Source organism: Acinonyx jubatus, chromosome D2, assembly GCF_027475565.1.
Source record: "Acinonyx jubatus isolate Ajub_Pintada_27869175 chromosome D2, VMU_Ajub_asm_v1.0, whole genome shotgun sequence".
Classification (NCBI taxonomy): Eukaryota; Metazoa; Chordata; class Mammalia; order Carnivora; family Felidae; genus Acinonyx; species Acinonyx jubatus.
The window spans coordinates 48,299,485-48,585,006 of NC_069393.1; the positions used below are offsets into that span (position 1 = coordinate 48,299,485).

General features: G+C 49.3%; 3 protein-coding genes and 2 long non-coding RNA genes across 27 annotated transcripts; 2 read left to right on the forward strand and 3 right to left on the reverse strand.

The window, feature by feature from the left end:
* Positions 1-33,550: 33,550 nt before the first annotated feature.
* Positions 33,551-119,754, forward strand: RASGEF1A (RasGEF domain family member 1A). 8 transcript variants are annotated; one of them, XM_053207737.1, is made up of 13 exons: positions 82,383-82,405; positions 107,316-107,516; positions 110,004-110,126; positions 112,278-112,415; positions 113,283-113,504; positions 114,057-114,131; positions 114,476-114,568; positions 115,028-115,130; positions 115,218-115,297; positions 116,040-116,231; positions 117,041-117,164; positions 117,550-117,622; positions 117,921-119,754. In XM_053207737.1, exons 2-13 carry the CDS (start codon positions 107,322-107,324, stop codon positions 117,943-117,945), a joined length of 1,443 nt encoding a protein of 480 aa, XP_053063712.1. In that variant the 5' UTR covers positions 82,383-82,405; positions 107,316-107,321; the 3' UTR covers positions 117,946-119,754. The 8 variants fall into 8 exon arrangements, with proteins under 8 accessions (XP_026918394.2, XP_053063715.1, XP_053063712.1 ...); XM_027062593.2 differs by lacking the exons at positions 82,383-82,405; positions 117,550-117,622; positions 117,921-119,754 and adding an exon at positions 33,551-33,671 and having other exon boundaries at positions 117,041-117,440; XM_053207740.1 differs by lacking the exons at positions 82,383-82,405; positions 117,550-117,622; positions 117,921-119,754 and adding an exon at positions 77,461-78,133 and having other exon boundaries at positions 117,041-117,440.
* On the reverse strand, positions 117,454-121,106 carry LOC128312707 (uncharacterized). Its single transcript, XR_008292349.1, has 3 exons — positions 120,798-121,106; positions 117,915-119,343; positions 117,454-117,582 (listed from the first exon to the last, which is right to left on the reverse strand). It is a non-coding gene; the product is annotated as an uncharacterized LOC128312707 (long non-coding RNA).
* A 4,740-nt stretch (positions 121,107-125,846) lies between these two features.
* Positions 125,847-171,508, reverse strand: CSGALNACT2 (chondroitin sulfate N-acetylgalactosaminyltransferase 2). Of its 14 annotated transcripts, none has more exons than XM_027062586.2 (9): positions 171,338-171,507; positions 153,222-154,157; positions 150,343-150,559; positions 148,900-149,001; positions 145,446-145,624; positions 132,905-132,986; positions 129,284-129,353; positions 129,076-129,136; positions 125,847-127,919 (listed from the first exon to the last, which is right to left on the reverse strand). In XM_027062586.2, the coding sequence occupies exons 2-9, from the start codon at positions 153,880-153,882 to the stop codon at positions 127,627-127,629; spliced, it is 1,665 nt and encodes a 554-aa protein (XP_026918387.1). In that variant the 5' UTR covers positions 153,883-154,157; positions 171,338-171,507; the 3' UTR covers positions 125,847-127,626. The 14 variants fall into 14 exon arrangements, 12 of the variants coding, with proteins under 12 accessions (XP_026918387.1, XP_026918388.1, XP_014924535.1 ...); XM_015069051.3 differs by lacking the exon at positions 125,847-127,919 and adding an exon at positions 143,416-143,510 and having other exon boundaries at positions 129,088-129,136; positions 171,338-171,506; XM_027062587.2 differs by lacking the exon at positions 148,900-149,001 and having other exon boundaries at positions 171,338-171,508.
* An 87-nt stretch (positions 171,509-171,595) lies between these two features.
* LOC113600109 (uncharacterized) lies at positions 171,596-177,292 on the forward strand. 2 transcript variants are annotated; one of them, XR_008292059.1, is made up of 3 exons: positions 171,597-171,646; positions 172,307-172,518; positions 176,642-177,292. It is a non-coding gene; the product is annotated as an uncharacterized LOC113600109 (long non-coding RNA). The 2 variants fall into 2 exon arrangements; XR_003421064.1 differs by lacking the exon at positions 172,307-172,518 and having other exon boundaries at positions 171,596-171,646.
* Positions 177,293-177,652: 360 nt separating this feature from the next.
* Positions 177,653-232,403, reverse strand: RET (ret proto-oncogene). Of its 2 annotated transcripts, XM_027062594.2 has the most exons (20): positions 232,132-232,403; positions 209,485-209,751; positions 207,432-207,719; positions 205,144-205,388; positions 203,760-203,955; positions 202,211-202,410; positions 199,918-200,176; positions 199,058-199,183; positions 198,459-198,569; positions 197,700-197,822; positions 196,569-196,825; positions 193,479-193,626; positions 191,930-192,037; positions 190,723-190,937; positions 190,517-190,639; positions 188,223-188,293; positions 186,782-186,919; positions 185,576-185,675; positions 183,492-183,639; positions 177,653-182,142 (listed from the first exon to the last, which is right to left on the reverse strand). In XM_027062594.2, exons 1-20 carry the CDS (start codon positions 232,202-232,204, stop codon positions 181,985-181,987), a joined length of 3,354 nt encoding a protein of 1,117 aa, XP_026918395.1. In that variant the 5' UTR covers positions 232,205-232,403; the 3' UTR covers positions 177,653-181,984. The 2 variants fall into 2 exon arrangements, with proteins under 2 accessions (XP_026918395.1, XP_053063083.1); XM_053207108.1 differs by lacking the exon at positions 177,653-182,142 and having other exon boundaries at positions 182,730-183,639.
* Positions 232,404-285,522: the final 53,119 nt, after the last annotated feature.

Here is a 285,522-nt window from a genome sequence, read left to right on the forward strand (position 1 = left end):
ACGCTGTCCAGTAGACCTTTCTGGGATGGTGGAAATGCTCTGTCCCTGCGTTGTCTAATTTGGTAGCCACTAGCCTCATGTGACTGTTGAGCAATTGAAATGTGGCTAGTGCAACTGAGGAGTGAATTGTTAATTTCGTTTAATTTCAATTAAATTTATTATTTTTAAAACATTTATTTATTTTGAGAGAGAGAGAGCAGGGGAGGGGCAGAGAGAGGGAGAGACAGACTCCCAAGCAGGCTCCACACTATCAGCGAGGAGCCTGATGTGGGATTTGAACTCATGAACCATGAGATCATGATCTGAGCCAAGATCAAGAGTCGGAGGCTTGACTGACTGAGCCACCCAGATGCCTCTCAATTAAATTTAAATAGCCACATGTAGTTAGTGGCCACCATATTGGAGAGATCTATGGTGACTCTCCATTTCACATGCTCTGTCCTTTTCCTATCTGACTTCTCAATTGTACTTGACCCACTTGACCAGTCTATCATTCTGAGGCATTTTGTCTCTGGCTTCCATGCTTTGCCCTTTTCATCCTGCTCTACCACTCTGCAACTCAATCTCCTTGGTTGGCTTCCTCTGATGTGTCACCTGTAAGTGTCTGAATGCCACTAGGACCCATCCTGTGCTCTCCATTCCTCTGTTTACATTTCTCTCTAGGTGATCGCATCCAGTTACCTAGTGTTTGATATTATCTACAGGCTGATAAGTCTCAAGTGTGTGTCTCCAGGCCTGTCCTTTTCATTGGGCACTGATTACTTATATCCAATTGCCTACTTTACGTATCCATGTTGGTGTTCAATAAGCATCTCAAATTTAATACATCCAGAGTAGAACAATTTTATTTCCTCACAGCCTGTTCTTTCAGCTTTTCTATCCCAAGAAATGCACCCTCTCTACCCAATTGCTCAAGACAAAAACCTGGAAGTCTTTGCACAACCTTACTGTCAATACTGTGGGCTCAACCTCCAAAATATATTCATATCCGTGTCTTCTCCTTCTTCTTCTTTTTTTTCATATCCATATCTTCTGTCTCTACTGCTAGTACCTGACTTTAAACCCCCATCCTTGCTCCTGATTTAGGGCAATCGCCTCACCACTGCTTTCTCTTGCCCCATTCTACATATGATGCCTGCACAGCAGCCAGAAGGAGCTTCAAAGGGCAAAAATCCTCCAGTGGTTTTCTCTTACATATAAAATAGATCAGTGAGCCTGTCCACCTACTGGGAACCCTCCCACCTCTGGGTCTCCTGTTACGTGAGATTCGGCACTATCCTTATTGTTTAAACCACTCACACTTAGATTTACTGTTGCTTGAAGCACAAAACATCCTGACTGACCCAATGCTTGTTAGAGAATGGCAAATTAGTAATTAAAAGTTGGAAATGAATGAAATAACCAAAGCTAGAGAACTGATTATGAAGCCATTGTTATACAGGGGAATAGTATATAGGAGAGAAAATATGATGTCATGGGCATCTGTTTATTGATATTAAATAATCCTTATTATGTAATGTCAAATTTAAAAAACAAATTTCAATGGTATTTATATATGAATACTCATACACATAGACACATACATAGACACACCCTTGATAGTGCATATATATATTTGGTTTCAAGTGGATATAAACACACACTATAAATGCATATGCGCATTTTACAGTGGTTATTGCTAGGTAGTAGGATTATGACTTTTTGTTCTTTATAATTTTTGATATTTTTTCAAATTTTATTTAACAAAAATTTTATTTAAAAATATTTTTAATGTTTAGTTTTGAGACAGAGAGAGAGAGAGAGAGAGACAGAGTGTGAGCAGGGGAGCAGCAGAGAGAGAGAGGGAGACAGAATCTGAAGCAGGCTCCAGGCTCCCAGCCATCAGCACAGAACCCCATGTGGGGCTTGAACTCACAAACTGTAAGATCATGGCCTGAGCAGAAGTCTGATGCTTAACTGACCAAGCCACCCAGGTGCCCCAACAAAAAATAATTTTATGGTAAAAAACAATAAAAGGTATTTTACATGAACAATAGTATTTTAAGGGTGCAACTGGTTAAGCAGATTGCCTTATTTATTTATCCCAGCTTTATTGAGGTATAGTTGACATCCTCATGGTTATTTAGCTTCTTCCTTTGCTCACTAATGTTCTGGGATCAGTGAGTAAGGTGCTTTGTTAAGGTGCTGTCAGGTAAACTCGAGGTGTCCTGTAGTAGAATTGCATTTAGAAATGTTCTCAGAGCATGTGGGAAGAAAGGTGTCTGCAGGGGACAAGGAGGCCGAAGGAAGCATGGAGGGGGTGGGTCCCGATTACCCTTCCCAGGCAGTAGACAGATAGTGATTTGCCTAGTCCCTCCCTCCCACTCAGGACAGGAGGCCTGTGGTAGCTGCCGGTACTCAGCTACCCCATCAGGGGCCCCTGACGGGGCTCCTAGACAGGTCCCATCTGCCACAGTGGTGCCGGATGTAGCCACTAGAGGGCGAGCACAATTATTTTGAACTGCTCTCTTGACAAAGGAACAAACATAACCTGGCTTCTGTTTCATAATTGTAATACCAATCGGTTTAGCGAGTTCCTATACTATACTGGTGCAGGTAAATGCCCACTCACTAGAGTCGGGTATTAAAAAATTGCTTTCCTCTGCTCTTCAGGGACACAGTAAGGGTATTTCATCGTGACGTGACTTTGCAGTGTGTGTTTGTGGGGAGAGCATGTGCTCCCTCTCTCCGCCAGCCCCTGCGTCTGCTTAATTCTTCGGCCGTGAGTGCAAGACAGCCAGGACATGGACACTGTGCCGAGGGAAACCTGTGAGCACCTAAACAAATACAGGGAGTCTGTGTTCATGGACTGGATGATGCAATATCACCAAGGTGGCAATTCTCTCCAAAGTGGCCATAGATTCAATGCAATGTTTTTCAAAATCCCAGCAGGATTCCCCGCCCCCCCTCCCAGAAATTGGCAAGCTATCCCTGAGGGCAAAAACAGCCAAAAGTATTCTGAAAAAGAACAGAATTGGAGGGCTTACATTTCCTGACTTCAAAACTTACTGTGAAGCTTCAGTAAAAAACAAACAAAAAACAGAGTGGTACTGGCATGTGGACAGACCTATATATCAATGCAACAGACTTGGGAGTCTAGAAATAAACCCCTACGTTTATGGTTAATTGGTTTTCAACAAAAATGTCAAGGCAATTCAATGGAGGAAAAGGATAGTCATTTTAACAAGTGGTGCTGGGACAAAGTAGGTTAGTGGTTGCCTGGGGATGGGGTAGGAGTGGAGAACGACTGCATATGGGGTGATAGAATGTTCTAAATGTGGATTGTGGTGATGGTTGCTTAACTCTATAAATTAACTAAAAATCATTCAATTCACACTTAAAATGGGTGCAAGTTATAGGTGAGCGGGGGGAAGAAACCTCAGTCCAGAAGCAGGTGAGGTGAGATGTGCCAGCACCGGGCGGTGTGCCAAGGCGGGAGGGTCTGTGCTTGCTTCGTCACCCCCTTGCTGAGCCTTTCGAAGCCTCAGCCCCTTCATTTGTGTTAAAGTTTAAAAAAGTGTTTGTTTATTTATGTATTTTGATGGGGGGAAGGGAGAGGAGCAGAGAGAGAGGGAAAGAGAGCATCCCAAGCAGTCTCCACACTCCTCATGGAGCTCGACTCTGTTCCACGAACTGAGATCATGACCTGAGCTGAAATCAAGGGTTGGATGCTTAACCGACTGAGCCACCCAGGTGCCCCAGCAAGATATTTTATATCCTCTTCTTCTTACAAAGTTTTCCAAATGCGATGTGTATTTTACACTCACAGCACATTTCAGTTTGAACCTGCTATGTTTCAAATGCTCATCAGGTGCCTGTGGCTTCTGGCCAAGGTAGTGTAGGCTGAGGTGCCTGACAGACACAGGGCAAGATTCCGTGTGACATCGTAAAAAAGTGCATGTGTGGCCACTTTTGGAAAATACTGCTGTAAGAGTTCCTAAATTCACGTGCAACCTAAATCACAATCCATTAAGAATTATGTAGCCCATCCTGTTAAGTTCTTCCTATATCTTTCCAAAATGCTTTTACACCACTCCCCTATGTTGACCATTGAGGAGAGGCTGAATTATCCCCACCTTCACAGTCAGATTGCAACCTTTTGGGTCCCAGAGATCTGAGTTCTCACTCTGGTTCTGCCTCCTGTAAGCTGTGTGGCCTTGTTGGGCAAGGCTGCTAATCTCCTCAGCCTCAGTTTTGTTATTTTAAAACCGTGGATGATAATGGCATCCCTTTTGTAAAACAAATATTTATTGAATTCTATTGTGTGCTAGGCCTTGTTCTAGATATTTGGAGGCAGTGGTGAAAAGAAAAAAGTCTTGCCCTCATGGAGCTCACATTCCAGGGGGCTGTGTCTGCCTCCTGAGCTGTTGAGAGAATTTCAACAAAACGGTGGGTGAACACAGCACTCAGCAGCTTGGTCATAAAAACTGCCTGGGAATGCAGGCAGTTAGTGTCATCATCATCATCATCATCATCATCATCACTATGCTGTCTTCAGTGCTCTCCCTCCTACAACAGGCAAAATAAATATGTTCCCACAGACCACAATGCACAGGAAGCCCTAAGGCAGGGAACTTATGCTTCAAACTAAGAGTCTGAATCTTTCAGGACAAAGAGAAGAACTGGCTGGGAAAAAAAAAAAAAAAGCATTTCAAGCACATCTTCACGAGCGCTATAATCACTTAAAAACAGTTAAGTCAACCATGAAATTAACAAGGAGCAGAAATCTCTGTTCCTTCCATTCAGATCTCCATGGCCGGGCTTCACATTTACTGAGATAAATGTCTCCCATGATCACCCTGTGCCGCCGAGGAGAGTGTCCCTTCTTGGAGATAATATTCTCATTAATGCTAGACAAACAGAAGGCAGGCTTCGGCAGCAGTCCCAGCCCGAACAGTATCTGACCATGTGATGGTCTCCCTCCTGTGGAGAAGCCTGGGCTGGGGGCAAGGAGAGAGGTCTTCTCCATGTGGCTCTGCCCTGCATCCAGCCCACCTCACCCACCCTGACCGGTGCCCCTGCGCCCTGCCTCCAGCCTCTGATCTCCCAGCCCATACCATCATACCTCTACCAGAGTGGAGCCAGAGCGACCTGGAGAGTTCCACAGGAAATGCCAGCTGTTACCGAGGCGGGCAGAGAGGCACATGCTACTCTGGGAGATGGCACACAGAGGCTGGTCGAATTCTCCTGGAGTCCAGTCAGACTGGTCAGGAAGGGGCAGGGTTGCCTTTAGGAGGCAGGCAGGATGGCCCACAGGTGGGAATGACAGGAGGGGAAGAGGATAACCCACAGAATAGGAATGGGGTGGCGCACAGGACAGGAATGCGGGGGCCCACATGTGGATCAGCCTTGCTCCATCTGGAGCAATGCCCTTAGCTCTGCGAAGCCCATCTACGTTTCCCCTTTGAGCCTTTCTCTAGGATCAAGGGAAGACTTGCCTGTCCTGGCTAGCAAGGGCCCTGTTTCGCCGTCCCTAGTTTCTCCCTCATTGATCTTGGGCTCTCAGGAAATGGGCTCAGTCATCCAAGGCGGGAGGCTTTTGCTCACGGGCATTTTCTGGATCCAGAGGTCTGTGGGGGCCACTTCCCCTGATAGGGTGGGGTTCCGTTCAATGAACGTTATCCACAGTCTTTCACTACCCGCTAAGCCCAGAGTCCTCAGGCAGGACGAGGCCTGGAGTCCTTGGTCCAGGCACTACCACCAGGCTCCTTGGGCCCACTGGCACAGAAATAAGGCTTCATGGTTTCACAGTTTTCTTTCTGGAAATCAGAGCTCCAGGAGTTGGGAGGGCTCTCAGAGACACGAGAGTCTAATATGCTCTTTCAGCACTCCAGCCTCAGGCGGGAGGTCCAGAGCAAGGTCACCAGCAGTTCAGGGCTGAAACAGAACCAAAGCATAGCACAGCCAATGCCCTCCTGGCCCCAACAGCGTCTGGTCCTATGGACAATGAGAACCATGCTGGGCCCGTCGGGTGTTTACAGGGGCTGATGCATGCTGTATGGTCAAAGCCCAGCCCCAAGCCCTCTCCTCCAGCAAGCTCCCTTGGATGCGTAACAGAACAAACACTGGATTCAGAGCCACGGGTCATGAGTTCAAGCCCTGCTCTGTCATTCATTGACCGTGTAACCCTGAGGAATTAATCTCCCTGAACATCTGTAGAGTTGGATTGGAGCTGCCTCCACTACATTGGTGGTGGGTGACAAGAGGACTGTACTACCCTTTCCTGCCCCACCCTCCGCCCCTGTTCCCTACAGATTAATGACTTCACTGGGTGTTTGAAGTTGATGGGAGAGAAGTAGTACATTTAATCAGTTCTGAAATGTACACTTTTACACCTCGACATTTCAGAAATCAGGACATGTCTCTCCATTGACAGTCTTAACTGTCTGTTGCCTAGGTGGCAACCCTGAAATTAATATTGCTTCCTGCATATGTCGCTCCCCCCAGCTTGACTGGATAACCTCAGCCCCTCAGTGTTTCCATTAACAAACCATCGAAGGACCATTGGAGAAGAAATGAGTCCTGGCTGGTGTCTGAAACATTCTGCTGACACCTTCTGGTAAGATGGAGAAAGTACCAGCATCAAACCTTGAAGAATGGGGATCAGTGGCATGGGAGAGTATCCAGAAAGAGAGAGTGGGGTGTTATTTTCAGAAATGCCACATTATCCATTCTCCTGATGGTGCAGAGGATGGCATCATGTGGAAAAACCTGGACATTGATGTCTCAGAGTCAGAAAGGGAACATCAACACCTCTCTCTGTCTCTCTCTCACGCACATACTCATTCTCTGTCCTGGGGATACAGTACCTTCCGTGACTGGGCAGAAACTTGAGTTCTCTCCTCTTCCTTCTGCCCGCACCCCACCTCCCCAGCCTTTGTGATTGGGAAAGCAGGGAAAGCAGGGAATCCATGTTAAGCACCACTAAGACCCAGCAAGTGCTTTCCTATGTACCTGTTCGTTGCCTCAAACCAAATCAAATCCTTTATATTTGCACTTGATTATCTTCTAATTATACCCATAATACATGAACATTCTCTGTTATTTACAAGAATGAAATTTACAGTGCCACAAAATTCCTCCTGCATGGCCACTCCCTCCCTCCCACAAGCCAAAGCCCTCCCCAAAGATGACATTGTAATTGTTGTAGGTAAACCTGCTGACAGTGTTTTTTGTTGTTTAATTTGCTTACATGTTGTTTAGTTTGTTGACAGTGTTGTTTAATTTGCTTTTGCATAATTAGATTTCATCTGTAAGTTAACATAAATGGTTAACTATGTATTCATGCTTTTGCAGTATGCTTTCTCCACTTAATATAATCTTGGGAGGACTTCTCATATTAATGCATATAGGACAACCTCATTTCTAAACTGCTGAATAGTGATAATTTATTTACCCATTTCTATGTTGATAGACATTTGGCTTAGTTATTTTGTTTCATGTATTTGCATTGGCTATTATAAACAATCCTAAATAAACATCTTTGTATAGCCTACTTATGCGTATGGGCAGGAAGTGGAATTTTTTGATCTATGTGATTATACACTTTCATTTTAGAAGACATGGCCAACTTGGCCTCCAGAATTGCTGTACCTGCTTATACCCTCATCAGTACTAAGGAGTACCGGTATTTACAGCTTTTTCCAAGTTGATGGGTGAAAATATATATCTTGAATCTTGAGGTGGCACATGTTTTTCATGTCTTTTGGCAATTTCTATTTCCTCTTCTTTGACCTACTTGTTCAGTCCTCACACCTCTGAGTCACTGAATTTTCCTTATTGATGTCACAGGGACTGTTTTGCCTGTTATAGTCTTACCTGTTAAAGATGTGGTGTGTGTTATCTTCACACTGTAATTCGTCTTCTACATTTGCATCTAGTATCTCTTATTGTAGAGGAAGTTTTTGTTTTAAATTCAATGTAGCCAAATGTATCAATCATTTATTTTACAGGTTTTGTGATTTGTGTCTTAAGAATGACTTTCCTACCTCAAAATATATATTCTATCATGTTTTCTTCACTTGTAAACGTGTTTTAAAATATTTCCTTCAAATGATTTTTATAATTTTGTTGGGATAAATCATCTGGGTTTGTTTGGGTACTGGGGAGGTAGCCCCCTACCATTATTATATTACAAATGGATAGTCAATCCACTACTATTTTTTTGAATCTATATTTTTACACTCTTCTAGTTTATATACTAAATTCCTAAATGCATGAGCCAGTTTCAGGACACTACCCTCTTTCAAAATGAATATCTATTTTATATGTTTATTCTTACATATTCTTTCAATTATAATAGTTTATTACATATTTTTATGTATCTCAGAGAATTTCTACCTCATTGCTTTCCTTTTGCATAACTGTCTTTACTATTCTTGCACATTTCCTCCTTCAAATATAAGAATCTGTTCATGAATTTCATTGGGAAAATCTTATATGATTGTAATTAATGCTGGATTTCAATTCTGCACTAATCTGGGGGAAAGATGACATTTGTATCATATTTAATCTTCTACCAACAGCATAGAGTATCTATTTATTCGTGAAAATACATTTATAGACACTATATTTTATAATTTTCTCCATATAAGTCCTGCACATTTTTGTTTCATTTACCCCTAGCTGTGCTACAACACTGTTGCTATTATGAATGACATTTTCCCTTATATGTTACAATTCATCATTACTAACAGATAGGAGGACTTGGCATAGGCAAGCAGGTCTTTCCACCTAATGGCGCTTGTCCTAATTATTCTTAAAGTTTGTTAGTTCAATTTTCTAGGTAAAAAAAATCACATTGTCTGAAAAAAGTGACACTGCATTTTAGGGTAAACCTTGTACTCTCTTGTCCATTTCCTCCCTTGCCGTTATAGTTTATTGGGTTTTTTTCCCACTTATTTTGATAATTCACGTTTCTCCATAAATTTCTCCACAATGTCTATGTCTTCAAAACCTTCTTTGTACATACTGGCCTACTCTGATTTATTTGATTTCTTTTATCTTCTTTAATCTTTCCTGACATTGTCTGTCTTGTTTTTTTCTCATTCTCTCCTTGTCAGTTTGACGAGGTTGTGGTACCCAAGTCACAAATGTGTATGTAGTAGAACCACCCAGCATCTGTCCAAATCAGCATTTGCTACATTCTGAAGCCCTGCTTTGGGTTTTATCAGTTACTGGTGTGAGTTTTTCACCATTGTAAGTTTTGTTTCTATTTCATTACTTTCTTTCTTCTTTTTCAATGGCTCTATTTAACTTTTCTTGGATTTATTTTGATGTTTGCATTCCTGCTCTTGAACTAAGATAGTGTTTCTTTATTTCTAATCTTTCTTTTTCTCCAATAAATGCACTTAAGGTTTTAAATTTTCTTTGGATACTGCTTTGAAAATATTTTGCAAGTTTCAAAAATGGAATACTTTGTCATCCATTTCTCAGGGGTTGGTAATTTCTGTTGTGATGTTCTTTTAAACCCAAGAGTTATTTTAATTTTTAAAATGTTTTTATTCATTTTTGAGAGACAGAGAGAGACAGGGCATGAGCAGGGGAGGGGCAGAGGGAGAGGGAGACACAGAATCCGAAGCAGGCTCCAGGCTCTGAGCTGTCGGCATGAGCCCAATGTGGGGCTCGAACTCATGAACCATGAGATCATGACCTGAGCTGAAGTCAGACGCTTAACCAACTGAGCCACCCAGGTCCCCCCAACCCAAGAGTTATTTTAAAGTATTTTGTAATTTTGGGGACTACTCATTTGAAGCCAGTAAATATGGGCTACTCAAATTATACTTTTGGATTTAATACTTAGAAGTTTATACCTCAGGAAATTTTTGTTTCTTTAAAAGGATTAATTCTATTACTTATAGAAAGATTTTAATGAAATAATCCAAAGTATCTATGTATCTACCTATCACCCATTTTTAAAAATTTTATCTGTTGATTTCTCAGGTAAGTGCATAAAAAATCCCCACTATAAGGATAACTATTTTAATGTTTCCTGATGTTTCCCTCCTTTTTTTTTTAATAGCTTTTTTCCTAGTTTTCTTGAAATACAATTAACACACAACACTGTGTAAGTTCAAAGTGTAGAGCATGGCTTGGCATACATATATTTTGCAAAATGATTACCACAATAAGTTTAGTTAGCATCCATCGCCTTCTAGAGTTACAAAAAAAGTTTCCCCTTGTGATGAGAGCTCTTAGGATTGATTCTCTTAGCAACTTTTGTATATACCACACAGCACTGTTAACTTTTGTCATCATATTGCGCATTATATGCCCAGTGTTTATTTATAAGTAGAAGTTTGTGCCTTTTGACCACCTTCACCCCATTCCCTACCCACACCCCCTGCCTCTAGCAACCATAAATCTGATCTCTTTTTCTATAAGTTTGATTTTTTGAGATTCCACATGTAAGAGAGCTCATATAGTATTTGTCTCTGTCTGTTGTCTCAAATGGCAGGTTTTCCTTCTTTTTGATCATTATATCAATCTCTTTATATTTTTTGAGATTTTATTTTTAAGTAATCTCTAGACCCCACCTGGGGCTTGAATTTAACAATCCCAAGGTCAAGAGTTGCATGCTCAGGGTGCCTGGGTGGCTCAGTGGGTTAAGTGTCCAACTCTTGGTTTTGGCTCAGATTGTGATCTTGCGGTTCGTGGGTTCAAGCCCTGCATCAGGCTCTGTGCTGGCAATGTGAAGCCTGCTTGGGATTCTCTCTCCCTCTCTCTCTGTCCCTCCCTCGCTGTCTCTCTCTCTCAAAATAAATAAGTAAAAAAAAAAAAAACTTAAAAAAAATAAAGAGTTTCAAGTTCTACCTACTGAGCCAGCCATGTGTCCCTGTATCTATCCATATTATATATATGTCTCCATATCTCATATTTTCTTTATTCATTCATCCATCAATCGACACTTGGGTTGTTTCCATGTCGTGGCTATTATAAATAATGTTGTCATGAACATGGTGGGTGCAGATATATCATCGGCATAGTGACTTTGTTTCCATCAAATATATACCCAGAAATGAAATTGCTAGATCATACGGTAGTTCTATTTTTAATTTTTTGAGGAACCTGCTTTTCATAGTGGCTGTACTAGTTCATATTTTCATGAACAGTGGATAAGAGTTCCCTTTTCTCCACATCTTTGGTAACATGTGTCTCTTCTCTTTTTTTTTTTTTTTTAAATGTTTCCATGTTTATTTGTTTATTTTTTGAGAGGGAGGGAGGGAGAGAGAGAGAGAGAGAGAGAGAGAGAGAGAGGCATAGAGAGAGGGAGAGAGAGAGAATCCCAAGCAGGCACTGTGCTGTCAATGTACAGCCCCATGTGGGGCTCCATCCCATGAACTGTGAGATCATGACCTGAGCCGAAATCAAGAGTTGGACATTCAACCAACTGAGCAACCCAGGCGCTCCTCTCTCTTCTCTTTTTGATGATAGCCATTCTAACAGGTGAGGTGATAATTCATGTGGTTTTGATTTACATTCCCCTGATGATTAGTGATGTTGAGCATCTCTTCATGTACCTGTAGGCCATTTGAATGTCCTCTTTGGAAAAATTTCCAGGGGTGCCTGGGTGGCTCAGTTGGTTAAGCTTCCAGCTTTGGCTTAGGTCATGATCTCATGGTTCGTGAGTTCGAGCCCCACAACGGGCCTTTTGCTGTCAGCACGGAGTCTGCTTTGGATACTCTGTTTCCCTCTCTCTCTCTGCCCTTCCCCCTCTGTCGTGTGCTCTCTCTTTCTCTCTCTCAAAAATAAATATTTAAAAAATAAAAGGAAAATTTGTTTTTTTGCCACTGAGTTTTACAAATTCTTTATATATTTCGGATTAACCCTTATCAGATATAGGATTTGCAAATATTTTCTCCCATTCAGTAGGTTGCCTTTTCATTTTGTTGACTGTTTCCTTTGCTGTGCATCAGCTTATAGGTATGATGTAGTCCCACTTGTTTATTTTTTATTTTGTTGCTCTTACTTTAGGTGTCCTATCCAAAAAATCATTGCCATGACCCACACCAACAAGCTTTTCCTCCATGTTTTCTTCTAGGAGTTTTGTGGTTTTAGGCCTTACAACTAAGTCTTTAATCCATTTTGAGTTAATTTTTATGAGTGGTGTAAGATAGGGATCTAGTTTCATTATATTACATGTGAGACATAACTTTATTGATACGTAATTCACATGACACAGAATTCACACATGTGAATATGCAATTTAGTGGTTTCATTATATTAAATTACTAATTTAAAAAGTTGTGGTAAAGACATATAACATAAAATTTGCCATTTTAAAGTGTACCATTCATCAATCACATTACATTAATTACATTCACAATGTTATATAACCATTACCACTATCTGTTCCCAAAACCTTTTCATCATCCCAAAAAGAAACTCTGTATCCATTAAGCAAAAACTCTCCATCCTCTCCCTGGCCCCTGTATTTCACTTAGTACGGTGTTTTCAAAATTCATCCATGCTATGTATCAGGGCTTCACTCCTTTGTATGGCTGGATAATATTTTATTGTATGTATATAATATATTTTGTTTGTTCATCCATTTTTTGATGGCACTGAAGTTGTCTTCACCTTTTGGCTACCGGGAATAATGCTGCTATGAACACTGGGGTACAAATATTTATTTCAGTATGGGTTTCTGTTTCTAGGTATCAATACCTAGGAGTGGAAGTGCTGACTCATACAGTAAATCCATGTTTAGCTTTTTGAGGAGCTGCCAAACTGTTTCCCATAGCAGTGGCACCATTTTAACATTCTCATCAGCAATCTATAAGGGTTACAAAACTATGCTTTTGGTATCTAATCCAAGAAATTATTGCCACATGCAATGTCATGAAAATTTCATCTATGTTTCCTTCTAAGAGTTTTATAGCTTTAGTTCTATTTTTAGGTCTTTGATCCATTTTTAAAAATTTATTTATTTTTGAGAGAGAGAGAGAGAGCAAGCGGGGGAGGGAGAGGGGGAGGGCAGAGAGAGAGGGGAACAGAGCATCAGAAGCAGGCTCTGCCTTGACAGTAGAGAGCCCGATGTGGGGCTTGAACTCACAAACCGTGAGATCATGATCTGGGCTGAGGTTGCAGGTTCAACCGACTGAGCCACCTGGGGGGCCCCAGGTCTTTGATCCATTTTGAGTTGATGTTTATATATGATGTTAGATAAAGGTCCAACTTCATTCTTTTGCAGGTGGATATCCAGTTTTCCCAGCACCATTTGTTGAAAAGACTATATCCTTTCCCATTGAATAGTTTTGGCACCCTTTCCAAAAATCATTTGATCATGTATGCAAGGATTTATTTCTGGGCTCTCTATGTTCTTCCCTTGGTCTATATGTCTGTCTTTATGCCAATACCACATTGTTTTGATTACTGTTGATTTTGTAGTAAATTTTGAAATCAGAAACGGTGAGACCTCAAGCTTTGTTCTTCTTTTTCAAGATGTTTTGTCTATTTGTGTCTCCTGATAGTCCATATAAATTTTATGATGGATTTTTAAAACTTCTGTAAAAACCACCATTGGGATTTTGATAGAGATTACATTGATTCTTTAGATCATTTTGAATGCTATTGTCTTCTTAACAATATTAATTAAGTCTTCCAATCAGTGAACATGAGACGTCTTCTCATTTATTTAAGTCTTCTTTCAGCAACATTTTGTAGTTTTCAGTATATAAACCTTTAAGTTTCTTGGTTAAAATTATTTCTAATTATTTCACTCTTTCCAATGGGATTGTAAATGGAATTAAAAAATTCCTTTGGATTGCTCACTGCACATATATAGAAATACAACTGTTTTTTTGTGTACCAGTTTTATACTCTATAACTTGACTGAATCATTTATTTGCTCTAACAGTTTTTGTGTGTGACTTCCTTTGGGTTATCTACATATAGAGTCTGGTTCTTGCTTCAGCAGCACATATACTACATATAAAGTCTGCAAATAGAAACAATTTTACTTTTTTTTTTTTTTTCCAATTTGGGCGCTTATTTTGTCCTTTTCACGACTAATTGCTCTAACTAGAACTCTCAGTACTATGTTGAGAGCACTCTCTCAAAATAAATAAACTTAAAAAATTATTCTTGTGGCGTCTGGGTGGTTCAGTTGGTTAAGTGTTAGACTCTTGGTGTTGGTTCAGGTCATGATCCCGTGAACCGTGAGTTCAAGCCCCACGTTAGGCTCTGTGCTGACAGATTTCTGTCTCTCTCCCCCTCTTTCTGCCGCTCCCTTGCTTGAGCTGTCTCTCTCAAAAAATAAATAAATAAACTTAAAAAAATAAAAAAAATATTTTCACTCAGGATTTTGAAGGTACTATTCCATATAAGTTGCATATTTGTGGAAAAGAAGCTTTATGTACATTTATGTTTCTTCAGATGAAATCTTTCATTTTAAATTTCTGGAAGTTTTAGGTATCTTTATTTTTGGAAGTCTGGAATTTCACTGAGATTATCACTAGGTGTGTGTGTGTGCGCGTTCGCATTCAGTTTTAATAAACTTAAAGAGTTGTACAACCATTGCCAGAATTCAATTCTGAACATTTCCATCACTGGAAAAGATCCTTTATGCCCATCTTCAGTAGTGTTTATTCCTATTCCCAGTCCTAGGGAATAACTTCATCTACTTTCTGTCTGTACATTTTGTCTGTCTTTTTTGGACATTTCACAAAAGTTATGTCATATGATGTTTGGTCTTTTGCCTCTGGTTTCTTTCATTTTGCATAATGTTTTTAAGGTTCATCTATGTTGTACCTCATTACTTTTCATTGACAAATAATATTCCTTTGTATGGATATACTACATTTGGTTTTCCAGTTGATGGACATTTGGGTTATTTCCACCTTTTGGCTACTGTGAATAATGCTGGTATAAACATTTGCATATACATCTTTGTGTGGGGGTAGCTTTTCATTTCTCTTGGGAAGATACCTAGGTGTGGAATTTCTTGGGTTATATGGTAAATTTATGTTTACCTTTTAAGGAAACTGACAAAATGTTTTTCCAAAGTAACATCATTTAAATTTCACCAGCAGTGTATGAGTGTTCTAGTTTCCCCACATTCTCATCAATAGTCGGTATGGTCAGACTTCTTTTTTTTTTTTAATGTTTATTATTATTTTTTTTTAATTTTTGAGAGAGAGAGACAGAGACAGAGCACGAGCAGGGGAAGGGCAGAGAGAGAGGGAGACACAGAATCTGAACCAGGCTCCTGGCTCTGAGCTGTCAGCACAGAGCCAGACACAGGACTTGAACTCATGAACCGTAAGATCATGACCTGAGCTGAAGTTGGATGCTTAACCAACTGAGTCACCTAGGCACTCCAATCAGCCTTTTTGATTATAGCCACACTAGTGGCTGGGAAACGATATCTTACTGTGGTTTTAATTTGCATATCCCTAACTAACTAAAGAGGCTGAATGTTTTTCCATTTGCATATCAGCCCTTCCTATATATTCTTTGATGAAATATCTCTTCAAATCTTTTGCCCATTTTAAAATTAGGTTATTTGCAGGTGCCTGTGCAGCCAAGTCATTTAAGTGTCCAACTCTTGATTTTGACTCAGGTCATGATCTCATGGCTCAGGAGTTTGAGCCCCACATGGGGCTCCACACTCTGGAGCCTGCTTGGGATTCTCCCTCTCTCCTTTTCTCTCTGCCCTTCCTCCTCCTCCTCCTCTCTCTCTCTCTCTCTCTCTCTCTCTCTCTCTCTCAAAAATAAATAAAGTTAAAAAAAAAGAATGAATAAAACCTTCCAATTTTAAAAAATAGATTGTTTGACTTTTAAAAATATTATTTACTGAGTTGTAAGTGATCTTTATATAATCCAGATACACTTTTTAAAAATCAGGTATAAGATTTAAACATATTTTCTTCTAGGCTGTGGCTTGACTTTTAATTTTCTTAACCTGTCTTTTGAAGTATAGAAGTTTTAGATTTTGATGAAGTCTAACTTATCTATTTTATCTTTGGTTGCTTGTGCTCATATCTAAGAAACCATTGTTTAATCCAAAGTCATAATACTTACATCTGTTTTCTTCTAAAAGCTGTATAGTTTTAGCTCTTACATATAAGTTTTAGGTCTATTTTCAATTAATATTTATATATGGTTTGAGGTAGGGATCCAACTCCATTCTTTTGTATGGTAAATGTTCAGTTGTTCCAACACCATTTGTTGACAAGACTATTCTTTTCTCCACTGAATCATTTTGGTAACCTTCCAAAATCAATTGCTCATATATATATAAGGGTTTAGGGGCGCCTGGGTGGCGCAGTCGGTTAAGCGTCCAACTTCAGCCAGGTCACGATCTCGCGGTCCGTGAGTTCGAGCCCCGCGTCAGGCTCTGGGCTGATGGCTCAGAGCCTGGAGCCTGTTTCCGATTCTGTGTCTCCCTCTCTCTCTGCCCCTCCCCCGTTCGTGCTCTGTCTCTCTCTGTCCCAAAAATAAATAAACATTGAAAAAAAAATTTTATATAAGGGTTTATTTTTGGACTTTCAATTCCATTCCATTGATCTAGATATCTGTCTTTGTGCTAATACCACACAATCTTGATTACTGTAGCTTTGTAGTAAGTTTTGCAATTAGGAAGTATGAGTCTTCCAACTTTGTTCTTTTTTTTTTCTTCAATATTGTTTTAGTTATTTTGGGCTCCGTGAATTTTCATAAGAATTTAGGATCAGCTTGTCAATTTCGTCAAAGAATTCATCTGGGATTTTGATAGACATTGCTTTAATCTGTAGATCAGTTTGGGGTGTATTGCCATCTTAATAATATTTAGTCTTCTAATCATAAACAAAATCTTTCCATTTATTTAAGTTTTCTTTAATTTATTACAATTATGCTTATAGTTTTCAGTGTACAAGTCTTACACTTCTTTTGTTAAAATTATTTATAAGTATTTTTATTATTTTTGAAACTATCGTAAGTGGAATTTGTTACGGGTCAAGTTGTATCTCCCCAAAATCCATATGTTGAAGTCCTAACCATCAGTATCCTAGAATGTGACCTGATTCAGAGTTAGTCTCTACAGAGGTAATCAAGTTAAAATGAGAATATTAGAGCGGGCCCTAATCCAGTAAAACTGGTATCTTTATAAGAAGCAGAAATCAGTATGCAGATATTCACAGTGAGAACACCAAGTGAAGACTGAAGTTCTGCTGCTACAAACCAAGGAACTACCAGAAGCTAGGAGACAGACCTGGAACAGATTCTTCCCTCACAGCTCCTAGAAGAATTCAATCCTTCCAACACTTTTAATATGGGACCTCTAGCTTCCAGAACTATGAAACAATAAATTTCTGCTTAAGCCACCCAGTTTGTGGAATGTTATGGCAGCTCTAGCAAACTAACACAGGCTTATTTTCTTAATGTTACTTTCAGGTTGTTCTTATCTGGTGTAGAGAAATACAAATGATTTTTGTACACTGATCTTGTACCCTGCAATCTTGCTGAACTCATTTATTAGCTCTAATAATTAGTGTGTGTGTGTGTGTGTTCTCTTTAGGATTTTCTATATACTAGATTATGTTGTCTGCCAACAGGGATAGTTTTACTTCTTCATTTCTAATCTGGATGCCTTCAAGATTTGTAATTAAATATTTTTCTGGCTTTTTATTCACTCATTGTGGATACTAATTTATACTTATTCTAAAGTTTATTCTGTTTTCTCAATTAATTCTAGGTCTTTAAATGTTGGTTACCATTGGATGCATTGGGTTCCTCTTTTGTGTTTGTTTTCCTTGGGTGTGTGTGTTAAATTATAGGGACACATGGTTATGCTCACTCTTGTCTTTGCCATTTCCTGTTTACCCACATAGGAATGTTCTATTACTTCCTGCAGCGCCCCCCTCAAAGGAACATGTGTAATCCCAGCAGTCAGTTGTGAGTCCTAGTGGTGAAGCTTCCTGGAAAAAGGTTACTTGTCCTTTTGGGAGTTGGCCAGGCTCTGTCTGACCTCTGAAGCCCAAGTCACCTACTGCCTTTGTCTTGGGGCAAGTGAAGGAGGATGACAGAGGGCCTAACCCCCCCACACATTGCCCCCCCAAATCCCAAACCCTTACCCCCCAGTAGCCCGGCCCCTCTGTTCTTGTGATTCCTTCTTTCAGAGCCTCCAACAAAACCCACCTTTTAGTCTTCTCCTGATATGATTTCCTAAAAGAGATATTTTGTTATTGTATAACTTAATGGCCACAAGGACTGGAAAACTGACCTCATTGGTTTCATCTTCTCATCTGTACCACAGACATTCCTTTCTTAGAAGGTGGACATGGAAAGAACACATTTTGGACAGCATCTGTGCATTGAGGTGCCTTCAGTGTCCAAGACTGCCATCGTCACCTCACTGCAAGCAAATTTGGAAAGTGCCTGCACCATGCTGGCCTGTCTATGGCTCTGAGACCCTGACTGGTGGGTGGCCAGACTCTATGGGAATTTACAGAAGCAGAAAAGGCCAACCACCTTCCCAGCCTGGCTCCACCTCTAAAGAACTCCAGAGATTCCAACAAGTTTCATTGCCTTTGCTGGCAGTGCCCACCATGATGGATGTCCAAGACCATGGTGGTGGCCATGTGATTGATACTCATGTTCAACTTGGAGGTGCTCATGGGTATTTCTGCTCACACATGCAGTGTCACACATATCCTCCCTACCTCTGCTTCATGTATATGCACCCACATAGACATGCATTGCACGCCACATGCCCAAGCATGGATGTGCACACATAGGTGCACCCACACACTCTTTTATTCTTCAGATTTTATTCTTCAGTTTTACTCATTCTTTTTCTGTAGTTATCTCTGCTTCTTCTTTATCTTTTCCTATTCCTTTTCCACTCTTCCTTCTTCTGTCTATCTCCTCTGTTCTACTTCTCTGTTTTCTCAACCTCAGTTTTAGTTTTCTGTGTTATTTTACTAGCCATTAGCTATGCTGCAGGCAGAGCAGCAGAGGTCGAGAGAACAGCAATCACTCCACCATGCCAGCCCCTTTTCGTGCTTGACCCCAGAGCATGGGAGGTAAGGCTGATGCTGCTTCACTGCCCCTGACTGAGGAGGGCTGGTCATGGTGGGGAGCATACAGTAGTGTGAAAATCAGGACAAGAGACCCACTGCGGTGAGCTCACACAGCACAGACACTGCTGCCCCAGGATGAGGCCCAAGGTGCCTTCCCAGAATACCTATTCTCCCATCCCTCATCCCTTGGGCAGGGGTTTATGGGCCACCCCCATCAGAGGCTGCTGTGGTTCCAATCTCCTAGTCACCAGAGGAAGCGCCTCTGGTCCAACCTAGAAGAATGGGTGGGGTCTGGCTATGAACAACTCAAGACCAGGTAAAGCCTCACAATGGATGGGCTGGGCCTGTAGCTGGGTGGTCTGGACTCTGCCTAATCCCTGCCATTGACTTGGATCAAGTTTCCCAACTTTTCAGGGCTTAGTCTCCTCCTTTTTAAAATGGCTGCTTATTTTCCCCACAGTTTATGAATGTAACAAGACCCGAGTAGCCATCTTGTCCAACTAAGTGAACATGAATCTTTCCTTGCATTTCCCATTTTTGTGCCTGTTTTTTCTATGCATTAATTCACTCATTCATTTATTTAATGAGCATGTGCTGAGGGCATGGCACCATGCATCAAGGATGCGGCAACATTATCCAGCCCTGGTCCTTTGAAAATCCTCTTGTTTCCTCTTTCAAACACTTCTTCTCCCCTCTTCTTTAGGAAGTCTTTAGCTTATGGGCCCTCCCAACCCAGAGCCCATTATCTGCTTTCTTGAAGCTGACATTTAGAAGCAGATATATCAGAAGAATGGAGAAAACTTTCTAATCATTTATAACCGGTTTAGATTAAAAACAAATATTGTTGGAGCACCTGGGTGGTTCAGTGGGTTAAGCTTCCAACTTTAGCTCAAGTCATGATCTCACAGCTTGTGAATTCAAACCCCGTGTCAGGCTCTGTGCTGACAACTCAGAGCTTGGAGACTGCTTTGGATTCTGTTTCTCCCTCTCTCTCTGCCTCTCCCCTAATTATGCTCTGTTTCTGTCTCTCTCAAAATAAATAACATTAAAAAAAACAATTATTGTTAACAGCAGCACCTACATAGGAACTTTTTATCTACATTAGGGTTTTTTTTTTTTTTTTAATCCAAATGAGAAGAGTCATTTAATTTGTGAGGAGAGATGGAAGTTGGATTTTAACAAACACATCAATCTCCAGAAAGGAGTGCTCAACTGGTGGGAACATAACTCCCTCTGTGTGTGGCTCTCCCCTTTTTAGGGGAGAAAGGAGTGGAGAAGGAGGCATCCACACACCATTGGTGTCCTGGCATATTCTGGGTCAGGAGTCTGGGAGGTGAGAGAAACAGGCAATGTGGCCTACAGGGCTCCATGCCCTTCATCTTCAAGACCAACCATACCTTTCTTCCAAGGAGGCCCAGTGTGCTATGTGGGAGACAGGGCACTGACTATACTTCCTGAGAAATGCTATCAGCATCCAGGCATTTATTACTCTCAAATGAATGTTTCCATTATTCAAACCAGTCTCCAGTCTTGGAGAGCTTGCCCTGCTGGACTAGTTTAGCACATTCTGGGGGGGGTATGTGTGTGTGCTGTCAACCTCTGTTCCACTGTCATGTGCTGGGCACTTTCCTGGTGTCTTCCATGTGTTACCTTCTACTTTATCTGAAGAAGGGGCCTCAGCTTATTCTACTTTACTGATGTGGCAACTGCTGCTTGCAGGGTACAAGTGGCAGTAAGTGGCAGATCTGGGATGGAAATTAGCTATGGCTGCCTCCAAGCCCTCTGGGGCCACAGCCCTTTCTGCTTCTAGTGTAGGTATCCCTGATATCTTCCTTTGCCTCTCAGTTTGGGACACCAGACCTTCCCTCCAGATTCCTATGCTCTGTGGGCTCCAAGCAATTCCCTTACTGAGAGGCACTTTGGGCTTCCAAAGAAGAGAATCATGGGGACAGTGATGCTCACAAACTGACCTACAGCAGCATAGAGTGAAGGAAAGGGAAGTGGCTGGGGAGAAGCTATGGGGAAGATCCCCTGCACTCCACCCCCAGGATAGCAGATCCACTGTGATGCCACCATGCAGGAGCTGTTCCACCTTCACAGTCCCCAGGTGGAGACCTGCTGCCAGGGACTCAGGGTCCAGAAGGAATAGGTTCAATTCACAGGTCCCCAGTATGCAGCCAGGAAGGAGGTCGTATTTACTGAGCATGTATGTTGGGCCAGACACCTTTTAGTGGAATTCCTCCCTTGGGCGGAGGAATGCTGTGAGACAGACATGATTGTCATGCCTTCATTGAGTAGGTGAAAATAGACTCTGGGAGATTGACAGTACATGATTATTTGTGCATTGTTGGCCTTCCTGCCAGACTCTTGGATTCAGGAGCAGGGACCTTCTAAGCCCAGCACCAAGCAATGACATTTGTTGTCTGACCCCCAAATCTAAATGGTCTTTGACTACCCAGAGAAGGAAGGCTATGTAGCTCAGTTGTGGTGTATTCTTTACTCCAGATTCATTGCCCCAGGAATTCTCTGCCCTTGGAGCCATGTAGTACAGAACAGAGACATTGTTCTGTTCTACATGTTCTGTTCATTGATGTGAGGCAGATCTGGGTTACAGTCCTGGACTCACCACTCTGAGTCTCAGTTTCTTGTCTGTAAAATGGGAGCAGCAGTAGTACCCATCCCACAAGGTTGCTATGGGGATCAGAAGAGAGGAGAGATTAGCGTATGCGGGGTATAGGAAGCGGTCAGTAGAGGGCAGCCCCTCAGGAGCAGAGGAGGAACAATGTCGCATCACTCAGTTGTGCTGGGAACAGGGAGTTTCAATTCAAATGGAGCCTTGCTTAACCCAGCAGCCATGTTAGAACCTGCAGTGTGATCCCAGTGAGGCTTCCTTCCTCTTTTAGTGGCTCTTACTGCTGTCAGGATTTCTCCATATAAAGTTCTGGACCCATAAAAGCACTTTCTTTCCCAACTCAAGGGCCCTTGGAAAGCAAAACATCTCAGAATCAGCAGTGTGAGCATTCAAACCGGAGAGAGAATATGTTTTGGCCAGGATGCAAATCCATGAGATCAGTCTGTGTTGATCAGGCAGAATTTGACATTTTGGAGAACACATCACATATTTCTTTCCAGGGAGTTTGCGCAACATCCAGTCCCCTTATGGCATCCATTCACACCTAATGTTTGGCCTCCCAGCCCGTAAGTGACTTGGTGCCTCATACTTTAGAAAGTGCAGCTAGATAACTCTGATTGTGATGACAGGAAGGGGCATGCCAGCCGCCTGTGGCATTTGCAGGGCACTTGGGCACACCCCTACCCTGACCCTTCCTAATGTGGGTAAGGAGGCCCTTCTATCCTGACCACCAGCTGGCCTGGGCTCTGTCCTTGGTGCTGACTAGCATCACACATCCTGGTGGCCAGCTGCTAAGGACACCTAAGGCAGAAGTGGTCTTTCCAATCTTTGTATGAAGCTGGATTTGGCTGCAGAGTTGTAAATTCCTGAGCCTCCACGGTACCTGAAGCCTGACACCACTGACACCACCTGCATTTCTCAGTTTCAGAAGCAGGTGCTGAGGTGCTGATTGGCCTTGGGAGCAGCAGAGCATGCACAACCTGCTGCTTGCTTATAGGGCAGTGGCCAGCAGGCCACGGTATCTAGAGTGGAAGCAGCTGTAGTGGGGTACTCCTCCATCACAGGCAGAAGCTCTCCAGAGGGCAGGGGTATCAGTCTTGGCCATTGCCTCAAATAAGTGTTGTTTTGATGCTGTATGCTTCCTTTCTATGTAGTAAAGTGTTTTTGTGTTAATACCCAATCTTCTGTGAAATTAGAGAAATTGGACATCTTTAAGAGAAAATTGAACCCTGGCCTTGGGTGTAGATAAGGCTGGACTCTGCACCACTTCCTGGGGGCAGGGTCCTTTTGGCTCCTCCATAAGACATCCTGCCTTAGGATAAGGACTGAACTTCAGAAGCCCCCATGTGCCTCTCACAAGGACATCCTGGTTCAATCATGCTTATAGTATCCTGCCCAAGAGTCAGGTCATGTTTTTAGCATAAATACACATAAAGCTGCTTGGATGAAGTTGGAACTGGGGGCTCTGAGGTCTCACACTCAGCCTCCTTCCCACTCCCCAGGAGCTCACAAAGGTCACACTGTGGGGCCAGGAGGGGTGAACAGAAAAGTGTAGCCTGGAGGCATTTTGAAGCTCCCCCCCCAGTCCCGCCCCCCACCCCCACACTTCCTTACCTTTCAGCTCCTCCTGGCCTTGCTAATTTGGCAAAGGTACATACTGTGGAATAGCTTAAGGTATGAATTCTTAGCTCAGATGAGATAGAATGTCTCAGTTCAGAAAACTTGCCCATAATTATGCTCTAGAGGCAGGAAAAAATACTTTGTTTTTGTGCTTGATGCAACAGACTCCCAGATAAAATGGCTACATTTGTATGCAACTCTAACTTCTTTACAAATTTCTACTGAAATGACCAATAACAGAATAGAGAAATAGGAAAAGCATGCGTCAATGATAGAAGTGGAAGTGTGGCATTTCCAAATCAGAAATTCAGGTATTTAAGGTAGTTTTCTAGAAAAAAAAATGGGATAAGACCAAATAGAAAGAAAGGCTGACTTGACTCCTGACAGAGCCCCAAGATCATGCCATTTGTAGATCCAGGATCTGAAGGCAAGGGCAGCTGGGGGCACATCTGGATTCCATTCTCCTTATAGGAGACTAGAGTCTTGAGTCATGGTAAAGGTGGAGCATAAGGTTGTGCTTGATTTGTATACAACAAAAAAAGGTTGCTGCACTAAGCAAAGAATGAGGATACTGCCCCAAATATGGTTGTCATAATAAATATGGTTAAGAGCAATGGCTCTGATCAGGGTTATCAATGTCTGGATTTTTATCTAATCCTCAATAACTGGGTGATCTTGGAGAAGTTATTTGGTTATCTCTTAACTTCAGTGAAGGTTATATTAGGGTCCACTTCATAGAGCTATGAGAATTAAATACAATAATCCACATTATGGACTCAGCACAGGGCTGGTACTTAATAGGTAAATATTATTTTCTGAATATAGCAGTGGTTTCCACTGTTGGGTAAGCAAGATGACCCATTTATATGTATGTATGTATGTATGTATGTATGTATGTGTATATGTCTGTATGTATGTATCTACAAATTTTTTTTCTTCTTCAGTTTATTTGTTTATTTTGAAAGGGGAGGAAACAAGTGGGGGAGGGGTAGAGAGACAGAATCCAAAGAAGACTCTGAACTGAGCTGGAGCCTGACGCAGGACTCTATCCCATGATCATGACCTGAGCTGAAATCAAGAGTTGGATGCTTAACCCACTGAGCCACCCAGGTGCCCCAATATATCTATTTATTTAAAATAGAGAAATCCAGCTTTACTAATGGCTAATATGCAGACATAATTCAAATGTCAGGTCAATTTTGGTCTTGTCTGGTAAAGGCCACATGCTGGGGGCAGAGCAGTAGCTCCCACTGCAGAAAGTGATCAGCGGTTCTTTCACACATTTCCTGCCTTCAGAATTTTGTTCCTATTGTCGTTTCCATGGGCCCTGCTAAGGATGGGCATAGATTATGTTTTCTTAAATAGTTGAATCTTTGCTTATATTGTCTTTGGCTTTTGTCTTAGGGTAATGCTGGCCTCGCAGAATGAGTTAAAGGAACTATTCCCTTCCATTTTCTGGATTAGATTGTAGAGAATTGTATAATTTCTTTCTTGAATGTTTGGTAGATTCCATCAGTAAACCCATCTGAACCTGGTGTTTTCTGTTTTGTAAGGTTATAAATTATTGATTCAATTTCTTTAATAGGTTTGCACCTATTCAGATTGTGTATTTCTCCTTTGTGTGAGTTTTGGCACATTATGTTTTTCAGAGAGTTGTTCTGTTTCATCTAGGTTATCAAATTTGTAGAGATAGAGTTGTTTATAATATTTCTCTATTATTCTTTTAATGTCCATAGGATCTGTAGTGATGTCCCTCTTTCATTTCTTTTTTAAAAATATAATTTATTGTCCCCTCTTTCATTTCTGATGTTAGTAATTTGTGTCCACTCTATTTCATCCCCTAGATAGAGGCTTATCCATTTTACTGATATTTTCAAAGAACCATTTTTTTTGTTTCATTGATTTTCTCTATTGATTTGCTCTAATTTTGATTACTTCTCTTCTTTGGCTTACTTGGATTTGACTTGCTCTTCTTTTCCTAGTTTTCCAAGGGAGAATCTTGAATGATTGATTTTAAGTCCTTCTTCTTTTTTAATATATGCATCCAATTTTCCTTTCATTTTCACTGGAGGTTGGGGGGTGGGGCTAAAAGTTCCAGGCTTCAAACCAAGGTTTGGTCCTTCTGGCAACCAGCCTCCATTCTGAAGCTATCTAGGGGCCTGCCAAGAGTCATCTTATTAGAACAAAAGATGCTTCTATCACTCAGGAAATTCCAAGATATTTAGGAGCTCTGTGTCAAGAATCGGGGACAAAGACCAAATATATATTTCTTATTATGCCACAGAAGTACAGGCAGATCAGAGGAGACAATCCTGCTGAGAATCCTGGATCTGAATGGGAAGAGAAGGCAGGATGAGACCTAGGAGGCATAGTGGAGGTCCCAGGTATTTTTTGAAAATTAAGAAGGTTAGATGTTTATATGGAGGACATTAAAGGGAGAAATGAAAGAAGGTGTATTTGAATGCACAGTATTAAAGAGGAGGTAGGAAGGGACGGCATCTAGGGCAGAGGACAAGAGAGTGACCTGTGAGAGAAAGGGGTTGTGTTCTCCATTATGACAGGAGGGAGGGAAGAATGGGTGCAGACAAATGTATAAATTTGGGGGTAGTTGAGACAGTTCCTGATGATGGTTTTGAATTTCCCTATGAGGTAAAAGAGGAAGAATCATCATTGTCAGGGAAGGAAATAGAAGCCTGGAGGTGGGGAAAGGTCTGGAGGACTTGCAATTTTTGAGAATGTTTGGAGAATTTAGAGATAAGTAGATTGAAAAACTCAAACCATGAAAGGAAAAAGTCTAAATGGGACTCCACTACACAAATTAAGACATTCTTTCTATCAAAAGACAGCATGAAGGGAGTAACAATATAAGGCACAAATGGGGATAAGATCGTCCAAATAACAGGACATTTCCCAAAATATAACAGATTTAAATCTCATTGCACTAGCACCTAGAATATATAGAAAGCTTCTAAATCAATAAGAAAAAGAACAATCAATAGAAAACTGAGCAAAAACCTTGAATAGGCATTTTACTAAAAAGTAAACCCAAATGACTAATAGACATCTGAAAAGATGTTTGTTATCATTTATCATCAGGAAAATAAAAAATCCACAAAGAGATGATACTATACAACCAACAGATTGGAAAAAATTGAGAAGTAAACATTTAATGAAGTATTAGCAAGGATTACATATTAGTTTCCTATTGCTGTTGTAACAAACTATCACATATTTTGGCTTAAAATGACACAGATTTACTATCTGATAGTTCTAGAGGTCAGAAATCCAAGCATCAGTCTCACTGGGATAAATTTAAGGTGTTGGCAGTGTTGGTTTCTTCTGAAGGCTGCAAGAGAGGATCTGTTTCCCTGACTTTTCCAGCTTCCATAGGCTGCCTACATTCCTTAGCTTGCAGTACCTTTCTCCATCTTCAAAGTCAGCAGTGTAGCATCCTCAAATCTCTCACTCTTCCTGACCTCTGCTTCTATCATCACATCTCCTTCTAAGACTTTGACCCTCCTGTCTCTCTCTTTAAAAATTTTTTTTAATGTTTATTTATTTTTGAGAGACAGAGAGAGGGAGAGAGAGAGAGAGAGATCGTGAGTGGGGGAAGTGCAGAGAGAGAGAGGGAGACATAGAATCCGAAGCAGGCTCCAGGCTCCGAGCTGTCAGCACAGAGCCTGATGCGGGGCTCGAACGTGAGATTGTGAACTGAGCGAAAGTTGGAAACTTAACCCACTTAACTGACTGAGCCACCCAGGTGCCCCCCTCCTTTCTCTCTCTTATAAAGGCCCTTGTGATTATGTTCCTCCCTGTCCAATCTCCCCAAGTCAAGATCTTTAACTAATTACATCTGCAAAGTCCCTTTTATTATGTAAGGAAACATGTTCCCTCATTTGTGGGATTAGGACATAGATTTCTGGGGGCCATTATTCTGTGTACCATAGATTGGAACAATAAAAACTCTATACACTGCTGGTAGGAGCGTAACCACTTTAGAAAACAATTGGATATTTCCCAGTAGGGTTGAACATGTGCATTTCCCAAGAACCAGCAATTGTAAATCCAGCCTACACCTAAGAGAACTCTTGCTCCTAGGCACCATGAAACAGGTACTGGGATAATCAAGGGGATCTAGTCCTAGTAGCTCTCTGATTGCATCTCCTTTTTATTCTTGGAGTTGCTCACTCTTTTCTAGCCACACAGGATGTGTGGTAAAGAATTTGACTGGCCTTTGTCCCCTGATTCCTGGGAGGGAGACTCTAAATCTTTGGAATTTCCTGAGTGATAGGAGTATCTTTTTTATTCATGTTATTCAGACCACAGCCGAGTTTAATCTAACAAGGTGACTCAGGATAGAGGCTAGTCATACCACAAAGACCAATCATGTGATTAGATGGTTGGGACCTTGAGTCACATGACATCAGTCCAACTTCTGGGGAGGTGAGGAGGTTGGAGACTGAACCACATGGGCAATGGATAATCCAATCATGCTTATGTAATAAAACCCTGGACACAGAAATAAAACTCTGAACACAGAAGCTCCGGTGAACTTCCCTGATTAACAATACTCCATGCTAGTAAGGTGACACATACTGACTCTGTGTAGAGAGGACATGGAAACTTTGTGTTTGGGATCCTCCCAGATCTTGCCCTATGAGACTCCTTTTTTGGCTAGTCCTGATGTGAATCCATTTTGTTATGGTAGGATTGTGATCATGAGTACTGTGCTTACCCGAATTCTGTGACTTCTTCTAGTGAATTATCAAACTTGAGAGGGTAATGGGAACCTCTAAATTTGTAGCCAATTGGTCAAAAGTTGGGTGGCCTGGGGACCCCCAAGCTTGCAGCTTGTGTCTGAAGTTATTGCAGTCTCATGGGGAGTGTGGCCTTAACCTGTGAAGTTTGGCTTAACTGTGTAGTTAGTACCAGAAGTGCATTGCACAGACCCTCTGTATTAGTCCTACCTTGAAATGGATATACTGGCTCCTCCCTCTGCTGGAACACTTCATCCCAGATGGCCACATGGCACCATCTTCAACCCCTTCAATTTCTGGCTTAGATGTGAACTCAGTGGGAAATATAGAACTGCAACCTCTAACCCTGGTACTTTTCACGTTTTCCCCTGCTTTCATTCTTTAAAAAAATTTTTTTTTCAACGTTTATTTATTTTGGGGACAGAGAGAGACAGAGCATGAACGGGGGAGGGGCAGAGAGAGAGGGAGACACAGAATCGGAAACAGGCTCCAGGCTCCGAGCCATCAGCCCAGAGCCTGATGCGGGGCTCGAACTCACGGACCGCGAGATCGTGACCTGGCTGAAGTCGGACGCTTAACCGACTGAGCCACCCAGACACTGCAGCACTTCTCATTTTTAACATACAATATAATTTATCTTTAAAAAAAATGCTTATTGTAGTCATCTGCCCCTAGGATACCCCTGTGGAAAGGGAATTTTAGCTTTTTTGAAAATTTTACCAATTTTGTCCTAATTGCTAACGTAGTGCCTAGCACATAGTGGGTGCTCAAGAAATATTTGTTCAGTGAATGAATGAATAATAGCAAAAATATGTTAGCTCCCTAAACATCAACTAATAGTAGACCAAATAAATATAACAAAATACCAAACAGCAGTCAACATGAATAAGCAAACTACCCTCATCAACATGGTGGAACTCACATAATATTGATGATACAAGTAAGTGACTAAACAGAGTATGATTCTCTTCACAAAGGTTCAAAAAAAAAGGCGTACTTATCTAGGGATAAAAGCTTAAACAGGGTCAAGGAAATAAATATCAGGATAATGATTGCCTCTGGGGGGTGGTGGTAGGGAAAGGATATGAAGGCAAGCAATTGGGAAAGGACACAAAAGGGACTTCCCATGTGCTGGCAGTGCCCTATTTCTCAACCTAAGTCCTGGTTCCATTGGTATTCTCATCGTGATGATTTCTGAAACTGTACATATACATTTCGTACAGTCTCCTGTATATGTAACGTACATACTCACAATTTAAGAAAAGGAAAGAAAGAACTATCGGAGGATGATTGAGCAGTGTTGAGTTCTCAGTTCCACTGATGAATTTATTGTGAATTTAGAGTGATAGCAGGGCTGTATGACTGCCTCTAGCAGCTCTTAGGTACCTGAGGGGACATCTGGAGAAGGCAGCGTTGGATTTATCTGTCACTGGAGTTTTGCCAGGTGGGAGATATGAAGGTAAAAGGAGCAAGAAAATCCAGGGTATTGGCAAGGGAACAATTGAAAACCTGTTGTATGGAAATAAGGCTAAAAAGAAGGCAAGTGAAGTCAGGAGGGAGAAAGCTGAAATCCTGGAAGATCTGGTTTGGATGGGGGATCAGATTTCTGAAGGACCTAGTGCAGTAGCTGACCTGGACTCCATGGAAGTAAAAAGCTGTAAGCCAGCGCCGTTGTTGTGATGAGAGTCTTGAAGGGGACACATTCAAGGGAAGACAATGTCTGGGTGTAACAGGAACAGTGGGTGGCTGAACTGTCATGGATGTATGTGTTTTAGCTCCCATAACCCACAGAAACTCCTCTACCCCAAAGCCAGCCCAAATAAAGCAGCACTCAGAGTACTACCAGTGTCCAGCTATGCAAATGCACCTTGGGATGTGCTCCCCAGCATGGCCACGAGACTGCTTGGGGCAAAAGGATGGTTGGCTCTTCTCTTTTTCTCTGACCCAAGTACTTCTGGCTTTATCTGTAGCACATTCCAAGATGCAAACATTTCTCATTACCATGAGCATGACTGCCCTGTTGTAAGCAACCACCATGCATCACTAGACTCTTGCAGAAGCCTTTAGCTGCTCCCTCCAATTCCCCTGTGTACCCTACAGACCTCCCATTCGGCGGCAACAGTGGCAACACTATATTCATTGGTGGTAATGAGTCATTCTGATTCCCTCCAGAACAACAGATATAGCAAAAGGGAGGAGAAAACCAAAAGCTTGTGGACAGCACCTAAACAAAAAAGAGATGACAAGGCAGTCACGAGAAGCATCTAATTATATTGGAGACTGAAAGTTACTTTTTAATCGACAGACAGTGGAATTTACTCTTTCTAGTAACTTTAAGTCTTGACAAACGCACAGTCACGTGACCACCAGTACAAATCAAGATACAGACACACGTTCATGGTCCCTAATATTTTCCCCATGCTGAAGTTAATCTTCCTTACCCCTCATCCCCCCAGCTCCTGGGGACTGCTGATCTGTTCTCTATCTTTACAATTCTGCATTTTCTAGAAGTCCTGGAAATGGAATCATACAGTTTGAATACTCTTGAGTCTGGCTTCTTTCACTTCACATAATGCTTCTGAGAATCATTCATGTTGTTGTTGAGTAGTGTTCCACTGTATGGATGTGCCACAGTTTATCCATTCACTCACTGAAGGACTTTTAGGTTGTTTCCAGTTTGTCTCAAAAACTGGCAGAATACGAATTACATTCAGTAACAATATAGATTTGGACTTGATTAACCAACGTGACCTAAATGATATATACCGAATATATATCGGTATATATATTTCAAGGGCATAGGGGACATTTACCAAAATAGAATGTATTCTGGGCATAAATGCGTAGATTTCAGAGAATTGAAATCATCAGGGTACATCCACTGCCTGTGTAATTAAATTAGAACTCAAGAATAGGAAGATAGCTAGAAAACCTAATATTTGGAAACTAACCAACACCCTTCCAAATAACTCATAGGCCAAAAGAGAACTCAAAATGGAAATTAAAAAATATCTTGAGCTAAATGATAATAAAAAATTTTAAAACGTGAGATAGTAAAGCAGTGTTTAAAAGGAAATGTATAGGTTTAAATGCATATAATAAAGGGGTGCCTGGGTGGCTCAGTCGGTTAATGGTCTGACTTTGGCTCAGGTCATGATCTCACACTTTGAGTTCGAGCCCCGTGTAGGGCTCTGTGCTGACAGCTCAGAGCCTGGAGCCTGCTTCGGATTCTGTCTGTCTCTCTCTCTCTCTCTCTCTCTGCCCCTCCCACATTCTCATTCTATCTCTCTCAAAAATAAACATCAAAAAAAAATTTTAATGCATATAATAAAAAAGAATGTTGAAAGTCAATGAGCCTAGCTTCCAACTTAAGGGGGAAAAAAAAGCAGTAAATATCTCCCCCCAAAGCAGAAATACAGACATAATAAAACAAATCAAACAAACATAATAATCAATGAAATAGAAGGCACAATAGAGAAAACTCAACAAAGTCAAAAGTTTTCTTTGAAAAAGATTATAAAATTGATAAAACTCTAGCAAGACTGATCAAGAAAAGAAAGAGGAAACAAAGATTCCCAATATCCTAATGAAATGTGGTACATCACTACATATTCTACAGATATCTGAGGTATAATAGGAGGATGTTATAAACAACTTGTCAGTAAATCTGAAAATTTAGCCAAATTAAAAATATTTCAAAAAGACAATTTATCAAAAATGGAAGAACTGGATAATCTTCATGGCCCTATTTCTATTAAAGAAAATGAAACTAATTTAGAATCTTCCAAGGTACAGATGGTTATTAATATTCTCATTGAAAATCAGTTGAGCACAAATTTGTGATTTGTTTACTATCACGTATGTACATTTTACTTAAAAAGGTTATAAATGTTCACTTAATAACAAATGCTCACTTAAACAAATATAGGGGTGGATGGGAATATAGATGAAACAAAATTGGCCATGTATTGATAATTGCGAATGATGGGCCACTGGGCTTCCTAGCTCCCACTTTTGTAAGTGTTTAAAATTTTCCATAATAAAATGTTTTTGTAAAGAAGAGCCGGACCATAACATTACTCTGCAAAACCCTCCACCAGCTTGGCACCGAGTCAAAGCCACGATGGGTCAATGGCCAACCAGGTTCTCCGTGATCTAGTCACCCTGGCACCTCATGATATCCCACTCTCTACCACACTCGTAGCTCATTTGCACACCACTCTGTCTCCTAAGTTATTGCTTGCACATGCCCAAAGCATAGTCTCCTCTCAGGGCCTTTGCACTTGTGGTTGTTCCCTTTCCCTCAGATGTTCATTCTTTGGATTCAGCTTGGCTTGCTTCAGTCAGGTCTTGGCTCAGATGTCACCCCTTCAGCAAAGACTTCCCTGATCTGCACAATCAAATAACTAACTCCACAAATTGGACTCCCTAAACCTGCTCTCTGCCCTGCTTTCCTCCAGAGCATCTGCATCATCTGACATATGAAATATATTCTTGTGCTTTTATTTACTGCCTGCTTCCCACAAGAACGCGAACTTCAACCGACAGGGAGATTCACAACTGTATCCCCGTGCTCAGAGTGGCACCCAGCATACAATAGGCACCCCATAAACACAAACTGAATGTATGACTAAGAAAGGTCCTCAGCTTCTCCAAGGGGTGCTATGGGGTACTTCATCAGTTATTCCACCCAAACCCCTTCATCCTGTGGGCTTCCTGGCCCTACACCTGTTCCACTTTCATTTGAGTCTGGGCTGCTTGTAAGGGTCACTCCTGACCCCCGAGGTTGTTGCCAGGGAAGGAAGATGCCTGTTCAGAGAACAGGAAGCTTCACGCCGGACGAACCCCCATCTTCCTCATAGTGGTTTTGGAGATATGGGGACTCTGGAATCTCTCAGAGTGGTTCTGGAGCCTTGCTTTGCATGCCTGATTCTGCAGGGTCATTTCACTTGCCTGACCATCAGTTTACTCATCTGTGCAATGGGAACAAAACCAACACCAACCTGATAGGGTGGTTGTGATGGTTAAAGGTAATAATCAAAGGGACCAGGATTCGCCCACGGAAGTGGTTTCAGAAGCCAAAAATTTGGCAGCTCTAGGGGGGGTCCCTAAAGCTGCTTTCACATTAGGCGGCCACATCACCTTTGGGGTTGTTTGTTGAATTGTCCTTTCAAAAATGAAGGCTGGCACGCCCTCTCCCCCGCGCTCTCTCTAGGCCCCCATCCCCGACCCCGCCCTGCGCCTTGCGCCTTGCGCCCTGGCCACGCGCTTTACCTCTCCTTCCACCTTGGTTCTACACTTCCCTCTCCACGCGCCCGCCCCGCACCCTCGCCCCGCGCCCGCCCGCTCCCCGCGCTCTCGCGCCCGCCCGCTCCGTGCCCGTTCCGTGCCCGCTCCGTGCCCGCTCCGTGCTCGCTCCGCGCTCGCTCGCGCTCCCCGGCGCCGGCTGCGGAGGGAGCCGCTCTGCCCGCAGCTGGCGCAGCGCGGGGGCGGCCGCGGGTGGGCGGGTGCCGCGGGCCCGGGCTCCGAGCATGAGCCGCCGCCGGCGCCGGCCGCGCGCTGCTCGGGGCCCGACTGCGGCGCGAGGGCTGCGCGGGAGCTACGCCGGCCCGGACCGAGGTAGGCAGCGGGCGCCCATCCTCAGTCCCTCGGTCCCTCCCGCGGGCCGTCCCCTCCGGCCGCCAGCGCGGGCGGGGCGTTCGCGGGCCCCGGGTCCTGCCCGGCGCGACGGTCGCGTGGCCGGGGCACAGGCTCCCGGCACCGGTCGTGGGACGCGCGTGGAGGAGGGCGTGCGGGAGCCCAGCGCCGAGTTGCCGAGAACTCCGCCCCGGGCTGGACAGCGCCAGGACCCCCGGTCCCCAGCGCCTGCGGGGCACCGGGCGATCTCTGCCTGGGCGTGGCGGGAGTGCACTCCGCAGGCGGGCGTGGGCACGGGCTGGCAGGACCGCTGCCCCGGGCCTGGCGTGGGGGAGGGGGCTGGGAAATCTGAGGAGCTCGGGGCTGCGCAGTTGGAAGTTTCCATTTGCTTGTCTGTATTCTGGGCCCCGCGGTGGCATCTCACGCCCTTGCTGTTTGGCAAGGAATTGGGGCGTGAGCTCAGCATTTGAAGGGAGACGACCGGGGCGAGATGCTCCTCTCTGCACCGTGGGCAAGGGTCATTTCAAGGACCGTGCTCTCGTTGCCCCGGCACGGGCCTGGGGCAAGGTGCAGCTGGTTCTAGTCGGTGTGTGTGTGTGTGTGAGCGGGGAGGGGTCTCCTGCTGTCTGGGGAGGGCACGCAGCAGGCCCTTGCCCCCTGCATCTCTAGCTGCTTCTCAGCGCTGGAGCTGGTGGATATTTACAGGCAGGTTGCCTGCCTCTTGGGAGCCACCTGGGGGCTGAGATGCGGTGGTGTCCGGGCCACCCTGGTTCAGGGGTTGGAGCTGTGAGCCCCATCTCGTTCACCCTCCCCACTGCTATCATTCTTCTCCCACCCTCTAGAGCAAGGGCAGGGCCCAGATGGCCACCTGCCCTAGGAGCCCAGGACATATAGAGTCAGGCTGGCATGCAGGGGAACCTTAAAGAGGCAGTGGTCTGCTCTGCCCCTCGGGGGGTCTTCCACCTCCCTCGGGACAGTCTCACCCAGCACAGCTTGGCCTGGGTCCAGGCTCTTCTCTCCCCAATAGGAGGCCTAGAGTGCAAAGCAGCAGCTCCTGTTGCGAGCAGAGAACTAGGGAGTTGGGAGGCCATAGGTCTGGACTTCTGAACTGTGGGCAGGCTGCAGGCCTCTCCGGGACTCAGCTTCCCCATCTGTAAATGGCTTCAATGACTTTTAGGGGCATTTCCCCTCCCGCATCCAGGGACACTTTGCATTGGAACCTCAGGACCCCAGCCCAGAATAGGAGGAGGGGATCCTGAGTGGGAGGAAGTGGAGGGCCTTGGCTCCGGGCACGTGGGTGGGTTCTGGGCCCATCTAGCTTTTATTTGTTGTGAGGGACATGGGTCATAGTGACCAACAGCCCTCTGGGTGGTCATGGCTGGGTGGGAGGTGGCAGCAGAAGCCACAGGCCCTGCCCCTGAGAAGGGAGTGAGCAGTAGAGACCCACATGCTGATACCCTCGTAGGGCAGCTGTGTCCTCTTGCACATGGCTCCTGGGTTTGGGAGCACAAGCAGGTGTCCCCAGGTATTCCATGGGGGCCTGAAAGCCAGCCAGTAAGTTTGTTTTTCTCTGGGAGTCATCCTTGAACTGCCAGCCTGATGGCTCCCTTCCACCTGGCAAATTGTGGAAATGGAACAGTTCACACAGAGCGGAGGGTTTTTGGTGTAACTTAGCAACCACAGGCAGAGGGGGCGGAGGGAGAAATGCGGGCACCACCGGCATTAGTGCTCGGCAGTCCTGAGTGAGGCCAGTGGTGGGGGGGCCCGGCTGAGTGGGGAGGGCATTCCACCACAAGCGGCCCCCTTAGGCTGGACCACTAGTCCATCTACTGGGTCCTCCAGAGGAGAATAGTAGGGGGCTGAGTAGATGGCCTGAGAGCTGCCGAGTATAACTGTCTCCCCGTCTGCAGAATGATGGGCTGAATGGGCAGTATTGGAATAGCTTTGGCTGATCTTTGGTTTTTAACCATACAATCCTGTTCTCAAGCCACGTGTTTCACAGAAACCGAATTTGTCAAATAGGCCAAGTGAAGGTGCAGGGCTGGGGGGGTGGGGGAGCCGTTTGAAGTACAACCACTGTCTTCGGAAGTGGGGGCACTGGCATAGGCTGGGGTAGGATGGGCATTTCTGCATGATCTGACCCCAGAAGAGGGGCTCTGGGCCCCCCCCCCCCCCCCGCCACGGAGCCTGCTGGGGGCAGATCCCAGGGCCACGGTGGGAGAGAGGGCCGGGGATGCAGATCAGGGCCTGTCCAGGTGGTCATTGGTCATCACAGTGTTGTTCCCAGTCCAGAGCACACGCCCCCGGCTGCCCCCTGCTGGGACTCCTCCTCCCTCCCTCTTTCCCTCCTGAGGCCATCTGCTTCATCCCTGGTCCGCTCTGGCTGTTTGTCTCTCAGAGCTTCCAAATGTTGAGCAGAAATCTGCCGCCTGTAACTCCCACCCACTCCGGGCTGCCTCTCAGTTCCTTTGCCCTCGCTTGCCCACCTCCCTCCTGTGGATGAGTGTTTACTTAGCAACTTGTCTTCCAGACAGAATCTGAAGAGGGAGCAGGGTAGAAGGGAGGGGGGGCCATCATCACGGGCTGCTGAAGTGACATCAGGCGGGGAAGCTGTCAGGCCCATGGCCATGGGGGGAGGGCCTGTGACACCCACGGGTCACACGTCAGGTCCCCCTGACCTGCAGGGATCTGGGGAGGATGCCCTGCCCTTCATTCAGAGTATATGCCCTTCTCACCTCTTTCTGGGCACAGAGCCTGGGGTGGTGGGGCTCTGTGTTTATGTGGCAGAGAGTGAACACAGGGGAGGCCTGGTCTGGCATAGAGTAGGCTATGGATCCATTCAGAATGTCCCTACACTGGGGACATGGGAAGTCCCAATCTGACAGTCTTGGAGCAGGGTTTGGAAGGTCAGCAAACATCAGCCTGGCAGTGACATGGTGGGAACCACGGAAGGAAAAGCCAGAAAGCCCCAGCATGTCCTGGCTGTTCAAGGGGCCAGGTACAGAGGAGCAGGGCTCATCCTGGGGAGTGGAGGGTCTTGGGGATTCACCTCTGGGGATGGGCTTCAGAGGGGCTCGTGACAATGTTTAGTCAATGGTACGAGTGTTCGCAACCACACTGATACCTGCCAAGGGGGTGGCCGTGTGATTGCTGCCTGTCATTGACTGTGACTGAGGGAGGACGGTCAGATGGCCTTGGGTGTCTGAATGGTCTCGTCTGCTGCAGAGGCATTTCCTAAGAACCGCATAGGTACCCTGGAGTATGGTTCACGGCAACCCCCAGTGATCGTGCCTGGGGAAGCTTCTACCCACCTCACTTATCTGATAGGACAGCTCCTCAGGACCCATGCAGTGAGGCCGGGATGTGGACATAGCACAGGAGAAAGGAGCCTCTCACCCCTCTCCCCATGAGCGCGAAGGCTGGGTCTGCGGGGACAGGCTGCGGGCTGTGCTGCCCTGGGTGGTGGTGGCGGTGGGAGCTCAAAGCCTGTCATGTCCCTTCTGAGCAGCTGTGGGGTTGTCATGCAGGGTGAGTTCAGGGAGCAGTAGGCAAGCACCGGCTCAAGGAAAGGCTTGGATCTGGGCTTCATCGAGTCTCCCTGACTCTTCAGGAGCACCTCATTTCGCCCAGGGGCCACACACTGAGGCAAGAAACCAGACCAGAGGGCAAGGCATTAGGCACTTTGTTCCATTTGCCCAGCTCTTGTATCACTGCCTCACAGGTGAGGTGCTGCTGCCCTAGTTGACAGGTGATGGCGTCCAAGGTGATGTTACTTTCATAAAGCTTCTTCCAGCTTAAATACAACAGCAAACTGCTCTCTGCTGTCTCCCCCTCCAGCTATTTTCCCCCTTCTCTCCTCCCCTGTGAGTAGGCTGGCTCTGAAGCGGTGTTCTCTGCTTGCTCACGCCACATCCTCACCTCCCACTCACTCCCAGCCCACTGCAATCTGGAGCGCCCTCTTCACTCTGAGAAATGGTCTTCAGGTGCCTGTGGACATCTCTGGCCTTGCCGGTGTTCACTGCCCCTGCTCCCAGGCGTTTGTCCCCCTGGGCCCTGCAGGCCCGTGCCTGGGCCTCCATGTGCGCTGGCGGCCCTGCAGACCTCGCTGCAGGCTTCCCCTCCTCTCCTGGGGCCACTCACTCGTCCTGTTCCTCAGGACCCAGACCTATACTGTCTCCTCCCCAGCCGTGGCTCCTGTTCCCTCCTCGGTGCCAACCCCATTCTAACTCACATCGGCCCAGCCGGGTTCTGTCAGTGTTCCAGCTCGTGCCTGCTGGATCCCTCTCAGATGACCATTGTCATTGTGCCCCTGAACCTCACCTGCCCCAGGTTCCCCATCTGAGCCGGCGGGATGGCCAGGGCCTCCCTCTTGCCTCTGCCAGGTCGGCCCTCACCCTGACTGAGTGGTCAGCCAGTCTGTGCCACCCACCCCAGACCCCTCTCCCACCCCCTTCCCCTGCCCACCTCTGCCTCCATAGGTCAGGCTGCCCCACTCGGCCCTGGACAACTGCAGCGGCCTCCGTCCCTACACCACAGCCAGGTGACCTTTTAATGTTCTCTTCGTAAACATGCTCTGAACCTTCTGTTCCCAAGTGGGTCTCCCTATCCCCAGCCTTCCTTGGGGGTGCCCTCCTGCCTGGGTGTGCTGTGCAGGGTGCCCTGGGCCTCTGCAGCACGTTGCCCCCGTGTAATTGTCCGTTGGTGATCTCTTGGAGTCAAGTGTACCCTTGGCCTGTTGTCTCCAGTTGGCCCCCCAGCTCTGAGATGGTGGCTGGGCCGGCGGACTCAGCAAGCCTTCCCTGGATATATGTGAAAGTCTGTGAGCCGCTGTGCGTGGTGGGGCAGAGACACGCAGATGTGTCTGGGAACGTGTGCATGGGGGCCCGGCCTGGACCATGTTGCTGTTCCCCCTCAGGTAGAGGAGAGGGGAGCAGACCCAAAGCTGTGGGACAGACAAGGGTGGTCTCTGGGGAGCCAGACCGGTTCAGGAAGGAGCGGTGGGGGTAGGGCTGGGAGGCCAGGCCCCTGCCTGTTGTCACCACCACTTCCGTTTCTCCCCAAGTGTCACCCTCAGACTCTACCTTGAAGGGAGTTCTCCCTGGATCCGGTTGCCATGGCAACACTGTTAACAAAGAGTAGCTTTGGTAGAGGAGGCTGGCTCACCCAGAAGCTGAGGGGGCTGGGAGAGGGTGTGCCTGTTCTGATGGGTTTATTAGCTGAACCAGTTTCCCCACCCCCCACCAAGGCTGCCTGAACTGCATGAACCCCTCCCTGGACCCTTGTGGGGATCTCTGGGCCTCTGGTACTCAGACCCTTCCCCTGTGGATTTCATGAAGTGTCTGGATTCCATCTGGGTGTGGCCTGAATCCCAGCCACAGCTGGGTCACTGGGGCAGACCCAGGGAGGCTTCTGACTTGGGGTGTGGGGGGATGTGCCAGCCCCAGCACCAGGCACTTTCTGGGGTGAGGATCCCTAATTCGTTGCTGTAGAAACCCAGGCTCGGAAGCCTGGGGAGGAAGCCTGGGCAGGAAGCTTGTCCTGCCTAGGACTTCCTGAAGACTGGTTCTGTGTCCAAACCCCTTCCCACTGTGACGTGTGCACATTTGGGTTTCCAGGTCCTCCTCTGAGGCTATGGTCTTGATTAAATGAGGTGACGACATGCACCGCTGGGTGACAGCCTGGATCTTTGCAGCCCAGGCTGTGGTGACTGGGAGGGTCGGTCCTGCTTGCTGGGACCTAGGTCTCTGCTCTCAGAGCTGAGGGAGAGCAATGCAGGGGGGAGGCTGCCCTGTGAACCAGCTTGGGGGTTAGGATTGGATGGAATTTGGAAACTCACACAGAAGAAGCTCATGGAGTTCCTAGGCGAGTCTCCGTTGCTTTCAGGAGTTAATCACTCAGAGCAGGCAGGAGGCTGTCAATTATTCATTTTATTATTGTTGGTATTAGTAGTGGGTGGCCCCTGCTGGGCGAATGAGGCTGGGAGCAGAAAATCAGGATCGTCCCCGGGTGAGACCATGTCATTTCCACCCTGCCCCCGGATGGCCAGGGTCCTTCCTGCAAGGCACCCCGCTACGTGAAGGGGCTCCCATTACTTGTGCGCCTCCCTCCTCTGGCCTGGGAGCCCAGCTCAGCTCCAGGAAGGTGAGCGAGTCTGAGTGTTCCTGCGAGAGGTCGCTGGTGTGGGTGACCTGGGAGCACCTGGGAGCATCTAGTCTCCGGGTCCGTCTCTGCTGGGTCAGCAAAGTGAGGTTTCTCAAGGATTTAGGAGGGGGACTGACAGCGAGCAGGGCTGGCCAGAGTCCAAGCTGTTGCTCTGGGAAAGGCCAGTGCCGCCAGATCACTTCCAGGAATGTATGTGTTACGGGGTCGGGGGTGGGGTTACGCGTGGGGGCGGGGCCTAGGGGAGCCACCCACAACGGTGCGTCACCACCGGCACCACGCCCCCAGCGATGCAGGGCTGACGTGGTCACAGGTATTTGCAGAACCACAAGGTCAACTGTCTGCAAACTACCCATAAAAACACCTCAAGGAATATCCAGAAAACACTGTGATTCAGACCATGTTTTCTTCTTACAATGCAGTTATGATAGAAATTCACAACAAAACATAACTCTAAAAAAGTCTAATAGTTGGAAAGTTGAAAACAAACGTATAAATACACAGTGGACCCAAGAAGAAATAGTAATAGAAATTAGCCGATAATGAAATTCAATGATACAAACATAATGAGGGATACTTGTGGGACACAGCCATAGGGGCACTGCAAACGTGTCACTTGCCGCCACCAGCTGACCCTGTCTGGAGGGCCCAGGGTGTTTGAGAAGTCCACAAATGGGTGCCTCCTCCTTGGCCCTGGGGACGGGCAGCAGGCCTGCAGGGGTGCCTGAGGGAAGCGCGAAATCTCCCCGCTTCTCCTTGCACTCAGGCCAGGCTGGGGCCAGGGGGGCTGTCCTGCCTGTGATCTTGCAGAGACCAGGGGTTTTAAAGCGTGCTCTCTGGCCAGGGTGGCCGCCAGGGTGCAACTCCAGGTCACCGCCTGTCACAGCCCAGGAGGGGAGGATGCCAGGCACGTGTATGGTTGGGCTGAGATTTGGAAGAACGGCTGCTTTGTGAGGTGACGGGGCACTGGTAAGGGAGGATGAGGAAATGCCAGTGTGAGGAATGGCCCAAGGTCATGGGTGGAGAGAGGAGAGAAGCACAGGCAGTGTGGTGGGGGCCAGAGCTCTTGGATTACCTGTGTGTGCTCAGACTTTGGTATGCAGGGCACGTGTGTGGGCTCTGTGTGTGTGTGCGTGTGTGTATATGTGTATACACATTCACATGCAAGCACCAGGAAGGGGTCCCTGACCAGCTCTCTGTCCCAAGGGCTCTGCTCTGTGTTTCACTAACAAGTGACTTAATCTAATGTCCGATTTTTTTTTTTTTTTTTTTTTTTTGATGCTGGCATCATTATACCAGTTTTGTTGATGACCTTCTTGTCTGGAGAGAGGGCAGAGGCAGAATTTGAACCCAGGTCTTTCTTCTGTGCCAAGGAACACTTTGGAGAGTGGGTAATGTGCTTCCTTGGTGCTTCCTTTCATTTTTCGGTGCCTTCCTGCCACCTCTCTTGGTGTCCAGGCCCTGAGCTGGCCCTTGCTGCTTTTCCTGCCTTTGACCGTGACCACCTCCTGCCCCCATGCTTCCCTGAACGCGCACACACCTCAGGTCTCAGCTTGGACAGGGCTCCCAGCAGGAAGTTTTGCCACTTTCTGGGGCCACTGGGAGGCTCTTCCTCTGGGCTGTGGAGGGCCAGGCACTTGTGACAGCAGTGGCTAGCTTCTGAGTGTGTCCTGTGTGCCAGGCGCTCTTCTGAGTGCTTTGCCTGCTTCCACTCACGTCATCCATGCCTTGGAAGGGCATGGCTTAGGTCAGCCTCCCCAGCCTGAGACAGGGATTTGGATGCAAGGGGTGTAGAGGGTATGCTCTTGAGAGATACCTTAAGGAGGTGAACAAGCAAGGTAGGAAAGGGGAAGAGGCCGGGCACAGGTGCCATTTCAGGCAGAGCCTTGCCTCAGCCTAACCCTGGGAGGGGGGGAACTCCGGAGTGTAGACTGCACCAGACTTGTCTCACTGTGAGGCAGGGAGTTGGACTCTGGGCCCCTGTGCTGGTCAGCTTTTCATTGTTGGCCCTTCCTGTCCTCCGGAGAAGGCTGCAGATACGAATTGTGCAGCATGCTGGGAACCCTGGGAGACGGGTGCCCCAGGCTGTTAGGATGGCCTGGCAATCTGGGCCCCAGAAGCACCACCCCAGGCAGCACCATTTCCGCTTCCAGGCCGGAAGCTCCCTGCTCTTCCCACAGTCCCCTCTGGTCCCTGGGGTGGGGGTGGGTGGGCCTCAAGATGCAACCTTGGGTCTAGTGTGCTTTTGTCTGTGGCATCCTGTGGCCTGGCTCTCAGAGCACTGGCCACCTTGCCATGAGGTCTCATTCTGCTGGGGTGTATCCACACATGTCCTAGTCTTCTGCTCTGTGCTGCTCACTGCTGGGCCCCAGGACTGAGTGCTGTGCTGGTGCAGGGAGGATCTCTGTCACTTTGTCCAGGGAAGGACTGACCGTCAGTCAGCCTGGTTGTCAGTCCTGGGCCTGATGGCAGGAGGCTGAGCAGGCCAGGGATGGGAGAACCTGAGACCGAGGGCTGTCCAGAGCCCCTCGGACTTGAGAGAGGGGCCTGGCCGTGGGCTGGTGAGGATAGTGTTGGGGGAGGACCCCTGGCCTGGGAGTGTGGGACCTTACTGCCCGCTCCCAGCTGTCCTGCCTGGGGCTAGTCCACTCCCTGGGGTCCCCACTCAGGCATGTCCTGCAGCAGGAGGGCCCGTGAACTTTTCCAGGCTTCTCACAGCCCAGCTCAGGGGTGGCAGCACACAGGACAGACTGGAGAGAGGCGTGGAGAGGCTGAGCAAGTGGGTAGACAGTGAGGGCCAGTGTGAGTGTGGTGGGCACAAGGATGGGCTGTGGGCCCGGCCAGTGAGATGCCGGGTCCAGTTGCCCCGCTAGCTTGGCAGCCCACCCCACACCGGCTGGGGCCCTCTGTGGCTCCCTGCCAGGTTTGGCCTGCCCAGACCGCTTATGGCGTCACACACGGTGTAGCAGGTGGCTTCCTGGGTGGGGAGCTCGCAGAAAAGCTGAGGGCACCAGGCCCCAGGTTGGCCAGGAGGATGAGGCAGGGCAGGGGCAGGGAGAGCCCTGACTGAGCCCTGACCTCACCCCTCTGCTGCCCTCCCAGGAGGATGTTTCCGCCCTGCCCCTCCCCTCAGGCCTCCTGACAGAACAGGCCTACCTGGCAATGCCAGCAGTGGGCGCCCCCACCCGTGAATCTCTCACCGCGGGATTAGACACCCCCATACCCACCTACTCAGGTGATGCTGGGTCGAATTAAACTGAATTGCACCTCAGTTACCCCATCTTGCAGCGAGGGGTTGACTGGAGCAGGGTTTCCAGGGCCCAGGGCCCTGGGTAGCTCAGGGTCAGGCAGGCCTCTGTGAGAGTGCTTCCGTGCACATATGCCCGCCTGTCCCCGGCACACCCCCGGCAGCTCTCCGCTTACCTGTAACGGATGCAGCTTTTGCCTAGGATTGCGAGTGTTCCCCCCACGGGGAACTCCTGAGCCTCTACAGTTGTGATGTTGGAGGTCCTCGTGTCCTGGCCTAGCCTGCCACCCTCGCCAGGCTGCAGCCACGTGCCTTGGCCAGAAATGCTGACTGCCCAGTTTGCCAGGCCCTGGACCATGGAAGAAGGGCAGGCGGTGGCCCCATGAGTCCCATGAGGGATGACCAGAGCAAGGCCCCTGAGTCCCCCAGGAGGACCCAGTGAAGAAGAAGAACGCTGACTGCAAACAGGCATTTTATTGCAGGGATAAAAATAATAAATACAGCCTAATCCGACAGACACCAAGGACTGGTGTTGGAGAATGATAATGTCTATGTCCCAGGCTTGCTTCAGATGAGGAGGGTGTGCTGGAGTTGGGAGCCTGTCACTGCCCAGTGCTCTGTGCACTCACGGCCAGGGCAAGGGAGGTGAGGAGGCCTCGGCAGAAGAACATTGCTTCGTAGGACACTGATGCTTGAAGGGTCTGCGGGCCAAATAGCTCAGAGGTGGAGACTGAGGCTTGGAGGAGTGTAGGGCCCTGGGTGCCATCAGGCGAGGTAGACGTGGAGGGGCCATTAGACACAAGTGGGCCCAAGGTGGGTGTGGAAATTGTCACCTGTGTAGCAGCGAGGCTCCAAGGGGCTGAGAGCCCCACCCCAGCCCTGATAGCCCGGGCCTGCCCCGCCTCACCACCTCACGTGACCTGTGGAGCCATGTGAAAGCCCTGCTCTGACGTGCTGCCTGCCCTTCACCCCTCACCTGAGAGGGACTTGGGGAAAGCCAATGTCAAACCAAAGGAATGTGGGGAGATGTCCGACCATCATCCCCTCCACTGAGTGCATGTGGAGAGCCAGCGTGCCAGGCCCCATCCAGGTTCTGGGAGTGCAGACAGAATCCAGAATCAGGTAGGAAATGAACAGAATGGATAGTTGGAAGGTAGTTGGGGGAGGTGGGAGGGAGTGGGGGGGGGCTTCCGTTTAGGACAGAGTGATTAAGGCAGCCTCACTGGAAGGTAGGGCTTGAGCCCCATGGACATCTGGAGGCAGGGGCTCCTTAGAGACAGAACAGCTGGCCCCGGGCCCTGAGATGGACATGTGTCACCCTGCCCAGGAAGCCAAGAAAGCTGGAGGACGCAGTCCGTGGCGGGCGGTGATTGTGGGCCAATGATGACGTGTCACTCTGGGGTGGGCCAGTAGACTTGTGGCTTTCTGGAGTCTCATGCCTCCTCTGCAGCTTTGCCTTGTGCACACGTGGGTGGCTCCCACAGAGGGCAACCACCCCGCCACACCAGCTGTCCTCAGCCCCGAACCTGCCCCAGGAGGGAGCCCAGTGGGGGATGTATTCACATGGAGTTTGGAAGCAGAGAGACGGCCTGTGTGTGGCCGTGTGTGTGTGTGGTGGGGGGGGCGGGGGGTGGGCGGGACTCTGGAAAAGGTCACTGTGGGTCCCTGACCTGCCGTACCTCACCTTCTTCTTTACCCTTTCCCTCTCCCCCACTCTTTCTTTCCCGGGATTCCTGTTTAGCCTCCTCCTAGGGCTCCCCTTCCCTCTCCTCAGTTTACAAAGTTTGATGTTGTACTTATGTCACTAACAGTCACAAAGCAAAAAGGGTCCAGGGGCACCTGGGTGGCTCAGTCCGTTGAGTGCCCGCCTCTTGATTTCGGCTCATGTCACGATCTCAACGTTTCGTGAGATCGAGTCCCACGTCAGGCTCTGCACTGACAGCATGGAGCCAGCTTGGGATTCTCTCTTTCCTCCTCTCTCTCTCTCTTTATTTACTTACTTATTTATTTATTTATTTATTTATTTATTTATTTAAATAAGCATTAAAAAAAAAAAAAAGAAGTAAAAAGGGTCCATGTGGAGCATGCTTCCTTCCATCCCTGCCAGCTGCTACAGGTAGAGACCTTGTTATCTGTTTCGAGTCTCCTCCCGACAGGTCTGGTCCATACGCATGCCCCGTGCATCATTCCTTGTTATGCTCACGGCAGCAGCACGTCAGGCCATGTGCCCCGTTCCACTCCTCTTGCTTCACGGGGCATCTGGGAGCCCCATCTCAGTGCGCATAGAGCGGCCTTGCTGTTTTTAACATCTGTGTGGCCTTCCACTAGTGGATGCACAGTGACGCATTCATCCAGCAGCCCTGAGAAGTAGCCATTCCGATGGTGTCCACTCTCCTTTTTTAAGCAGACCTTGCAGCAGACATCCTTGCCTGGATATCATTTCGCTCCAGGTGTGAGCGTATTTGTGGGATAAACCCCTCGGAACAGAATAGCAGGGTGAAATGGAGGTGCAGTTGTAACACCGATAGATTTTGCTAAACTGTCTTCCACAGCCACAGCAATTTATACGTCTGTAGGAGAAGTGTGCAAACACCTGTTTCTCCACGCCCTTATCTTTGCCAATCTGATAGGTGAGAAGTGGCTCTTGTTGCAATGTTAGTTAGCATTTCCCCCATTGAGAAATGAATGAGATTGAGCATATTTTCAAACGGATAAGATTCACCTGCGTTCTCTTTTTGAGGAACTGATGTTTGAATTCTTAACATGGTATTTCTGTTGGGCCGGTGGCATTTTTCTTATTGATTCACAGAAGCTTTCTATATATTGGGAAAACTGACACTTAGAATATGAGTTGCAAATCTTTTCCTCCACCTACTGTATTTTCATTTTGTTTGTTAGGACTTTCACCACGCAGAATCTAAAAAATGTATGTAGTCCATGGGGCGCCTGGGTGGCTCAGTCGGTTAAGCGTCCGACTTCGGCTCAGGTCATGATCTCACGGTTCGTGGGTTCAAGCCCTGCATTGGGCTCTATGCTGACAGCTCAGAGCCTGGAGCCTGTTTCAGATTCTGTCTCTCTCTCTCTCTCTCTGCCCCTCCCCTGTTCACACTCTGTCTCTGTCTCAAAAATAAATAAACATTAAAAAAAAATTTTAAAAAAATGTATGTAGTCTGTAATGTACATATTATGTTTGAACCATGTGAAATTATGGTTTCCCTAGGTCAAAAATGTTGCCTATCAGTCATTTTCAGACTAGCAGAACAACCTCTGTACTGTGAGACTATAAAGAAATTCTCTCACGTGTTCCTCTCATAGGCTTATGGTTTTGTTTTTCAAATGTGAGTATTTGATTTGTCTGGTAGGATGCCAATTTTATTTTATGTTTTTCCAGATGACCACTCATCTGCCCGACACCACTGATTAAACAATTACCCTTTTCTTCACCGGTTTGAAATATCACCTTTATTCGTATACTAACCTGCCGTATGTATTTGGGGTAATTTCAAGACTTTCTCGTTTGCTTCATTGCTCTGACTGTATTTTCACGTGCTGATAACCATGTTTTAAGTTTCGCCGCTATCAGGCATTTTCAAACACACTGAACAGTAAAGAGAATAGAATCACGCACACCCATATTCTCATTACCCAGATTCAGCAGTTCGGATTTTACCAGCTTGCTTCACTTACTCATTTTTCCTCCCCCCCCCTCCTTCTTTCTTTTCTTTTGCTCTTTCTCTTTTTCCTTTGAACTGAAGTATTTCAATCAAACCCCTGACCTCTGTAATTTTCCCCGTATCCTCCAGTGTGGATCTCCGAAACAAACAAGGCCACTTGCAAATAGAACCGTGCGGTCATTATCACAAATAACAAAATTAATAGCAATTCGTTGCTGTCATCTAACGCCCAGCACATACTCAGTTTTCCTTAATTGTCTTAAAAGTGCTCTTTTGCAGTTGGTTGTAAAATTAGCAACCAAATTAAATCCACGTGTGGCATTTGGTTTTTATTTTTTATAAGGCTCTTTTTTTTTTTTTTAAGTTTATTTATTTTGAGAGAAGGCGCACATGCATGCATGCAAGTTGGATTGGGGGAACAGAGAGAGAGACTCCCAAGCAGGCTCCGTGCTGTCAGCACAGAGCCCAACTCGGGGCTCAATCTCACAAACTGTGAGATCATGACCTGAGCTAAAAATCAAGAGTCCACGCTTCACCGACTGAGCCACCCAGGTGCTCCTCGTAAAACTTCTTTAATCTGAAGCAGCCCTTCCTTCCCAGCCCTACGACTGCCCCCCCCCCACCTCCGCCCCGCCGCCGCCATCACCTTTCCTTAAGCCATTGGCTCATTGCAGAAACTTGAATCTGTGTCTGTGGAATGTCCTATTTTCGAGACTCGTCTCTTTGCTTCCTTGCAGTGTCATTTAACGAGCTCTTCCGCTCCTAGTACTTTCTCTACACTGGAATTTAGCTCAGACAACTTCATTTTATGGGCTTGCACGTTCTTTTGGCAAGAATACTTCAGGGTGCTGCCCTGTACCTCACAGGAGTCTGTCGCATCAGGTCCGGTTGCAGTGGGCATGAACATGGGGGAGATGGGCTCTCATCCTCCTGCATCCGTTCCGTTCTCCTGACAGTTTCAACCGTCAACAACCACAACCAGAGTCAAGTATCCCATCAAGGGCTGCACCACGGTACCTTTCTAATTGTCCCCTCCCAATGCATTTGTGGGGTTCTTCTAGAAAGAACATTCTCTCATCAACCAGGGCGATTTGGTTACCCCAAAATGATTTCAGAAAAAAAGGCAGGGTAAGTGCTAGATTCTTTCCTTTGCCAATACATGGTTCCTTCTGATGTTGCAACCTGTGCTTGTCTCCCTAACTCGGCAGCCTTAGCCCGTCACACCCTTTTTCATCAAGTTGGTTATGCCATTTTTTTTTTCAGCTGTAACCCTGTATTTACTGTAATATTGCTTTATCTGCTGGATTGAGCATGTCCTTGTTAGCCGTGTGTATTTCCTGTGGTTGTCAATGCAGCTGGCCGATTTCCTGGTTGTGACGTCACAACCCACGGGGGGGTGGCCAGCCCCACCTGGTTTTCTCTTCGGTCCTGATAATGTCGAGGGGCGACCTTACAGCAGGTGAGGCTTTCTTCCCAGATTGCTGGATCTTAGTGTAGCAGAGATGCCTGCATGTTTCGGAGGCTGGTAAAGAGGATATGTGCATGAGCCTCCCTGGGACATGGGGAGAAGAGCACCCCATTTGTCTTGTCCTCTCCCTGGGCCATGATGTGAGCCATCGCTGCATCAGGAGAGAGGCTTGGAGGGGAAGCTGAAGGGCCCGACAGGCCCAGGTCTATCGCATGGTTGAGAATATCAGGGTTGTCAGACAAGGGACACCCTCATGACGTGGGAGTCCCTAGCTGGGGGAGATGCTGTACCTGGAGCCCTGGGGAGGCAGGGCTTACAGAGGGTACAGAGAAGAGCTGGGCGATGAAGAAGGGCCTCAGGAGCCGGTCCAGGGCAGCCCCTCGAGGCACAGACCCAGGCCTGTGGGAGGGCAGGGCCTATGGGAAGGATCAGCTCTGTAAGTGCCTGAGCTCGAGACCCCAGCTTGGCTTCCAGATGTGTCCGTGCTAACTTCTGGGCATCTGAGCTCTGTCCCTGAGCTGCTGTGCCTGCCTTTGGGGTCTGATAAGGGCCCCTGGGGGTGGGTTGATGCTGGGGGGGAGCAGGGGCAGTGAATAGACTTCACTGGCCAGAAGAGCCCATCAGGAGCAGAATCCACTCCTGAAATCCCTTCTTGGCCCTCTCTTGCTGGAGGCCCTTCACAGCCTGGTATTGTTGCCTGGCAGTGCGAGGCTTAAAGCGGGGGCTCTAACAGCAAGGGTTTAGTTGTGCGTGAATTAAGGGTTCAGAGTGTTCAGGTGGCTCCCTCTCCCCTCCCCTCCCTGCAGAGCCGGTGTTCCCAGGTGGTGCCCACCCCAGGCACCCAGCGGACGTCTGTTAAATGAGTGAATCCACAGAAGCCGCCTCCCTGATGGTGCAGCCCTGGGGCCACAGAGGTGGGCACATGGGCAGCTGCCCGGCCCGCTGAATCTACACTGTGCTGGGTGTCTGGAGGGGTGCAGTTTTGTGGGCAATGAACAAGGCCATGAGAGAGGGGCCCAAACACCAGGAGGAAGCAAGTTTCTGGAAGGTCCTAGCCAGCACCACCACCCCCCGCCCCCGGCCCCATCATGGAGTGTGGGGCGCGCCGGGCAAGGGGGCAACAAGCCCACGGCTTCCTCGAAGGCTAGGGCACTTCTCCCACATAGTGTGGCCTTCATCTTGAGCCTCCTGCTTCCTAGCCCTGCCTCACCTGGCCTGGGTTCCAGCTGACCCTGAATCTGCCCCTGGCTGGGTCTGGTGGGGCACCAGGCTCAGAGTGCAGTGCCTTCTTGCTTCTGCTTCCCCGGCCCTCTCCCAGCTATGATTTTAGATCATCTGTTCTCAAAAGTGGGATCGGATCCTAGGACCAGCAGCATTAAGATCCCCTTGGAAATTTTTTTTAGAAATGCAGATTTTCAGGCCCTTTCCCAGACCTCCTGAATCAGATACTCTAGGGGAGGGGGCTGCAATGTGCGTTTTGACAAACTCTCCAGGGGATTCTGATGCCCGCGGAAACCTGAGAACTGCTTCTTAAGAGCAAACAGCCCAGCCCAAGGGGTTCTGGCCAGGACAAGATAAGATCCTTCCTCTTGGTTTTGAAAACTTCCCAGGCCACAGCTTGTGGTTCTGAGCCCACTGAGCCCTCCTGAGCGAATGTCAAGCCCACTCCCAGATGCTGATCCACTAGGGTTAACCCAGAATGTTCTGTCCACTTGGGCCCTGGTTGCTCACCATGCTGGGACCTGGTACCACAGTGCGGGGACCTTTGAGTTCAACACAAAATGGGAGCTTTTCTATTCATCACATTTACTTTGGTTTCTAGAGAGCTGCCCAGTAACATTCAGCTGACTCAGCCTCAGTCACAGCAGAAATCCCCCCCCCCCACCAGACCAGGGCTGACTGCACTTTTGGGATGGCCCTCAGGGGCTGAGGTCTGTGCTTTTATCTAAAAACCTCTAGGGGAGGTTAGTGGCTGGCCCAGGGCCAGGACGTGGGGGAGCTCACTTCCAGAGGTACCCCTGCCTGTCACTCCCACACGCATTCAGCTCAATTACTCGGGAGTCACTGGACCCAGTTACTCAGAGCACGGATGAATCAGACTTCCCGTAACTGGCATTCAGGAACTTGGGAGCTTGGAAAGGTTTCCAGGACACTGGGGGTGCTGACGTCTCTTGTTGGCATCTCTCTCCCAGCCCAGGGCAAACATCCAGGTGAAAGAGCCGTTGCATTAGAGAGAGATTGTACCTGGCGGAGCCTTTCTTTAAACATATCATTTGACAAAGAATCCCTGACTTGGGGTAAGGGAGGGGGTGGGAGGGGAGGTAAGGGCGTCACATTTGGGGGCTTTTTCATATGAGATCTTTTCATTCTCACAGAGCCCCTAAGCTAGTGGTTTTCTCTACAGAAACACAAAGTAGGCTCAGAGAGGCTGAGAAACCCAACAAAAGTCATGCAGCAGCGAGGCTCAGAACTGGGACTCAGACCCAGTGTGGCGGTCCCCACTGTCCCAGGCCCTCTCATCAGGCGCAACACAAGGGAGCCCTTCAGGAGCAAGTGCACGGCCTGGGGGTTCCCTCCCCCTCCTCCCGCCCCCAGAAGTACACAGGAAAACATTTAGTCATTGAAGAAGTCAAATCGATATCCTTACCATGGGATTTGCTGGAACTGTAACGTGTTCGTATGGTTTCTGAAGCTTCCGAAGGGGAACAGAGTGGACAGAATCTCTACGGCCTCCCCGGGGAAGAGACCGGGGAAGAGAGACCCGTGCTCTGGGGATGGTGTATGGGGTCTCCCCTGGCAGGGCAGCCACAGAAGCAGCGATGGCCAAAGCTCCAGGAGTGGTGTCAGGGAGTCTGGGACCCCGCCCGCAGCATGGGGCACGTGGTGCTGGACATGCCTCAGGGGAGCGGCAGGTTCCATGGTGTGGCCTCCGTGCCCGCAGCCTGGCTGTCCTCCTTCCGCTGGGCAGAGGGCCAAGGCTGTGTTGGATCTGGGGGGTGGGGGGCTGTTTGTGAGTAGACAGCACCCCATAAAGTTCAGGGAGATCACTGGGGAGACGACGCATCCAGAGACTTTTCTACTCACGTGGCCCAGGCTGCAGTGCCTGCCTTTCGCTCGCCTGACCCGGAGCACATCGGGGAGCCCTTTACTAAGTGCCAGGGGTCAGGGTGTGGAAGAAAGGTCCCCAGGACAGGCTGTCACTGTGAGAGCTCAGAAGGTGGATCTTTCCCGTCCCTCCCCTGTCCTCCCATTGAGCCTCCAAGCTCTCACCCTCCCCAGGGTCCTGGGAGATGTGGTGAGAGACTTAGCCCAGGAAGGGTGGGGGACAGGAGTCTCTGGCCCTTCCTGGTCAGGGGGATGTCCCAGGTGGGGGAGGGTACAACTGATGCTGTGAAACCCCTCTGCATTTCATTCACTCACGTAGCTGGGCTCACTGTCCCGGGAGCCCCAAGCCTGCTGCCCTCCCAGCCTTTTCCCTTCACCCCTCCCTTCTGTCACCCACAGTGCCCCTTCAAGTGGTTTCCAATCTACCGTGCATGCTTTCTCTCCTCCCTGCCCCTGCCCACCCTCTGTCCCACCCCTCTGCGTTTTTGCTTACCCGCTGACTGATGGCGGGTTAACGTATCCCCTCCCCATCTCCAGCTAGGCCATCCCCCTGGCTCTGTACCTAAGACCCTCGCTTTGCCCTCTGGTCCGCTCCCCAGGCCAAGTTCCTGGGAGCCTGTGCCCTGGGTCCCTGCAGTTCCTGGGCCTGGAGCTGATGTCCTGGCAAGACTCCGTGTCTCTGGACTAAGGCCCACCTTGGTCGTGATGAGCTCTGCCTGGGCTGGGCCGCAGCCTCTGTTTCTGCACTGCTTCCTTTACACTCTGCAGCTGTGTCCCATCCTGGCTCCCACTTCCCGCTTGACACCACGCCCTGGACTGCGCCCCTCCTGACTTCCACCTTCCTCCCCTGTCCCTGCCTCACCTCTCTCACGGGGGAACAGAATGCCAAGCCCAAGTTGAGGAAGCTCAAGCCCAGACGAGGCTGACCTCTGGGACCTTTGCTGTGAGTCAGAGGAAGAAGGAGAGGGAACATCTGCAGGGTCCCTGCAACCCCTCTTCCCTCCCCCCTGCCCTGCCTAGAGCCCAGAGACCCCGTAGACATGTTGGTGGGCCTGCCCTCCCACCCACTCTGGAGGTGCAGACGTGGGCTGTGGGCCCTGGGGGGCTCAGATACACTCCTTGGGGGCAGGCACGTGGAGGTGCAAGTGGAGGACGTCACGGTGGTGATGCCTGTGCCTCACGATGTTCTGTGGGTGCTGTGGGCATCTCACCTGCGGCAACTGGTCTAGTCCCATCAACCCTGAGGGACAGGGTAGTTCCCGCCCCCATTTTACAGGTGAGGAAACTGAGAGGTTAAGGGGGCACAGGCATGCTCCAGGATGCAGTGCTGCCTGCAGAGGAGAAAGGGGTGCAGCAGGGGAGGGCAGGCCCGGGTGTGGGGCCTCGAGTTGGAACTCACTTCAGGAGTCATGGGGCCCCTTGGTGGGCCTTGGGCCCTCAGTGCCCCATTCAGAGGTGCCTGTGGGACATTATTACAGACGGCGGAGGCCTGTCCTCATTCCTCCTCCGGGGCCTATGAGGCCCAGGGGCGGGGAGAGGGAAGGGGCCTTCCTGGCCGGATGCAGGAAACGGATCCAGGAAAGGGTGACACACTGGATCCACACTGAGGGTGACAGTAGGTTCTCTGCAGGCCAGGGACTGTCCACTCAAACATCCAGGCCTGTTGCCAGGGCTGTTGGGTTCCATTGTGGTTTCTCCATCAGTGTGGTACCAGTGGAGGCCTGGGCTCTGTGTGCAGCCTGCTGTGGCTCAGAGGCCCCGTGGCCACCCCTGGCAGGTCTGGCTTCTGAGTTTGCCCACACCACCGCAGTAGAGCTGGCCTGTGGAGTAGCGCCCCAGGCGATTTCTCTGGCTGCCTTTGCTGGGTGGGGTAAGGTGGCCAGACATTCCTTTCCTTTTCCTGTTCCCACAGCATGGTGGGAGCCACAGTCCGGGCTACCAGGGTGAGCCCAGAGCCCGGGCCCCTAGCCTGGCTGGGCCCAGAACGAACAGTGTGACGCTTCCAGCCTCAGTTTCCCCATCTGTGAGGGAGACGGCCAGGCTGAGGCTCTCCCGGCTCTCCCAGGGTACGCAGAGGCTCAGTGCACACTGCCTAGCTAGACCCCCGAAACTGTCTCCCTGAGCCCCCCCATGCCAGTTGGTCAGCTGCCCTCTCTTGCCATCCTTCTCCCTTGGCCTGCTCAGCTCTTGCTGACAAGGGGCCCTGTGGCCTTTTGAGGTTTGGGGCCTCCTCAGGACAGGGGCGGTGGGGGGTGTTAGTGATGCCAGGTGGGGGCCCTGGTCGGAGATGCCTTGCATCAGAGGTGCTTCCTGCCTGGGGCCACTGGGCTGTAGGTCTGGTGCCTGTTACTCGTCTCCCCCAGGTGCCCGAACGCCCAGACCCTGACTCCCCAGCACTGAGCACTTGCGCAGGCCTGGGCCCTCCTCCCTCTCCCTCATGTCAAAGCTTGGGGGCCAGGAATCGGGGAGACCACCTTCTCACATGGTCCCCTCCGGTGGAAGGCTTAGGAATCACGCAGGCGGTGAGGGCACTGGAGCCCCGCTTTGCCACCTCCCGCCTTGCACACGCTGCTGCCTTTTCTGGGTCTCAAACGCCTCCTCCGTAAAAGGAGGTGACCTATAAGCTGTGTTCCAGGGCAAGGTGATGCAGCACATGGCGGGGGGCCTGGGTGCTCTGTGGCCTGTCCTCATTCCCAGCTCTCCCACCTGGCGTGGGGCCCCCAGGGCTCTCGGCTCCAGGCCCACACGGGCCCAACTCAGTCTCTCAGAGTCCAGGTCCGGGAGTGGGTGAGCCCCGGCCCACCGGCTGAGTGTAGGGGAGCGCGGCACAGGCATCCCAGCCTGGCCTGGCCATGACGGTCAGTGGCAGCAGGCTCCCTGCAGTCAGGTGCGCGGTGGGTCACCGCAGGGCCTCTTTCTGCAGTGCTTCCCGCGACAGGGCACACGGTACACAGCCTCTAGGGTAAATAGTCTGATGGAAGGGGCAGGGGTGTGAGGAAGGGGAGAGAAGGAAGGCAGGCCAGAAGGGCCTCCCTAATTCACACACGAGACGGCTTCTAGTGCTGCTTGGCAACCAGAGGAGAAAGAAGGGGCCCAGGCCATGCTGATGCCCCAGCCCCCTCCGGGCTCACCTTCAGTGGACAGACAGAACTCCAGATTCTCCCTCCAGGGCTGTCTTCCCAGAGAAGCCAAGGGTGGTGGGGCTCCCAGGAGCGGCTTCACGCCCTACCACCAGATGGGCTTGAGCCAGAAACTGGGTGCCCCCTCCCCCAGCACCGGGCTGCAGGGTTCTCCTGATGTGGGAGTCTGGGCTTTATTTCTACTTTGACCCTGACCAGTGTCCTGTGTCCTTGGATAGACTGTTCCACATCTCTGACCTCCGTTTGCACTCCTGTAAAACGGGCCAGTGGCACTCACGGGAGTTACGTGGAGAGTAAATGACAAAGATGTGATGCTTCAATCCTGGGCCCGTTCAGTCCTCAAGGGCACACAGGGTGCCTGTAAGTGGGGCTGTAGGGCACAGGAGGCTCCATGAGGAGCCACCCCCCGCCCCCAGGACACGCTGTGTGACTGTTCTGGACATCCCTGGAGGGGTCCAGACCAGAGAGGCAGTCGAGGCAAGAGGGGTGGCAGTGGGCGGGGCGGGAAGGAGCAATACTGAGCAGGTGGCCAGCAGAGGAGTGAGCCAAGGCAGGGGGGAGGGGAGAGGATGCCAGCAGAGGTTGGTTCTTGGGTGGAGCCTGCGGCAGGACAGTGACTTTGGGAGGGTTTTCCTGCATCCCCATTCATGTTCCTCCCTGGCATTTCCACCCCAGCCACGCCCGAGGGCCTCGGTTGAGCTGGGTGGGGCTCCACTGTGCAGGGCAGTCACCAGGCCATGGTGGAGGGGACTTCCCAGGAAGGTGCTGGAAACCCCAGAGCCTCCCGGTTTCCTCTCCAAATGCCTGGGAATTCGGTGGCCTCTGCCCAGGAGGAAAACCCCCAACTTTCCCTGCTGTGCTCTGTGGCCAGGGCTGCTGAGGTACAGAAGCCTGCAGTGGGTGCAGGGGTCCCGCGTGGTCAGACCCCCACGAGGACGTGCCAAGTGTCACTCGTGTCATCGCTCGCATGCCATGAAGACGCTGCCTCCTTTGGTCACTCCTTTTAGCCGTGATTTTGGGGACTCCAGGGAGGACCCCTGCCTGAGGCTCACCCTGCAGTGACCTTGAGCTACAGCAGTGGTTCCAGACTTGCTGCGGCCACAGACACTGCTCAGTAGACACAGCCTTTTGGAGGAGTGCCACCAGAGCCACTGTTGAGCAGGGTGCCCATAGGGCCTGTGGCGTACCGCTCCCCTATTCCTGCACCGCGGGGCCCAGGGGACCCCGTGTGTGTGTGACCTGGGTGTGAAGGTGTCAGTTCCAGGCCGTCCAAGCCAATGGGACTGGAGTAGATGAATGAGAGAGGGAGGGAGCTGGGACCATGGCTGGCAGTGCCACCGTGAGCCAGGAGATGGAGAGGAGAGGAGGGGGGAGGAGGGACCAGGCAGGTAGGTCTGTGGACCACAGTGGGCGCTGTGGCAGGGCCAAGAGGCAGGAGCTCGTGGCCCCAGGCGTGCAGGAGACGCCTGGCCCCTCACAGCTATCTTGGTACCATTGTCACAGAGAGGTGCTTAAGAGGCTCTGAGGGCATTCCTCCAGACCCCCTGCCCTCTCTGCATCCCCTCCGGCTCCTGGGCACCCCTCATTGGGTACTTTTGTCCAGCCCACTTCCTCCTCGGATCCCTCGTGGCTGGGATCACGGGAGACATTTCTGCTCGCCACCTCCCAGTGTGTGTGAACACATGCCCGGGCCCGGCACGCGTGTCTTACTCAGTCCTCACAGCAGCCCTGCAGGGTAGGGAAGCAGGTGCCAGACCCAGGCCCTGCTCCTAGTGCTGTCTGACCCACATTCTGGGGCTCTGAAGCAGAGTTGGTGGCCCTGGGACCCGTGCAGGGTGGTTGCCCTAACAAATCGCCGCAAACTTAGTGGCTTCGATAACTCACGCTCATCATCTTACCGCGCTGTGGGTCAGAGGCCAGCACAGGCTCCGTGGGCTAAGGTCAAGGTGCCCCCACTGCTCTTCCTCCCTGGAGGCTCTGGAGGGGGATCGTGTCCTGCCCACCCAGGTGTTCCTTCCATGTGCTGTAGAGCTGAGCTCCCCATTCCCTGCTGGCTGGAGGCTGGGGGTCCCTCAGCCCCTAGGCCTTGCGCACGGCTCCCCGCGTCTCAGAGCCGGCAGTGGGGTGTTGGATCCACCTCTCTGACCCTGCATCATTGTTACACCTCTTTCTCTGACCACCGCTGGGAAGGCTCCCCAGTTTTCTGTACTTGTGTGATTAGACTGGGCCCACCTGCGCGATCCGGGATGCTCTCCCCCTCTCAAGAGCCGTAATTTTTTTTTTTTTACCTTTTTTTTAAATTTATTTTTGAGACAGAGAGAGACAGAGCATGAACGGGGGAGGGGCAGAGAGAGAGGGAGACACAGTATCGGAAGCAGGCTCCAGGCTCTGAGCCATCAGCCCAGAGCCCGACACGGGGCTCGAACCCACGGACCGTGAAATCGTGACCTGAGCTGAAGTCGGATGCTCAACCGACTGAGCCACCCAGGCGCCTCTCAAGAGCCGTAATTTAATCCCATCTGCGAAGTCCCTTTGGCAATGTAGTCCTTTTGCAAAAAGTCCCTTTTGTCGCATTCACAGTTATGGGGTTCAGGGTATGGGCATCTTTGGGGACCATACCCAATGTTGGGGGCCTTCGGTGGGCATCAGAGAAGCCTCTCTAAGAGGGGCCTTAGGCAATCACAGCCCAGGGCAGACCTGGTTGGGGCTCTCCTGCAGCCCAGCCTCCGTGTCTAGGGGTGGACTCTAGAGGAGAGGCGGTGGTCTTTCCCATGATCAGGTTCCTGGTGATCTTGTGAGGTCTTGTGGGAAGGGGGCGTGTGCTCTGTGAGGGGAGTCAGGGGCCAGGCATTTGCTTCCACACAGTGGAAGCTCCACCAGGGTTTTGAAGACGCATGGTCAGAATGCAGGGGAAGCAGCCACACAGGGCCTGCGATGGGGGTGGAAGGGGTCCCCGGGGCTTCTGTCAGGGCAGCCAGAGAGCCCCAGCCCAGCCACCTCTGCCGCGGGCCAGATGGCAGGCAGGAAGACACGCCTGTGGGCACGCGGCCACGGACGAGCTCGCTCAGTCACCTACTCCGTTCAGGCTGTCTTTGCAGCCCAGCCCAGAACAGGCCTCCCCTAGTGCTACCAAAGCCCCCAAGCTTAGGGCAGGAGAGGGGAGAACAGACCTTCTAGAAAGAAAGCACTGTGGGCCCTTAGTGTGTGCTCTGAAGGCTCTGAATCCAGGGAACTCCTGTCTCCTTCGCTCCCACAATTGCTTGTCTGTGTGTGCTGCCTGCCCCCACCCCCCACCCCGGTGTCAAAGCCCTCCACTCCCAGGGCTGAATTTCTCTGCCTTCACCAGGCATGGCTCGGGGAGAGTCAGCTCTGCTCATCTTGGGTTTCGATCCTGAGGTGTTCCCCGCTAGGGAAGGTGTTGGGGTTGGGCATCACCATGCACACACCGGGGAGGGATGCCCTGTCTGTTCTTGGGGGTCTGACCTGGGCAAGTCTCCATCCTGGGATCTCCCAGCATTGGTGGGGACAGGTGCCCCCGGTGTCCTCATTTAGAACTCTGGTACCACACCCCATGGCCAGGGTCGGGCGGGAGCTCAGTGCTCCTCCTGTGTGTCCTCAGGGGTGCTGTCACCACCCCCCCTCCCAACCCCGGGCAGGGACTCCCCGCCTGCCTGTTCCCACAGGCATCCCAGGGCACGGCACCTTCACTTATCTCCCTGTGAACCCGGCGCTAACAGAGGAAACTGGTACCCATGAGGGCCGGGGGCTGGTCCAGGCCACCCAGCCAGCGGCAGAGCTGGGCCAGAGCACAGCTTCTGTCCTTGTCCAGGAGGGCCCTGTCCACCCTCATGGTCCCGCCCTGGAGGAGCAGGACCGACTCAGGGACTCAGGACCGACTCACGTCGGGAGTGCCGAGGCACCAGCCCAGATTCCCAACAGTCCTGGTGGGACCGGGGGTCTCCAGCCAGCACCTTGCACAGTCTGCTCAGGGGCCCCACAACGAGCAGGCATGTGTTGTTTTCCTGGCCACGTTTGGAGGTGAGATGGCTCAGCTGTGGGCTCTGGGTCGACATCTCAATTTTCACGGCTGCCCGTGCCCATCACACGCTCCTGCTCTGTTGCAAATGAGGAACAGCAAATCAATCCATGTGGCTTTTTCTTTTCTTTTCAATACACGTGTGGGTGTGTTCCTGCTCCGGCATCTGTGCCTCCGGGGGAGCTCCTAGTAAAGCTCAAATCACAGAGTGGCGAGGGGGTGGCCGGGGAGGTGCAGGCAGGCGGCAGCGGCTGAGCCCCACGCTGGGGAGGGAACCTGCCACCGAGCTCGAGCTCGCTGGGCGGCTGGCTTCTCACCAGCACTTGAGGTGGCTGCGGCTGGCTGATCTGTGCTGTGTGCTGGGACTGGGGCAGGAAGGGAGACAGAGTCTCAGAAACGGGGTCACAGAGCGAGTGAAGCCAGGCTCCAATCCCCAGAGCAGCCTCTTTCCACAGCCCTTCCCGTTGGATGTCTGGCTTTCTGACGCCTCCCCAGCCCTTCTTCCCCTGTGGGTCAGAGGGGTGACCACGGCCTTCTGTGTCTTGCCGCCCTAGAGGTGCTCCCATTATGCTGTTTGCCATACAGTTTGCACTGCCCTGTGCGATGCCCAGGCCCCAGCGATTCCTATTTTGCGAATCGGGGCAGAGGCCCCTCCTCACCCTGGTCCCTCCAGATGGCCAACAGGCTGCAGGAGCCACTGCCTGACCCAGCACAGATCCTGCCAGCAGGTTCTTGCCCAAGGACCCAGGTGTCTCAGGCCCATAAGAACCACCCTGCCTCAGCCTCGCCCTCTTTCCCCTGCCCTGTGGGAAGCTGTGCTTGGCCAGGTGGCAGGTGGGAAAATAGCTAAGGCATGATGCCCCTCGGGTGCCTTTCATGTTTTTGGCCGGCCCTAGGGGCTGGGTGAGGGGCAGACAGTGAAGGGACCCCTCCTGGGGTATCTGGCCCACCCTCCCCTGCGGCACGTACACCCCACACCCAGTGGTTCTCAAACCTGACTGCGCATTACAATCCCCCTCACGCTGGCAGGAAGCGTAAATTCCCAGGCCACGTCCCCAGAGACTGGTTTAGTCAGTCTGGGGGTGGAGCCCAGAGATCCATTTTTAGCAGTCTTGTTGGGGAGGGGGTGGTGATGGGAGACACTTTTGGGGAGTGAATTATATCAGACAACAGGCAGAAATGGGACGATCCTTGGTCCACTGGACAAAGTTGTCTCTTCGTGGTTGCTGACAGAGTACACTGAACTGGGGGCCAATCTCTGCATCACCCAGCCAGGAATTGTCAAAGCGGCTGGGTGCTGTGGTGGCCCCCCCAAACTCGGGTCACCCCATCTGTAGACGTGCAGTGCCAGGAAAGGGTACCGGGCAGGGAGCTGCGACTGCCCTCCTGGCTGTATATCACACACTGCAGTTTTTAGAAGAGGAGACTGAGGTTCAGAGAGGCGAAAGGCTTGTGCCAGCTCCCTAAGTGGGGGATGCAGAGCTGGGGACCTCGCCAGGCTGCCTGGCTCTGCGGCGAGAGTTGTGCCGCCTCCCTTGGGGACTCTACCTGAAGAGGGCAGTGAATAATCTTGCTTTAAAAGTGGCATTTAAACGCATACATTGAAACATCTGCAGGAGCATTGTCCTGATTAAGGAACTCTCAGACCCTGGAGCCCAGTGCCCCAGTAGCAGCTCCGGACCCGGACACGGCCCCGCACTCTCAGGATGAGGTCTCCTACCCCCCTCCCCACCCCACCCCATCCCACCAGGGATCTCTGCCCAAGGTCCTTGGCCTCAGTGCTCCCTGGGAATGTTGAGCCCAGATTCCTGGGCATGGAGAGTGAATTGTTAATGTGACTTCTGTCTCACTGTAAAAAAGGTTTATTCACAGCAAAAATCTGTACCAGTCCAAGGGAAGGCTGAGCCCACGGCCTGTAGCCTGAGAGCAGAGAAGGCAGAATTCCATCCACCTCTGGAACCTGTTCTCAGGTGCTCTGTCTTCCTTCCTGCCGAGAAGAGGTGCTTGCTGTCTCCTGCTCCACAGAGCACCGCCACCCTCCTGGAGGCAGGACTCAGGCCAGGGGCCTCCCTGCAGGCTCAGCCTGTTGCCCTGAGTGCCTCTTCTAAATTGGCGGTGACCTGGTGTATGGCAGGTGGTTTCAAATTTTCTTTAGTGGTGAAAGAAACCCAAAATGATACCAAATAGGTCCTAGGGAACTAGCTGTGTTTGAAAGGAGGTGGCGAAGATGGCTGAGAGTCAGGTAAAGGAGACAGTCATGGGATGATCCCAGGAATAGCATGGCTGCGGAGGCTCCTGATCTGTGAGCCCTGGCAGGGAGAAGGTGCGGGGGCAGGCCAGGCAGGAAGAGCACTCTGAACAGAGGGAACAGCCTGTGCAGAGTTTGGTGGGGGAGGGAGCAGAGCCACCCAGCAGCAGTGGGGATGGGGTCAAGGTGAGCCTGCACCTTGCCGGCCATGTCACCAGGTTTTGTCCTCCGTGAAGCAGTGGGAAGCCAGTGAAATGTTTTAAGAAGTTGGGGCAGACAAAAGCCACACACGAGATGGTAACTGTAGAGGGCTTAGCAGCTGGGGAGGGGCCGGAAAGGGGGGTAGCAGTGAAAACAGGGACGACCGGGCGGAGGTTGTCTGAGGAGAGAGATGGCCAGTTGGATTAGGTTGTCAGCGGGGATGGACAGGCAGACGTGGTCAGACATGGGAAATACAGAGCAAGTGAAACTACGGGGAGCAGGTGACCCACTGGACATAGGGCAGGGGCAGGGGTCTTTGTAGCTCCTTTACAATTGTTTCCTTTTAGATTTCTTTTGTTGCCTAAAGTGTGCGTTTCCTCTGGGGTCTGTTCTTCCCTTGGCCCTTTGGCCTTTTGCTTTCATGCTGTTCGTCCTCCTCTTCATGCCTGTTTGTGCCTCCTGAACTTGGGGCTGTCTGTCTGTTTTAAGGCAGGGGTCTGGGGGCTGGCCGAGCACTTCCTCTGCTGTCTTGGGGTCAGACTGTATTCCACAGAGTCTCGCCTCCTGCGTGGAATCCCTAGGCAGACGCTGAGCAGTGAGACAGGATGAGTCAGCACTTTGCTCTAAGGCAAGTTGGGGTGTTCGGGACTGCCTGTCAGCAGCAACCCCCCCCAACCCCCCACAGTGCCTGAGCTTTGAGGGCTTCACACAGGGCACCTGGCGCCACACTGAAGGCCGGCTTAGAAAACAGCTCTCCTGGGGCGCTTGGCTGGCCCAGTCGATGGAGCATGTGACTCTAGATCTTGTAAGTTTGAGTCCCATGTTGGATGTAAAGATTCCCTAAAAAAATAAAATCTTAAAAAAAAGAAAGAAGAAGAAGGCAGCTCTCCACATGGGGGTCTGTCCCTGCCTCCAGGCCCAGTAATAACCTGTCCATGTCCTGTGGTGAGAGGGTGAGGTGAGTCCTCCCTTGGGCAGACCTCCACATGGCCTTTGGTCTGTGTGCCCACTTTTCTTCCGAAAGGTGGGGCTTCCTGTTCAGGCTTTTGTGTGATTTTGTTTACCACCCACCCCCCACCTGCCTTCCGTTCTCCAAAAGCGTGAGTCACTCTGGTCCATCAGTGACCCACCCTCTTCCACACCTTTTCCTCTGTGTTCTTTTAGCTCATGGAAGTTGGGAAGGGTGAAAGGCAAGTGCACATTCTCTGTCCACCATCTTTTAAAAAATATTTATTTATTTATTTATTTATTTATTTATTTATTTATTTATAACATGGGCACATGGGGAGGGAGGGGAGAGAGAGAGAGAGAGAGAGAGAGAGAGAGAGAGAGAGAGAGAGAGAGAATCCCAAACGGGATCCACACTCAGTGCAGAGCCCAATGTGGGGCTCAATCCCACAATCCCACAACCCTGGGATCATGACCTGAGCCAAAATCAAGAGTCCGATGCTTCACCGACTGAGCCACCCAGGCACCCCTGCTTCACCATCTTGAACTAGAAGTCAGGAGAATTTCTTCTTGTAAAAGGCGCTCTTATAAATCTGTACGTTTTATTACCACTTCTCAGGTCTAAAGTTGTGATGGCATCTTTGATTTCTCTTTCTCTCAAAAACCATATCTGATCAATGAGCAAATCCCATCCTTAATATAGTCCGTAGTCTTCCCTTTCTCGTTCTGTGCACTGCTACCTCCCCAGGGCAAGCCACCCTCCCAAGCATCAAGGGTTACATGCTCCACTGACTCTGTGGACTCAACTTCATTCTTTTGCATGTGGCTATTCTGTTGTCTCAGCACCATTTGTTGAAAAGACTATTCTTTTCCCAATGAATTGCCCTGCCACCCTTGTTGAAAATCAATTGAACATAGATATATGGGTTTGTTTTTGGATTCTCAACCTGTTCCCTTGGTCTATATGCCTATCTTTGTGCCAGAATCACACTGACTTGATTACTTTAGCTTTGCATTAAGTTTTTAATGGGGGAAGTGTGAGTCTTCCAACTTTTTTCTTCTTTTTAAAGATTGCTTTAGCTGTTCTAGATCCCTTGCATTTCCATGCGAATTTTAGGAACAAGTTATCAATTTCTGCAAAAATAAAACCAAAACAAAACAACAACAACAACAAAACCCCAGCAGCTAGAATTGTGAAAGTGATCACATTGACTCTGAAGATCACTTTGGGGAGTGTTGTCGTCTTAATATTATCTTCCAATTCATGAACATGGGATGTCCTTCTATTTATTTAAGACTAAATCAATCTCTTCCAAATATGTGATATAGTTTTCAGTGTACAAGTCTTGCACTGCTTTTGTTAAATTTACTCCTAAGTATTTTATTCTTTTTGATGCTATTGTGGATGGAATTGTTTACATTTATCTTAAAGCATTTAAAAATTTTCCTTGTGATCTCTTCTTTTCCCTGTGGTTATTTAGGAGCATGTTGTGTAATTTCTACATATTTGTGAATTTCCCAGTTTTTTAAGTGTTATTGACCTCTGCTATTCCATTGTGGCTACAGAACATACTTTGTATGATTTCAGCTCTTTTAAATTTATTAAGACTTGTTTTATGGCCTAACATATGGTCTGTTTTGGAGACTATTCCATGCATATTTGAGGAGAATATATATTCTTTTGTCTGGTTGATTTATAGTATTGTTCAAGTTTTCTGTTTCCTTACTGATCTACTGTTTAGTTGTTTTATTCATTACTGAAAGCAGGGTATTGAAGTTGAATACTAGTTTTGCTTAATTGTCTATTTTCCCCCTCAGTTCTATCAGTTTTTCCTTCTTAAATTTTGGGGTTCTCTTGTTAGGTGCATATATTTATAATTATTATATCCTCTTATGGATTGACCCTTTTATCATTATATAATCTCCTTTCTCATTGCTAGTGACAATTTTTTAGCAGTCTTAGAAATATCTATTTTATATGTCTTCATACACAGCTGTACATTTATTACAGAATTACTGTCACATCCAAAAACTGATACAACACAGTTCAACATAGTGAGTAAATAGCAATCTTAGAAATAGCTTCTTAATATGGATGCTTTTTTTTTTTTTTTTACCAGTCTTAAAACAATGCTTTGGTTGGTTAGAGATTGGCATAACATCTATATACGAAAATAAAATAAAAGTGTTCTCAACTTTCTGAGCAAGTGGCACTCTAGAAACCTCTTTTATATTAGTGACTTTTAACACATCTCTACATGCACTACAGACCTGTAAGCACATCTCTTCACAGAAATAAAACTGTTCTCATCTTGACAAGCCTGGAACATACTTAGAAATGTCTTTTTTTTTTTTTTTTTACTTGTCTGTTTAATCAGTTTTTCTGTATACAATACCAACTGGCAACACATACACCTAATTAAATTACACCCTTCTGAATTTTCTGAGATAGTGGCATTCTTAGAAACATATTTTGCATATGTATTTAAATACTTTTCTAACATGTATTATAGAAACACACTTATTGAAATACTATTCTCAACTTGCCAAGCATGAAAGAATCATACAAACATCTTTTTTTCACATATCTAGTAACGATTTTTTCTTAAAGTCTATTCTGTCTCATAAATTCTATGTTGTCTGATATAGCCTTTCTAGCTTTCTTTTGGTTATTGTTTACACAGAATATCTTTGCCATTCTTTCACTTTCAACCTATTTGTCTTTGAATGTAAAGTGTGCCTCTTGTAGGAAGCACATTGTTGAATTATGTTTTTAAACCCATTTTGCCAATCTCTGACTTTTAACTAGAATGTTTAATTCATTTACATTTAATGTAATTGCTGGTAAGATAGGGTTTGCTATTTGTTTTTCATTTTCAAATTTGTCATTTTTGTTCTTCCATTCCTCCCTTGTTGCCTTCTTTTGTGTTGAATAGATATTTTGTAGTACCATTTTAATTCTCATGTCATTTCTTTTATTATCTATTTCTGAGTTTTTACCTTAGTTGTTGCTTGGAAGATTACCATTATCATCTTAATTTATAACAATGTACCTCAGATTAATACTAACTTAATGTCAGTAGCATATAAAAACTTTGCTTTTCTGCAGCTCTGTTACCTTTCTTCTCCTTTGTGCTCTTATTGTCATAAAATTTACATATTTAGATTTGTGTACTCATCAACTAGTATTTATAATTATTGACTGCTGCAGTTTTCTTTTAATTCAGAGTTATAAGCATCAAGTACACTTATACTGTCTTCTGTATTTACCTATATAGTTACTATTAATAGTGCTCTTTGTTTTTGCATATAGATTTGAGATTCTAGTAGTTACTGTAGGTTAGTTATCCAAGTGATGAGTTCTCTGTTTTTATTTATCTGGACAATTTCTCCTTCATTTTTGAAAGATAATTGTACTGCATAAAGATTTGTTGGTTGACATCTTTTTTCTTTCAGTACTTTATGTATGTTATCCCACTGCTTTCTGCCCTCCATGGTTTCTGATGGGAAACCTACTTGGAGTTTGTTGAGCTTTTTGGATGTGTAGATTAATGTTTTTAATCAAATCTGGGAAGTTTCGGCCACTGATACTTCCAATATTCTTACTGCTCCACCCCACCCCCCACCCGGCGTCTCACTTTCTGGGACTCCCATTATACATATGTTGGTATGCATGATGGTATCTGAGGCTCTTTTTATTTTTCTTAATGTTTTAGTTTCTGTTCCTCAGACTAGATGACGTCTATTGACCTATCTTCAGGTTCACTGATTCTTTCTTTCTTTTTCTTTTTTACCTGTTCAAATCTGCTGTTGTTAAATTTTTTATTTTCGTTGTTATAGTTTTCAATATAAAAATTTATATGTTGATATTCTCCATTTGGTGAAACTGTTTCCATACTTTTCCTTAATTATTTAGACATGGTTTCTTTAATTTCTTTTTTTAATTCTTTTTTCCCTAGTTTTATTGAGACATAATTGACATATAAATTGTATAATTTTAAGGTGTACAACATAATGATTTGATATATGTATATATCTCAAAGTGATTGCCACAGTAAGTTTAGTTAACATCTATCACTTCACATAATTGCAAAATCTTTTCCTTGTGGTAAGAACTTTTAAGATACTCTCCTAGCAACTTTTGAATATGCTATACAGTATTGTTAATTAAACTTTTTTAAATGTTTATTTACTTTTTGAGAGAGAGAGAGAGAAACAGAGCAAGAGTAGGGGAGGGGTAAAGAGAGACAGAGACACAGAATCCAAAGCAGGCTCCAGGCTCTGAGCTGTCAGCACAGAGCCCGACATGGGGCTCAAACTCATGAACCATGAGATCATGACCTGAGCTGAAGCTGAACGCTCAACCAGCTGAGCCATCCAAGTGCCCCAGTATTGTTAATTATATTCATCATGTGGTACATTACGTCCTCAGAACTTATTTTGTTTTAAGTTTATTTTGAGAGAGAGAGAGAGAGAGAGAGCATGAGCAGGGGAGAATTAGAGAGAGAGGGAGCAAGAGAACCCTAAGCAAGCTCCACACTGCCAGCATGGAGGCCAACACAGGGCTCAAACCCATGAACCGTGAGGTCATGACCTGAGCTGAAGTCGGTGGCTCAACCAACTGAGCCAAGCACCCCAGAATTTGTTTATTTACTGGGAATTTGTAACTTTTGACTACTTTCACCTGATACCCCAACCCCCCCACCTCCTGCCTTTGAAAACCCCAAACCTGATCTCTGTTTCTATGAGTTTGGTTGTTTTAAATTCCACGTAAAAGTGAGATTGTATACTATTTTTCCTTCTCTGTATGACTTATTTCACTTAGCATAATGCTCTCAAGTTCCATCCGTGTTGTTGCAAATGTCAGAATTTCTTTCTTTTTTTATGGCTGAATATTATTCTATTCACATTTTCTTTATTCATTCAGTGACGGCCATTTAAGTTGTTTCCACATCTTGGCTGTTGTAAATAATGCTGCCGGATACACGGGTGTAGGTATCACTTTGGCGTAATGTTTTTGTTTCCTTTGAATATATACTCAGAAGTGGAATTTCTGGGTCATGTGGTAGTTCTAGTTTGAATTTCTTGAGGAACCTCCATACTGGCTTTCATATTGGCTACACGAATTTACACTTCCACCAAAAGCGTGTAAGGGTTCCCTTTTCTCTACATCCTCGCCAACATTTGTTACCTCTCATCTTTTTGATGGTAGCCATTCTAACAGGTGTGAGGTGATCTCATTGTGAATTTGATTTGCATTTTCCCAGTGATTAGTGATATTGAGTACCTTTTCATACACCTGTTGGCTGTTTGAATATCTTCTTTGGGAATGTGTCTATTCAGGTCCTTTGCCCATCTTAGATTGGATTGTTTGTGTCTTATATATGTACGTATGTAAGTATGTGTTTATTTAGCTATTCAGTAGTATGAGTTTCTTATATATTTTGGACATTAACCCCTTATCAGATGTGTGCTTTGCAAATATTTTTACTCATTCTGTAAGTTGCCTTACTTAATTTCTTTGAATACATTTTAAATGGCCTATTTAAAGTGTTTGTTTAATAAATCAAATGCCTGGGGGTGCCTGGCTAGCTCAGTTGAAAAAACGTGTGACTCTCTGTCTTGGGATTATGAGTTCGAGTGCCATTTTAGAGGTAGGGATTACTTAAAAAAAAAAAAAAAGAAGTCAGGTGCGCCTGGGTAGCGTAGTTGATTAAGCTTCTGACTCTGGATCTTGTCTCAGGTCATGATCTCACAGTTTTGTGAGTTCAAGCCCTGCATCAGGCTCTGTGATGATGGTGTGGAGCCTGCTTGGGATTCTGTCTCTCCTTCTTTCTGACTCTCCCCTGCTTGTTCTCGCTCTCTCTCTCAAAATAAGTAAACTTAAAAAAAAAAAAAGTCCAATGTCTGGAATTCCCCAGGGACAGTTGTTAGTGGATGCTTTTTTGCCCATGGGCCATATTTTCTTGTACGTCTTGTACTTTTTTGTTGCAAACTGGATATTCTAAATAATTTAATGTGGTGCCTGTGGAAATCAGATTCTCACTGGTCTTCAGGGTTTACTGCTATTGCTATTCGTTGAAGTCACTGTTGTTTCTTCAGTGACTTTTCTGAGTTAATTCTGGAGAGTAGCCAGTATAGTTTCTTTTTGGTTAGCTTGGTTATCATTTAATGATTGGACAGAGATTTCTTTATGTGCCTGGAACTAATAAGTCTCCCAGTCTCTACCCAAGGCCTCTGTGTGCACGTTGGGGAACACCTTCAACTCACAGCCAGGCAGCTGACGGCTCTGCTGTAGCCTTCACTTCCTGCTTGCACAGAGCCTCAAAGTCAGCCGGAGTGAGAGCAGAGGGCCTCCCCAGGGCTTACCTAAGCATGCGCGCATGCCTGGACCTGCATGTGGCCTTCTGGATTCCCAGGAATACATTGCAACTCCTTAAAGCCCCTGTGGACCTCTCATTACTGAGCTTTGTCTTTTAAGCTTTTGGGTTAGTCTACTGTTTGCTCCAACTACTCTTCACTGCCTCAGATAGCTGTGAAGTTAAATGCCTGTAATTGTTTCTGACAGTCATCCCAGGGGAATAGGCTTTTTGTACAGAGTGAGGTCTGAGTCAGGTCAAATGCAGACATCCTCGCAAATGGGATCTTCCAGGGAACCACCAGTGGGGTAAAATAATGACGGTTTTCTGGGAATGAGGCGCTGTTCTGCACTCCCCAGAGGCTTCCAGGCTGCTGATTTTCATGACAAGTATGGGGTCTTGTTTTTCAAGGCATAGGGAGCTAATGAGTGGAGGATGTGACTAAGGCAAATTAAACGCCACAAAGCTTACAATTCTTAGTGAGATTCAGTCGTTTTTTTTGTGAATAAATGCTTCCTGGTTTTCTCCAAGCCCCTGATTAATTTACAGAGTTCTAAAAATGTTGATTCTGATCATTTTGGCTAGTTTTCCTGGGGAGAGAGGTTTTATGAGGAGAGAATTCTCAAAGGTGCTCAGTCTACAGTTTCACTGACACTTGGCCATCCTTTGAGAGCACTTCTGTGATGTCTCTTTAATTTAAAAGGCACATAATCTTTGATCTGACACATCCCATCTTAGGAGTTTATCCTTCAGATATGGCCACATTTTTTAATGAAGACCCTTGGCCAAGGATGCTACATGTGGGAATTTTGTGGTGACCACACCCCACTTGAATGCCTTTTGCTAGGGGATCTATCATGCATGTGACAGCCCAGCCACCCGACAGAACGTCCTGCAACTAATACAGAACCTGAGGAGTTGCCCAGAGAAAAGAGCAGGTTGAAAACATTCTCTGAAGTGGGAGCCCTGTGGTCCAGAAAAAGAACCCTGTATGCCCATGTAAATGATTTCATGAACACAGTGATTCTGGAAGGTGACACAAAGACACTGTTAACAGCGGATGTCTCTGGGGACGGCCTGGAGCCTGGGGTGAGAGAGGACTTACTTTTTCTTGTATAACTTTCTGTACTGTTGGTGCTGGCTGGAAGAATGAAGAACACTTCTCTGCAGGCCACGCCCACCACTCTCCCTCCCGCGGGGTCCTCGGGACAGGTGCGGGTCCCCAGAGGGGAAAGAACATGCGCTCTGGTCTCAGCTCTCTGACTTCACTGGGTCTCCTCTGAAGGAGGAGTCCCAGTCCTGTCCAGTCCTGGCCCTGGGCCACCACACAGATAGGGAGGGCTAGGAACTGGGGGCGCTGCTCAGGGGATCACAGCTGTCCGGGGCAAGAGGAGAGGGTACAACAGCATCCTTCCGAGAGCCAGTGATTCTGAGACAGAGAGAGAGCCCTACCAGGAACGTTTGTGTCTGCGCGGGAGTAGGCTTGTGCACACAGAGGTCACCTCATGTCCAGTTGGCACCGAGTCCCTTTCTACCAGCCTGGGGCATTATTCTCTCCCGCGCAAGATAGACTCTGGCGGTGCCCAGACACTCATCGGCAGACAGCCACAGCCCTCCCCGGGGAGGAGGCAGCAACTCCCAGAGGCTCACGACCTGCTCACACACCTGTCAGTCCAACCAGACTCCCTCTGGACGCTCCTTCAGGGTCCCCCAGTGCTCCTCCCCTGCTCAGATGCCCAAGTGGCTGTCAGGGCCTCCCTGTCCATCACAGACAGCCTCTCACCACCCAAACGGAGAGGGCTAGGGGAGAGCCCCCAGGACCTTCACGGTGGCCCCAAGCCTCTTCAGGGTTGCAGAACCTTTGAAGGACTATTTGTAGGTGTGCAGACAGGACAATGGGCAAGGAAATCAGAGGAGGGACCCAAACTCTTCCTCAAACCTGTAATAAAGTATAAGTAAACTGTCAAAAAATGCAATGTAACTATCCAAAATATTTGAAGTGAGTGAAGTAAACAGAGAAGCTCAAGCGTAGGAGACCATATGTTCTACTGTGGTTAAAACCTTTTCTGAACGTGGCGCTCAAATGTACCTGCATCAGGCTCCAGCACACCTCTGCCTGTGCAGCCTCTGCTCCCCCCACGGCCCCCCCTCCCCACCCAGCTCAGGGGCTGCATCGGGTCCAGATCGCTGCCCACAGTGCACGAGGGGTGGGTCTCCATGTGCCTTTGCCAAGGGATTCTAGAAGCCTGCATTCTCCTCCAAGAGAGTGACTGTGGCAGACCTGGGTCATGTGTGTACAGGGAAATGTCTTAGTGGCTGGGGGTTAAGCATGCGGGCGAGGTCCCCAAGGACTCCTGTGGGGCTGGGTGGGGCCAGGCACCCTGGCCCTGGTATTGGGCGTCTGGGCTTGGGACCAGGCTGAAGCTCAGCTGTGAGCAGTTACATCTTATTAAAATGGAGGTGGGGTGTCTGGGTGGCTCAGTTGGTTAAGCATCTGGCTCTTGATTTCAGCTCAGGTCATGATCTCATGGTTCGTGAGATCAAGGCCCGAGTCCGGCTCTGCACTGACAGCAAAGAGTCTACTGGGGATTCTCTTTCTCCTTCTCTCTCTGCCCTTCCCCTCTCTGTCTCTGTCTCTCTTAAGACAAATAAATAAACTTTAAAAGAAAGGGGTGGGGAAAGGAGGCAGAGACCATTAGGATGGGGTGTGAATCAGAGTTGAGAATCCTTGCTTCTTCCTCACATCTCAAAATCCACAGTTATGGACGGCAGGAAGGGAGCTTGGGACTACATATTCCTTCTTTCTCTTGGAATCAAGGGAACCACTGTCTTCCCATATCTGTGTCATCCCTCACTCCCAGAAAGATGTCCCAAGATTACCCAGGGTCCCTGCCTCTCTCCTCTGGACCCCAAGCCAGGGTCTGCCTGTCCCCTGGACCCTTCCTCGCACCCACAGGGACTGGCCCCTGGGCTGCTGGCATTTTCTTCTTGGACGGAGTCCAAATGCTTTGCACTATGACTTTGGAAATGCAAGCATGGCTTTTGTGGACTTTGGCTATCTCAATATTTCAAAAATGCTTTTGCAAGAAGAACAAACAGACATTGGAATCCATAAATAGTTCCTCCTGGCACAAGATGAAGGGACAAGGGGCCAGCCCAGCAACCGTAGAACCCTGGGACAGGTGGCTGCGTGGCCCAGGGATCTGTATTCAAGCAGTGGACTGCACCCCCCCAAAGCTGGTCTAAGGCCCCAGGCTTGTTGTGGGGCCTTGGGCGAGCCCTGCCCCTGTGTGAGCCTCCGTTTCCCCAACTGGACTGGTAACCTCTCAAGGCCCTGCAGCTGGCCCCCTCTGATTCTGCAGGATGACGTCTGAAGGCTGGGAAGCAGAAAGGTGGAGCTGGCCCTCCAGGCAGGACCAATGAGCCTGGCAGGGGTGGCTGAGATGCTTGGGTGCTGGCCCGCTACCCTCTCCATGCTGAAGTCTCCCAGGGGACAGCACACCCACTTCACACGCTTGTGGTTTCCAGGTGGGAAGGTTTGGCTGTGCTAATGCTGGTGCCGCATCCGCCGCCTGGCCCTCAGTCGTTAGGGCCCCCAGTAGGGCCCTCTCTGCATCCCCGGCCTCTGGTTCCAGGGTAGCAGCACTCGTGGGCCGCAGGCCCAGTCCCTCTTCCCTGCCTGCTAGGTGTCCACGGTGCCCTGTTCTGGTGTCCACGCTGACCCCACCGTGAAGATGGCCGGCCTGGGCCCTCCGAGGGGAAGACGTGGTGCTGCCTTCATCTCCTGTGCCCTCTCTGTCCTCAGTTTCCCTGCCTGGGGTCGGGGCTGGGCCAGGTGGAGGCTGAGGTTGCCTGCCCTCTGGGCCCCCTCGGGCCAGCCAGGTGGGGGTCATCCTGGGTATTGGTCCCAGAGAGGCCCCGGTCACTGTGAGAGCCAGACCCCACACCCTCCATGCTCCGTGGGGACGGCCCCGGAGGCCCGAAAAGAGCTGTACAACTGTAAAGTGCTGTTCTCCTCACAAACACATCTAGGTCAGGCTCCTCATGTGGTTGTTCCAGGAACAGGGGGGACTTGCCACGTCTTAGGGATGCCCAGAGAAGGTGCGGTAGGGCCAGATCAGAGGGCTGGGCCCTCTCCTCTCCACAAGGTCACCTGGCTACTGCCCACAGTCCCAGAGGAGGCTGCCAGAGAGCTTGCATTTGAGATCCGCTCGTGTGTGTGTGTGTGTGTGTGTGTGTGTGTGTGTGGTGAGGGTGGGGTGATGCTCAGGTCCAGCCTGGCCTGGGGCACTCAGAGCTGTCAGCAAATGAGGAGAGGACTCCTTCTGTCTTATGGGGCCCTCAGTTTCCCCCGGTGCTTGGCCAGCCCCCAGCCTCCTTCCCAGACCCCTCATGCTCCTGGAGTCCCTCCTGGCTCCCAGTCCCTGGGGACTCCTGGTCTGCTTCTCCACTTCGCCCTTCCCCTTGGATGGAGCCTCCGGCCATTGTGTGGACCAGTGCTTGGAGCTGACCCTGACCTGTCATGCCCTGTGGCCTTGCCCCCTTGCTCTGCCTCCTCCATCCTCCCCCACTACAGTCTCTCTGTCCCCACCTCCTACTGGCAGGCTCCTCCCACAGTCTCCCTGACCCCACACCCTTCTTGAGCTGTCCTCCAACTTCTTCTTTGCACTTCCAGAAGGAGCAGCCTACATGGGCCACTCCTATTTCTTCTGGTTCTGCACACACTCACAGTCTGGGCCCCGTCCCTTTTTCACCTAGAACAGTCTTCCTGGCTCATCCCTCACTGTCCCTGCCACCCACCCTGGGGCACCTGGCTCATGCAGTCCCTCCATTTCAAGTGTTTACTCATTTATTTTTGGGGGGGGGGGAGGCAGAGAGAGAGAGAGGGAGAGAAAATTCCAAGCAGGCTCTGAGCTGTCAGCACAGAGCCTGATATGGGGCTCGATCTCACAAATGAGACCATGACCTGAGCTGAAATCTAGAGTCAGATGCTTAACTGACGGAGCCACCCAGGCGCCCCTCCTTTCCCCCTTTTAAGAAATAAAGGCTTGATCAGAAAAGTCAGCCCTCCACTGCAGCGGATCCTCACGACCCCTGGAGGAGGGCAGGGGCTAGGTCTGGCCTCAGCCCTGGAGGACAGACACCAATGACACCGTAATGACACCAAATGACAGGCAGCCCTTATGCTGCACACAGATGACTAGGCTGGGTCTAAACAGTGAAGCTTCCATCCAGCTGAAAAATAGCTGCTGCCAGGTCAGCCCCAAATGGATTAAAGCTGACACCTCGGCTGTCCTGGGGCCACTCGGGGCCTCAGGTGGAAGTGTCAGAACGCTGCCAGGCTTTCCATAACAGAAGACGCGAGAGCCTCCCAGCTAGCACGGCCCCCCACCCCACCCCGGCCCCAGACTCAGCCACTCTGCTGAGCTTCCGGGGAATTGCCAGGACAGCCATAAGTATCCAGGTGTCTCTCTTATAGGCTCCCACACTGGTTTTTCCATGTGTTGGATGCACCGAGCCCTTTCTAGCTTTGGGGCCTTTGCACCTGCTGCCCGGCATGCCCCCTGGTATCTTTACAGAACGGCTCCAGTCCAGCATCAGGATCTCTGCCCCAGGCTCTCCTCCCACGGAGGCCTCCCATGACCCACAGGCTCTGTGTTATTGCCTTTCTTGTCACCAGCTCTGTCTTGTTCATTTGTTTACATGTTTACCATGCCCTGCCCCCATGGCCCCGAGAATAAACCCTGAGAGTGGTGACCTCGTCTCTGAGAACTCGGCACAAGGAAATGTTCGTTAACTTTCTAAAAATGAGTAAGTGAAGGGGCACCTGGGTGGCTCAGTTGGTTAAGCATCTGATTCTTGGTTTTGGCTCGGGTCATGATCTCACAAACCGGGAGATCGAGCCCCGAGTCGGGCTCTGTGCCGTCAGCAGAGGTAAGAATCAAGCAGACACGTCCCCAGGACAGTGAAAACCCGCGTGTGTGGAGAGGAGGGCTCTTGTCAGGCTGGCTCAGAGGTCCACTTGCCTGCCCCCGATCAGCTCCCACAGCGTGTCCCTGCCTGCCACAAGTAGAACCTTCTGCTTGGCCAGCTGGAAGGAGAAGCTAGCGGGATGTGTGGATGCAGTGATGATCACTGCTGAGCACACATGCCCAGGGGCGAGGCGGCGTGCCAAACTCTTCCAGGTTCTTTATGACAGAGAGGACAGACTGCCCCTCTGGAGACCCATGAGTCTAGATGGTGCTGCCCAATGCAGCCTTTCCTGATACCCAGCCAGGATGCTCCCCACCCCTGTCCGCCCTGGGCACCCTCCAAGCCTTGGTTATACCCCGGCTGGCTGAAGGAAGTCTCCCTTCTCTAGGAGCCTGTCAGGGAGCGAGCTTGAGCTTCGAGTCTCGGTTTTAGAAAAAGAACCCGCGTTGTGTTCAGCTGACGACAGAGCCGTTCATATTCTCTGGAGGAAATTTGGGAAGCACTTAACGAGGATATATGAAGAGAAGAGGAGCAGTGGCCAGTGTGGGCACACACCCTGATTAACCTCTCAGGGTGTGTGTGCCAGTCTGTTTTATAAGCACCCGCACACACGTGCACACGTGTGCTCACACAACCCACGTGCACACTCGTGCACAAAGCATACACGTGCAAATACATGCACATACACGTCCCCACAAAGTCACGTGCACGAGTGCGCACAAACACACATGTGGATGTGTTGTGCTTTAAACCCGGCCCGCTGTCGAGAAGTGGCTTTTCTCATGTGAGGTGCCTTGTGGAAGCCCATCTCCGTCATCCACTTCTGTCCTTTTCCTACCCTGGCCTTCCCCGTCACTTGGGCTAACACTCTGTATTACCTTTCACATTAATTTTGCAGATTTCACCGGTGAAAATTGATTACTCAGGGCCTTTTGTTGCCATGAAGCAATTTGCTCCTTGTTGATGGGTTTTCCTGCTTCTTCATGTGCGGGAGCCTGAGCCCTTCCCCCTCTTTGGGGATGGGAGGTGGAGGCTCCCTGCAGGGTGCACAAGGACATTCATGCCTTGTCCTCGTCTCACGGGGTGCTGGCCTGTTTTCAAGGCAGTCCTCTGTGTAGATGATGGGGTGGGTGTTGAGAGCTTTGCGGGGGTGGGGGGAAGGTCTCACTCTTTCCCTTGACACCCCCTGCCCTCGCCACGCCCACAGATACTTTCATTAGGCTCCTTATGAGTGCGTGGTTTATGTCATGACCTATTTCATCTGGGGAGGTCACCTTCCCCAGCCCCTGCCTGCCTCGGTAGCCCAGCACCCTCCTCCTGGACCTCCCCACCCTCACCCCCAGCCCCCTGAATCTCCCTGGGTTCTGCTGCCCTGTATCCCTGCCCTCCTCTCCGTGAATGACTTCTGGCTGTCCCCTCTGTGCATTGCTCCTCAGTCCCATGGCGCTGGTCTCCAATCCAGGTTCTGATGCTGTCTCTAGGAGCAGCCAGTGCCCACTGACCCCAGGAGGCGGGATCTCTGGGGACTGGGCCTGGCGGGTGCCTCTTCTGCAAGTTCTGCGAGGATTTGTTCGGGTCTAAGAGCATCTGTCTGGAGGGACCTCACAGCCCTGCATTTCTGCCTTTTCTCCTGTCCCTGCATCTGCGACAGCTCCGTGGTGGCCTGCCGTTGGGTCCTGGGATGGGGAGGGCTGGGGTGGACCTCAGGCCTGCAGAGCTAGCGGAGGGGGAAGAGCTGCGGGAGATATCTCATCCTCTTGGCCTCCAGGAGGTGGAAGCAAACAGACGGATTCTTGGAAGCCTTGTGTGAAAAGACATTAGGAATCCTCTGTGGCGCCGTAAGGCATTTCCCAAAGGAACGCATTTGTGCAGGTACAGATTCTGAGTCTCAGAAGATTGAAGAGGGATGCACATTAACAGTTTCCTGCCTGCCAGGGCCCTCCTCCCGGGCAGTGCTGACCCAGGAGGCTGGACTTGGTGGCGGCAGACACGGGGTCAGGGCCAGTGCTGCAGACCCTCACTGGGACCAGGGCTGGGTGGGCAGGCATCCCAGAGTGGCCCGCCAGCATGGTGGGGGGGGGCATGAGAAGGGCCTCCCTCGGCTGCCACAAGGTCTCCTGGAACATTGGGAGGAAACAGTTCTGCAGCCAAATACCTTTGAGAAATGCTCTATCCGCTGCTAATCCAGAACACGGCTGCCACACAAGGGTGACAGGCCCAGGGGTGAGCGGGCTGAGAGCCAGCTCGCTTTCTGCTTATGACCCTGCCCTCCTGGAGTAAGTGGTGCTTTTTTCTAATTCTCACAAAGGCATGGCAAGGACTAGAATTTCCAGCCCTTCTTGGATCTACAAGACACTGAGAAGCCCTGGGTAGAGAGCCCAGTGTCGCCTGGTGTTGACCCTGGAACCCTAGTCTCCTGCAGCCCGGCAGGGAGCACTTCCGGGGGGGGGGGCCACAAGAGTCTCGGGAGACAGGCTGGCCCCCTATTGGCAGCACCCCGCTTTGCAGCCTGGAGCAGGTCCCAGCTTTGCCCTGGGCCCCATCTTCTCACCTGTGAGTCGTGCAGAGGCTGTGTCCAAACTGTGTTGCTTTATGGGTTGGTGCAAATCCAGATAGCAGCTCCCCTGAGGGGCCCCTGCTCCGTGCCGTCATCATGGTGACTGACAGGGCTGGGGCAGGTGTGACGGCGAGGTCAGATGAAGAGGGTGGGAGTGACGCCCTGTGACAGATGCAGAGGACAGTGGTCTGGGCTGTCCCGCACTCACGCTCCCCTGGGCCTTCTGATGCGGATGGATTCCCAGCTCCTGCATTGGAACAGGGCGCATCTCTGGGCCTCTGCTGCCTCCCTGGAGGATGGAGTAAGGGGAAATGCTAGACCAAGTGGCCCCTCCCTCTGCCCTTGCGCCTTCCCCCCACCTTGTCCTGATTTGGTGTTCACCAGATGCCCCCCTCCCACTGGGCCAACTGTGCCGTCCTCACGTCCTGCCCTCACTGCCCTCCCCCGGGGGGCACTCGTAGAGCCTTCTCGGCCGAAGGGCTGCATGAGAACCGGGGTCCACCCAAATCAGATTTGGCTCTTAGCTCCATCTGGTGAGAAAGAACGAACGTCATGTTCAGTCAGAGTTGGCAGGGGGGGACGGACTGAGGCTCACAGAAGCTGTGACCTGGTCAAGGACTGTCTGCTAATGACATCACAGTCCATGGGCAGCTCGCCATGAGTCCCGTGTACTTCCGGCTTCCCCACCGCCCAGAGACAAACCACTGTCCCGGACGGAGTGGCCTGCTCTCTCCCCCAAGGCCAGAGGACTGCCCAGCCTGAAGTCCCACAGCTCTGGAGGGCCTATCCTCAGGGTCTCTGTCCCCGCCAGTCCCAGGACGCTGCAGGATCCAGAAGTCTCACCTCAGACCCGACCTCCCTGTGACGGCTCCAGGGTCAGCTTTCTGGCAGCATGGCTGCCAAACCTAGAGGCTGTATCCCCTCAGCAAAGGAAATGTTCTCTGACGACAACCACCGCCCATTATGGAACCAGGCCCCTCAACGTCAGGGTGGCCTCTTGGCGGGGCCGAACACCCAGGCCGGAGGAATGGACGCTCTTGGGGTGCAGCTGGCAGGTAGGGCCTTGCCGCTCTGGCCTGGCGGGAACCCGACGGCGGAGAGCAGACGGCTTCCTCTGCAGCTCCCGCCACCACGGGCACTGGTCAAGGGGGCACGTCTGGGCTTCCTTTCGGGGGTGCTTCTATCCCCGCCTTTCCTCAGGGACATGTTCTCGCTCCTGTGTTCTCAGGAGATAAATGGTAGCCGCTGGTGTCACGCAGAGACAGGAGAACCACCTCATTCCATAAGCTGGCCGGGCCAGCGAGTGTCACCCAAAGGGAAGCCTGGCTGGTAAGAAATTAATTTATTTCTTCATGAGCAGGAATCCTGAGTATGACCCCTCAGAGATCTTTTGTGGGGTGAGGGAAAGGGCCAGCGTGTGGCCTCTAGCAGGCCTCTAGTCCTGTGGTGGCTCACTCCACCTCTGCCTGGTGATCCGATCTGTGTGGCGGGCTGTGGTCCGTGCTCCGCCCATCGCTGCCAGCCAGGACTCGGGGACACTCAGTGTGAAGGGACAGCGGGACCCGGGGAGCATGCCCAAGCTGGGGGCACTGCTAGGAACGGACTCCCACCCCTTCCCTGGGAGGACAGGACCCACAGGTGCTCACAGCCAGGCCTGCCTCTTTCCCTCCCTCCTTCCGCAGATGGTCTGGGTCCCACCGAGGTACCTCACCGGGATGGAAAGAGGACCCTCCTACCTGTGTTTTCTCCTTCTCCGGAAGCGGAGGCCAGGCTAGGAGCACAGACTGTTCTTAGCCACCCCAGCCCTCTCTCCAAAGGGCGAGTGCTCTCTCTTTGCAGGAGCAGGGTCCCCTCCGGAGAACCAGGATCTCTGTGTCCCCCCAGCCTGTACCCTAGGGGCCCCCAGGCCCTTCCCAGCCCCCAGGCCCCCTGGGGAATTGCGCCCTCCAGATGCAGACCCAGGACACTGGCAGAGTGGATCGGAGGGTGAGTGGGAGCCAGGCGGAGTGGAGGGAGGTGCACCAGGGCCTCTAGCCCTTGGGGGCCTTTCAGTGGCAAGGGTTCTCTGGGCCCTTCCAGGTAACAAACATCCTGTTTCCCCAAAGTGGGTGTTGAGGTAGAGAGGTGTACGGAGGTGAGGAAGCCCCCGGGGACCCCAGCACCACCCCCAAGGGTGATGCCCATCCCTGGCATCAGGTCCCCACGTAGCTCACCTCACCCCTCTGAACTCCTGCCATCATGGATCCCTGTGCGTGGGGAGGGGGCAGAGGCAAGGGCAGGCATGCAGCGGGCAGGAAGGGCTGGGCAGAGGGGAGGGGATGGGAGCCCTGGGTTACAGTTAGTTACATGCTGGGTTACACACGTACTGCACTGTTAGTTACACAGCCTCAGGGCAGGTGGGCAGCTCTCCCTCAATCTGCTATCGGGTCAGGACCAAGGGGAGGGCCACAGTCCAAGGACAAGGGCAGGCTGTAGGGAGGGGCCTGGGAGGTTCCTGCCTGGGGTAGGGGTGGGGTGTCATTTATTCAGGGTTACCTCTGTTTGAGGGGACATCAGAAGGGTTAGCTGTCCTCCCCAACCCTACCCCCACACCTTTTGCTTCAGTGGTGCCTAAATCCATTAGTGATTTGTTTGCTTAGAATATTATTCTTCAAAAGGGAGTGTTAATGGGATGGTTTTAGGGAAATGCAGAGGCCTGAGTGGCTTCCCCAGGGGACATCAAGTAGTGCCCAACTTATCCAGGTTCCCTGGGGATAGGGTCAGCAGCTGAGGAGAATTGGCACTCCTTTCCCCTCCCGGGGTGTTGGGCACAACTGCCATGGAGCTCATGGGTGTGTTTGCATCCGAACTCCACAGGGAGACCAGTGGCCACTCTAAGAGAGCTGACGGGCCCACAGGCCACACTGTGTCATGCGGGTTCCTGTTAAATGCTCTTAGCAAGGGCTTCTGAGTGTAGACAGCCCAGGCCATCTCCCAGGGGAGGCATAGAGCCTCTGCACAGTGTGAGCCCTTGGAACCAGAAGTTTCTAGAAGTTTCTAGAAGTGCTCGGTTTGTTTTGCTTTGTGTTTTACCAACCACCCTGGTAGCTGAGTGTCACGAACCCTGCTTTGTAACTGAGAGAGTCACATATGCCTTGCCCCTCACGCTGAGGATTGGATCTGGAGCTCTGCCTGTACAGCTGCCCTGGAGGATGAAGGGGCAGGGGGAGGGGAGTCAGTGCAGGAAGTAGAGCCTGACCTTCGTCTGTTCCCTCACTCTCAGTGCTTGCTCCTGCGTGATCCCACAGGTGTCATACAGACTTGCACCCGCGCCTACTGGCAGCTGGGCCTCCCCCAATGCTGGAGCCCAAGCCTTTGAGGTCTTAGCCTCTGCAAGGCCTTTGTGTCCTTATCAACAATCCTGTGGAGGCACTTGGGATTCTGCCTTCTCTGTTCTGCAAGATCAGCCCACCCAATTTAGGCCACCTTTCATCTTCCCAAACCAACATCCCTTTTATTTAAAAAAAAATTTTTTTTTTTCAACGTTTATTTATTTTTGGGACAGAGAGAGACAGAGCATGAACGGGGGAGGGGCAGAGAGAGAGGGGGACACAGAATCAGAAACAGGCTCCAGGCTCTGAGCCATCAGCCCAGAGCCTGACACGGGGCTCGAACTCACGGACCGCAAGATCGTGACCTGTCTGAAGTCGGACGCTTAACCAACTGCGCCACCCAGGCACCCCTCCAACATCCCTTTTAAAAGAAGGGAGCAAGTGTTTTCAACAGAGGGGCCTTTGGTCTTGGGCAGATGAGGAGAGGGAGGCCAAGGCCCCAGTGTCCCTGAAATGCACCTTCTCTCAAGTCAGCTTCTTTCGGGCGTGACCCACAGGAGACTCAGAAGGTCCCTGAGCTCAGGTGGCTTCTGCCTGACCTGCATTTATTATTATTCTCTTTCTCAACTTTTGCAACATAAATAATTTGGAAGTGGAATGTACATACAGAAAAGCGCATGAGTCATAAGTGTGCGGCTCTGGTGAGTTTTCGTGGGATGAAGACATGGGTGACTGGCACCAGCCCCAGCAGCCCCCTCGGAGCTTGATATGCATGGGATCCTGATTAGATGTTCTTTCAGGCCTCGCTTTTTTAGCTGCACGTGATGTGGTGGGACTGGTCCTTGTGGGTGGTTGACTTTGTCAAGTTCTTTGCTGGGGGCGGGGGGCGGGGGGCTCCGCCGGATGAGTATGCCACAGCTCACTTGGAGGGCAGCCGGCTGCTTCGCAGTTGGGAGCCATCGTGAACAGCACTGCTCTAAACGCTCCTGGATGTGCCTTTGGTGTGAGTGTGTAAGCATTTCTAGTGGGGCTACACGCAGGGAGGAAGTCCTGGGCCTGCGTGCGCTGGGCTTTCCCAGGCACTATCGGACCGTCTCCCCATGTGGCTCTGCCTGGTCTTGCTCCTGCTGCCAGTGACTGGGAGTTTCCACTGGGTCACGGTCTCACCGGCACTTGGCCTTTTCTGTCCTTTCACTTGAGCCATTCTGGTGGGTATACGGTAGTGTCACAGTGTGGTTTTTATGTTCCTTCCCCGATGACGAGTGTAGTTGAGTGTCATTTCCTTTTTCTTACGTTCATCACCATTTTGGAGATCCTTTCTCGTGAAATGCTTCTTCGAGTCTCTTGCCCGTTTTTTAAAAATTGGTCTCTTGACTTTTTTTTGATTTGTATGAGTTCTTTATATATTCTGGGTATAAGGCCCGTGCTGGATATCTACATCTACATCTGCACATATATACACAGACATACACAGACACACATTTATTCAACGGATCAGGGCCAGGTGCCCCCATGCACAAACGTCACAGTCACTGGGGCACAGCAGTGAGTAAAACAGACAAAGGCTCTGAACTCACAGAGCCCGAATTCTCTCCCTAGAGGAGACTAACAAATAAGGAAGTGGAAAGGATGTGTGGACTACAGTAAAGTGAGGAGAAAAGTTCAGTGGGGGAGGAGGTGCGGGGGTGGAGGTTAAACACTGTGAATATGTCACCGAGGAGGTGACGTGTCTGTAAGGACCTACAGGAAGAGCACTGCAGGCAGAGGGAGGGCGGCAGGCCTGTGGGGACTGGTACAGAGTGAGCGAGTGGTGAGTGGAAGGTGGCAGGTCTCAGATGGGGCAGGTCACCAGGTCACCGGGACTCTGGCTGGCATTTCATGGGGGTTCTGGGCAGGAGAGGACTAGACCTGACTCAGGATTTAACAAGGCCCTTCGCCTTGGGCCACTGTGCTGAGCAAGCGTGGGTGGAAGCAGGGACACTGATTAGGAACCTGTTGCAGTGGGCTCCTGTCCAGCTGTCCCATCTGTCCCAGTTGTCAGCACTTGTGAGCACGTCCAGGGTCAGCATCATCCCAGACTCAGGCTGCCCTGCTCTTTGCTCTGCCATCTCGGAGCATCCTCTCATGGTCCCAGGATTGACGTGCTGTTCTTGGCCTCATGTCCGACCCACATCCACATCATCTGGGGCCTCTCTTCTGTGTGCTTTGCCTTTCCAGAAGCCTCCGGCGAAGGTCTACTGGCCACACCGCACCTGGCTCATTCTCCACGTTTAAAGCCAAATCTGGCAAGGTAACAAGATCCTTCTGTCAGTCCCCACAAGCCCTCCCTACAAGATCTTGCTCCCTGCATCCAGCTCCGCCCACAGCTTCAAGCAAGGGAACACTCCAGCAGGCATCAGCCCTGGCATGCCCACCTCCCTGCCTCTTTGGGCACCAGGAAGGATATAAATGCAGCCCAGACACACACAGAATGCTGATGTCACACCTGTGAGCAAAGGACAAAGTGCCCTCTGTGTCTGCAAGGACATTCCCATTGTGGAGACAATGGGCAGAGGGGCCCTCCTTCCTCCTGGGGAAGCATCTACTTTATTGAGGTCCTTGGGGATGCAGGTGAAGTCTGTGAGTGAGCACCTAGGGGAAATGGCTCTGTGACTATAAGAAGGTGCCGTGGGGCTGCGTATCAGCTCAGCCACCTCCTCTGGGCTGTACCATCTAGAGCAGCAGAGGAGAAGGCCTGCTCTGGGTGCAGGTGGCAGCAGGGGTGTTAATTGCCCACATGGACATCCTGAGACAATACTGTGGCCAGCTTAGGGCCCAGATGTCAGGCAGGGTTGTGGGCTAGAGCTGAGGGCCACAGGGTGCCTGGCAGGCTTCCCCAGGGCGAGAACCTAGGCCCTGGCCCTAGGCCCTAGGCCTCACCCTCTTGGTGCTCTGAAGCCATCTGAAGGGGTGAGGTGGCCAGACAGGCCCAGGACCTAAAAGCCCAGGCTGGTGCTTGTGCTACAAGTCCCCTGCAGAGGCCACCATGAACTCCGTATCCTCCAGCTGGCCTGAAATGGGATGCAGAAGCATCAGGGGGAAAGGACAGTGTGAAAGCTTGGAGGGCTGGTGTGCCAGTGGTCTGTGGCCCTGGCCTTCGCTGCCTGGTGCTCCTCACCGCCCCCATTGCCCGCCCACAGGAGCCGTACCAGGCTGTAGTTAACCGTGCAGGTGCTACAGCAGTGAGTGCTGGGCTCCAGTCCTAGCAGAGAAAATGAGGGGGCGGTGGGCAGAGCTCCAAGAGAAAGACACCTGTTTCCAAACTCTTGCACTCACCGAGTGGACCCTGCACAGCCCCTAATTAAACAAGACAGAAATAACTGTCCACCGACACTCAGCCCGGTGGCCAATCTTGGGACTGCTAAGACAGCGGGCAAAGAAGAAGGGGGAGTGGGAGGAGAGATGGCTGTCTCACTGGGCAGAGGGTAGGCATCCAGGGACTGGTCTGGACACAGACAGGGTCACCTCTGCCCATCCGTGCCCCGGGCTTGCTCATGAGCCCTGTTGGGCTTGTGTCAGCCTCTCTCTGAGCACCCCCTCCTCCTCTCTACAATGTGCAAGCTGAGAATGTCCCTGTTCCTCTCTAGTGGTGACTCCCTCATAGTCCCACCCCAGCTTGGTCTCCCAACTCAGCCTCTGGGCTCTCCAGTTCCAGATCTCCCAGGAAGGGTGCTCTCTGCTCAGTCCATCTTTTCCATACAAATTCTGAGAGCCTGGGTTGGGGTCCACGGCAGGCACACGGTGGAGGGGGTGACCTGTCACCTGACAGGATTTCTTCCGAACGCTGTGGCTTCTGGGGGTGGAATGACGCCTGACTCTGCCATGTGCCAGGCCCAACCCTAAACCGTGTTTCAGATTAGTCCTCCCACAAAAGCAGCTGCCGTGTCCCCTGTGTTCACGCAAGGAAATGGAAGAACTGAGTTACGTGTGCCGCTTGGGGCCAGAGTGAGCGCCCCTTCAGGGGAAGCACTCAAGCCAAGTGCTGGCCGAGCACCTGCCGTAGCTCTGTAGTGAATATCTACGATGAGGTGAGGTCGCAAAGGTCGCGGAGAGGCTCAAAGGGAGGAGATGGGGTTCCAGTGGGGCCTCCCGGGAGCGGGATCTCACCAACACTGCTCGCGTCCCGCACGGAGTCTGGACCCACAGAGCACCGCTTCGCGCGGTGGCACACCGGCGCCACCCAGCACCGACGCGCTGGTGCGGCCGCCCGACTGATGCCTCGCTCCGCGCCCGAAACCCAGCGCCAGGCCCGCGCGAGCTTCCCCCGCCGCGCCCCTCGCGGTGCCCCTACCCCTGTCCCTTCCCCACCACCCTCCCAGCGGCGACCCGCCGCTCAGGCCCTCTCCCCTTCCCCGCCCCGCCGCGCCGCGCCACGCCCACTCCCGACGCCCCCGCCCTCCCGGCCCCGCCCGCGGCCCAGGTTCCGCCCCTTTTTTGGCCGGGCCAAGAGGTCCTCGACCCCACCCAGCCCCTCCGCTTTCCCCGCCCCCGGCCCCGCCCCGCCCCGCCCCTCAGGAGGCTGCGAGCCGGAGGGCAGCGGGTATGGAGAAGCCCGCGGGCGGGGTCGGGGGGCGGGAGCTTCCCGGGCGCTCGAGGAGAGGAGCGGCCGCACGCGGGGCGCTTGCAGCGCCAGGGCACGGCGCGGGGTGTAGGCAGCCAGGATGTTTCTGGAGCCCCAGGTAGGGATGCGGCACGTGGCAGGTGCGGGGCAGCGGGTCGCGAGGCGGCGACGTGGGTGAGCACGCAAGGCAACCCCTTGGTTGCAGCAAGACCGGGGGCAGGGGGTTCTTGCGCCGCCGAGAGCTCGGGAAGAGGCGCTGACCTTCGGCAACTAGTGAGACCATCCGGAACATCTGTGGCCTGGCTCGGCTCAGAAGGAGGCTGCCCTTGGGAACCACTCCCTCTGCGTGTCCGCAGTGGGGCACCTGCTGCCAGGTGGGCGGCGCCCAGGGCTCAGAACCCATGGGTGGCTCAGGCTGCCGCTGCCCTCTTTCGGGTATGGCTTGCTGATGCCAATGATCATCTATGGCTGGGGGGGGGGGGTTCTTGCAAACCTAGTGGGGGCCCCTGTGGTGTGAACAGGGCCAGAGAGGCAGGAGACAGCACCCCCGGCAGCAAGGCAAGGAGCGGGATGGCTGCCCTGGGACTGGCAGGCAGGCTTGTTAGAGCCAGGACGACCCTGAACCCTTTCCCAGGCTTGACGGGCACAGAACCACCTGTTTGCCCTGGAGGAGGTGGGGGAGAGGAGGAGGTCTGTGATGAAGTGGGTACGTGGGAGGTGTGTCTGTGTGTGTGCCATGTGTGGGCGAGAGTGAGAGTATGCGAAAATGCAGGCATGTTTATATATGGGGAGTGAGAGCGGGAGAGGAGGAGGGAGAGGTGTGTATGGGGGCAGGGTTGTGCCTGTGTGGGCACATGAATGCCTGCGTATTTAAGGAGACTGAGCTGGGGCGGGGGGGAGGGGCTTCAAGGAGCATGGGCTCCAAGGTAAGGGGCAGCTTCCTTTCTGGATGGCTCAGGTAGGGAACTGAGACTTAATCCTGAGCATGAGGCAATGTGATGCATTTCTGTGGCTCTTTGTTAGAAGCCACCCTTTGAGATGGACTGGCGGTGTGATTCAGGTACAGGGTGCTGTCACTGTCCCAAGCCCCCTCAGCGTGTAGCTGACCGCACAGACCTGGGAGCTCAGGCCCAGTGTGGGTGAGGGCACGGAAGAAGGCCTCAGCTGAGCTGGCCGGCCCTGGCTGTGCCAAAGATACAGGACTCATTTGTTGCTTCGTTAATTCACCTATTTGGTGAATTGATTAAACACTTGTTGTGTGCGGGTACTGTGAATTCAGCAGGGGACCAAACACACGACAGTCACTGTCCTCATAGAGCTCACGCTTGAGGATGGGGAGAAAGCCCTGTCAATAAATGCAATGTGAGTGGCACCTGGCTGGCTCGGTTAGAAGAGTGTGCAACTCTTGATCCCGGGGTCATGGGTTCAAGCCCCGTGTTCGGGTGTAGAGATTTCTTAAAAAAAATAAACTTAGGAAAAACTTAAATACAATATGGAATGTTGCATGGTGGCTAAGTGATAAAGAGAAAAAGTGAAGCAAGAAAGAGGAATAGGATCTAGGGCGGGAACATCAGTCAGAATAGTTTAGGTTATCTGCAGAAACAAAAAAAACTCCACGGAATCCAGTGGCTTTTAACAACACAATGCAAATTGGACTCTGCTCTAAGCCTTCTTCACTCAAGGCCTCAGGCTGACAGGTTCCGTGGCAGAGGGGGAGACGGTCTCCAGCGCTAGTATTTTAATGCCCCAGCACAGAGCGCCCCCTGTCACTTCTCCTTGCTGCTCTTGAGCTGGACGAGTCATGTGGCCTCAGTCTCACTAGGACCAATAGTGACAAGCCTGCTTGGCCTGGCAGCTAGGGCCCAGTGTAGTGACCACCACTGAGGGGGTGCTGTTTGTACCTTGGGTAGGACAGTTTGGGGAGGTCTCTGCATGTGTGACGTGTGCATGAGGACCTGAGAGAGGGCAGGGAAGGAGGTAGATGGCAATGGGAGTGGAGGGGCACACCAGGACAACACCAGGCGGGGCTTTGAAGAGGCCTGCGTGTCCAGAGGCCGACCGGAGGCTGGATGTCAGGAGCAGAGCAGGTGAGAGGGAGAGGACAGTGGGACCAGCACAGTGGCCCAGGAGCTCAGACCAGGGAGGCAGGGGTCGGGGAGAGAAGGGCCGATCTGGACACACTCTGAATTAGAGCAAGAGGCCTTTCTCGTGGCTGAGATGTGGTGCTGGAGACGGGGAGAGGCAGGCTGACTCCAGGAAGGAGGGCATTGGTCTCAGCGAGAGGTGGGAAGGGATGCAGGTGGAATGGTGGGGGGTGGGCAAGAGGCAGCAACAGTTTGACATCCCCTGGGGAGAGGTCACCTAGCAATGGGGTGGGCAGGCGAGAGAGAGAGAGCATGGGCAGAGGTCTGGCGCAGAGTGCTAATTTGGAGCCCCAGCTTGCCCTACCCTGTGGGTCCCTTGCTGCCCCCTGACCACACTGCTACCCCTGTGCCTGCTGGCTCAGGACAGCCTGGTCCTGGGCCCCTGCTGCCCCAGGCACCACACCACCGTCTTGCTGGGCCTGCCAGCTGGGCCGGGGACCCTTTGTGTGAACTTCACCAGGGGCAGCAGGACGGACTGAGGGAGCTGCAGAATCTTGTGTTGACTTGTGTTGGCTGCTGTGGGCCAGGGGGCTGGCCAGGGTGCAAGAGCACTGGGTTCAGCACTGCTGGCAGGTCCTGTACCCACCAAGCACAGGACCACAGTGGTGCTGTCTTCAAGGGCTGGGCGGTACGGAGGGCTGCTGGGGGGAATGGGCAGGGTTTTGCTCAGGAATGACACAGCCTATGTTGGAGCTGTATCTGTGGAAGCTGTCTGCACCCTCCGTACCTCGGGGCTTCTTGGACCTCACCCTCCGGGGCAGCCACTGGTGAGTGAGCAGAGGAGGGCTGTGTCGGTCAGGAGAGCAGTTGTATCTCCTTGCTCTTCTCCTAAGCTTCTGGAAAACCTCTGGTCATCCTTGGAAGCCCATCTCAAAATCACCTCCTCCAGGAAGCCCTCCTTAACTTCTTTCTACAGAGTTAGTCCCCCCACCCTTGTGCTTCCTTGGTATCTGGCACGGACCCTGGTCCTGAGTTGCTCGTACTGCTCTGTGGTGTTATATCTGTCTGCCCTGGCAGATGCTGAGGTCCGTGGGTTCTTCCATTTCCAAGGGTGCAGCACAGGTCAGTAGGACTTCATGGATGTTTGCTGACTGACTAAGTGAGGGAAGGAAGGAACAAATATGAGAGCTGGAAATGGCCTGTGGAGACTGCTTAGTTCTGTCTCCTTGTTTTACACATGCGGAAAGTGAGGCCCACGGGGTCCTGGCTTACCTGAGTTCAGCCCGGAGGTCAGGGGCAGAACTGGCTCCCAGACCAGGATGCCTCCACTGTGCCAGGTTCAGGGCCAGTTGGTCCCTGTGGGGAATCCCAGAGGCAGACAGGTTGAGGGGCCGTGGGGTGAGCAGTCGGGTGAGAGCGTATGGCCGAAGGCACCGGGGTCTTGGGGTCTCAGGAGAAGGAGGGCAGCCAGGGGCCTTTACTGGGGTTCTTTGCCCTCCCCCCTCTGGAGTCCTGCAGCTTCTGGCCCTGTGGCCTCCTTGTCATAGGCAGGGTTTCTCTGACAAACCCACTGCCCTGCACCTCTGCCTCTGGTGGAATAACCCTGCCCTCGCCATCCTGCTCACACCCGCCTGCCTGGCTGGGGCCAAGCCCACGGCATTTCCCAAATGTCAGTGTGGCTGCCGTACTAGCCGCCCCTGCCTGAGGTGGGGCTGGCAGGTATGAGTCAGAGGACCTGGGGGCCAGCTCATGGGTCTCCCTTAACCCTCAGGAGGTCGCTGTACCAGTGACACAAGTGGAAGCCGAGGCTCCAAGGTCTAAGGCTGCAGCAGCACCAGGAGGCAGGAGGAGGTGACATTCATCCCAGAGCCTGGACTTCCTGTGAGCAGCAGGGCTGTGAGCAACATCCTTAGAAGAGGGCTGGCAGGGTCCCAGAGGAGGGTGGAAACGGGCAGCGCCCAGCCCAGAGGGCACAATGGTGCAGTGTCATGGGTGTGTGGCCAGGAAAGCAGGCTGTGGGCCAGACGGCTGACTTGGGTGGACATTGTGTCCCTGGCCAAAGGCTGGGACACCTGCCGAGCTGGCGGGTCCCAGGGCACCTGGGCGTGCTCACACACACCTCTCCCTACTGCTGCCGCTGGAACGAATGTCACAGCACCTGCTCCACATAGACTGAGTGGGGATATCTTTGGGGTTAGGGACACTTGTACCCGGGAGAGGTAGATAGGTAAACTATTTTTTAAAAATGTATGTTAAGTAATTGGTAGTTGAACCCTCTTATTAGTTTGAACAGATTTTCAGTGTGGCTTCCTAGAAAACCTAGGAGATTAATCATATTACCTGCACATAAGGAGCATTCTGCCTCTTCCTTTCTAATGTATCTTTTATTTATTTTCTTATCTTATTGTGTTTTCTGAAAGGTCCAAAGCAACATTAAATAATCGCAGTTGTCCTTGACTTGATCTTCATTTTAATGAGAAGGCCTCTAATGTTTTTACTAACTCTGAAATTGGCCCTAAATTTCAATAGATACTCTTCATCATGAACAGTATGCTCCTCTGCATTAATTGCCAAGAGTGTTCACCAAGAATGGATATTAAATTTCATTGAAAGCTTTCCTGTATCTAGCAAGATCATCAAATTCCTTTCCTCCTTGGACCTATTAATGTGTTGACTTACTAGCTTTTCTGAGCTAAATCATCCTCGTGTTTCTGGAATAAATCCCACTGGGTCAGAGTCAATTGTGCTTTAAAATGCTTCTAGGTTCATTCGACTGATAAGTTGCTTAGGGTATTTTTCATCTATATTCATAAGTAAGAATTTATATGTACTTTCTATTACAGGACATATTTGTCACATTTATAAATCATGGTTGTGTCAGCTTCGTAAAATGAATAGGAAAGTCTTTCAATATGAATTGTGTAGTTGAAATACTTTAAATATCGTATAAAATTATCTTATTCTCCAAGGCTTGAAATAATTCATTTTAGAAACTGTCTCAGCTAGGAGTTGGTTTAATTTTTCCCTAAGGTCTGGTTGGCTGTCAGCTTACCTTAATTTGCACCATGGTTATTGGTCTTTTGGGGTTTTAAGCGTTTTTAGTCTATTTTGGTTATTTATATTTTCTAAATAATATCCCAGTTCAAAATGCTTTCGGATCTTTTAGCACAGATTTATAGAGTCGATTCTTTTAAAGTTTCTTGTCCCTGTCTGTGGCCAGATTCCCGTTTTCATTCTTAGGAGCTGCATTTTAGATTTCCTCTCTCCCCCCGCCCCCACCTCCTGCTTTCCTTCCTCCCTCCCTTTCTTCCACCCTTTTGTTGATTAGAACTGCCAGAGGTTTACCTTTTTATTTTGTGGTTTCTAAAGAAAATCAGCTATTAAATTCAACCAGCAAATTCCACTCTCTTTCGTTAAATACGCTTTTAGTAATTCCTTCTTCCAGTTTACTTTGCCGCAGGTCTGCTTGTTGAGAAGCTCTTTTTGAATCTTAGTTCATTTTCGTTGTTTCTTGTTTACTTAAAATATATTGAAGTGTATGAATTTTTCTCTGAGTATAGCTTTGGACGTATCAAATTTCATGAGGAGTTTTTTTTTTTTTTTATAAGGGTTATTTCTCTAATGTATCTGTAATTGGAGGGTTTTTTTTTTTAAGCTTTTATTTATTTATTTTTGAAAGAGAGAGGGGGGCAGAGAGAGAGAGAGGGAGAGAGAGAGAATCCCAAGACGTGGGGCTCAGTCTCACAACCGTGAGATCATGATCTGAGCCGAAATCAAGAGTTGGGTGCTTAACTGACTGAGTCACCTAGGAGGCCCTGTAATTGGAGTTTTCATTCCTTCTTTAGCAAAAACATGTTTTAGGGAAGTTTTTTAATCAAGCGGGTAGACTTTTGGTTCATCCTTTGTTTATTAATATTCGGCTGTTGCGTTGTGTCCACAACATTCTGTCACCTGTACATTTCTCTCTGGGGACTCTGGGGGCACATCTGTGGCTGGCCCTCGGGCTCTGGCCTGGCACCCTCCCCCCTGCCGACACCGCTGCAGTGCTGAGTTCATCGGGCCCCTTTGCACACACTCCAAGCAGGTGGCTCCATGTGGGCGGGGCGGTGTCCATCTCGCAGGGGCCGGGCTGGCTCCCACCTGCCTTTGTCGTGCACCTGCTCTCCCTTCTCCTGAGCCCATGCGGGTGGCTCTAGGGTTTATGCCGGATCGTGGTGGTTACACCCACCAGGCTTCAAATCTCAGCCCTCCACTTTGGATCTGTAAGGTCTGGGCTGATGACTTACACCCTTTCAGCCTTTGTTCCTTCATCTGGAGAATGGGACAGTGGCTGCCTGGCTAGCAGCAAGTGCCTTGTGTGGGCAAGCGTGCTGCCCTGGGGACAGGTAGAGGCAGCGGTGCCACTCCTACTCCTGGGGGCTGGCCAGGTTCTGGCTACTTGGTCATGAGCCCCCAGCCTAGGGGACACAGGGTGTGTGGCGGGAAAGCTGCTGTGTCCAGGGAGTGGACACAGGAAGTGGGAGCTTTTTGTTGGAGGGTCAAGACATGTGCCTTGGTCTTTCTGAGACGCTGTGGCCCCTGGCCAAGGCCATGGTTCCCTGGCCCACCAGAGAGGCTGGGGCACAGAACCTTCCTGCTCCTGGAGCGCAGCGGGGTCCCAGGGGTGTCACTCTGGGCGTTTGCCCAGAGGATGACAATTCAAGCAAAGAAAATTGATTTTTATTTGTTTTTAAACACAAAGGAAAATCATTGCTCAGCCTAATTAGATGTCATTTAAAAATAAAGGAACTGTGTGTTCTTTTTTTTTTCCATACCCCAGCAACCCCAGGCAGCCTCGGAGGTGGAGGCTGGCACTCACTCCTGAAAGGTCTGAGCCGTGGCCTGTACCCCACCACACCCATCCATTCTGAGGGGCCCAGACTCCCTGCCTCTCAAAGACTCCCAACTCTGATGTGGTCCCCTCACTGTCCCATTCCCTCCTGGAGCCTGGGCTCTTCCTGCCTGATGGCCGGAGCTCTCTCTAGTGACTATGCAGGCTCTGAGTAGCAGCCCCGCAAGTGGACCCTCCACATAGAAAGGGGGCCCTAGAGGGTGCTTTCAGGCGAGGTGGGGGTCTGTGACCCAGTCCCCCAGCCCTCCTCCTTCGGGGCACATTGAGTGGGCTCCCAGAAATGACAGGACTGGCTCCCAAGTTTATCTCCGTTTGCACTTTCTCCTGTCCCAGCCTGTGCCCCGCTCAGCCTCCAGGAGGCCAAGTCGCCTGCCCATGTGCAGAAGTGCTGGGGTGACCCCTGTGGAATCCGGTGGAGTCGGCCCAAGAGGGAGGGAGGCCAGAGGGGAAGGGGCGGGGAACGCGGGGCCCGAGTGGCCTGAGTGGGAAGCCAGCATGCCAGCCGCCGCCCTGCGGGAAAGGGCAGGGATTCTCTGAAATCCTACCTGCTCTGTCCTTGGGCCTCTCCGGCCTCAATAATGGGACGGTTATTGGTGGACAATGACATTCTGTCCCTTGAGCAGCCACCAGAAGAAGCTGACTGGACAGAAAGGGAGAAAAGAAGGAGGAAAAAAATGAGGAAAACAGCCGGGCTCGGCGGAATTTGTACTTTGGAGTGTGAAGAGGAGACGGCAAGATTCTTTCAGTCAATTCGAATAGTATTTGGTGCTAGGAAGGAATCCGGAGGGAGAAAAATGAATCATGCGTCCGTAACAAAGCTTTAATTATCAGCATCGCTCCCTAGGCCGGGCCTTTGTCGAGGAGGCGCCCCGCGAGGTGCTGCCTCGCTCTGGTTCCCATGGCAGCCGCCTCCTGGCAGGGGTCAGGCCTGCAGGCCTCCACCGGGCCCCAGGGCCCCAGGACCGCCCTGCCAGGCCCAGAGGGTCCGCCGAGGTAAATATAGCCCTTCCTCAGGGCATCTGTGAAGGTGATTTCTTGTCACTCGTTGTCCTCCAGGAGCTCCAGATGCCCACCCGGCTGGGAGGATCCAGAGGTGGGAGCTGCAGGGTGCTCCCTGGCCCGACCTGCGGGGAGGGGGCAGGCCATGTCCTCCCAAGGACTTCCGTGATAGAAAGTCCATGGGGGTGCAGAGGGAGGAGGGATGAGGACCTGTCCACGGGCGTGTCACCCCTGCCACTTCCCACCCTGGGCAGGGGCCAAGCAGCCGCCCCGAGGCCAGAGCCAGCTCAGAGCCCCCTCAGGCCAGGGCAGGGCAGGGCAGCCAAGTCAATGGGTCTGCCTGCCTGGAAGCAGGGGGTAGCTTCTCTCCATTTTCTTCCTGTGTGAAGGAGGGGCCTACTGGCTGACCTGGGCATGGGGAGGTGAGAGGGAGAGGTGAGATCAGGGAGAGGTCAGCACCAGGCCCCACAATCTGTGTCAGGAAGGAAGCGGGTAACTGACAAGTCCACCCAAACCAGCGAGTACTGAGCGTGTCCCGAGCATGGTGGCCTCATGGCGCGCTTGCTACCACCTGTTGAAACAGGTGCTGGAGGTGCCGGTGTTTTACAGAGGAGGGTAGGGCTCCAGCTGCCAGTGTCCTGGACCCCCAGCTCATGCTTGCAGCCAGACCCCAAGTATCTGCAGCGTGTGGCCCCAGCGGACAGGACCAGAGCTCTCTGGTGCTTAAGGGAGACACATATCAACTCCGAGTTAGGGAGATCTGAGGGCTGGGGTTTGAGGAGGGGAGGACAGCCCCCAGGAAGGAGGTTCCTGCCTTAGGAGTACCTGAATTCCGGCTGGGGGCTGCTCACGCCCTTCTGCTGTGGTGGGTGGTCCTTCATTCCTGGGGCTGGGGGAGCCAGAGACGAATGGGTAGCAGGTCTGCTCCCCAGTGGCCCAGGATCCAACCCCCTAAGCCAGAGGGCAGGCCTGGGGTTACTGGGGGGCTGGGGCGACGTATGGCTTGCAGGGTCCTGGCTCCTGGAAGCTCTTGCACCCACCAGAATCTCTGGAAGTGACTGTGGGCTGCAAACACAGACTCTCTCAAGCAGGTGTGACCTGTGCCCTTTGCAGATGATGCCCCGAGGGACCTGTAGCCACTGGCAGGTCCCTGGGCAGCTGCCAGTGCCACGTGGCCCCTAGTGGGGATGGAGACTGCCTGAGACGGTTTGAATGCCCAGTGCAGGGGTGCAGCTCCAGCTCCAAGGCACTGGAGTGGGAAGGGGAGGTGAAGAGGCGGGGACACTGAGCTTGTCATGAATAACAGGTGTTATCGGAGAAGTGGGGAGAGGAGGGAGGCCTGGAGAAGGGAGGTGGCTGCGCTTGGGGCGGGCAGCCCCCTCTTCCCCCTGTCTCCTTTCAGACCCCCCACCGCTCCTCACTCCCTGGCTGTGGGCACTACGCCCTCTGGGCTTCCAGCCCCCAACCACCCCCCACCCCCACCAGCCCAAGGGTCTGGCACGCAGCTCCCCCAGCTAGTCTGGGCTCTCCCACTAAGGTTTTCCGGCCAGTTAGTGGGATCCAGGAGGTGGGGGGAGGGAAGACCCTGCAGGTCTCTCCCCCTCCCCCGGCACCCAGCAATGAAGATAGGACTCCAGAGGCTACGGTGAAGTGACCTGCCCACTGCTGGCCCTCCCGCTTTTGCTGCCATTTTCTGGTCTGTGATACTAGTTGGGAAACAGCAGGATGGCAGGATAGGGAAGATTAAGATTAAGATTAAGATTAAGATGGGGGAAATGAAGGAGGCACTGCCTCTGCCACCTGACCTGTCCTGCTTGAGTGGGGGGTGAGGCCTTAGTTTTGCTGGGGAAGGGAGGAGGCCCCAAGATGCTGGCCGTTGCCTCAAGGCACAGAATATGCAGACACAACCCGTGTGAGTCTCTGAGCCTCTGTCCTCACCAGGAGGGCTCCTGGACCTCTCCCCACTCCCTTCGCCCCTCCCCAGTGGGCGGCAGAGCCAGTAGGTGAGTTGGGCCCCTTGGTTCACTCACCGAACTCAGCTTCCTACTCTTCCCCCACCCCCAGCAGGCAGATTCGTAAGTTAATAACTTAGAGTCACAGTGTTCTGGAGAATCGAGGCCACCTTCAGCATCCTGACGGCCTTCTCTCGGCAGGGGTAGCCCCCTCCCACTGCTGGCCCCCCACTTAGGCGGTGTGACTTGTGAGGGTCCAAAGAGTAGGCCAAAATCTTCACGGCTGCCAAGGACCCACTCAAGGTTTACCGGAAGGTTTTGCATATGCACCGGGAATCCTGTAGAAGTGGTTGGGGGCGCCGTGAGGGGCATGCACTGAAACAAGTGTTTCATTCACAGATTTGCCTTGCAACCTCCTGCTTAGAATTCCCTGCTGTGTGAAGTGAAGGTCCCCTCAGCCAATTCCTCTCCCTGGTCTGTGCCCCAAGGGGGGGTCACTTTCGGATCCCAGGAGTGCCTCATCCTGGACAAAGGCCAGAAGAGTCTCCCTGGAGACCCACATAGGCAGTGGAGAAGGCAGGGAGGGCACCCCGCCCACGGCAGCCCCGCATGGCTGAAAGATAGATGATCAGGAAGTATTTGTTTGGAAATGAGCAAGGAGGACATGCTCCAGGGAAGATTCTCCAGGGGGCAAGTGGGATGGAAGGCTCCAGAGGCCTTGGCACCAGCCCTTCCCTCTGCTCACAGTGCTCTTCCCTTTCCAGAAGTCTCCTTCAAGTCTGCTCAGACCTCACCTCCTCAGGGAGGCCTGTCTCTCCGCCCGGTTAGGTTACCATCTGCTCTGTCCCCACACTCCTGACCCTCTTCTCTTCCAGAGCACTGATCCCCGGCTGACCTCTGATATCACAGCCACAGATATGGATCATCATGCATGGCAGCCACAGCCTGCTCCGTGGGGGCTTAGTGGGGACAGAGAGCCTTGTTTCCTTCATTGGTGGGTCTACAATGTCTAGGCAGGTCCTCGTTAACATTTGTGGGTGGGTGGGTAGATGGCTGGCTGGCTGGCTGGGTGGGTAGATGGATGGATGGATGGGTGGGTGGGTGGGTGGATGGGCAAGGAGGAAGGGCTCTGTGGAATACCTCACCTCCTCCCCCACCCCAGTGCAAATGATTTCAGAGAACCAGACAGCCCTAGAAGGGTGATGGGGTCCATGGTGCTCCTCCCCAGCCCTGGCTGTTGCTGGCCCTGGTCCAAGTAGCCAGCATGGTTTTCTCCCCAGATGCGGCCTCTGAGTGCCAATGGGGCTCCTGCCTGCTCCCACTAAGGCTGGATTTTTCTGGAGCCAGGATGTAACCCAAGATAGCTCCATGAATACACTCGTTCTGAAATCTCTGCCAAATCCTACCCTCTTGGTTAAGTGGCCCACCATTGTGGGATCACAGGCTGGACCCACCTCCCTCCAGGAGCACTTTCTCTTCCCCCACCCAGTCTCTCTCTGTCTCTCTGTCTCTCTCTCTCTTTCTCCTCCAGCCAAAAGAGGGGAGACTGGCAAGATGTGTAATTTTCAGTTGCTAATTGTGATGCCCTGCAGCTTGCTGAGCTAAAAATAGGCTTCATTTTTGTTGAGTAGGTTAAAAAATAGAAGCCCATGTGCTGCCTCCAAAAGCAGCACCCCTTGCAAAGCCTGGCAGAGGCAAGGGCCGATCGGGGTCCCTCTTCCACCTCCTGGCAGATCCCTGGGGACTCGTGCAGGATGGGCCCTGAAGGCCATTTTTGTCCCCATTTTCTAGGAAGCTGCGATTCTTAACCATAGATGAGCTTCTGGGAACCCATCAATCCCTGGAATTATATGCAGAATGCCGTGGGAATGTGCATTTATCCATGTGTCCGGGGTGAGGGCCTCAGCCTACATCTGATGCTCAGGGGGTCATGCCCCAGACAGGGACACTGGTGAGCAGAAGTGACAGTCCTGAGAAGGAACAGGGCTGTGGGACAGACATACTCGCCGCTGCCTACCTGAGCAACATTATAGAAGTGCTGTGAACTCAGTGTCCTCATCTGAGAAATGGGTGTCTCTGTGCTGCCCCACCCCCACCCCCTGCCCTGCCCCGCCGGGTTAGGGGGCATTGCATCAAGCGAGACGCGTGATGCCCGGCGTGTGGCCGGCCTCCAAGTCCCTATGACAAACACTTGAAGTACAACAAGGTTAGTCAAAAGAAAGCTTGTTTTTGCTTCTGTGTTTCTCAGAAATTTCGAGAGTTGCAGACTCCAGGATCTGGAAGAGGTCCTAAAGTTCTGACTGCCCTGGGAACCTGCCCCAGTTCTTCTCCTTCAGAGTTGAATGGAGGCCTGACACTGTTCCTGTCCTGTTATGCAGGATACCGTCCCCTCCACGGGCTGCCGTCCCCACTATCGACTGGGGTGAAGTTGGCTGTGGCTGAGGGTAGCCAGTTATCTTTGGCGGTCTTCTGTCAGTCCCCTCTTGGGCTGAAGGAAGGGCTTGTTTCCTGCAAAAGCCCTGGGTCGGGGTTGAGCCCTGCCTCCTCTTTCCCAGAAGATGCCTTGTGGGGCAGAGCTGGTGTTGGGAGCAGGTAGCTGGATATCAGAGGCCAGGAGGCCTGAGAGCCCCAGGGCGCCCAGCGGTGGGACAGGCCATGGCCCCTCCTGTGATGAGGCTCCTGCCCCCACCTGGCCGCCCTGAGTCCCTTCCTGCCCAGAGCTGGGAGGGTAAAGCCCCTGTGGGATGAGGCAGTGAACTGGAGGCTCCCTCTGGGGCTGAGAGGCCAGGGATGAAGGCCAGTTCGGATGAGAGCAGACCCTGGGCATGAGAACACCTCCAGAAGGTGCACAGCACTGCCGGGACAGTTGCAAACACGGACACCTCTGCATACGGTTACTGCAGCAACTGGATGTTTCTCTAGAGTCAATGTCACTTATATTCCTTACTCAAGTATGTTCAAGTAAATTGTTTGTGACATCAGCTCATCAGCTGTAGGAGTGTTTTACAAGACCATTGGGCGGTGTGACCCCCCCCCCCCACCCCCGTTCCCCCGGGCCTTGCTGGGCGTCTCAGTACAGAAAGCAGGAAAAGCACTCAGGAAGGAGTGTAGCCCTTACCCAGGCCTGGGCAGACATGACAGCGTATGGAGGCGAGGAGCGATGGGCACATTTGGGTGCTCACAACAGGTCCTGGGCCTCCGTCAGAGCTGCAGCTCCCAGGGGCTGGGAGAGGTCGGGGGGAGATGCGAGTGGGGTGCAGGGTCTGGGAAGGCCATCTTGTGCCCAGCTGGAGAAGAAGATCTGTGTCCCAGGTCACAGAAGGTATGATGTGTGCGTCCCTCCCAGGGTGCGTCTGGCTTTTGCACTCGTGTGGCTGGAAACAGATGCCCTCCTCTGTTTTGCTGCCCCATGGAGGGGCGTGGAGCCCTCAAGGCCCGAGTTTGCTGCTAGGGCCATATCGAAAAGCACTGTGCCAGCGAGCGGCATTCAGATCTCTAGCTAACGTCTCTTAGGAGGCTTCAAAAGGGAATTTGATTCATAATCTTCTACAGGAAGCCCCTCAAAACCCTTTCCCCATCTCTGCCAGGTCTCTTGTGGCCCTGGGGCTGCCTGCGTTCTTGACACTTATTCTCTCGAGGTCTCTGAGACCGTCTGCCCCGCTCACTGTGCTTCTCTCTTCTCCTGGGCCCTCCGTCCAGGCAGCATCCATGCTGCCGATGCTTTTGTCAGTGTGTTCCTTAGAACATGTGCGTGTGCGTGTGTGCGCGCGACACGCGGGGCAGCTGCGAGTACTCAGGAGCTGAGTACTTTGGCTGAGGTGCACTGACGCAGAGCTCCAGACTGTGCTGTGGGAAGGTACCCAGGGATCGAGGACCACGTGCAAGCAGTCCTCAGCCAGGCTGAGCAGAACCCAGACAACAGCGTTTACTTTCTGGACTCTGACTGCCTGGTGCGTGAGCACTTGCTCTGGGCTGGAAGCGCGTGTTCCATGCGCTCTCCCCTCCTGCACTCCCACACCCTCGCTGTGAAGTTCAGGGGCCCGTGTCCTCATCTGACAGTCGGCCACAGGCGCGTGCCTGTTGTAGGCATGGGAAGGAGGCACAGGAACAAGACAAACAGATGCTCTCCTCCAAGCCCAGCTTCCGTAGAGATCAGAGCCTGAGCCAGAGCGGATGTGCCAGCATTTACTGGGGAGTGTGGTCCCAGGGAAGCACGAAGGATGGAGGGGGTGAATGGATATGGGGGATGCCTTCCTGTAGGAGTCGGTCTCACTGATGTCTTTGGGGAGCCTCTGTGAGGCTTCTGTATCTCAAACAGTCCATCTGGGGTAAGGAAGGGGAGCTTACCTCTGCCTCCCATGTCCCGTTGGTCCAAGTTCGCCCCTGGGGGGTAACCTGGCTACACCCTGGCTTCTGAGCTGTTCACAGGGCCTGGATGGATCCACAGCGCTTGGCCTCAGCGCGAGCCCACAGCCTAGGGCAGGAGGCGTGTGGTCTGCTGATGGCCGTGAGGCCCCAGGCCAGAGGTAGTGGGTTCAAAGCCATGGCAGCCAGCGCCGGGCCACTCCGGTGTCATCGAGGCAAAGCACAGATGTGGTGGCCCACAGTGGCATCAGGTGCCACTCACAGGATGATAGCTTCCATTTCCTCCTTTGAGCCTCCTTCCTTCCTTTCCTATGAGCCTCCATAGCCCTCACCACTGCCCTGCCAGGGACCTGGAACAAGAAACTACACACCGAATCGACAGGGGAGGAAACTGAGGCTCAGCGCAGCTCAGAGGCTTCCCCATTGTCGTTGAGACAGTGCGTGCCTCCCGACTCCACTCTGGACTCTCGCACTGTAGTCCCAGACCTGAGCCCACATGAAAGGACGCTGGTGCGTGTGGGCAGGTGGTCATGGGTGGGGGTGCAGACAAGGAGCATTCTAGGGATGGAGTTGCAGGGGGCTGAGGGTCCCCCAAGGTCGTGTCCCTTACTGGACCGTGGAGGGGCAGCAGGTGTGAGCCCTGAAGCAGTGGCAGCTGCGGGGGCGGGGGGGGGGCCCTCTGTAGTCACTTCCTGTTTGGGGAGCAGCCACAGATGTGCTGGATGGAACAAAGTGGTAGGGGGCGTGGTGGGAAAGGGCAGGAAGATGGAAGAAGCTTCCTGAGGCCAGGCCCCGGGGGAGGAGCGGGGAGGATGGAGCTGGGCCGGGCCAGTTGCTTTGCCCCAGCCCTTTGCCCGCCTGGCTCACCTCACCTAAGGCCAGCCTGCGGGACACTGCTGCTGGCAGGTAGCGAAGGGGCCCTCGGACTCTGCCTCTCCGCCCTGCTGCCCCCATCCCACGCCAGCCCCCAAAGCGCCACTCTGCCCGGGAGGGGCAGTGGCCTGGCCTCTCCCCTGGCACTCCGGCACCCTTGAGACTTGGGGCCCAGAGGCAGGCAGGACTCCCCTCCTCCGTAGATGGTGCCCCCAGAGAGCCAAGTAAAACCAGGCATGGAATGGGCAAGCGCTGGCACATGGCTGCTGTCTCTAAACTCAGGGCCGGGTCTCCCCTGAGCAGGAGCACCTGGGTACCTGTGCACGTGGGCCTGCCCTTGTGCCCACCTGGCCCTGTGAGGTAGGTGGGAAGCTCTTAAGGCCCAGCTTCCAGGAGATGGTGAACCACTTTCACCTGCCTCACCGGGAGCTGAGCGCGGCTATAACTAGAAGGTGCTCGCCTTCCTGCCTGAACAGAGGAGGGGCTGCAGAGAGTCGGAGGAGGCTGGGTGTGAGTCCGGGTTGGCCCCAGCTGACTGGGAGCAGAGGTGCGGGTTCCAGTCTCAGGACCTAGAGCTGGTGTGGAGGAAGCTGGTGTGGAAAGCTGGCCTGGCCCAGCTCCATCCTCCCCACCCCCGGGGCCTGGCCTCAGGAAGCTTCCAGAGCTCTCCTCCCAGTGTCCACAGCCTCCAGCCACGTCTGGACATAGCCACAGGCAGCAGAGGTGGAAGAGGGGCTCCCTGTGCCTCCTGCTCCCATATTCACCTGGAAAACTCTGAAAAACCGCCAGTGCGTGGACCGTACCCCAGGCCAGTTAAATCTGTATCGTTGGGGCGGAGGGTGGGCTGGGCGAAGTGTTTTTTTTAAAGACCCGCGTGGTTCTGGTATCCAGCCACAGCACTGACCTGGGGGAAGCTGGCTCACCTGCAGGCTAACGCTCTCAAAGGGACAAGTGTGTCTTCAGGAACGTAGCCTTGAGGGGCGCCTGGGTGGCTCAGTTGGTTAAGCGTCCGACTTCAGCTCAGGTCACCATCTCGCGGTCCGTGAGTTCGAGCCCCGCCTGGAGCCTGCTTCCGATTCTGTGTCTCCCTCTCTCTCTGCCCCTCCGCTGTTCATGCTCTGTCTCAAAAAGAAATAAAACGTTAAAAAAAAATTAAAAAAAAAAAAAAAAAAAAAAAAAGAGAAGAAACGTAGCCTTGAGCCGGCAGGCCTGGGCTGGGATTCCAGGTCCTACATCTTAGTGAGCCACCAGGTGAAGGTCCTGCTGGTTGGGCCCCACTCGAAGCAGCGGCAATACTTTAGAAGAGGATCTAAATCTCCCGAGAGAGGGTGAGTCCTGGCTCAGGATGAGCGCACTCCCACAAGCCCCCCGGTGGTGCTGACGCGCTGGCACCCGCTCTCGAGCATCCGTGTAGGCCCAGGCTCGCTGAGGCCTCTGGGGGCCTGCGTGTCTACAAGAATCCAGTGCTCCTTTGTCCCAGATGACCCACATGGCCTGTGTGGGGTGCTGAGTAGGCGTATCTGGGGAGGTGGCTCCTCTGGGATGGGGAGGTGATCCCATGTCTGCTGTGCGATGCTTTACCCAAGTGCCCATTTCATCCTCCCAGCAAATCTCTGAAGTAGTGCACCCTCTGCCCATTCCACAGGTGGGGAGATTAAGGCTCTGGGAGGTCGAGGATCCTGCAAGCTGCAAGTGGCCGAGCCGGGCTCAGATTCAGGTCCCCTTGACTGCCTTCGTTGCCATCCTGGCCCTGCGGCAATCTAGCTGTGTGAGCTGCGCCAGTTGTTTAGTCTCTCTGTGCCTTGTCCTCTTCTGCCGCAGATGGAGAATAACGGGTTTTGTGAGGCTTGTGAGGATTAATGAGCTGACTTGGTGCTGGCATTAGTGTCCCTGATGGCTCGTGTGAGGTAGTCAGAGCGTATCGTTTCTTATTATGCTTGCGCTTGCTGTGTGTTCCCCACCGAGACAGGAGCCCAGGTATCCTGGAGGCGCCACTCGGGCCCTTTCCTGAGGAGGGGTGCGGAGGACACACAGGGGTGTGGCCAGTGGTCGCGATGCCTGCTGGTGCTGGGATTGGGAGGAGGAGCCCATGGGCAGGAACAGAAGGGACCACGGGGCCAGGTGGGGGTGGCCGGCAGAACTGAGCAGGGGGCTCAGCAGGGGTCGCCCTCATCCCCATTTAATGGCTGGAGAAATTGAGGCTAGGGACACTTATCCAGGGGCCAGGAGCTGGCCGTTGAAGAGTGGGATTCAAACTTGAGGGTGCCCTAAATCCCTGCCCACTCGGCACAGAGCCCAGAACCCCCTCAGTGCCCAGGGCTGGTGGGGGAGGCTCCGCTAGGGACTGAGTGGGGGCAGAGAAGGGGCTCTGAGAGGCCCACGGGTTCAGGGCACAGAGGAGGGGACAGAGGAGGACACGTGGGCAGGACACCTGGTCTTGGAGACCCAGCCCCAGGCAGCATCTCTGGGTGGGTCCCAGGGCAGGGTAGGCGCTGGGGCCATCCCACGCAGCCCTTGTGGGCCCTGCCTGGAAGGTGCCCCGCGGCAGTGACCGCTTCCATTCACAGGCCCAGCCTCTTTAACATGCCTTTATAAAAACTGCTGATCTCAAAACTCAGCCTCTTTGTACTGAAAAACAAAGTTACTTTAACACTGACACAATAGATGTGCCATTTAGAAAAGTTACCAGATAGTTTACAAATGTGTAGAAGGAAAGTGGAAGTCTCCTCCTTGTCCAGCTCCCTTGCAGTAAACTCTGTAACTAGTGTGGTCATGGACGGCCACATGTTTCTGTGCATTTACGTACACTTATATTGATGTCATTGAAAAGTGAGCAATATGGGATCTTGTGCAGTTGGGGAGTCCAGTTATGGGGTCCTCAGCCCAGATGCTGCAGGAAGGGCCACCACCCCAAGCCGAAGAGATGGGCCCCTCCTGGCTGCTCCTTCCTGTGGCCTTCTGGGCTGTGATGGGCGGGACGTGGGTGGGATGCAGTCACTGGAGGACTGAGGCCCCCATGAGGGCAGGGAGCCCTGGGGGAGTAACGGTGTGATAATTCCTGGGCTGGCCAGGGTCGGGGGGAAGCACAGTCCAGCGGCTGCCTGGGGACACATGGACTGGGCCCCACCCTTCCGGGGCAGGTGACCACCCTGAACTTCTGTCCCTTACCTGTCCATAGTGACAGTGAGTGCTGAGGCTCCTCAGGGTGCAGCTATGGACTGCTGTCCAGCACAGAGCTCAGCACCCTGGCCTCCTTGGCTTGCTGGTCCTTCTTGGGCAGCAGGGGGTGGTGCTGAGTCCCCAGGCTGGCTCGAGGCAGCCTCCCTAGCACTGGGGTGGGTCTCCCTGCAGGCTGGACACAGGGTGGCCTTGCTTTGTGTGGGATCTGGCACCGGCCATGAGAGTTAGTGGAGTATTTGAGCATGCCTGCCCATAGCCCCTCCTGACCGGAGCCCCTGCTGCCCCTGAGATGGGAGGGGCTAGCGGCTTAGGAAAACGCCATCTCTGTGACCAAGAATCTTGGGGCCCAACTCACCAAGGTTACCATCGTTGGGTCACCTTTTGAACCCGGAACTGTGTGATCTTAGGGAAGACCCCCCGTAGTGCATGGGCCTCAGGTGAAGGATTGGCACTTAGGTCCCCTTGGGAGCCAGCAATGGCACAGAAGAGCAGCTGAGGGCGTCAGGGTGCCTGGGGAGCCCACTTTTTTTTTTTTCATGTTTTATAGCAAAATTGTGCTTTGAAAATATACTTAAAATTTTTTAAAATTATTTATTTTTAAATTTACATCCAAGTTAGTTAGCCTATATGCCCCTTACCCATTGAGCCCATCCCGCCTCCCATAACCCCTCCAGGAACCCTCTGTTTGTTCTCCATATTTAAGAGTCTCTTATGTTGTGTCCCCCTCCCTGTTTTTATATTATATTATTATATTCCCTTTCCTTATGTTCGTCTGTTTTGTATCTTAGAGTCCTCATGTGAGTGAAGTCATATATTTGTCTTTCTCTAATTTTGCTCTAATACCCTCTAGTTCCATCCACATAGTTGCAGATGACAAGATTTCATTCTTTTGGACTGCCAAGTAATACTCCATCGTATATATATGTACCACCTCTTCTTTATCCATTCATCCATTGATGGACAGTTGGGCTCTTTCCATGCTTTGGCTATTGTCGATAGTGCTGCTATAAACATGGGGGTGCATGTGTCCCTTCGAAACAGCACACCTGTATCCCGTGGATAAATGCCTAGTAGTGCAATTGCTGGGCTGTAGGGTAGTTCTATTTTTAGTTTTTTGAGGAACCTCCATACTATTTTCCAGAGTGGCTGCCCCAGTTTGCATTCCCACCAGCAGTGCAAAAGAGATCCTCTTTCTCCGCATCCTCACCAACATCTGCTGTTGCCTGAGTTGTTAATGTTAGCCATTCTGACTGGTGTGAGGTGGTATCTCTTTGTGGTATTGATTTGTATTTCCCTGATGATGAGTGATGTTGAGCATTTTTTCATGTGTTGGTTGGCCATCTGGATGTCTTCTTTGGAGAAATGTCTATTCATGTCTTTTGCTGATTTCTTCACTGGATTATTTGTTTTTTGGGTGTTGAGTTTGGTAAGTTCTTTATAGATTTTGGATACTAACCCTTTATCTGGTATATCGTTTGCAAATATCTGCTTCCATTCCATTCGTTGCCTTTTAGTTTTGCTGATTGTTTCCTTTGCTGTGCAGAAGCTTTTAATTTTAATGAGGTCCCAATAGTTCACTTTTGCTTTTGTTTCCCTTGCCTCCGGAAACGTGTCGAGTAAGAAGTTGCTGCGGTCAAGGTCAAAGAGGTTTTTGCCTGCTTTCTCCTCTGGGATTTTGATGGTTTCCTGTCTTACGTTTAGGTCTTTCACCCATTTTGAATTTATTTTCATGTATGGTGTAAGAAAGTGGTCCAGGTTCATCTTTCTGCATCGCTGTCCAGTTTTCCCAGCACCGTTCGCTGAAGAGACTGTCTTTGTGCCATTGGAGAGTCTTTCCTGCTTTGTCAAAGGTTAGTTGGCCATATGTTTGTGGGTCCATTTCTGGGCTTTCTATTCTGTTCCTTTGATCTGAGTGTCTGTTTTTGTGCCAGTACCATACTGTCTTGATGATGACAGCTTTGCAATACAGCTTGAAGTCTGGAATTGTGATGCCTCCAGCTTTGGTTTTCTTTTTCAAGATTGCTTTGGCTATTTGGGGTCTTTTCTGGTTCCATACAAATTTTAGGATTGTTTGTTCTAGCTCTGTGAAGAATGCTGGTGTTATTTTGATAAGGATTGCTGGGGAGCCCACCATTGTCATTCTATCCCACAAATGGTTAATGGGCTGGGTTCTGGCTAGGCAGGAGAGCACGAAAGCAAATGATCAGTCCTGCAGTCAGCAGTCTAGGGATTAACCCAGGGAGGCTTCCTGGAGGTGGTGACACCTTGGCTGCACTTGGGACTCTTAGGATTTCCTCAGTTGAGTTCTTCCCACTATTTCATTATCTGAAAAATGAAGGGTTTAACCAAGTCAGTAGCTCTCTGACTGACTCGAGCAGCCTCAGAAACCCCTCAGACAGCTTGTCAAGGTACAGATCAAGGGCCATCCCTGAGTTTCTGACTTGGCAGGGCCTGAGAATCTGCATTCTAACGTGTTGAGGAGAGTGTTCTGTGAGTCTGAAACCCCATCCCCAAGTGAGGCAGCTGAGCCTGGGGACCACGGACACCTCAACCTCGGGGGCTTTCCTTGAGTTCTTACTCTCCTTACGAAGGATTTTTGTGAGAATTCCAAGGCAACCTTCAGGTGTGTGTGTGGCAGGGAAGCCAGGTCGTTTGGGCCGAGTGCCCCTTTTCTCTCACGTGAAGCACGGCTGATGTGCTGTGGCCTGGAAGTCAGATCTGCTTGTGTAGACACCTCACTGCCCCTCTCATGGCAGTGAAACAATCACGGCTACTGTTTGCTCTGCACAGTGGGGAAACTGAGGCCACAGTGGCTCAGAAGCTTGCCCCAGGTTGAGTCAGAAAGCAGGCTAGGGCTGGGAGCAGCACAGCAGCAGGAGCAAGGTGAGTGCTCAGGGCTGCGGGAGCCCAGGGAGAGTGTGTGCACTTCCCAGGCCCCTAAGCACGAGGAGGTAGCCTCCGCCCCTGGGAGGCAGGGCAGCATGGTGGCCTGGGGATGGAGGTGCTGGGGTGGTGGTGCCTGCTCACCAGTGCTCTCCCGACGTGGGAGAGGGTGCAGGAAGGCCCTGCTCTACTCCAGCCTAGCCTGCCCTCTAAGTGGGGAGAGGATGAGGCTGGTCAAGCTAGCAGGGCAGGCTACTCTGGCCAGCAGGAGGGAGAGTAGACTCGTGGGCACTAGCTTCGGAGGCCTCAGGCTGGCAAACGCTCCTCACTCTGATCCCCACGCAGCACCTCCCAGGTGCCGCCCCCTGGGCAAGGGGAAACTGAGGCCCAGGAGGGCTGCAGACTCTTGTAGACCTCGTGAGGACTTCCACTAAGAGGCTCTGCTGCGGGGTGAGGTGGGCACCCTCAGCCTCCTGGCCATACCAGGCCAGGCCACTGTGGGACCACTGAGCACCCCCAAGACTGCTGTCTGACATGTGCATCTAATGGGCACTTCACATGTAGCATGTCAAAATGAAGTTCCAGATCTTTCTCCAAACCCCACTCTCACATCCTTTCCCGTGCTGATCAATCACTCAGGCCTGAGACCATTTTTCGCAGCATTTGGAGTTGACCCTGCTCCCCTCCTCTGCTACCCCCTGACCTGAGCAATCCGTCCCTGGGTTATGGCAAAACCCACCAGTTGGTTTTCCGATCCTTTCCTTCCTGGGTCTCCGCATAGTAGAAATAGTGACAATCACCCTGAGTCAAGTCATTCTTGTGCTCAGAGCTTCCATGCCTCCTGTCTCAGAGGAATAGCACATGGCCCCCTGGCCCACACTGTGCAGGGTCTGGCTTGTTACTCAGACCACTCTCCCTGCTCCTTCCCTCCACACACATTGGCCTCAGGACCTTTGCACTTGCTGTCTCTTATACCTAGAATGTTCCTTTCTTATTCCGGGCAGCTGCATGACTAACACCATCTTACCTGAGGCTGCCGTGGCCACCCCGAAATGCTCCAGATCCTTCTCCTATGGGCATTGTTTTTCCCATAGTTTCTCTTCTTCCACTGGGATGTGACCCCAGGAGGCAGGGTTCTGTGTGTCTAGGTTCTAGGAATGAGGCCTGGTATGCGTGGAGCAGGTGTTCAAGAAATATTTCTCAGACACTCAGTGAATGTAGGGCTGCTGAGGAATCTGCCTGCCCATCTGAGCTGCCATTCAATGCCTGCCCTTGGGTGGGGTGCCCCTCCTGGCCCTGCTGGGGCTCTCACTGTGCACCTGCACTCAGGCTGCGGGTGACCAGGCCTGTGACGCCTCTTTCTTCTCTCCCAGGAAACTATGCCCCAGACGTCCGTCGTCTTCTCCAGCATACTTGGGCCCAGCTGTAGTGGACAGGTGCTGCCCGGCATGGGGGAGCGAGGAAGTGGGGCCAGCAGCTCCGGGGACCTCGTCTTCCAAGAGGGACGCCTCATCTCTGGGTCCCTAGAAGCTTTGATGGAGCACCTGGTCCCCACAGTGGACTATTACCCGGATGTAAGTGCCTGGGGCCTGGAGATGGGTGGGACTGTTCGGGGTCACCTAGGTTCCAGGGGCAGCTGCTTCGGGGATGGGAAGGAAGGCCCAGACAGAGCTGGACAGAGCAACAGGGGAGAGGCAGGCCATCAGGGAGTCTCAGCCCTACCTCCTGCTCTGCCCTCCTGCCCCTGCAGTGGAGAGGAATCTGCAGCGACATCCCTGCTGACCCCAGGCAGCTGGGAGATAGCCTTGGTGGCACAAGGAAGCAGATACACAAGGGGTGGAACAGGGGTCAGAGTTCTGAACAGGGTCCTTAGGGAAGAGTCTAAGGAGTAAGACTGGAGCCTTGGGGTCCTGGTGAGGGTCCACCCAGCTGGGAAGTTTGTTTTATGCATGAAATGCCATGGTCCAGAATAAAGAGGGACAGCCCCGCCATGCCCAGCCAGCATGCAGACCCCACGGCACACGCCTGCGTGGGCAGGACTGGCCTTCCGCTACAATTCGGATCCCCCTCTTCATTTCAAGATGCCACTGGTACGTTCTTAGAACAGGCAGAAAGAGTTCCCTTGTCATGTGTGGCTTCCCTTTTGCCTCTGAGAGGGCACATCTCTTAGCAGCAGTGGTCTTGGGCCTGCCTGCTCCCTTTGGAGGGCCAGGCTGCAACAGTCCCCTTCCAGGTACACCCTCCCTCCTGAGGACAGAGCTGTGCTTGCCGGCCTTGGCATCTGACACAGGCTTGCATGGGAGGGTCGGGGAGGAATTGCCCCCAACCACTCTCCAGCTTTTATCCAATGGTGCTAGAGCCAACTCAGTTTCTGGGTGTTCCTGGCACAACCCCCCCAACACGTCAGGCCTCCTACCTTCCTCCTGGGGCTGTCTACCCCATGCTACTTGAAAACCCTCCCAAAGCTGGGCTGGGGCTGGAATTGGTGGTGCAGACACTGCAGCTGAGGGTCAGGTCTCCTGAAGAAGCCTAGGGCAGAGCATCAGCCTCCCAGGGGCTGGCACCTCCAACCCCAGAACTGTTCTGTGGCCTTGTGGGAGGAGCTACTTCTCTTTTAGGTGTGTCCCGCGGGGCCTCCTCAGCTGTTACCCAGTGTTCTCCCCCAGACACTATGCCCTGGGATCACCCCCTGCTTTCCAGGAGAGAGTAAAGGGGTGGTAGTGCAGAGGTAGGGCCGGCTGAGTCCAGCTGGGCATCAGCTTTTCTGCCAAGCTCCTGGGTTCCCTCCCTCCCCCCACTGCCCCCCTCCACTGTGTATGTGGGCAGCTGGGGATGCACACACACACCAGCAAGTCTCTGTGCTCCTTGGAAATGCACAGCTCCTCCCTGGCTTCTCTTCTTGCCTTGGCTAGGAACTCCAGGGTGTGATGCCTGGGTGACATTCATCACACTTCTGAGCCATCTGTTTAGAAGGGGGCCACCACGCAGCTGGGATCCCTGAGCACCCATGCTACACAGCCTGGGGACAGGGCATGGGAAGTCTGTTGGGGGTTGGAGGAACCCCTGCTGTTCCCAGGAGGATCTCCTCAAGTGGCATCTGAAGGCTGCAGGGGGGCAGTGAGGGCCCGAGGCCTTGAGGCCTGATCTGCAAGGCCTGCGCTTCCCAGCAAACATGGCCCACTTGCTTTGGGCTGGAACAAGGAAGACCTGTCCATGGGCCCAGGGTGAGGGCAAAGGGTCCCAGGCCCCCCAGCCTGCAGCACCCATGTAGGGGTAGAGTCCCCAGGAGAGCTTCAAGCATCTTGCCCCACTCCTAGGTCCAACCTGTCTGCAGGCAGGAGCCAGTGTGAAGGTCTCCCAGGTGCTGACCCATGTCAGACAAAAGGCCTCAGAGAACCCTTGGCCCTGGGCCCTGTTCCCTGACACCTTTTAGTCCAGATCATGAGGGCCCTTCAGAAACTGTACCACACAGCCCAGGGACAAGGGCACATGGATGTGGGCCAGAGGGGCACTGGTACAGCAGGTGGACATAAGGCCCAGAGCTGGTTGTTAGCACAGGGGCTTGTGACAGTCCCTGACGCTGGGTGCTGGGTCCAAAAATGCCCCACTCTGCCCGCCATTGGCAAGACCAGTAAGGATCTGGATAAGAAGGCTTGATGACTGACCCTGGAGGCACTGTGGGCTGGGCAATGGGCTCACACAGGCTGGGAGAGTCCCACCAACATCCAGGTTTGGGTGTTAGCTCCCACCGTGGGGTAGGACGGAGGGTGGGGGAGAATCCCAGCAGAGCAAGACTGCTGGGAGCTGAGCTTGTCAGGGGAAGCCTCCAGGAGCTGCAGGGAAGTGGGGTTTGATCTGTGCCTTGCAAGGGAGGCAGGAATTTGGGTGGCAGTGAGAGAAAAGGAAGGACGTTCAAGGTGGAATAAACCATGCAGGAGAAGGCATGGCTGCTGGATGGTGCTGTTGGGCCCGGCAGGTGGCTAGACAGGCTGTGACCATAGCTGGAGGGGGCGGCACAGGCCCGACCTCCTCTTCATCCCCTCTCCCTGTCTCTTCTTCAGAGGACATACATCTTTACATTTCTCTTGAGCTCCCGGGTCTTCATCCCCCCTCATGACCTGCTGGCCCGCGTGGGGCAGATCTGCTTGGAGCAGAGGCAGCAGCTGGAGACCGGGTCTGAGAAGGTAAAGGAGCAGATGGGTGCTGCCTGTCTCCGTGCTTCTAGCAGGTCAGGTCTGGCTGAGCCCAGCAGGGGGCCCTCCCTAATGGGGCAGATTGGCTGGTCTCTGGCCTCCTTGGCAGAGCAGCATGGGGTGCATGCGCCTGGGGCATGGCGCCCCATTCGGCATGGGGTGCACACAGAGCCGACTACTCTTCATGGGATGCTGAAAGTAACTGCTCTTGGTGGGCACTCACACCCCTTTCCAGGAGAGAGCCACGGCAGACAGCTCTGCCAGCAATCCTGGCCAGTGCCGGGACCCCCCGCTGGTAGAAAAGCCGGCAGTGGAACCTGGGTCACTGACCCCTCTGGGGTGGGGGTCAGGTGGCAGCACTCGCAGGCTGACTCCTGCTCAGAGTGGTTTGCAGTGACTCAAATGGGGCTCTCTGCCCCTGCTGTCTCTTCTTGAGCCAGGCTTTGGGCGGCCGGGATAGTCAAGAAACCATAGGCTGTCCCTGGGGGCATGTGCTTCAGATGAGACTTTTAGAAGCCCAGGGTCTGGTGCAGAAGACCAGGTGGTTGGTGTGCCATCAGAGAGCTGGCAGAGCCTAGTCTGGGCTGTGGCAGAGCATGTCCCATCCCTGTTTGCCATCCCTCTACCTTCCCTCCACCAGGCTAGGCCACCTGCCCCTGCAGGTGTGCAGCCCAGGCCTGTGAACTGAGTCTCCTTGTTGGAGGGGTGCGGGGATGCGCTCCTGGAGTCCCTGGGTGCAGGAAGACAGGCACTGAGCACAGCCTGAGGGTTAGGAAAGGCTCCTGAAGAGACAGGTGGAAATAAGTCCAAGCGGGGTGGCTGGGGAGATGAAATTACAGGCTGAAGGTCAGCATGGAGACAGAAGCTTAAGAGGAGCCTGGCATGAACCCGCCAGCCTGTGTTCATGGTGACATGCACCGCAGGGCCTCTGAGGGGCTTCAAGGCTCTAGCTCCTGCTGAGTGTGGGGTGTGGTCCTCTGGGGAAGTATCAGCAAGGCCTCCTGGATGCCGTCTGCACTGGACTCTGGCCAGGAGGAGTGGCTGCAGGGAGTGAGGGCCCAGCTGGGAGAGGCTCCCCAAGGCATGGGAAGCCATCACTAGGGGACCAGCTGGGGACATGGCCAGAATCAGGCAGGTTGGAGGCAGGTCAGCAGGGGTGGGGGCAGATGTGGGCAAAAAGAAGTGGGGGTGGAGGGTGGTGAGAGGCCCACAGGGCAGCTAGAACAGTCCAGGTTGGGCAGGTATAGGCAGGCAGGGAGCTGGTCAGTGCTGGGGAGCTGTGGTGGGCACAGGAGGGGTGTGGGCACATGTGTGTGTGTGGGACAGTGTGGGGCTGGGCCCTGAAGACCCGCTGGGATACCGCGGCCAAGCATCTGGCACATCCTTCTCAGGCCTTACCGGTGTGTGGACCCAGGGTGACGGCAGGGGTGCCCAGCCCGTCTTTAAGGATAGGAGGTCCGGAGAGGGATGTCTCTGAGTGTCTGCACCCCTTCCCGGCACTTGCCAACCTGTTGCTAACTGAGACGGGGCAGGCAAGAATCTCTCACTTAAAAAAAAAAATTTTTATTTTTGTTTTTGAGAGAGAGAGAGAGAGATAGAGCAAGTGGGGGAGGGGTAGAGAGAGAGGGAGACAAAGCCCCAAGCAGGCTCCGCGCTGCCAGTACAGAGCCCGATGCGGGGCCTGAACCCACACACTATGAGATCATGACTCGAGCAGAAATCAAGAGTTGGATGCCCAACCGACTAAGTCATCCAGGTGCCCTGAGAGTCTCTGATTTTTAATAATTTTCCTTGGTTTTCATTGTTGTTGTCATTTTAAATGGCTAACTTCTAATTACAGCAAAGGAAACTAGTTTTCTATGTCATGGTTATGAGAGGACAAGTTTTTTGAAAATAAATTTAAGTGAAAAAGAATGCTGACGTAAGGGGGAATGTGAAACCAAGCAGGTACAACAAAGCCACAGGTAGACAGAGTGGGGATGTCCTTCTCTAGAACCCTCGTCCCAGCATGGGGCTGGGGAGCAGGTCCCATGAGGGATAATGGGGGTGGGGGTGTTGCAGACCTGGGGGAGATGGGGAGGCTTGTACCACTGGTCATCTTGTGCCCACTCTGGAGGGTAACTTTACACCCTGCCACCCCAGGCCAAGCTGAAGTCCTTCTCAGCCAAGATTGTGCAGCTGTTAAAGGAGTGGACAGAAGCCTTCCCCTACGACTTCCAGGATGAGAAGGCCATGGGTGAACTGAAGGCCATTACCCACCGGGTCACGCAGTGTGATGAGGTGAGGTCTTCCTTAGACCCTGGCAGAACCCCTTAGGTAGGTGTCTGGGGAAGGGGGGTCTACTCTCACAGGAGGATAGGTCTTCAGGGACAGCTCTGTATGTGGTCCTCTATGCGGTCACCCTCCCAAGACAACTGCTGGATGGCTCCATTTGTGCCCCTCCCCACAAGACTGCTCAGCTGTCCAGCAATGGGCCAGACTTGCCCTTGGCATCTTCTGCATGTGGGAAACCCTGTGTCCCGAGTGACGGGCTGGAATGAGCCCAGGCCCCTCCTTTCCTGGGCTTGGGGTGAGTGGAGTGGGGACCTAGTAAGAGGTTTTAAGAGCCTGTCTACACCTCTGGCTCCCAGCTCCCTCCTGGCCTTCTGTGGAGACAGGAAACCTGGCTGGCTGGGTCTCCACAATGAAAGTGCTCTGTGTGCTCAGCAGTTTCTATCTGGCTGGAGGGCTCAGAAAGCCCAGGGAGAGTTCGGGGGGCTGCTCCCACCCAGAGAGCAAAGGTTCCTGGTCCTGGAGGGAGCCCTTCCAGATGCTCTCCTCCCTGCTGTGGGGAGGCCAAAAGTATTTCAGCTGGACAGCATTAGGAAAACCATGGTTTTCAGACCCAGAAGACTACCCCTGGCCCTGCCCTGGCCCTCCGTTCCCATCCCCACAGGACAGGCAGCTGAGCCACCCTCCTCAACGGTACTCAGAGAAGCCCACACTGTGTTCCATTCTACCTTCAAAAGCCCAAACACTCATGGCAGGTTTTAGTAGGGAAGTGCATTCAAAGTCGGGCACATCCCTGGAGAGGAAATGGGTTTCTCTGGAGAGGTGGTGGCCTTGCCGGCCCACACCTGCACCTTTGTTGTCTCCTGACCTCCACAGGAGAATGGCACAGTGAAGAAGGCCATTGCCCAAATGACACAGAGCCTGCTGCTGTCGCTGGCTGCCCGGAGCCAGCTTCAGGAGCTGCGGGACAAGCTTCGTTCACCGGCGATGGACAAAGGGTCTGTCCTCAAGACTAAGCCGCCAGCCACTCAGAAGGACATCCTGGGCGTGTGCTGCGACCCCCTGGTGCTGGCCCAGCAGCTGACTCATATTGAGCTGGTCAGTGTTTCATTGTGCCCTGCCTGGCATGGGGGCGGGGGTGCACTCACCAATGCTGGACCCCCAGCATCTTTCTCAACATAGTGCTGCAGGGCCTCCCCTGCTGGTCAGACTGGGGTGTCAGGTGAAGCTCACTTGTCGGCTCCTGGGTCCCTGGGATCACAGCAACCCCATGTATAGGGGAGGGGCTGGGGTGATGGGGACTGGCCCAGGAGGTGAAAGGCTTAGAGGGGGAGGGCCTGTTCCCCTGCCCTGTCACCTCATCTTGCCTATACCCTGGGCTGAGAAGGTACCCTGCACCTAGGAGACACTGCCCCTAAGACTTCCACCTCATCCCATGAAGCCCTGGGAGGGGAGGGGTCTTGCAGACCCCTGGGGTGCATTTCAGGGCCTGCCCACTGGCTGGGTGCTCTGATCAAGGAGGGCCTGTAGTGCACCCCTGCAGAAAGGTCTTCACAGCTACTCTAAACATGGCCTATACCCCGAGTGTGGGGCCTGCCGGAGAATGGCAGGTTCATCACCCCTCCTGTGCTACCTCCTCGCCCATCCTAGGAGAGGGTCAGCAGCATTCACCCTGAGGACCTGATGCAGATCGTCAGCCACATGGACTCTCGGGACAAGCACCGGGTGAGGGGCTGCTGTGTGCTCTGTGGTGGCCTTAGGGTGGGCCTAGCACCTATACCTATGCAGGGTGGGGGCCTTACAACCAAATGTTAGGGGTGTGGCCTGGTGCCTGCCCCAAGGGGTCAGCAGACAGCTATTCAGGGTGCTGCATGCTGGAAGGGGGCCACTGTTCCCAGGAACCTGGGGATGGGGCATCCTGGGAGACCTGGACCTGTCAGCTGCCCACACCCCACCATCACTTTCAGTCTCTTTTGGCCATGGTTCCTGCTCATTTCTGGGGTTAGGGCTGGGGCAGCGCCTGCTGGCCGGGTCCTCAGGTTCCCTGTGACCTGTTGTGTTTCTCCCAGTGCCGAGGGGACCTGACCAAGACCTATAGCCTGGAGGCCTATGACAACTGGTTCAACTGCCTTAGCATGCTAGTGGCCACCGAGGTGTGCCGGGTAAGTGCTGCATGGCCCATATGGGTGGGGTGACACTGTCCCTTCTCTGGACCCACAGTGCTTCCTGAGGCTCTGACTTCTACACCCCTGAGATGATAAAACTTTGAAAGTGGAGACAGAAGTCTCCATTGCTGGGGCACCAACATCCCTGTTCTCCCCTACCCTCCAGCCAATCTCACAGTAATTATGAGACACCCATCCATGGAGTGTACCTGGCATGTTCTGTGAGTTTATCTGGGACTCCCTTAGTACTCTCAGACTGCCCTCCTGCCCCTCTGCCCAGCACCGAAAATGCTACAGCTGCGTTTCCTGCCTCTGCAGCCGATGAGCGTCTCCCCAGCCCTGGGTCTGACAGCTCTGAGGGCCCAGTGTAGCTCCTGTCTAGGCTGCCCTTCAGGGACTGGTTGGGGGGTTACTCCTGTAGGGGGCTCACCCTGAAGCTGTTTGGCTGCTCTCCAGGTGGTGAAGAAGAAGCACCGGACCCGCATGCTAGAGTTCTTTATTGATGTGGCCCGGGAGTGCTTCAACATCGGGAATTTCAACTCCATGATGGCCATCATCTGTGAGTGGCCAGGCCCCAGGGGCTTCCTATCCAGCTTCTGCATGGCCTACCTAACCCCACCCTGACTCCACCTGCTGTTCCCTGCAGCTGGCATGAACCTCAGTCCTGTGGCGAGGCTGAAGAAAACGTGGTCCAAAGTCAAGACGGCCAAGTTTGACGTCTTGGAGGTAAGCACCTCAGCCATGTCCTACATTGGCCTGAGGAGGGGTGGGCCTCATCCACTCTGCCCCCTTGCTCAGAACCCACTGCCCACAGTGCCATCTGGTGTAGGGCATGTTGAGCTGGCCTGGCTGCTCTAGGAGGTGGGTAGCTGAAGCTCTCCTCGGCCCTTGGAACTTTAGGCAGAACTGGCATTGCCTAAAGCAAGTTCTAGAGAGTGGTTAGGAAAGAGTTTGACAAAACTGGGTCCCAGGGTGTTGCTGGGGTGTTGGGTGATGCTGACGAAGCAGAGGCTGTCCTTTTCCTGGCTTGAGTTCCTGCGGTCCTGGATCATCCAGGTGGCCCAAGAGTGGGTAGGTTCACCTGCAGCCTTCCCTGAAGTATTTGATCACAGAATCCACTTTCTGCAAATGTGTCCTATGGAGCTCGTCAATTTTGGGAGGTGTTGGTCCAAGTAGAAGGGCAAAGGAAGGTTTTGAAAGGAAAGAAGTGAGACCCAGACTCAGCAGGGCAGGGAAGAGGTGTGTGTGAGCTGTGAGACTTCTCTAACTTTCCTCATGTTTGGATCCAAACCCGGTACTCAGCCAGGTGCTCACTCCCAGAAAGGAGGCCTCTTCTGGTGACAGTCCAGGGCTGCCCAGCAGGGAAATGCCTTCCCCATCGCTGTTTCCTGCTCTGCGAAGGGGCATTCTGAACAAGTCAGGCGTACAGGGAGAACACAGCCAACCAGGTCCTCCTGTCTGCCCACAGCACCACATGGACCCATCCAGCAACTTCTGCAACTACCGCACTGCCCTGCAGGGGGCCACTCAAAGGTCCCAGATGGCCAACAGCAGCAGAGAGAAGATTGTTATCCCTGTATTCAACCTTTTCGTTAAGGACATTTACTTCCTGCACAAAATCCATACCAATCACTTGCCCAACGGGCACGTTAACTTTAAGGTGAGCTCAGCACCCTTGTGGCCGGAGGGGAGGGGGGCCAGACTGTCCCAACACAGGGCAGAACAGACCTCTCAGCCTTATCCTAGGGCAGGTAGAATCTGTGCTACTAGGGCTGAAAAGCAGTGGCCCTTTGCAGAAAGGCCTTTAGGACTGAAAGCTCCAGGGTGGGTTATGTGTGCTGTTTGCGAAGTACAAGGGTGGCCCCAACACTGACCCCACCAGGGAGACAGAGAAGGGGCTACTTCTGGGGGTTTGGGAGTGAGGAAGGCTTTAGGCAAGAAGGTACTTGAGCAGGGAGGAGGCAGCAGAATTCCAGATGGAAACCAAGGGTAGCTGGCCAACGGTGGGAAGGTAGGACAAAGGTTATGGGGGCCTGTGTAAGAACCCATAACTCTTTTCTACCCCTTACCTGTGTGAGGTAAGTACTGGACAGCCCCGTTTCCCCTACAGCTCCCCAGAGAATGAGATCATGACACGTTCAGGTTGGTGGTGCTGTGCTGGGTATGGCTGGCATACCTGCCTCAGCCTGGAGTCCCCGATGGGGCCCTCTTGGGGTCTTGCACGGGGGAGGCACAGACCCTGCTGCAGCCTCGGGCCTAGGCAAAGTGCAGGACCGAATGGTCTTGGGGACACTTACTGGCTCTGATGCTGCATAAAGTGCTGCTGTGGCCACAAAGTCAGCTGAGCAGGGTCACCGTCCCATCTTGCTGGGGCACAGAATGAAACCGGAACCTACGTCCCCTGCCCGAACCAAGGATTTCAAGCTTAAGGTGACAAATGAACATCCAGTTGGTCTTCTGTGCCTTCAGAAATTTTGGGAAATCTCCAGACAGATCCATGAGTTCATGACATGGACTCAGGTAGAGTGTCCCTTCGAGAAGGACAAGAAGATTCAGAACTACCTGCTCACGGCACCCATCTACAGCGAGGAAGGTGAGGACCGGCTCCCCAGGGCAGCACACCCACCTCCCTACACTGTACATGTCACCCTGACTCCCCATGTCCAGGGCCTCTCCTGGGGGGTTGCCCTGGGAGGCAGGCCTGATTACAGGGGAAGCTGAGCCCACAGGGCTGAGTACGTGAGGGTGGGCTGTGGTAGGTGACAGGATGAGAACAAGGAGAGATGGGGCTCTGGAAGCCCCCTGATAGTGTTACAGAACCAGGAAGCTTCTCAGTCCCCAAGCTGTGAGCTCTAGAACCCCAGGGAGCAGAGACCTGTGGACAGGCCCAGTTGTACCCCTAGAAAGGAAGGGACAACTGGTGTGGTAGGCAGACTGACTGCATGTGGACGTGGGTTCTGAGGGGCTTCTTCTCTCAGCTCTCTTCATCGCCTCCTTTGAAAGTGAAGGTCCTGAAAACCACATGGAGAAGGATAGCTGGAAGACTCTCAGGTAGGAGAACCCCCAGGACGGGCCTGTGAGCCCCCGAGATCAGTCCCGTGCCCAAGTCTGCTGGAAGGGAGAGGACTGGGGAGCGTGATGGATCTGCCCTTCTGAAAGGCGGCCAGGGGTGTCTCTACACAGGCTGCCAGTCGGTGGGAGGCTGAGGACTTGGGTCTGAGTGTCGCTGACCCTTCTCCTCTTGGCCGGATCTTTGAATCCAGGCCGTCCCCAAATAGCGTGGCCTGCCTGCCCAGGGGAAGGGCCTGCCAACCACCTGACCATTTCTCTGTGCCCTGCTTACCTTTAGGACGACTCTCCTTAACAGAGCCTGAAGGCACGGATGCAGCCTGCAGACGCTGGACGAAGCACACACATGCACTGAGTTTTAATCTTGATTGATAAGGGTTGAGATGAGGAGGCCTCACTGGTTGGGGTCCATTTTGTATATAACTTTTATGAAAAAAAAAAAAAGTAATTATTTCATGCATCAACCTTTGGCACTTACAAAAGTTTTTTTGTTTGTTTATTTTAAATAACAGGGCAGGGCCCTGCTTCGGGGAGGGTGGGGAAAGAGTATCATGGGAGATGGCATCCATGATAACATCTTATTCTAATGAAATGTAGATTTTTATTTTCTACTTTTGATTATTAACATCTTATGAAAAAATATTAAAAAAAAAAAACAACCCAACCAAAACCAATGTGAGCCCTGCCTGCTTGGACGCCCTTCCAGCCAGTGTCTCTGATGTCGGGGTTAGTGCCTTAGAGAGTACTGGAGGGCCGGTCTCCCACTCTATTCTTTTAGCCCTCAGCCAGCCAGTGCCAGGGAAATGCCAGGAAAGCTCTGCCCTGGGCCACAAAGTACCTGCCCTCAAAACCTAGGCCAGAGAGGTTCTAGCAAGAAGGGCTTGGCTGGCCAGGGGGCCTCATTTGCATACTTCTAGAAGCAAACCCTGAGTACAGGCTTTCCAAAGTTTACATTTTCATTTTCCTTTATCAGGGATTTAGGGGGTCGGGGAGGGGCAGGGGGATACCTGGCAGCATATTTCCATTGGAATATGGCAAATTGTTCAACTACATTTTAGGAAAAGAGAAAATCTAAAATAAATGTAAGGGGGGAGGGTGTGGTGGAATTGTCTGTTTCCCAGGCTATAACGGAAAGGTACACTGAGCTGTAATGAAGAGAGTACAAAGTAGACTTGAGGATAGGGACATTTAAAGCAGTTCCTGAAACTCCAGTACAAAATGAAAAGAAGCAACTTACAAAGCAGTATTCTAGCAGACTGCCTCCTCCTTCCCTCTGGGTGGGGGGCTCCCCTAAGGGAATCTGAAACAGAATATTAGCCAGACCAGACTGCTGGAGCCCACTCACAGAAAACTACCCAGCATTTGGAGGTATTTTCCATACCCAAACTTGAGTACACTCCATTTTCTGTCTTTCTGGCTGTGGGAGGGCAAGTCCTGATCCCTCAAAAGCCAGAGGTGGGCCATCTGCTCTGACTCTCTCTCCCTCACAGCAGGGCTTTCATTCTGCACAAGCAGATTCAGAACTACTCACCCTTGTTTCTCTCCGTATGCCTGGCTTCCCAGGAGCCTGCAGCCGAGATGCCCAAGTGAGGATGGGTCAGTTAGTTGCTAATTCCCAAAGCTCCTAGGAGAGCCTGGAGATGTGGAGGTGAGGCCTCAGGAAGGGGTGGCTCCCCAATCCGATATGGACGTCGCCCTCAGCCCTGGGTGGAACAAGATTATTTACACTGTATTGTCACAGTGTTTTTGCACTTTTCAGATGTTCTAGATAGTAAATATTGTATCTTGGTAGTACATATTGCTTTATGTATTTGAGATACAGAAAGGCTAAAAACTTGAGAATATATATTTGGAATACAACATTAGAACACTTTGTCTTGCGAGTTAAGGAGCTTTCATGTCAGTGTGCACTCCACGGGGTCATCAGTCCTAGTACCTACCTGATACAGTGTCTATGTTTGCTACTTTATTTTCCCAATTTGATACACACCTTACAATGTTTTGGTATTTTGAGATGAACTCTGAGTACAAAGCTGTACCGTAACACAGGATGTCAGTTGTTGGTGTGACTGGACGTACTTGCATCAATAAAAGAACATGTTGCTCCCCTTGCATGCCTGCTCTCTGCGTGTAGCTGGTGAGGCCTGATGGCTTGGCTGCTGACAAAGAGGTGTGAGGATGTCTAGGTCCTATACGGCCCTTCAAAGAAGGAGCAAGGGTCTCCCACCTACACAACACATTCTGACAAAGGGCTTCAAATAAATAATGCAAAACAAGACCAAGTTGTAGAAGAGTTGTGTTCTGGTCCTGCTTTCCTCAAGGTAAGATCCAAAACTGTATCACTAGTTGATTGTATCCCATGGTCCTAGAAGTTTGGGAAACTTAACCCATATAAGACTGTAAATGCTCCTTTACTACAGGACTAGTCAGAACTGTCAGTGGGTTCTGTGGGGCTCTGCTGGGGCAAGGGAAGTTGGGGGCGCCTGCTGACATCTTTCTGTAGAACAGTTTGCAGAATGCAGTTCTAGATGGGGGCTCTTTCTGTTGTGATGAGTCACCTTCAAGACTACTAAAGAAAAGGGATTTGTTGAAAGGCACATGAGAGTTTGTGGAATTGAAAGAAAAGCATTGAGACACCGGAATGGAAGCCAGACTCCCACCTGTCCCTCTCCAGCCTATCCCACTGCCACTCTGTCAACAATGCCCAGGCTGGACGAGATCTGCTCTACAGTTCACTGAACCTTACCCTGTTCCCTCAGAGCTAACTCGGGCTCATTTTTCAACGTGTACAGGGTCTGTCATCTGCCCAACAGAAACCTTTCTGTGATGGGTGTGCTCTCTATCTGCATTGCTGCTAGTTACATCTGTGCACTGAGATGTGGCCAATACAACTGAGGAATGGAATTTCTAATTTGAGGTGTAAATAGCTAGTGGCCACTGTACTGGACAGAACGCTAGGCCTGTGGGGCTTTGTCACCTGCTGTCCTTCCAGTGGCCTATGGACAGCACACAATAGGTGCTTAGGTGTTTGTAGAGCAATGAGGACACCTATGAGGATGCACAAGTGAGTTCTGGGTAAATGACACTTTTTCAGTCTTTATGATTCAATGGAATTCTTAATTTCCTGGTAAAGTCATTTTTGAACGTTTCTACCTACCTCAGCTGAAGAAGGGGCAGCACATCCTTCAGTGTGTGCCTTGGCCGTGGAGCTTGAGCTGGAAGTGCATGGCGAGCTCTCTTGGCTAGCTGTGGTGCTCCTGCACCCACAGAGTAGTCCCCCTAGGCATGCTTCTCAAGGTGTGGCTCTTTGACGGCAGCATTAGCAGCACTGGGCACTTGCTCAAACCGATCTCAGAGTCCCTCTGCAGGCTCACTAAAGGGGAAAACGGGGTTGGGGAGTCCAGAGTGTTTGGGAAGCTCCTCTGCTGATCCTCACAGCCCACCTTTCCCAGGTACAGCCCCCTTCTCCCAGGTGCACTCTGCTTTGCACACATCAAACCTCCACGTCACTAGTGCACGTCCTTTAATGTACTATGGTCCTGTGCTCGCACACATTCTTCCAGAGTCCCCTTACAGCTTCTCTGGTGAGTGGTGCTCTGTGCTCCTCCGGGCCCCATCTGTTTTCTCACCTTATACCATTGGCATCCGTCTTGCCCCCAGTCTTGGCTTTCTGAGTAGGAGCCACTTGTGTAGCTGTGTGGCCAGCGATCAGCAAGGTGTGCAGCTCCTACCACCACCACATGATGACTGAATGCTGCCTTTCACTTCACACACACATTTGAAGAACAAATCTATGTTACAGCATCATGTGACAGGAAATAAGCTAAGGATCTCTCCTAAGGCCATAGAGACTTCTGTGACAAAACTAAGATTATTTGTGAAATATATACCCATTACACCTATATATAAAAATAATGTCCTCTTCCCCAGGGAGGCAAGACAGGATAAGCATAAGAGCAAGGAATCAAAAGTTAAACTATTAGGATTCGAATCCTAGTTTCCAGTTCTCAGCAGGGTATACTTGGAAAAGTTGTTTGTCTTTTAAAGCTTCCATTTTCTTAAGATTGAGATGAAATTACAATACTCTCTGTCTCATGGGGTTGTTGTAATGTTACACGGCAGAAAGTGCAGTGCCTGGTTCATTAGAAGCAGTCCGTGTTAGCTGGGTACTTGCAGTGGCACCCCTGATGAAACTGAACCCCACTTCTCCCACAGAGCAGAATCTCCTGGGAAAAGTGACACAAGAATTATAAGTGACCTTCTCAAAGGGACAACTGATGTTCTGGTTAATATATTCTAACATTACTGAAAAGTCACTTGTGTTAAATTTAATCAGTATATACATATATGAGGAAAAAATCCCAAAAATTGGGGATTCTGAACTACTTTCTAAATGAAAAACCTATTACCCACATACAGGCTAGTGACCTTAGATCATACCAACACGATTTCTGTTTTTATTCCCAGAAAGGAAGTCATGATAATGTGAGGAAGGTGAAGGGCTACCAACCCCTCTCCCCTAAATATCTATCTTAACATACCCCAAACTCTTACGTATGGATCTTAAGCAACAATGTTGAGGAAACAGTGTTGTCAAGTATATAAGAAAACGTGGGATTTAAAAAATTCATTTTCATTTCTTAATGAATAGAGGCTCTTCTCCAAATTTGGTCATAATTCTGAAGAAATTACAAGAGTGTAGGATTGGAAAATATGAAGCAAGAGACATAAAGGGCACGGAGAATACAACAATACGTCTAACATGTTATTGGAGCTTTTGAAAGAATGAGGTAAAGACAATGAAATATAATAGCTGAATATCTTTCAGAACTGATAAAAGACAATAATAATCCAAGGGGCCAAAAGAATCTCAAGCAGGATCAGAAAAAAAACAAAAACAAACAAAAAAAACCCCAAAACCCCACAAACACACATATCATAGTGATACAGAACAGAGATAAAGAGGAGATCCTGAAGGCAGCCAGGAAAAAAAAAGTTGATTACTTTCAAAGGAGTATCAACCTTAAGCTGATAACTTACTTATGAGGGAAATAACTGAAGCCAGAAGACAGCAGAATAACATCAATGTGTTAAAAAAAAATTCCCAACCTAGAATTCTATACTCTTCAAAAAATATTTTTTAAATGAGATAAAGATATTTATGAACCAAAATGGAGTTTGCTATCAGCAGACCTTCACTGAAATTCTAAAGATTGACTCTTGACTTCCACACTATATACATAAATTATTTCTAGATGCATCACAGATCTAAGTATGAATGGCGCAACAAAGATGAGAAGGGAAGTTATAAGCAATCTTAATAAAGCATCTAAAAGAAAACAGGAAAATTTCTTTGCTTTGGAGCAGGCAAAGGTTTCTTAAATTGGATACCAAAATCACTGGCTATAAAAGAAAGAAAAATGATAAAATGGACATTAAAATTAACAGCTTTTGTTTACTAACAGCATTAAGAGAATGAAAACAGTCCCCTGCCTCGGGGAAGGTATTTGCAATACATAAACCTGACAAAAGACTTGATCCAGAATACAGAAGTAACTCCTACCAATCAATTTAAAAAAAAAAAAAAAAGGCAATTTAAAAACAGGTAAAAAAAATTTTACTAGGCATTTCAGAAAAGAAGATCTTCAAGTAGCCAATAAGCACATGAAAAGATATCATTTCCCTAGTAATAAACTAATAAAACCAAAATGAGAGAACTGTACATACTCAATAGAGATTAAAGGGTCTAAATTGAAAACACTGAAAATACTATGTTGGGACAATGTGACACAACTGGATTCCTCACACGTGGCTGGCAAGAGTGAGTTATTTGAAAGGACTGAAAAAATTGGTCAGCCTCTGGCAAGCTTAATCAAGGAAAAACAAAAGGCACAAATAATATCTGGAATGAAAGAAGGGTTATCACTATAGATCCTGTACATATTACAGATATAAGAGGATATTATAAACAACTTTGTATATTTCATCTAAATTTTCAAATTTTATCACTATAAATTCCTAGAAGACTGCACCTTATCTAAAATAACACAATCAAAACTGACTTTAAAAGAAAGAGAAAATCTGAATAGATCTATAATCATTAAATAAATTGAACCAGTGATCAGAAATCTTCCCAAAAAGAAAACTTCATGGTCATGTGGCTTTCAGGTAGTTCTGTCAAATATTCAAAGAGGAAATAATTCCAGTCTTAGAAAACTTTTTTAGAAACAGAAGGAGGAAGACCTATCACTTACTTTATAGGTTAGCATAACCTTAATAAAAACTCATGAACACAGATGAAAAACACCTCAAATATATATACACATAAACACCCACACACACACAAATACATACACAGATATGCAAATGAAGTGGGTGTGTGCGCACGCACACATGATAAACTAAATCCAGCAATGCATAATAAGAATAATATATCATGAAAGATTGGAGTTTACCCTAGGAATGCAAGGGTACTTCAGAACACTGATTAACTTAACATCTCAAAGATGGAAAAAAAACCATACGATCATCTCAACAGATGCAGTAGTATAAAGTAACTTTGTTAACTTGATAAAGGGTATTTATAAAAACACCTTCAGCAAATACCATACTTACTGATGAAACACTGAGAGTGTTCCCCTTGAAATCAGAAACATGGGCAGGAAGTCCACTATTATCACCTCCAGTCAACACTGCACAACAAATCCCAACAAGCACAGTAAGACACGGAAAATAAAGACATAAAAACTGAAAAGAAACAAAACTTTTACTACTCATAGAGATATGATTGCCTAACAGAAAAATACGAAAGAAGCCAGAAACACATCACTGGAATTAAGTGTTTTTGGCAAGGTTGCTGAACACAAGAATCAATTGGGTTTCTAAGCACCAGCAATAGACAATAAAAAAAGAAAAAAGATAGTTACAATGGCATAAAAAATGCCATTTTTTAGGAAAAATCTATAAAATAATACATGTAAACCCACTGTGTGAAAAAGTATAAAATTTAATTGAAAGACAATAAAGACCTAAATAGATATGTCGTGTTCAAGGACTGGAAGACTCCGTATCATAAAGATGTGAAATGTCCCCAAGGTGATCTTAGAGATTCAATGAAATCCCAATCAAATTCATGAAAGTTTTATGAAACTTAACTAGCTTATTCTAAAATTTATATGAAAATACCAGGGCCACAAATAGCCACGGCAATTGTTAAGAGTGGGCAAGTGACTAGCTCTTAGAAATACTGATTTCTTATAAAGTTATAGTAATTTAGGCCATGGTGTAAGGGTATGGTGATGGACAGAAAGCCTAATTGAACAGAAAGAGCCCAGAACCAGACCTCTCCATGTATGGAGATCTGATGGATGGGAGTGGTTCTGCAGATCAGTGGGTAAAATATGGACTATATTGTATGGTGATGCTGGAAAAAGTGTAATACAATCCTTGCCTCACGGCACATATAAAAAGCTCTTCCAGTTAGGTTAAAGACCTAACTAGGAAAAGCAAAGCTATATATGAGGTATTCAGAAGACAATATAGAACAATAGCTTTAAGCCCTCTTTCCTTAATATAAGGTTATAAATCAATAATAAAAAGTAGAATCCATAAAGGGAAAAAATAGTCACATTAAAGTTAATTTTTATTAATGAAAAAGTACCATCAAGAATGGGAAAAAACAAGCCACATCCTGGGAGGAGATAGTTAACCAATAAGAACTGGTTATGTGATGAATTCCTATGAACTGATAGAAATGGGCAAAAAGACTGAAATGCAAATTGTAATTATAATTCATGCCTAAGGCCTACTAGATTAGCAAGAATTAATAAACCTAACAAAATTATTGCCAAGGATGCAAAATGAACTGTCTCACAGTGCTGAAGATAGTCCACTTTGGAAAGGAAACAGAATGTACACACAACTGATGACCCAACATTATTACTAAAGAAATTCTTGTACACTGACACATATATAGTCGGGAAAACTAAGAAAAACAAGTGAAAAATTATCACAGAAATCAGAATGGCTACTATTATGGGGGGGTGAGGGTTTGTGATTAAGAAGGGGCACACAGAGGCCTTTCACTGACAATGTTCTTTATCTCACTCTGGGTAGCTGTTTGCTTTATTACTCTTTAAATTACACAATTACATGTTATATTCTTTTCTGTATTTATGGTATTTTGCAACAGAAAAAAATTATCACATTTTCATTTAAATTTTGATAATAAAATACTTTATTGGTACCATTTAATGTCAAAGCCACAGTATGTTTCCATTGCTTAGCTTCCATTTTTAAATTAAAGGCTAGTTTTTTTTTAAAAAAGGAGAAAAGGTAAAATCACTTGATTCTGTCAAAAAACAAGATGCAACTTACCTTCGCAAATAATTAGGTTCTCTCAAATACCAAAATTCACTGGTCTTCATAATAAATAACTGTATATAAAGGAGACAATGGCCTAATAATTCTGTAGAGAACATTTTACACATCTTAAAAAAAAAGCCTAAATGCTACCCAACTTAAAACTTGTAAGAATAATTCATAAGAGTTACTGTAAAATGAATTCATGTAGCACCAAGAAATTTGGAATTTATATTTCAGATGATACGATTTACTGAGTAAAAAGTAATGACTTTTCTTCTGTGAATTTTCAGGGGTTTATATACAAATAGGAAGGATACAATATAGGTCCCTTTTAAAAGCCAAATCAAAATCTATGCATGCCTTTCACCTTATCTCCAATTTCTGGATCTAGCAATTGACCGTATGGTAAAAGGTCCATGTGTGATAAATAACATAGTACAGTCCTATCTGAATATAACTTCTTATGCATCTTGTCTCATTAACATAATTTATACCTCAAGTAAAACAATATTCTATCTGCAAACAATACATTTCTCTAAAATATTCTGTAATTCAGATTTCCATTCAGATTACTTTCCCCTCCACCTCTTTTTGCAAATCAGTGTAATCTATGGTATACCTCATTAAATTGTTTTTCTTCAAGAAACTCTCTCTCAACTCAAAGTAGCATAACATTACAAATACAGATGTAGCATATATTAACATATTAGGGAAAAAAAGGATAATAAATATATACGGATTCAAGCTAAATGAGACAATGCAAAGCAAAAAACACACAAAAGCATGCTATGTTCATCTATTCTGAACCACTATAAGAAGGCCCCGGTAGCACCTGGCTCATGTAAACGGATGTTCCCAGATATCACCTGTTCTCCAACATAAGTAAATGTTCTAGTAAAGACATTTCCATGTTTGTTTACTTAAAACAATCCATAGCAACTCTGACTACTAATCCAGAACACGATAACACATTATAGTTTTAATCATGAGTCACAGATTCTAACCTAAGTATTTTCACTATTACTCATTTGTTTAATACCAGACATTCAGGGAGCTAAGCAACATTAAGCGTTTTTATTTCTGATTTCTTTTGATTGATTCTGAATTTCAGATGTGTCATTTAGTCATCCTCTGCTTCAGTGAAAAGGTTTCTTCAAGCAACTGACTAAAGGTCTTAATATAAAAGCAGGTTGACTCAGTGGTCAGCAGGTGAAGAACCCTTGTCCACACAATCCCTCCATAACACTCTGTCCTCTGTGCAGGACTGGATGCTCCTGACCCACCCTGAGCACAACACATTCCATCCCTCAACCCAGATGCAACCCGGGCACATCAGAACATGGGTGCAGGGTAGAAACGACCTCAAAACTACTTTTGGGGCAAACACCAGATTTCAATTTGTCAGTGATTCCAAAGTATGGTATTCTCACAAAACAGGCTTTGCACTGAAACACTTGCTTTTTCTTCCCATATCAAGTTAAACTGCTTAAAGTAAAGTAATGCCAGAAAGAACACAAAAAATAAGCATGTCTTCTCTGAAAGAGGCACTGCATCTGGAATTGGAATTAAGGCTAAAAAAATAGTGCTGGTTTGTGGTTCAGACTAGTGTGCCAATGATGACATTAACCAACAGCTTCACTATTTGTCCTGTATGCCTGTTTGTGAAGATGGGTCTCTATCTCCTCCCTGAAGACCAGCATTCCCAGGTGCGAGTGAGAAGCCTCGTTCATGGCTTTGGACTGGATGCACATACGGTACTGCTCGGGGGTCAATTCATCAGCACAGCGTTTCTCATGCCAGAGGTGGAAAAGACCAGGAACCGGAGTCCGAATCACAATCAGGTCACCATGTAAGTATTTTCGATAAAGATGAACATCTTCTCCACCCCAACCTTTTACTTCCATGTCGAATCCACCTGCAGGATTAAAATGGACACTGTATGTAACTGTCTGACAGCTAGAGCACAGTCAGACCTGATAAGGATCAAGATGTTCTGCTTCAAATGACATGGCATGGTATAGCCTAAAGACACCTCATGGAGAAGACTGACATCCTGGTTTGGAAGTCAGTTAGGAGCAGACATCTAGGAGCGCAGGGTCTGTTGTCCAGAGTATCAAAATGAGATTAAATATTTGAGAATGCTTTGTAAACGTCAAAGAAAATTATATAGAAAATCTGGAGAAAATCAAAGGAGAAGGAAATATAAATCACCCATAATCTCACCACCCTTACTATAATTAACATAATTATCCTTTGAGACATAAGTTTTTCTGGGTCACAGAAAATTTTCAAGAGGAGAAAAGAGAAGAAATGTCTAAGCTGAACATATACATTTGAGAATGGGCACACAGATGATTTAAAGCCATAGGAATGGATGAAATTACTGAAGGAGTTTAGAAAGAAAATAGGGCTTGGGTCTAAATCCTAAGTAAGTAATGCCAACATGTGCAGGTTAAACATGCAGAGAAAGATAAGTCAGCAAAAGAGTCTGACAAATGGCACCAGAGGATGGAAAAAATTCTGGAGATCAAGCTATCAGAGTAGTCAAATGAAGAAAGTGTCGTGAAGAAGAAATGGTCATGTGTGTGCCGCTCAGTTAAGAACTTAAAAAGACCCAGGTAGACCTGGAAACATACATGTTATTTATAATCTTACCTACTAGAACAATTCTGATGTGGTGATGGGGCAAATGGATAACTGGAATGGGTAAACACATGAAACAGGAGAAAAAGTTGAGACTATTTTCAAACTGGCTTAAGCTGAACAATGAACTTTCTAAAGAAGCAGGAGAACATAAACCATTTGGAGTTTTCTGAAAAACTAGAAAAGATTTTTAAAAACTGAGAACAAACTAATTCTTTAGGAGCTAGGTTTCCAAATTATGTCTTTTGTCAAATAATTATATGCCACTTAATTTCACCCTTGAAGGATGACAATAATCCTGAGCTCTCTGAAAAGTATTACTTTAAATAGTCACAGCCTTACTAATAAACACTATGTATAATACGTCTTGGTTTTTCTTCCTTGTAGGTATCAGTTGTTCAAATATTAGAGATGGTATAGATACTTAACATAAATGGGAGACTTCCAGTTTCTGGTCCAGCACAAACAGAGCTTAGAAGTCATTTCATCCTACCAAAAAGTAAAAAAAACAAACTGAAAAATGTACAACTCTTCTCAGATCCCTCAGAGAAATAAGGTCACAGAGCAAATGGCTACCTCCAAATTGGAGAGACAGGCAGGTAAAACAGAATCACAAGTATCAGAGCAGAAACCTACCAATAGAAATCTCCAGGGGAACCAGTACTGGGGTAAGGTGGCGGTGGGCAGAGTGGGGTGGAAATCTGAACTGTAAATGACGGAGAGTTGAAAATTTCAGGCGGCCCAGTCATAGGAAGGTCCCTATACTCCTTTAGGAGCTCTAGCAAAACTGTGACGACTGGAGCAAAATCCCCTAGTGCTTTCAGCAGGGCAGTGAAACAAGCCAGAGAGAACACTTTATTCTTCTTAACAAAACCTGCCATTAGGAGAAACTATTTTACCTGAGTCGAATCTACCTGCGGGAAGGACATACCCAACTCTAGCCCACTCTATCCATCCTGTTCCACCTTAGGTTGGGGCAGTGTCTGAGAAACACTTGTGAAGACATATAATCTCACTTCAAGGACTGAGGCCTAATCACAGGTATATAGAATGCTTCCTCTTTTCCTACACTTCACCACCGATTACTAAAGGCCTTGCCCAATACATTATGTTCAGCTATGAAGAGAAAATGAGGCATACTAAAAGACAAAAAACGATTGAAGACATAGAACAAGTATCAGAACCAGACTCAGATATGGCAGGGGTACTGAAATTATCAGCCTGGGAATTTAAAACAACTAATTGATATGCTAAGGACTCTATTGGGAAAAGCAAGAACAGATGGGTAATGTAAGCAGACTGAGAGCTTCTAAGAAAGAATAGAAAAGAAATGCTAAAGATAAACAATGTAACAAAGGAAGAATGCCTTTGTACTGGTTGAGGAAAGAATCTCTGAACTTGAGGACACATCAATAGAAACTTCCAAAACTGAAAAGGCAAACCCAAAGAAGACTGGGGGAAAAAACAGATCAGAACAGAATTTCTAAGAACTGTGGGACAACCACAAAAGTATAACGTATGTATAATGGGAATATCAGAAGGCGAGGAAAGGGAGAAAGGAATAGAAGCTCCACAATGAAAGAGGCCAAATTCCAAACAAGCGCTGAGAGGACTGGGACTCCCTTTCTCATCCAGCTTATAGTTATAAGGTAGACGCTCCATTCCAGAAGGGAGTGGGACTGCTCTTCCCCTACCCCATAAGGTAGGGATGCCATTCTGAGAGAAGGGTGCCACTGTCTTCACCCCCCCCCCCCCCCCGCTCTGGAGGAGATGCTCAGAGATTTTTTCCCCCCCAGGGGAGGAGGCAGTACATGAGAACAAACTGCTTCAAAGCTCGACCCAAAGAAACTGACTTTATTTGAAACAGTGTGCAGAAGTTCAAGCCTAACAGGGCTCTTGAGAATAATGGAGATTTTGGTGGTAAGCAATTCAGAGGAAGCTGATAGCTCCATTAGAGCAATAAGCTAAAACGTAAGCCAGTTAGTTTACTGGAGAGAAACAGGGAAAGAGACAGCTAAGAAGAGCCCTTTTGAGGTCTGAACAAAACTCAAAGATTTGCCTCAAAAACTACCTTGCAAAAGGGTTCAATTTAACTGGGTCAGACTGTGAGCAATTTATGCCCCAGAGCCCTGTCAAAAACAAGAGTGCAAACCAGTGAGCAAGTAGTGGAGTCTAACAGATGGGAGTTACCAACAGAGGCACAGAAAAAGTAAAAGAGAGCTCTACTAAATTCACGTCATCCCAGGGTGACTGTGCACATGCCCTAAGGAGTGACAGGAGAGGCTTCATATTGCTGGGGGGTGGAGGGAGGGGGGGAGTTAAAATTCATTAACATAGTAAAGCCAAGTCAATAAATAAACAAGCAGAAAACAGAACAAAAAACAAGCCCTGGAGGCAGGGGGGAATTCAATATCCAGACTTGCCACAATAGATTAACTAAGATGTTCAGTTTGCAAGAAAGAAATTAGGAGGCATGTTAATAAACAGAAAAGTGTGACCTGTATACCAGAAAAAAAGTAGACAACAGAAACTGAGAGGGCCTAGATGTTGGTTTTTACAAAAATTCCAAAACAACCATTATAAATATGTTCAAAGAATTAAAGAAATCATACTTAAAGAGAAGGTAAGATAACAATGTCTCATCAAATGGGGAATATTAATTTGATGGGGAAGTCATACATATATATAACATATATATAGATATGTATATATATAGAGAGAGACCGAGAGTGCCAAATGGAAATTCTGGAGTTAAAAAAGTACAATTTAAATAAAAAACTCATTAGAGCAGCTCAACAGAAGATCTGATCTAACAAAGAATCAACAAACTTGAAGACAGATCAACTGCGATTATGTAATCCAAAGAACAGAGAAAAAAAGAATAATGAAAAATGAACAATCCCAGAGAAATGTGGGACACCGTTAACTGCACCAACACAGATCAAACAGGAATATGAAGAGAAAATAATGAGAAAGGAGCAGTGAGAAGTAACACAGGTTAGAAGGCAATGATGTATACTCGCTGTTTTATTAAGCCAGAAGTAAGGGAAAAGGGCATTAGTTTAATAGTCTTTTCATTGCTATTTGCTGATTTTCCATGATTCAAATGTTACAATAATAAAGAGACAAGGTGGAGGAATTTCCAAAACAAATGCATGATTATAAAAATGAATGTAAGACAGACCTAAAAAGTACATAAAATATATCCTATTATAAAATATAAAAAAATAAATGTATATATATGTATGTATGTATATATATGTATATACATACACGCATAAATATATAAAATATATTTTTATATGCTGTGGAAGTGTAGCCACTGACTGATTAGGAGACATGGAATCAAGTTTCAGCCTGCTTTATTTTATTTTTTATTCTGTGAGAAACAGAGAGAGAGAGAGAGAAGGAGGGAGGGAGGAAGGGAGGGAAAGCGAGCGTGCACAGGAGGGGGAGAGACAGAAACCCAAGCAGGCTCTGTACTGTCAGCACGGAGCCTGATGATGTAGGGCTCAAACTCACGAAGCAAGATCATGACCTGAGCTGATATCAAGAGTCAGACAATTCACTGACTGAGCCACCCAAGTGCCCCTTCAGCCTGCTTTCTTAAACTGTACTCTGACAATCTATTTTTTTGCTGGGTAAGGCTGAAGCCAGAGTGGGGGCAGGGGGCTTAGACCAGATTCTTCAGGGTCATCTCTGGCTTCAAGGAATGCATGATTAAGCCAGTGACTATAAGTCCCCCACTCTAACTTCAATCAGAGCTAGAAAGACCAGTTGTCTTTTCATTTGTTTTTTGAATACTAGGATTTTCATAAGAGTTAACAGATAATTAAAGAGAGGTTTCATCTCTAAATAAAAAAATGCCAAAGCCCCTGGACTAGATACTCTAATATTACTTCCAGTTGTAATAATCCATGAGCACAACACCAAAGTTATGTAGAGATCTTTTGTAAGAGCATTCAAAACAACTGCAAATATTGGTAACAAGACAAACCGATGTTTTTAAAAACCAGTGTTTGATTTTCAAGAAACAAGTAAATATTCTGTTACACCTTCATCTTTATGATCTCATTTTTGCCACTCAGAGACATTATTATAAACTTTGCCTTTCACATCTCCAGACTCCTCTTTTTAGCCAATCTCAGACATTCATAATTTAACAGGAAAACACTTGACTCTCAGACCTTTAGAAAATGCCATAAGGCCCTACAGTAAACATGTATAGTCCTATTCTTAAATGTAAGATACACTTACCAATGGTCAGGAAATCTGATCGATACTGACAAGTCATTCCAAAGCCAAAATCTCGCCAAAAGCCAGAATCCTTTTTGTGAACCTTTGGTTAAAAAAAAGAAATTCAATTTAATCCCTCCAGACCTAGGTTTCAATCAACAATGAAAAAAATTAAGATACTTTCCAAATAATAATTTTTCCTATCGCTTATGTGACTGAAAATGGATCACATGCATTTATATTATTAAATCCTTACAAAACCAACAAAAAAACAGTACTCTACATGAGCAAAGGATTCTTGCCATATTTAATTTACCCGAATTCAAGCCCTTACAAGGTGCAAGCTGAAGTTACTAGTAAACAGTATGGTGTCTGAGCTCAAAGGAGCTTACATTCTATTCTGGGAGGGTAACAGTTGCACAAACACATACTGTAATACAATATAATTACTTCTACACAGATCTTATTTGGTGCCTACTCAGCATTTATTCCTTGCCCCTTTCCTGACTGTACACACTTTTGCTCTGGTAATTCTCTGGCCTCATGTAGCCCATGAGCTTCAGGGAAGCTCCTTCCACCTGCAGCTTCAGACTGGGCCATGACTACTCTTTACCAGTGGCACACTGTCACCCCACTAATTGGAGGAATTGGTTCACTAACAGGAATCAGACAAAATTCAGGACAACATGGCAAAAGAGGAGGGTTGTTGGGATCCCTGGAAGACAAAGCCTCTTCGTTCCTCCAAGAGAGCTACTAGAAAAGATGCTTGCTTTTTTTGAATGGTATAGGGCAGGAGTCAGCAAACTACAGCCTCCAGGCTAAATCTGGCCTGCTGCCTGTTTCTGAAAATAATTTCATCGGAATATAGCCACACTCATTTGTTTACAAACTGTCTATGCATATTTTCATGGTACAGTGGCATAGCTGAGCAGTTGCAATAGGAATTTAACTGTATGGTTCGGAAAGCCCAAGATATTTTCTACATGGCTCTTTACAGAGTAAGTTTGACAACGCCTCAAGTAGGGGTGGACATGAAGCTTGGAACTGCTGCACTCCTTCTCTATCACATGGGAGACCAGTTTTAAAATGAAGCTGTCACCACTAAAGTCCAAGCAGAGAAAGAAAAAGAAAAGCAGGGCTTTGATGATATAGAGCCCCCAGAATCAAGTAAACGTTGAACCTCGATAAACCTTCTTTATTTTATTCATGTATTCAACAAGTATTTGAATCCATTAGACACAGTACTAGGAGCTGGGACACAGCAGTATGAATAGAGCAGTATGAATAGACTCTGCCATCACAGAGTCTCTGTTTTAATGGAAAGATAGCAAATAAATCTGTATCTCAGGTGGTAACACATGCTAGGAAGAAAAATGCAGTAGGACAATGGGAGAACATGAGAGAGAGAAAGCCTATTTTGCCATAAGGGGCTTCTCTGAGGAGATAATGTTTGAGCAGAGACTGTAATGAAATACTGAAGTGAGCTGTGCAAATATCTAAAGGAGATCATTCCAGGTAAAGAGGGTAACATGTACAATGGCTCGGAGGCAGTAAGTGAATGACTAAGGCAAGAGTAGAGAAAACAAGGGCAAGAGCAGAAGAATGAGGCCCTGCAGACAAGAACGGGCTATTAACATTTTAAAAAGATAATTGGTATTACAGGATTTTTGTATGTATATGGTAATGATCCGTAAGAGGCAAATGTTAGGATAGGAGACAGTGAAGGATGGCGGGGATGGGAGTCCTTGTTTAGGCATGAGGGATAAGCTCTAGTTCAACAGAAAAGGACAGGCTAGGCTTATGAGGGGTCACGGGGAATTTGTCCACTGGGAATGGGGAGAGGCTGAGAGATTTCATGACAGAGTAAAGAAGAATGTCTGACCACTCCTCTAAGTGAAAAATGAAGCAAGATATTTGGAGAGGGAGGAGTGGTGAGGAGTGCTGGGAGGCACGAGAAGGACAGTGTGGCTGGCTTGGAGGACAGACAGCAGGTAGACTATGGTCAGGAGCAGAACGTTAGGGCAGCCATGGAACCCTGAGGCCTATGGTCATATATTTAAAGCAATGGCCCTATAGTGGGGCTGTGTTTCTTGCCCTCCACATTCACTGCTCAGGGGCCTGGGTGAGAGTTGCCCTTAACCAGGCTGGGGTTTTAAGAGAAAACATTGGGAGGAGGGATGAAGGAGGTGAGTATAACAAGAAGGCTATGGCTAATGACTGACTATGGAGTCTGAGTTGGGTAAGGAGAGATGTAAGGATACGGACATGCGGAGGATGACAGAAAAGAAAGATCTCATCCAGTGTGCAGGGTTCTGAAACAGCTTTCTAGAAGAAATGAAGTTGGAGCTGGGATCTGAGAGAGAAGCAGGAGTTAGCCAAGTGAAAGTTGCAGACAAAAGATCAGGTTGTGCAAAGATCCAGAGATGGGAGAGAGCACTGTGGGTGAAGGATGGTGGGACCACATTAGAGACAGAAGTAGAAGTGACCACAAATCTAGGCCAGGGCTCAGCAAACGTCTGCAACACAATGGGCAGTAAATATTTGGGCTCCGCAGAACACAGAGGTCTGTCACAACTATTCAACTTTGCCACTGTAGTGTGAAAGCTGTCATTGACAATAAGTAACCAAATGAGCATGCTGTGTTCCAATAAACTTTATTTATGGCCACTGAAATTTGTATTTCATATCATTTTCATCTGCCATGAAGTATTATTTCAAAAACATTTTCCAACCACTCTTCACCCCCTGGGCCAGAGAAAATTAGGCAGCAGGCTGTTTTGGGCAGCAGGCTGTAGACTGCTGACCCCTGGTTTAAGGGATCCACAGGCCTCATCAGAAAGAATGGGGTACCTGGTCACATGTTTTGGCTTTTTCCTAATGGCAATGGAAATTTCCCTGAAGAGTCAGGGCAGAAGGAGTAACGGGATCAGATGACATTTTTGAAAGATCACTCTGGTTACAGTGTAGAGAAGAGATATAAAAGGGGACAAGAAGGGAGGCTGGTTAAAGAGGCACCAGTTATAATCTAGGAATGGGAAGCCTAGTTTTAGACTATCATGGTATGTTCAGAAAGAAAAAATTGCATGGAGGTAAAAAAGATTGAGTACAAAAACTGACAAGTTAGCAAGTGACTAAATGGGCAGGAGTAAGGGTGAGAGGGAAGGATCAACCAAGAGTGACAGGAGGCTGCTGTCCTGAACAATGGTAGTACCATCCCCCAAGAGTGGGGCACTAGGGGAAGGGCCAGCCCAGAGCAGAACAATGCAGAGCTGGGTTCTGGATATAATGAATGCGAGTGATCTGTAAGCCACATGGGAATTACTGCTTATCTATAGAGGAGGCAAATCTTGAGGGGAGTGAGGAGAGTCTGAAAAAGCTGCTGTGTGAAATAGGAGAACTGGCTGGAAACAGAACAAGGCAGCAACTGAGGGCTCAGCTTAAGGTGGAGCTAATACGTGAGGTATGCATTTTCCTTTTTTTTTTTTTTTCTTTTTTGCAGGAGAGGGGCTTCTTCCCCTTCTAGAATGTAAAGCTCCTAGACAGCAGGAATTTTTGTTGATTTTGATCACTGCCATATCTGTAGCACCTAGAACAACATGTGGCACATGGTAGGCTCTCAATAAACATTGGTTAAATGAATAAATAAATTTATAGAGGCATAATTTCTGTGGCAAAACCAGGCTCTAATATTCTTATCTCCTTAGTCAAAACAAAAGTATTAAAACAAAACACTCACTTTGACATTGCTACTCCATGACAATTCTGATTTTACAAATATTATGACTTCCTTTATAACTTAACTTCTTTTAAAAATCTCCAGTTATCAGATTCGGGGAAAGAAGTCATTGGTTTTGTTTGATTTTTTAAACCACCACATTTCCACTGTCAATAATCCCTGGTTATTCATATTTTATTTTTATCTGTCCCTCTCCTAAGCATGTGGGGGACATAGCTATCCACATTATAACCTATATCTCTAGCCCTCAGTGCCTCACAGGCTGCCAGGTTCAAGAATCCATGTAGCAACCTGACACCTTCCCTTGAGGGTCTAATCGACCAACATGTTCAGGTTGACCTCTTGATCTCGCCTCTTGCCATTCTTGCCTTTTTCCTACTCCTCACATCTTGTCTACCAGCAAGTTCTGTCAGCCAAATCACACCCAAACCGTTCTCCACAATCACCATCCTTACTCAAGCCACAGTCACCTCCCTGGTCCGCTGCAAAAGCCCAACTGGCTCTTTGCAGCAGGAGCCACACACAATCCATTCTCCATAGAATCAAAACCCTCCCAAGGCTTTGTATCACACTTAGCCTAAACTCCTTAGCGTTAACAAGCTCTACGTGACTGGCTCAGCTTTGTGCCCTACTGCCCACTGTGCTCCAGCCGCCTTAGGAAACCCACTAGTGTCTCCTTCTGCCTGCCACTGCTTTTCCCCAGTAAGGGTAGCAGGTTCCTTCCTGTTACTTGGATGGCCTCTCCTACAGCCCAATCTCAGAAAGGTCTTTCTGACCAAGCACACCACAGAAACCACCTAATCACTCTTCACAACTCAGCCTATTTTAATGATCTGTATGGTATTTATTAATTGACTTTATCTTCCATCTCCTCCTACCAGAATAAATATTCCTGTGAATGGTAACCATGTCTATATGGTTCCAGGTGCTGGGGGTTCCAGCGGTGAATAATGGCTGGTATAGCATGAACCCTACTGGATGAATTAATATAACAGAGGCAGTTTGTGCACTGGGTAAGAGTGGAGACACACGGCCCAGCCTTCTGGCCCCAAACCTGCCAGGCCCGTGGGCAGGCACTCAATCACCATACAGCTGTGTCCTTGTCTGTAAAACCGGGGTAAAAATAGCACCTACTTCAGAGGTTGTAAGAAGGATTAAATGAGTTAACATGTATGAAAAACAGGACAGTACCTTACATAGAGAAAAGGGTACATAAAAAAATAGCCATCATTAACATTAAAGTATCATCTAAAAAAGATACACCATTTCTCGTTTTTTAAAAATTTTATTTTGATGTAATCTCTACACCCAACGTGGGTCTTGAACTCATGATCCTGAGACCAAGAGTCACATGCTCCTCTGACTGAGCCAGCCGGGCGCCCCCATTCCCCACTTTTCAAACTTTATATTTTCTGCTACATTTACACTGCTGTATATATCTACATTTCATGAACATTTTCCTTTAGGTACATATTCACCACTGTAGGCACTATATAATTCAATTTATTATTTTATCATTAGAGTTTTAGTTGCTTTCAATGTTGTCAATATTCTTATGTGAATTGCTACTCCAGAGCTCTGCTTCCTCAGGAGAGAATCCTGGGAGTGGAGATTACTGGATCAGAGAGATGAACCTGTTTGAAAACTCCTGGCCCAGGGAGCTTGCCTACATTCCTACACCACCTGCAGGGATGGGAGACTTCCATCCTGTGGCCTTGTTTGCATGGCTGTTTTAAACAGTGATTTTACAGCAGCAAAAAAGTTTCGCACTGCTGTTTTAATTTATTCTTCATAAGTTTACTATTTAAATATGTTTATTGTGAATTATTACCAACTGTCTTTTAATCATTTTTTTCTATTGGTGTATTTCCTACTTACTTTGAATATTAAGGAGATAATATTACACATTAAGGAGAGCAAGCTCTTGTCTTACTTTAAGTGGGGAGACTGAAGTTTAGAAAGGGTAACTTGCAAAGGTTACAAAGGAGCGAAGCTAGAGCTTGAAGTGGAAGCACTTAAACTTATCTTTCTGCATAACATCTAGAATGAACCTACATTCAAACTATTCTTTTCCCACATCTTCCCAAACCAGACAAGAATATTAGTATGCTTTTATATTTCTCTTCACCCTCATATGTTGACTCCATTTGGCACTTTTTTTATCAAGTAATTTTTTTATAAATAATTTTTTTTTGTTTTGGAGTAATTTTACATTTATAGAAAAGTTGCAAAGCAGCAGAGTTCTCATATACTTCTCATCTAATTCTAACTTCCCCTAAATGTTATTATCTTACATTGTTGTGGTACATTTATAAAAACTAAGAAATCAACACTGGTACATTACTATTAACTAAATTTGAGACTTTTGTTTGGATTCCACCAGTTTTTCCTTTAATGTCCTTTTTCTGTTCCAGGATCCAGTCTAAGGCACCAAACTGCATTTATCTGTTATGTCTCCTTGGTCTCCTGAGAACCTGTCACAGTTTCTTAGTTTTGTTTTTAACGACCTTGACACTTTTAAGTTTATTTTTTTTTAGTAACCTCTACACCCAACGTGAACCTCGAACTCATGACCCTGAGATCAAGAATCATCTGCTCCTCTGAGCCAGCCAGGCACCCCTGATCTTGACAACTTTGAGGAGTACTGGTCAAGTATTTTGTAGAATACTGGTTTTGTCTGATGCTTTTCATGATTAGGGTTTTGGAGGGAAGGCCACAGAAGTGAAATGCCCTTCTTGCTACATCATATCAGGGGTGCATAACAACCCTGGTAATGTTAGCCTTCATCACTTAGGGCTTAAGGTGGTGTCTACCAGGTTTCTCCCCTGAAAAGTTAGTTTTTCTCTTTCCATACTTGATTCTTTAGAAGTGAGTCACCTAGCTCCACCTACTGGAAAAGAAAATACCTACGTAAGTTGTTTGGAATTCTGTAAGAAGACTGATCTCTTTCCCCTCATCTACTCTTATTTTATCTAAAGAGCTTGTCTACCCATTGATTATTATTTATCTACTTGCTCATTTATTAATTTTTTAAATTTTTTTTTTTTTTTTTTTGATGAGAGAGCGAGAGAACAGGGGAGGGGCAGAGAGAGAAGGAGACAGCATCTGAAGCAGGCTCCAGGCTCTGAGCTGCCAGCACAGAGCCCGATGCGGGGCTCGAACCCACAAACCGCGAGATCATGACCTGAGCCGAAGTCGGACGCTTAACCAACTGAGCCACCTAGGCACACCTCCACTATTTATTTATACCAGTATGGGCTCAAGGATATTTATTTTATGCTTGGGGTTGCAATCCAGGACTATGTTATTTCTCTTGTGCTCAAATTGTTCCAGCTTTGCCATTGAGTTCTTCCAGGCTCCTGTGTCCCTTTGACAGACCCTCACCTCACCCTTTTGTTGTTTGAGTACTTCCTTACTTTCTGAACCTTCAGGCTCCTTAATTTCCTGTCCCAGCACTAAGATCTGGAAGCTTGGTATGCTTGTTACTCTTGGGGTATCACTGCTTCTAGTTCTTCTCAGGGGACAGAGCTAGGTAATACTTGTAAGCATGTACCGTTTGACTTTTAAATCCCCAATTGTTATTCTTTTTTATTATGTGTTTCATCAACAACTGTTTGAACAAAAGTTTTACTGGGGTTTTGTTGTTGTTGACTACTGTTACATTCTCAGATCTTCTTTCATACAGGCTCATTTCTCATTCTGCTGAAGAGGTCTGTAAGAAGTAAACCGAGTCCCTGAATGTTCAACAATGTCTATTTTGCTCTCAAACAGATCAAATATGAATTCCAGAATTAAAGTTGTTTCTCTCAGAATGTTCAAGGTATTGTTTGTTTGTCTTCTAGCACCAATATTATCAAAATGAAGGTGAATGCCAATCTGATTTTTACTCCTTTGTAGACAAGCTGGGGTCTGCTATTTTTGGTGTCTCTAAAAGCTATCAGGATTGTCCCTTCATTGTTCTCAAATGCCAGAAGACTTGTCTTTCCTTGGCTCTTTGAAGTTTTCTTCTATTTCCTCCTGTCTTCTCTTTTTTCTCCCTTCTGGAACTCCTATTCAATCAACAATTTTGGGAGCTTCTTGACTGATCCCTCATGTCTCAGTTTTTCTCTCACATCATCTCTCTTGGTCTTTGTGTGCCCAGATGGCTTGTCTTCTAGTTTACAAATTTGTTTCACTGTAACCATTCCACTATTCAGCCCATTTACTGAGTTTTAGATTTTCGTAATTTCCCAATTCTGACCTTTTTAGCACCAAATCTGGTTTTATGAATTTAAAGTTTTCTCTTCCTAAACACATATTTATCTTAAAGTTGTTTTCATTCTGTATTCATATTCTCGTGTGTTATCTTTTCTGTTTTTCCGTTGGTTTGGCTACTCCTGGTTAACCGCTACTGATTTTTGTTTCAAAAATCACTGTTCAAAAACCCTTGGCTATTAGCTGTGAGTAGAGGGGCTTATCTCCAGTAATAGTGGAAGAGGGGCAAATGTGCCAAGAGTAGCTCATCTTCAGAGCCTGGGGCTCTCTATCCACCCTGCAACTCAATATTCCCCAAACCCTGCTCTGCCTCTCTTGCTCCAGAACTACACACCCTGCTGCAGGCTACAGTCCAATGCCTAGGATGCCTGTTGCTGAGCACACAGCCAGAGAATACATACTTCACTACTCTCTGCCTTCTATGAGCTCAGAGGATGCAAAGCAGCCCCATCTTGTGTTCTCCTGAACACGTTCCAGATTCTTCTCTCCACTACTGATCCTATGCCAACTACTGCCATCTTACAGAAATTTCTCAAAATATGGATCTACCAGTGAGTGGCACTTCTCTCATTTTGCAGTGCTAATATACCTTTTTGTTTTTAGTAATTCACTTTTACAAAGAATTTAGGGTGTCAGATAAGGCAAATGTGGGTGCTTCGTTTGTCATTTTGATCCCATCTGTTTCTATATTCCTCAGTAACACTAGCCTACAGATAAGGTACAGGGTATGTGTATATAAACGCCTTGCCAGGTGTTCCTCTGAAGAGAATGTTGGCTTCATAAAATTTATTAAGTAGATCATATGGTACTAACTGTTCTTTTTTGGAAAAACTCACCAGTAAAACATTATACCTATGCACCTGCAGGATAATTTTTTGATAACTGTTCTAATTTTTTAAGTGGTTCTTAGTCTTTTCAGAGCTTCCATCTTTTTTATTCATAAAGCACTAACAAAAACTTTGCTCATGTTAATAGTTTATAAATGCTCAAATCTTTTATCTAGATTTTTTTAAAACTTACCATATAAAAACGATTTCTCTCAATGTTTTCTTATTCTAATTTCCAATGATGTGTTTTTCTGTTTACCCGAAGTCTGTCCACGTTGATTAAAATATTTTTTTAGCATGGGGCGCTTGGGTGGCTCAGTCGGTTAAGCGTCCGACTTTGGCTCAAGTCATGATCTCACGGTTCGTGGGTTCAAACCCCGCACTGGGCTCTGTGCTGACAGCCTGGAGTCTGGAGCCTGCTTCGGATTCTGTGTCTCCCTCTCTCTGTTCCTCCCCTGCTCACATTCTGTCTCTCTCAAAAATAAATAAAACTTAAAAAAAAAATAGAAAAAAAATTTTTTTTGCACAGAAAGATTAAGGTCCTATATATTAGTGAAACTATTATTTTTGGTTCATTAATTTCTGCCTTTATCTTTCTTTCCTCAGAGTTATTTTTCATTTTTTAACATCTTAATTGACTTCTTAGTTTGTTTCCATTTTTATTTAATATTAACAATAAAAGATTAGGCTAATAAAAGATTAGGCTAGAAGAAGTAATGGAATCCTAATCTATAGTGTAGTTAGCAGTACTTACCAATGTTAAGTTCTAATTTTGATCATCACTTATATAGATATTAACCTTAGGGAAACCGGGTGAAGTATAGGAAGGCTCTATATTACCTTTCAAACTTTTCTGTAAATCTAAATTATTCCAACATAGAAGTTTATTTAAAAAAAAAAGTATATTAACTCTATCAAGAACTAGAAGTTCTAATATGTGGCATTTCCACACCATGACTTTCTACGTAATTGCCCACAGAATATTATTCCTTCTTATTTAGTTTTAATTTCTAGTTAATAAGGTTTCTTTTAATTTAAAAAAATTGTTTTTTTACTGTTTACTTATTTCTGAGAGAGAGACAGAGTGCCAGCAGGGGAGGAGCAGAGAGAGAGAGGGAGACACAGAATCCAAAGCAGGCTCCAGGCTCTGAGCTGTCAGTACAGAGCCCAATGTGGAACTCAAACCCACAAACCATGATATCATGACCTGAGCTGAAGTTGGATGCTTAACCAACTGAGCCACCCAGGCGCCTTTAGTTAATAAGGTTTTTAAAATTAAAACTTATTTTTATTTATTTTTCTTTTATTAAAAAATTTTTAATATTTTTGAGAGAGAGAGAGAGGGAGAGAGAGAGAGAGCATGAGTTGGGGAGGGGCAGAGAGAGAGGGAGACACAGAAACTGAAGCAGGCTGAACCATCCAGGCGCCCCTAAAATTTATTATTACTGAAAATATGTTGGCAGAAATGACTAAACTTTTCATATTCTAGAACATTGTTTTCTCTGTGTCCTAAATTTTTCTTTCCCCCTCTAGAATGGTACTTAATTCTAAAACAATAAACGTGAAACCATCTTATCGTGGGGGGTGTAAAAGAGACAATGAAAATATGTTTATAATAACTACAGTTTTTTATGGAAACTTTCTTTTCTACTTGTGAAACAAATATAAAGGCATCTAGCAAGATCTTTGTGGCCTTTCCTGACAGTGAATCTTACCAGCTGCTGCTCCACAGGCGGTGGTACATCCTGACTGGCATAAACAATGGCAGGGTTGTAAAGACTGAACACCACAGGGTAAAACACCTTCTTACCTATAAATTAAATTATATGATTACATCACACAAAGAAGTCATAAAATGAAAAGACTCATCAGTACTGCATTATCAATATTTTATTAAAGTCTTTCTTCAGTCATATGACTTTATCAATATTGTATTTTATCAATTTTCAGGCTACCAAACATCATGCTAGATTTGATGAAATAATGATGACACATCAGTAGGCCAGGCTATGAAATTATAAGATAAAATAGACTAAAAAATAGACTAAAGGGTGTTCTACACATTTATTCTCTTTGATTTTAGGAAGATACACAAAGGTGTTCTCTCAGCTATTCATTAGGTAAGCTATTTATTACTCATCATTTCATCTAATTAGTAGGGATAGATGTAGGTTAACCTTTGACAATCACCAAGAACTTAGAAACTTCTGTTAAAGCCATCCTTCAAAACAAATCATAGAAACAGTAAATCCAAAGAATATTATACAATGAACAGATATGTACAGAATTAAAACATAGAACTGTAGATGGATTTGAATAAGATTTGTAAAAGCTGGGAAGAGTTAAAATTACCTGATCTAATTGCTGCAGAAGCCTTTGTCATTAGTATTCAAATTGATAGCACTAAAGGGAAGCTAAAGACTAGCTCATCTTCCCCCCAATAAAGACTGGCCTCAGTCAGTTGTGATAATATGAAGTGCTCAGTAACTATCAAGTACCTGTGGCAATGTGGTAGGCTTTTTATTGCAAGATCCCAACTAGATGCTCATCTCACTTTTGTTAAAACTCACTTAGGAATGGGGAGGTCAATTCTCAGAGGCCAATCTATTTCTAGACATAAAAATATATCTCTCATGTTGAGCAAACATGTTTCCTTCTACTTCCACACTGTGAACTTCATGTTGACTGGTGTCACAAAAGTAAACCTAACCCTCATTTATTCACTAGGTTCTCAAAGAGTTCCTGACAATCATCCCTCATGAAAATAATAAGAAAGTAATAATTTTCATGATATGAATAGTTCTACAAAAAAAATTTACTATGAGATTTTTTAGTACAGAAAACTTCCTTTTCACATTTAAAATAAGATTTGGGGGTGCCCAGGGATGCCTGGGTGGCTCAGTGGGTTAAGAGTCCTTCTCATAGTTCATGGGTTCAAGCCCCACATCAGGCTCTGTGGTGACAGCTCAGAGCCTAGAGCCTGCTTCAAATTCCGTGTCTCCCTCTCTCTCTGCCCCTCCCCCACTCGCACTCTGTCTTTCAAAAATAAACAAACATAAAAAAAAAAAACCATCTGGGGGTGCCTGGGTAGCTCAGTTGTTTGAGTGTCCAACTCTTGATTTTGGCTCAGGTCATGATCCCAGGGTCATGGATTGAGCCCTGTGTTGGGCTCCATGTGAAGCCTGCTTAAGATTCATTCTCTCTCTCTCTCTCCTCTGTTCGCGTGCTTTCTCTCTCTCTCTCAAAAAAAAAAAAAAAAAAAAAAAAAGATTTGATTTATAAAAATGTCATCTGCCCATACATTTTCAAAAAATATCTACAACATAGGCAAAGAATAGTAAATCATCTAAATCATCCCCATACACATAGCAAGGACACCAAGTACCATCTGTATCTGGACCTGCACGTGTGTCTTTGTGTTGGCACCACCTGCCTGAGGCACAGCGCTACTGACTCTCACACATCTCCACATTGTCTGCTTGGCTCTTTTTCTGAGAAGTGCTGCTTCCTCCTTGTCAATTTTAAGGTCTTTGCTTATCTGGATTCAATTGTTGGCAACAGAATTTGGCCACAAGAGAAGAAGGGTATGAACTTCAGAAGGGCAAATTTTCACTTTTCTACTTAATATTCTAGTTAAAGTATGCCTAATATACCTTTAAGAAAACATAACTTGATTCCAAATGTGGGACATGCTGACACTGTGCTAAATTTCTACACTCAGTTCATCTAGCAACATTTTACGCACCTGGCTCAGCATTTAACCGGCAGCTGTTAAGGAATTCGGCTGAGAAATATATATCAACATCACAGAAAAACATCAAGACCTCTCCCTTGTCCCAAGCTTGGGCACCCACATTTAGTCCTTGTCCACGATTAAATTCTTCATTCAATGGGATCAAAGTATAATTGTGAAAATTAGACTCACTAGGAGGAAAACATATACAACAAAGGATAAGTCCCATTTAAAGCTTAACAACTCTCTTCTTTCAACACAACTTACGCAATATGTTTTACGCTCTAGATATTTTTTTACTTTGGTTCTACATTCATACAGGGAAAGGAAATCTTCAGCTTCACATGTATGATCATCATCAGGGACAGATACTCACTAAATGCCCATATTTGAGGCAATGTGCTGGTGGTGTGAGCTTAAAAACTGTTGAGGGGCCACTGACCTTCAGGATGTTAAAAACTTATTGGGCAGATAAGAAACATACACATGGAAAAATGGCCATTAATATTTGGTAATAAATAATGCATTCCATGTAAATGGTACATGCAAAGAGTACTCTTGCTCTAGAGTTTTTCAGATCTTTGCTCACACGTCTCCTTATCAGAGGAGTCCCCCTCACACCATATGTGAAGTTGCTCTGACTTCCCTCTCTTTCTTCAATATTTACCGCCCTGCCTGGCTTTGCTTTACTCAGTACCACCAGACATGTTTATTCGTGTGTCTTCCCACACTGGGATATAAACTCCATGAGAGCAGGGACTTTGTTTTGTTTGTTACTATGGATACAGTGCACCTCCTCAAAGAGTAGGGTTCAATAAATATTTGCTGAATGAATGAATGAACAGCAGTTCTGAGAAAAAAGATTGCTTTTGTCTGAGAGTAGTTAGAGATGATGTTAGAAGCAGAATTTAACTTATGCCTTGATTAAAATCCTGAATTCAGTAGTGAGTTTAGAGGTTATTCCAATTAATTATTCTCAAAGGTAAAGAGATGAGAGTAGAAAGCATTTTAGAGAACAGGGATCAGACAAATCAGATTGGAACAAAGGGATCCTAAAATGGGAACAATGAGAGAAGACCAGAAAAGGGTCAGACTGAGGAGTGAGTGCCTTCTGTGAGAAGTTAAAGGACCTGGTCAGTGTCCTTGAGGCAAGGAGGAGTTTTTCTGCAGGGCCGTGGTTCTCACAATGAAGTCCCCACACCCACAGCTTTAGCCTCCCTGGGAAAGTATTAGAAACCCTTCCTGGGTGGGTCTAGGCTACACCCCAGACCTCTGAATCAGATACTAGAGGTGACAATGAGCATCTGCGTCTCTCTTGAGACAGATCATTCCAGGTCACTCTGATGTTAAAGTTGGGAGAAGTGCTGTGCTAGGGTACAGCTGGCTCAAAAAAGGGACATTTTGGGAAGATAATTCTTGTAACAGTAGAGAATGGGGAATGGAGAGATAGAAGCAAAGGCTCAAACAGTGTATGGAGTGGACTCCACATGCTCTGAATGCCCACAATGTCCTCCTCATGGGATACAAATCTCTCCTTTCTTTTGGGAAAACTGCTGATTACCACCTCACACTCCCAGCACCCAGCAGAGGAACTAATGATAGAACACCCCAACCACAGTAACTTCCTAGGGGCGGGGACCAGACTCAAGCTGGGCCAATCACAATACCCCCACCCCTCATGAGTGGGCAAAACTCCTTCCCTGGGCTTTTCTCAACTGGATCTGGGAGAAAGCTCTTTCCTCTCTGATGGCAAAGCTGAGAAGATGTGAGCCCAAAGCCGCCAACAGCCATATACCTCACATGTGGAAGAAGCCAATCTGCAATAGGAGAATGAAATCAACATGCAGAGAAAAACAGACAAGAAGATAACAAGAGAATTTTCATGGTATTCAAGTCTCTGGTTCCAGTCCCTAAGATATCAAAGCTGTTTTGTTTTTTTCCCCCAAATTTGGTAATAATCCCTTTAATTTGGGAGCTATCCAAAATTCTTTCATAACATTCCCAGTTTCCTTAAGTATTCCCTAAGTTTTAGATAGGTTTCCATCATGTGCCACAGAGGAGTCTTGATTAAAGCAGGGACAACTTCCGTAATACCAATAGAAGTGCCTGGCACTTAGTAGGTGACCTGAAAATGGTAAGCAGGGAAGAAATGAAGGGAGGGGAAACCTGGGTTAGGTGGTGGCAGCAGCAAGAAAGAACAGAGAAGAGGTCCTGTGTAGTAAGCAAGAACTTATTAGAGGTAAAGAATGAGTGACAGATGCTAGCTCTCAGACATTAAGCCCAGGGGATCATGAGAATGGTCTTAGTCTAAACTGAAAGAGGGCCATTGGGAGAAGAATAGCTAGTGTGAAGTAGGAGACAATGTTTGTTTTTTATTCATGTGCTGTGAGAGTCCCTTTGGGGTAGGGACTCCAAGTTCTTCCTCTGTGCCCGTCCTACTCCAACCACCCCAGTCAGACTCCCGAGCGGTGTACCTGGAACATAGTCGGTGGGATTCAATGAATGTTAGTTGAACGGTTCGAGAGGAATGGCCGGCCAAATCTGGACTCTTAGGGAATGGCCACAACTAGCAGAAAGGTAAAGAAGCAAGTAAAAGGATACAGAGTCGGCAGCGGACAAGACAATCAACCTAATACCTTATACTGTAATACATTTATATTTACAAAATATTTACATTTTACAAACATCAGAGGAAAGTGTCAAGAAGGAACTACTGGGTGGTTAGGCATCAAATATAAAAAAGCGATCAAAGAGGATAACACAGAAAAGTTTGAATTTGGCAGCTAGGTCATAACTTTGGGCTCATAACTTAGAGATGAAAAGGCAGAAGAGCTGTAGAATTAATAATGGAGTATTAAGGAATTACAAATTCATTCATTCAAACCTCTGAGTACCTACTATGTGCCAGGTACTGTATGAGTTGCCTAATTAGAGAATTATTGTTCTATGAGGTTTAGCCAGAAAGGACAGAAACCTACTAGTAGCTGATGAGTATTATAGAGTCAGGTGGTGGTGTCTTAATGACAGGGGAGACCTAAGCATCATTTGCAGGACAAGAAGAATGAACTTGGGGAAATGGAAGGAAAGGAAAGAAAATGTGACAAGTGAGAGAAAGCTCAGGAGATAATACTAAAGTGAAGGGATTAGATTTAGAAAAAGGAGAAGAGTCTAACACAAGGGAAGGAAGAAGTAATAAATGGAGGCAAATAAATAGAAGGTAGGTGGACCACAGAGTGAGAGGGCCCAGATCACGCTAGGCTATCTGTCAAGAGGGCAGGGAAGACATATTATTTAGAGTTGCATGAGTGAATTGAGGGGTGAAATGAGGAACTTATTATCACCATCACTCATGTGCCCAGCCAACTTTTAAACAGCAGCTATTTAAAATTAACTAATTAAATATCTGAAATTCTCATTCTTCTAATGTTACATATCAAGGACTTCAATGTGGACATGGCTCACCAACCTTGTGACAGATTCTAGGATAGACTTGACTTTAGATAGTCCTTCTTTACCAAAATACACCACTGTGAGATGAATTCTCTTGTCCTGATGAATACACACATCCCTAACAGAATTGAAAAATAAAGTTCATTCAAGAAAATATATAAGGCACTACTCATTCAGAAAGCCATCACATGAAGCTTTAACAAAATGAATGAGGCATTACTCATTTAGAATGAAACTGCAGAAACTTTAAGTAAATATAAAAGCGGCAATATCGTTGAATTATTAAAGAAGTCACAGCAAATACATAACAACATATGCACATGAATATAACCCTTGGAGGCCCATAGAAGTTGCCATATTTCAAAATCTTTTTGAAACATTTGCTTTGGTATTGCCTTCAGAAGCAAATACAAGCTATTCAAGGAAAGAAGTCTAATCAGTTCATAAACAAATAAATATTCAAGTTGTTGGTCAAGAGTTATTTTGTCTTCAGACTGGCTAATTCCAGAAATTATACCTATCATTAAGGAATAAATATTTGCCATGACTGATGTTACTTACTGTAAAGAATAATGTAGCATCTGAAAGCAATTCCAAGAAGGGCAGTAAAAAATGCTTTAGGAAATCAGATCTCAAGTGAGCTATTCCAAACAGGTAAAACTCATTGGAAGCATGATTTCTATATATTTTGCTACAGAACAGCATTAACTAATTTTTAAGTCCAATGATTTCAATATGAGAATAAAGATGGGATTATAAAGCATTAAAACTAGCATATTAGAATATTAAAAACATGGCAAAGGTTAAATTAAAACAAATAAAGCAAACTTTCCCCAGCTAGCTACCCTAATAACATACTTACTAATTTTTTTAACACTTTAGCATTTTAAAATATCCAAATTTAATGACAAAAAAGTTTTTAAAAATTATTAAACTCTCTGCTTCTCAAGATGGAATAACTGTCTCCCATTTTTAGTTGAATGTTTGTATTTCTGAAATTCATTTCAATTTTAAAATTCAAATTGTTCTCAAGGGAATCTTCTGGGAAATAGCATTGTCCTATATCGTGATTGTGAAGGCAATTATGAGTGTATAGATTTGTCAAAACTCATGAAACTTCTACTTAAAATATGTGGGTTTTATTTATGTAATTTATACCTTAATAAAGTTATTTTTAAAGATTCAACTTGCCCTAAAGTGAATTCACACACAATTATAAAGGTCATCAAATGTAGTTTCTAATAGTTGTCACTCTCAATTTATTTCAAAGTTCAAACTGTCAATAACACACCATATTATACATGCTTAAAAAAAAATAGCAAAAATTAAAATTCCCAAAGCCTACAAAATTACTCTATAATTCTAAGTAATCATACTCAATGAGGATGACTTAAGTAAATCTGCATGAAATGTGATTTTTTACAAGTGCTTAGTCAAATCATGACACCCTGAGAGTTACCTGAAGTTCTGCATAAACTGCGCAAAGGCTTCAGTTCTTTCAGCAAGTGGCACAATGATATTAATAATTGATCTAGTAATGTCAATCATCTCGCTCTTCACTTTCATGAGAGGTCCAAAAGGGCGGAAGAGGGTCACATGTCTATATTCCATAAGGTCTGCTTTCTTAAAAAAGAGTTCATACTGTGTGCCCTTATCTCTCTCGGTGCGATAATAACCTAAAGGAAAGAGTTAGGGATAAAGATGTCTCTATGTCAAAGTTTACAAATTCAATGTGAATACTGATTTTACTCAAAGATCAAGAGTACAACAGTAGACTGCAGGGTTTTTAATCATTTTGTGAAAATATTTACCCCATTGTACAGTTGTAAACAATTCTTTCTTTAAAAGGAGAGGTTAAAAAAATGTTCACTGCTCTATTATTATTCAATCCATAAATATGCTTCAAGTCACAACTGCCCCTTTTTACATATAACTTTTTTTAAAGTTATATGTCTATCAACATAGTAATCTTATGATAAAAATAAATTACTTCTAGCAGTATTAAATTCTAGACCTGAGAGTCAAAACTTCTATTGCTCAGTTTGGTTCAATGAAAATAAATGGAATACCTTCGTGTCATTCATTGGTAGTACAAAGAGGGCTATGTGGTCCTGGTTTTGATAAAGGGTTAGTCTAGTGAGGAAGACAAAAATAAGTAAAAACAATACAGTGATATATACCTTATTCTACACACACACACACACACACACACACACACACACACACACACACAATCTCTCTCTTTCTCTCTCTCTCTGAAGAGAGTGAAGTCAAAGAAAAATTAGTACAGATTTAAACATGGTGTTGTGAGATGCCTCCAGGAGAAAAGTCTGGAAGTCTATCGGGCAATCTGATTTTTAAGTGTGACATTCAAGAGAGAGGTAAGACCTATAGATGTGTGAGTCAGCCAATATCTGGGAATAAAACAATGAACAAGACAGACCAATTCCACTCCCTCCTGAGGCTTACAGTCTAAGAGGAACTACAAATTAGGAAATGGGCAATGCCAAATACTGTGATAAGTGCTATGAGAGGAGACATGGGTAGAGGTAACAGGAGGACACAGGAAGCACTGATATCTTAGACTTGTAGGTTGGAGATGACTTCTAAGTGAAGTGACATCTAAGTTAAAGTCTGGAAGAGGAATAGGAGTTACTCAATCTTTATTTATTTACTTATTTATTTATTTATTGGCAAGAGGAGTAACAGAGTGGAGGAAAAGTGGGGAAAAAAATATGTTCCATACAGAGAAAACTCTGTCAGTGAAAGATTCCAAAGAGTTATAAGATAAGCAGAGGTTGTAGAATATAAAACTGACATAGCTTCCTTTCTTTTAAGCAAATGTGAAGACATTTTGCATTTTAATGAATTATTTCCTCAGCAGCTTTCAATTCTGCCATAAACTACAAATATGGTGAAAAGACAAAAACTGAGCTTGTAGAAAAATTAGAAGAGTTTTGAGAGAAACAACCCATCCAAAATTGCAGTAAGTGACAGCAGAAAAAAAGAAGTGACTACAATGAAAAGATAGCTGCAATGCCACAGAAAAGCACAAGCCCTCCAAAGGTCTCAAGGTGCTACCATATTGTAGTATAGCAAGTACTATCCATGATGATTCAGGGTCAAAGAAACTACATACGGTATACTGTTCACAGAATCAAGCAAAGAGAACTTTTTTTTTTTTTTTAATTTTTTAACGTTTTTATTTTTGAGACAGAGAGAGACAGAGCATGAGCAGGGGAGGGGCAGAGAGAGAGGGGGACACAGAATCCAAAGCAGGCTCCAGGCTCCGAGATGTCAGCAGAGAGCCCGATGCGGGGCTCGAACTCACAGACTGTAAGATCATGACCTGAGCTGAAGTCGGATGCTCAACCGACTGAGCCACCCAGGCGCCCCAAGAGAACTTTTAAGAAAGATTTATATCCAAAATGGTTTTTAAGTTTGTAATTAAACATCTAGCAGGAGACATAAAGTTGGAAATGGGTAGGAATCTGTAATTATTCCTGTTTCTATCCATCAGCAAATGTCTTAAATTTATAGAAGTGCTCCTCAACTTTTTAGTCATACTCCATTTTGGTATGTATAAATGCCATCCCCTCTCTGCAGTCTGTATTAGCAAAACAGGTTATTTCTTTACTTTTCCAAAAGCCAAATATGCTTTTCAAAATTATGTATGCCTCCTTGATGTTCTGACATGTGCTTCTCTTCCTCCTAAAATACAGAATAACTACTAATCTACTAAATTAGGGTTTTTTTTCTTTTCTTTACCAAATAGTTTTCAAATCATTAACTTTAGTTCATACATTTAAAAAAATATAAAAAGGAATATCAAGACCAGATAAGAGAGAAATGCAAATACATACATGTACACACATAGCCCTAAGAGCCCTTTAACTTGACTAGTACTCTTCTACATAATCTTAGAAATATTCTATTTCCCTGGTCCTTATTCTTTTATTATGATCACAATATAACTTTTTTTAAAAAGCCACTTCAGGGCACCTGGGTGGCTCAGTTGGTTAAGCATTCAACTCTTGGTTTTGGCTCAGGTCATGATCTCAGGGTTTGTGAGACTGAGTGCCACGTCAGTCTCTGTACTGACAGAATCCCTCCTTGGAATTCTCTCTCCCTCTCTCTCTGCCCCTCCCTCCATTTGCTCCCTGTCTTTCAAAAATAAATAAATAAACTTAAAAAAAAAGCCACTTCAAATTCTTGGTGGAATGAAGTAGGTAAAAAATTAAATGTTCCACTACTGCAGATAATGACTTATATTTCCAACATAGAATAATAGCATTTTGTCATACGAACAACTATGTATGAGCACATTTTTCACATTACCTTCTATGAAGTCATTTTCATTAAATGTCATTTTCTCTCCAAGGGGACTGTCCTCCTCTTCCTGTTCATCATCTTCATCAGGATTATTAATAACCTCTAAGCCAGCTTCAATAACTTCTACCAATTCATCTCGCTTGTCTTTTCTAACTGGCTTTTCCTCAGGATGGCGAGTGAGACCCATTTCCAACTGGAATACTTTCATTAAGGTAAAACTTTCAAAAGGAATGACTCCATACTCACTAGGTAATTTGGCTCCTATGCTAACTTCAGCTTTGTCAATTTGGGAATGAAGAAACTCTAAAAGATCACTAGGTGTTTGTTCTTTGTTGCCTTGATAGCCTATGCCATTAGCCCCTACATTCTTTCTCTCTTGCAATGATCTCATCTTCTCACTCATTTCTTGTAATTCTTGTTTTAGTTGGGCAATTTGGCGTTTCAGACTGGTAGCCCTGGTTTGATAATGTTCTTCTTGCTCCTGTAGGAGGGCCTGGTAATACTCTTTACCATAGTTTTCCCCAATAACACCAGGAAGAGGTGCATTTCCATCAGTCTGGGGGGCGCATTCCAGAAGGTATAAAAATAATACCAAACTGCAGAGTAAAGCAAGACCCAACAGCAGCCAGTGGGTCCGGGTCTGAAGAATCAATCCTCTTCTAGGCATTCTTATTCATGTGGACTTGCCTAATGAGATAAGTTCTTTGGTTGTTCATTCCTTTAGAAAAAGGTTATCACAAATTAAAAACAAAATCAGGATTTCCATTAAAGGTACCAAAATGAACTCTGCTATAGCTTAAAAACTTTCTTCCGTCAGCAGTGAAGGCTGCTTGCAGAAATGAAAAATAGTGCATACTTCCTGTATTGTTACCATGACATCCAGAATAAAGAAATCTGATCTACAGAATCAGATAAAATTCCATTATATGTGTGGTGATTTTTCTGAAAGAAACAGATCAGAATCAATCAGAATTTTGTTTCCTTAAACATATCAAATTGTTGATAGTTTCAGTAAACTTAGCTATGTGACTACTATATGTAGAACACCATAAGAAGTGCTAATAACAATGTAGAATATTCAGTAAATGCTGGGAGAAAGGATTAAGAAAAATACCTTATATAACACTAAAATGCCATATGTAATACTTTTAACCAGAATGTCTACACATCCATAACCTGAATAAATCAAAGAAACATTAAAATTATGTTTAGCATAGTTATTGTTACATAGACACTAATGTTTCTAATTACTTGAAAATTATATAATTTATAACTTTATTAACATAATATTTAGATTAATACCCCATTTCCCACCTAGAGCATATCACCATTTGGGAACTGAGTTTCCATAAATTGTTTCTGTTATGTTGGTAATGGCTTACTAGAGAGATATATTTTCTTCCAGTTTATTCAGTTCAAGCATTGTTTTATTAAATTTCAATGGATGAACTCAACCAATATTAAAGCCTTAAAATTAAGTGAGGGGTGGAGGGGAGTGACAATTCCAAAAGGTCACAGACATCTGGAAAACACATTAAGAAATATTTTTACATCCAAAGTCCTCCCATAGAGTATTTGGACATTAGATCACATAATTCTTTCCACTGTATTACACAGCAACAGATTTCCTACAAGTCTGGAAAGGTTTAGAGTCTATTTTAAAAACAACAACAACAACAAAAACTCAAAGCACAAAACAAAACAGAACGACCATTTTAATGTTTACCTATGAGGAAAAAAATTCAGAAACAATTTATAAATTTACAAAATCACATGCTCTGTTCATACCACAACCAGTTGTGTGAGTCTGTATTTCTATTTAAACTAAAGATTCTTCATTCTATAAATAGAGAAGGTTAAATTTAGGAGACTGGAGGCAGGGGAGGTCCCTGCTGCAGAGAGAACTTTTATTTTAACAAAGTATTTGGCAAGAAGGATATGTGATACTCCAGCAGACTTTTTATAAAGATGGTTTCTACCGGTGCGGCAGACCCTATGGAAGATCACCAGGGAACATCAGCCCTAGTCACCTTCTTAGTGAGTAGAGAAAGCCTGGATGCCTTCTGTGAAAAATGTTGCAATGTGTGTTGTGGTTTTGTTGTCGTTGTTGTATATGTGTGTATGTGTGTGGAACATATCTGTATAAAAATGTAGGATAGATTCAAACTTCTTATGGCCAGTAGACCACAAATAATGGTAATCACCCTTAGCCATTTATCACTTACATTAACCAAGTATCATGAAAATTTTAATTTACTACTAGGAAGTTTTACTATGATGGCATCTCTTTTATTGATTATAAATCTTATTTTAAGTGATGTAGAAAAAAACAGGAAAAAAACTTGGTATAAATAAAAGTATTTAGGGGTGCCTGGGTGGCTCAGTCAGTTGAAAGTCTGACTTCAGCTCAGGTCATGACCTTATAGTTTATGAGTTCAAGCCCTGCGTCAGGCTCTGCGCAGACAGCTTGGAGCGTGGAGCGTGCTTCAGATTCTGTGTCTCCCTCTCTCCGCCTCCCCCGCTTGTGCTCTCCCTCTCTCTATAATAAATAAGTAAACATTAAAAAAATTATTTTAAGAAAGGTATCTAATTAAAAAATAAGGATGCAAAGCTAATATTAGTTCTAGGACTTTACCACGTCTCAAAACCATAGTTCTTAGCTTGAATGTCATTACTTAAAAGATAAAATTCAGAGGTATCTCTTTTAACTACTTATAAGTTATTACTAGCCTGCTTATTAGGGAAAAGACTAAAACTGAAAATGTAGAGCCACAATCTTACATAAGTTATTAATAAAGTTATACATATTTAACACATTCTAGGTAGTTTTGCTATAAGCATCTTTCCCACAAGCATTTTTGCTGAATAACTAATAAGGTCATAAGGCAATTTTGCTGTCAAAGATTAAAAAAAATAACTGGCTGACAGTTTCTTGGTTTTATCAACTAGATGACATCTTGGTTTCATTTCTCCATTGACCGTAGTACTCCCATTTTTATATTATATAAATCTTAGCCCCCATAATATTCTATCCAGTGGTGGAATTTTGAAACCACCCTTCCCACAGAACTTTGGAATGTCTATCAATGGACATCTGACAATATGACAAAAACAAACAACAGTGTAGAAGGATTTCACAATACAATACAAAGCTAAGTTACAAATATGTATCCTAGTATTTGGAAACTGATGCCTCTCTTTAATGAAGGAAAAATTTTTCGTGAAAAAATAAAGTGCAATGCTGAACACAGACATGGATCAACAAGCAAAAAAAAGTGTAATACTATGAAAAAAAGACTGAAGACAAGTGTTTAGGTACAATTCACAAAATAAAATCAGTTATTTGCACAATACTGCCATAAATCTACATACATTTTAAATATATTCAAATATTTTGTATTTTACAATAGTTTTTAAAATTTTGTTATTCATTTTTCATTTTTCACTATGTCCTTTTTAATAAATGCCCCTTTTTTATTTTTCATGATTTTATCTTTTATGGTGAAGTTGCTTTATGGCCAATTAGCTATGCAGGAAAAATGCTTGTGGCAAAGATGCTGCAAAAACACCAGACATGATTTAACTAAATATAGTATACTCAAACTGTTTTGAAATGAAATTTGATTAATAGAACTAAAAGCATGTAGTCGAAGTATGTCTACCTTTTATTAATATGGTACCTCATAGCTTTCTTCTTTATATAGCATTGTATTTGAAACTGTGAGATGTGATCCATTACAAGGGTCACTTCTAAAGGTTTACTTTTCACTGAAATTGAACAGGAACTATCAGTGTATACCACATATAGCAGTAAGTTTTTTATTACAATTATGTATATGTATGAGATCTCCACATAAAATATATTTATAAGAGGGTTGTGGTCCAAAAACCCTGGACAATACTGATTAAAAAAGTATTTTTATACATTTCCTATGCCAACTTTTAAAATAACGTTGATTAATTATAGCCAAAGTATGGAGAAAGTAAATGTGCACTGACTGATGAATGGATAAAGATGTGGTGTGTATATGTATGTATGTATGTATGTACACACACACACACACACACACACACACACACACACACACAATGGAGTATCAGTCGGCAATCAAAAAGAATGAAATGTTGCCATTTGCAACAATGTGGATGGAACTAGAGTGTATTATGTATGCTAAATGATATTAGTCAGTCACAGAAAGACAAATATCATAGGACTTCATGCATATGTGGAATTTAAGATACAAAACAGATGAACATAAGGGAAGGGAAGCAAAAATAATATAAAAACAGGGAGGGGGACAAAACCTAAGAGACTCTTAAATACAGAGAACAAACTGAGGGCTGCTGGAGGGATTCTGGGTGAGGGGATGAGCTAAATGGGCAAGGGGCATTAGGGAGGACACTTGTTGGGACGAGCACTGGGTGTTATATGTAGGGGATGAATCACTGGATTCTACTCCTGAAATCATTATTGCACTATATGCTAAAAAATGTGGATGTAAATTAAAAATAATAATAATAATAAAACAAAAAAATAAAATAATGTTGATATTATCTTCATTTTGGCTAAGAACAATAAATGCAGAAATGAAAGGTTTAAATAAAGGTTCTATAAAATTATTACATGGTAGCATTAAAAAACCAAGGTCTTTCCCCCCTTCAAGCAAAATACAGGTTTTGAGATATCTTACATGCCTATTTACAGTTAAATCTCTTACAGTTGAAATGAAAGAAAAGTTGCTGTAATTACTTTAGAATATAAATGTTATTTGCATAGCTCTGTGGTTAAAAATAAAAGATACCAAATTAAAGTCTTACCTGCCTAGTCTGTGAAGGAAACTCTTTAGCCAAACTCTCAACTAGATTATAAAAACTTTAAATATGTTAAGTATGTTGGAGAAAACATCCATTTTCTGGCTGTTACAGCTTGATTGCCCTCATTCTATGTGTTTATATCATAAACAAGGTTCATTCATAACCCAGAGTTAATCCCAAGCAACCTTCTATGAACAAACAGCAAACAGTTAAATGTTGTGAGGGGAGAATGGACACTATGGAGATAGGAAAATGAGCTGTTCAAAATATGTAATACAAAATAAAAAATCTCAGGGTTAAAAAGAAACCTTAGGAGCCATCAATTCTTATTCTTTAAAAACACATTAAAGAGACTTCCTAGATGAAACAACAAGGACAGATTTACTCTTGTACTTGGGACAATAAAAAATCAAACAATAAAATCCAGAACCCGCCCCTCCCAATATAAAACAATGTTTTTCAAGATACTGAACACTGGGTAACAAAGGGCAGTGATCCTTGGAGAAACAAAAAATAAACGATTGCCCAGCTTACTGCCTTAGTTTCCAGGTCATAACACAGGGAGTCCCCTCTAAGCAGGGACCAGTTGACTTGTTGAGTTGATGAGAGGGAGCCAACAGGCTGAGAAGACCAAGGCTGCTAGCGTGAAAGGATATAGTACCAGAAGAGAGAGTTGCACAGAGAGAGAACTCCAGAGATCTGAGGAGGACACCCTTTGGGTATTCAGCAGAGCACTGACCAGTGCAGGCATATAAAAGAAACTAACTGAAGCTAAAAAAAAAAAAAAAAATTAGAGGACACAGATCTCAGCATTCATACTGGGCCAGGAATAATGTGCATGTTCCCACCAGACAGACTGGAAAACCTCAAAATACATGGGACATTGGGTAGAGTACTCAAAAAGGTCTTGCCTCAGTCATGGGAAAAAACTAACTCTAGACTAAACATGGCTCTGGTCTTGCCTAACAAATCTTAAAAGCAAGACCTGAAAGGATCAAATTGTTTTCAAGTAACTGCACAACAAGCCTCAAAAATATTTATAGGAATATAAAAATATCTAGCACCCAGCAAAATAAAATTCACAATGTCTGACATCCAAACAAAAATGACCAGGCATACACAGAAAAAAAAAATATATAACCCATAATGAGAATAATCAATGATTGAAAATGTTTTAGAACTGACAGATGCTACCCCAATGTTTATAGCAGCGCTACTGACAATAATCAAAGTATGGAAAGAGCCCAAATGTCTTTCGATAATGACTAAAGAAGATGTGGTACATATATACAATGAAGTATTACTCAGCAATCAAAAAGAATGAAATCTTGCCATTTGCAACAAAGTGGATGGAACTAGAGTGTATTATGCCAAGCAAAATTAGAGAAAAACAAATATCATATGACTTAACTCATATGTGGAATTTAAGATACAAAACAGATGAACATAAGGGAAGAGAAGCAAAAATAATATAAAAACAGGGTAGGGGGGGACAAAACATGAGACGCTTTTTTTTTTTTAATGTTTATTTATTTTTGTGAGACAGAGAGACAGAATGTGAGGAGGGGCAGAGAGAGAGGGAGACACAGAATTCAAAGCAGGCTCCAAGCTCTGAGCTGTCACCGCAGAGCCTGATACGGGGTTTGAACTCATGAACTACGAGATCATGACCTGAGCTGAAGTCGGAAGCTGAACCGACTGGGCCACCCAGGCAGCCCAAACACGAGAGACTCTTACATGTAGAGAACTAACTGAGGGTTGCTGGAGGGATTTGGGGTGGCGGGATGGGCTAAATGGGCAAGGGACATTAGGGAGGACACTTGCTGGGATGAGCACTGGGTGTTATATGTAGGGGATGAATCACTGGATTCTACTCCTGAAATCATTATTGCACTATATGGTAACTAATTTGGATGTAAATTATTCATAGAAAAGAACGTTAGGGAGCACCTGGGTGGCTCAGTTGGTTGAGTGTCCAACTCTATTGACAATAATAGAGTTATTATTATTACTGAAATTGACAATAATAGAGTCATTATTATTACTAAAACTCTAGTAGGTTTCAGCTCTGGTCACAATCTCCCAGTCATGGGATTGAGCCCCTGCTTCAGGCTCTGTGCTGATATGAAGCCTGCTTGCAATCTGCCCCTCCCCTGCTCGTGCACAAGCTTGCTCTCTCTCTCAAAATAAATAAATAAGCATTATAAAAAAGAGAAAAGGATATTAAAATGGCTGCAACTGTATTTAAAAAGATATTCATGTTCAAAAAACTAAACAGAGACACAAAGGACATAAAAACATCCAAACTGAACTTTAGGAGATAAAAACTTCAATGTCTGAGATGAAAAATACATTGAATGGAATTAGTGGTAGATATTTCAGTGCAAAATATTAACAAATTGAAGACACTGTAATAGAAATTATGTAAAATACAGAAGGAAAAGAGAATGAAAAGCATTAACAGAGCACCCAGAAAGCTGTGTGACAGCTTCAAGCAGTCTAGTATATATGTAATTAGAGTCTCTAAAGAAGTGAGAGGGGGGTGAGGAGAAATATTTAAAGAAATAAAGCTGAAAGTTTTCCAAATTTGATGAAAACTATTAACACAGATCCAAGAAGCTCAACGATTACCAAACACAAAAGCCATAAAGAAAACTAAAGCCAGGCACACGATAATCAAATTGCTCAAATTCTATGATAAATAGAAAATCCTGAAAGTGGCCAGAAAAAAAACACACACCACATACAAGAAACAAAGGGAGTGGAGCATTATCTTTAAAGAACTGAAAGGAAAAATATGTCAACCTACAATTCTATACACACAAAAAGTGTCTGTCAAGAACAAAGGCCAGTAATTCTTTAGACATTAAAAAGCTAAAAGAATTCATCCCCATCAGACCTGCACTACAAGTCCTTTAGGCAGAAGTAAAATAATACCAGATGGAAATATGAATCTATACAAAGCATGAAGAAAGTAGAAATGTTAACAACATGGATATAAGTTTCAAATTATTTAAATCCCTTTAAAATATAAAGACACAAACCACTGAATCTGACTTAGGAAGAAATAGTAAATATTAACAGACCTATGAGACCAAATTAATAATCAAAGACTACCCACAAAGAAAAGTCCAGGCACAGATGTCTTCAATAGCAGATTCTACCAACCATTTGTAAGAATTAATATCGATTCTTCACAAGCTGTTCCAAAAAATAAAACACACTTTCCAAAGCATTCTATAAGACCAGTATTACTTTGATACCAAAATCATATAAAAACATCAAAAGAAAACTAGATACCAATATTCCTTAATGATAGAGACACAAAAATCCTCAACCAAACTTTAGTACTCTGAATCCATCAACACATTAAAAAGTATTATATAACATGACCAAGGGAGATTTATCACAGAAATGCAAGATTGGTTTATCATCTAAAAGTCAATTAATTTAATATACCATATCAATAAAGGACAAACCCCGCACAATCATGTCAATAGACAAAGAAAAAGCATTTGATAAAATCCTGCACCTCTGATAAAACTACTTAACAAACTAAGAATATAAGGAAACTTCCTTGACCTGATAAAGGGCAGATACAAAAAAGCTAACACACAGCTAACTTCACATTTAATGGTGAAAGACTACATGCTTCCCTCTAAGATCAGGAATAAGACAAGGATGTCTGCTCTCATCACTTCTTTTTAACACAGTATTGGAACAGGTTCTAGCCAGGGAAGTTATGCAAGAAAATGAAATAAAATGACATCTAGATTGGAAAAGATTGCACATGATATGATCTTGTATATAGAAAATCTTAAGGAATTCACTAAAAATCTATTATAACTAATAAATAAGTTTAGTCAGTTTGCAGGATACAAGATCAATACATAAAAATCAATTGTATTTCTATATACCAGCACTGAAAATTTGAAAATGAAATTAAGAAAACAATCTGATATATACCAAAAAGAATAAAATGTTCAGGAATAATTTTAACAAGTATAAGACTTGTGTTCTGAAAACTACAAAACATTGTTGAAAGAAATTAAAGAAGATTTAAATAAATGGAAAGACACCTATGCTCATGGATGGGAAGACCTAATGTTATTAAGACAGCAATATTCTCCAAATCGATTTACAGATTCAACATGATCCTCTTCAGAATCCAGCTGACGTTACAGAAATTGACAAGCTAATCCTAGAATTCACATAGAAATTCAAGGAACCCAGGATAGCCAAAACAGTCTAGAGAAAGAAGAGCGAAACTGGAGGACTCACACTTCCCCATTTCAAAACTTACTTCTAGATAGTGTGGTACTAGGACAGGCATAGACATATAGATCAATAGGATTTAGGGTCCAGAAATAAACCACATTAATTGATTTCAACAAGGTGGAAAGGTAATTCAATGCAGAAAGAAGTCTTTTCAATAAATGGTGCTAGGACAACTGGATATTCACATGTAAAAGAATGAAACTGGGCTCCTACCTCACACTATATTCAAAAATTAACTCCAAGTGGGTCAGAGATCTAAATGTAAGAGTTAAAAACATAAAGCTGTTAGAAAACCTAAGTATAAATCTCTGTGGCTTTTAGGCAATGATTTGTTAGATACGACACCAAAAGAGCAAAGACAAAATAAATAAATTGGACTTCATTAAAATTAAAAACTTTTGTACTGCAAAGGATATCACTGAGAAAGTGAAAAGACAATTACAGAATGGGAGAAAATATTTGTAAATCATATACCTGATAGGGGTCTGTGTCTAGAATATGTAAAGAACTCTTATCACTCAGTATCAAAAGGATAAATAACACAATGGGCAAAAGATCTAACTAGACATTTCTCTAAAAAGATTAAGAATGGCCTATAAACACATGAGAAGATGGCTCAACATTATTAGCCAATAGGGAACACATATCAAAACTACAAAGAGATAACTACTTCACATCCACTAGGATATAATTCAAAATGAATTACAGATGAATGAAAAACCCAAAACTATAAAAGTAGAAGCACAGGAGGAAATCTTTGTCACCTTAAGTTATTATGCAAAGATTTCTTTGATAAAACAGTAATAGCATAACTGAAAAACTGGACTTTGTCAAAATATGTTAATTTGTGCTCTTTGGAAGATGCTGTTAAGAGAATGAAAAGACAAGTCACTGATCTGAAGAAAATAGGTGCAAAGCATATTTCTGACAAAGGACTTGCGTTCAGAATACATACTTAACCACTATCAAAATGCAGTAATAACAAAACAAACACAACTCAATTAAAACTTGGCAAAATATTTGAGCAAACACTTTATATAAGAACATGAAAAAAATGTTCAACACCCTTAGTCATTAGGGAAATGCAAATTCAAACCACGATGAGATACCATTACATAGAATGGCTAATTTTAGAATGGCTAAAATTAAAAAGACTGATGTGCTGGTGACAATGTGGAGGAACCAGAACTTTCATATACTGCTGGTAGGAATGTAAGACGGTTTTACACAGTTTCCTAACAAGTTAAACATAAGCCTATCATGATTGCGTCTTTTCATTCTTAGATATTTATCTGAGAGAAATGAAAGCATATGTTCATACAAAGATTTGTACACAAATGCTCATGGCAGCTTTATATGTAACAACCAAAAACTAGAAACAACTCAAATGTTTATCAACAAATGAATGGATAAACAAACTGTGGTAGAGCCATACTGATACATGTATCATCACCGGTGAATCTCAGTGATTATTCTCAGTGACAGAAGCTCAACAATGAGAGTGTATATTCTATTTATATACAATTCTAGAAAATGTAAGGTAATGTGTAGTGACAGAGAGCAGATGAATCAGTGATTACTGGGACCAGGGGTGGGTTGGGGAAGTGGTAATAGTAAGCAATTATAAAAGAGCACAAGGAAACTTTTGGGAGTGACAGATACGGTCTATCATTTTGACTTGTGGTGATGATTTCACAGGTATATACATATGTTCAAATTATCAAATTGTATACTTTAAATATGCATAGTTTATCATATGTCAATTATACTTCAGTGAAGCTATTTTTAAAAAAATCAGATTTAGTTTGAGTAGTAGCATCAAAGAGGCATTTTTAAGAAAACTCCATTTTGTTCATTAAGAAGACAAGCATGAAGGTTTGCTGACTACCAGCTTGGACTTAAAAATAAGAGGGGTGCCTGGCTGGCTCAGTCAGTGGAGCATGCAACTCTTGGTTTCAGGGTTTTAAGTTTGAGCCCCACGTTGGGTGTAGAGATTACTTAAAAAATTAAAAATCTTAAAAAAACACAACAACAAAAAAACAAAAACAAAAATAAGCAAAACCTGCTCTCCAAAAAAAGTAGAACTCATATTACCTTCAAGGTCTCATTACATCTTCCTATTTGCCTTCTGATTCTGAGACAAAAGAAGATTGCTAAACATAGTTCATTCTGTGGCACTGATCCCTACATAATAACACTATGGCCTTTAAGCAATTTCTACTCAATCTTTTGATTCTATAATTTTGTAGTACTAATACATATTTCATACATAATTTCCATGATACTTACACTGTAATGTTTGCATTTAGAATAACCTACTGCCTTTTGCAAAATACAAACAATTCATTTGAATCTATTTACTTTAAAAGTTCTATTCTGGGGGTGCCTGGATGGATCAGTTGGTTAAGTGTCCAAGTCTTGGTTTTGGCTCAGGTCACAAACTCACAGTTCGTGGGTTTGAGCCCCATGTTGGGTTCTGTGCTGACAGAATGGAGCCTGCTTGGGATTTCTCTCTCTGCCCTTCCCCAGCTTGCTCTCTCTCAAAAAAATAAATTAACATAAAAATAATTAAAAATTCTCAATTCTGAAGATAAAAACAGAGAGGGAGGCAAACCATAAGAGACTCTTTAATACAGAGAACAAATTGAGGGCTGCTGGAGGCGTGTTTGTTGGATGGGTTATTGGGCTAAATGGGTGATAGGCATTAAGGAGGGCATTTGTTGGGATGAACACTGGGTGTTATATGTAGGGGATGAATCACTAAATTCTACTCCTGAAACCATTATTACACTGTATGTTAATTTGGCTTTAAATAAAAATTTTTTAAAAAGTTCTATTCTGTATAATCTTCTTGAATTTCTGTATAATGTCTTACTAAAGTCTTCAAAAACTAAATTTGTAATTTTTAGTTCATTTTTTACACAACAAAAAGCCAAAACATTATTTGGAAAACATAAGCACTGTCAGAAAAAAACAAACTAAAACATTATGAAGTATAAATATTTGTAAGGGAAGGAATTAGAATCTTTTATTCCTTGAGCAATTTATGAGTTACAGTGATACACGGATTCTTTAACATGTCAATGAATAAGTGGTTTGTATTTAGAAATAAAAGTACTGATCACCAGAAGGTAGTGCTCATTCAACAAATATTTGAGTACCAGGGTGCCTGGGTGACTCAGTCAGTTAAGTGTCCGACTTCAGCTCAGGTCATGATCTCATGGTTTGTGGGTTCAAGCCCTGTGTCAGGCTCTGTGCTGACAGCTCGGAGCCTGCTTTGGATTCTGTGTGTGTGTGTCTCTCTCTCTCTCTCTGCCCTTCTGCTGTTAGTGTTCTGTCTAACTCAAAAATGTCTGTTAAAAATGAATGTCTGTCTCTGTCACTCAAAAATTAATAAACACATTAAAAAAATATTTGAGTACCTATTGTGTGTTAGGCACTGCAATGGACTGAATGTTTCTCTCAGACACTCTTATGTTGAAATCCTAACCCCCAATGTGTTACATATAAGGGGGTAAAAGGCCTTTGGGAGGTTAACTAGGGGTCATGAGGGTACAGCCCTCTTTAATGGGATTAGTGCTCTTATAAAAGAGATCCCAAAGAGCAATTAATGTAGCCCTCTTTCTGCCATCTGAAGAAACAAGTTGGCAGTCCATAATCCAGAAGAGGGCCCTCACCAGAACTCAACTATAACTGGTACCCTGATCTCAGATTAAGAAAAATAAATTAAGCCAGTCTATGGTACTTTGTTATAGCTACCCAAACTGACTAAGACAGACACTGTATTGGGTGCTAAGAACAAATAATACCAGAATAATCATTCTGACAAGTGTTTCTGGGGAAAACTATACTCAAGGTACCCAGATTTCAGCAAAACAAATGGCAGCAATACTAATGCTATCATTACAGGTAAAACAGAAGAATGTGCCAAAAGCAGCCTGTGGCACAGTAAAAACAACTCAAAAAGTCAAGTGTAATAGCTACTTAATAGCTGTGTAATCTTGGACATAATACTTAACCTATATGGCCTTCATCTATAAAATAATTTGTTTGGATGGCCAAGGTTCCTTCCAAGATGTTTCAATTCCTTTGATTAAAGATAAATTAAAAATAGACACACACACACACCTTATTTTTGGAAGGACAAATTTGACTTACGCCTTTTAATCCAGCAATTCACAATTCCACTTTTAAGATTTTTAAGACTTCATACTACAGAAATACTAGCATATAGTCACATGCATAAGATGTTTACTACTGCTACATATAACAGCAAAATAAAAGTAACTTGAAGTCTATCAATAAGAGAGGATAAATAAACTGCAGACATTTATACAACAGAGCATTTAAAAGGAATGAGGTAGATCTAGATGTGTTGACATAGATAATACCTATAAAGTAATATCTTGTCTGCACAATAGGTTTGGGAGCCAGATGGCCTAAATTCATACATCTGCTCTATCCCTTTCTAATTCTTTATTATAGATAAATTCTTCAATCTCTACAAGCTTCAGTTTTCTCATCTGTTAAGTGGGAATAATTATAGAACCTACTTGCAGTGTTATTGTAACAGTCAAGTAAAACATGACAAGCAAGCATTAAGTGCTCAGTAAGTGTTGGGTGTTATTTCCCTTGTGCAAAGTTTTCTTTTGTTCCTGTTGTTAATGGAGTCAAATCTATCAGTCTTTTCCTGCATGACTTCTCGATTTTAGCTTCTGTACTGGAAATAATCCTAATATAAAACTTATTTTCTCAAATAACCATTTCTTATCATTTATTAAACAATCCATGCTCTTGTCACTAATTTGAAATTTCACTTTTATCATAAGCACAATTCCTTATACATATGGAGGTCTATTTCTGGCTTTAAACCAGGGATTAACAAACATTTCAGGTAAAGGGCCATGTAGTACCTCTGCCTTGCAGCACAAAAGCAGCCACAGAAAATGTGCAAATGAATGAGCATAGTTGTATTCCAACGGATACTGAAATGTGAACTTCCTATAATTTTCATGTCACAAAATATTCTTCTTTTAGGTTTTTTTCCCCCCCAAGCACTTAAAAATATAAAAGTCACTCTTATGTCACAGGTAATACTAAAACAGGTTCCCAGTCACATTTGGCAACTTGTGCTCTAAACCTTTACATTTGTATACACTCCTAGAATTTTTTTCTATTTCTAAAATTCTACAAAATAAATACATGTGAGAAAAAAGTTAAACATGATATAAGGTCATACAGTGAAACCTCTGCCTTCTATCTCAGAGGCCCAGGTCCCTTCTTCAGTTTTTGTGTATCCTTCCAAACCTACTGCCACTATTAAACATCCCAGCATAAACAGCCTTATATATACATGACCTCCCACGTATTATTTCACCCACAGGATAAATCTCTGAAAACAGGACTGCTAGGTTAAAATTCCTTAAAGTATTCATTTCAGCATGTAATTGGTCAGTTTCTATAGCCTTTCCTTGCTCAGGATAAGCCTTTCAGCATGGCTTTATCTATATCTCACCTTCCCAATCAACTTTTAAAATTATGTTAAATATTTGCTCCAGATTACAGACTTTAAACTATAACTACTCTGGTCCATTAATCCTTCCTTAGCATTCCATTATAGTTCTTAGCTTATCGTTATCAATGTCTTGGAGTTAAGAAATAAGTTATACTATTTTCTTTGGTCACTGTTTCTTGAATTCCATATCTATTTTTCTTGGATTAATTTTTCACTTGATAGAGTACATCTTGGGGTATTCCTAGTGGGTATGGGTGAAAATGACTTTATTTTGCTCCCACCTTTTTTTTTTTTTTAATTTATTTGAGAGACAGAGAAAATGCAAGTGGGTGGGGGGAGGGGCAGAGAGAGAGGGGATGGGGAGAATCTCAAGCAGGCTCTGTGTTGTTAGCGCAGAACCCAACATGGGGCCTGAACTCGAGAAACTGAGATCATGACCTGGGCCAAAATCAAAAGTTGGACACTCAACTGAGTCACCCAGGTGCTCCAATTATGCTCTCACTTTGAATGACAGGTTGGTTGGTGAGAAGTTTCTGAGTCTCAAATATGTCTCATGAACACTATTTATGTTAGATATTATGTTATATTAGACATCAGATATTATGTTAGATAACCACGTCCCAAATTAGAAGTCTGATCACACATCTGATTTTCACTCCTTTATAGATAACCATATATTTCTCTTTGGAAGCTTATGAGACTGTATATTTATTTATCCATGAAGCTCATAAATTTCATTGGAATGTATCTAGGCGTGCCTATCAACACTCGTTTAAGACACTCAGTTTGTCTAGTCCATTCATAAACTCAGATACTTCTACTAAGACAAATTTCTTTGTTTCCTTCCCTTCTTTCCTTGACATAGTATTTTATTTCCATTCTACCGTAAGGTAAGAATGGGAAATCTGGCATCTATTGTCAATTGCGAGGGGAGGAGAATGGGGGAATAGGAGTTGTTAGCACAGCCAGAAACCCTCAACCTGTGCCACATCTTTCTACAAGCTCTCTGAAAAGGTTATACTTACTGATCATCCCCACAACACAGATGAAATGTAAGGTGTAAGAAGGAAGGGCTGATTTACATTTGCTGGTACTTTGTCTCCTGATAACATTTTTCTGTTTGGCTCTGGATGACCAAGATACTGCCTGGATACTTCTACCCTCACAATCTCTGTGGTTATTTCTCCTCTTCTAATTTCTATTCCTTCCTGGAATTGCTGTTAGATGTGCACTGACTCTTTTGGATCTATTTTCCATGTCATAGCTATTTTTCCTTCTTTCTATGTTTTACTATTCAAGAACTGATTGCTTGTTTTCAGGGCAGCCTGTTCAATAAGCATGGTACCCTCCCAAATCTGAGCATACTAATATTAATTTTAAAGTATTCTTCTATTTCTTCTATCAATTCTATTGCTTCAGGTCTCGTCCTTGTTATTTGTTCAGTCTGGGGCACCTCTCACATGCCACAGATTTCTGTTGTCTGTCCCCTGATATGAATGTCTCTGATTTAAATGTTTCTGTTTCTGATATAAATGTATCAGCATCTCAGTAAACATGGAAATCACTGTACTCCTACAGTAAATTCGTACTTGTAAATAACCCTGGAATTCAATTTTACATTTACACCTAGTACTTGTATAGTATGACAACAATGTTAAGTTTACTGACTTGCAATCCCATGATTCTTCAATCCATTTTTAGTCATATCCTTTTGGTGTTTCGTTTCCCCTAACAACCACCAATTTGAGTAACACTGTTCTTACCTAAGCGTTATGCAATAAGCTTCAGGGACACCAGCTCTATCTAGCAGACTTCTCTAACAGATAGTTAAATAAGTAATGACAGTCTGGGAGAAGATTGTCAGAGGTGTACAAGTCAAAAAATAAATAACCATAGGGTAATGAATCACTTAAGTCTTGAACTCATAATAGTTTTGCTTTTTACCAATCTTGAATGTTATATAAATTAAAATAACAAATTCTACTGAAAAAGAAAAGAAAGAGTCCAGGTTGGTTAAAACAATTTTCTGCCTACCTTATGACAGTTACTCCACAGCTGACAGAAATGCACACAGGTGTGTGTTCACCAAGAACATTTACAAGAATGTTCCATAGCATTCCCCAAAATACGTAATAACAAAAATTGGAAACACAAATATTCATCAACAAAAGAACAGTCATATAGCCATACAATGGAATATTAAACAGCAATAAAAAAAAGAATGAACTACTGATACATGGAACATCATGGGTGAATCTCACAAGCAACGTGCTCAGCATTCTGCGTGAATCCATTAACATCGAGCCCAAAATAGACAAACGTAAGACCTGATGACAGAAATCAGAATACTGATGGGGGGGGGGGGGAACAGGAAAACTTGGACGAAGCAGAGGGAAACTCCTGGGATGATGGAAACGTTCTATAACTTGATCTAGCCTGTGGTTATACAAGTTAATAAATCTATAAAAATCCACTGAGCTGTACAATAAAGATTTATGAACTTGATGACTTCATATGTATTTTATACCTCAATAAAAAAGTTAAGAAAGAATTGTAATTTCCGAACCGTTGGGAACCAAAACGGTGTGTACTGATGTCAAAATGTCCTAAGCCATAGATACTGGACACCCGACATCCTTCTTAACATTCTTTCAGTCACAAGACAGTTTTAAACAAATGGTATCAGAATAACAATACAAAATGAAGGTCACCATTCTCAGTCATACAATACTTGGTTTCCCACCTCCAAGTTTGGAAGTACCGTTCTGATGCGACCTTTAAAGACAACATGAATTCCACCAGGAATGAAGGCCCAGCTCCTGAGAACCTTCAATGAGGCTAAACGTCCACACACTGCATATAAATCTCCAGAGCAGGCTGAAGGATAAAAGCTTAAGATTTATAACCAATGTTTCCTCCTGTCATCATAAAAGCATCACTACTGCCTTTACAAATGATTCCTCAGCAAGCTGTTCAGCAATAGTGCAATTTTCCAGATGCAGCCTGAAAATGCCAGAAGCTCCCTGTCCTGTAGTCCCCGCGGCCCCACTAATTCCGACACAAATGTGCATCTTTTAAAGGCGCCTCGTGTCTGGCAGAAACTGCGAGGGGCTGCAGCTGGAGAATACTACTTTAACGCAATAAAGGGGTAACAGCGGACTGCAAAGTTACGCACTGAGAGAGGCAGAGGCGGGGGTGAGTTACAGCTTAAAAAAAAAAAAAGTGACAAAAATAAAACACACCCAAACCAACGGTCTCTGACAGCACCGTTCTCAACAGAAAACTCAAACCGCTCCGAAAAACTGTGGCTTTTCCTGACACCGCAGCGGTCTCCGGAGGGCTTCTCCAGGAGGCGACCCCACCCGGACAGGGCCCCCCCCGGAGGGCTCGTCGGAGAAGCGACCCGACCCGCACAGGAGGGATCCACAGCCCTCGGCCCGCGCCCCGGCACCACTCGGGCCCTAGTCGCGAGAGCCGCGCGGGCAGGCAAGGCCGGGTGGGGCCGGGTACTCACCGCGCTCCTCAGTCCTCGCAAGGCGACCGCCGCCCAGCCGCCTTCCCCCCGGCCGCGGGTATACTCCGGCGGCGCCCGGCAGACAGGGGTGCAGCCACCTCACAGCCCACCGCACGCCTCTGCGCCGACAACCGCCACTTCCGGCGCGCGTGAGGAAATGAGGCTGCAGCTGCGGCTTGCGCCCGCCCAGCCCCGCCCCGCCCACGCCCAACACCGACCACGCCCAACACCGACAGCCCCGCCTTGGCCCCGCCCACTCCCCCACCCGCCCCCAGTGTCAGGCACCGGAAGCTCAGTAACTGGCATACGGTACTGATTCATCGATTATCTGTTTCAAGTATGTGTGTGTGTAGCTCCAAAAACGATTTGTGGAGACCAGGAGAGTGCCTCAGGCAGAAAACCGTTCTTCCTGGAGCAAGCGTCTGCAGGGACAGGAGTACCAACTCTGGCGGACCGCTGACTTTGCCAGAGGGAGGAACTCAGCGGAGGATGGCAGCGCTGTCCTGTCGGGGACCCCTGTCCTGGGAGCCCAAAGGGGGCGATGAGTGCCTTTGTGGGCACTGAGCTAAGGACTGACAGGTCGCCAGAAGTGTCCGAGCATCCTAGCAGGTACTGGGCTGTGCGTGAGGCCCCAGGGAGGAAGTCCTGAGCTGCCGCTGGACCTTTAGCCATTCCATTTCTTTGAACCTGGGTTTCCTTATATGTGAAACGAAGGGTTTGAGGTAGACATTCTGGAAGACGGCTTGAGATCTGACATTGTATGATTTAGTGAGTGGAAAAAAAGAAAGCCCTCCCTAACACCCCCTCCACTCAACTGCTTATTTTAGGGACATCCCCAAGGCACTTTCTCCTGCCCTGGAGAGCAGTGGCCTGAGCAGGGGAGGGGATGTCAGAGAGCACCGGCACCTGCCTGTGTCTGGAAAGGCAGCTCTGGGGGCTGCCTCTCACCAGATTCTGCTTTCCTTACAGGGCTACCTTGGCAGGTTACCATACTTAGCCTCTCTAAGCCTGTTTCCTCAGCGGTGTTGTAGGGATAGTAACAACAGCACATACTTCCTAAGGTTGTTGTGAGGGTTAAATGCAGTTTTGTATTTGAAGTGTTTGGCACTGTGCCTGGCAGATGGCAGGCAGTCGGAGTTCACTGTCACCATTAAGCACATTAGTTAGAGCAGAAGACTGAGGTGAAGTCTGAGATGCACCCTGTAGAAGCGGCACTGCTGGGAGGATCTGCTCCTAATCACAGCTGTCTTCCTTTGATGATGGTTATTGGGACGTCTTTACCACAGGTGTTCTCCTCAGCTATGTCTTGTGGGAAATTCCACCAGTAAGAGAGTCTGAATAGCCCGTTTCTAAGCCAGGCTTGCTGAATGTGCAACTTCTTCCTAATTTCAAGGTGTCATTACTCATGTTATTTTTTTTTCTCGTATCACTTGTGAGCAACTGTAAACATTTATAGTTTTAACACTCCTGGGGCACCTGGGCGGCTCAGTCGGTTAAGTGTCCGACTTCGCCTCAGGTCAAGATCTCTCAGTTCGTTAGTTCAAGCCCCGTGTTGGGCTCTGTGCTGACAGCTCAGAAGCAGCTGGAGCCTGCTTCGGATTCTGTGTCTCCCTCTCTCTCTGCTCCTCCCCAACTCATGCTCTGTCTCTCTCTCTCAAAAATAAATAAACATTAACATTCCTTCCTCCTAACCTGGTCCAAGAGTAAATAATTCATCTAGTCATAGATTCCACGGGTCTGTGACCTTCTGAAGATAAGGACCATGTCTTTTTCATCCACCAGTACTTTACGCATAGTAAGGGTAATGTTCAATAAATGTGAATTGAATTGATTAAAATAAGAACACACAAGGATCTCTCCCTTATCCAGAATCTCTGCCACTTGACAAGCCCTTCCGGCAGGTGGCACGAATGATTAACTTTGCTGTCATGAAATTAAGTTTTCTATCTGGATGCCTAGTTATGCTCTAGTATGGCAATCAGCCTTGTGGGAGTCTACTTAGTGTAAATTAGTTATCTAGTGTTTAAACCTGCCATGAGCGTTTGTCCTGTAAGTCTGAGGACCCAACTTGGGAGTGTGAATGCAAAGGCAAAGTATTCCGTCTTGGGAGAATTAGAGAGTGGATCCACAGCACTGGTGGATTTAAGAGGATAAGACAGAAATTCTTTAAATGCTTAAAGTGTTACTTCAAGTAAACATAAATGTCAGGCCACTGAATGGTCAGGGGATTATGTTACCAGGCTGGCAGCTTTGAAGTTCTCAATCCAAGTTCACTACATGTTCTTAGTTAAGATGCTATAATCAGCCTGTACTTGAAATTCCTGCTGATGGCCCTTAGGCATTCCGCAGAAAAAGGAGTATCTGGACCTTGTACTCTAGCCTCATATCCAGTAATGGCAAATGCTTAGGCTGTTCCTTATGTTGTCCCTAGACACTTTAAATTGGCCAAGGCTATCTGTCTCCTAGGGCAGGGGCAGCACCCCTAAGCCAGGCAAGGGGCCTGACCCCATTATAGGTGCTCACTGCATACCCATGGATATGTGAATGAATGAATGAATGAATGAATGAATGAATGAATGAATAATAGTAAAATCTACAGCTCTAACTTTCCTCTACTTGGTGTCAAAGTAACAGCAAGGGAAGTCTATACTTTCACTCACCAGATGCAAAACAGGCTCATTTCCTAATGTGCTGCAATGCACAGTAAAACCACTCCCCTCCATGTTAAATCTTCCATTCTTTGTCTACTTCCACTAGCCTTATTAGTGCTGGCCTTTCTTTTTTATAGCATTTGTTTTTCTTCCTTTATCCTATACTTTCCTTACTGATCATGCTGTGTAGCCACGTCTGGCACAGGCTGAGGGTGCACTCAGCAGCAGGTGGTTTTCCCACTGCTCCCTCCGTTTTAATCCCTCAAATCCTCTTGACATCCTTGTGGAGTAGGTTATGGTCCTCAGTTTACCATGGAGAAGACAGAAACTCCAAGAGGAAACTGCAGAGGCTCTTCCAGCACAGGACCTGACATGAAATGGAAGCAATGGGGTTAGGGTTAACTAGTTGTCACTTCTCGTAAACTGTTATTTGAATCCTGCATTAGAACAGTTGTTTTTAAAATAATTGAGATTCTGCCATCAATGGGTTTAAATTGTTAGTGTTTTATTATTTTTTAAATTGCTACATCAGATATTAAATGTGTCTAATTTAAATTTGGAGAGAAAATAATGCATAATTCAAATTCTTTGGCAGATAATGGGTGATCTACTGAGCCGCATAAAATAAGTAGTTCCATTGAGAAAAATACTAAAGTACAGTTGTGGTACATTTATACCAGAAGAATATAGTGTCCCTCCCCCAAATATCCGATCTGAGGCTTCTTTTTTAACTATAAAGCTTTCCCACTCCACTAAGCCTGCTTTTGAGCTCCTGCCAGATGAGAGTGATGGAGGCTGACTCCTTTGCTGTAGCAAACTCTCGATAGCCTTTTCCTGTTTTCATTTGGGCCATCTTTGTTTCCAGTTTTCCTAGTGGCTCCACCAAGGTATGGTCTTCACTGCTTGTTGCCTTCCATCAAGTGTGGTATCCACAGAAGCTCCTTGCGCCTTGTGTTTCTTGGTTTATCAAGTCTACAAGGATATGGTAAATTGGCATTGGGTCTGACCTCTGCTTGCTTTGCTTTGCTTTGCACTGAGTTCTTTGGCTATTTATTCTCAGTGTGGCAATCTGGTTTTTGTTACTGATTTCCATTCGTTTGGCATCTTTGATGGAATCAGTCCGTTCCTTTCATCCCTTTTTGCCGTCTTTTGTGTTACTATTTTGTGTCCTAAGAGTAAATGACCATTTTTCCAGAATGCAGTCTGTTGTTTAGGGCATGATCCATGTAGAAGGGGGAAACCATTCTCTTGTGATAGACTAAAAACTACTCAAATCAATGGTAGATCCCTGACAAAATGGCATTTGGGAGGATTTAAAGGTTTAACTAGATTTTGCAGACTATCGGTGCTGATTTTTTCTGTAATTTTGACACTTTTTAAGGAACTATATGTTCTTAGTAAGAGAGTCTCTCTTCTGGGAGCCCAAACATGGACAGGCTTTCTGGAACCTGAAGGTAGTTCCCCAATGGCCTCCTTTCCTAGACATCCCAAACAGCAGAAAGCCCTTTTGTCTATTTGTGCATGAGCAATTTGGACAAGCCCTTGGAGTTTCATGGGAACTATCCAAAAGCCATCACTTACTATAGCCTTCCCTTGACACGCTGTAAAGATGTCTCTCCCTAGTGTTAGGACAAGTGTTCTGCTGCAAAATTTGCTGATGCTTCTGCTGAGCTAGTTCCAGGCTCTTCGCTTGACCTCATGATTCTTCCTGAATTAAAGCCATTACTATTGACTGAGAACACAGCACTTTTCAGGCAGCCGATTAACCTCTTATGAAATTCTATTACTCTCTCCCTCTCAGGTACTACTCACCACTACAACCCCCCAAATCCTGGCACTCTCCTTCTTCTCAGAAGAAGGGGAGCCTTGTGATGATTTTGCCTCAGATAATTTGGGAGCACTCTGCACCTCCCTCAGATTTACTACAGTCTCATGTTGAGAACCCTGAGCTAATCCTGTTTGTTGATAGATCATTCTCAACGCTAGACGTTATCAAGCAGCATATACTATCATTAATCAAAGGTCTCCTTTAGAATATAGTCCTGTACCTGAGGTAAAAGCAGTCTAAATGGCAGAACTTATTGCATTTACTAGAGCTTGTTAACTAGCCAATGACTAGGGAGTGAACATATATACAGATAGGAAATATGCTTTTGGAGTGCTACATGACTTTGGGTTGCTAGAACCTCCACAAAAATGGAGAGCAAATTAAGCAACTTTTAGATACACTCTACTTACCACAGAGGTGGCTATTATGAAGTCTGAGAATGAGGCAAAAAAAGAGAATGTTGAGCTAAAGAAAATGCTGTAGCAGATCATGATACCAAACAGTTACATTTCTCCCTGAAACCACTCATAGGGCACAAATGGATTACTACCTTACAACAACACTGGAGGAGAAACTGTAAAGAGACAGTGGCATTGTTCTAAATTTCATGTAGGTTCGTCATGGTGTGTGCCATTCCTAGTACTGTACTTGGATCAGTGACACAGGGAAGGTGGGATAGGCTATACAATGCCTTAAAGAGCAAAAGCTACTTGCTCTGTAAGGTTGACTCTCATGACCTGTGTGGGATTTATTCTTGGCCTGGACTAGGGTTGTGGATTCAAAGCATCTTACAGGGGTTATTGATTGTTCTTGTTTTTGTCATAGTGGTCGTGATACTGGTCCACTGCATTCTATCCAGGGCCTGAAATGCTTCTGCACAGACACTTCCTCGTCAGATGGAACAACATGATGGAACCCATCATGTACAACAGAAAGGCCGAGAAGACCTCATGATACAGTTGGCCATGGAGATGACTGGATGATCAGTCTCAAAGTGGTGAAGATCTGGATTTCTAGGCTTCCCTAAATTGGTCAATCTCTCACAAGCAAGAAAATGACCAGAGAGGCGGACGGAGAGACTGAACATGCAGACAATGATCAGACCACATATAAACTGAGAAACTCTGACCCACACCTGTGCAGCAACCAGCCCGGAATGGTCAGGGCTTGGTCAATGACTGCCCGTTTCCCTATCTTTTACTCCTATTTCTGAATCAGGACCAACCAGAGAAAGCCAGTTATGTTCCCAAAACGAATCGCATGAGATTCCTGGCTTCCAGATAGCCTACCTCCAGTTTTCCCATGCCAACAACCTCCAATCACGACACGCCTGAGGCCTCTCTCCATCACCCCCTTTTCTACTATAAAGCTTTTCCCTCCTCTGCCTGCCTTTGAGTTTCTGTCAAAAGCTAGTGCTGGTGGTCGACTCCCTTACTATATAGCAAGTTCAGAGTAAATAACCTCTGCTTGTTCTCATTTGGATGGTCTTATTTCTACGAAACTAAAGATTATAGATAATTAGACTTCTCTTAAAAAATACAATTTTCAATCACTATCTTATGACACACCAGAATCCTGGCCGCCTGTGTGTCACTCCTTTTCCTAAAAATCACATCTGATGATCTTTCCTTTCCACACGCTTACAAAGCCCCTCAAACCCTTGGCATGTTCCTGGCCCGCTGTGGCCACAGAGTCTCCAGGAACATTTTGAAGCTATTTATTTATTTATTTATTTATTTATATATTTAAGTTTATTTATTTATTTTGAGAGAGATAGTGACAGTGTGGGGGGGGCGGGGCAGAGAGCAAGGAGAGAGAGAGAATCCCAAGCTAGCTCTGTGCTGACAGCGCAGAGCCCGACATGGGCTTGAACTCACGAATCTGTGATCATAACCTGAGCCAAAACCAAGAGTCCGATGCTTAACCGATTGGAGCCACCCAGGTGCCCCTCAAGCTCTTTAAAACCCTCAAGAGGCACAAACTATGAAGCAAGTCATAGGCTCTTGGTGAGCGAAGCCTCTGAGGACAGGGCTGTGATACAGGCACTGTGTGTCCTCCGGGCAAAGTCCTTTGCCTCAGGTAGTAAGAGGCAGCCTCATATTCATCCTTCTGCCGAGAGCAGCCAAAAAGCATATGGTTTACTCTGGTATTGTTTACAAAGTTGACCAAGATAAATAAAAACAGGGATGCTTAAAATGAAGCCTCACGTTTTTATTCAAGCAATTGACAGTTTTCATGGTATTATCTGTGTATGAATATCAAAATGATTTTTCTCAAAAAAATATTTTTTTAGTTTTAGAATGCACTTACTGTCCTTACCTTGCCTGCTTATGCTAACTTTGAACTTGAATTGCTCAGTATCCTCTGAAAGGATGCAGGATTATGGTACCTCCTGGGGTCACAGTGGCTGTGGTGGTCTCGGGTCGCGACTCCTTCGGCGCTGCCTGGCCCAGTTCCCCGTGACACTGATGTTCCTGCAGCCACACGTCCCTGCAGATGGCTTCCCTGTCGCGACTCTGGGCCCGGGCTCCCGCTGAGAGATGTTGCTTGGCCAGGTCCTGTGATTTAGCACATCCCAGAAACCTCTGCAAAAAATATCCCCTCGCTTGACACAGCAATCAAAACCTGAGTTGCAAAGATTAACCGTGATGTCTTTTGGGCATCGATAGTGTGTTCCTCTTTAAACTCTGGATGTGATGCTTATTCTTCCTGCTGTCACACTGCCACCCATCCAGCCTCAACTTCAGACCTGCCCCAAACTGAAAAACTCTCTACATACAGGTTCTGGTTTTTTCACAATGTCTGCTAAGAATGTGTCACGTGAATCCCTAACACGGTTCTAACAAGGCCATTGAGGCTGCTGCCTGGGAAGAGACGAGGACACAGCAGGTGGCCTCAGCAGAAAGGGGTGTTTTCTGTACACATGAGGGCGACAGCAGGGGATAAGTTCTGTGCCTATCTCCACACTGAAGATATGAGGCATTCCCAGCACCCCCTACCGTTGCACATGCCCTTCAGACCCACACTATGTCTTTCCGGGGCCACAGAGGTAAGGGCTTCTCAGGCACCTCCTAGAACTACCCTAAATACCACCTGCTAAGTATCCTACAAGTCAATATGCTCAAAGGAGGAGAGGAAACCATTCACTGGGGAAAAAATGCTTTATTTCTACTGGGGGAAATTATGTTTTACCTTAGAATTTTCTTTTATATGTGAAGTATTTGTCCGGACCCCATTCTCAGACATTATATTCAGCTAAATTTCCACCCAAATAAGCTGGCCTTGTGGTGGGAAAGCATCCTTTGTGGAAGACAGTGGAGAAATGGGACTTTTAAAGACAAATAAACCAAACACACACACACACAAACACTCCTGATGGAAGTTCAATGCTCTTGAAAAAGGGGTTTTTAGTATTTTTAGTATGAGATTTTCTCGGCATACGTTTCTAAACATTCAGAGAGAAAGGCTGTAGCAAATAACTGACCCTAGAAATTATATTTATTTCCAAGCCCTGTGGCCAGATTGAAGGAGGACACCAAGAGCAGACATGGGTGCTGAGGGCCAGGAGCTACAGCTCCGAGGGCCAGGGACAGCCTGTGTATGCGCACATGTGCACACACACGAGGGAAATGACACAGGTCCTCGCCATCTAGCACACGATACAACCAGAAATCAGATTTATGTTGGTAACAACATGTGATTATCAACTGACCCGCCTGCTCCTTGCCAGGCCTTGGAGGAGGAGCTCAGAGCATGCCTCCACGACCCAACAGGAAGACATAAACAGAAGCACTTAGTGTTTAAAGCTTCATGGTGGTTCAGGACAAATTTTTCCCTCTGACTAATGGACCTTCACTTATGGCTATGCATTTTACATCCTCTCTCCTACAACTGCCCAACTGCAGTTTCAAGAAATAAGCCATAGAAAAACTGCCAGAAAGCCACAAATACCTGAACTAGACTGGCTGCTACTCTATTTTAGGGAAGGAAACATAAAGGAAGGAATTTCCTGAATGGCAGAGTTAGAGGAGTTTTAACTGTTGCCATAAACGGGCCTCATCACATACATAATGGGTGAGACAAGTCAATAAATACAACAGATTTCCCTGTGATACTTCAATCCTTATATTGAAACTTCAAAATCAGAAACCTGAGGTTTCCAACTGGGAAGTTAAAAAGAGAAAAGAAGTTTACACATTTTATGACACACAATTTTATTTACATAACTGAAATTATGTTCTTAGTCACCTTGATTACAAAAGCAAATTAACATGGTATGGTTTAATAACCTTTCATAAATAGATTTTACAAACTTTAATAACTGACAGATTGCTACTTACAGCCAGTAATATTTAATACTTAGTAACTTCTGTGTATATGTATATGAAAATTGTCTGATAGGACCAGTAAATATGAATGCTGTTAAAACTCAGGAATAGACAATTAGATTATTGGTCAAGAGTTAATTCCCCATCACTGGGTCAGCCAGTTTGACCTGGAGTTCTCACCCTGCCAAGAACAAACCTACTGTGGCAACTCGCACTTATTGGGAAGGTATTTTTAATTAGGTGAGAGAGTTTCTCCTTATTTTTGCATTGCTAAGACTATCATTAAGCACATCTGAAAACCGAAAGTTTACCACAACTAGGTATTTGTAACAGAATTCATCACAGTGCATCTAAAAAACGGCCTAAACTAAAGCCATGTTCCATCTCCAGTAAGTGTTTTTCCAGCGCTCTCTCTGGGTGTGTGTACACACACATACACATACACACACATCATGAGGCTCTGATACATACTCATCCAAGCCTTCTTGGCCACAAAAATGCCCCCATTTCATTGCTTTTGTGAAATGCCTGTAGGATACAGTATTTGGATGAGGCTACTGTCAATCTTTCACAGTGCTTGAAGTCTGAAGACCAGGCAGTGTGTTGGTAACCGACCCTCTCCTGCAAAGTTACAGACAGAAGAGCTGTCGGGGACTTCCCGAAAGCCGCCTCCACAAGATGGGAGGGGCACTGAGTGTCTGTGACCACAAACAAGCAGTGAAGAATGACAAGAAGCTTATGAGTCATGGTCAGAATCTAATAAACAAAAACGTCTTGCTATATAGCAGCACTGAGTTACAAACACAGAATGAATGGATACACGTACCTTTTCACACAAGCTCTATGAGAGCCAAAACATTGTCTTTTCCACATCAGAACTGTGATCAGAAGGGTAGCAATCCTCGGTCACTGTCAACGTTACTTCTAACAGAACTAGCAGAACTGTCCCTTTTAAACTGTGCACTAACCCCACCCACTCCTAATGTGCGAGATGAGGCACCGCTTTCTGGCACTGGACGGATGCGGCACCCTGGGGGCTGGCAGGGGTGGGATTCATGGCAGCCGAGTCTCGGCTGTTAGCAATCCCAGGACGGGAGGCCACTCCACTCAGACGCCCTCTTCTTCATTCTGTTCTCGCCAGAAGGTAGTGATCACTCAGTGATGGGAACAACAGTGAAGTGTCCAGCGAGCCCTGTCCTCTCACACCGCCTATCTACATAGCAAATATGGCATCAAATCTATTGTGCTAAATTGAAGAATCCATTTAACTCATGATAAAAATCAAATGTCTTCCTAAGAAAAGGTTACACGATTAAAAACAAAAACCAAAAAACAAACCGCTCCCAGGATCTCAAATGCTGAGCTGAGGCCTGTCCCAAGGTCCCCTTGTCCCCTCCAGCCCTGGCCAAGGGTTCGATACCACGATAGGGCCTTGCTGGGCTTCTTGTTCTGAACAAGGATGTGTCATTTGGGCCAGTTTTTTTTTTTTTTTTTTTTTCCTGCTGCCTTTTTTGGTGTGTGTGCTTCATGTTTAAATCGTGTTGCCTTGTTTGCTGGCAACAAGAAAAATCAAACCACTCAGGTAGTGAGTGAGGGACCCACACGTCTGAGCACAGGGTGTGGTGGTCACTGATGAACACAGACCAACACAGAGCACTGCCAAGGGCTGGAGAGGAAGGAATACCTAAAGGCTGGACTCAGAACTCTGGTCCAGTACGCTACGTCTGCCAGGAGGGAAAATCACCAGCCAGTGTGAAGTGCACAAAGGAGGGGCCGGCAGACTTTCTGTTCTCGGCATGTTTCTTCCCCTTGTGAGTCCATTACCTTTCACAAAGAAATGTTAACTATCAAATGCGTCCATTAATTGTGCCGCTGAGGGTGAAACCATCCAGTTAGCATATACACTATCATTTGCATATCTTGGACACACAGTGTTAGTGCCATCAGCTCTCGTGAGTGGTACAGGACTCTCTTCAGGCCAGTTCGGGTCTGACATGCCTAAAAATGAAAACAGATCATTTGCTCTGCACTGAAGAACCAAAACTTCATGTGCAGACAGTAAGGCCTTGGCAAAACTCCCTTTGAGGTTCAAACCAAACTTTCTGGTTTTCTGTGCCAATTACATGAATGGTTTTGTGCTCCGGGTTTCCAAAACACTGTCATATTTGGGGGGAAATATCACGTGCTCTCTTGGTAACTGTAACTTAACAGAAACTCCCAATTTTGACTTTTATAAGCTTCGAACTCCCAAATCTGATATAAATATTTGTTGACCTGTTTAAGTCTTTTTCTAAGGCAGCATAAAGCATTGCTGAATTAAAGGGCTCACTGCAGTGGGAAGCTTCTATAAAAAGTTTTCTAATGTAAAGAAGCCTACTCGTCTTCCATCCAAACCCACCACGGAGGAGAGAATCTTCCAAATCAAGGGTGCGCACGGGCGAGCCCCACAGCGTCGACAAGACAATGGTGTGTGGCACCAGACCCAAAGCCAGCAAGGAATCAGTGACTCAGGAGGCATGCAAAAGGAACAATCTCGGCTGAAAACTGCTTGACACTCCAAGATTTAAAAGCAATCAATGATCAAGTTAGGAAACAGAAAAAATTTTCAAGTATTTAATCAAAGACAAAAGAAGGAGTTTTGGCAAGAACCATATTTACTGTCCATTGCAAGACCACAGCACCACAGACTATGTTCTTTCGAAAGCATTTGCTCCAGCTTGTAGCACTGACTTCGTAAGTGACAACTGTCATGACGGTGTGTAACGCAAAGGATGTGAAAACAGCAGTCTTCATGTGTCCTCCCTGATGGTGGGCATGTGGGCTGGGCTGAGCTCCCTAGTACGGAGTGGCCTCCCAAGAGCCACCTGCCCACCCAGATGGGTTCTGGGAGTGACCACAGGCTGTGCCCTCAGTGCAGGTGGGGTGGTGCCGGCTCCTCCTGTCTGAATGAAATGCCTCCCCAGATTGGGTAAATTTATCCCAGTAGTTAAATTAGAAGTACTATGACTTGATGCATACCCACCCAGAAATGACTTGTTTATCATTTTCTCAATATCCCCTGAGAATTCTGCCCAGCTCTTTCTTTTCTATTATCATAAGTTGCTAGGCAGTGTGGTAAGTATACTTATTTTCACATCCTTTAAAAAAAAAAAAAAACACACACACACGGTTTCAAAAATGCCTGAATGTAAACGGATGCAAAGTCAGACATTTACAAATAAAAAGGTTCAGAGAGAACTTTGGTTTCATTCAGACCAGAAACACTCTTAAAAAGCATTACAGAGATTAAGGATAGTGCAGAGAGGAACGATGTTGCTAGAATCTAGTAAATGCATGTGAAATTCTACCATAGAGTTTGTTTTCAATCCACGTGGAGGGGAGGGCTCGAGGGAGGGGAGCATTATTACAGTCCACCAGGGGCGTCTCCTCCTCCGAGAGGCCGTCGTCATAAAGCAGGGAGTCGGATGGGGTGGAGGCAGCCAGGTCCAAGTAGTCCTGGAAGACAGAGATAGTTGGTCATCCCAGCGTGGGTCACCACATGGCCCCTGCTCCTCTCCTCCCAAAGGCAGACTCACTGGCTGAGTCCCACCTCATGCTGGCCTACTAGCTTCTCCTCACGACCTGAGCCCCTTGCCAGACAGCCAGCACTGAGCCCTCCCAGCCTCTCCTTGGCTGGCCTTGCTCCACAGCCCTCATTGCTCCCTCCAGAAAGTCACCTGCCTGGGACAGAAATGTGCTCCTTCATTGCCTAGTTTTGCCTCTGCAACATGTGGGAAGGGGGTGGGTTACTACATCCAGCACTGGGGAACCGGCCCATTTTACCAAACCCAAGCATCTGGGAGAGCTCACTGCAGCCCCATTACTCATGTGTGAGTGCCAAGAAGCATCTCTGACCTGCTAACATTTTTCAGCTTTCCTCTGAGGACTCCCACCTAGAACAGAGCATCAGGACTCAGAAATCTGAAGTCATTGACGTGGGTTTTGCATAGGAGGATGTTCTGGGCTTTAGCTCCCAAGCATGATGATTTCTCAGTGCCTGCCACTTCCCCTGCCCTGGTTAAATGTGTAAAGAACAGTTGTAGCATTTTCCTGGATGCTTCTCTAGGAAGGTGGGCTCTCTTGGCATCACCTGTTATTTTTATTTAAGGTAATCCTGCGTTCACAGGATTTGGAGGCTTGGCCCAAATGGTACCCTGATGTTAGGTTTTATTACAAGCGGCCTACACCTGGCACATTTGTTTTTGTGTTTGAAGAAATGCCAACTTTTAGTAAATGTGCCAAGGTAAAGATGAAACCCTGAAACCCTGAAGGTAAGATCTGTGTCTGTATCGTTTACTTGTATCCCCAGCATCTGAGACAGAAAATGGTACATAGCAGTTGCTCAATAAATATTAATTGAAACTTGTCGGCTGTCTCGTTTACCTACAGAGTTGTAACCCAGAGGCATATGGGCTGAACTTAGTCTCCCAGATATGACTTATTTGGACCAGACTGAGCTTTTGGAAGTATTTATTTATTTATTTATTTTGAAAGAGAGAGAGAGGGAGAATGCAAAGAGCACAAGCGGGGGAGGGGCAGAGTGTCTGACCCGGGGCTTGATTCTGATTGTGAGATCATGGCCTGAGTCGCAATCAAGAGTTTCAAGCTTAATCAAGTGAGCCACCCAGGCGCCCCAGCTGTTGGAAATTTAAATGAGTTAGTAACATTAAAAACTGGAAAGCTTCAGGGGTGCCTGGTGGCTGGGTGGGTTAAGCGTCCAACTTTGGCTCAGGTCGTGATCTCATGGTTTGTTAGTTCAGACCCTGCGTCGGGCTGTGTGCTGACAGCTTGCCTGGAGCCTGCTTCAGATTCTGTGTTTCCCCCTCTCTCTGGGCCCTCCCCTGCTCAAGCTCTGTCTCTCTCTCTCAAAAATAAATAAGCATTAAAAAAAACTGGAAAGCTTTACATAAATATTCTTTAAAATTCAGAAGACTAGGCACTCTGGTACTCATATTCCTATAGATTATGTGTGGCTACAACGAGAGATCCTTTAGAGGGGCTGGCGTGCTCCTGTTGGCCGCAGTCCCCACCACTCTCTAGCCGCTTCCAACCCCCCGCCGGGCCCCTCACAGCTCTACTCTGATGACTTGTTTCTTTACTGAAAATGATGTTGTTTGACTTTGGAATATTTGCTTCCCACACCTGTCTGTGGACAGCTCTAAGCACAAAGGGAAGAATCTTGGTTTCTTTATGATTTGAGAAGGGGCCTGGCTCAAGGAGAATGTTTCAGGTGCTGGCTGCCTTCAGGGGACGGCACGACCATCTCCCTTTGTACGGCCTTGCTCTGACCCTGCACTGGGAACTCCACAGAACAGGGGTGAGGCTGGAGTCCCCCCACTGCCATGTTCCACCTGCAGGTGGGCAACGCCAGGAATTAGCTCCAGGTACTCACTCTGTTCTTAACCATCATCTTTTCCAGGTCTTTGCTGATGTCAGCAAACACTGGCCTCTTGTCTGGTTCCTGCTTCCAACACTGCAGCATGAGACCGTACCTGGCGGGAAGCACAGATGAGCAGTTATGACCCAGCACGGACTGCCCAATCACAGCCACCATACCCAGCACGGTGCCCTGGGCCCACAGGGCTCTGTTCTCAAACCCCAAAGCTGTTTCTGCATCACTGGACATCCTTCGCTGAGTTGAGCCAAGATCCGAGGGTTGTTAGGGGGTCAGGGTGCCTGGTGCTGTGGTCCAGCATCCTGTGGGTCTCCTTGCCCTTGAAAGAGATTTGTTTTCCCTTCCTTTTCAAAGATGTTGGTAAACAGCTGACAGGATGCCATGCTCACTACGGGGGCTAGTCCTTAAACTCTTATCAAGTATGAACTGGTTATGGAAACAAACAAAAGCTTCTGCCAACCACACCTCTGCCTTGGGCCGTCCTCACTTCCTCATTTCCCTGGGGCCCGGGCTTGGCTGCAGGGCCTCCAGGGCTGCCACGTGGGTGTGCCCTGAGCCGCCCAGGGACGTGGTATCTACTCACCCCTGCACTCCCTCATCTAGCCCTGAGCCAGGCCCGTGGCAGGCACACAACAGGTTTTGTTGAATGAATGGACAGGCCTGTTTCTGCCCATGGTGGTGCCTTTCCCATGTGTTCTCAGCCTGGCCTCTAAGAATCATCTGCTGGAACTACCATGTGGAGACTCCAGCACTCTTGGGCTGTGGGGCAGGCTCTTCCTGCCTGCCCCCTGCCGGCCTCTGTGCCTCCATGTGGGCCCTCCCCAGTGTGCACTCCTAGGGTCATTCTGAATTATCTGCCCCTCCCCAGGTGTCCGAAAGGGACAGACCTTGGGCTCAAGCTGCTCTCTGGGTCTGAAGCACCCTTTTATCCTTTCCACCACCTCTCCTTGGCCTTACTCCCCCTCATCCATGTAAGCCTCCACCCACAGGAAACCCACTCAGCTCCCAGCAGAGTCAGGGTCCCCAGCACCTGCCATCGTGCGCAGTGCTGGTTCTCAGCCTTCTGCCTTGGTGTGCTCTGCCCTCTTACTACCTACTCCCTGGTTCACCGTGGGCTCGTGCCCAGGGCTGCTCAGGAACAGCGAGGGAATGAGTGCATTGTCTGTGTCTGAGGGAGGCTGGGCCAAAGCAAAGCCTGCTCACATCTCCTCACTGCAGTTGTCAGGCCTCTCCATCCGGTAGCCTGTCTTCAGGAGGTTGAAAAGCCGCTCCGGAGGGATCCCAGGGTAGGGGTTGCCCCCCAGAGTCACAATCTCCCACAGCAGGACACCAAAGGACCACCTAAGGGGAGTGAGACAACCAGTGGGTGGCTGCACTGGGCCAGCAGCGTCCCCTTCTCAGCAGACCAGACGTCCATCCCCCCAGCTGTTGCTGACCTCATCAGCGCCCCCAGTGCAAAGAGCCAGCCAAGTGCTTACGGATTTCAGCCTGGGCCTGACTGCGTGGATGGATGTGGAATGGAGGTAGGGATGAGCCGGCTGCCTGCCCTGCTCTCACGCCTGCCGTGCACAAGGCCCACCAGGCCGCCGCCAGAGCTCAGCCCCCACACCCACAAGGGGTACTTGGCTGGCCCTGTGGAGATGCGCTAAAGCACCAGAGACAGCACGGAGCAGCCGGGGAGGTACACCAACATGTGAGGTGGGGACTGAGGCCACGGGGCTGCCTGTACAATTCCTTCACCTCTTCTGTGGGCTTGGAAACGTAAAATCTTCAAAGAAAAACAGCACTGCCACAGAAAATTATTTAACTGTGAGGGAGAACTTACCGTGAAGTGGGACCAAAATCACATTGTAAAATAGCATCATCACATGAGCCCACTTACAGAGATAAGAAGCATATGCCTGCACACCATGGAAAGCACTAGACGGTCTTGTAGGCCAGGACCTTCAGGAGCTACTCAGGGGCCATGCGACCCAACTGACTTGCAGTGTCTTCATTACCCTTTGCCTTTGCCTTTTCCAACTGTCTACAGTCAGCGTCACGTAATCGGAACACAGCTGCTTAAAACTGTTTAGGAACTGCCTTTTCTCAGCCCACATGATTCAAGAAATGCATGTGCGTTGATGGAAGAACACTCAGAAACAAGTCTGCTGTGTTTTTGAAAACTATCAGGTCTTATGATTTGACCTGTAAGGCCGAGTGTTGGTTCCTTTCTTCAAGCAGATTGGGACATGCCAACCCAGCAACTCACCCAAGGCCACCCTACCTATGGTAGGACTTGTCTGAGCCCAGCCCATGCTCAGGCCCACAGAGGGGAACGGTTCAGCTGGGCCTGCGTGGCACTAAGATGCCCAGGGAGGAGAGGGAGGGGCTGGCAAGGAGGATGGTGAGGGAAATTTCCAGTTACCCATTCACTGTTCTCACGCATTCCACTGTGACTCTCAGAACCACTGCGTGGGCCCCTGCTGTTTGCTGAATGAATACATGAAGGCCCCTCAACTTGGCAGGGAGGTGGTCCTTGCAGATGGTTGGTATGAGCCAGTGTTGGGGCCAGTGTTGATCCCCCAGCCAAGCTGCCCAGATGGGCATCGTGGCACCCTATGAATTATAACCTTGACCCCAGGAAGGCAACACCCATACTTACACATCACTTTGGGTGGTGTAGATATGATCGAAAAGAGACTCAATTGCCATCCATTTGACTGGAATCCGACCCTAAAAAGGGAATGATGGGAAGACATTAACATGGCTCTGACACCCTGGGAACTGGGGGTGGGGAGTGTGGGGCCATGTCCCGTGCATTTCCAGCTCTGGAAGGATGCTGAGGAGCAATGTCCAGAGTGCTCCCAGGCACAGAACTGGCGGCAGAGCCTCAGAGGGGCTGGAACTCTGGTCTCCCAGGCACAGTTGAGATGCTGGAGGGTGTCAGCTGGCCTGCCCACAGCTACACAGGGGGTGCTCGTCATGCATCACATCCCTGCTGAGAAGAAACCCAAGGAATCAAGACCACACCCAAGCCAGGTTTCCCTAGGGCCAGGTCCGGAGGGCTCTGGGGTGCCCTGGGTGGTGATGCCCAATGTGTGGGCCAACAACACCATCCAGCAAGACCTCCTGATTTCTGAGGGTGAATGAGTTCAGGAAACCAACTTCCAGCGTTTCCATCTTGGGGACTTCTGAGGCAAACCAACACACTAAAGGCTTTTCTGAGAAGCCCTGAGAGAAGAAATCTGTTTCCATGTCTTGGGGCTTCTTTTTTCCCTATCATTTTATCCCACAGCCCTGTGCTAACAAGGCTGAGAAACTGTGCCTCTGAGAAACTGCGCCCACTGCAGAGTTGTTGGGGTCAGACCTAACAAATGCTTTCCAGCGCAACTTGAGAAACAAGTTAGTAGGTAAGTCTTACGACAAGAATCAACCAAAAATGTGGTTGATCGATTTTAATGCAAAATTTACTGCGGTTTCTTTTTCTTGAAAGCATTCTTCACGATTTCCAACCTTCATGAAGTGTGACTTTCTGAGGTGTGAGTGTTCGTAACAACACTGCCTGCTGCCTGTGCTCTCTAGGAGGCCTTGTGCTTGGATGTCTGTACTTCTCTGCTCCCTGACACAGGCCATTTTGGGGGGATCAGTGCATCTATAGAAAGGCCGTGTCCACACCCCTCCATAGGGGAAGCGGCCCCTCTCCACTTCCCCTTCAGCAGTTCTGAGATATGCTGTCACAACAGAAACCCCAGAGGCACCTGGGGTGCCATTAAGTCCCTTAAGTGACCAACTCCATGTCAGCTCGGGTCACGATCTCATAGTTTGTGAGTTCAAGCCCCGTGTCGGGCTCTATGCTGACAGCACGGAACCTGTTTGGGATTCTCTCTCTCTTTCTGCCCCTCCCCAGCCCATGATCTCTCTCTCTCTCTCAAAATAAATAAGCTTAAACAACAGAACAGAACCACAGAAACCCCAGAAAAAAATGAAACATCATCCTCACAGTCTGTGGCGACACAGGGCTTCTCCTAATCCCTTAGAACAAATCTGAAGTGTATGTGGTCACTTTCTGTGCTTTTCTTTTATGAGCAGTGTCTGTTCTGAAAGCCAGTAGGTATGGCTCTTGAAAGGCCCCAGGAGTGATCCTGTCTGGTCACCAGGAGGCAACAGGAGAGGGGCTGAGAAGGCAGTGGAACTATGTCCCCCTGCCAGGCTGCCCAGATGGGCATCGTGGTGCCCCATGCATGTAACCTTGACCCCAGGAAGGCAACACCCACACTTATACATCACTTGGAACTGCCACAGGGCACTGGACAATACAGGGACACAAATTTCCCCAGAAGGGCCCCCAACCACCTATCCCAGTGGTTTGGAGAAAGCGTCTAAGAATCCTACGTTGTGTCTCTGGACTCCCTCTCCAGGGCCTCCCTGTGAGCCTTCCAAAGTCACCCAGCCAGGGGTTCCCAGGTCCCTGTTCCAGGGGAGCCCCCACCTGTAACGCAGTTCATTCCTTTCTGCCCAGAATGACTGCCACAGTGAGGCTTATTGACTTCAGTCTCCTTTGAGCGAAGAGCTAAGTTACACAGAGGAAACAAGGGACCTTTCATCCTGTAGAAGGGAGGGGAACAACTACGGAGAAGAGAACTGTCATTTCTGCAGCGCTAGCTGACCTTCAAAGGTGATGAAAAGCAAAAGAAGCTGCAGGCCCAGCTTCCCAGGGGTGCTCTGAAAGGGCACGTATGGCCCTCAGGAAGAGAAGGAACAGACACAGGGACGAGTCCTGTGTCCCACGATTAGGGAGGGATTTGAAGATGACAGCTAGAAGTTTATACTCTAAAACGATCTGCTCTCTCCTCCCCAGGTGCTCTAAGGGCTCTGCCCAGGCCCACTGCGGGAACCCTGCCCCCTGCCCTCCAACCCCTCTGGGAGCCCTGGGCCACACCCCTGGGGACCCGGTACCTTGCTCCTCTTCACATAGGAATCCTCTTCATAAACGTCTCGGGACAGGCCAAAATCCGAAATCTTCATCTTCCGCCCCTCAGCTACCAGGACATTTCTGGCTGCCAAGTCCCGATGGACAAGCTGCGAGGAAGGACAGCAGCAGGGACACCTGAAGCCCGGGCCCCAGCGCAAGCGGCGGGGGCCCGGGCTGGCAAGGCACACACCTTCATCTCAGCCAGGTACCGCATCCCCCGAGAGATCTGCCAGGCGAAGGAGATGAGGTCGCCCATGGTCAGGGCCCGCTCCTCGGGGTTGTCCAGGTAGCTGGAGCTGCGGCTGCCTCCGCTGCCCACGTAGCCGGGCCCCGCCTTGCGGCTCTCTCGGAGGAAGCCCCGCAGGGAACCGTACTTGGCATACTCCACAATGAGGAAGAGCGGGCCTGGGGGCAGAGAGGGGGCTGTGAGCTGGCTACCTGCAGAGCCTGGGCCGGGAGGAGGCTGCAGGGCCCCTAGGCAGGCTCTGCCCCCACCAGTAAGTGGGCACAAGGACACAGCCCTCTCTGGCCAGTGGCCTGGGCGCCATGCAGCGCGTATTTCAGTCCCGGCTCACTCTCGCACGGCTTGCTCTCCTCTTTGTGCCGGCCATGCCAAAGAGGCTCCCTGGGCGGCCGAGCGCAGCCTTCTCCTGGGGTGCCCAAGGCAGGCGGCTGCCTCACTAGCGCTGCCCCGGGAGCCAGCCCCCTGCTGCCAGGACTTCACGTCTTTCTACATCCTCGGCCCTGCTGCAGCACAGGCTGGGGACGGCTGACGGACGCAGAAGATCTGGAGCCTCGTGTGGCACCTGCTCCCTGTTCTCAGCAGCTCGTAGGCTGCAGTCTTGTCCCAAGCCCAGCCTCGAGTCCTGCTGGTGTCCACCAGTGTCCTTGCTGCCCTCTCCTTGGGGCACCCTGCCCTCTCGTTCCCCCAGCACACACACATCTGCGTGTACGAGCACACACAGTGAGAGGCCCTCGAGCAGCACAGACCAGGCCAATCTCCTGTGTCCTTATGTGAGAGATGGTGACGATGCCTTCACCGTGCAGGGCTGGGCTTGGGGTCACCTGGAGGTCATGACACTCCTAGTCCCCAGTAGGTGCCCAGGACATACCATCTGTTTCTAGGGCTCCCTGCCCTGGAGCTCTGCCTAGAGCAGGGTGCTGACAGACCAGGATGTCACCACAGACCTCTGTGCAGCTGCAGCAGGCCCGGGCGCAGGAGCCTCATGCAAACACCGCTGCAGCAGCCCTTCCTGATCCTCTCACTGACGCGGGAGGATGCAGGCTTCGGGTGGGGCCAGAGCCAGAGAGGACAAGGAAGGGGAAGGAGGAAGAACGAAGCAGCCCAGAGCCCCCAGCCTGCACTGGGCAGCTGCCTGTCCCTTGGCCGGCCTTACCGTCCTGGCTGCAGGCCCCGTACAGCTTGATGACATGTGGGTGGTTGACCTGCTTCAGGAGGTTGAACTCTGACAGCAGGTCCCGCAGCTCACTTGGGGAAGCGTTCTCTGAAATGCACGTAAACAGAGCAGGCTGCAAACCAATCCCTTCTGGAAGCCCCCTCTGTGACCACCCTGGGTTACTGACCCACATTACGGGTCTGCACAGACCCTGGTTATCTCCTTCCCAGACAGCCTACCTAGGTTTAGACAAGACCCCCAAAGACCCTGCTATTCAGGGCTTCTCTCAGCCTGTAAGAGGGTCAACAGCTGCCTCATCTGCTTCTGGGGAATAACAACCCTGAGGAGCAAACTTCCTTATCGGCAGGCTCTTTCCATGGAAACCCTCCTGGGACCAGGCTGTGTGTGGAAGTGGCTGCATTTCCCTGCAGTTGTCATCTTTTAAGGACAGTGGTGCACAGAGACCGTCCTCATAAATCCCGGGAAGGTAAGACGCGTGTCCCGTGTCCTAAAACACCTGCCGACCAAGCACGCAACAGGAGGGTGAGGCCCTGGAGAAAGCTGAAGACGATGAGGCTTCACAGAGGTGGCCTCTCACCATGCTGAGCACGTGCGTCCTGAGGGTGGGCAGAGCTGTGCTTGGGCTTCCCGCAGGAGGCTAATCTCGAGGGGAGGGATGTGGAGTCAGAAGCTGGGGCTCAACAGGCCTCCTGGGGCAGCTGTGCCACATTGCGTCCTCTGGCTGAACACTGGAAGTGAGAGGGCGGCTGGGAGATAGGGTGTCAGGACCCACATGTGGTGGCCTGGGCTGGTCTCAGTGTGGCCCCTTAGTTCCTGGAGCCTCAGGGGGGCATGGGGAGACCCCAGTCTGAGGGCCTAGGTAAGCATTCAGAAGCACCCACTGGTTCAGGTAATGGTTGTCACGGTGTAGCCCCACCTGCGGCACTAGAATTCTCATGTACATCTGCCAGCTTGCACCCACTGCATGGCCACTGGGCCCTTGGGCCACTGGACTGTCCACCCAGTCTCTGGGTGGACACCAGTGTTTGCATATGGGTAGGTGAGCATATACCCACTTAGAGGCAAACTTGTGGCATGACTGGTCACAGGGCCCTCGCTGAGGGCCACAGGGACAGGCCAGGTAGGGCCCCAGGGGGCAGGGGCCAGTCCCTACAGGTGGCTTCTTCACCAGGACCCCAGGGGGTGAGAGGAATGAATGGGGCAGACTGGGGAGGGAGAGCTGTCAGATCAAGACAAAAAGGGCTTTTAATTTCTTAAAAACTCAGATCTTTACCCAATATTGATGCAAAAGCAATACCACTCTAGAGCCTTCCAAGCGAGGAAAGTCCTCTTGCCCTGTTTCTCCAGGGCCCACCCTGGCCCATTTCATCCGTGACGGGGGTCTCCAGAATGCAGCCCCTCGAGAATAGCAATGGGGGGCTCTGGAGAAGGCTTCCGGCTGGCTGCCAGCACCCTGGTTGTCAGGGGGGCTTCGTCCAGCCCTCGGGGTTCCTGCAGAGCCACCTGTGCACAGTGCATTGACAGGTACCTTTCAGCATCTTCACGGCCACGGTTGTGTACCCTGCTTTGCCTTTCAGCCGGAAGGCTGTCGCCTTAACCACTTTTCCAAATTCGCCTTCTCCCAGGGTTTTCCCAAGAACCAAGTTCTTTCGAGGGAATTCCCACTTTGGATCCTCCTATGTGGGGTTGAAGGAAGAAGAAGAGAAGGGAGAAAGCTGGTGAGGGTAGGAGGAAAAGAGGACAGCAAGGCCCATAAGTGAGGCCCCCCCCCCCACCGTGGACAAGCACCAGTGTGTAAACAACGGTCACCTGAACCTGCGGACAATGGGCACCCACCTGCACTGAGGGCAGGACCCCACACCTTATGGGAAGATAGGTGCTGACACAGAATGGCCTGGACTCTGGATGCCTGGACCCTTGCTTATCCCTGGTCTACTGAACATGCCTTGGGCCCTCCCAGGCCCATGTCATTGTCTCTCAAACAAGGGGTTCAGGGCTAGCCTAGCACCCAGGGTGTACTCACATGGGAGTGTGGCCTCTTCCCTGGGAGTTAAGCCCAAGCCTCCCAGTGCTGCCTCTGCTTTGGACACCAGGCCCATAAGCCACTGACATCCCACAGACCAGGTCCCAATCTGTCCTCTCTAGAGAACCCCTGGACCCCCAAGAGGACTGAATTGGCACCAGTGGCCCAAGCTGCCTCCTGGCCAAGGACCCACAGCTATGGATGGAAGTGTCCAGGGCAACGTCCCTGTGTGGTGCTCCAGAAAAGGTACCACCGTGCTACTTGGGAACCTCCGTCCTCCTCTGTGGAAGACGCTGCTCCTCCCATGGGACTGGCCATTTCCCTGGACCTGCCTCTACCTGTTCCCCATGCTTCCCACGCTCCCCTGTACCCACCCTGCCTTCCCACTGAAACCCAACTCAGATTACTCTGGGACACCGTCCCAGACCCCAGCCTGGCTCTGCATCTTTGAACTCTGACTGGGGATGCCAAAGCCTATCAGGAACCTTCCCTCCTGGGCCACTATGGGTGTCTGTTGCCCCAGCTCTCCCTGCAGCTGGGTATGGGTGTGGCCTGGGGGCGCTGCTATGATGTGACCTGCCAGACTCATCTGACCCACACAGATGACACCACTGGGCCCCAACGCCCTGCTGAGCAGGACCATGGTTTCCAACACCCATGTACAGGTGTGCGTGCTCTTCATGGGCAGAGGCAGCCTCCCCTTGGCACCACATCCAGGGTCCCTGCTGGCCAGCTGCCGGGCGTGCTGGTGTTGCCTCAAGTTCCCCAGGAACCCACAGTCAGGGTCAGGGTTGACAATGTCATCACTGTTACCCTGGTGTCCTCAACCCACACTGCACTGGAGAAGTTTTCACTGCACACGGAAACTGCACTAAGCATGTGTAGACAGCACTGACTTGATCCTCTTAAAAGACATTAACGTTTCTTCCCACTTTATACAAGAGACAAGTAAGGTCCAGCAGTTGTGTAATATGTCCGTAGAGCTGGTCAGGGTCCTCAGGCTGGGCTCTGGCTTCTCTGTGCCGTGGGCCCAAGCGGACATGGGTTGAGATTGGTGTGTGTCCACTTGCACAAGCGCCCACAGGCACTGCCCTTCCTGTGCACCTCACCATAAACTGCCTGGGTTTACAAAGGATTCAAGTGGCTCATCCCACAGGCCTGCTGTCGAGGCTGAGACGCTTCCTGGGACAGGGGTCACAGACCCCCTGTCTGCTGAGTGACTAGAACTAGGAAAGCCAGAACGGAGTCCACAGTGTTTGCCACAGCTGGGGATGGCGTCCGTGGCCCAGACCCTCACTAAGGGGGAGTACCCTTGAGTAGCGCCCCCTGCAAACCCCAGCCACCTCCCAGCCCTGCTTGGACACTGCCAAAGGCCCCGTGACTCCTGAGCTCCCTACTCGGTGACCCCTGTCAAGGTGCACACTCTGTGATGCTTGCTGCCAGGCCGTGGGTGGGGAGCCTCTGTTCACATGCACCCTCGGAGCTGAGTGTTCTTCTCAGGTCCTCTTAGAACCTGGCTTCCAGCTCCGTGGCACCTGCCAGCAGGCATACAGAAGAAGCGTGGCAGGTTGAGGGGAGTCCTGGCCAGGACGGGGGCTCTCAGGAGCACATAGTGACTGCAGGCCCAGGACCTCCCATGGAGAAAGGGGATCAGGAGGCTGCCAGCTCTGGGTAGCACTCTCCATCAGCCAGCCAGTTAGGGTCCTCGTGGGCCTGCCTCCTCCACAGCTGGCCCAGAGGCCCATGGCACCCCCTCTTCCACTCCACAGATGAACTCCCCTACTGCTGCCACCCTGGCCCAGCCCCTGCCTGCTGCCATCACTCGCCTAGCTGAGGACAGTGCCTCATCACAGGGCTCCTACTTCTTCTTTTTTTTTTTTTTTTTTTTTTTTTTTTTTAGTGTTTATTTACTTTTGAGAGAGAAAGAGCACAAGCCAGGGAGCTGCAGAGAGAGAGGGAGGCACAGAATCTGAAGCAGGCTCCAGGCTCTGAGCTGTCAGCACAGAGCCCAAAGCGGGGCTTGAACACACCATCTGTGAGATCATGACCTGAGTCGGTCAGATGCTCAACCCACTGAGCCATCCAGGTGCCCCACAGGGCTCCTACTTCTGCACCCACCCCGGCGACTCCCCAACAGAGGAGCCTGCAGAAATGAAGGCAGAATATGGGCCTCCTCTGCTGAACCCCTAACCCCCAGGGCCCCACCCTCTGGGAATAAAATCCACATTCCTCCTCAGGGAGGAGCCCGCAGCCCTCGGGGCATCTGGAGGACAGTTGCCTATCAGGTATGGCATGGCCCACCCTCCCAAATCTCAGTCCACCTAAATGAGCACCCATCACTCTCCACTCTGCTAAACTGCCTCCATGTCCTCTGCCCTCCTTGGAAGGCAGCTCCGCGGAGGCTGGGGCCTTGCTTGTGATGTCTTCCTGGTGAGTGAGGATGCATTAGCCACTTGTGGGCTACAGGACGTGGCACCAGGAAACCCCGCGTGCCCCTCCCCGCACCTCCTAGCTTCCCCAGGCCTGGGGTGTCTGTCACCCACAGTGCCTCCAGGAGGGCTGCCTCCCAGGCGGAGGTCCTGCGCGGAGCCTCACCGGGATCTTGAAGGCGTCCACAGAGACCTGGTTCTCCATGGAGTCCATAGAGGGCCGGCGGGCGCCGGACGAGGAGTAGCTGACCGGGAAGGCCTGGGCAGGCCGGCGGAAGGTCATCTCAGCAGAGGCAATGGGTGGCTTGTGGGCGTTCTTGTGGTAGCGGTGGATGCAGAAGGTGGAGAGCAGCATGGAGACGACGAAGGAGAAGAGCACAGCGGCCGCGATCACCGTGCGGCAGAGCTCGTCACACAGCGGCTCTGCAGGCAGGGGCGGCCGTGAGGGACAGCGCTCTGCTAGGGTGCCCCGATACCAATGGGCACCAGCGTGGCATGACCGCAGCAGCGGGAGGACTGCTGTGACAAGGCGGGCGGCCCGGCAAGTGTGGCAGCGCGAAGTCGTGAGCATAACGCAGACACTCACACGGCACCGACCGCTTGGCAGGTCGCTTTCCCTGCGGAGACTGCTATCACCCTCCTATGGAAGGGCCAGGAGGCACAGGGGGTTTAAGCAGCCTGCCCGAGGCCACCCAGCAGAGGCAGTGTATGCACTGTGCTAGCCCTGGGATGCTGGCAGCCGGGGGGCTGGCAGGCAGGCAGGAAGGGTTCCTCTGCTGTGTTCCCAGTGTATTTTCTTTGTAAAACTGGGAGAGGGAAGGAAAGCGGCTCAGGGCCTAGTGCCATGCCGCAACAACTCAAATACAAGAAAAACATCCCTGGGCCCAGGCAGGAAAGCTTCCCGTGTGCTCAGACCCATGCCACCTGCCCGCACCTGCTGGCCCAGAAGGAGCACCTGGAGGCTATGGCTGGGAGAGTGGGGTTCCAGTCAGATGGTGCCATGGGCCCAGAGAAGGCCCTGCACAAGGACAAACTGAATAGATGTGGAGTTACTAGGTGGAAGAATTTTCCAGCCCAACCTTTACCATGAAACTTCAGGGCAGAAAACTTACTCTGTAGAGGCCCTGACCTAGATGCCTCTGCACAGATGAGGGAACCGAGGCCCAGAGGGAAGGAGGAGGGTCTCCCGGGGTTTCACTTGCCTTCCTGCAATTTCCTCCCTGGCTCTTTGGGGCTCAGGGAGGTGTGGGGAGCCCTGCCCTGCATATGGCCCCCGCAGTGTCCCCCACCCACTCACCCTGGCTGTCTTCAGGTTCGCAGAAGCACTTCTTCTCCTCTGGGAAACAGTTGCAGATACCGAAGCCAGCTTTAATCCCCCAGCGCTCCCCTGGCTCATGCCCACCAATGATGCTGCCGCCCCCTGGTGACAGATGTAGCCCACTAAGCCTCCTGGTGTGACCAAACCAACCAGGACCACCCAGGAAGAAGCATGAGCAGTCCCTCTGCACATGATGTCAGCATATTAGGCCAGGGGGTGGGGTGGGTGGGAGACATGGGGGTAGGTGGGGGTGGGAAGGGTAGTGAGCTCTGAAGTCTGGGTCACCTGGGCAGGAATCAGCACAGTCTGCCCCCAATCCAGTGGCCCCAGCAGGTAGAAGAAGGCCCCTACAGGCTGTCCAGGGCCCTCGCTGAGGTCCACACATAGTTACTTTTCAGAAGCAGACAAGAGGCATCAGGAAGCCAGGACAATCAGGGGTTGGGAGCTGTACCCATGTGAGCTGCCCAGGGAGACACTGGAGAGTGTTGGTCCAGGCACCAGTCTCCAGAGGTTTTTTTGTTTGTTTGTTTGTTTTGTTTTTTTTTTGTTTTGTTTTTTTTTGTGGGAGGTGGTGCAAAGCCCTTTGTTCAAATATAATGCTGGAAAAAGTCTTGGCAAAAAAATCCAGGCATAAGGCTTGTCTGGCTGAAGTGCAGGTGGGAGTCCAAGCCTCTCCCTCCCGCTGGCTACTCCCACCCACCCGGGGCCCTTGAACTTGCAGGCCCAGTAGTTGCTTACGGAGGCAGTCCTGGGGGCAGATGTTGACATTTCTGCTCTCCACGGCATCACAGTGGCCGTCGGGGCAGGTCTTGATGCTGGGGGAGCAGGTGGAGAAGTTCCTGGTGATTCCTACGACACACGGCAGGCTGGTCACTACCACAAGGTCAGATGGCCAGGGCCAGAAGGGCGGCACCCCAGGGCCTCCCAGGCCAACCCTGTTCCCCCTAAAGGAGCAAACTGAGGCCCAAGCAGAGAATCCGTGAGTGGGATCCATGGGGTGGTGGGCACAGTTCAGAATTTGCTGCCATCTACACCCAAGCCCTACTGCCTGGGGCCACATCCCAACTTTGGCCCAGACCTTCCAACACCCAAGAGGACCTGTGGTCCCATGGCGATGAGAAGACTGCACGTCCTTGTGCCGCCCGTGCTCTGTGTTCATGCTCACCCTCTCCTGACATCAGGAACTACAAACGGGGACAAAGTTCTGGAGAACACATGTGGAGAGGGGAGGGCCATCACAGTGGCCGGCAGGGCCTACATGGACCCCATTTCCACTCAGCCACCATTACCCCTCTCCCCCGCCTGGCCGCAGGCCCCTGGCTCTGCGTGGGGCCTACCTTTGCCATCTCCCTGTCTCCACTCGCACCTGCCCGTCAGAGAGCCCAGGCCACCGCACTCCTCACATTCAGGGCGTCTCTTGCTGACTGCACAGGACAGGGGGCAGCCTGGCTCCTCAGCCACATCTGGGGGTGGCAGAAAGCTGGTCACAGAGGGCTGGCCTGGGCCCGGTGTCCAGCCAGCATCCAGGGGCAGAGGGAAGCACTGGCCAAGCTTCTCTCATGGGTGAGGCTAGAGGGGTGGGGGTGCCTCTGCATCAGGGCACAGGGCAGTGATGGGGCCCACTGAGGAAGTAGGGTGGTACCACGGTCACAGCAAGGGGTGGGGCAGCTACTGGGCTAAGCATGGAGGGAGGATGTGACAGGGCTACACTCAGCCAAAGATACACATGCACGGTTACACCTGAATTTCAGAGAGAACACTGAATGCTTGCTTTGTGTAAGTACATCCCTACCACTGCATCGACACACTTGGAAGTCTGCAAATGTTGTGTGGGACATACTTACAACAAGAATTGCTTGTTGCTTACCTGAAATTTAAATTTAACCAGGGTCCTGTATTTTATCTGGCAGTCCTATAGCAAGGGCGTGTATAGAATGCACTGGCAGTGGTGACGGGGAATAGTGACCTTTCACTACTCAGTCACTCTGGGCTAAGCTGTTTTATACATTCTCCTTGTCACCCTTCCCGCTTGGCTATGCAGCGGGCACTCTTAGTCTCATTTTGCAGGGAAGGAGACTCGCGCCCAGGGGCACTGCCATTGGGTGAAGGGGGCAGACCCAGGCCACTTCTATGAGGGAAGCCCATGGCTCTACCTTACCCTGCCCATCTCCATCCTCCACGCGGCCCCGGCACTCACATGTCCCCTCCACGGTGACAACCAGCAGGGCCTGGGTCTGCTTGCGGGTTGGCCGGTCGGCAGCCACTACCGTGTACCGGAGTTGAGAGCAATCGGGCCGCTGCAGGGCTTCTGTGTCGTTCACGAAAAGGTTCCCTGTGGTGTCCTCGGCTGAGGTGACCACCCCCAGGACACTGCAGTTGGTGCTGGAGAGCTGCAGCCTGTACTGCACGTGGATGCCGCTGAACTCCTGGCAGTTTTCCACACAGACTTTCCCAATCTAGGCACGGGGCACAGGAAATGCCTCAGCTGGGTGCGGCACTGGCTTGTGATGGTGGCTGGAGGGGCCCCTGGCCGGCCTGAGTCCTGGAACAGTCCCCTACGGGCTCCAGGTATGACAGACCCCCCTCAAGTCCCCGTCCTCCACGCCCCTGGAACCTGCAGACCCATCCAGATGCCTGGCCCTCCCCTGCCCTGCCCATCACACCACCGCCTACCTCCTGGGGGCCAGAGGTGGAAGAACTCAGGGCCCTGCCTCCAGGCAGGTGCCCACTCTCCCGGCTCATTCTTTACTCACCGGCTCCTTGAGGCACGAAGGCCGATTGGGTCCCCCTCCTCCCCTCCCCGACTTCCGGCCAGGCCGGTTTTGTTATGGGGACCACCGACTGCCATCCTCAGTGCATGTGGCCCGGTTGCTCCAGGTCACCTGCCTGGTCGGTCAGAGCACCGTGCCCAGGCCACATGATTCTGCCTGTCCCACACGAGATCCAGGGGCCTTCCTGGCACTCTGGCTGGAACCGCTGGGAAAGAGGGGATGCTTCTCCAGGGGATGCTAGGCAGGCAGTGCCATTGCTGGGGCCCGGAACTCTCCTTACCCCTCGGCCACTGAAGTTCAAATTAGACACTGGTTTCAGTGGCTTAAAAGCAGGAGCTCTGACTAGTCAAGGCCAGGGGGCAGAGGGCAGGGTGGGGCCTGGCCTGCAGCCACTTAGCAGGTGTTCACTCAGCCCTGCTCAGGCCCAGGGCACAGCCAGGTTCCTCCACACACAGGCCCGACACCATAATAAAACTACTACCTCCTAGATCTCCCAGCACATTCCCATATAAAATGTGCTTACTTCCACTCTCTGATACGGTCCTCAAAACTGCCCAAGGTCACTATCCTTAACTTACAGTCACAAAGACCGGGGAGGGGGGTGAAAGATCACAGTGAGTGTGAGGCCTTATTGGGACTCAAGTCCCTCTGATCTCAAGTCTGCTAGAGCACAGGTGACACACCTCTTACGGTATTTGCTTCCATTTGGCACCCCCTCAGAGACCCCTCGGACCCCTCTGCCTTGTTACCTCCCACCACCCTTGACCTCTGCTTCCATGAAAGGTCCGGGGTTGAGTGGCAGGTCAGGGAGCTTGGATATGTCCAAGGGTGGGGTCCTTTGGGTGCTGGACCCGGGTGGCTGTCAGGAGTGGAGGGTGCATGGGAACCAACAACAGAAACGGGGACAACTGGAGATGGCCTTAAACATGACATTCTGAAGAGGTGTATCCGAAGCTGCTCCTTTAGGAAAGAGCAGTATGTGAAGTCATATGCATGCTGTAATGCCAAGTAAAACTACAAAAATCCTTAAGAGAAACATTCTAGAAAGAACTGTACTAAAATGCTAAATACTAGTTGATAGGGAGAGAAGGGATCTCTCCTCCCTGTCCTGCATCTTTTTTAACGGATACTTACTACTTTATGTTTTTTTTTTCACTTCTAACTGTTATTTTTCAATGACAAATGAAAGATAAGCTCTAGTAAACGCACATGCAGAAGGCAAAGTGGAAGTGCTCCCCACCTTTCCCAGCAGAGGGCGCCACTGTTACTTGCTGCCTGCATTCACACGCTTGCAAATTCCATCAATGAAAATTTGTTTTTGAACATACGGAGTCATGGGAGGCCAGTATTTTTACAAATCACTTTTCACTTAACAATCCACCAGGAGCATCTTTCCAAGTCAGCCTACGTAGATTTAGCTGGCATTGCTTTTACAGTTGGACAAAATATGTTTTAAAAATACAAAGGAAGACGGCCACAAAGAGGTCCATGGTGCCCACTAGCCCTACCCTTGTGACTCTGTCAACTCTGTCATGGCCCCAGCCTCCCTGGCCCCGTGCCCGTGGCTTCCCCTGGACCACTCTGTGTACACGTTAGGCCAGGGAGGGAGTGTCTCTCAACACCAGCCCTGCTTGCAATCTGTAAAATAGAGTGCCCCACCCTGGGGGTCCTCGGTCCCTCCATGCCCCTCCCCAGGTAGGCACTGGGCTGTGGGCTCACCTGGGCAAAGCGGCGGGCCCGCCTGCTCACAGTGAAGGTGTAGGTGCTGGGCAAGTGCAAGCTGACAGGCAGCACGGACACGTTGAAGTGGAGGAAGAGGGTGCCCTCCCCGGGGCCCTGGAAGTCCGAGTCATTGACCAGCACGGTCAGCTGCAGGGAGCGGTTCTCCGAGATGGGGAGGCTCCGGTTGAGAACCAGCCCTGTGGGTGGGGGCACGGTGATGACTGCCTGGGCCCACTGCCCCGTGCCACCGCGTGCCTCCTCCCAGCCATGTCCCCGGCACATATACACATGGGTGCAAACACAGATTTTCACACATATGGTGCATGGATAACAGATGTGGCTAAGTCAGAACCACTGTTTAAATGTTAACCGTTGTGCTGAGCTGGAAGCTGAGAAAATCCTTCTCAGCTGGGAGGCAACCTGTATGTGTGTGTGGTACGTGTTATGGGGTGTCTGTGTGTTGTGTATAGGGTATATGTATGTATATGTGGTAGGTATCGGGTATGCACGTGGAATGTGTACGTGTGGAGCATGTATGTGTGGGTGTACACGGGGTAAAGATGTACCACCACCGAGGCCCTGGGAAAACTATACTGGCCTCCATTCCCCCAGAGAACTCCTCCCAACAGCAGCAGCCTCCAGCGGAGTCCTGGACTCCACAGGCCCCCAGTGCTCGGAGCCTGCACGCTTCCGTGCACCTGCTGAATGGCGTGGCTGTGGTTCTAGTTTCACAGAGACAGGAGGATGAGGGTCAGGAGGTTTTGGTACACAGGGTGTTTAGAGTGAATGAGCCCGGGCAAGGATGACATTTCCCCTTGTACAGGGCAGGAGACCTTCAACGGCTCAGAGTGTGTGAGGAAGACGAGAAACAAAAAGGATCAGGCCAGGCAGAAAGGGGTAAAGGTACCAGCGATTCTGGGTTCCCCCAGAAGCAGATCCCAAAACAAGGATTCAAGTGCAACTAGGGTATTTGGAAGGATAATCCCAGAAAACATGGGCACGAGGGTGGGCGGGGGGGAGGCAAGGCAGCTGATGAAGATGCCCCATCCTGCAAGGGAGCACAGCAGGCCCCTGGAGCTTAACCCTGTGGGAGCCAGACAGGACAATCTTTGCAGGATCCTCTGGCTCAAGCACACAGAGATGCTACCGGGTACTAACTTCTGTGAGTAGAGAGCTATGGGGACTAGGGAGAAATAATCCCCAGGTACTTGGCCACCTCGGAGGCAGCAAAGCAGATGCCAGGAGCCAGAGGAAGGCCTCAGGAAATGATGTATTTGTTTGTAGCGGGCAGTGAACCCTGGCATGGGGAAATGTGGGAGGGTCCCGCCAAGGCCTGCCACGAGGCAGTTCAGTGAGAGAACAAAGCCGGTAAAAACCCACCAAGGTGGCCAAGGTGAGACCAGTGGAAGATGAGGAAGGGCTGGGTGGAGTGGAAGGATCTTCATCCTAGGGCTCAGAGAGCAAGGACAAGTATCTGTGTTTGTAGGATGCTACAAGGGTGGGATTCCCTAGGGGGCCCTGCCAGGCCATGCCTGGTCCCTCTTACTGTAGTCATGCACAGTTGCCCGCACAAAGCTGCCGTTGGCCTGGGCCAAGGTCTCGTTGGGGGAGTGCTCGATACGGAATGTCTGGAGGACCCAGGCATCCCCAGAGAGTAGTGTGTTTGTGTATCGCTTCAGGAGCTCCCCGGATGCCGGCACCACATCTGCATCGAAGACACGTATTTTGGCCACCACAGTGCCCTGCAGAAAGTAGGGGGTGCCAGTCAGAGCTGGTGAGAGGGACCCCTCAGAGACCCTGTAGCCTGAGACTTCAGGAGGGCACGTGCACCAAAGGCGGGGCAAATGTGCACACTCAGAACCAGTTCTAAGGACACACTGGCCTGGATTCAAGTTCCCAGAGGGTCCCTTGCCAATCTGGCTCAGTCACCCTCCCTGGGCCACTGTGCCTCACTTGTGCAACAGGTGTGACAGACATCTACAGATTTCCCCTAAGAATGGATGAGAGCAGATGCCCAGGTGCTTTGCTGATAGGCTTCACCCAGGTCTCCATGGAGCACAGCAAGCCGGGCCCCACAGGGTGGAGGAGTTAGCTCACTGTCACATAGTGATAGATGGCAGAGCCAGATCCAAGCCCAGGTGTACATCAAAATGTCCTCCTCCAAGGACCTTCTGTATACCAGGCTGGAGGGAATCATGAGGAGAGCTCTGAGCAGTCACAGGGCATCTCTGCTTCCACTGCTAACCAGACTCCTTGCTGTCACCCCAAGGCAGCCCTTCCAAGCTCATGCGACCTTTACCAGTGAGACGTGCTTTCCTCCCATCCGCCCATCTACCACTTGGGGTGCCTAGAGAGGCAAGTGACGGACAACACATTTCCCATTGTGCCTTTGGCCAGCCGGCTGCAGGACGGCCCAATGCCCAGCAGGTGGCAGTCACGATCTGCCTGCAGGGAGGTGGGTGGGCCTGCTGTGCTGGGAGCGGCACTTGCCAGTCTGATGCACTCCCTGGCCACCCTCCACGAGCCTCTACCGCCCTCTAGTGACAGCTGACATGGTGGAAGGGAGTGCCCTTCTGGCAGCTGTCCTCTCCCCCTCAGAGCAGCACCGCTGTGCCCACGGGCAGAGGCACAGGTACACCCCTGACACGAACGCCCGCCCTTGGCTTTGACAGCCTGGTCAGACACATGGCTAGGCATTCAGGGCGCCTGGACATTCATCAGAGGACAGCCAGGCTGACCTCCCCCCTCCTCCTCAGCTACCCCCAAGACAGGAAGAAAGCCCCAACAGACAGTTGGATGGACCAATAAAAGACGAATAGCTAGACGGATGGACAGCTGAACAGACCAAGGAATAAATGGTGGACAGAATGGCAGACACCCAACAGATGGACGACACAAAACAGACAAGCCCAAGGGCGGCAGACAGGCACCTCCTTCCTCTTGAACTCCACCACAGCGCTGGCGGTGTCGATGCCCCCGAGGAAGGTGGGCGCCGAGTCGTCCTCATCATACACGGTCACGGGGAAGGGCACCATCACCACCTCCTCCTTGCGTGCGCCGACGCGCACCGTGCAAGCAGCCACCAGCTCGTACTTCTCCCGCAGCTCGCGATCCAGGGGCCAGCGCGTGCTCACCTCCAGGCTGTCCGGGGCGCAGTGGAAGGGCAGGTTCTCACCTATGCACCAAGCAGACCAGGAACCCCAACATGACTCCGGGGCAGGGAGGAGGCTGGGGAGGGGGGCAGGGCGAGCTGCCTTTTTCAGGGGCCCTGCCAGTGGGTCAGAGTTGCGGAGCATGCTGGCCCCGCCCTGAACTACTCCTCCTTGGCGCTGGTGGTGGTGGGTGTGGAACTTCAGGCACGGGTTTGCAGTGATGACTGTGCACTAACCGGCTGTCCTGTGCCTGCCCCCTTCACTCGTGCTGCTGGGGACGCGCAGGAACCAGGAGGCCTGCATCAAGTCCTCACCCTGATAACCTAGGGAAGGCTGCTCACACTACTTGCCCAACCCCCAACCTTGCCTCTCTGGGGGGCGGGGACAGCTGTGTCTCTGGCTGTGTGATCCCAGACTGGTCGTTCGGCCTCTCTGTGCCTCAGTTTGCTCACCAAGAGATGGGATGATGAAGGCTAACATGCCTGCTCCTGACCAGGCACCGCTACGTGGTCAGTGACTTATGTACCTTCCCGCTACCCGCTGAGGGGAGGGCCAGTCACCATGGTACACTCTTCAGCCCAAGCCTGTCCTGAAATTCATCCTCCAGGAATAACTCGGAAAAGGGGAAACGCTGAGGGCTTGAAGGTCAACACTGACTGCCCCCACAGCCAACCAGGAAGGGTTAGGCCAGCTCCATTCGGTGGGAAATCAAAAGTCCCTTCCCTCTCCTCAAAGCCACATATTACATGTGGATTACATGTGGGAAATGCTTATGATATAATGTTTCTCTCTGATGTTTATGACTACAAAAAACACGCTCAACAAAATTTGATGATGTAACCTTTATGAGGAAGGGCAGCATGCTCAACCTTACGTTTGGCTAACAATCCTGCACAAAGACACCCATCCCTGCTGCGGGGCAGTGTGAGGATGCTGGGGGAGTGGGTGGCTACTTTTCTTATCTTACTGAGATTTTCTGTAACATGATTACCTCATTACGGTGTGAACAGTAAACCTGCTGTGAAGCCAGGTTCCTCTTACTACTAGCAGTCTACCTTCTGGATCCCAGTTCTTTGCTTTTGAGTATTTTAATGGTGCCTCCCATCGGAGGTCTGCTCAGGTGCCCCCTCTCACCTCCACTGGGACTCATCCACCATCCGCACCTTGGCTGGCCTCCCCAGGGCCATCTTGTGGCAAAGTCTACTGCCCTTGCAGCTGCTTAGGCAGAATCCTGGAGCCACACTAGGTCCCCCTTCCCCTCAACACCCACACCCAACTCCTCAAGAAATCCTGCTGGGTCTTCCTTCATAACATGCCCAGAAGCTGCCTGCTTTTCATGTCCCTGTGGCCTTTCACCCTTCTTCCGGTCTCTATCCTCTTGCTCAGGGATTTCTCAGGTAGCCTCCTAACCGTTTCCCCACTTCCACCCTACGCTGCCCCATACCAAATCATTCCTAGCACAGCAGCCAGAATAATCCTTTAGAGGTAGGTCAGGTCTGGCCAAGCCCCCCTTCCCGACAAGCCTTCCATGACTCCCCAGTCCCTCAAGGGGAAACCCTCAAGAATTTCTCTGTTCTCATGCACCTCCACTGTCCCCTGTCGCTCACTCCACTTCAGCTATACAGGGGCTCCACCGCAGGGATCTCAAAGGGGCCAGCCCAGCTTGCCTGGGGCCCTCCCACCTCTACTCCAGCTCTCCCTTCCCCAGCCACGAGATTTAAGACTGCAGCCTCCACCCCTCTATATCCTTGGAGCTTTACTTCCCACGTAGCACCTTCCAGAAGCCACCCCATTTCCTTGGCATGTGCATGGTCTCCATCTCCCAGGGAAATGGAGGCGGCGGGCAGGCAGGATTTTGACTTTAGTTCACTGTCACATCCTTAGCCCCTAGAATAGTACCTAGTCCCTGACAGGCCATCATCCATGACAAGAAATATTTCTGGAATACTAAATGAGTGGGCAGTGTGGTGGTGGAGAATAAACCAGATGGCTCATATCAAGGGCTAGTGGTCCTGTGCTCGGCACATAGCAGGCATTGAGGATGGCCCTACAAGGCCGGCACTCACCTTCTAGGAGCCTGTAGGCCACGCTGATGTTGGGGCAGAGGAACTGCACAGGCAGCAGGCGGAACTGGTGGAAAGTGCCAGGAGGCCTATTCTCTCTGATGCGGAAGGAGACACCTGTCTCAGGAAAGCAGAGTTCCCGGGGTTTGAGGGAACCACAAGCCGGGAAGGAGGTGTTGACAAAGGAGAAGTACACACGGGCACAGCCGGGCCATTGGCACTCGCCCTCACGCAGGGATGTAGGTGACAGGAAGACCTGGAGGTAGATGGTGAGCACAGGGAAGCCGCCATCTGCAGAGAAAGAAGTCAGGTCTGGTGGGGCATCAGCCACATCTACAGGTGGTAGGGAACAGCATGGGGAAGGGACAGGAGCTGGCTGCAGGGCTAGTGTAAAGCCCAGTCCTCACGGTTGTCCACAGGGTTCCACTGGGCTCTCTGCACCCCACCACCGACTTCCCTGGACCTGGGGCGTGTCTGTGCTTCAGGGTCCCATGGTTCTGCTCCCTCCCTCTGCCTGGAGGTACCTGGCAGGCCCGCCTCTCTTGTCATTCAGGTCTCAGCTCAAATACTGCTTCCTCAGGTGCCCTGAGCACTGGGGTCTATTGTTCCCCCTAATTCTCCCCACATCATTGCCCCCCGCAGAGGGGTGCCCTGAGCCCTGGGTCCAACTCCCCAGGCTGGTTCCTACTGCATGTGGTGATCAGCAGGCCGCTCCCTTCCACACCCTCCCCAAGGGCTTTCATTGTGGAGCCACCTCTCCACAGACTTCCCCAGAACCTGGAGGGGGAATTTCCAGCAAATTCCATCATGGAGGCCCTTTCTCCAACAAGGTCTGGATCTCTGCCACAGTGACAGGGACGCTTCCTGGGCCCTCTCTCTCAGCCCTAGGGTAGTGGCTGCTCCCCCACATCTCCTCCTCCCATATTCATTAGAGTTCTCTTTGCTTCTTACCAGCCTGTCCTTTGTTGCTTCAATCCCGGGCTGTAGTTAACCATTCTCTATACAAACTTGCCCTGTTCAAGTTACCGTGTGGTTTCTCTCCTGACTGGACTTAACAGGTGCAATCACGAACAGAACAGGCCTCCTATGAAAAGGGGCACCTTGGCAAATTCCACTCTGGCCTCTGCCCCTGGAGCCCTAGTTCAAGATCCCCACAGGGGCTTGGGATGAAGACAGCAGTGGTTAAGTGTGCACGGAACCGAGATCCATTTCAGATGCCACCTCCTCCAGAACTGGGGGTACGTGGTGGGGGGCTCCGTCATGTGACCCTGGCTTTACCTGGCAGACAGGGGTGCAATCACTCCGTCCTGCTGGGCAGTGCCGCCCACTCTGCATGCATAGGCATGCCACCTGCCTCTTGCCCGTATGAGGGGGCTCAGGGCTGGTGGGAGCAGGCAGTGAGGCCATGTCTTTGGAGGAGATGCTTGGAGGTGGGGAGCTACTGGGTATGTGCACACCATTTTGCACCACCAGGCAAAGCTGCTGCACCCCCCCAGGACCAGGGTCATATGTGGCCTCTGTTCTGCTCTGTCCCCGACTCTGAGGAGCTGGCCAGGCCCTCCTTCCACACCACTTTCCTCCCCAGCACCAGGCTGGAGTCCCCACCAGGGACCAAGGGTAGCCTGTTGCGGATGGGAAGACAAGCTTTCTGCAGAACTGCTCCTTCCCCGGGAAGTTCCAGATCATTTGCTAAATCAAAAACCTTCTGATTTTTCTAGCCCCTTTTAACCCCTCTTATAACCCCAAATCCTGGTCGCCCAACTGGAAAAGGCATCTGAGTCCAGCATAGAGAGAGCACCCAATCCTTCCCAGGGGTTCTCCAAAATCCCAACAGACTTAGGAGGCCCAAGGATCATCAGCAGCCCCCAAACTCATCCGTGCCCTGGCCTGGCTGGACACACAGGCAGGCCAGCCTCGCCTCACTCTTTACTCTGACACAACAGGAATTGCATAGCAACCACCCTCTTGAGCCTCCGCGTGGCTGTGAGAGGAGGAGAGGCATGAGGTGGGCTATGGGAGGAGAAGGAGACAGGCTGGGGGTAGGCAGCTCCCTTACTGCGGATGCTGAGCTTGTCCCAGGTGCTGTGATCCAAGCTCCGGTTAAGGTAGAGAAGGCCAGTGTCCTCCTCGATGCGAATCCAGTTGTTCTCATGCAGCCTTGCACGGTAGGCGATGCCATAGAGGTGCTGGCCCAGGCGGAAGGTGGGCACCTCCTCCGGCATGTCCCGCAGGGCATGGACGTAGAGCAGGGGCATGCCAGCTGGCTGGTCCACGTAGAGTTTCTCCCAGTAAGCATCCCTGGCGAAGTAAAGTCCCAGCGGAGCTGGAGAAGGGAGGGAAGTGTGTGAGGGAGGGAGGGGTGAGGATGATGTCCAGAGCAAGCCTCCCAGGCAGACCAGCATTCCCCAGCTTTATTTCACACCTTGATAAAAGCTTTTTTGTGGACCAAAAAACTTCCTAATTTAAAATTCCAACCTAGCGTAAGGAATAGTTTGCAAGCAAAATCAGATGCAAGTGTTAAGTCTCCTCATTCTTAAATTAGAAGAGATATCATCCTCCATAATTTATAGGATTAAAGTCTTTCATACAGAAACAACCAAATAAATAAATAAATAGATAAATAAGAAAATTCTGCTCCTAGTAGGACTTTCTCACCTGTAGTCCTAATAACATCAGCACACAACTATCTGTGTAGCTAAACACAAGCTGAAAACGGACTGCCTTAAAACAGAAAAAGAAAAGAGAGGAGGAAGAGGCAGTGTAAGACAACTGCAAAATCATTCTCAATTACCCAAGTTTGTTAAGTACGTGAATTGCACAGAGCTGGGAGTTCACACAGGCTTCTCAGCAAATCATCTGGATCCGGAGTTTTCTTTCTTGCAAAAAAATTTTTTAACGTTTATTCATTTTTGAGAGAGAGAGAGAGAGAGAGACAGAGACAGACAGAGACAGAGACAGAGCGTGAGCAGGGGAGGGGCAGAGAGAGAGAGAGAGGGAGACACAGAATCTGAAGCAGGCTCCAGGCTCCGAGCAAGTGGTCAGCACAGAGCCTGATGTGGGGCTCGAACCCACAAACTGTGAGATCATGAACTGAGCCGAAGTCGGATGCTTATCTGACTGAGAGACCCAGTGCCCCTGGATCCAGAGTTTTCAAGTGAACAAGATGATGTCAGATAAGCAGGGCTGGCAGAAATCACCAAAAATGAACCTGGGCACTTTCTATAAGAGAAACAAACCTTTTCTAAAGTTAAACATACTCCTACCTTTGGACCCAGAAATCCTACTAAATTTATCCAAGAGAAATGAAAACACACGTCCATCAAATGACTTATTCACAAGTGGCAGGGTTATTCATGCAGCCAAGAACTGGAAACATCCCGGAAGCCCTTCAGCAGGTGAGTGGATAAGCAAAAAGTGGTTTTCACACCACGGAATCCTATGCAGCGACAAGAAGGGATGAACTATGGATACACATCACAGCCTGGAAAGCTCTCACAGACACCATGCCAAGAGGAAGAAGCCAGGCACAAAAGAATATACATGGCAGGATTCTAGGCTAATTTCAGGTGATGGAAAGTAGCCTGGCTACCTGGGGTGGGAGGAGACACAAGCCTGGGGGGGGGGTGGCAGGAAGGAACATTCTGGGGGATGTAAAGGTTCCACATCCTGACAGCAGTGTGGGCCACATGGGCACATACATTTGCTGCCAATGTACAGCTGAGCGCTGTGCATTTCGACTTCTGTAAAGTTTCCCTACAAACCTGATCACCAAGGCACTGTGGGTAGAGCTGTGGTTGCCACAAGAAGAGGGTGCTGACCATGGCCTCCCTGGGTAAGCCCACGTAGGAGCTCACTCCTCTGCTGACTTTGTGTGTGTTCAACATCTTTCATAATACGAAGTTTTTTGAAATAGTAAGAATTTTCAAGGAGGTGGATAAATAGGCAAACGATGCTTAAAAACCACAAAAGTCCTGAAAATATAATGCATAGGAACTACCCAGCACACAACGCAAACTTTAGGACTATTCATGCACTTGGTAGCCAATTTCTTTCTCTCTCTCTTTTTTAAATGTTTATTTATTTTGGGTGGGGAGAGACAGAGGATCCGAAGCGGGCTCCGTGCTGACAGGAGAGAGCCCAATACGATGCGATGCAGGGCTCTAACCGTGAGATCGTGACCTGAGCCGAAGTCAGGTGCTTAGCCGACTGAGGCACCCAGGTGCCCCGCCAACTTCTCCTTTCAATCAGCTTGTTTCCACCCAGACCCCACTTTTTTCGCAGCTGTCGGGGTGAGCAGCCAGGCCAGTCTGCACCAGCAGAGGAGACCCTTGGCCCTGCCTGCTCCAGTGTGGGTGCTGCCATGTCAGAGAGGCCTGGGCTGGGAAGGAGCAAGGGGGAAGGGGTGGGAGAGGGAGAGAGAAGGGAGAGAAGGAGAGAGAGAAGGGGGTAACAGGAAAGGGGGGAGGAGGGCGAGAGAGATGGTTTTGTCAGAGCCAAAGGCCTGGCCCTGCACACCCCACACTAAACACCGTGATGGGGGGACGTGGGGGTGGGGGTCAGGGGATGATGACAACACCCATAATGTGGCCTTTCAGACCTTTGGAAAGCCCCTCTCCAGGAGAGGTGTCCCTGGAGTGGGACCTAGAATTACTCAGTCCCTGTGAGTGAAGTTCAGGCAGGAGGAGCAGGCTAGGACCTCCAAGGAGCCCGCCTTTTGCTCTGAGCTGAAGTTTCCCAGGGGAAGGATCCACTGGGAGTGTCACATGGGCTGCCATTCAAGGGGGAGACAGCTAGTGGAGTACCATGAAGAAGCCACACTGGGGAATTCTGGGGAGGGAGTGCTGAGACCACACTCCCCCCACCCTGCGGTCTCGCTGGCAGAGAGCATGGTCCAGGACACAGGTTCTCAGAGGCACTCAGGGCTGACCTCCTTGGGATTTAGCCGCTGATGCCAGCAGGGACAGGAGGGCAGCTCAGAGGGCTGTGTTGGCCCCAAAGGGCCACAAAACTGGCCTCTTGCTGCTCCTGCTGAAGGGTCAACTCATGGTACCAGCAGAGAGCTGAGCTGAGTGATGGGCCATGGCTGTCAGGTCCTCCGAGGGTCCCCGCACAGCTGGGATTCACTCCAGAGGCTTGCGTTTCCCAGAAGGGGCACTCACTCTTCCCACAGTGTGGGGGCCCAAAGAGGACCCTAGCAACCACTCAAGTCATGACGCAAAGACAGGAAAGCTCCCTGTGGGTGTCTCCTCACCCACAGGGAGGGGACAGTGGTGGAGGAGTTCCCGAAGGGGGTTGGCGGCCACCTCCCACTAGGAGCGTGCGGGAGCCCCCTCTGTGCTACCTGGCAGGGGAACCCCTGGCCTGCTTTCCCTTGCGGGGCCATCCGGCCTCCCTCCACAGGAATCTGGCATTATGGGGGCTCCCAACCCATGGCAGCATCCTGCCCCAGCGCCAGCATGGCCACGTCCCGGAAGGCAGGCTCAGAAGGGGGATCAGAGCCGGGCACAGCATGGCTGCTCCATGACAAGGGCCTGAATCATGAGCAGCAGCCAAGCTTCCTTATCCTCCAACATTCCATGAAGGTTCCAAGTCAGAGCATCCAGCAAGAGCCCTGGGGGAGGGGCTGAGGTGGGGGCGAGGCAAGTGATGCTCACTGCCCCATGGACAGAAAGAACGACTCCCCCTTCCCCCTGACCGTGTCCTGCCCCCATGACATTCTCTGAAGGGGCCGGCCCCCTGCAGCCTCCCGCTGCCTCTCAAAGGTGGAGTGTGGGGAGAGCACTGGATGGCTCTGGGAGGCAATTCCCCACGCATACCCACTGACCTTCCATCCTCTCCACAGCCCCAGACAGAGGCACTGTCAGGACCACTGCTTTGCAAACACAGACACTGAGGCGGAAAGAAGGAAAGTCATTTGTTTGCTTAAGGGCACACGCACAGACAGAAAGAAACTGGAATTCGTAAAGCCGTCTTTCAGAGAGGCACATCCTTCACCAGCCCACTCAGCTTCCGGGGGCCCCCACAGCTGCCATGCTCTTGATCCCCAGCTGACCAGGCCTGGCCCCCCCCCCCCCCCAGGGCGCCCTGCCTGCTGGGACAGGCTTTGCTCCCCGACAAAGTCCTCAGTGGTGCTAGGGCTCACTGCAAGTCAGGAACACCAGCTCAAGAGGGGAAGTGGACCCTGATGATATACCATGTCTCTGGGCAGCTCGGCACTTCCGGGTACAGAAAGGAGAGGAGACTGTAACTCCCAGGGGCCTCACAGGGTGGTGGCCAGGGGCAGTCTGGGCTTGTGACACCAACACCAGGTAAAGAGGGGGCTCAGCCCGGATGAGCGCTGCCGGCCTCCTCAACGCCGTGGCAGAAGGGCACATGCTAACCGCTAACACTCTGAGATGCTGCCCTTGGGCCTGAGCGCCCAGGGCTCCCCCCAGGGAACACTGCTGGGTCTACAGGATCGGCCATAGACACAGACCAGGGCAGCCTGTGTCTTCCAGAGCCCATCAGGCCACCAGCTTTCCTTAGGGTGCCCGACCCCTCCCTGGAGAGGTGGGGTGTGCGTTCTGGCCTCCAGAGTACCAGTGAGGGGCCGCTGCATGTCAACTGAGCTTACGTCATGAGACTCAATACAGCAGCTGCTGGACATTCTCTCAGCACCCACACTCCTGGCCCTGGTCAGCAGGGTAGAAGCCAGTAGAACCTGGCTGTTCTTGGCGTCACTGTGGGGAGGGCCTCTTGGGGGTGGTAACCCCTGAGGCTGCAGAAGGTCTTGTCAGGTCTTGCTGGGGGAGCTACTCTACCCAGAGCACCCCACCTCGCAGGTACGTGGGAGCAGCTCCAGAACCCTGTGGGTGGCGGGGGGAGGGGGCCTCCCTGACTGCATATACTTCCAGTGGTACAGGGGCTGGGAGGCAGCACAGCCCGAGCTCCCAGAGCCCTCTCCCACCCCTCCTCCAGGCTGGTCACTGCCACACAGTCCACATGTGTGGGAGAAAATGGGGCCTGCCTGCTCTCATCTCAGGGAGCCCAGCCCTACGGGATCCGTGTGGGGCCCAATCTATTGCTGCCAGAAGGGATTTGTGGGTTGGGCGATGATTGTAAGCAGAAACAGACTTAAATGCACTTAAAATACCTCCCAGGTGGTCTCTGACGCAGGGCATGGCTCCCTTAATGCTCCTCAGTGTCACAGACACTTCTAGATGGAAAAACACATGGTCCAAGGCAGGGAACTGAGGAGGTGGGTGCAGGGCCAGCCTCAGGGAGGTATAGCCTAGGCAGTCCCAAAGGGCCCCACACTTGGTTTAATGCTCTGATGTCACGGTTTTGAAATTCTTCACAATTCTAGAACGAGGAGTCCCCACCTTCATTCTACACGGGGCCCCACAAATGATGTAGCCAATCCTGGCAGGTGAATGAGGAGAGCCTGAGACGGGCCACTGGTGTCTACTTCCACAGGGCTGTGCAGCCTCTGCAGCCTCAGTTTCTCCAACTGTGAATCAGAGCAGGGCATGCTGGGGAGAGGAGCAGCCAGTGCAGGTTGCAGCCAGGCCTCACCTGTGCACAGGTATGTATTACACAAAGCTGCTAACTTCAGATTCACAGCCACTGTGTGCAGATCGCTTTACTACCCCATTTCACAGTTCGGAACACCGAAGCTGGGAGGTGGGAAGCCTTACCAAGGTCACTCGGCTGGAGGTTCTGAGACTCGGGATTTGGTACAAGGGCTAACAAAGTGGCAGCGGGAGTCAGGATAAAGGCAGACGCTGAGCCCACCAAGAGGCTCGCTGCTGGCAACTCTCTGCCAGGAAGGGCTGTCTGGCCTATGGGCTCAGAGTGGCCTCCAGTGAGGACCAAACCTGGCACTTTGGACAGGTGAACATAGAACTTGCAAAGCCTTCCGTACCCATCCCTCTCACCTGTGAATGCCACAGGGTGTCAGAATCCTCCCCCCGCACCTAGTCTAACATTTCTGTCTGGACAGAGTTGGCCAGCATCACCCTCTGGTGGCACCTCCTTGCACAGTGGGTCTGGTTGCCCAGGCTGCCCCTGTTCCAAGGCACCACACTGAGGGGTGAGGAGCTGACCTTTCCTCACACAGCACAGGTGGGTCCCTCCCACACTGCTCATGGCACACCTGCCCAAGGCTGAAGTCACTGCTCATGTTCAAAGAGACCCCATCGGCTCCCACCCTGCCTGGCCCTGAAAGGGACTGGCTCCCACCCGTCCACAGCCTTGGCTCCACTGTGCCTTGGAGGATTGTCTCCAGCCAGCTCGAAGCTGCAGGCCAGTCCCGGCCCAAGCAACTCAGCCAACTTCCCCATGAGCAGTGGGCTGCTGTCCAGCTCCGCCAGCAGGCTCTGACCCCCGGCCGGGGAGCAGGGTCCTTCCCTGGGTGCCCTCAGCCTGAGGTAGCCCACAGAGCTCTCCTATGCCCACTGTTGTCCTCTCAACACAGATTAATAAGTTATGTTCACCTCTCCTGTTTCAACTGCTGTGTGAGTGCTGAATCCTCGGTGAGCCAGCACTCATACACACATCTCTCATGCACACACTCATTCTCTCACACACACACGGTTACATATTCACGCACACTTCCTGTGGCTCACTTAGGGTAGTGTGGTATAGCCTGGTCCTGACTGTGGGCTCACCTTCGCCAGCTCTCCATGGTCCTGGCCAGCCCTGGCCATCACGGCCACACACAGCTCACCCGAGGTGCCTCAGATTTCGGTGCCACCCTCTGTGGTGGTTGTGCCGCCCTCTGACCATGCCAGTCCGTATCTGGGCAGGCACTTCCTGGCCGGGTGCCCTTGGTCTCTCACCCCATCTTGGGGCCTGTCCTCCCGGCTGCTATGAGCACTGGTGAGTCACACTCCCCGTGGCACACGCTCACCCTGCCAGAGAAGTGCAGAGAGCCCCCAACAACTAAAAATGTGCTGCACTGCAACATGAAAGTTGGAACTCAGGGCTCCTAAGAAAGAAAAAAAGAGTGAAACGGTTTGATCCAAGACCTGGGCAGGGTTAGCACTGTGTGCAGGGCAGGCCCTTCCTGCAGAATCCACTCTCTACACAGCCCTGGCTCCTGCCCTTGATGAGCGCCAGATCGTGTAGATGACAGTTTTATTATAACCCAGCAGAATCTCCTTAACAGACGATTTCCTAATGCCATCATCTTTGCTGGGAATGGGAAACAGACCTCACTGACTTCTCCCCAGGGGCAGCCCCTCCCTTGCAGGCCAGCTGTCTCTGGAGGGGGTCTCTCTAGCCCCCAAGACCCATGCTTGGCACTGTCACCCTCTCAGGATGTGGCCTGTCCACACCACGGCCCCTCCTCTATCACAGTCACATTCTCTCTTTATTCTAATTGTATATTTGATATACACAAATACGTCATACAGAACATTTACACTGCAAGTAAATATAACCCCCCACCACCACCACCGCTCCGAGCCCAAGGCCAACCTTACTGGATGCTTCGCAATGTTCCTGCCCCTCCCCGGTCCCCACCTTCCACTTCATCCCACTCACTTCGAACATGAACCTGGGTCTTGGGTTTCTCTTGCCTTAAAAAAAACTTTTTTTTTTTTTTTTAAACCTTCTGCCTCATTCATGGAAGGTATTTCTGCTGTGTAGAGGATTCTGTAGGACAGTTATTTTCTCTCAGTCCTTCGGAGGACTTTTTTTTTTCTTTTGCCTTTGTTGCTGCTGCTGAGAACTCTATCCTCATTCTACTTGTCACTCCTTAGTATTCCCTCTTCTCTCTGGCTCCTATCTGGTGTTCTCTCCAGTTGCACTACAATAAGCCAGGTGGCCAACCTCCTGCGCTGGTTTCCTCCCCCTCGCCACTCCTCTGGGTGTCGGAAGCTCCTCGTTCTCTCTCCCTGTTCTCTGCTAGCAAACGGCAGTCAGTCCCACAGCATTTGTGGCCAGGTTCATGAGTCTTGTGCTGACAACTGCCATGTTCACACGCCCTGACTGACCTCCTCCTCGGTGCCAGGTGCAAATCTCCGCCATCTTGCTCCAGCCCCTCTCACATCTCAGTCCACTTAGAGGAGGACCCAGACCTCCCCCCCACCTACAGCCCGCCAGCCTGCTGCCATCTTTCCACCCCAGCCAGGGCACCTCCTACCTCACTGCTCAGAACACACACCTCAGGCTCACCTGGAGCCTGTCTGACTTCTACCCCTTCCACCAGCCCACAGACCGCCCTCTGCCATCCCCAATCGAAGTCGCATGCTCCCACACCTCCCTCACCTGGATGACACTGCCATAATGCTCAAGTGGCTTTCCTGCGCCCGCTCTCAACCCCACAGGCCACTTGTACAGAGCAACCAGGGTAAGTCGGCTCATGTCACCCTCTGCCTGACGCCCTGTATTAACTGTCCACTGCTTGCAGAATAGAACACAGCTCCTCACCAGGGGTGAGGCCCCAACTCACCTCCTCCCCACTCTCCTGGGCACCCACCTTCTAGTCGCATCAGCCAACTCACCACATCTGAGCTGAAAGAACAGACTAATGAGTGAACCAATGAACGCAACAAGGAAGGAACAAACCAATAAACACATGGTTTCATGGGGGAGGGGATGCTGGGTGTTTTTGGGAAATAGTCCAAATTTGGGATGGGAGAGGAGGTGGGGCTAGGATACTCTGGCTTGGTCTGATGGGCCCTGGGAGCCACAGGGGGACAGTCAGCAGCAGGATGAGCCAGAGAGAGTCATATGCACAAGACACACGAGGGATGTGGAGGGCCCTCTGGTGCACTGGCCATCTTGGTGAGGCCGGTGGTGGGTGCTGAGCCAACAGCCACCAGGCTGAGAACAAAACCTCTGATCCCAGCTCAGCAAATGACTTACTGGTGACTGAGGAGCACTGCCAACTGTAGGTGTTGGCCAGGATGTGTGTGCTCACTCACACACACACATGCACACAAGTGTGCGTGCACAGGCAGGGTCGCCCTGCAATCACTGTGCTTTGTCTCAGCTGGAGGCCCTGCTTTTACAAGGGATTGTGATGTCATTCAGCTTTTCGGAAAAAAGTACGGATCAAATTGCAAATCAAATTTATAAAGAACAAATCTGGGGAGGCACACAAAGGGAATCCCAGTTTTTAAAATTAATCACGGTAGAATACACATAAAATTTACCATCTTAAAAAAAATTGTTTTTTCAATGTTTATTTTTGAGAGAGGGAGAGAGAGAGAGAGAGAGAGAGAGAGAGAGAGAGAGAGAATCCGAAGCAGGCTCTGGGCTCTGAGCTGTCAACACAGGGCCCAACGTGGGGCTTGAACACATGAACTGCGAGATCGTGACCTGAGCCAAAGTTGGATGCCTAACTGACAGAAACCCAGGCACCCCTACAATTTATCATCTTAATTATGTTTAAGAAGGAACTGAAGGAGGGCTAGCTACTTCCCTGGTGCCCAATGAGGGCATTAGTCACATCACGGCAGTGCAACTTCAGTTTCAGTCTTCCATTCCTTCTTCCCAAAATGCTGCCAGCAGCCCTCGTGAGGCAGCCTATGCCACTATGGCCACAAGGCTGAGTGGCCTTCCTGGGGGTGTCTGGGCATACAGCAAGGGCAAGCTGGGTAGGCCCGGCACACAGGGAGGAACGAATGGGGATCCTGGCACACACAGTGGATGCCTGAGCTTTTAATAATGCGCTCTGGGGCTCTCGATGTTCCCAAAGGTTCTGTCTAGCACAACGCCCAGGGCTCCTGCCTGCCTGTCTGGCCAGGGACTTCGCACCAGCTCAGCTCTCGAGGTCCACATCATCCCTGCAGCCTAAGCCCTCACCGTGTGGGTCACGGTAGAGAAGGGCAGGAGACCCAACGTGGGGTGCGGTGTTCTCCCCACATACCTGTCCTCTTGGGCCCTGGCTGGGAAAGGTGGCCGGCATCTTGGGAGAGCAGCTGGATGGAGGAAGAGAGAGCTGGGGGCCAGCCCTTGCCTCAGAGATACCACTCTGCACACACAGACACACCCCTCTACCTTTGTGAAAAGCTCTTCCTCGCACCCCTCGCCTAAGCTCTTGCTGTAGTCTAGGGACATCACTCGACCACCCACCCACCCCCATTCAATGATGGGAAACAGAAGCTGGGGTTCACCTCTCACACTCACGGAAGTGCCATCGGGGCCCAGGTCTCCTGACACGGCCCACGTCATCCATGTAGCCCTCTGCCAAGAGTGGGGAAGGGGTCTCTGCATGGTTGAGGTTGAGGTTTGGGAAAGTGAGGTCAATGACTGAGGTCTACAGCCCAGGCAGCATGGGGAGCCAGCGGTCCAGGCTCACTCTCTGCACACAGGCCCCAGCCTTCTGCTCCGAGGGGCCCGGGCCCCAGGCTGCACCCTACATGCACCCGCAGCCACCACCCACACTTCCACACCCATCCAGGCCAGCTGCAGTGGCCTCACTGAGATGATGGATGCTCCTGCCCAAATGTGATTTCCCAGCTGCTGCTGAGTTAATCACCAGCCTCACTGGCAGCTCCTTCCGGCTTCTATGCAAAGGAAACTGCCAATTAGGTTACAATTAATTTCTTACCCAGGGCAAGGCCTGGCTGGAACAAGACTGGCCACCCAAGTGGCCTGCTGATGACTGTGTGGGGGTCACCAGGCCCACTTGGCTCCAGGACTCTCATGCTGCAAGGTCCCAACTGACTTCGGGGGTGCTGGCTCTGGCCTGGGGGTGACTGGCCAGGACATTACCGGCTTTGACCCTGGTGCCTCCGCCTGGGGAGCTATCCCTCATGTACCCATCAGGGCACTGTGACTCAGACTTAAACAAACCTGTTATGCCACCTATCTTGAGATCCCTGAACAGAGATGGTCCTGTCCATTTTTGTCCACCCCACCCCCCCCCCCAGCTCCATGCAGCACTCTTCTTGGGCAACATTAACCAGCAAGACTTCTATGGTGCACTCCTTGTGAGAGTCTCTGTTCTGAAGTATTTCACATGCATTGTCCCACTGAATTAACACAACTGCCAGAAGCAGGATGATTATGATCCCTGTCTTTGCAGAGGAGGAAACTGAGGCAGAGAGAGGCTAAGTACCTTGCCCAAGGCCACGCAGACAGTGAGCCAGGACTGAAGCTAGGGTCCTGCGTAGGGTGGTATGCATGGCCACCAAGCTCTTTTGCTCAGTGACGGCCATGCACACACGCACAGAGAAGCCAGGGCGCTGAGACCTGGGACCCTGCACCACCCACCCACCCGCTTACAGCCCAGACCGATGATGCCATCATAAATAACGATCCATGCCTCCCTTACCTCTTCTAAAAAGCAGGTGCCCCTAGAGGTTTCCTGGTATAAATTTGTTAACATTTCAATGAAATGGGATGAAGGCCCAGGAAAGTGTGACTGGGTGGGAGTCTGCTCAGGCAGTTATCTGCCTGACAGGGACAGACACAGCGATGGTTGCTGAATGCACAGGCAGGACGTGGCACGGGCCCACCGATGCCAGGGGCCTGACATGTCTACCTCTGCTGGACCAGAAGTGACTCTTACGGGGTCCTGCCCTCCATCCCCATTGGGTCCTATTATCACCAAATACTTGAAAAGGTGGAACCAGCAAAGTCCGGCTTCTGCAAGTGGCCAGTGATCCATGACTTGTACCTCCTGAGGGGAGGGGTCGGGGCAGCTCCTAGGAAGGTAGCACTTACACAGGGTGGCTGGGACAAAGGCACCTCCCTGAGCCAGCAGCAGCCTGTCCGTCAGAGCAGGGCCTACTGGGACTGCTGCAGCTGAGTGGGGGACCGGAAGGCCATCCTGTGGTCTGGACGTGCTATGTGCTTCTTTGCTAGGTCTGAGAGGAACACCAAGGGCCCTCTCAAAGGAAGCCCCTTTCCTCAAGGGCTGAGCAACAGGTTTGCCCTCCTGCCCCCAGCACGCACTCCCTCCTATGTGGGGCAGGCTTGGGATGTCACAGTGCTCCCACTGGTAGCCCCCCCTCAGTCCCTCCCTGTGGCTTTGGGCTGCCCCCTCTTCTCCCTACTCCTGCTGTAAGCAAGGGCAGGTGCAGTCAGAGTGAGCAGCAGGCAGGACCCTGGGGCAAGGCCACCACGATGGAAAAGCTGGGTTCTCTCTGGGGATGTGGGGTTTCAAAGCAGGCCTAAGGGTCTGCTCTGCTGGGAGGGTAAGCCTCTGAGAGAGGCAGGTTCCAGCACAGCATGGACCTGGGGCCAGACAAGCCTAGGGCTGGGGCACATGCACCTGCATTTGGCTGTTGTTATCAAGCCCACTGGAGCACCAGACCTCAAAGGCCTCAACTTCAAGAGTAAAAAGGAGCCTAACTGCAGGGCTGGAGAAGCTGTATGGAGAAGGGGTCATGGCAGGCAAGTCCTCAGTTGATGCCTCTCATGTGTGACAACTCATGGCTCCCTCTGGGCCTCAGTTTCCCCATCTATAAAATGATAAGGTTGCATCCGATGCTAAGGCTCCTTTAAATTCTGATTCTCCTATAAGTCTATGTGATGTCGGTGCAGAAGCATTCACTGAATGAACTTCCTGACCCGGGACCAGGAGGCAGGATGGTGGGCACATTAGAAATTGGGACGGGCTTTGACCTAGGTGGCCTCTGGGAGGGGAGTGGGATATGGGATGGAATAGGATTAGGATCACAGGTATCTCCCTAGGCCACCAATGGTAAGGCAAAAAGACATGGGCCTAGATCCAAAGGAGAGATTTTAGTGCAGCACAAGGAAGCAGAAAGACAAGGGCAGAGCCGGGCCCAAGCCCACGCTCCTTGACTGCCTCGCTGTGTGACCGGCTTGGCATATTGCCTCTCTGGGTCTGTTCCCAGCTGTGAACTGGGACAGGAACTCCTCTTTGGAAGCACGGCTGGGACAGACCAGGCATAGAGCACCTGCTGACTGAAGCCGGTTCTCCTCTGTTCTCTCTCTGCATTCCTGGTTCCCCAGTCTGGAATCAGATCTGCCTGGGGCCCACAAAGCCTTCCAGCCACTCTTCAGTCAAGGCCTTGTGATGCCCATGCCACTGCCCAGCCCTCCTGCAAGGCTGAGCAATGCCTCGGTACACACTGCTGTCCCAGGAAAATGGCTTCAAGGGACTGGCAGCATGACATCACAGAGCTACAATTACGGTAATCAACTTACACCGGATCTGCCTGGTTATTTTTAGTCAGGATTGAGGTTTAGCAAGACAGGGCAGCCCAGGGTTCCCCTGCTGCTGAGTCCTGGCTTGTCAGGTGGGCTGGGTGGGCTGCTGATTCCTGGCACCACTCCTTTCCCTGGTCCTTCACAAGGTGATTTCTGGGCGTGGGCATCACACACACAAGTTGTGACTCCACTGCCTCTGGGGCATTCGAGCCTAAAGTGGCCTCAAGGTCCAGGATTTCTGAGAATGTCCTCAGGGTCCCAGTGGGGTTATGGTGACTCAGCCTCCCACCTTGAACATCAGATGAACCCACATCCTCCTCAAAAGGGATCTGGGGCTCAGATACCAACAGAAATGCCACTGACACAATGAAATGCAATGACACAAAACAGCTTCTTAGCAAAACTTGGTGGAGATTTGATGAAGCAAGGTAAACCCAACAACAAAAAGACACCCACCCAATTAAAACATGGGCAAAGGACCTGATTAGAGATTTCTTCAAAGAAGATACAAATGGCTAATGAGCACGTAAAAGGATGTTCAACATTGCTAATCATTAGAAAAATGCAAATCAAAACTACAATGAGATACCACATCGTACCAGTATGCTGGCTATATTTAACACAAAACAAAACAAAACAATCCAAAAAATAACAAGTGTTGTTGAAGATGTGGTGAAATTGGAACTCTCCCACGCTTCTGGTGGGCATGCAAAATGGTGTAGCTGCCATGGAAAACAATTTGGCAATTCCTCAATAAATAAAACAGAATTACCATATGGCCCAGCAATTCTACTCCCAGGGACACACCTAAGAGAAGTGAAACCAGGGACTCAAACAGGTATTTGTATGTGAATATTCACAGCAGCATTATTCACAATAGCTAAAAGGTGGAAATGAGCAGATAAATAAACATGATATTTACAATCCAAGGAAATATTACCCTTACAAAGAAATGAAGCACTGATATGTGCTACAATGTGGGTGCACTTTGAAAACATCATGCTCAGAGAAAGATGCCGGATACAAAGTTCCATTTATGTGAAATATCCGAAGTGGACAAACCGATAGGGACAGAATGCGGAGCAGTGGTTACCATGGGCTGGGGGCTGCAGGGATACACGGCAGTGCCTAAATGCACTTGGGGTCTCCTTCTGCCTCGATGAGACCGTTTAGGAGCTACATAGATGTGATACCTATGCAACATTGTGAACGTACTGAATGCCACTGAATTGTTCACTTAAAATGGTTGATTTCATGTTATGTGAATTTTACCTGACCTTTTAAAAAGAAGCAAATTGTAATTATTTGCTACCCTTCCCTCCCGCAGATGCTGGGCAGGACACAGGCCCTGGCTGTGCTGACCAGAACTACCATGGAAGAGTCTGTGTGCAGGGGTGCCGTGTTGGGAGCAGGGGTCCCCGAGAGTGTAGGCAGGTGCCCCGGTGTGTGCCCTCCCACCCACCATGCCCTCCTTTGTACTCTGGGCCTCTCTTGTGGAGAGAGGGGCCATGTGATGGGGTTCTAGCCTGTGGAACATGGGCAGAGTGCTGCGGGTCCCTCCAGGCCTGGCTCTGTGCCCCTCCTTGAGCACACAGCTGGGCACGGAGGGGCTAGCAGGAGGGGCCATTAGTAGGAGACAAACTGACTGTGTTGAATCACTGAGGCTGTGGGGCTTTCTGTTACCAAGTGCAGTCTCACCTGCCCTCAAAGATAGGAGTCGATGGGAGGCTGGGAAGCAGAGAATCTTCAAGTGGGTTCTCACTCAAGAGCCTTCAAGGCTCTGTGGAGTCATGTCTGTGGTCCTGCTGGATGAATCTCCTGCAGAGACCACCCTGCAGGCTGCCTACCTGACGTGGGTCATCCCTCTGGTGGCAACACCCATCTCCACAAGGCTAAGTGCATGTTAACCCTGCCTCCAGAAGTGAGGAGATGGAGGGTGGCTACCCCACTAAGTGGCTGCTGGAATGGTGCCCTGCTCCCCAACTCCACCCTTTCTCCTCCCCGGAAAGGACAGAACGCAGAAGATGCCCCACAGCCAGTGTTGGGAGGGCAGGACGGGGGAGCAGGCAAGGAGAAACCCACACCCACCCAGGAGCAGCCCCAGCTTCTGTCTTGAACCATTTCACTGTTTCTGTGTCTTTGCTGGTTTCACCAGCAAGAGAAATTGAAGGAACAAACTCTCTAGACTCTTGGATGGCCCCATCACTCTGCACACGTCCAGGTCAACACACTCACACACCCCACCCCCAGGTCCTGGCACACAGAGTGCACATTTCCCCCAGGATTTTGTAGGTCATTAATGATTTGGGGCCATTAATCACATTTTTTCTTTTCCCCCTTCTGGAAGGGTGAGAGTCACTGCAATTTTCTGGTGATCACACAGCCACCTATGGGAGAGTGGAACCAGCTTTGGTGGCTACTACCTTGCCAGGGGCCTTCTAACTTATTTTAGCAGCAGAACCCTTTCTCCAATCTGGCTGGTGCTTGGGGCAGGGCTCAGAGCTTCGACACCCTTGCGTTCCCTCCCCCGCCCCCGCCCCCGCCCCCCCAGGCCATACTGCTCTCTAAGCACTTCTGGAGCCCTGGGCCCTGCAGATCACAGACATCAGCACACCATGTCACATAGGAGCAAAGGCCCAAGATGGCCATGAGGTACAGCCGCCAGCGCCTGAACTTGGGAAGAGGGCTGGGGCCCTAGGACCCAGGCCTACGGGGGTACAGGCACCTTCCCTGAGTTGGGCCCAGAACTGAGCCCTGCCCAACACAGAACTCTAGCCTTGCCCTCCCCCACCACCCCGCCCCCGGCTTTGATATTGTCATGGACAACTTGCACTAGCCAGCCCACCAGGTGGGCACACACCTGTTCAAGTGCACAGGTGACCTCTCCGCAGCGGTACCCGGGCTGCTGTACTTTGTGGAGCCACTCATAAGGCAAAGGCAAACAGAGGTGTTTGCTTGCGGCTGGCCACCTGCTCTCCTTGGGGGCCCAGGTGGTGCCTAAACTGTCTCCCTCAAGGTCCTGTTAGTGTCACCTACCCCCACAACCTCATTTTCTAGGGGCATCAGCTCCAGCTGAGGAAACAATGGCACACTGCTGCCTCCTCTTGTCCCACCCCCTCCTGGCCCAGAGTCTCAGAGGGGACAGTGCAGGGGTGCACTGGCTTCATAGCCTCCAGCCTCAGGGACAAAGGGAGATCCCAGGGGCCCCTACAAAAACACAGCTGTGAAGTCTGAGCTTGATGGGAGCCCAGGCCCTCATCTGGTCCCAGAGCTCAGGAAAGGTGGATGGTAGGAGGATCAGGCGGGGAAGGAGGGCAGGAGGGCCCAGTCTACAGGGCTCCCAAGCGTCTTGGAGTGTTGGTCCAAAGAGGGGTCTTCTAAGGTCTTCTGAGGTGAGGTGGAGCCCTGCCTCAGAAGTCACAGTCTCCCTTCAACCCTCAAACACCAGGCATGGACTGCCACTCTGGGGCTGGGAAGGGAAAGTCAGGTGGGCTCTGGGAGGCCCGGGCATTTCCACCCCTTCAAGCCTCTCAGGAGCGCCCTCCCCAGGCCACCAGAGGGCCACCCTGGGTGTGCCCTCTCTGAGTCATACTGACCCCACAGCCTTCTAGGGGCTGAAGCACCCCGACCCACAGAGCATGGAAGAAAGGCCTCAGAGACCTACGGGAAGCTGAGGAGAGGGAGCAGGGAAGAGGAGGGAGCCCAGCAGGGATGCGTGATCCCCTGCTGTCATAACCACACTGCAGCCCACAGCTGGGAGGGTCACTTGCCTGCCTGGCAGCCCAGTGCCCCCCCCCTTCCCCTGCCCTTCAGGGGGCAGGGTGCTCCTGCTGAGCACCTCTGAAATCACACACATGCTTTTGGGGTAAGTGACAGCTTAGTGCTTCCTTTACTGCCTGTCCCTCCCTGCACAGTGACAGCTCTGAGGTCAAAGAGCCCTTCTGTTGTCTCCCCAGGGGCATCCCCAGCCCTGGAGAAGCTCTCTAGGCAGCAGGCGGTCCCTCAGGGAGTGTCTGTAGATCACTATTACTATTACTATTAAACCACTCACTAGGGGAAACTGCAGAAATGAGGCAGAGGATGACACCAGGAGGAAGGAGAGGGAATGGGGAAGAGGAAAACACAGGCAGGAGAAGGAGGACATGGGGAGGAGGAGGAAGACATGGAGAGAAGGGCACTGGGAGGAAGAGGAAGACATGGGGAGGAGGAGGACATGGAGAGAAGGACACTGGGGAAAAAGAGGACAGCAGGAGGAGGAGGAGGTTATGGGGAGGAGCATGAGGACTCAGGAAGGAGGAGGAGGACACGGGAAGAAGGAGGATGTGAGAAGGAGGAGGAGGACATGGGGAGGAGGAGGCCATGGGGAGGAGGAGGATGTGGGGAGGAGGAGGATGTGGAGAGGAGGAGGACACAGGAAGGAGTATATAGGAAGGAGAAGGAAGACACTGGGAGGAGGAAGGCATGGAGAAAAGGACAGGGAGGAGGAGGACACAGGGAGGAGCATGTGGGGAGGAGGAGGACACGGGGAGGAGGAGGAGGGCATGGAGAGAAGGATATGGATGGGAGGAGGACACAAGAAGAAGGAGGACACAGGGAGGAAGAGGGCATGGGGAGGAGCATGTGGGAAGAAGGAGGACGTGAGAAGGAGGAGGAGGATGTGAGAAGGAGGAGGAGGACATCAGAAGGAGGAGGAGGATGTGAGAAGGAGGAGGAGGACATGGGGAGGAGGAGGAGAGCATGGAGAAAAGGACACAGGGTGAAGGAGGACACAGGGAGGAGCATGTGGGGCGGAGGAGGACACAGGGAGGAGGAGGAAAACACAGGAAGGAGGAGGAGTCTATAGGAAGGAGAAGGAAGACATGGGGGGAGGAGGAAGGCATGGAGAAAAGGATACGGGAAAGAGGAGGACATGGGGAGCAGGACATGGGGAGGAGGATGTGGGGAGGAGGAGGATGTGGAGAGAAGGACATGAGGAGGAGGAGGACACAGGGAGGAACATGGGGAGGAGGAGGAGGGCATGGAGAGAAGACATGGGGAGGAGGAAGATACAGGGAGGAAGAAGACACAGGGAAGAGGAGGGCCACAGGAGGAGGAAGACATGAGGAGGAGGAAGAAGACATGGGGGACCTGAGCTGAGTGCTGCCAAGGTCAGGAGCCAGAGCACGGCCTTCACACAGGAAACATACCCCCCCCCACACACACCCACAGGAAGGGGGAAATGGTTCCACAGCAGAATGCAGCCACTTCCACAGGACAGAAGGAAGCACTACTATGGGAGTGGGGGAGTGCCTCTCCAACTCTGTGCTTTTCCTGGGTACTGGTTGGGCACTTTCTCCTCCCAGTGTGCCCTGGAGCCCTGGGGAGGAGGGCCCCATCCTGGATACGGAGACACACTTGTACCCATACCTCCTGAAGCACTGCACCCCCCCCCCCCACCTTGGCACAGTAGCTTCCGTCAGGTACTGCATCCCCAGGCAGAGGGTGGGTGCAGAGGCTGCACCCTCACAGAGACCCTTTTCTGCCACATAAGAGCACACACACCCCTCTCCTGGGGCCGGCTATGACAGGGCCATGCTTGGTGGCTGTCTCTAGACCCATGAGACTCCCAGACATCAGCTAAAGCAATGGTCCAGCCAAAGAAATCTGCCACGACCCAGATGATCTTCTGTTTCGAGCACAGTGCCACACTTCCCTCCCATGCCTGGGCTGGCCTGGAGCCCCGAGCAGGTGAGTCACTGGTGGACGAGCAGGCTCGGGGCTCCTTTCCCTTCCCAGGAGCCCTCCTCACCCCCATCCCTGGTCCCCACCACCACTGGCTCAGAGAAGGCATTTGCCAAAAGGCGTAGGACTAGGGGTGAGGAGTCACTAAATCTCCTCCATAGGCTGGAGTCCACAGGTGATGTGGGGCACGGCTTCCTCACCTGCGAAATAGGATACCAAGGCCATGTCCCTCAGGGTTTCGGGAGGTTACAGGAAGCTGGCAGATAGGCAGTGCTCCGCAGAGGACCAGCAGGCTGTGAGTTCCCTGGGGTGGCTCCTCCTCAGCCTTACCCAGTTAAGAGCAAGGACAGAGGAGTCCTCCCTCAGGTCACAGAGAGGGGTAAGGCCACAGGGGAAGTGGCAGCTTCCGGGCCTTCCATTCCCCCTGGCACCCTGGGCTCCATTTTAACAGATACCATAATTTTTAATTAGTTTTCTCTTCCCCTGGCTAAAAGGCCATTAGCTCCCCATTAGGTGAATGCATCCCATTTTCTTCACACCATCAAGGAAACAGCGATTTACTTAGCCATCCCTAAAGCAATTCTGCAGAATAAAGGCAATTTAGCGATGGGCTCAATAAACTTCCTCATTTGCTGTTTGCAGGCCCCACCCTTAGGAGCCCACCAGCTAGCCCATCCCCTGTGTTCTTGGGTAGGCTGGGCCCTGGTAGGGCCCAGGGCAGGCATTGTGGGATGCAAGCAGCTCCCAGAAGTCAGAGAGGCATAGTGGGGACGCAGGCTAGGGTGGAAGAGACAGAAGGCAGGGGTCCAGGTCAGCTGGTGAAGGAGGACATGTCTTTTACTAGTCCCCGGCCAAAAAGAGGGAGGGTCCAAAAGAAAGTAAGAAGTAGGTGAGGCAGCCTTCCCAGCATGGCTGCTCTGACATCTGCTGGTCCAGGCATAAGTGGCCTGCCCAGGCCACACTACAGAGGGCTGGGCCTGGCATCCCGGAGGGGAGCATGCCAAGTCATGGCAAGTTCTTCCTTCTTTGGTGTCAGGGGCTAAAAGTCCCAGGGGTCTGCAGGTAGAGAGGGCAGGTCTGTCCTTGACGCCACAGGTGCTCAGCAAAATGGCACCCAAGGAGACAGGCCAGAAAGACGAGAGATGTGAGGCCTGCTGAGGAATTCCAAGAATCGGGGAAATGGTGCTACAAGGGGAGTCAGGCTGGGAGAGCCCTGGGCTGTGACTTATCTGCTCATCCATGCCACAAAGGTGGCTGCACCTGTGTTGAGCAGCAAAGGGCCAGAGACTCTCCTAAGAACAAGTCTTAGATGGAAGTTCCCAACTCTGGTTCCAGGATCCCCGGGGCCAATGGGCTGTGTCCCTGAGTGTATGAGGGGGTGAAGGGCAGGGGTTCCTATGTATATATGTGGGGTCCCAGTACGTGTGAGTGACAGGGGCTGGGTTCCCTGGGTGAGGGTGGAGTACGAGTGGGGTTAGGCCTCACTCATTGTGGGAGTGTGTGTGTGTCCATAGGTGTCATGATCACTTATCCTTGAGAAAGGGCAGAAGCGTGTCTAGTGATGAGCATTATGAGTGTGTGTGTGTGTGTGTGTGTGTGTGAGAGAGAGAGAGAGAGAGAGAGACACCCTGTGGGTGTGCACCCATGCATGGACACCAGGATGTGAGAGAGGAGTCTGTGTCAGCACCTTTCTCTTAAGGTATATGCGGTCACACACAATGACACTGTGCACATGTGGAAGGGGAACAAGTTTCAGGGGTCTGTTTATTATGTCCCATGGCCTTGCTCCGGGCATCCCCGTCCCCCGCTTCTTGGCCAGCCCTGCAGCAGTGGGGCTCCTTCCGCTGTGCTCTGGTTTAGGCCACTGCCTCTTCATCTGGGTCACCTCCCTGCTCCCATCCTGTCAGTCTCCCAGCACAGAAGAGAGCTTCCTGCCTTGGGGAACTGTCTGTCCACAGGGGGAAGGTCTCATCCTCTAGAGACGCCCCACATCCCCTGAGCCATAGGCCTGGTCACCGGAATGCTGCATCCACAAGAGGGCGCCCAGAGGCTGAGCTGCTCTCAGCCTGGGTGGGTCCTGGAGCAGCATCAGAGCTCATCCGGTGCAGCTCAACGAGAGCCAGGCTCACGAGCTCCAGGAGTGCTGCTTCAAGTGAAGGGTGCCCATGTGCCTCTCCAAAGGTCCCAGATGTCTCCTGTGGGTGCTGCGAGCCCACTTCTCCACCCTCAGCACCAGCCAATCATGGCACCTTGGTCATCCCAAGGGAAAGGTGGGCGGGGCGGGAGGCTCACTTGCCCTGGATTGGAGAGTCTGGCCACCAAATTGTGTGGGCCAGAGGTGTAAAAAAGCCAACTACATCCATGCCAAGTGCCACAGGTTGACTCTTGCAACCTGGGCCCCACAGTCTAGCCCTTGAAGCCTTTCCAGGCACCCCAGTTAAGCTAATGGCTGTGGAAGAGCACGTACAAAGTTGCAATTCAGAGTTACAAGAGATCTTCAGAACATTCTGTCTGTTTACTTCTGCCCTGACTGCAGCTTCCTAGGGGTCCTCCTCCTGCAACCCAGTGACCCCAGAGTCCCAATACTGGAAACAGGCTCCCTCCCCTACATTCCTCCTCAGGGCAAGGAAAGAGCTTCTCCCCTGCCCTCCCCATGGCAGGCTGGGAACCCATTCTGGCTTCAGTATCTACCAGTGGAACCCAGGATCCAGTCACACAAATGAAGCCTTGGGGGCAGGCCTGTGAACCCAGAGTCAGCAAGACCAGGGGCTAGAGGCAAGGGACCACCGCCTCTTCTGTTCCCAAAGGCCACAAGGAGGGAAAGTCCTTTGTAAGCAGTGGGGGCAGGCAGGCTTCCCTGTCAGAGAGAAACTTGGTGCATACAAAAGCATTGAAGGAGGAGATCAAATCAGGACTCTTCCAGGGACACTAAAATGTATGGCCAAGGGGATCAAAGATTCTATGGCCTTAGGATTCATTCTATCAGTCTGGCCTCGGGGGCGGTGCCCAGCCTTTGCAAGGCCACATCTAATCCTTTCAGCCCCTACGCTGGCTGGCGGCACATAGCCCTGCCCCACTCTAGGATGATCAAAAGCGCTTGGTAAAGGTTGGCCAAGAGCGGTCTCTCCGTCCCAAAGGCTGTTCCCTTAGGTGGCCCTGCCTGGCAGCGGCGTGCGGCGTGCGGCTCTAATGCTGCCTGTTGGAACTCTGGCCATGGCGGGGCCTCAGCCGGCTGCGCTGGGCCAGTCAGAGCGGGCCCTCGAGGGCAGCCTCTCAGAAACCATGGGCTTTTCGAATTTTTAAAGACTAGGGCGGCAAAAACGCACGAGGGAAAAGCAACCTTTTACAAAAGAGCAGATCCCCTCCGCAACCCTTGGCGGGCCAGGATATCAGAGCTGGAGGAGGAATGCACCGACGTGGAGCGAGGACAGGAAACCAGGACGCAACAATCTGCAAAGACAGAACTCCCCGCGCCAAGTCGCGGGCTTTCTGGGGCTACCTCACCGGGCCTCCCCCACCTGCGCCGAAAACCTCGACAAGATCCGTCCGGGTCGCTCCAAGACGCGGCCGCGGCGCGGGGCGCAACCAGGCTGGGACGCGCCGCTGCGGCTCGGGCCCTGCACACCGACCCCGGCCGCCCGGCCCGGCTCACGTCCCGTTCTGGCCGGAGACCCGCCCAGTCTGGGCCTCGAGGCGCCGGGTCGGCCGCTCCACCTCGCTCCCGGCCCAGCCCAGGCGGCCGGCAACTGCGCAGCGCGCTGCCCGCCGCAAAGAGAAAGGCGTTTCCGAGCGCGTCCACTCCGCCGCTCGGCGCCAGGCGCCAACTTCGCCCCGGCCGCTGCGGGCACCGGTCCCCGGCAGGACTCACCTTCGCCGAGCAGCGGCAGCAGCAGCAGCAACCGCAGCCTCGCGGCGCCGGCCGTCGCCGTCGCCTTCGCCATGGCCCGCGCACGCCGGGGCCGCAGCAAGAGGGCTGCTGGCTGGGGCTGGGGGTCTCGGCGGCGGGGTGCGGCGGTCAGCCTGGCCGCCCCATGCCCGCCCGGGACGCGGCGGACGCGGCGGACACTGCGGGTGCAGAGCGTCGGGGCGCGGACTCCGGCTGCTCCACGATGCTGCGCGCCGGGCTCGGGTCGCGGGACTGAGGCGGGGCGGGCGCGGACTGCGCCGGAGGAGTGGGCAGGGGCGGGGCGGGGCGGTGAGGGGGGCGGGCCAGGGGAGGGCCGGGCGGGGCCAGGGTGCGGGCGGGGTGCGGGGGTAAGGGCGGGGCTCGGGGTACCGGCAGCGGGCGCCTGGTGGGGATCCCGCCGGGCGCGGAGAGGAAACCTGTGCGGGACGCGGGATGCTGGCCGGGCCCGGTACGAGTAGGAGCGAGGTGCTGGACGCGGGGTGCGGGCCTGCCACCCGCAGCCCCAGTGAGCGCACCTCTGCACGCACAGCCACTCTTTTCAGCCTGTGCGCCCGCTTGCGGTCCCTGCGCTCCGCTCTTTCCGGCCGCCCGCCGCCGGCTGAGGGCAGGGAAACCCGGCGGGGATGAGGAGTCAGGGCGGACTGGGTAAGGGTGCGCACGATCCGACAAGGAGACGAGGCGGGCGCCCCGCCTCCAGGCTCTCCGCGCGGAGCGCATCCTCCGCCATTTCTCAGAGGGGGGAGGCACGGTGGGAGCGCGGCCTCTCCTGGGGCCCGGCGGGAGGAGGGGAAGAGCCTGGGCAAGGGAAGGGGAGCCTGAGCGCTTTCTGCGCACTCCTGGAGCGAGCCTGGCCTATGGCTTACAAAGTCCGAGGTCGCGCTGAGGGATAGGGTAACGTTTCCTGGGGCTAGTTTGTGATCCCCCTCTTTTTAGGACTGATTCAACCAATGGGAGCAGGAAACTGGGTCTGGGCACACCTTTCAGAGAGGCCTGGCACTGGCAGCTTAATGGAGTGTTTGGAGGGCAGGTGTCCTTTCCCAAACAGAAGAACTCTTAGAATGTGGACTGACGGGGTAGGAGAGCAAGTAGCAGGAAGGAGCTGGAGCCCAAAGTAATTTAATTTTTGCCCAAATAAATGAGACCCATGAACACATCCAATCCCATAAAGGGGGAGACTCTGGGACCCTAACATGGGGGTCCTGGAGTGAGGTTGCGGTTGGATTCTAGGTCTCTGTGGGAAAGGTTCACTGTTCTACCACTCCTCGCTGTCTTTTGAGGAATGGTCTCCACTTAGGTGAAGAGGAATAGAAACCCATGGAGCCTTGGGGTGGGAGGGTTCCCGGGCCTGGGGCGCCCCTACTTCAGTGTCTCTTCTGCCTGCTGCGCACAAAGCCCCGCCCCCTTCAGGGCTGAATAAGAGATCCGCACATCACTCTGCAGATATGAAGTCAAAGTGAAGTCACCCTCGCAGGCAGGAGGAGCTGCCAAGACAGAAGCTGGCTGGGGGCTCTGCCAGCTGAGATGTCCAGAGCAAGCCTGCTGGCGGGAGGCCAGGGCACAGTGCTGCCAGCTCAGGAGAGCCACCCTGTGGCCACCAGACCTTGTGTTGCTTGCCACACCCCCCACCCAGAGCCCCGGGGCCCTTGGATTTATGGGGCTGGAGTTTGCCATGGGAGGGTTTTCTTGGGTGCGGACAGGCCCTACTTCTGGTGCTAATAAGGACTGCCAAGGCTGTATACTCAGGCATCCTCCCAGGGAAGGGACTTGAGCAGGAAGGAAGGGGCTGAGGGGGACTTCTTCATTACAAATCTCCCATGGCAGGAGAATGCAGAAGGAGAGGGGTGGCCTGGCGCATTCTTTCAACCAGTCTCACCCCCACACCTCCCAGGGACCACTCTGGCTAGGCCATGGCTGACACTGGACGGGCTGGATGTTTGGTTGTGCTCTGTGTGACTGTCTCAGGGCTGAGGCTGTGGTCCTGCCTGGGCCACCTCACAGTGCCTCACCTGACACTATGGTGGGGCATTGCCCTCTTCTTAGAAAAAGGCCTGGGAGGCTTCATATGTAAACTCCTGTACACAGGTGCATATGCACGCATTTATACATATGTGCATATGCCTGTGTTCACATAGATGGACATTCCTACCGTCTCCCGCTGCATGCCCAGGGACCTGACCAGAGTGGCATCCAGTAGAGGGCAGAGGTGAAGGCTTGGTATTGCTAGCCTGAGAACTGCAGGGAGGGAGTGACTCAGCCCTGTCTGGACCTGGGCATTGGCTCAGGATCCCTAATATCAGAGCAGCAGGAAGGAGCTTCCTCAATCAGCAGAGAGGAAATAGATGTGGTCTCCCTGAGGACCCACAAGGGGAGGTCAGAGGTCACACTGGGGTACAATCCAAAGAGGCCAGGCTGTGATTTCCCAGGAAGTCCTTCTCCTAACTTCCTGTCCCAGGGGCTCCTGGGACATTTGCCTGGGAGAGCCTGCAGGAGGTTCCTGCTCCCTGTCTTGGCTTCCCCTAGTCATCTCTCTCTGAGCCTCAGTTTCCCCAACCGTAAACATCCCCCTCTCAGAAGGAAGAGTGAGGATAAAAAGAGGGAGTACACCTGAGGGTAGACCTCAGTGGCAGGTGCTCAAGAAATCATGGCCATTGTCTTGCCCAGGTTTAGGAGTTGGCTATGGCATCCTTGCCCCAAAAGACCACAGTGTTGTAGGGTGTGGGCTCCCACAGGCACTGAGAGGCTTTCTGGGATCTGGGGAGGGGGTGCGTTACTGTGTTGTCCATTAGTGCTCCCCACTGCTGCCCACAGACCCCCTTGGAGTATCACCAGGGTAAGTTTAATCAATAGATAGATCCCTGAGCCCCACCTCCACAAAAAAATCCACCTTAAAAAAAAGTTCCCCAAGAGATTCTGATAGGGGATTCTGCTTTGAAGTGAGTCAGACCTGAGTTTTTATTTTGCCACTTGTGCAAGTCCTTGACCTCTCTGAGCCTCAGTTTTGTCATGTATAAAATGGGGGCTGAGAAGCGAATAGTGTCTGCAAGGCCCTGCCGCCAGCACAGGGTAAGGTGCTCAGTGGGCAGGCAGTTCACATGTGCTCCCAACGGCAGTCTTTGCTTCCGAGCAGGTGAGGCCTACCTGGAGTCCCTTGGGTCTGGCCCCCAAACACAGCATAAAGAAGGGAGGGTGAGGTCAAGCCCAACACAGAAACGGATCCCACCCAGCACAGGCTTGCCCAAGTGGGGAGAAGCTGCTGCTGGGAGTACGAGGCTGGGCAGGATGCATTGTGACCATGACCTAGGTGGCTATGGGGACTCAGGGAGGTCCAGGGGAGCTGAGAAGGCCAGCTGTTAGTGGGGGACACTGAGTGCAGGGACAGGAAACCCTGGCCCTGGGGGGCCTTGCAGGAAAGGGGACACAGCCCAGTCCAGGGGGCACTGAAAGACCAGGCAGCCGTTCCTAGAACTACCGACAGAGGCTCCTGCCAGATGCGGTCAGAGTGAGCACGGCAGAGGGTCTCAGTCCCTCCTGCAGGCAGCTGGACGCAGTGGCCGGAAGCATAGACTTTGAGACTGACTGTGGGTGCTGTTAGCTAACTGCTCAGTGCCTCACTTTCCCCCTTGTAAACGCGGGTATCAATAGTCCCTACCAGTACACTCTGCAACCCCAGTGGGGTGTCGAGAGGGAGGAAGGTCTATTGCCATTGCACGGTTTTCCCTCCTCGAGGCACAGCTGCCAGAAGAGCCAAGGCCCACCAGCTGGCTCTGAGGGCCCCATAGTGGGGCTCCCCACCCACGTAATTAAATATGTAAATATGCTGTCCCCACGGCACACTCACAACACACCAGGACTGGGCTCGCAGGGTATGGTGCAGGGACGCTCTTCACCTTACTCTGAACAGGCCCTGCCTGCCTGCCTTGCCACCCGCAGCTGGTATTTGCAGACAGGGCCTCAATCTGGCTGGTGGGCCTGACAAGGAGCAGGTGCCTGAGGCCCCAGCCCAGGGCTCCAGAGCATGAGCAACTGGGTCCTGCGTGTCTGTCAGAGCCCCCGTGTAGCTCACCTCCACCCAGAGGGCCTGACCTCAGCTCTTTGCCCCCACTCCCCCTTCCTGTTGTGGGCGCCCTCAACAGACTTGTTTTTCTCCTCTGAATTTCCTCCCTCAACTCCCTTCCCTCCTCTGTTCTCCCTTCTCCTTCTTCGCCTCCTCTCCTCCCCCCTTCTCTCAAAGGAATCTCTTCTCATTCCTTTCTTTTTTTTAATTTTAAGTTTATCTTATTTATTTTGATAGAAGGAGGGAGGGAGAGAGGGACAGAGAGAGAGGAAGGAGAGAGAGAATCCCAAGCAGGCCCTGTCAGCGCAGAGTCCAATGCCGGGCTCCAGCTCGAGAACCGTGAGATCACAACCTGAGCCAAAATCAAAGAGTCGGATGCTCAACTGACCCAGCCACCCAGGTGCCCCGTCCTCCACTCCTTTCCACCAGCACAAGAACCAGGTTTGCTGCATCAGTGGGGCCCAGGTTCTCCACCTGTTACATGAAAATAATAATAATAATAAATAATAATAGTAATGCAGGGATGTGAAGTTAAACGCAAACGAGGTTTGGACAGGATCAGCACAGTTCCTGGCTCAGCAGGAAATGGACATTTTTCTTACTGTTCTTCCAAGGGCTCCTCTGAAGGGCAGGGAGCCATCCGGGTGGTAGGCCAGGGGTACTGGCGTGCTGCGAAGGTTGCAGGTCGTGTCTGAGTCATGTCCTTGTCTGTATGACCTGGGCGTGTTCCCAGTGTTTCTGGGCCTCGGTGGGAGGGAAAGCAGAGTTCCTTCCCCCCAGGTGCCCGAGAACAAGAGAGTCCCCATGCAGTCAATGCGAGCTGTCACTGTTATCATTGGTTCCCATCAGCTGGAGAAGCTGAAGCTAAGAGGCCAAAGAGGTCAGCGGACGTCGCTAAGGTAGCACAGAAAGCAGGTGGTTCCTAACCCTGAACTGTCTGCTTCTCTGTGCTCTGGCTCCCCACCTGCATAAGGAACAATTCACACCGCCTGGGGCTGGCGAAAGCGAACCTGGCCACGTGAGCCTGGCCCCCGTCTCTCGCCCACCCCACGTGACAAGCTGCCTTCTCCGTGGAAAGACAGAGCGAGCCCTGGAACCGCAGGGTCTCTGGACGCTGCAGCACTTATCTGGCCATGTAATTACACATTCGGGAATGCTGGGTTGATTAATGCCTGTGCCCCACCTCAGCTGAGTCCCCAGCTCCAGGGCACCGCTGGCCTGAGGAGGCCGGAGCCTGGTGGGGCCTCTGGCCTGACCGTGCCCACCTCTTGCATCACGTGGACGCCAAGGAGAAGGCCCATCCTGGCTGACAGGCGCGTTGTGGAGATACTAGGGGGCTCAGACTGGCAAGTCCAGCAAATGTGGCCTGAATGCCTTTTAGAAAAAACATCTCCCAAGGCAGTTTCATAATCTGCCTTGTAATGCAGATTTAGACAAGTTTTTACGAATGCACTTTTTAAAATAGGTCTTAATGGATCCTTTGCAGTAGTTACAGCCCATTGTGTAAATGCAAACAGAAGGCTTTTTGAAAACATGTATTATTGATCAGAAAGGCAGCAGCAATTAGAAGCCAGTGTGTCATATTATTCAATACACACTTCCTATACAGGCCTGCTTGTACTCACTCATAACTTTCTGACAAATTATCCTGTCACTAGGAAGCCTTTTCTTTTCCCTTTTGCTTCTGAAAGCGCAGGAGGACCTCCCCATCGGTTATTAGCTGGAGGCGAATGAAAAATTAAGCTTATCTTTACCAGAGCAAAACTTACTTACGACTTCTCCTTTGGTTTCAAGACTAAAATGGCAAAACCTTCAGGCAAGATGGATGATGCTTCTCGATTTGGTCTATGGCCCAAATGGAAAACAAAAAACAAAAAAAGCAAACAACGAAACACCAAACTGATGACAAGGTAGTGGTGTGCTACAGGAAGGACAGAATCACCTGCCCGGGGTGGGAGTGGGGGGGGGGTGGAGCCAGGGGGGACCAGCTGGAAAGGCTGCTCTGTGGGAAAGATGCGGAAGCAGAGGAAGAAGCAACCCAGCAGCCCAACGAGGGCCCACAGAGAGAAGTGCCATCTGAGCCCCTAATGTCCCCCAATGGTCTTATTTTCCCTCCCCAGTCACAGAACCTAAAATGATCAATTGATCAAGTTGAGATCTGTTTTCGCTCAAAACCTCATGCATGAATCCATACTTTACCCAATCTGCGCATTTCCCGTTTACCCTCCTTCTTGAAGAGTTCATTTATGTAACAAACATTTACTGGGCACTTCACCATATTCTCGGTGCTATTTTCAGCATTAGAGACCCGACAGTGAATAAAACAAAGGCCTTCCCTTCATGGTGCTTCTTGCAGACCGTTACCAACACAGGAAGCACATAGGCAGTACATCTTAAAGTGACCCCAGACAGGAAAGTACACAGGGGAGGACATCTGTCAGGGCTGGCTGCCCCAGGGAGCTGACTTGGGGCAAGCTGCTGGGGAGAGTGCTGCTCTCTCTCTAGAGATGGTGCTGGAGGTGGGAAGGGGCCTTGGAGTTCTGCCCCAGCAGAAGTGAGATGCCACAGTTGGTCTTCTTACGAGAGCGTCTCCTCAAGCAGCCTCACCCTTGCCTTCTGGAATCTGCAGCTCTGGTCTCTGCAGGGCAAATACTCTGGCCTGGGCAGTGTTTTGGAGCCAAAAACGTCCGCCGTGCTGTTGGAATGCTGACAAATAGGAAGTCCATTGACTTAATGCCCTGTAATGGCTTCTGAAGGATCCTTGCCCAGGATGGCATGGGTTGACACTCCAGGCATGGTGTACAACTTCTAGGTGCATCTCAAGCCTGGGTGCAGGTAGTAGCTGTGAGCTAGATGGCCTGGGGGAAGGGGGGCTGGCAGAGCTTGGAGGTATAGACTGGGTGGCTCTCACAGCCGCTGTGTTTGCAGACGGGCCCAGGAGCACAGCACCTACTTGCCCCCGAGCTTGGAGTTCTCCTGCAGAACTTTCTAGGCTATTTCAGAACCCCCAGGCCAGTCTTGGGCAGATGACTGCTTCTATTCCGGGTTGCTTCCTGAGCCTAGGCCTGCCCAGAGCTCGCACCCTTGCTGCAAACCCCTCATGCAGGCCAGATGGGGTCCCCTCTCTGCTTGCTCAGAAGTTTTCCAGGCTGGCCTTCATCTCCTAGAATAGTGCTGTCCAGTGGAACATTCTGTGATGATGAAAACATTCTCCTCTGTGCTGTCCAATGTGATGGCCAAGCGTGGCTATCAGGCACTTGAAATTTGGCTAGTGGGACTGAGGAACTGAATTTTTAATTTTACTGTATTTATAATAATGTAAAATTAAATAGTCACATGTGACCAGTAGACTTACTGGGCAGTGAAGCTTTAAGAAACAGCTCCCCAGCCCCTTCCTAGACTTCCTGGCACAAAGCTCCCCTACTGGAGTGAAGGCAGAGCAACCAGAGCCTTCTGAGTTGCTTAGCCAGAGACCATGTGGGTGCCCAGTGTGGTACCAATGGGCTCTCTGATCCAGAAGCCTTCTTCCTGTGGTTTGGAGAGGCCACAGCCCCAAGGAGAAGGGCAGCATTGCCGGGGCACACCGTAGGTACCCCTCACCCTGGGGCACGGCTGTTTCCCTCCAGGTCCAGCCCCGGGCCTGACCACCCCTCCTGAAACTCTGGGCCTCCTCAGGCAGAGTGCAGCAGCTCTCAGGGGCCTCTTCGCAGAGGGGCTGATGAGCTCGTGCATATTAAGATGCAGTGATGAAGGGCTGTCAGGGGACTCTGTGCAGCAGCCTGAGACCCAAGGGCCTACTCGCTGATGCTGGGAGCTCAGCACCTGGCCCTTCTCCACGATCCTTGTCCTTCTGCTAGTGAGCTCCCCCCCACCCTCACTATGGTCTCAGACTCCCCACGTGTTGCCTGGCCACTGGCCTCCACTGGCTGTTCCTCCTGCCTGGAACATTCTTCCCACCTCCTCCTGGCCCCTTCTGTTGTTCAACTCCTACTTGTCACTCAGAAGTCTTGGCTCTAAGGCACCTTCTTCCCAACCCACATAGATACTCCAAAGGGGACCCGGTATACCTTCTGGTCTAACTGTGCTGGATTTATCTCTGAGCCCTTGACTGGGGACCCAGTGAGGATTCAGAGCATGGGTTAAATGTCCAGCTATAGGAAACAGTCCTCCAGGTGGTGGGGACAGCCTGGGCAAGGCAAGGCGGTGTGCTCAGGAAAGTAGGTGGGGGAGCATGGGGTCCTGGGCTGAGACAGCATCCGTCCTGCTGCCCCCTCCCCATGTGCACCCCCATGCCCCTGTGCCCCTTCTTCCTCTGGGCTGCCTCCCTTGGTGTGACTAAAAGCCATCTGTAAAAATCACCGGAAGGAGTTACATGACCATGGGCTTGAGCTGTAGAATAACTCGCAGGGAGCGAAAAAGGCGCCCCAAATAAATCATTTGGGGCCTGACATTTGGAGCGTTTGAGTTTGAGACCAAACACAGATGCCCTTTAGATAAATACATTTTTGAGAAGTGTTCCGTAGGAGAAGTTTATGACTTTAATAGGTTTTTAGTGTCAGAGAAGCATCAGGAAGTGTTTTGTTGAGAGACTCTCTCTTAAAAAGCTCAGAATCCTTCTTTTCCCTCTGGCCCCTTAAACATAAGGATACAAGGATCCTCAGCCAGGGGTGCATTCTCCTTTTCAGGTTCTCTAGGGATTTGCCCTGGGCTGGGATTGCTCAACTGAGGAATGTTCAAGAAGGTTCTTAAGACCTCAGTGCTCCAGGCAGGGGTGAAGGATGGGAGGGGTCTCTTGGGAAAATGATTTAGTGGCTAAGAAGTGTCCTTTTCATTCAGAGCAGCTCCCCTCCCTGCCGCAGCCCCCCTCCCCCTCCCCCGGAGGAGTCTGGATGGCTGGTCCTCAGGAAGGAGAAGGGCTCTGTGTGGAGTACGTGGGTCCCCCTGAGGCTTCCAGAGATTGGCAATTTTCTATGGATTGGAAATCTTACGAAGTTCCCCACACTGAAGCCCAGGAGTATGAAGGAGCTGAGCTCACCTCGGGCCCCATGCCAGAGAGAGGAGACATGAGAAGAAGGTCAAATGCAGTCATGTCTGGAAGCTTCTCCCTTCCAGCTAAGAGACAGGCCCCCACCTGCCCATCCCAGTCTCTGCCCCAGGACTGCCCGGACCCCCGGGTCCTGCAGCTGCCCTCTGCCCAGCTCTGGCCTGGACACCAAGTGCTCACATGTGGGGCTGGTGGGGCTGGTGCCACTACCCCTGTGCATATGCTGCCCTGCTCTCAGCCCCCGCCTTGCCCCCCAGGACGAGGGCTACATTATGAGGGGGTGAATGCCCTCCTGGACTTGCAACCCATCCTTGAATGGGTCCAGCACTAAAGAACTATGCCCCAGATCACCTGTGCTGTGGCTTAGGCTGGGGATGTGGGGTGGAGGAAGGGTGTCCCTGGCCAAGCTGGCCTGACCTCAGGCTTGTCTTCCCACCATCGTGGGTGGGCTGGGGCACACAGAGCTGAGGCAGGACCAGGAGGGGCCCAATGCGATCCATGACCTGGCTCCCAGTAAACACGCGGATGGAACTGAGAGGCTTCAAGGCAGTGCAGGCTCTGAGGGCACAGGTAAGTTGCCTCCTAGCACAGCTGTCTGATGAGCACTGGGGGTGGTAGGGACCAAGAGAGAAGGGACAGCTGTGTCTGTGCTGTCTTCCCGGGGGCAGCAGAAATGTTCTATTCAATCGATACACCAAGACTCAACATTGATTGCCCAGGTGACTTTTTCAGCACATTTTCAACAATTCCGGCTGCCATAATGGAGAAGCCTGGCCTCGGTTTTTCCATTTCTGAGGATATGCTGCCCTCCCACCCTGCCCCTCCATCTTCCATCTCCTAGCCTGGCCCTCAGGGACCTGTCTCAGACCCTCCCTGCCTCAGACCGCACTTGTGAGGATCTCCCCATCTTCCAAGATGGGAGTTTGTGTGTAAATGGGATTGTATGTGGTCAAAGTCCTGGTAGCTCTGTCCTGGCTGTCTCGGGCAGTGAATGGACAGGGAGGTGGATGTTGATAGGCTGGGGCCTGGGTCCCTCCCCCCACCCCAAGGGTCACCTTCCCCTACCAGGGCCCTGAACTCACCTCCTCAGCCCCTGGGACCTTCCAAGACCCCGATCAGGAGTCCATCTAATGGGTAGATGAGAACAGATTAGACAAAGTACCCACGATCTTCTAAAGCTTTACCCCTGCCTCATAATTTATTTCCTTGCAGGATCCAGGCACTTGGATGCAGCTGATTTCTTAGCACCATTTACAACCCTTTTGTTTTTTCTCAGTTATGTCTTGGAAGCAGCTGCCCACAGACTGAAAGCAGCCCATAAAGTATGTGTAATCTTTGAGGGCTCTTGTGACCTTGCCTGTGTGGGGCAGAAGGCAATGACCTCTGTTTTATTTCCCAGGCTGACACGCAGGCTTGGATTGGGGTGTTGGCTGGTTACCTATTTACATCTGTAACTTATCAGCATTCTCCAAATCCTAGAGGTTTAGGGTTTGATTACGCATGTCTGACCTCTGAATAAGATGCTCTGGGAGGTAAATCTTTGGGGCAGAGGGGGTGGTGAGGCTGAATCATCTCTCCTAGAGAAAGAAGCAAGCCCTAGAGGGGCCTGAATAAGAATGGCTCACAGGTAGCTATTGAGAAACTACCTGTAGGCAGCCCTGACCTGGAACCTCCAACTCACTCAGGGTTACAGCACCTGCTCAAGTGGTAACAGTGTCCCACTTTACAGGTGAGGTCACTCAAGTGCAAGCCCAGGTGTTCTTTCTCTGGAGCCCTCATGCCACATTTTTCCTGGTTCCCAAACTCTGGTGGGGGGCTGATCAAACACAATGTGGCCTGCCCCCCTGGGTTCCGACTCTGGACATGGGTGGGGGTGAGAGACTGTACTCATAACCACTTCCCAGGAGTTGCCAGTGCTGCTGGTTCCAGGCCCACAATGTGGGATCCATTGTTCCAGAGCAAGTGGGATGGCAGAGAGGTGGGTGATAGTCTCAGGGTGGAAGGCACACACACACACACACACACACACACACACACACACACACACACTCTGACCAGTGCACTGTGTCCTTGGCGGGCCTCTCCACCTCCCCTGTGTCACTTCCTGGTTTCTAGCCTCTATCCACCCCTGACTTATGCCCACGGTCCTGGCTTTGCTGGGGGCCCACCAAGAACACATGTGCTGTGTTCCTCTGCAAGGACCCACCTGCATTTGCAGCCAGCTCTGTTTCTTCCTAACACTCATTTCTTCAGCTAGGATCCTATGTGAGGTTCAGACCCCTTGGAGTCCGCTTGGGATGGGGAGCGTCCAGTACCTTCACAGTGCAGGCAAATAGGGTGTTTATTTCCATGGTTGGACTGGATTCAATGCATGATCCGTGGCTTGACCCTTGCACAGTATTCGGCTTCAGGGAATCTACAGCAAATGCATTTCTCCCGTCTGTAGAGCAAGATGGCAATTGCCATCATCCTGATGACCTTAGCTCTAGGAGAACTGGCTTTGCCAAGCCATGGTCATTTGATAAAGGCTGATTCAGGACCTGTGTATGGCCAATGGGGACCTGGGGAACCCAAGGGGTGAGAGGGGGACAGGGGATCCTGTGCTCTTAGTTGGAGGCACGTAGGCCCCTCCAGGACAGCACGCTTCGGCGGCAGCAGCAGCAAGGACTCTGGCTGGCCTGTGCATTGTTATTTCCAAAGACTAAGGCTTTGGAACAAAGGAATTTTCATTCTTTAATGAAAACCTTGCAGCGAGAGGAAGCACCCCACTAAATGACTGATATTCACCGAGATATGCACTGCTTAGAAATGTCTCCTAGTCAATGAAGAAGAGATAACGGTCAGTGGAATAAAAATTAATCTGGCCACTATAGGAATTAATATAAAAACATCAGATGCAGGACTTATAAGGGATGCCACCTCCAACTAACCCTCCCTGGGTTAAATACCCTGGGGATGATGATTTACGTTCTGTGCTGTAGGGCTCTGTGGCATAATCAATAGGGATGAGAAATGGGGCCACTCAGCTGTTCCTGCCTCCAGGCTGGGGAAAGGAGCCCAGGGGAGCACATGGCTACCCTGGAGGCTGCTGGGAGCAGGGGACACATCTAAGCCCACTCACCTTCCTGTCTTCCCCTTCCTCTCTCTCTCTGGTGAGTGCCAGGCCAGTGGCTGACAGGCTTCTGGAGGCCTGGGTTATGACACCCCCTCACTAGGACTCACCCCACCCCCAACCCTCCCGGCTACAGGAGGCGCCAGAGGAGAAGAGTGCAGGGTAGACAGGGCCAGGTGCTGCCTGAGACCAGAGCAGTGGGATCCTCCCCCCTGCCCCAGGGGGCTGGGGCTCTGGTGAACCTCCTAACGGTAACCAATCACACACACCCATCTTTGCTCTGTGAGAATTACTGCTCCAAACTCTTGGTTCAGCTGACGCTTGCCTAAACAACCATTCATTCTCACTACTCCTAATCTGAGGTCCACCCTTTCCCTCCAGGAGATGGAAGTCCAAGCCCTTTGGCCAGTCCCTGGGGTGCTTCTCTGCAGGGAAGCTTTAAGTTAGGGCTCACTGTAGCTGCCAGTCTGGCCTGCCTGCCATGCCAGCTGAGTGGTGAGGTATACGCACTCCTTTGTGGTGGGGGCCATACTAGCTCAATTCTACCCCACTGTGCATATGCCCACCTGGGCAGCCAGGTGGGCGAGTGGCGTCAGGGCCAGCCAGGCTCCAGCCTCACACAGTGGTGTCTGCCCCCCCCGCCCCCCGCCCCCCCTCCCCATAGGCCGGCTCCCTGCTCTCCACCCTTCGCACACCTGCTCCTAAGGGATAGAGGAACACATTACCATTTGTCTCCTGATACAAGGCCCTGGAGGAGACCAATTCAAGGAGGATGGAGGGTTTCTCCCCAAGCCCGTCTCTGCCAAGCCCCACCTCCCCTTGGGGGTCCCTCTCCCTCTACGCTCTACCAGATCTGGACTCCTAGCTTGTGTTAGGGATCAGGGATACCAGCTCCCCACCATGCCAGCCTCTTACCATGTTCTGCTCAGCCCTCTGCTCTTACACTGAACTGTAGTCATTGCCCTTCAGGTGTGCCCTCTGTTTCTGCTGAGCTCCGACCACACATTCCTTAAGGAAAATTCCTGCAAGGCTAGTAGTAAGGAACATCGTGGGGAAAGGCCTGCTTTCCTGTTTTTGATGACATGAGAACCTGGCCCTTCCCAGGGAGACCTATTGATGCCTCCTTTGTGTGCCCCACACTGAGCAGCCCAGGAGAGAGCCTGTGTGTCCCCCACACTGCTGCCCATGGTCACACTGGGCCAACCCAGGGAAAGCCCCCATGCTATAGTCTAATGTTAGGGACAAGTGACCCTGAACAATCTCAGGCATAGAAAGGCCCCGGGGGACCACCCAGTCTAAGCCTCATCATAAAGATGGAGAAACTGAGGCCTTTGGAGAGACTGGCCAAGGCTATAGAACAAAGCAGGCCTCCCAGCCTCCAGGGTAGTGGCCTCTGCCCTCTGCCTATTGGACGTGGCTGCGGGGCTGCCCACAAGGCTGGTCTGGGCTACCATAGTATCGTATTGAATCATACTAAGGAGATAAACATAAATCCACAAATTATTCTTCGCATTATGTCATGGGTTCAAAAGTATTTCTCCAAATCCATATGTTGGATTCCTAACCCCCAGTGCCTCAGAATGTGACCTTATTTGGAGATAGGGTCCTTACAGAGGTAATCAAGTTAAAACGAGGTCATTAGGGTAGACCCTAAACATATACGACTAGTATCCTTATAAAAAGAGGGAAATTTGGATGCTGAGACACTCAGGGAGGGATGACGTGATGAGGCGCAAGCTGAGGAGAGAAGCCTCAAATGGATTCTTCCTTCCCGGCCCTCGGAAGGAATCAACCCTGATTTCAGACCTCCAGCCTCCAGAACTGTGAGAGAACACATGTATGTTGTGGTCTGGGCCACTTTGTTGTGGCAGTCCCAGGAAACTGATACAGATGATAAAGTTCATGATAATGAACTTAGAGCACTATTACTTTGTTTTTTAATGTGTATTTATTTTTAAAAATTTTCTTTAATGCTTATTTATTTTGAGAGAGAGACAGAGCGCGAGTGGGGGAGGGGCAAAGAGAGAGGGAGACAGAATCTGAAGCAGGCTCCAGGCTCTGAGCTATCAGCACAGAGCCTGACGCGGGGCTCGAACTCACAAACTGTGAGATCATGACCTGAGCCGAAGTCAGACCATTAACTGACTGAGCCACTCAGGCGCCCCAATGTGTATTTATCTTTTGAGAGAGAGACAGAGTGCGAGCAGGGGAGGGGTAGAAAGAGAGGGAGACACAGAATCTGAAGCAGGCTCCAGGCTCCAAGCTGTCAGCACAGAGCCCGATGCGGGGCTTGAACCCATGAACCGCGAGATCAAGACCTGAGCTGAAGTTGGAGGCTTAACCAACTCTGAGCCACCCAGATGCCCCAGAGCACTATTACTTTTATTTGTTTTTATTTTAGTGAGGAGGTTGGTGTTTCAGATATTTTTTGTGGTTTTAAATTTTTTAGTTTGTTTTTATGGATTCACAAATTGGAATGTATTTATTTACACTCCGTGGTTTAGGAGACGCTGGTGGGGAAGGCTGCCTGGTGCATTCTAGGGGTGGAGGCCCAAACGGGAGGTTGGGTCCACAGTTGCTGGGATGGGCGTCACAGAATTGCTGGGTGTGTGGGCTGTTGAGGTGCAGAGCAGACAGGGAGCCACAGCCCACATCTCCCACCATCTTGGTGACAGTTTCTGTTCCCCAATGTCCCCGATGGCGGTGACATTGATCAGGAACCCCATGGCAACCCATCTAGGGCACCACCATCCAGCCAAAGAGACGGAGGGAACAGGCTACTGAGCCCTTGCTTGTCCTTTCACAAAATAGCAGGTCAGTGTTATTTTAACAGAAAGAACTTCATGGGAATTACTGGTGTAGGCGTCATCGTACAACATGTATTTTAAATAAAATCACAGACCTTCACTTGATGAAGCTTATTCCGGAGAATGTCAATGTGTTGTTTAAAGCCCCACTGACCCACTCAGCTTAGCGACAGTTTTTGTTCTTACAGCAGCCCCATTACCGCTGCTTTTCAGTGGAGGCCTAAAATAAGCAATTTCTCTTCAGGCCAGAACGCAGCTTGCTGCAGGTTCACAGAAGGGATTCAGAGACTTCACAACCTTTGGGAAAATGACCAAATATCTAATTCGGAAGCCTAATGCCTAGCATCTGGCTAGCATGAAAACATTTCCCATTGAATAGAAAACCCCAGCCAGAGTTTCCAGGCACGGAGCATGCCTTGCCCTCCCCCCACCCAATGCATGGTGGATCCAGTTGAATGTCGCTCTCCACTCTTCCCACAGATCCATTCCAGTTGGAAGTTCCCCCAGGACAAGGAGCCCTATGCTCACCCAGAGTCTTCTCTCAGTCATCTACAGAGTCAGTGCTGCATCCCTGGGACAGAGAAATCCCTGGAAGTCCTAGAGATCACCCAGGGTACTGTTCCCGTTATCTATTGCTGAATAGCAAACCATCCCCAGTGGAGTGTCTTAAAGCAACAGCATCATTTCTTTTGCCCACGAGTCTGCAATTTGAGCAGCACTTGGCTGGCTGGGGTAGTTTGTCTCTGTTTTACTCAGCTTAGCTTGGGGTGGCTTGCAGGCAGGGCTGGAATCATCCGAGGGCTCCCTCACGGGGTGGAAGCTTTTGCCGGTGTGTCAGCCCAGAACCTCAACATTTGCTGGAGCTGTTGGCCAGAACAAAGACACCTGGCACCGTAGCAGGGATCTGGGGCCTTACAATATGGCAGTCAAAGTCATAGGGTGATCGAGCCTTAGAAATCACCCTGCACCCCTCTGCCATGTTCTTTTCATCACAAAGGTCACAAAGGCCCACCCAGTTTCAAGGAGAGTGGAGATGGAATCCTCTTAATGGGGGTGGTGAGATTCTGGAAGAACATGTAGCTGAGAAATATTGCTGTGGTCATTTTTGGAAAATGCAGCCTGCCACACCATGGGTCAGAGGTCACACTGGGGACTCTGGGTCAAGGCGGCAGGTCCCAAATATGATTTACCCCTAGGAGTTGGGGACACAGCCCAAAAATGCCTCCCCACTGCCACTGAAGTGAGGATGAGTCAATACCCCATGGAGCATTGTGTTCCCTCTGGCCCCATGGGTCCATCAGCATGAAGAGAGCAGCCTTGCACCTCTCTCAAGTCCTCTTAGCAATGACCGTCTGTGATGTCAGGACTCTCCAGTCTGAAATGAGTCATCAGCGGAATCTCCTTCAGCAAATGACCCACTCAAAGGGAGGATTCGTCATGCCTGGGGCATTTTATAAATCCTGTCACTCGGCCTGGCAAGCTGTGATTCCATTAGTAACAGCACGGCCCGCCTGAGGTGATGTTGCCGGATCAGACACTCTGCTCAAGGGCAAGTGGAGAGGGACACAGGACCTGTGCTCTGGCTGCCTCCTCCCCAGTAGGGGCCACCAGAGATCACCTGCCCAGGGGGTTAGGGGCGGAAAACCCTCGGTGGTCAGCTCCTGCCAGCCAGGATATTCGATTTCGGTGGGGTCTACACACTCATCAAGCTTGCCCTTCTCTACCTGTGACACTCATGCAAGGGACAGTGCAAGTGACTTGTGCCCTGAGCTGGGTTCCTGTGGGACCCACCACGAGGGAGGAGCCAATGAAGGTGCTGGGACAGCAGTTTGTACCCACATCCTGCTCCTCTGTGGCCTGTTGGGGGACAATGTTCACACGTCCACTTGAGGCCTCCTTCCTTACCTGTCACACAGGTTAACACCTACCTTGGAGCAATGTGTGTTGAAGGGTCCGGGCCCACGAGTGCTGGGTGTCTCCTTTCTCAGTCTTCCCCCAAGGCCTAGCACAGTGCTGGGCACACTCGGGGTCCTAGGTCAGCAGCTGCTGGCCTCTCTGGCCTCCTGGTCATTCTCAGAACGAGGACTGACCTGTGGCCACAACTTAGGCTGGCCAGGACTGGAGGAGGAAGTGGAACCCCAGGGTCCCTGAGAAGGGGTGGAGTGGGCAGGGCTGCCGCTTTCCTTCCTCTGGCTCAAGTTCCCTCTGAATGTCCATGTTCTTGATCGAAACCATTGGGTTTGAGACTTGGAAGGGGTGTCAGCAATCTCCAGGGTCTAGAAAAGGAGAAGGATTCCACTCTTCACTTACCCGGTCAGCATTTTCTGAACCCTGCCACGTGTGGAGCTTTTCAAAAGGTGGGGGTCCTGGACCACTTGGAGCCTCTCCTACCCCTGATCCGGCCCCCATGTTCTTTTGCAGGTCAGCCCGTCACTAATCCCTGGGTCCCCTGGTGGAGAACCTGCCCATTTACGGAAGCCTTCCTCAGCTGCATCTCGTGAGCACCCAGCTCCTGTAACTCAGCTGCAAGCCTCATGTTCAAAGTGGTTCAAAGTGGTGCCCCTCGCCCAGGGTGGTGGTGCGGCAAACCCACAGAGCAGGGCCCGGGTAAGGGCCCTGGGAAGTGAGCATGACCAGGACGCTCCATGTACATTCCCACCCTGACCCCAACAATGCTATGTTCTCCTACTCACCTGGCAAAACCTGAACCCTGGAGGAGAAGCACCACACACTTAGCCACGGCTCCTGAACCTGCCCTGTCCACCTTTCCAGTCCTTCGGCTGCGCCCCCCCTCCCACCAACACCCCGTCTTGAGCCTACTGGAACATTCCCTTCAGAATGCAAACAGCCTGCGATGCTCCTCCTATGGAAATCCAAGCTCCAAGACCCCATGCCTCTCTCTTATTTCTCTGCTCCCTTGACAGAAATTTGCCTTGACAATGTTACGTTCTTTAACTGCATCCTCTCCTGGCCCCTGCACTCCTCGTGGCCCCCGCCACTCCCCTGATTCTGTCCCTATTGGAGCCTGAAGGCCGAAAGCCTCCACCCAGCCGGGCCTGCAGTGACCCTCTGCACCCACTCAGTCCCTGGGAGTGCTGGACATGCCCACCACCTTCCCCCAGGCCTCCCTCACTTGGCTTCCCGGACACCTGCCCCCATCCCGCCCCCTCTGGCTCTCCTCTTCCTTATCCGTGTGCCTTCCTCACCTCCATTTCTAAACGTGAAAAGTGTCCCCAAGGACCCCCATACTGGGCCCTCTGGTTACCCACACCCACTCCTCGGCATCCTCACCCAGGCCTGGCTGGCGACACTGCTGCCCAGCCATTCCCTCAGCCTTTCCTCCCCGTGAAGTCTGCTTTCCGAGCTGCCTGCCCTCCGTGGCCTCTCCCACACGGACATCAAGCAGGCATCTCAAGTTGGATGCATCCAAAAGAAACTTGATTTGCATCCTTCCTAACCCCCACATCTTGCTTCTCCCTCAGCCTTCCCATATATATCCGGTTTCTCAGGAGAAAAAACAAAGAGTCACCCATGGCTCCTCTCTTTCTTTCATTCCCCAAATCTGATCCAGCAGCATATTCTGCTGGTTCTTTCTTCAGAACATATTTGGAATCTCACTCACTCACCTTGGTCGTGGCCACCTTGGTCCAAGCTGATGTCCTCTGTAGGCCATTATGGTGGCTTCCTCTGGGGCTCCTGCCCTTGTCCTCACCCCTTCCTAATCTGTCCTCCCCACAGCCCCAGAGTGATGCTGGAAAATAGCAAGGCCCTATCACATGGAGGAGGCCCCCCGCCTACTGGGGTTGATATGTCAGTTTGCCCTACCCAAGGCTGCAGCCTGGGGGTGAGTGGAGCCTGCTCTGATGGATGGTCGTCCTCCCACCCCCACCCCAGCTTACCCACCTTCCCTGGCCTCACCCTCCTCCTCCTCACTCTACTTGGGCCCCTCTGGCCTGATATGCTCTTCCCAGAGTAGAGCAAGTGTGTTTGTACTTGGGGACTTTGCACTGGCTGTTCCCTCCATCTTGGGGGCACTGGTCCTGCATGCTTTGGCCTTTCCCTCACTTCCCCAGGTGTCTGCTCAGATGTTGCTCCTCAACAGGCCTCTCCTAGTCATATGCTCCCACACTATCCCTGGCCTGCTTTGCTTTCCTTAGAACCCTGTTATATTTCATTATTGTATTTGTTTGCATGTATCTTTGCACCTGTGTATGATTTTATACTATAATGTAAACCTCTGAGGCCAGGTACCTCCTTCTTCTGTGTCCCTAGTGCCTAGAACAATACTTGGAACATAGTAGGTGCTCAACAAATATTGACTGGTGGAATGAATGAACGAGATGGTGATGCGCCCACAGCAGGACATCTGGTTTGCCTTGGTCTTCCTTACAGCCATGTGCAATTCCACTGTGTAGCTGGTCCACAGTTTATTTAACCGCTGCCCTGCTTGAGGACATTTAGCGTTTTCATTCTTCTGCTACTGTCAACAAAATTGCATTGGACACCTTTGTACATGTCTTTGCCTTCATGTGTGAATATAGTGAAAAATCAATATTCCAGGCTCTGGACTCGCTGGGTGCATTTAAAGCTTTGGCAGAGAATGCCAAACTGTCTCCTAAGTATGTTTTTAACAAATTATGATTTTTAAAAATATTTGAAAACACATAGTTTAAAAGAATGAAATTAGCACAACTGCATTACAGAGCCCTTGAGACTATGAGTTCAAGCTCTGGGACCGAGTCTCACTTCCCAGGAGCAAGGCCCAGGCTCAGAGAGGGGGTGGGACTGCGATCTCTTGGGCGCCGTGGCTGTGGCAATCAGGATGGCCCCAGCCTTTCCTACTTTTACAGAACAATCTTCAGTGCCTGTCACCAGATCACTCTGTAACCCAGGGAAAGTACCCTCAGGGTGGATGGCCGTTACTCATGCTGCATTGTAAAGTGCTTCCTGAAGTTCACCAGCACCTACCCAATGAGCATTTACTCAGTACCTGCTCTGTGCTGCGACGGTGCTGTTGGAGGTGGTAGGGATACAGCCTGCAACGACACAAAAAGGCCCTGCCCACAGGGAGCTTGCATTCTACTTGGGGAGACAGACCATGAAGAAAACACATGAGCCAACTGTAGAGTATGTTAGATGAGAAGAAAAACAGTGTGGTAGCCAGTATCAGAAGTGGCTTCAGGTATTCACACCCCCAGGTGTTCACATACTTGTGTGATTCCCCTCTGCCCTCCCTTTGAGTGTGGGCTGGACCTAGGACTTGCTTCTTTTGAGACAGAGAGAGAGCCCAAGCGAATGGGGGTGGGGTGGGGGGAGTGGACAGAGGAAGAGACAGAATCTCCAGCAGGTTCCATGCTTAGCATGGAGCCTGACATTGGGACTCGATCCTGCAACCCTGGGATCATGACCTGAGCCAAAATCAAGAGTCGGATGCTTAACCAACTGAGCCACCCGGGCACCCTAAGTTGCTTCTTATGAACAGAACAGGCAGAATGATGGAAGTTGCTTCCAAGATTAGGTTGCAAATGCCTGGGAGTCTCTTACATGCACTCCCACTCTCCCACGCTCACTTTGATGTTGGAGCAGTGCTATGGTGGGCCGGTGTGTAAGGGACTGAGGGCAGCCCACAAGGAGCCAATTCCTGCCCACAGCCTCATGAGGCAGCCTGAAGCAGATCCAGCCCTGAGGTGACCATAGCCCAGTGAACACCTTGACTGAAACCTACAAGAGACCCTGAGCCAGAGGGACACCTAAGCCACACCCGATCCCTGACCCATAGAAACTGTGAGATAACAACGTACAAATGTTTTCTTAAGCCACTAGGTTTTGGGCTGGCTTGTTACTCATCAAAAGCTGACTAACACAGGGAGGAATAGAGAGTACCGGGGTAAGGGGTGCAGTTTAAAATGGGGTGCCGGGGAAGGAGGTATTTGAGATAAGACTTGAAGAAGGGAGAGCCATGGTGCCCCAGGGGCAGAGCTAGAAATGGGGACATGTATTTTGTGGGAGCTCAGGAGACAAGGTTTGTAGGAACAGAACAAGAGGGGCAAGAGGCAGAGGGAAGGGAGAGAGCAGCTGGGGGCGTCATGCTAGCATTTGGGCTCCCGCTCTGAGCTCTGCAAAAGGGAGCCGTGTGGTCTTTGAAGAGTTGCACATTTCAACAGGATTCAGGGGGTAATAAGAGTGTTTGGGCAGGTGGGAGGCAGCAGGGAGATGACCAGAGGTGTCAGGTCCTGGGTTTCCTTCACAGGCGACCAGATGAGAGGTGTGTGTAAGGAAAGAGAGCTGTTTTTGCATCAGAAGGAAGGGGGAGGCAAGCAGGCCCGGTGAGGCTGGGAGGTTGGGGTTCAAGCTCTGGGTGCCCGTCTGAACTTGAGGTGATTGGGCAGGGCGGCATGTGGAGACTTTCTGAGCCATGAGACGGGAGGCAGGAGGGAGTGGAGGGGAGGCCAGGGGGTGGCAGGGCCAGGGTAGGGAGCCTGGAATGCAGGTGAGGACAGTGTGGAGGACCAGGGGCTGGGGAGCTCAGTCACCCTGACGTCTGTAAGGTGAGGCCAAGCGCCGACTTGGGTTTAGCAACTCGAGGGTCACTGGCAGTGAGGGTGTCACGAATTTTTGCCGAGGGCTCCAGAGAGTGTTCAAGGGGCAAACCACATATAGGAACACAATGTGAACCAGTTTGACTGCCAAGAGGAGCAAAGAAATAGGGCAGCAGGTGAAGGAACAAAGTGAGTACAACAGAGGGTTGTCTTAAAGATGGGGAAATAGCAGTGTATAAACCCAGTGGGAATGGTTTGGCTAGAGAAGGAAACATCAGGACATAGCAATGAGGGAAGCTGGCTGGAAGTTGTCCCGAGAGAGGGAGCTGGAAATGTCCTTAAGAGCCGGTTGGGAAATCAGAGCATCAGATCCTCAGGAAGTTCCGGAGGGTGCGGGTGCCCCTGCGGCACGCATGGGTCCCCTGACATCCCACCGCGCAAGCTGGCAGACAAGTCACCCTGGGGGTGACTGAGGGAGCTGGAGCCGAGCTGGGAGACTGCCCTTGGAATTTCCTGACCTGGATGAGGTTCAGCCTTTAATCTCATATTGCATCTACAGCCTTGTTTCATGTGGTGTTTGAGAAGCTGAAAAGAAATAGATTGATAAGCTTTACAGAGCGAAGTGGAGGCCAGCCCTAGATACCCTTGACTGACCCTCGGAGGTGCTGGGGGCAGGACAGGGACTCTGGGGACACAGCGGCTGGTCACTGCTGAGGGAGCAGCGGGTAGCTGAACATCCTGGCTGCGAGATCAGGCTCAGGCCCAGGGTCCGGCCATGGTCTCAGGCAAGGAACTACCTTCCCAAGCCTCAGTTTCTTCATCTGGAGAATGGAGTGAGTGAGAGCACATTCTCACAGGCTGTGTGAGGGGTGTGCCCCACTGCGTGGGGCAGTGACGTTGTGGAGGAAAGGGATTAGTCATCCAGTAGGAGTGGGATCAAGGTGGTGCAAATAGGACGTGAGGTGCCCTGAGCAGCCAACGTATTGCCGTGTCAGGGGGCTAAAGTCCTTCTGAAAGAAAGCTTAAACTTGCTACTGAATTGAGGAAAAGTCCCTTGTTTGAAACAGCTTCTGTTCCCCTTCCTCCTCATCTGTGCCCTGGAGGATTTACTTCCTCTCAATGGCCAAGAACACAGGTAGTAGGAGCAGAAACGGAGGGCTGGGTGTTAGGGAAAATCGAATTTTCCCTTTCTTCTGGCCTCTAGGAGAGATATCATCTCCTCCATTGGTGCAGATGTGTTCATGGTGCACTTCCCACAAACTCACAAATAACAAACTGCCTTTCTTCAAGACCTGGGACCGTGGCTGTGGCTTTCCTGCCAAAGGTGGCCCACGGCTGTCCTCAGAGCCGGCACGTGGTGATGGGTGAGCCAGGGGAACCACCGAGTGTGCACAGAGGACAGCAATCCCAGGAAGCTTCTGGTCCGCTCCCTTCGCTTTACTGATGAGGAACAGGGCCCCAGAGAAGGCGCTAAGCTCCCCGGGGGCAGGCAGGAAGCCCCGGGCATGCAGCCGGCTTCTCCTCCTCCACCATCCGTCTCCGACCAGGCTCGTTTCTGGGAAGCAGCAAGTTTTCAGCCAGGAGTTGGTATTCGGCCAGGAATTTGGGTTTCAGCCAGTGGTTGGTATTCGTTAAAAGAGATGAAAAAGGCGAGGCTGTTATCAGGAGAGAGTATCTGGGGTCTGGGTTCACTGTAGGGTCTCAGGAACTAGATACCATCAGCCTGGCCTGCCCAGCGGATGTGGAGGGAGGCTGTGGCTGTCACACATGGGAGCCGCCTAATTCCAGGCCGGCCTGCCCCGTGCTCCTGGGAGCCCAGAAGATGGAAAACAGGTTCCAGTCCAGAAGGAAATGAGCAGAGGCGCCCTCGCTGCCAAGGGCTGGGGCCAGCAGCCTGACTGCTTCTGGCTCCCTCCGCCGCAGCGATGGCAGTTTCTGGCAGGGGGTTGGCTGAGTTGGGAAGTTGGATCTGGAGGCTCTGGACACCCTGGATCCTGGTCTGCACTACTCCCAGCTTTGCTGAGTTCCCAAGAGAATGTGAGCTCCCAGCTGGCCTATGTAGCTAGAGGTTCCCCTCCTGTTTCACAACAGGTGGGCCTCTCTTTAGGGGGACCCCAAGAGCAGGAGAGGGACAGAAACACTACAAAGGTCTCACTGCTGAGGAAACATTTGCTGAATGCCACCACCTGCTCCTGATCCACTAAAAGATGGTCACACGGAATTTTCTTTAATAGGACAAAGAAATTGTGGCAGGCTCTGCGGAGGTCATCCCCGACCTCCTTTCCATTATGATCTGCACTATTGAGGCTGAAAAGCTAACTATATTCCCGGCCCGTCTTGAACTAAGTGTGGTCCAATGACACAGTTCTGGTAAATGAGACATAACTGGCAGTCAGCTGGGGGATTCTGAGAAGGCTTGCTTTCTTAATAGAAGAGCCAAATGTGGCTGGTGCTTCCGGTTTTCGCTCCATTTCTCTTCTCCCTACCTTGAAGGTGGATGCGATGCCAGGAGTTGGGGCAGCCATGTTGCAACACTGAGGCAGAATGCATGAAAGAGAGGCTAAGCACTTGCCGAGACAAGGCCCTGACACGGCTGAGGTGCTGAACACCAGCCAGCATCTTTCTACTTACAGGCTTCTTGTAAACTGAGGCAAAACAAAGCCTTGTTTGTTTAAGCTGCTGTGTTTGGAATTCTTGTAATAGAAAGGATTCCTAGCTAATGCACACCACTACAGCAAACTATCAGCCAGCATCACAAGTAACACTGAAACTCTAGCTGCATTTCCATTACATTCTGAGACAAGGGTGTGCCCTCTGTAACAGCTAGGATTGCTAATAATACAAATGTTTTATTTTTCTTTTTTTTGAGTGTTCACTACATGCCAGCTACTCACCTAAGCACTTGGCATATTTACTCATTTTATCTTCCTGCAGCCCCGTGGGGGGTATCTTATAGGTATCAAAATGAAGCCATCGAGTGATTGAGAGAACTTGTCCAAGTTGGTAAGCTGTGACCCAGGATGTGATTTCGGAAAGTGTGGCTCTGGGTGCTCATAATCACATGAGGTGGTGTTATCTATCTATAAGATGAGGAAGCCAGGAAGTGCAGCACAACCCAGGTCTCAGGACTCTTGTCCCAAGCCTCCTGGCCACCCCATTCTCTCCCTCCATGCACTACTCCGGGAAAGCCAGTTACTTTCCGAAGGAGGGCGGGGAGCCAGGATCAGAACTGGGGACTAGACACCCGGAATCGTCAAGAGTCTGGGAGAGCCTGTGGGGCCACTCCACAGAGAGCGAAGACCTTGGGCCAAGGCCCCTCCTCTGCTCCAGGGCACGTATGAGCAAACACTGCCAAGGTTTTCTTTCTTTTTTTCTTCCTCTGTTTCCAAAGCTGATTGACCCCACTTCTGATGAACGTCTTTTTCTTTATTTTTAAAGCTACTTTTCTATTCAGAAATACTGGTGAGTCTCCTGGGCTGGGAGCTGGCTTGTCTCTTCTTTACCTATTATCTCTTAACGCTTTTTTTTTTTTTTTTAAGTTATGAAAGAAATACAAGGCTGCTATAAAATCTTCAAATAGTTCAGAAGTTTACGAAATAAAAAGTATAATTTTCTGCTCCCATATTTTCAACCTCCACCCCCCTCTCCCCATAACTCAGAGGGATAGCATTACCTAGGAGATTAGAGTGTGTCCTTTCAGAGCCTTCCCTACACAAACACACTCATATGTAGGATGCACACGTCTTATTTTAAATACAAAAAATTCAGGCTCTACACGGGAGTCTGTAAGTTACTTCTTATCCAATAATAACTCATGGACTTAAATCTGGCTCATTGTTTCCAACATATGCTGACTTTTCCTTAGGAAGAAAGTACTACGATTTCTTTAGCTAACCTTGTGTCGACGGACACTGGTTACTTCCAATGTGTTGCTTCTATGTATTTGTACGCCAATTTGGGTTGTAGAGACTCCCACACGTGGCCTGGCTGTGTCCAAGCCTGCATTTGACAGGTGTGGCCAAATGTCATTCCTAAACTCCTGCACCAATCACTCTCTCCCTGACTGAGAACGAGAGCACTCTTTCCCTATGCCTTCACTAAACTTGGACACACTTAATCTTCACAAATGTTGCAAACACCCCAGTAGCCCAAAGCTTGGTTTCTAAATACTGTCTCCCCTAAAAGGAACCAGGAATCATGACTCCCTGGAGAAATGACTGATTCCAGGGCTGGGGTGAGGAACAACAACAAAAACAGAGCTTAGAACAGTCTGATGTGACAGGAAGTAAGGCAGCACTCAAAGAATGACAGGGACACGTCAAGGGGGCACAAGCTAACTCGAGGGAGCTCCCGCTGACCCAATTGGGACATTTTGAGCATCAGACTAAATTATAGCATTGAATTATAGCGATTGAAACTAAAACTCCATGAGTCAGTCTGTAATGATATTAAATAAAAAGGAAAAGCTTGTACTTTTAGTAGAATTTCAGCTAATACATGTAGACAGAATTTAGAAAAAGCTTCATTTGGCAACAGTTACGATAATAATCGATCAGACAAGAATCGTCAACAGACGCAAAATTTGTGGGTGAAAGTTTGAACAGGAACCACAGACTCGACGTATCTTCCCACAAAAATACTTCTTTATCACAGAAGGGAAAAAAGCCACTTTATAATCGAGAAACCCAGTGAATATCAGAGTCCATATCACCAGTGATGAACCACACTCCCATGGCCGTGTTGGTGACCCACTGAGAGGGCACAGCAGCACTTCTGAGGCATTCTTGCCAAAAATTGATGATCTGGATCTAACACTGGGGAAATATCACAAAACCCAAACTGAAGCACATTGTACAACATAAAGGGACAGTGCCCTTCATAAATGTCAATGTTTTGCAAGCAAAGTAAAGCAGAGCCTTCTCCAGATTACAGGGGTCTACTGGGCCATGACAACTAGTGATCCTGGCCTAGAAAAAACTGTTATTAAGGACAATATCAGGACAGCTGACAGAATTAAAGTATGACTTCAGATAATATATGAGAGTATGACTAACAGATAACATCTGTATTCATGCTAGTTTTCCTGCACTTGATAAATGTATCATGGTCAAGTAGGAAAATGTCCTTGTTTGTAGAAGACATAGATTTAAATATTTAGGAGTAAGGTGGCATGGAGGTATGCGACTTACTGTTAAATCATTCAGAAAATAAACCACATATATATAATATATGTACATATGTATACATGTATGTATGCATATGAGACACACACAGAGAGAAAGGGAGAGGTAGAGAACACAAATGCAGCAAAATACAAACAGTCCAGTGAATATGGGTCAGTAGATAGGGCGCCTGGGTGGCTCAGTCAGCTGAGCGTCCAACTGTGGCTCAGGTCATGATCTCACAGCTTGTGGGTTCGAGCCCCGCGTTGGGCTCTGTGCTGACAGATCAGAGCCTGGAGCCTGCTTCGGATTCTGTGTCTCCCTCTCTCTCTTTGCCCCTCCCCTGCTCATGCTCTCTCTCTCTCTTTCAAAAATAAATAAACATTAAAAACATTAAAAAAATATATGGCCCAGTGGTGAAAGGGAGTTCTTTGCACTGAGTTTAGAACTGTTTTCAAATAAAAGGTTTAAGGGAAAAATTATGTTTGCCAAAGTGTTAGGTACAAAATCGTATCTCGCAGGTATTTTAATCTGTGTTCACTTCATCACAGGCAATGTTGAGCATATTTTCACAGGTTAGTCATTTCTAGTTATTTTGTGAATCATTTCTCTATTAAATTGTTTTTGTTTCACTAAATGGAATATTTTCTGAACTTGTATTAAAGTTCTTTTCTCTTTTGTACATGGTGAATAATTCTCCTATTTTGTCATTTGTCTTTTGATTTTTATGGTGTCTTTAGCTGTGCAGATGTTTTACATTTTTATGAATCAAATCTATCACCTTTCCCTCCCCCTGCAAGAGTATGAAACATGTATACTCTTTAGTAATTAAACAGTATAGCTAGAACTCAAGTCTGCCTCTAATTTCATCATCATTTTTTTTAAATTAAAATTTTTATTTGGAGATCATTATAGATTCACATGCGGTTGTAAGAAATAATACAGAAAGATCTCATATACTCTTTTTTTGAGAGAGAGAGAGATAGCAGGCACAAGTGAGCGAGGGGCAGAGACAGAAAATCCCAGGAGGGGCAGAGAGAGAGGAACAGAGAGGGAGGGAGAGAGAGAGGGAGAGAGAGAGAGAAGTGGGGCTCACCTGAAGCAGGGTTCGGGCTCACCCAAAGTGGGGCTTGTGTTCACCTGAAGTGGGGTACGAGCTCACCGGATGTGGGACTCCAGCTCACCCGAAGCAGGGATCAAGCTCATCCCTGGGACTTGTCATGGGACTTGAATTCATGAACTGTGAGGTCATGACCTGAGCCGAAGTCAGATGCTTAATGACTGAGGCACCCAGGAGCCCCAAAGATCTCATATCCTCTTTACCCAGTTCTCCCCATTGGTACAAATTTGCAAAACTCCAGTACAACGTCATAACCAGGATGTTGACATTGATATGGTCAAGATACAGTACATTTCCATCCCCACAGGGATCCCTCATGTTGTCCTTCATAACCACACCCACTTTCCCTCGCCATCCTTCCTTAACCCCTGCCAACCACTAATCTGTTCTCCATTTCTACAATTTTGTCACTTTAGAATGTTATGGAAATAAAATCATATAGTATGTAACCTTTGGGGTTGGTTTTTTATCACTCAGCATAATTCTCTGGAGATTCATTCAGGTTGTTGCCTGTATCAATAGCTTGTTCCTTTTTATTACTGCGTAGTATTCCATGGTATAGCTGTACTGAAGTTTGCTTAAACTATTTACCCATTGGAGGACATTTGGGCTCTTTCCAGATTTTGACTGCTACAAATAAAGCTGTTACAGATTTTTATGTACTGGTTTTTGTGTTAACATAAGTCTTAATTTTTGTTGGATAAATATCCAGGATTGCAGTTGCTGGCTTGTGTGGTAGGTGCCTGTTTAGTTTTTTGTTTTTGTTTATTTTAAGAATGTCAAACTGTCTTTAAGAGCAGCCCTACCATTTGACATCTACACCAACAATGTATGACTAATTTGGTTTCTCCACATCTTCATCAGGATTTGGTGTTGTCACTTTTTTATTTTAGTCATTCTGATGAGGAGGTGTCATTGTGGTTTCAATTTGCACTTCCCTAACAGCTTATGATGTTGAATCTTTTCAAATTCTTATTTGCCACCTATATATCATCTTCAGTGAAATGTCTGTTCATGTCTTTTGCCCATTTTCTAATTGAATTTTTTTTTTTTTTACTTGTTGAGTTTTGGGAGTTAAGTAGGAAAATGTCCTACAAAATGGCATAAAATGATATACTCTAGATATCAGTTCTCGGTTGGATATGTGGTTTACAAAATAGTTTCTCCCACTCTATAGCTTACCTTTTATCCTAAAAGCAGGGTCTTTTGCAAAAGTTTTAAATTTTGATGAAACTCAAGTTACTAATCTTACCTTTTAGGGTCATGCTTCTGATGTCAGGTCTATGAACTCTTTGCCTAGACCTAGATCTCAAAGTTTCTCTCTCTCTCTCTCTCTCTCTCTCTCTGTCTCTCTCTCTCTCTCTTTTTTTTTTTTGGTTTTAAGGTTCACATTTATCTCTGTGATCCATATTGAATTCTCTTTTGTATAAGATATGAAACTTAGGTCAAGGTTCAGATCTATGACTAAGGATGTCCAATTATTCCTGTACCATTTGTTGAAAAGGTGATCTTTCCTTCATTGAATTGCTTTTGTACCTTTGTCAAAAATCAGTTGGGCGTATTTTTGTGGGTCTATTTCTGTGTTCTCTGTTCTGTTCCATAAATCCATGTGTCTCTCCCTTTGCTAGGACCACACAGTCTTAATTATTGCAGCAACATAAAAATCTTAACATTGGGTACACTGATTTCTCCTACTTTCTTCTTTGTTTTCAAGATTGTTTAAACTACTCTAGTTCTTTTGTCTTTCTATACAAATTTTAAAATAATCTCATACATATCTACAAAAATTATGCTGAGAGTTTTATAAGCATTGTGTTAGGCATATATACTGATTTGAACGAAATCAACATCTTTAGTATGTTGTCTCCTATTCCATATCTCTCCATTTCTTTAGATCTTCTTTGATCTTTTTCAGTAGTATTGTATAGTTTTCAGGCTAACAAGTTTTGCTAGATCTACATATAAATATCTCTTTTTTTGAGTTACTGTAAGTGGTTTGTTTTTAATTTCAGTGTCCATGTATTTGTTGCTAGTGTATAGATATAGCACTTTGTATGTTTTTTTTTTTTTTTTGTATGTTTATCTTGTATCCTGCAAACTTGCTGGACTCACTAGTTTTAAGAGATTTTTTTATGTTGATTTCTTAGGCTTTTCTACCTAGACAGTCATGTTATGTGCAAACAGGGACAATAGTTTTATTTTTTCCCTTTCAATCTGCATGTCTTTTATTTCCTTCCCCTCTCTCCGACCCTCTTGTTGCACTGGCTATAATTTCCAGCACTATGTTGAATGAGAACGGTGAGAATGAAGAAACTTGTTTTATTCTAATTTTGGGGGAAAGCAGTCTTTTACCATTAAGTATAATGTTAGCTATAGATTCTTTTTTTTTTTTTTTTTTTTTTGGTACCTGCTCTGTATCAAGTGGAGAAAGTTCCTCAGTTACTATTTTTTCTGAAACTTTCTTTTCAGGAAAGAGTGTTGAATTTTATCAAGTGTATTTTCTTCACGAATTGAGATGTTCATGTGATTTCTCTTCTTTAACCTGTTAATATGGTAGATTACATTGATTGATTTTTCAAATGTCCAGCCTTACAATCCTGGGATAAAACTCACTTGGTTATAGTATAAAATTCTTTATTTTTTAAGTTTTTAATTAAAACATATCTCTATCTATCTATCTATCTTAATAAGTAAACTCTACACCCAACGTGGGGCTGGAACTCACAACTCCAAGATCAAGAGTCACATGTTCTACTGGCTGAGCCATCCAGGCACCCTTAAAATTCTTTTTTTTAATGATTTATTTATTTATTTATTTATTTATGATGGGGGCAGGGCAGAGGGGCAGAGAGAGAGGGAAACAGGATCTGAAGTTAGCTCTGCGCTGACAGCAGAAAGCCCCACACAGGGCTCAAACTCACAAACCACAAGATCATGACCTGAGCTGAAGTTGGGTGTTTGAGCTACCCAAGCACCCCTAAAATTGATTTCAGCTCAGGTCATGATCTCACAGTTTGTGAGTTTGAGCCCCATGTTGGCGTGTGGAGTCTGCTTGGGATTCCCTCTCCCTCTGTCTGTCCCTCCCCTGCTTATGCATGCTCTCTCTCTCAAAATATAAATAAACTTAAAAAAAAAATTAAAAATGTTTTTTCCCCCTGAATTCTCTTTGCTATTACTTTGTTAAGGATTTTTGCATCTATACTGATGAAGGATATTGAGATCAATAGTTTTTGTATTCTTCATCTAGTTTTGGCATCAGGGTAATACTAGCTTCATAAAATGAAATTCCCTCCTCTTGTATTTTCTGGAAGAGATTGTTTAGAATTGGTGTTAACTCTAAACATTTGGTAGAATTCCCCAATGAAACCATAAGGGCCTGGAAATTTCTTTGGGGGAGTTTTTAAAGTTACAAATTTAATTTCCTTAATAGTATAGACCTATTCGAATTATCCATTTTATCTGGATGAGTTATTGTAGTTGTGTTTTTTAAGGAGTTGGTCCATTTTGTCTAAGTGTTCAAATTTATGTGTGTAGAGTTGTTCGCAATTATTAGCTTTTTGATAATTGCCTGTTTCATTCCTAACTGGTAATTTGTGACTTCTCTCTTTCATTGTCAGTCTTGCTAGAAGTTTCTCAATATTATTGACCTTTTCAGAGGACCAAATCTGTTTCATTGATTTTCTCTATTATTTTTGTTTTCAATTTCATTGACTTTTGTTCTAATCTTTATTGTTTCCTTCATTCTACTTGCTTTACAGTTATTTCACTTTTCTTCTAGGGTTTTGAAAAGTGCCATGGGCTAATTACGTCCCCAACCCCAACAATTCATATGTTGAAGTCCTAAACCTGAGTACCTCAGAATGTGAGTGTATTTGGAAATAGGGCCTTTGAACAAGCAATTAAGGTATAATGAGGTCGTATGGATGGCACACTAATTCAATATGACTGGCAGTCATGTAAGAAGAGAAGGTTAGGACACAGATACACACACACACACACACAGAGTGAGAGAGAGAGAGAGAGAGAGAGAGAGAGAGAGAGAGAGAGAGAGAGGAGGCAGCCATCTGCAAGCCAAAATAGAGAGGCCCCAGAAGAAATCAAACCTGCTGCCATCTTGATCTTGGACTTCAAGCCTCCAGAACTTTGAGAAAATAAATTTCTGTTGTTTAAGCCACTCAGTCTGTGGCATATGTTATGGCAGCCCTAGTAAACTGACACTATTATATGCATTTGGTGCTATACATTTCTCTCTCATCACTCTCATCACTGCTGTAGTGATTTGTGTCCCACAAATTTTGATAGGTTATATTTTCACTTTCACTCACTTCAGTGTATTTTTTTTATTTCCCTTGAGACTTCCTCCTTAGCCTATGGATGAGTTAGAACAGAGTTGTTTGGTTTTCTAATTTTTCAAGATTTTTCTGTTGTCTTTTTGTTATTGATTTCTAATTTCATTCCATTGTGGTCATATAAAGTACTGTATGATTTCAATTCGTATAATTTGTTGAGATTTGTTTTATGGTCTAGGATATGATGAATTTGGTATATTTTCCATAGGAACTTGAAAAAAAATGTGAATCCTGCTGTTGTTGGTTGAAGTGTTCTATAAATGCTGATATGCCTTGACAGTTCTGTCTTGTAGTTCTCTGACTTGTTGAAAGAGAATTGTTGAAGTTTCTGACTATAAATATGGATTTGTCTATTTTTCCTTCCAGTTAAAAAAATTTTTTTTAATGTTTATTTATTTTTGACAGAGAGAGAGAGAGACAGGGCATGAGCAGGGGAGGGGCAGAGAGAGGGGGGGACACAGAATCTGAAGCAGGCTCCAGGCTCTGAGCTGTCAGCACAGAGCCCTACGTGGGGCCCGAACTCACAGACTGTGAGATCATGACCTGAGCCGAAGTCGGATGCTCAAACGACTTAGCCACCCAGGCGCCCCTTTCCTTCCAGTTTTTTAGATTTTGCCTCATATATTTTGTTAGCTCTGTTGTTTTGTGTGTATACATTTAGTGTTGCTATGTCTTCCTGGTGGATTGACTCTATTATTCCATAATGTCTCTCTCTGCCTTTGCTAATTTTCTTGGCTCTGAAGAATACTTTAGTTGATATTAATATAACCATTACTGCTTCCTTTTGATTAATTCTTTTATGGTATGCCTTTTTCTATTCTTTTATTTTCATACTGTTTATATCATTATATTTGAGGGAATTTCTTGCAAACTACATAGAGTTGGGTCATATTTTAAAATCCACTCTGCCAGTCTCTGTCATTTAGTTAGTATATCCTTACTGTTTACATTTAATGTAATTATTGACATGTTAGGGCTTAAGTCTTCCATTTTATTTTTTGTGTTCTGCTTTAAATTTTTTGTTTTGTTTTTCCGGACTTTCTTAGGTTACTTGAACATTTTTTAGAATTCCCTTTTGATGTATGTCTAGTGTTTTTGAGTATTTGTCTTTGTATAGCTTTTTTGGTGGTTGCTCTAGGTATTACATTACACATACATAAGTTATCATACTCTTCTGGCACCACTGTTCTGCCAGTTTGAATGAGGAATAGAAATATGCCTTTGTTTACATCATTTACCCTCTCTCATATATAACATAATTGCCTTTAATATTTCCTCCTCATACGTTTAGAACTAGGTCTGCATGCCAATTTTTTTTGCTTCAACTATTAAACATCTTTTAGAAAACTCAAGATGAGAATGGCACCTGGGTAGCTCATTTGGTTAAGTGTCTGACTTTGGCTAAGATCATGTTCTCATGGTTCAGGTCATGATCTCCCAGTTTGTGAGTTCAAGCCCCGCATTGGGCTACATGCTGACAGCTCGGAGCTCAAAGCCTGGAGCCTGATTAGGACTCTGTGTCTCCCTCTCTCTCTCCCCCCATGCCCCCCATCTCTTAGAAATAAACATTAAAAAAAAAAAAAGAAAACTCAAGATGAGAAAGAAAATCTGTTGTGTTTACCCATATTTTTGCTTGCCACATTCTTTCTTCTTTCCTGATGTTCCAAGTTTCCTTCTTTTAATTGCTTATTTTCTGTTTGAAAAATTCCCTTAGTCATTCTTTCAGAGTAGTTCTCCTGGTGATGAATTCACTTAGTTTTCCTTCATCTGAGATTGAGGACAAAAGTGAAAATGACATTTTCACAGGGGGATTCTGGGTTGGCAGCTCTTTTCTTTTAGCATCTGAAAAATACTATGCTCACTTCATGCTCACTTCTATGGTTCTGATGAAAAATGCACTGTCATTTGAAGGGATCATTTCTCCAACTGTTTTCAAGATTTTTTTCTGTGTCTTTATATCTCACAAGTTTAATTATCGTGTGTCATGACATGGGTTTCTGTTTTTATTCTGTTTGGGATTAATCACCTTCTTAAATCTGCAGGTTATCTCTTTTGCCAAATTTGGTAAGTTTTTAGCCCCTATTTTTTTTTTTGTTCTTTTTTTTAGTACTTTTTCAGCCTACCCTCTTTCTCCTTTCCTTTTGGGATTTGAATGACATGAAGGTTAGATCTTTTGTTACCGTCTTTCTGGTCCCTGAAGCTCTGTTCTATTTTCTCTCTGTTGTTCAGGTTGGGTAACTTCTGTTTTACCTTCCAGTTCACTGATTCTTTCTTCTGTCCTCTTCACTTTGTTAAGCCTATCTACTTATTTCACTTATTGTATTTTTCTGTTCTAAAATTTTATTTTGGTTCTTCATTATATCTTCTATTTCTTTGTTGAGACTTTCTGTTCTTCCAGTTGTTTCAGGCATATTCATAATTGCTTGTTGAGTCATTTTTATGATGGCTACTTTAAAATCCTTGCCAGATCATTCTAACATCACTGTCATCTAGCTGTCAGCATCTGTTGAATGACTGTTTTCATTTAGTGTCCTTGGTTCTTGGTGTGACTAGTAATTCCCTGTAGAAACTGGGACATTTTCATATTATGCTGTGAGTCTCTGGATCTTATTTAAACATTCTGTTTTAGATGGGTCTTCCTGTCACTGCTCTAGCAAGGAAAGTGGGGAAGCTCCTCCACTAACCAAGTAGAATTAGAAGCTCAGGTTCCTCACTCAGCCTCTGTTGACACCTGAAGTGAGGATGGGCGATCCTCATTAGTGCTGGGTGGGGGCGGGGATTCTGGCTTCTATGTGGTCCTCACTGACACAGCTAGTTGGAATGGAAGTTCCCAGAAGCACACTTGGCCTTCTCTGAGGCTGGTGGAGGTCTAGGCCTTTGCTGGTATGGGTGTAGTTGGGGTCAGTTTTTTGGTTTTTTTTTCTGTGATGATTGGTTGGAGTAGAATAGTGATTGTCTAAAGTTTTCTCTTTCTTTAAAAAAAAAATTCCCCAATGTTTGTTTATTTTTGAGAGTGAGAGACAGAGTATGAGTGGGGAAGGGGCAGACAGAGAGGGAGACACAGAATCTGAAGCAGGCTCCAGGCTCCAAGCTGCCAGCACAGAGCCTGACATGGGGCTCGAACCCAAGGACCTCGAGATCATGACCCAAGCTGATGTCGGATGCCCAACCGACTAAGACACCCAGGCGCCCCTTGTCTAAAGTTTTCTGTCTTAGTAGGCTATGCCTTTCCTGTCCTTGGTGTAGACTAAGCCAGTTTTGTTGGAGCATTTTTGGTCTATGCTCTTTGGGCTTTCTGGGTTGCTGACTCTTCAGCTTCAAGTCTGGGTTATATGAGGCAAAAAGAAAATCCAGGGAAACCACCACTGTCCTTCCTTGGATCCTGAGGTCCCTAGCTAGCCTGCCTTCCTCACTCATTTTTTTGAGTCTTCTTATATTTGTTTCATATTTAATATCCAGAGTTTTGACTTGTGCTTAGTGGGAGGAATAATGGCACATTGTCATATTTTTGTCTGCTCATTTACTACATGCATATATACTCATAAAACATATGAGGCATTGTTTAGAGGCAGTTTAAATATAAATGACATTGTTTAGTAACTGTATCTATCAGAACATAATTCAAGAGTTACCTAGAAAGTTTTTAAAAACATTTTGAAGTTGATAGACTTTGGAGCTTAATTCCCTCATTATTAAATTTCAACTTTTATTTCATTGCTACAAATAGTCGTCTTAGGAATATTGATTTTGGAATTCAATGGAAATGTTTTGAGGATTAATATGTGATACTTGTGGTTGAAGCAAAAGTGAATTTTTGTTCTTTGGTAAAATTTTTTCATATTCATGGTTAAGTTTATAGTAATTCAAAATTTCTGTATTCGTTTCTCTTTGGTGTCTCTTATGTGCTGACTTCTGAAAAATATGTCCTAAAATTTCCCACTATGATTGTGAATTTCAATTTCCCTACATCTTTCAGTCAAGGAAGCTGACTGTGAAGCTAAGTTATTACGTACATACACATTTATGACTATTACACTTTTCTGATAGACTGTAATTTTCACAAATATGAATTACCACTCTGAGTCCCTTTTAATGCTTTTCATCTTGATTTTTATTCTGTCTAAAATTCACATGGGCATATCTACCTTTTTCGTAGCATTTGTCTGGTACACTTTTTTCTATTGTTGTATTTTAAATCTTTTGTGTAATGTATTGTGTACGTGTGTGTCTTGTAAACAGTATATATTTGGAATATGTTTTTGCCCAGTCTCCTGACCACTCTGTTTGAAACTGCAAGCCACCTGTGGCACTTCCTCATCCCCTTTTCTGTTTTATTCCCATAGCATTTATCATTGGCTAATATGCTATAGACCGACTTATCTATTTTGATTATTTTCATTTTTCTCATAAGGATGTAAGCTCCAGGAGGGTGGGAAATTTTATCTGTTTGTTCGTTGTTGTACCTTCAACACCTAGAACAGTGCCCAGGACATAGTAAAACCTCAAAAACTATTCAAAGAAACGATAGAATTAAGTTATCTTTGTTTTAGTGTTTACTGAAAGCTACCCATTCTATTTTTATTTTTCTTGTAGTTACTCTTAAATTTTTATACAAATATTTAAATTTATGTTTTTCCATCAAGTCTAAGTTTAATCACCACTGTATTTCCTCTATCAAGAAATAAGGATTATAGGGGTGTCTGGGTGGTTCAGTCAGTTAAGTATCCAACTCTTGATTTTAGCTCAGGTCATGATCTCCCAGTTGTGAGACTGAGTCCTGCATCGGGCTCTGCACAGATCATGGACCCGGCTTAAGATTCTGTCTCTCCCTCTCCCTCTGCCCCTCCTCTGCTTGTTCTCTCTCTCTCTCTCTCTCTCTCTCTCTCTCTCTCTCTCTCTCTCTCTCAAAACTAAACAAACACCCACACAAAAACAAAAACAAACTAATAAAAAAAAAGAAATAAGGATCATAGTGTACATCTACTGTCCTCTTCTCCCTTTTGCAACCTCCCATATTGCAAGGATCTAGGATTTAAATTTCATTCATTCATTTACCCCTTCATTCACCTCCTTTCATTTACACAGAATTAATTGAACATCTAAGTTTCACAGTTTTTAGCAATTAAAAACAACTTAAACCTTGTTTTATATCCTGTCAAGAGTATGTGTGACATAGGTATACCCATTTATCAAAATGATACCGCTAATATTTGTATATTTCAATTGAGGAACTGAATGTACAAATAGACAATGGTCAGACTGTATATAAAAGTAGAACTCTGGGGGCACTTGGTAGCTCAGTCAGTTGAGCATCTGACTTGATTTTGGCTCAGGTCATGATCTCACAGCTCGTGGGTTCAAGCCCCATGCTGAGCTTTGCACTGATAGTGCAGAGCCTGCTTCAGATTCTCTGTCTCCCTCCCTCTTGCTCTTTCCCCTCCCCAACTCATGCATGTGCGTGCGTGCACTCTCTCTCTCTCTCAAAAATAAATAAACATTAAAAAATATTTTAAAAATGGAACTCTGACCCACAACCTGCCCAGGACACCAACCCCGTATCTGCAGTAACCAGCCCAGAAAGCCAATCTGCTAGAAGTCAGTCTTGCAGGAAGCCAGATTGCTATCTCTAGTGACAATCCAAGAAGCTAAACAATAACCTTGATGACAACTGGCCCAAAATAGCAAGGCTTTAATAACTGACACCTTCCCTAATTTTGGTTCCCACTTACAACTTAGGACCAACAAGAGGAAGCTAAATGTGCTCCCCCTAACCAATCACAAAGGATGCTCAGCTTATTGTTAGCCTGCCTGCAGCTTTCCCAAGGCCCACAGCCTCCAAGCAGGGTGTACCTGAAGCCTTCTCTTTTTTTCCACTGCCTTTGAGTCTTTGCCAATATGCAGGTGACCATGGTTGACTCCTTTGCTATAGCAAGTTCAGAATAAGTAACTGTTGCTTTTCTCATTTGTGTTCTCTTTGTTTATTTCTAAAATGTATGCAAATTTTACCTATAAGACAGTTATTGAGTGGAGTGTGGAGTTGATGGAGTTATAGATGATACAAGAATGCTAAAAGGTATCTGATGGCTGTTGAAACTGGGTGACGGCACACAGGAGTTCATTGTACTCTTCTGTTTACTTTGTATGTTTGAATTTTTCTCCATGACAAATGCCTACAAATTATTCAAATGTGACCACTGCTGTTTCCCTTATTCTACATCTTTCCTCTGGATCCATTTTTCATTTTGCTGAAACTCATTCACTTGTCCATCAAAAGGGATGTATGGAGGGTCTCTTGTGTGTAGATCCGCTCTAGGCATTGGGGATGGTAAACAAAACAGAGTAGAGCGGTTCTTGCTCTGGGGAGTGTGTGTTCTGGTGAGTGAGGCTGGTTATTAAACTGATAAATATAAACTATGTGAGGAGGTGATGAGAGCTGCTCTCATATCCCAATTAGTGCAGAATCAGGAGGATGGGGAGTGGCGGCAACAGGGCTTCCCCATCAACTGGGGCTCAGGGACGGCTCTAGGGTGACTTCAAGCAGGGATCTGATAGGAGTGAGCAGCATGACACCAGGGAGTAGGGACATTCTGGGCCAGACCGTAAGACAGCACTCAGATGGCAAAGATTTCAGGTGTCCCCAGTACAGCCCTTGGCTTGCCTGTCTTCATTCACAGCTATGGGAGACACTTCTGTGTGCTCAGACCCACCCCCCAGTATGGGGTCCCCCTCAAGCCATGCCCTGGGTCTCTCCCTTTTCTGCCTTGGGGTCTTCCTAAGGAAGACTCATAATGTGGGCAAGTAAAGCTGTAGCAGCCTTTATGCAGTGGGGCAGGAGCATGGACAATGCCCCAGCTGCATATCCTCCAGGTGGATGATTCTGGAAGCTTCTCAGGGGGTCCCAGCAGCCCCCAGCCACCACTGATGACATACCCCTCAACTGGATTTTTCCTTCTCTCTCAATTCTGCCTCTTGGTGCCCCCTTCCAAATCAACAACTTGCCCCAAGTCCTTGTCTCGGGCCCTACTAGGGGGTCTGAAGCAACATGCTTGATGGGCTCCAGGAGCCCCAGGAAGTCACTGTGCCTGGAGCACAGGGAGAAGGAAGAGGGTTTGGGAGACATGTTTGGCAAGGAGGTAAGGACCAGGTTCTGTGGGCATTGAAGGCCATGGCGAACATGATGGGTTTCCTTTAGAGGATAGAGGGTGAGAAGCACGGAGGCTAGTGAGCCAGGAGATAAAGAGTAGCCTCTGCTTTCTCAGGATCACTGTGTTAACAGTCATTGGCTAGGCACCAAGTGGGTGCAGGACCAGTTAGGAGCAATTACAGTGGTTTAGGCAGACTGGCATGGCTGAGGCCCCTGGGTGGGTTCGGAGGGTTTGTTGAGGGAGGCTGGGGGACAATGGCAGAGTCATAGTCGCTTAGCTTCCAGGGCTTTGAATTGAGCACCTGGAAGGATGAGGCTGCCACCTGCTACAATGGGGAGGAGATCTGGGGGGACTGGCGTGAGTGTTTGGGATGAGTCAGGAGCTGGCTCAAGTTACCCTTGAGGTGTCTTTGAGAGAATCAGAGTGATCTTCGTGGGTGGCATCAGCACACAGATGCACAGAGACCACAGCTCGGATGACATCACTGAGGAAGGAGTGTGACAGAGAAGAGGACCAAGAACTGAGCATCCTGGGACATTCCAAAGTCCACCCATCGGGATGAGAGTGTGGAGCCAGCCAGGGGACCAGGCACTCGGGGTGGGTGGCAGGTGAGGTGAGACTCGAGGGCCTCCTGCATGGGCTAGGATCCCACTGTGGCCACCTGCTCCAGCTTCTCTGGCCCTGGCCAGGGAGGGAAGCACTTCCAGGAGGGAGTGACTCACTGCACTGAGGGGAGCCAGCCGTGCGGAGGTCACAGTGCACCTGGATGTGAATGTGTCCCCTGGACATTCTAAGATCCAGAGAGGAGTGGCTGGCACTCTTCTCTGCCTTTGCATTCCTGAAATGTCCCCACTTTTCCTTCCCATGTCATTAGCACTTAGGGGAGGAGGACAAGTGACCTCTTTCTGGTTTTTTTCTTTGAGCAGATGTTATTTTCGTATGAGAAAAAAACCCAGTGAATTTTATTTTATTTATTCCAGAGACATTCTGGGTCCCACAGACATGGTGGTTGGCTTGGGAAAGTCTCTGGGCCCTGCCTGGGTCTAGGGGCATCACATCCAGCTGAGGGCAGGCCACCTGGTTAGGTGGACAAGACCTCTGGGTGGTAGGCCCCACCTCTGCCCGTGAGGACATTACAGTGGTCTCTGTGCACAGGGCTGGCATGAGGCAGAGGGGGCGCCATCACCCATCATTCTGCACATCTGCCATGACCTTCCTAAGGGGGCAGGTGCCTAGGTCATCATCTCACAGCTCCAGGGGTGGCTCAGAAGGAGTGTTCAAGGGTAAGGTGGGTTTATTCAGCATTCACTTTTCACATCGTCACTGAGCCCCCATGTGCTGCCTACTGTTCTGGTTGCTGGAAATGTAGCAGTTGATAAAAGATGAGGTCAGAGTGGGATCAGGGCGAGCAGCATGGCAGTAACTATGGATGTGATGGGCAGAGGTGCGCCTGGGGCCCAGAGCTGAACTAACGTAGCTCCCTTCCCATTAGAAGTGCCTACCCACTGAGACCTGGGACCGGCCAGGCCCTGGAGAACCCCTGCAGAAGCACTGAGCTCCAGGGGAGGAACCTGAGGATCGAGCCATCTCATGGCCATGGCGGGTGCCCTTCCCTAAAGCCCAGGCCTGCCCTCTACTCCCTGTCCCTTCTTCACCAAACAACCACCTTTCCTCACTCTAACCATGACCTGTCATTGTCTTCCCCAGTCAATGACAAGTGTTCATAAGACAATGGCTCCTCAGCAGGACAGGCTCCTCTGGAGCCATTTAAAAACACAGTTTTGGGGTGCCTGGGTGGCTCGGTTGGTTGAGCGTCTGACTGTGGCTCAGGTCATGATCTCACAGTCTGTGAGTTTGAGCCCCACATCAGGCTCACTGCTGACAGTGCGAAGCCTGCTTCGGATACTCTGTCTCCCTCTCTCTCTGCCCCTCCCCTGCTCTCTCTCTCTCTCTCTCTCTCAAGAATAAATAAACATTAAAAAAAAAATCACAGTTTTAAAGGTGTGGTAAAGCAAAAAATAAAACAGAGGCCCCCCAGTGTGGTAGCCCTGAGCAGATTTCTCTGAGCCCAGGGACATTAGTGGTTTCTATGGTGACAGTTCTCTGGGGCCTTGGACCCCTGGGAAAGCACACTGTAGTGCCCCCATCAGCTGCCCTCTCAGGCCACAGCCCAAGGCTGAGAGACTTCTCTTATTGCTTTGTTGTTTTGTTAGATTTGTCTGTCTTTTCCAAATTGTGCAGGAAGAATGAGTTACTTCTATCATTTAAAAACCGATACTTTCGGGGCACGAAAGTCGGTGAAGCATCTGATTTCAGCTCAGGTCGTGATCTCATGGCTCGTGGGTTCAAGCCCTGCACCCGGCTCTGTGTTGACAGCTCAGAGCCTGGAGCCTACTTCGCATTCTGTGTCTCCCTCTCTCTCTGCCCCTCCCCTGCCCATGCTCTGATGCTCTCTCTCTTTCTCAAAAATAAATAAACATTAAAAAAATTTTTTAAAGAAATAAAAATAAAAACCAATACTTCTATTAAAATACAAAGCGAAGTTTCCAGTTCACTTTAAAAAACACTGGAAGCAGTTCTGGCTGAGCCTGTCTCGGGTAAAATGTGTTTCCAGAGCTGGCTGCCCAAGTCTGAGGGTCCCTCTGGTCAGCACTTAGCCCACTTCTGGAGACTCTGGGTGTCTGGCCAGGCAGATGGTGAGCACGGTTGTCGATTAATTTATCACAGGGCCTCTCGGTTTGGGCCTGTACTCTTGGCCTCCAGGTCTCCCTTGGTCTTGCCCCCTCCCATTTTTCTTCTTCCAAAATGACCAAAAGACATACAACCTCCCATTTTAGTGGGGGGAAAAAAACTCATCTAAGTAGCCTTTTAATAAAAACAGAGGCTCTCGCTTAATCAAAAAATCAATTAGTCAGTGGAGAATTTTATTAGTCAATCATGTAAGTAATTAAAAATATTGATTGATGGGGGCGCCTGTGGCTGAGAGCTGCTGCTTTGCCCCAGCAATGTGGGGCCATGGCTGGCATGGGGGTGATCTAGAGCAGAGGCTCTTAAATCATTCCCTGGTGTGCCTCTTCAAGGTCAAATGGGGACACGTTAGACAAGGGATTCCGCCAATCCTGGAGCCTCAGTTTTCTCGTGTGAAAAATGACAGTCCTGCCTTGCACATGGTTCTCTTGCACAAGTCAACCAGACTACAAGTAGAGCCTTGTGCCGGGGCCTCGCGCTAGGAGGGACAGAATGCTTGCTGGGGCCTTGTCTCCTGAGACAGGCCTCACGGACCAGGGTCTTCCAGATTCATCTGACGAGAGGCAGAGTGGGGGACACTGGCACTCAGCCTCCCATGCTCAGGCCCCGATTCCGTGAGTTCAGGAGAAAAGGCCCAGCCCCAGAATGCTGAGTTATTTCTTGGTACATACCCAATCACCCCGCAGATTAGCGGCTTCAATGACAATGTTGATTCAGTTCACAAAACGGCACATTGGCCAGAGCTTGGTGGGGACAGTTTGTCTCTGTCCTACTGAAGTCAGCTGGCACAGCTAGAGTCATCTGAAGACTTGTGGCTCCCAGGTCTGGCCGTGGATGCTGCTGCTGGGACCTGCACTGGGGCTATCAGGCCGACCGCCTCCGTGCGGCCCCTTGGGAGTCATGGGCTTTCCCAAACATGGCGGCCACCAAGGGTGAAACTCCAGAGAGAGAGAGAGAGAGAGAGAGAGAGAGAGAGAGAGAGAGAACTGGGTAGAAAACAAATTGCCTTGTCTGACCTAGTCTCTGATTTCACTTGGTGTCATTTCTGCAAAATTCTATTCAGCCAGCCAGCCACAAAGGCCCGCTCCCCGCCAAATCCCCACCTCACCCAGAGTTCAACAGGAGAGGAAACAGACCCCCCTCCTGGGGGAGGAGTGGCAGGTTCCAGGAGAACATGAGGGACCAGAGTTATTTTTGTGGGCTTCTGGGGAAAAGACCATCTGCCACATTGGACCCCTCTCCCAGAGGCCCGAGGCTGGAGTCCTCCACAGTGAGAAGGGCCTGCCTTGGCATCGGCTTCAGAGGGATCCCGAGGAGGGGGATGTTCCTCTGGAGTGCTCTGCTCTGTGCCCAGCACCCAGCTCATCATCCCACTCTCCTCCTCACAGCACGTGAGGTGGAAGTCATTCCCCACCTTCACAGATGAGGAAATGGGGAAGCTGGGTGGCTCCCTGACTTACTGCCCAAGGTCTCCCTGCTGGCCCCTCAGGGGCAGAGCTGAGATTCAAGCCTGGCCCACAGGACTGTAAAGCCTGTGCCCCTCTCCCTGTATGGCCACCCCAGAGGCCCTGCCTTGGCTGGGGAGCTCGCCACTGGCTTCGGTGCTGGCTCTTCATCCACCCACACAGCCTCGGTGGCCTTGCCTGGGGTGGGCTTGACCGTCCTCATCAGTGACGGGGCGGGGTGGGGTGCCCGCAATGAGGCCCCAAGGCCATGTGGATCACCTTCACTGCTGCCCTAAAAGTGACCCGCTAGCCCTCTGAGGCTCACTCTCAGGGCCTCACTCTCCTGAGCCAGAGCTGACTCGGTGCCTCTCCCTGCAAGTGGCCACAATCTGTGGGGGCCATGTGAACCCACACAGGGCCCAGCACCCTGGAAGCCTTTCTCGTCTGTGACATCAGCCTGCACGCCTGCTCTGCGCATGACTGGAGCTGCTCTTCATGGAGTGTGGGCGCTCACAGCCTGCTGTTTGCAGCAGGACCCCGGGGACACCGCAAACCCTGAGTGGACTCAGCATCCTGATTGTTGTCGGGGGCTGAGCCAGCAGCTGCTTCTGCAGCTCCCAGCCGGGCCCAGTCCCCAGTTTGTCAGGAGCTGGTTGTAAGTTCCCTCTTTATTCTGGGTGTCCTTCTCCCCCGCCTTCGGTGTGCCTTCCCTAACACAGACATGTGCATAATGAATAAGATGGAAGATGAGGGTCCAGGAAGTAGACCCCTGCACAGGAGGGGACAGGAGGGAGGGACAGATGCCAGGCCCAAGAGGTGTCTGTGGTCAGAACTACCCCCGACCCCATTGCCCCCAGGGCCTCGGTCGGCCCTGCTTGAGGGTCCTGAAGAGGGAGCCCCCGTCTGATGGGAACCTAGCCCCTAAAGGCCAGTCACCCCACACCAGGCCCAGGGTCTACCTGCCCCTTCCTCCCCAGGGACCTTGCAAGCCCTGCCTTTCTGGGCTCAGTTGTCACGATCCTAAATGCTCACCCTGACAGGCAAGATTCCACATTTCCTTGCTGGCACACAATTTTCCAAGGCCACCTTGAAAAGCAGGCCCTGGAGGTGCTTGTAGGCCGGCTGCTCATCCTCCATAAAACTTGGCTATTTGTTTAGACTAGCTGACATTTCCATGGTCTTTTATTAAAGACAATATCCTGGGGAGAAGGCAGGATGTTTGCACAGAGCTTATGCCCTCTGCCTCTGGCCCCCCGGCGCCCCAGAGTGGCTGGGTCTGCACACCAAAGGCGGGCAAGGCCCAGGGGTGCCGGCCTCTCCCCTCTCCTTCGCTGAGAAGGAGGGGTGGCAGCAGCCCCCCTGGCAGGCGTGGGGATGCTCCAGGCTCTGCTTGGTCCCGCGCTGCGCTCTGAGAGGCGGGATGGATGGAGGGCCATGCGAGACCACTACCTTTGTCACGGGCGGGACTACAGTTCATGGAGCAGATGCCTGCTGACCCACGCGGGTCTCCTGACCGGCTCCATCGACTGTGCCCTGCCTTCGTCTCTCCCAGGCTTTGGTGTGTCCTTTCCTCTCCTTCGTGTCTTTGTGTGTGCATCCGCCAGGAGTGGGACGGCAACTGGCGGATGCCATTACTAACAATCATCATTACCAGTTAGGACCTATCTCAGAGACGAAGCATCCACAGCCAGGCCCACCTGAGGCCCAAAGAATATTCTTCTCCCTCAGTCCTCACCCAGGCATTCCTGAGAAGGTGACTACACTCTGAGTCTTGCGTCCTCAGCCCTGGATCACGGTGTCGCAGGTCACACTGACTGGGGTGTGGGTCCCAACTCTGTCATTTACTGGCCGTGTGACTTCACAAACCCTCCGTGCAGCTGCTGACCTGGCTGTGCTGTGAGGCGTGATGAGTGCCCATGTGGGAAGCCCTAGAGAGGTGACTGTACATGTTTGACCCTCCCCAGGGCCACACTGTAGGCATCCTGCTCTTCCCCACTGTGCCTGGGATGCGGTCCAGGCACAAGGTCCTGGACACGGGCCTGGCAAGCTGAGGGAGCAACCTCACAGTCCAGGAGTGTGTTCCGACCTCCCTGGTCCTGGAGGAGAGGGAAGGAGGGTCCGCTCAGCACCGCCACCCAGCGATGCCGGGCACGGGAGAGCCAAAGACTATGGCTGATCTGGCCTTAATTAAATCACGCTGCAGGCCCTGACTCGCCGAGATAAATCGCTTTTACTCCGCGGATCCATTTCGGGCAGGATCCCTGCAAATCTGCGTAAACGTCCCCACTCCCTCCACTCCAGCTCCTGCCCACAAATCACAGGAAGCATTTCCATTTTAATCGGGACAAGGCTCGAGTTGAGACCAACTGCTGACACAATTAGTCATCGCCATCCTCAATCACCTCCAAAGGGCTACGCGCCTTTGTGGATCAGGAGAGCACAGCCACCTTCTTCCCAGGATGGAGCTGCCCAGTGGACCACCGCCAGACCTGGCTGGGCAGGTGGGGTGGGGCGTGGATGCTGTGGGCCCCCAGCCCAGATTCCACCTGCCAGAGGCGGGGCTGATCCCTCCTGCCGGGAATCCCCTCGGTGGGCACTCAAAGTTTTTGTCATACAGAATGGGAGCTCCCAGCTGCTGAGAGCCTGCCTGGGGGCCAGGCCTGACACTTGCAGCATCCTCCCAGGAAAGGTAGAGAAGGAAGGGGACACAGGAGGAGGGAGAGGGATTGGTGGGTGGAGCATTTCTTAGCTGAGGCAGGAGAATGAGGATCTCACAGACCCAGTGCCCACCCCGTCTGTCCCTTCTTGGGCTCTCTTTTCATACAGAAGCAGTAGAACCTTTGAAATCTCTGGGATGGGGAAAGAGGCCAGTGAGAGGAGGAGGGGGCAATATGAGTCTCTCTCAGCACAGGGAGTTAAAAGTCTCTTGCCTGTGTCTCTCAGGCCCCTGGGTAAGGTCTGGGACGCGGCTGTGGTAGGATGGCCAAAGGCTAGACTGGGAAGGCACATACCATGGTGGAAGCTTCCAACACAACCCGGCAGGTCCTGGATCTGTGAGGAGAGAGATGTGGAGGTTCTGGGTACACCCAGGAGTAGAACCAGGACCTAGAGCAGAGGAGAAAAGACACATCTAAGTGGGGGTCAGCAGACTTTGCATCACCTGGGCTTCCAGAGGCCCTGTGGATGAGTGACTGAGGCCCCATCTGGCTCCCGACCAGGCAATGGGACCCATGAGGTCCTGGCAAGGATCCTAGAATCTAGGAGATAAGCCCTGATTGGATAGAGCTTTCGTTTCTGGGCCCCAACTTCCCCTTCAGGGTGCACTTACAGCTCGGGGTGGCCAGAGATGGGGCTGAGGTGTCTCCTGGGACAGTGCCAGTGCCCTCGCAGATCTCCCGATCAGCAAGCCAACGCACCCCTAGCTATAGGGTGGGCCGGAGGGAGAAGGGAGGGTCAGGCACCTGAGATCTGGCTGTTCCCGCACTGCCAGCTCCCGTGGTGTGGCCTCCATCCTGAGAGGCACCTCCATGCCTGGGCCCAGGGGAAGAAGTGGGGGGCCAGCATGAGGTGCCCCACTTCTGCCTCTGCCCCAGCTCTAGTGAAGCCCAGAGTGAGGGGCTGCTGGGCCTCTCCCCTTCATGCACACGAGCAGATGACAGTAGGTGGCAGGAACTGGGGCCCTCAACCCCTCGGTGGCTGAGGCTGGTCAGACAAGTAGATGTGGGCTGCTCAGGAGACCAGGAGTAGAAGTTAGTGATGTCATAGCAGGGGCAGGTGCAGGACCAGGGGGAAGAAGGCAGAGCCCTCTCTTCAAGTTTTGAGAATTCCTCGGGTGGTACGATCTCCAGGCCAGACCCGCACTGGGCTCAAAAATGCTCACGTAGGGATTCTTGCTGGGATCCCAGTTTGGTGTGAGCCTCCTGGACGTGACAGCCAGCTGTAAAGAGCCCGCTAGCTCGGGACCTCCTGGAGTTCTGTGGGGGTGGCAAAGCCTGGCATTAACCCTGCCTGCCTTGAACTTGGGGAAGTTGCCCTCAGGGGCTCCTGGCTGAGATGCTGAGAGGGCTTTCAGTGCGGGGAGGTGAACAGGTCAGGAGGCCTCATCCAGGAACGAGAGGCTACTTGTTTGGAGTCTCCTAAGGCATAGGCCTCTCCCGTACCTACTGATACATGCTTCTAGGGCTGCCTCCCCCCCCCTCCCCCGCCTCCACTGCTCGCAGACTTCCATATCTCTGACCTAATACACCCAGGAGCAGGGAGGAGAAGCCGCTGGAGCTGGTGACAAAGCCAGGGACTACCGAGAGGGAAGGAGAGACTTGAGGTGAGGTATAAGGTGAGGGAGGCCTCAGCAGTGGGAGTCAACTCTGGAGGATAAATGAGGAGCCCTGGGCTGGTCTCTGTTGTCCTAGGATTGCCTTTGCCCCACCTCGAACTCACTGTGTGTTCTGGGCCACTCCCTTTCCCTCTCTGGATACAGGTTACAGTTAGGTGAATCCCAAACCAGTACAGCTGGCCGCCTCCAGCATTCTCAAAGTGTGCTCCGTGGACCCCATGGTAACTTAGGAGGTGCTTTGGGGTTCTAGAGAGATGGGTTAGAGTGGATGGGAGGCTGGGGGCCAATTCTGGCCTCTCGTCTCACTGCGGGAGATTGAAAACCAGAGAATCCTTTTCCAATGAACTTTCTGAGGTTCTCTGACTCTGATCCTATCCCTGAACCTCCTCTCCTTTCTTTCTCCACTCTTGACTCCATGCCCTAAGCCGCTTCCTCCCCATTCTTGCCTGGATGGCACTGCCCACTTCTGCCTCAGCGCTCCCCTCCCAGGCCAGCCCAGCAGCTCATGTTGGCTCCTGCCACCTGGAGGCCAGCCCTCCCTTCTCTCCACCCTCACCGCCACCCTCATCTTGGTCACCACCATCCCAATGCTGGACTGGAGGAGAAGCCTCTCACCGGCCTCCCTGTTCCCCTGAGGGCCCCGTAGTACCCCTCCCCTATTCACGCACACATTAGCCCGAGCTAGCTTTCCAAAATGACTGTCAGATCCTGCTACGCTTTTGTGCACCCCCCCCCCCCCCCGGCCCCAGTGGCTTCCTGTTGCTAGTAGAATCCCGTTTTCCTTGTGATGGCCCCCAGGGCGCTTCATGGCCTCCAGATCCCCTGCTCCTTCTTCGGCTGCTTCCTTCCTTGGGACCACACTACTGGCTCATCCTTCTAGCCCTTTGCCACCTGGGGCCCCTGCACTTTTCTGGCTGCCAGGTCCCCTTTCTTCCCACTTGACTTTTCTGCTCAGCTCAACCCTTCTCCAGAGGGGGCACTCCCTGAGCACTCCCGTCCTGTTTGCCCTACCTGTCCTCTTCACCTAGCCTGCTTGTCACAGTCGGGTAGCATCTTCTTCCTTGACTTGGTCGCTGCTGCCTCTCCCCCAAGAAAGGCGGAGACTCACCTGTCTGGCACATGCACTGAGTGGTCCTGGCTTAGTCGACTCTGTCCTCCCCCTCAGCAGGCTGTCAGCTCCTCGACGGTGGAGATCATGTTTCCTGTTGTCCTGAACACTGCTCCCTGTGCCTCCGTGCTGGGCGCATGCGGGGGCTCAGTTCGCTAAGGGTCACGGTGACCCCGTGGAGCAGGCAGGAAACTCTGCCTCAAAGTGTGAAGCCTTGTGCAGCAGGCCGGAGCCCGGGGAGTGGAGAAGCTTGAAGGCCTGTGTTCCGACTGCTCTGCAGACCCCCGGCCGCGGGCCTGCCCGGGACGAGCTGCACGTGGCCTGGGGCCTGGCTGCCCTCCAGCTGCAGCGGACATCTGCTGCAGCTGGGCCTGGCCAAGGGCTCTGCCACATGTGTTCTGTCTCGAACCATCCGCTGGGGACATCTCCGATGATGTGAGGCTCACACTGAGATTTCCTGTGATGTAATTAGCTCCCGAGGCCTGGGGAGCCCACGGCTGTGGGCGGGCTCGGGGCGGGGCTCCCCTGCAGGTGCGCGTGTGCCTGTATGTGTGTGCGTGTGCACGTGCGCGCGTGCGTGTATGCAGCTGTTCCTCGGGGACTGAGGGGTCTGGTGCAGAGAAGCGGCACAGTTTACTCTGTTTTAAAGAGACAGCATCATGGACAGCCTAAGCACTGTGGAAGCTCAAAGGTCCCACTTCTGGTGCCCAACTCTAACGATGATGGCTCAACCTCTCTAGGGTCTTAGTATACTCACCCGGCAAACGGGGAGAACAACTCTACCTCGTTCTCAGGCTCACTGTGAGGATTGAAATGCTTGTCAAGTGCTGAGGGCCGCGTCTGCCCAGAGAAAGTGCTAGAAAGTGTTGCTGCTGAGCAGCCAGTAGCCGGAGCGGAGTGGATTTGGGTGGTGGTTGGGGGAGGGGGGGCTCAAAGGGGGTCCTTGGAATCCAGCCATTCAGCGGAGGGACCTCAGGCAAGCTGGTGAACTAGGAGGTGAACTTGTCTTCCCCAACTACCTCAGGAAGCAGCTGTGAGCGTCCCGTGATATGACGTGGGCCTGAGAAGCCCAACCCGGTGCCAGGAGTTAGAGAAATAGGTACTATCATGGCTGAAATCTGAGCTCTGTTCTGGCCTCAACTGTTGGCTCTGAGCAGATCCAAGGGATCTGCTTTTTTCCTGGAGTCTTCTGAGATTTTCCAGCCTGGGAAGATGGAGCGCACCAGCCCTCAGGAATCCTGTGGGTTTTCTGCGGGCTGAAGAGGAGCAGGAAGCTCGGAAAGCTGCCCACCTGCAGGGAGAAGGTGCACCGAGCCCTGCATCCAGACTGGGGTGGGGGTGGGGGGGTCTCTAGGGATGCCCGTGAGGGTAGCTACTATCACACGCCAACCCCTTGGTACCCTCCGGGTAGGCCCCACATCCCCTGCCGCCACCCAAGGGAGCGCAGGACCCACATGCTCTCCAGGTGTTCCCACTGTACCCTCAGCAGCCGGCCTGGCGTGAAGGATTAAAAACAAGGGCGGCTGGAAGGAAAGGCTCTCTAGCACCTGGAGTGGGCGCCCTTGGGTCAGGGCAGCCCCCTGCACCCCCCAGGCCTCAGATATCTCCCGGGAGCATCGTCTTCCCTGGGACGTCTGCCTGCTCCTGGGGCCACCCGAGGTCCAAGCTGCAGTGTTATGGGAAAGGATCAAAGTGATAAAAATGATAAAAAACAAGCCAGTTCATGTTATTATTTTGCCCTCCATGTCCTTGTTCTAACTCTGCTGGCTCTGGGCTGAGCTGAACACCTTCCGTGTAATAAGATGTTGGCACAGTTTTTCCCTATGTGCAGCTGACCAGAAACCCAGCCTGGGGCTCCACAGTCCTCACCTGGCAGGCGGTCCCCCAAGCCCTCTCTGTGCAACTGTGGACAAGCCTTGCACTCTTTTCCTTGGTTTTCCCTTCTATGAAATCAAGTGCTGGCATGGGGCTGCCTAAGAGCTCTCTTCTGTTCTGAATTGGGTGGTGCTTTTTCCTACATCCCTTGGTGTCTTTCCCAGCTGCCTTTCCCGGAGGCATGGCATGGATTGTTCTAGCTTTCTAGGTACACATGTTGTCTCAGGGGATGGGAGCTGGAAAATGCTGTAACCTGAACCCCGTGTTTCCTATGACCTGGCCACATCCCCCAGAGCATGAGACAACATAGCTACCAACCTGAGTGTTACCTGGATATGCCCTCTGCTTCGTGGGGTTCCTTCAGGACAGGCCTGGACTGCAGACAGGGCACGAGTCTCTGACACCCACCTCACCCAACACGGCTGCATGCTGGGCAGGTACTGGTGCTCCCACCCAGCTCAGAGCTCCAGAGCTCCTGCACAGAGAGGCTGAGCCAGCACAGGCAGAACACAGATACTGGAGAGGAATGAGTGTGGAGAAGGTGTCCGGGCCATCCTCCAGCGTGCCCCATGGAAAGCAGAGGCCTGTGCCTCAAGAGGTCTAGGAGTGTCATTGCCTGTCCTGCTCTTGGAGACTCATAAGAGAAGTTCTGAGAAGCCCCACACACGAGAGTAAAAGCCTGTGTAGCTCGATAGAACCCAGCGTGTCCCAAACGCCTGGGACCCCCGAGACTTTTTGGTGGGTGTGATGGTTGATTTTATGTGTCAAACTAGGCTAGGAGGTGTCTAGATGAAACACCATCTCCGAGTGTGTCTGTGAGGGTGTTCCCGGATGAGGTTAGTGTCTGAACTGATGGGCTTTAGGAGATTGCCCTCCCCAGCGTGAGTATGTGTGTGGGGGGCAACCTGTCAGGGCCCGAATGGAACAAAACATGGAGGAAGCAGGAATTAGCCCCTCTGCCTGCCTGCCTTACTGCTTGAGCTGAGATCTCATGTCTTGTCTTGCTCTTGGGGCTCCTGGCTCTCAGGCCTTTGGAGGAGACGGAATCATACCAGCAGCCCCGGGGTCTCCAGCCGGCAGAGGGCGGGTGGTGGGATTTCTCAGCCTCTAAATTTGCATGAGCCAATTCCTTATAATAAACATTTTCCTTTGTATATAATATATATCCTTTTTAGATCCTTTTGGTTTTGTTGCTCTAGAAAACCCTGACTAATCGATACCCCATAAAGCCAATGGTCCTGGAGATCCCCTCAGGCAGCACTGGGCAGAGGTGTTAAGGGTGTTATGAGTGGAGGGGAGTCTATGCCCTGCCGGAAGAGAGCTCAGGTGACCAGTGAGGCCCATCGTGGCTCTCCTGATGCCCAGCTGTAGCCTCGGGGACCACTGAGAAGCCCTCTCTTGAACCTCGTTCCTTTGCTGCTTTCTGTTATCCCTAACACAGCTTCCAAGATTAATAATCATGGAAACCAGTTATTACAGAGCCAGTCCACCATGAATACTTTAACTTGATGGGCAGCAAGAAATGAAGAACCCCAGACCACCGAGCACTCTCCTTTCTGAAGACAGATACAAAAACCTCAACGAAATCATTAGGAAATAGAAGCCATGGTGCATGAAGGGGATAATTACCCCATGACCGGGAGGACGTCCCTCTGGTGAGTAAGGGTTTACAGTGCTGGGAAAGGTATTAGCAGAATCCACTCATTAATGGATCAGATGGTGGACAGTGATTGGATGGGCGTGAGGGGGCTTCAGGGCCCAGCAAGACTCTGACCTAGGGGGTGCCATGGACTTTGAAAAACTCGTGTTGATGTACAGTCGGGAGCTATGCAGTCGCTGTGGTGTTCAAAAACAATTTGAGAAGAAAAGCAACCAACAGGGAGAAGCTGTTTGCCATACATACACCACACGCAGGATCAGCCACGCAAAGACCAATAAGGAAAAATACAAACAACCTATAGGAAATGTGGGCAAAATCAAAAAATGAACAATCCACTGAAGAGGGACCATGAATGGCCAATGAAAATATGGAATCAGAGACTCAACTCATTATCGAGAAAATACAAATTAATAAAAATGAAATATCACTGTATATCTATCAGCTTAGGCAAAAATTGTGTCTGATAATCCCAAGGGTAGATAAAATGATGAGCAGTGGGAAATTTCACACCCACGGGCAGGGGTGTAAATGAATCCAACCACTTGGAGGAGTGGAGAGCAAAAACGTGTGAATTTGAAACAATGCATTTCGGAAAGATGCTGAAATCCCACCCTGGGCACATACCCTGGGGTACCACTGGGAGGCTGAAAAAGAATGTTCATTATGGTATCGCTTGTGATGGCACACAATCGGAAACAACTTAAATCATGGGGGAAGTGGGTAAACAAAGTGTGAGATATTTGTGAGCTACAATCCTCATGGAGAAGTTCAAATGAACGAATCGGATCTGTATGCATCAATGTGGATAAGCTCCAAAATAGCGGTTTCCACATGCGTGCACGTGTACATGT

Bases quoted from the DNA above. Each gene is read 5' to 3' on its own strand.
- RASGEF1A (XM_027062592.2), top strand. The intron at 110,127-112,277 runs GTAAAGGAGCAG...CTGCCACCCCAG, and splicing joins TGGAGACCGGGTCTGAGAAG to GCCAAGCTGAAGTCCTTCTC. The intron at 114,132-114,475 runs GTGAGGGGCTGC...TGTTTCTCCCAG, and splicing joins ACTCTCGGGACAAGCACCGG to TGCCGAGGGGACCTGACCAA.
- CSGALNACT2 (XM_027062586.2), bottom strand. From the start codon at position 153,882: ATGCCTAGAAGAGGATTGATTCTTCAGACCCGGACCCACTGGCTGCTG. The intron at 149,002-150,342 runs GTAACTCTCAGG...CAATTCTGTTAG, and splicing joins CAGTTTATGCAGAACTTCAG to GGATGTGTGTATTCATCAGG. The intron at 129,354-132,904 runs GTAAGTGTATCT...CGTCATTTACAG, and splicing joins ATCAGATTTCCTGACCATTG to TTCAGATTTCCACCCCACTC.
- RET (XM_027062594.2), bottom strand. From the start codon at position 232,204: ATGGCGAAGGCGACGGCGACGGCCGGCGCCGCGAGGCTGCGGTTGCTG. The intron at 199,184-199,917 runs GTGAGTGCCGGG...TGCCACCCCCAG, and splicing joins TGTCACCGTGGAGGGGACAT to ATGTGGCTGAGGAGCCAGGC. The intron at 186,920-188,222 runs GTAAGTATGGGT...CACTCCCCTTAG, and splicing joins TACACCACCCAAAGTGATGT to GTGGTCCTTTGGTGTCCTGC.